Source organism: Drosophila novamexicana, unplaced genomic scaffold, assembly GCF_003285875.2.
Source record: "Drosophila novamexicana strain 15010-1031.04,08,12 unplaced genomic scaffold, DnovRS2.1 tig00001089-arrow-arrow-pilon, whole genome shotgun sequence".
NCBI lineage: Eukaryota > Metazoa > Arthropoda > Insecta > Diptera > Drosophilidae > Drosophila > Drosophila novamexicana.
Genome location: NW_020824841.1, coordinates 702,312 through 954,213, shown reverse-complemented (window position 1 = coordinate 954,213; position 251,902 = coordinate 702,312). Strand labels below are relative to the sequence as shown.

Here is a 251,902-nt window from a genome sequence, read left to right as displayed (position 1 = left end):
AATTTGAAAGACAAGAAGAAACACACCGCGTGCGGTGCTCACAAATACAAATACAAATTCAAACTGAAAAACACAGAGCGAAAGGCAACAAGATGCCGCACAGCTATTGCTGGCTATTGCCTTGGGGTTTTGGCTTTAGCCACAGCTTTGGCTTTGACTTTGGCTTTAACACAGTCGAGGCCCCAATGGGGGGCTCTTCTCGGTTGTCTATTACGCGCACTCTATCTGCGCGCCACCTGCAATTGGGACGCGCCAGCTTTTGGCCACTTGGCACCACATAATCAGCACAGTTTATGCTGTCGCCATGTTACGGTCGCAACTGGCTGCAGGAAACTTGGGTTCTCGCTCCTTAAGACTGCGGCTGCCTTTTGCACACGCTCCAACAATATAAATATAATTTACAGCGAGTAATAATCATAAGAAGCAGGTAAAAGTGAGATGCGCTAAGAAGTTTAAATAAAAAAAAAATAGGAAAAACAGCAAGAAAGTGAGAAAAATGCGAAAAACCCAAAGAAATTGTTGCCAAGAAAATGAATTTAAATATTTAAGTCACCGAAGCTAACATGCTCTTTAAAAAATGTGTGCTAACCAAGCTTAAACAGAAATATCGTTGAAGGGGTTAATAAATTTTTCAATTTTTAAATTGAAAACCGAAAAAATGACAAACATAAAAAACGTACATAGTTATTAATTAAGGAATATGGATAAAAAGTATCCAGACAATTTCTTTATATGTGGATTTTAAGCAGTTCCGTTTTTTTTCTTTTTTTTTTTAAATCGCAGTGGAATTCTGCGGCTTCTGTCAGCAATAAAATACTATATATATTGTGCAAGAATTTTGTAGTCGTTGTGCTTATACCCTGTGCTTAGCTTCGTAAGTTGGGATTTTATTCAATACGTTTTCTCGTTCCACCACTGCGAAATAAATACGCCAGAATAACTGCTAGAAAAATGTTAAAATTTATCTGTGAAGAACTGAGGAGATATTGAATTTTGAAAACAAATGTAATTTCTAGAGTCCGTAGCTTCAAGGCTGTTGATCATAAATATATATTTACCCCAACGCGTTGCAATTTTGCATCTCTCTATTCATTTAATGGTTATAGGGTATCAAAAGGGTCGAATGGCATTTTAATAATTCAAGGCGTATACGCAATATGCGTATGCTTTTTAGTTACTGTTACGCATACGCCGTGTGCGCCACGCCACGCCACGCCATGTCACTCGCCTTTATTTCGGCGTATAATTTGCATTTCGTGAGTGCGGCAAGTAAAGTTAAGCTCCTGTTTATTCATTGGGGAACAATCTCTGAATCATCGCTGCCCTCGTCACATCTATAGCCACAGACATGTCCACATGCCCAACTGTGTCCTCATCTTCGTACTCATCCTCGTCCTCATCCTCATCATCGTCATCGACATCGGCACCGTCATCGTCATCGTCTTAATTGTGTGGAAATAAGCGAGTGAGTGGCCCCGTCATGGCAAGTTAATTGCGGGCTTTTGAGTCATGTGCTCATATTAAATATGCATGTGAGGGCACGGCAATGAAAATGCAGAGGCAGAGGAGAGGAGAGTGAAAAGGAGCCTGCCAATGGAAACCCACAGCCTACTCGCCCGATCGAGCTGTGCTGCATAAAGGCACACTGCTCTGTGTGCCAATCCGATTAATTATGCATGAATTTACTTAGCCGCAGCTCGCGATATATACTCCCAATTATACAAGGACACGGCTCAGACACTAGTTATCCACGGTGACGGGGGGAGCCGGTGGGGGGGGGGGGGTCATATGCCACACAACCTATTCAATAGCTTTATGTTTCAAGTGCTTAGCTCAATAATTAAGCAGATCTGTCACTCAAGGGGCTACAGCAGAGCAGCCTTTGCTGGCAAATACTCGTAATGTTTACCAGAAGTCAGGGTTCTTTGTGAATTGCACTTTGTAGAGTCTAATTAGTTAATTTTTTATTTTTTTAAATTTGTATGAACCTTAAAAATGTGCTTTTTTATGTTAAACAAGAGCGCTCTAGGCGGGAGAGGCCGACTAGGGGATACCCTGAAAACTCTTCTTCTACCTCTTGTGATATCAATTTTTGTCAGTTGGCTGGAAACGGGGCAAGTTATCGATTAACGGTAACAAACTCGTACTGCCCGGGCACTGGGAGAACCTACGTTCCAAATTTCAAGCCTCTAGCTCATATAGGTTCTGAGACTTAATGGACCCGGAGATGCTTCCTTCTGCCTCTTACATGCATTTGCATAAATACATTATTCCCTCTTTAACCCATTATCAAGGTGTTCAGGGTATAGAAAGCAAAACTAATCTAAAAGCTTCGTGAAGTTCTTAATTAAAGAACTTATGTTTTCGTATCTAAGTATTAATGCATACAATTAAATCAATTATTTATTAACAAATTTCACCAACTATCTATTACACAGAAGTGCGTAAATATTAACTCTTATCTTTTTTGCCAAATTTTAGGAGCTTTTGAGTCTTTCGAATTTAAATTGAAATCTTGGTTGTATAAAATTTCTTTTCAATATGCAATTTACTGTAAATAAAAGCAAATATTTTATAAAAACCAAATTTGGTGATATTATGCAAAGCTTAGGCTGGTTGTCCAAATAAATAAATGTTCAAACATTTCAACTGAACCAAATAGTTGCTGGGGGCAACGCAAATGTGTTGCAAGAGCTCAAGTACTTTGCGCAAGGGTGGGCAGGCAATTTAAGTTTCATGGACAGCGTGGCTTAAAAAACTGTCGAGCAGGACGGACAACATTAAATTGTTTTTAAAACAAGCTTGAAACATGCCTCACGATTGGTTTTAAACCATTTAATGCGTTTAGTGGGTCAATTGATTTAGGTAAATTTTGCAGATGCACTCTGCTATATTTATGTATTATTATGTTAAGGAGGAGTTGCATATATAAATATATATATGCATATGTACATATGTGTGTGCATTAATATATGTGTGCCTACGTATGTTGTTGCGGTTGATTGTTTGTGTGCAGTGACTGTGGCTCGGACCGCAACAATTGCAGGCGACAGGTGGAGGCAAATAAATAAATTTGACTGTGTGTGTGTGTGTGTGTGTGTGTGTATGTGTTGCACTCGTTAGGATTGCTGCAAGGTGCCCCAGGCATGACCACATGGAATATTACTCATACGCGCTATTAGCCGTACGCTGTTCACACACACAAGACACACACACAACACACAGACACGCCCTCTTAGTGACCACGTGTGGCTCAGCTGCGTTGCAATGGTTGTAAAAGTATTTGTGGAATTGGATGTCGCAAAGGGTTTGCTTAGAGATGCCAGCCATAAGAGCTTGTGTGTTGCCAATGCTATTGTTGTTGTTGATCCGCTTGATGTTGTTATTGTTGTTGTTACCACCCAAGTGCCAAACGAAGCGTGGCAACCTCAAAACGTAAATTTTAACGTCCTTGACATTTTATGCCGTTTGGCGTTTGGATTCCATGTAGCGTGCGGCGCGCATATGTATCAAGACTGCGTCTATATATACACACATATAGACTTATATAAATCTATATGGTTTCCTACTTATGCCCCGACAATCTTAGCCTGCTTAGAACATTGGCAATCTCACTTAATAGCGCTTCATTTAACTGAGCTTTACCTTCAATATTACGCCATCTAATTGTTTACTTAAGACCCTAGGCCCATAACTAGTTAAGAATTAAGCCAGGTCAGGCGCCTAGCCTGGCTCAAATGGTTGAATATGCCGTAGCACTTACATACACACAAACACACGCACACCCGCTCCTGCCCCGAAGATTACTGTCAGTTAACCCGGCCGGCATTCGCTTGGAAAAAGGTCAATGCACAAGATTTTACCGTTGCTGGCATTTGTTGTGCTACCTTTTTTTTTGTTGCTGTTCTTGTTTTTTTTTTATACAAAAAATATTAAAAAAAAAAGTGACACAAATTCGATTTGCAAAACCGCCTGGAACCTGGGCCTGGACCCTAAAAACCTAAACCTGCACCTAAGCCCAATGACCGTGCCGTGCGTTAGATTTTGTGTCAGTCCATGACGCGATTGCGTTTCTGATTATGTGCAGAGGCAACGGGACAAAAAGGTTGCGCCACGGTGCTCAACCCTTTGACCCAAGGGCCCCGAGGGGCCAGCGCCACAGTGCTGCCCCAAGGCCCAACGCCAGCTGGGCTGCGGCATATAATATACTCGTAGCTTGTACTCATTTGTACATATGCCACATATCGTAATATCAGCGATTTACACTTAATTCGTACAATTCTTTTGTGCCCATACTATGTTAAAGCCAGGCCCAGTTCGTGTTCTTACAGATGTGCAATCGATTGGCTTAGCTACTGGAGTTTGTTTTAATACCCTTGAGGAGTTTTGTTTTGTTATCAAATGTTTGACGCATGGAAGGAGACATCTCCGACCCCATTAAGTATATATATTCTTAATCAGTATCAACAGCCGAGTCGATATAGCTATGCCCGTTTGTCCGTCTGTCTGTTTCTATGCGAACTTGTCTCTCATTTTTAAAGCTATCGTCATGAAACGTTGCAGAAGTGCCTCTTTCGGTTGCAAGCAGTACATATATCAGAACCGGCTAGATCGGACTACTATAACATATAGCTGCTATAGCAGCTATCGGTCGAAAAGTGTGTTCTTGTTTCAAAAACTTGTTTGTTATTTAAGATATCTTGACCAAACTCGGCACTTATATGTTTCACTATGTTTCGTACATATATGCGTTATCTTATTTAGATCGGACCACTATATCATATAACTGCTATATGATTAGATTTTTTGTTTATCAAGATATCTTAAACATACTCGGCATTAACTATTTTTTCAGTGCTTCTTAGATACGCAATGCCTTGAGCATTATGAAAAGGTTGTGTCTACAAGTGTATTAAATCTTCGGCGTGCCGATTTATATTAAGATAACTTGACCAAACTCGAAATTTATTAGTTCCATTTCGATCCTCATTAAATGAGAAATATAATTACAATAGACCACTGTATTATATTATTGCCATCGGACAGATCGATCGCACAGTAGGCTCCTATTCTGTTTTCCAAGATATTTTCATCAAACTCGGCATTCTCACATATATAGGGCAAATGTCTAGAAGGGTATTTAATCTTCGGAGGGACTTACTTACACTCCTGAATTTCTCGTTAAATTTCTAATTATTTATATTTATATATATATATATATATATATATATATATATATATATATATATATATATATATATATATATATATATTCCATGTACCATGTTTAAATTTGCGCTTTCTGTTGCCTGCAACTGTTTGTCATATCCCTTGAGTTTTTGTTCAATTATGCCTCAAACACACGAAAAACAATGCCTTAAAGCTTTCAGCGTTTGAAAAAAAAGCAGAAAGGAAAAAGTCCAAAAAAGAATTTCGGATGCATAATTCTTGTGGTTTGCTGCTTTGGAGTCCTTCTGATTACGCCTTTGTGTTGCTGCGCTGAGTCCTCGTCCCCTTTGATAAGTTAGTCCTGTGGCAGTTGTTGCATTTGTTTTCCACAGTTCCTGTTGCAGCTGTGGTCGCAGCTGTCGCTTGCAGCATTGCGTGGGTGAGCCACACAGTGCACAATGCAGAGTGGAGAGTGCAGAGTGCTGGGTCTCTGGGTCAAATATCCATCCATCAATCATTTCGTCAAGCAGTGCATGACAGACATGCAGGCCAGACCGCAAACAATGCATCAGCAGGCCACAAAGCGACGATTGCGTTGATGATCGATATTCACTTTTCGATAGTCGATAGGCGATAGTCGTTGCTCGTTCACACATGTTGTGGGTGGGGTGGGGTGGGGTGGGGAGGGGAGGTTTGCGATGCGAAATAGATTTTATGGAGTAAACGGAAGCAATAAACCTGATTTACTTTGTTGGCACACATTTCTTTTCTTCGGACCGCCCGAGTTGCCCCCGCACATGTGATTTCTGCTGTTTTCCGTGTGCATTTTCCATTTTGCAACATATATTTGTTGTTGTTATTTTCTATTTCGATTACCGCCTGCGCCCGCTGTGCACCAAATCGAAAGGCTAGCAAAAATGTTTCCTTAATCCAAGTGGGTCTCATGCCTTGAATGCCCTTCTACATGGGCGAGTGTTCATCTGAGTCTCTTTGTCCCTCTCTCTCTCTCTCTCTCTCTCTCTCTCTTTCTCTCTTAGGCTCTTTCTCTCTCTCATCTGCTGCCTTTGTATAATTTAGCTTTCTCTAACTATTGCTTTCTCGCTTTATTGCTCAGTGTGTTGGCGATGTTGTAAAAAGTTTTATTTGTCGCTGATTTGAGTATCGAGGGCAACGCCTATGTACTCGTACTCGTATGTGCCCCTAGCCCCCTGCTGTTTTGCCTCAACCCACCCCCCTTGTTTATTTGAGTCAAAGCACAAAACAAGAATGCAAAGTAATGCAATTTATCTGCAAAACTATGCTGCCACGCCCACAGCAGCCCATGGTCTCCTCATCTTCTCGTCCTGCTCAACAGAGTGGAGCGCAAAGCAACAACAAAAATAAGCAACATGATGCACAAATTACATTTGAGGATGTACTTGTAGCAAAAAAAGCCAAAAAAAAAAAACTAACAGAAGACAAAAAAATTGAATGTTGTGTGTCGCAACGATAACAATTAATTTGAGTGAACATTTTTAGATATTTTTGTGCCTGTTGTAGTAAGGAAATCCGCATCAAATCAATTACAATTCCATTTGCTATATATTCATAAAGTTAATACATTCGTTTGCAAAACCCATTGAAATCTGAACTTAATGTTTGCAGTTTTTATTTGTTTATTTTTATTTGTAGTTTCTAACTTTCAGCCTTAGCTGCGGTTAAAAAGTGAAAACTTTTTATGGCTTTGCATAGAGTTGAAATTCCTTTGAGACCTAAAATTTAACAGTAATTATGTATAGCACGTACGTATGTATATATGTATGTGTGTATGCATGTATGCATGTATGCATGTATGCATGTATGCATGTATGCATGTATGCATATATGTATGTATGAAACAAAAATCCTGCATTGAGTTGAAAACAAATCAAATAAAATATAAATATTTTGAAAGCTGAACGTTACTTATGTAGTTTGTATATGTATTAAATAACACCCTCTATTTAAATACATAAGTATGCGACATTTTGTTGCATACAATAACAAACATTAAGCCAAACGCGCAGAGCCATATTAAGCATATTGACCTGGACTCATACTATGCAGCGCGGATCGCTAGAACTCCAGCTGGCTCTAGTAATATCTATATCTAAGATTTGGAAGCGGACACAGTTCCGAATAAAGAACATTCTAAAATCCTCACTGTAGGAAAACAATCATTGTGTTTCTCAAAACACATCTAACTTAATTTTAATTGAAAGTAGCTTAAATTAAAAAGAACAAGCATCTTTTTCATAAGTAAACGTACTTTAGTCGCGATGCCCGACTTGAGGATACCCTGAACCTTCTTGTACCCACACCATAAGCAGATCGCTCTAGCTGGGAAGTGGGCTAGCCGTAAATGAAAGTTACTCGATTGATATATATATTATTCTAGTAGCTGCACGTCAAATTTGGTGACTCTAGATCTTAAAACCAAAGAAATTTGCTAAGAAAACAGGATTTCGATATGGAAATTTTTCACTAGAAGGACATACGTTTAAAATTCGAAGCCTCTAGCTCTTATATGTTCTGAGATCGACGCTTCTATACGTAAGGATGGACATGTGTAGATTGACTCGGGTAATGATGTATTGTATGCTTCTGCCTATTACATACATTTCTATAAAAATATTTTACACTTTTTACCCATTTCCCATGGGTTCAGGGTATAAAAAGAACTAACTTTTATTGTCAGTTTGTTATGTTATGTGTAAATACAATATGTCAATATATGTACACATCATAAATTTCATAAATTTCTGTAAAATAAATCATATAAGCTTGTTGAATATGTCTCTAAAAAATAAATTCAATTGAACTAATCGTGTTTTAGGGTATATCGATTAAAAATGGGTATAAGGGTATATTGTATTTGTGCAAAATCCAAATGTATGTAACAGGCAGAAGGAAGAATCTTCGATCCCATAAAGTATATATATTCTTGATCAGCACCAATAGCCGAGTCGATTTAGCCATGTCCGTCTGTCCGTATGTATGAACGCAAGGATCTCAGAACCTATAAGAGCTAGAGGAATTTTGAAATTTTAGATGTAGATGCTCCTAGTTCCCGCGCAGATCGAGTTGGTTTCCGATAATCGACAACTTACTCCGTTTCCAAGCAATCGATATCGATATCCTGTTTTTTGGGCAATTTTGGTAAATAATAAGAGCTACGGTCACCAGACTTGACATACAGCTTCTAAAATAGAATATATGCATTTGAGGTTGGAAAAACAGGGTCCTGGGTATCCCCTAGTCGGGAGCTCCCGACTAGAACCTTTTACTTGTTTTTGATGCTACTTTGTAGCAACATCTGAGACCATAGGCATTTCAAGTTGCACAAAATATATACTATATGTATGTGTAATTTTCCTGTCGAATATGCCAAATAATAAAATCCAAATATTTGGCAATATTTAAAGAACTAAAAATGGCAAGCTTTAATTTAATACAAATAAATCTGTTAAAATTGCGTTTAAGTTAATTGATTTCCCTGAATTTATAATATTTCTTTTGGGCTTTAGATATTGCTGACTTTTATGACGCACACAGGCTAAATTAAAGAAATCCGAGTCTACTTTCAAGCTTGTGCGAATATGCAAAATGTGTGCGGATAATAAACTGCTAAATATGTATGCGAGTTTGGCCAGAGTTGCCTTAGCTTGTTGCCACACAACAAATATTTAGCACATTCACACACACACAGACACACACATACACACATATATATATGTATTTTGTTTGGGTTTCGCCTACTCGACAATAGCAGCAGCAGCAGCAGCAGCAGCCCGAGAGTGTGTGTGTATGTGTGTGCGGGTGTGTGTTCAGGTTTAGCGGGGGGTACCTTTGTGTTTGTCGTCTCTGTGTGAAAATATTTCTATGTCCTTTAATAAAAATGATAAGTCACAGCCGGGAATAACAGAAATTGTGAGCACGGTGAGCTGCTTTCGGTATGTCGGGTGTGCAGGGAGTGGGCTCTATTGTAATGCTAAAACTCGGCAAGGCTAACATACACGAGTGATTTAATTAAACGACAGACTCTCACTCTCTCACACACACACGCACACACACATCTAACACATACACATGTTGTTTTTTTTTTTGTACAATGAAGTGAATTTGTGCTCGAAAAATACCAAAAGTCTGCACGATGCACATTGCATTGGTTATAGAATTCAATTATTTTGCATCAAGCTGAGCGTTGATATGCACAAAGATTTGATACACAAAAATGTTGTCAACAGCAATAAATGCATGGAACAACACATCAAAGTCCCCTCATGCCAACAGAAGCACATCATGCATCATGCGTCGTTATGGATCGCTTTAATTGCCCGAACCCACATGGTTTTTGTGCATTTGGTGTAAGTCTAGAAATTACGACTGCCAAAGAATTCTGAATGTAACTGTTTTAACTCAAATCAATTGTCCAAACAACTAACGAACCGAATGCCAGACCGAGACTTTAAAATATCAAATTCGTAAACAGTGATCAAAGCACGAGCCGAAGTTAAAGGCAGGAAGCTGGTTCAACTCTCGGAGTTAAAAAGGCGTGATGCCCCGAAGCAAGCCCCGAAAAGCATTTCCAGTGGAAGACAGCCGAGTGCATGGGAAAGTAAATTTTAATGGGAGCATCTTTTTTCTACAATCCAGAGTCTGCCAATCCGATTTCGTAGTCCTGCAAAAAAAAAACCAACCCAAATCGTTTCACATGTCACTTCAATTGATCGTTTGCACATATATTTTTGTGTTTTTCTGCTCGCTCTTTTTTGCCACACTGGCGAAATGGAAAAATGTGGCAACGAGTCGTTAACTTAGCCGTCGCTCATCGCCTGCTCGTTTATATGTGCCGGCCTGCGTAATCCTAATGAACGTCCTGTCCCTCGGCTGTTGCTGTATGCTGTATGCTGTATATCCTTACAGCATAATTGCTATATAGCACACTTTTTCTCCGGCTTAACGCTCAAGGCTGAAGGCCTTAGGCAAAGGGTGCTCAGTGCTGTGTCCCCGTTGGCATGCCAGTTCAGCGACTTTTACGCGTCATTGCCGAGGGTGTTGCCACAGCGCGTTGCCATCTATTGGATGCCGATTCCACACCCGTTGCCTCAGCTGATTGTGATGCCATGCAAAGGCTCGTTCATCTTCTCCTTAATTGAACGCACACAGTTCGCTCTCTTGCTGATCTGTCTGTCAACTCGACTGTCAACTCGCTTTACTAGTTTATGGACATGCTGAATACTAAACAACAAACGAGACAAACAAATCAAAGGCAATATAGTTTATATCTAAGTCCTACTCTGTTCATAATTTCATAAACATTCTCATATTTCTTCAAATTAATTTGCATATCGAAGCTTCTAAAATTTTTGCCTTAGACTCTTTCTTGTATATATTCTATTGTATGTCCCATAATTACATTATTTTATAGGTTATTCCCCATTTTAAATAGGAAGTATGAAAGTTAATACAAACTTCCTCAATCGATTTCTTCGTATCTTGTTTGTTTCAAACTACTCGACTTCACTGTACAGTCTGCACTATCAGCTATATTAATGCTTATGTGGCATATTGCGTATACGCCATGAGAGCTGCTTACAATAAACGGCCAAGCGCAGTCTGTCTGACTTATAGCATGTTGATAATTTATAGAGGGCTCGTTTAGTTTTAGCTTTAATCAGAAAATACATAAATTGTGTGTTGCCTTTCGCAATCGGAATGCCAGAATGCCAGAATGCCAACTAGTTATCTTTGTTAAATGCTCAATGTTAAATTAAACATAATTTTGAGGCGCATTTAAGCGAGCGACTAAAGATGATAAATGGTCCCCGGCTGACTCTGGCAACAATACGGTTCAGAAAAAAGCCAATAACGCCAGAGACCCACCGGCACAGCCAGACCCACCGAAGAGCAGCTACAAAACCCAGCGGCAACAACAAAAACATTGAGACAGCAATCAGCAGCCGCGCGGGTGGCTGTGGCGCCCCAGATAATGCGTATTGCCGAACGGCGTGTCACTCAGTCAGTCAGTCAGTCAGTCAAACAGTCAGTCGAACAAATTGAGCCACAGGATGGATTCATCCAGCGCAGACCCAGCTCGTCAGTCACTCAGGAAGAGTGCGTTTACTGAAGGAAGACGCTTGTAAAACTAACGATAAGCGTCATGTAATTTGTGATACGAGCGTTTACGGTCCTAGGTGTTTTTGTGTGTGCATGCGTGTGTGTGTGCATGCGCGTAAACAAGCTCACATTATGAGGCAGCAAATTGATTTATTGTAGTTTATTTTATATATATGCAAAAAGGTGCCCTCCACCCGAAAATAGGCTCAGGGCGGTGACCTATTTGGTCAATAGACTTGAAAAAAACAATTTTTTATTGCTCAATTCTTTTCGCTGCCAAAAGATACATCATCTATTAGCTATGCGAATGCATACAGACAACACTGTTATTCGATATGGCTCTAAATCGGCTAACTGACAAATTTATTGATTAGCATGCTAAAATTTAATTAACTCTCGTCATCGTGCTGTATGGCCATGAATTATTCACTTGCCAGCACTGGAAAAAACAAATTACAAGTTTATTAATCAATACACATTTTAGGTTACTAAATTACTTAATTAGCAACTATTTAGTTTGCATTGTTCCGCCGCTTGTGGCATTATATATGTATATTGAAAAAAAAATTTTAATGCAATAAATTTGTGTATTATTTTAGAAGACCAATTTAATGTCGAGCTGACAATAATTTGTGGTGTTTCAATTGTGCGGCAAGCACTTTTGGCCATCCGAGGGTGTCAATGTTGGGCACGATTTTTTATTCCCATTGTATTTTTGGCATGAATTGCTCAAGCGCAGTTTCTAACGCCTAACGAAAGGTTCGCTAAATAAACATTTCGGTTTTATACCCTGAACCCATTGAAAATCGGCTAAAAAGGTATAATGTATTTGTGAAAATGTATGTTACAGGCTGAAGGAAGCATCTCAGATCCCATTAAGTATATATGCTCTAAAAGTCAACATCTAAATCCTGTTATTTTTTAACAAATCTCTTGGGTTTTTGGAGCTAGTTCACCAAACTTGACATGTAGCTTCTGAAATAGCTATCGCCACCCTCCCGTCAACCTCAATTTTAACGCGTTTGTCGTTTTGATAATTTAGTTATATTCCATAGCACAATAAGATATAATGTTGCAAACTTCGTCCAGATTGGTTAAGAAACACAGCAGTTATTAAAGAATGCGTGTGCTTATATTGACACTTGTTTCTGGCAGCGCAAATTGTAAGAATTTTTGCATATCTGTACGGACACACCCACAGTGAAGCACGTCAATATTGAATTCTAACAACAGCATTGCAATTGCGATTGTATTGTATTTTGTGCTGTGTGCATGTGGTGCTCTCTTTATTCGTTCTATTCCGTTAAGAATGCATTGCTGGTGTGGCTGTTGAGTCGAGGCGGTGGCAATTGGTGTGGTCTCTTATGAGTCCGAGTTATATGAGGGGAGTTATGAGGGGAATATTTTTATACCCTGAACCCATTACAAAAAGGGGAAAAGGGTAATTGTATTTGTGCAAAATGCAAATGTATGTAACTGGCAGAAGGAAGCATCTCCGACCTCATAAAGTACATATATTCTTGATCAGCATCAATAGCCTAGTCGATCTAGCCATGTCCGTCCGTCCGTCCGTCCGTATGTATGAACGCAAGCATCTCAGAACCTATAAGAGCTAGAGAAATTTTAGATGTAGGTGCTCCTAGTGCCTGCGCAGATCGAGTTTGTTTCCGATAATCGATATCTTACTCCGTTTCCAAGCAATCGATAAAAATCGATATCGATATCCTGTTTTTTGGGCAAATTGGGTAAATAATAAGAGTCACCAAACGTGATATGTTGCTTCTAGAATATTATATAAATGTCAAGTATCGTTCATTTAATATCTATCGCCACCTTCCCGATACCAACCCAGAGCTATAAATTAAGTTAATAACCCAACTATTATTGCCAACCAATTTAAGCCACAATTAAAATGCAATTGACTTTTTGAGAATACACAAATATTCTATGGTACAATAAGATATACTGTAGAAATTTTCGTAAAGATCGGTTAAGAAAAAACCATAGTTATATGTAAATGCGCAATTGGATGGGGCAGCTAGCGAAGACATCAATGCAACAACTGCATTTGGTGTTGGAATAAGAGGGTTCAGGGTATTCGCTAGTCGGAAGCTACCGACTAAAACCTCTTACTTGTTTGTTTTTTTTTTTTTGCTGGTGTGGCTGTTGAGTAGAGTCGACAACAAGTAATGCGGTCAGTTGCGCGTTCGAACCCTGCCAAGGGAATTTTTTTTTTTAAATTTAGTTGGTGTTGGAATAAGATAGTTCAGGGTATTCCCTAGTCGGGAGCTCCCGACTAGAACCTCTTTCTTGTTTGTTTTTATTTAAAAAAAATTTATTTTTATTGCTGCTAAAACAAACGAGCTCGTAGCGCGAGCTGCAGTTGGTTACTATTAATTTAATATATAAGTCTAGTCAGCCAAGACAATAATAAAAGTAAGAGAACATAAGAGAAACTATTATATTAAATAGTGTGACAAAACGATATACATATGGTATCTCCGACTGCGTAAAATATTTTCGTCATCTTAGTATTTTGTTAAATAACGATCGAAAAATACTTCTATTTAATTATTGGCGTAAGTGTAAGCTGTATATTTTGATGCTGTTACTTTTTAGTTTATTACATAATGACATTTTAGTTTTTTATTTTACCATTCTTATGTCTTAATCAGTTGGATTGACACTCTTTTTGTCGATCATAGGTTATATATAAGTGAATGAATAAATTCGACGGGTCGCTCATCTCCATAAAATGCACTTTCTACAGAGAAACAACATTTGCAATAAATTAAATTGTATATGAATATAATTTTTTCATCTATAACCTAATCTTATATCGCAATGCTTTTTTAAAAAGATCAGCTTTCAGTTCATTAGCTCTGCTTAATCTGGATATTTCAATTGAAACTAGGCTCAGCTTCGGCTGCAGTAGTTGGAAAAATTGGTCGCCTGCCAAAATGGCTGTGCTGTTGTAGCAAATCTAACTGGATGTCTGAAACACTGTGATCCTTTCGGCTAGGCCCGCATCCAGGCCTCCCATACACACACACACACACACATACATATGTAATGACGGTGTATGTATGCGTGTATATTTATGTATTTGTGGGTCACAGCCTGCATCGTCCGAGTGGACAGTGACGGAGAACGACCCTGGGTCTGGGGCTCAGTTCCATTGGGACATATTTTATATTTAATGCAAGACATTTGTCATGCGGTTGGCGCATTTATTCAAAGTATTTGCTGCAATTTTAATGCCAAAATGAAAGCGCAATTTCAAATACCAAATATACACACATACATATGTGTATCTGTATATATACACATATGTATATATGTGCGAACATTGGACACCAAATGCAGCGAGTCACATTTTATGTGCCCTGCGCCTGGCTAACTATTTAAAAATGAATTTATGCGAACATCTGTATGTGTTTCATTTTGAAACGTTCTATTTGTAAATGTGTTGGAAGCAGTACGCACAATATGCTGAGAGCTGTCTGATATATATACATGCATATGTATATATATCTCAGGGAGATATATGTAGATCTAATATGTATTTGTAACATTATGCAGAAAAAAACACACACACCCATACGAAACATGAAATACAATTATAACTAAAATTTTGTTAAAATTTCTTTTGTTTTTTTTTTTTTTATCTTTATAGAGTTTGGAATTTGGCAGCTGTGTGAGACAAATTGAATCAATTTTTGCAAATATACAGGACATGGAATAAACAAATGAAACTCTTCAAAGACAACGCTACCGAAGGGCATCAATAAATAAATGTGCATATACTTGAAAATAATTTTTTCAGTATAAGAAAAACAAAAAGCGAATCAGAAAAAAACAAAAAAAAAAAAAAAAAACAAAAAGGAAACACACACATACAAGCAATCAAATTCTATTTTCAAATTGAATTTTAAATGCACTCAAACACGAGGCAGTAAAGGCGCTTGACTGCTTGGACGAGCGGAAGAGTGGGGCAAAAGAGTGCGGGCTGAAAGGACATAACGACAATATTTGCCATCAAAATCGAAATCGAAGTAGTGACAAGGCAGCTACTTGTTAGCCAAACAAAGTAATCAAAACTTGCCGAGCAGCAGCAAAGCAGCAGGATCCGGGCAATGCGAATGCCGTAAACAAGTTCTGGAAATATACGAAAAAAAAAATAATAAAATAAACGGAAACGCAGCTTTCGATAGCCAACATCAAACAAACATTGCCGGAAAAAGGGCCAAACAACAGAGGCACAGAAAACACACACACACACAGAGAGAGAGAGAGAGAGAGGGAAAGAGAGAGGGAAAGCGAGAGAGTGAGACAGTGAGGCATATATATAAAACAATTGTGGCCCGAGTAACAATCATAGCAACAATCAATCAGAGTCCGAATCGTATATAGATTTCGTACCTGCATCTAAAACCAAAGCCGAAACAATACTAACAGAAATTCCAGTGGCGTTGACAAGTTAAATAGTCAAGGTCAACGGCCTTCCGCCATTCGGAGATGCCACAAATGTGGGCAACCAGCCGTTGCTTACAAACACCGTGCCGTGCCGCAGACAGAGGCTGAAAGACGAGCCGCACTCACCAATACACGGCCAACGTCAAGTCTTGATTTCCGGCCAAGCAACAACCCTCCCTCCCTCTCCCCGCATACACACACACACAAGTGCACAACCCCTTGCCGCAAAGAACATTTTTTGATAAATGGCAGCTAGAGTAAAAAAATTTGTGGCAAGCCAAAAGTAAAAGTTTTCGCTTGCTTGCAAAATTGAAAGGCAAGCAAAAGGTGGCGCAGATAAGGGCCAGCAACAATAAAAACAGCAACAACAATAACAACCGTCCCATCAGGAACAGAAGTGGCATTAGCAAGCGTCAGCCTCGACTTTGATAACAACAGCAACAGCCACAAAAAAAAGAAAACCAAAAAAAAAAAAAAAACACTCATAAACAAGAGGCAAAAAAGTAAGAAAATAAAAAACAATTGCCGTTGAAAATTGTTTTCGTTGTCGTTTCGTTCGTCACCCTGTCTTCGACTCCGACTCCGACACCCTGAGCCCCGTCCGTGGTTTGGTTCTGGTGCTGGTTATTGATTCACTGTGGCACAGCACCCGCCGCCCGCCGCCCGCCTACCGCCACCACCGTTACCGCCTGATCGATGTGCCATATGTCTGCCTAACGGACGCTGCCACTTTGCCACTTGGCCGCATGCCACAGGTTGATGTTGAGGTTGGCGCTTGAGTTTGAGTGCAACGAGCTTTGCGTTTGAGAGTTTGAGTAATTGTGACGTCACAACGTGATAGACACTGATAGCGACTGACGAATGCCAATCGAACGGGCTGTTTGAATAAATGAATACCCTCAATTGGCTTTTAACTGCAAACAGAGCAGACAACGCAGCTGCCCAAGTTGGCAGCAGCAGCAGCAGCCGGAGAGCCTTTCCCAAATTGATACACTCAACTAACCAAATGCGTCTGATTGTGGCCATTACGAGAATGGGCGCCCAACGGACGCACACATCAGGCACAGCCTGTGCCGTCGCCATCACGTGGTGGCTGGCCTATGTCCTGGGATTTCTAATATTGCTGCCAGGTGAGTGAAAGAAATGAAATAAAATAATAATAATAATAATCGACTAAGACCAGATATGAACAGCTGCAAGGGATTACTGATTGGTTGATGCCCATATCTTTACAAAACTAATTACCAAACACGCAGCTATTAAACTAAGTAGCCGCTCCTAAAGTCTTCTTCAGGCTAATTGGCAACTGTTTGAGCTGTTATTTGAGCTAATTGTTGGTTTGTTATTCATTTAACGTTTATCAGATTACTATTATTCATTATTCTCTGTTATATTCGTAAAAAATATGTAACTCCTGTTAGATCTGGGCTTCATCATTTTCTATAAGAAAAGTTTCTGAGTTATTCTTTAAAAATTGGTCTGAATATGGATACAACTTGAGATTGATTTTGTTATAAATTCTCTACTCAGAATTTCTATAAAAACAATGGTTAGATATATTTTGTTTTCAGGGCTGGTTCAACTACAAAAATTTCTAATTTTACCAAAATAGTTTGCGTTGGGCTTGAGATAGATTAATTGATTGATCTGATTTCTTTAAAAGTTCATAGTTAGACATAAACCAGTTAAGACTCTTGAATGTATAGTTATTTTTTGCAGTTCATTAAACCCCATACACTGCAGTTCATTTGTAATATTTATTTCGATTCGATGGTAATTGACTGTTCAATTACTTAAGAATTTAATTGTATTGAATCGCCAAAAAATGGCGACTGCCATTCAACTCAACTGCTTAAATATAGAGGCAATAATTGAACTTTAATCAATGCTAATTACACTTTTCAATTACCAATTAATTTGAATTTTATTAGCTTTTAAGGCCGCATACATATATATACATATATATGTATGTGCCACATAGATATTCGGCTAATCGCTTGGGGTTTTCTTATTTGTTTTTAGCCAAGTAGATGCTGTTTCTGGCCATTTGGGCAGCAGCAAAAAAGCTAGTAAAATGCGGCGTGGCCCTGACGAATGTTTATTACGTATACGCAGCGTGGCAACAAATTAAACATGACTCGCTTTGCGTTAATGCTGGGGGCGATGCTCGATGCCACTCGTCGCACTGTGGGAGGCAACACGCATAGTTATAGTTGCTGCTTTTGTTGTTGCTGTTGTTTTTGTTGCTGCTGTCATTGCTCTGACTGTGACTGTGACGCGCTGCCGGATGCTGATGGCTGATGGCTGATGTGAACGTAAATGTGTATGTGAGTCTGCTGATTCTGACGACTGGCAATTTGTTTATTTGATTGCATTTTCTGCACTTGTTGGGCGCAGGGGCTGGCTAGCGCTGGGTTGAGGCAGCAGCAACTGTTTGCCCGACTGCGCGCACAAATCAAAGTCAACTGCGGTAAGTGGAACGACAAATAAAGTGCACCCGTTTTATGGAAGCAACGAGTTGCTGCCATCGCTTTTGCTGTTCCTGCTTCAGCTGCTGCTGCTGTTGCGGCTCCTGCTGCAAGTAGCCCGTGGCCCAATACAATTGGAAATCGCTCAATGCTGACTGGCAAGCAAATTTTTGGATCCTTTACATACGAAACGAAGGACAATTAGATTGATGAACGTCGATCCGAGACACGTTGATTGCGGTGTCAGCAAGAATGTGAAACTCTTGCTACCAAAAAGATTCGGCCATAATGATAAGATTGATGAGCTAGTACTTGAGAAGATAGCATATACTTTATCTAAAGGATGCTTCAAATTTATGATTCCGATGATAGATGACAGCAGCTGCTAGAGATAAATGTTAGATACTTTAGCCAAATGATATAGGAACTATGAGTAGTTGGCTGCTGCTTAAAACTGTTATTGTTATTGCCAATGTTTGGGGGACATTTGCATAAGCTTGACCCCGTGCTTCATCAAAATACCGCATTCTGCAGCAGCAGCAGCAGAAGCAGCAGCATCTGGACATTTCTTTCCTCGCTTTGCTCAGTGGCATCATTCCGAATTGCCGGCTTTTGTTCGTCGCATTTTAGTTATGCATAAAACAACTTCTGTGGCACGTTTCAAATCATTTTGCTTGAATGTTGTCACCGTCCCGCTTCACGCCAACCCCATCAGCTGCCAAAAAATCCCCTGAATTTTCGCTCAAAGCTACTTGAAAATAATTCTCGTTATTGTTGTTCTTGTTGTGGCCTTAAGTATTTCTGCATATTTTCTGTGTGTTTCTTTCAGTTTTATGAATTTTTGCGACGCTTACACACACACACACACACACACATACAAACATGCTTGTATATGTTATATGAATTCCAGTCGGTTTTTCTTGTTTCTTTTGTCAACCCGGTTTTATCTTTACCCATGCACAGGTGCATTTTTTGCGAGCTTACACACAGGTCCCCAACCAGCCAGACATTCACATCCACATCCACATTTAAAGCCGCATCCACATTCGGGGGCCAGGTGCAAAATGCTGACCGGCTTCAATATGCATGCTAATTTTGGGCTCCCACTGACGCGTACAAAAATCCCGATTCCAGTCGCAGTCCCTCCTGTGCACACATACCCATTCGAATCCCTTAGCCCATTGTCCATTTCCACTGGTTGCCTCAATTTGATTTTAGGCATAAATATTCATGAATTGCTGTCTATGCGATTGCGATATGTCCTGCCATGCCGTGCCGTACCTTGTCGTTCCACGCCGCGCCGCGCCGTGTCCTGGCGACTGTAACTGGAATGTATGCCGGTCTTTTTGCTGATAAAACAATGCAACAAATTTTAACAATAACCATTTTCATAGCTCACAAAACTGCAATTCATGCATTGTTTGCCATCGAAGTGCCAACTTGTTCTATTGGAGTTTATGCATATGAATTGATATGTAAAATGAGATCTAAAACCCATGGGAACATTGCAGTCGGATGCAAGTGACTGCCTAATACTCTGTCTGATATCAATTTGCCATGCATCCAGTGAACGTTGACCAAATAGTTTTGGTCAATCTTATGTTGTTCGCTTCTGTGGCAGACATAGACTTGTCCGATTTGTCAGACTTGTCTCGCCTTAAAAAGAGTGCATTTGCCAACCAATAAACTCTTTTCAGTCTGTGAGCGAGCATAGTAACTAATTAAATAATAATAATAATAATAGCTAATGCTTAGGCTTTGATAAGCTAACAAGCGTATATGTTAAATTATAGATAGACTTGTATTTGCCATACATACATATAATGTGTTTACATATATTTGTATTTGCTAGACATATATAGACATATGCGCAGATATCTAGTTAACGCTTTGTCGACTCCAAGGCGTCGCGCACGATCAACTGCAGCTCCTTGCGCACCTCCTCTGGGACCAAAGCGCGTGCCTTGGGCACTATCTCGGCGTGGATCTCTTCATAGGTAACATTTTTGGCACCTCGCTTGATTAGAATGTTGCGTATCATCTTTCGAATTGAATCATACCAGCCGCATTCCTGCAGACGCAGCTGCAGCAGTTCCCTTAAAGCGTTCGGATTGTTCGCGTTGACTTCAGACAACTGGCCATCATCCGTTGGGGTTTGAGCGCTTGTAAATGATTCCCGGCTGTTGGCCATAATTTCAAAGAGTTTTGCTTAATTTGCTCAGTTATTTACAACTCAAATGACAAATTGAAGGTGTGACAACAGTTTCGCAGCCATCTAGATGTGAGATTTGTGTCTGGCTCTCAATATTAAATATCGGCAATTAGGGCTCGGGTCCTTAACTCTTCTTCTGAGTCTAACCTAAAAGCAAGAATCATGGAACATGGGCCAACAACATTTGATGAGCCTTTGCATCTAGCTTAAACTGAGAAGCTGAAGATATCGCATTTAGGGATTGACATAAAGACATTATATTTTATGTGTAGTATTTATATATGTGTCGCATTGCAGTTAATTCTTTTCAGCTTGATCTGTCAGATCCGGGGCTTCCCGCATGCGCATTTGCAGTTCCTTGCGCAACTCCTCGGGCACCATGGCACGTGCTTTTGGTAATACTTCAGTGGCAATATCCTCGTAGCTTACATTGTTCACACCACGTTCATCGAGAATGTTGCGTATCAGTTTTCGAATATCGTCACGCCAACCGCATTCCTGTAGACGTAGCTGTACCAGATCCCTTAAGGCGTCCACTGTTTCGGCGTCGAGAAGACTGGCCTTCTCTTTCTCAGATTCAATTCTACTGACAGTTTCCTTGCTGCTGTCCATAATTCCATAACCTTATTGAATATAATAAGATGAAAATGCTTTGCTTAAATCAATAACAAGTAAAATACGTGGGATAACAAAATTCCCGAAGCCAACGTGATGTGACGCTTGTCTAGCCAAAAATAACGGAATTATATTGCATTTGTGCAAAGATATGTAACAGGCAGAAGACAGCATCTCCGACCCCATAAATCATTTCAATTCTTATCCAGCATCAGCAGTCGGGTTGATCTGGCCATGTCCGTCTGTCTGTCCGTCCATATTCTAGGCAATCGATAATCGAAATCCTGTTTTTTGAGGAAATCTCTTATGTTTTAGGATCTAGAGTCACCAAACTTGAAATGTAGCTTCTAGAATAGTATATTTATATATCAAATATCTTTCATTTTATAGCTATCTCCACATGTTGATGATTTATGTGTGCATTTCTTTTTCACTTGTAAAAGCAACCTTAAGCTCAAGCGATAAGCTGGCTTGATAAGCCCTACACTGATGGGTTTGCTATAATTAACCTTTCACATAATTGTCAGTCGTTGTTGGCACTGTTTTCAGTGCTATCGGTTCTATTGTGCAGTGGAAACGACGCATTGCCACACCAATTAAAATCGCGATATTTGCAGTAGGAATCCACTTCATAATAAATAACCGAATTTTGCTATTCATATGCTGCGTTTGCTAGTTATTAGCTAATTTTAAAACGTTTTTCATTTGCGTCCACTGTTTAAGTTGGTTTTCAAAAAGTTGTTCTCATTAGTTGGCTATTTTGTTTATTTATTTAGTATGCAATGTAGCCTGTTTTGTTGAACATTGTTGCGATAAATTGCAGAAATTAGCTCGCATTACGTATGCGCAGTGTTGGCTGCTGCAGCCAGTGCTAATTACGCATTGTTGCTGCTACTGCTGAGAGCGAGAGTACTGCAAGTGCTTTGGTTTCGAATCAGGGCATCAAAAGAGCAACAGCAGCAGCAACAGTAGTTGATGGCAATAACTGAAAGCAGTAAGCATGTTGCATGTTGCGTGTTGCATGTCGCCCCGCCCAGCCACTTAATGCCCGCCCAATTAATGCAGCTTAGCGCCTGCTGCCGCTGACTGAAGGACCAGCAACGGCGAAGCGAAAAGCAAAATCAGGAGGCAACAGCAACAACAGGAACAGCAGCAACAACAGCAATAAGAAGCGTCGCCAACGCAACTTCATGGCGTGTTGCAATTAAGTATGACAAATTACTTGACAAGTGCCTCTGGATGCCGCTACAATGTTCAAGTTGCTCTTCATCGGCAACGCCTGGCTGCTTCGCTATTCCTGTTGCTACCGTAGTTGATGCTGTTGCTGCTGTTGCTGATGCTGTTCCTGTTGCTGCCGTCAGTGTGCCTTGGGCGCGTTGATGCGTGCTTAGTTACTGACACTTGTCGTCCATGTGTCTGCCTTGCCTGTCTTTTATGTTCACATCTGTGGTAGTTTTCTAATGTTAACCAATAATGCGATTTAATTACTACACCTGCGCCTGCCACACATTGTGGCAAATGAGTCGCGCTTAATGCGCATTTGTTATACTTTTATATCTTTCGGCTAAATGAACAGCAATAGTGCTGGCTGTTATCGAAGTGACAGCTAAGTGAAATATTACAATTAGTGAAATTGACAATGGGCAAACAACAAGGAATATCTACGACCTTAGCTGTAGATGTTGTATAATTGGTGAAATACTTGCTTATCAGTTCGAGTTGTAAAATTAGTTAAGAAGCCAAAGGCACGAAATTTTAACTGTTATACATACAAGCTTGTTGGCTCATGTTCCACACATGGCAATGGATTTTACGCAAGGAGTGAAATACGTAGGAAATGAATGTTTGTGAAGATCACTGGTAGTGTATCCGAGCGGGATTGGTAGGACAACCCGTTTGCCATCAATTTCCCACTGTTTTTATAGGGTATATTGTATTTGTGCAAAATCCAAATGTATGTAACAGGCAGAAGGAAGCATCTCCGACCCCATAAAGTATATATATTCTTGATCAGCATCAATAGCCGAGTCGATCTATCCATGTCCGTCTGTCTGTCCGTCCGTCCGTCCGTCCGTATGTATGAACGCAAGGATCTCAGAACCTATACGAGCTAGAGACTTAAAATTGTAGGTGCTCCTAGTTCCTGCGCAGATCGAGTTTGTTTCCGATAATCGATAACTTACTCCGTTTTCGAGCAATCGATAAAAAACGAAATCGATATCCTGTGTTTTTGGGCAATTTTGGTAAATAATAAGAGCTGGAGTCACCAAACTTGACATATAGCTTATAAAATAAAATACTTACTTATACTTACTTGTTTTTTTAAAACCAGCTTAGAGACAGTTATGTTACATAAATTCGGCTTTCTTACACTTATGGTTTTGGGTTGTGCATTATCAGGCGGCTGACCGGTCAGTTAATGTATATATATTCATTTATTTATTTATGTCTGCCCTCTATTTGGTGTAATGTTTAAACTCTAGTCAAATTGGAAAACTTCTTTATTATCTTAATATCTTTTTCTAATTTTGCAATTGAATTAAAATTAATATATAATTCATGTCCTTTACCTAAGCTTTTAACTGATGTATAGATGCTTTGTAGATGCAGGTTGTGCGGCCAACTTGCATCTGTTTCATCGATAGCCGACTGTGCCGAAACGATAATAATACTTATCTAAAAGATTACTTTGTCAACTACACAATACTGCAGAGCTATCGATAACATGGTTGTGAAAGCACAATTGACATCGATAGCATCGATATGTATTGCAGCTTTGAATGTATTTGAAAAGTGTGCACCCAAATTATTGTTGCGGTTATTTTTAATTGGCGATTTCAAGACAAGCATCAATTAACTAACTGCTAGTGCAATGGTTAGTTTCGGCAATGCGTTCGTATCGATTGAAGTAATTTGCAATTAGCAAGGTCTAATTAGATAGCCAAATGTTCAATTATTCAGCTCAATGCTGCCAAATGCCAATGGGAATGGACATGGTATGTTGTTTTCTGGTCAGGTTCGCGGTGGAAAATATAAAAACCACTTTTGCCGCATTCCCGACCAGCGAAATTGAGTTCAATGCTCAGTCGAGCCGAGAGCAATGAACCGAGTGGCAGGCATAGCTGTTGGCATCAGCATTGGCAGCTGCAACCAGAGTTTGGCAAAAACACTGAGCACCCACACAAACACACAACATACACCACACACAGACGCATAGACACACAGAAACACAGAGCCTGCAGAGATGGGCTTGGCTGAAGCTAGTGTCGCCGTCCAATGGGTCCGCATCCATGTTTATAGTCAAGTCAACGAATCTGCCAGCCAAATGCCTGTGTCTGCACACACCCAGAAAGACACACACACACGGCAAACAGAGCTCGGCTAAGCAAAGCGCTGCCACAACTGTTACCCCTGCCCATCAACTGCTGCACACTTGCCACACACTGTCCGTTGGGCTGTGTGGCAGCCACGCCCAGTTTTTTCAGTTGCGGTGCGCCTGAATAGTTTTCAAACGGGCAGCCGCTGCAGTTCGGCGTGGTAAATTTCAATTTAGCAAACGTGCAGCGCATTTTCTTTCCTTCTGCTTTTTGGCTTAAGCTTGTGAGCACAAGCTGGCAGCGCTGCGTTATTCAATGCGTTAGCAGCTCGGCTGCTTCACGTGCAACTGCCACTGCCACTGCCTCCAGTTTGCGTTCCATCTTACCAAATTCAATCTCTCTTCTTTTTTTTTGTTTTTGTTTTTTGTTTGCTGGAATGCAGGCGGACTAAGCAGACTTAGCTACGGGCCGCACTACTCGTTCCCTGAGCCCAGGCTGATGTCCTAACAGCGGCATCATCAAATTCGCAGCCAAGCGAATCTTTGTCAAGAAGAACAGTCTGACTTTTTTTTTATTTCCTTTCTTTTATGAGAGATATTTGTCGGGCGGCACGCGCGTGACACTAAGCTGCCAGCTGCAGCCTGCCTCCAACTAGCCCCAAAGCTGGCGTTGATGTTGGTATCGGTATCCTTGTCGGTGGCTGTGCAGCTGACTGAATGCATTCTTTACCAGCAGCTCTCAATGTACGTACACAGAAACGACACTAGACTGTCCAGTAAAGAGAAATAAGCTTATGACCCAGCACTGGCGCCTCAATATAATAATGAAAATGCAAATTTCAGCTCTACGGTGCTCCTTTTCAAATAGCCCTATTTGTTATTAAAATCTTTTGATTTACAGAATGGGGGCTGGTATCGCAGCTATTTTAATAGAGGGACTCGGTATCACTTTACAATTGAGAATTTGAAAGCGTTTAGTTAATTATGCGAATTCATAATAAATAATTAACATACCTGGAATGAGTTTTAGAAACTGAACAAGATTAACTACGCTGGGCTTTCTTGAAAATACAAGAGAAGGTAATTCTCTTTTCCTTAAACATAAGCCTTGCAAGACACGTTCTCAAAGGTTATTTCGCATGATGCTCATATTATAAAGCAACTTAATTCTAACACACTCGAAATGTTAATTTATTTGATCACATCTGAAAAATCACAATCGCAGTCATAGTTTAATGGCTTTCATTCTTAATTATTATTTCGTCTGAGTCTCATTTGGTTTCTGTATCCTTGACAGTTCCGCCGGAACACCCACAGGGGGCCCACTTTGGGCAAGGTTGGGCTAAGCTCAATGTTGTCCCAAAGTAAACCCTTTTTATGCGCGTACCCAACCTTTGCTAATCACATGTATAAATATGTAAATTACTTCCGAAGCATCGTCGGGGGTCAGATAACAAAAATTTGGAAATTTATATAGTCGCGCTCGAATGTCTTGTCAGCTTATCTTTGCTCATCTGAAAATCATGTTATGAATGCATGAATTTGCGCAAAGGCAATAAATTATAGGCCTGTCTGTTGGGCTGCGACAAAAGCATCCTTTATTATCCTGTCACACGCATGTCGACAATGTATGCGCACCAACATGTTAGCAAAGCTGCCGCCACTGGGGGTGTGGACACAAACCGATCAACGCACAAACACACACGCACACCATATACTATCTAGTTGCATAGCCAGGCACTGGGAGGCACCTCTCCGAGTCACAGTGTGTGGCATCAAATTCACGCCAAATAGAAATAGCGACTATAAATGCCGGCAGCTAAGTGCAGCCGTCGAACACAGACGCTGCTGGCAGGCCAGGCCCCCACTTTACCAGCCATTTCCTGTATTCTAGTGGAGGCACAGTGGGGCCAGACTGCACAAATAACAAGCAGTGCGCGGAATGGGTGTTTCTTACATAAAATACAGCTCTTTAGTTAAATTTCAAATAAAATGAATCAGTCAACTTTTTAATTTTAGAGAGAGACATTGTTCGAAGTTTAGTTTATTCATGTTCTGATAACCGTCCTGTTAAGAACTCGTTTATATTAAACTCTGATCTTTTAATCAGTATTCTTTTTAACTTCAATGAGGCTGCTATCTAAAGTTTAGTTAATTTATGCTCTGCTAATCTTTCTGTTAAGAAATCGTTTTATTAACTTATATTTTTTCATTATCAACCAAATTAATAAATAATTTTATTGAAACTATATAATAATTGATGTGTTATCTGGCAGCTATTGTATTACAAAATCTTAGTCTGGTATTTGTTGAACGAGTAGACTTCGCATTGTCTGACATAAATAAGAACAGACCTCCTTTTGTGTATCAGGCTTTTTTTATTCTACTTAATTTGCTTCATCTAAATTTTACAGTTTGCAAGCCAGTTCAGCTTACAAGGCATATTATAATTAAACAGAGACTTTAACTACCTGTTTAATATCCAATTAAATTAAATATATATGTTGCTTATGTAGCCAAAATAGAATTTAATTATTATGGAATTCATTGTACGAGTGTGCTTTTTTTTTAAATTTAGTTTTTAATTTATGATTCTAGTTAAGTGTCTTGGCGCCACTGTGCGTCCCCAGATTGGCTGCGGTTTAGTTTCGCGTGTATTTGATTGCCCCTTTTGCCGCGGCAAAGATTGTGCTAATAAATCAAAGTGTTTTGTTATTGTAGCCACTTGGAGAGTGCGGCAAAAGGCGCATTCGATGTTGGGCTCGCACTTTGGTCGGTTCACCCATCTAAGCACGGGTGGGGGGAGCGGCCCGCATTTAAAGCCGCTACCGCGGCCGCTGCTGTGCCACATGCCGCAAAGTGGCACAATAAATGCAAGTGCAACTCAAAGGGCCAATATGAGAATGAGCAGCCACTCAGATAGAAGCTGTAAAGCTGTTAGATACACGTGAGATAGAATAGAAGCAGTTTGCAGCAGAAAGGTGCCAAGTGCAGTGAATGCGATTTGAAATCAAATCAAACTGAGTTGCATTTGCTGTTGCTGTCGCCGAGGCAGTTGCAGTTACAAGTGCAGTTACTGTTGATTTTGATGTTGCAGCTGTGCAACGTTGCCACACAGCTGCCTGTTTACACTGCATACTGAATTAGCCTTTGACAGTGATTTGATTTGATTGTGCCTCCGCCCCGTTGTGTGCTTTAAGACATAGATCCCCTCCTCGCCGGCATTTCGTTGTCAAAAACAAATTTGCTTCCGTGAAGATATTTAAATTAATCACAATTATTTTAAATAAGCAAATGCCAGACAATATTCTGTTGTTGTTGTGCTACGAACAGCGTAATTATTGTTGGCAAGCTTCCACTCGCAAACTTATCTAATTCAATATATCATTTCACGCTTGTCTCCCCGCGAACTGATCAGATTTTCAAAACCTCGGAGCGGCAACATTAGTCACATTGATTTTTGCATAGTTTTCGACATGCCTCACATGGCGCAGCTACTGTGCGCGGAGCCGATTCGCAAAGAAAATTTGTCAAAGTCAAAGTAACTTCCATGTCTATCGATTTTGAGCGGCAGCTAAATTGAAAAGGCAGCACAGGACGAGCACAAATATGGGCTGGAGGAGAATGGTGGTGAAGTGGAGAATGTGGCATGCTTTAAAACTAATTCAAAAACATTTCAAGCAAGTTTGAAGCGGTTGCTTCTAAAAGAATGTGACGCATCACCAGGGTGACAGGCACACAAACATCTCGGCCCGTTCCCAGCGCCCCAGGCCGACGGACTCTTGGCTTCACTTGTATTTATCATAGTGAGCAGCCAGGTTGAGCTATGGACTAGTGGGCGGCAGCTAACGGGAGTAAGCTGCTAAATAACCGCAAAGTTGAGCCACAGTTGAAACTGTTGGCGGTCGATTAAAATGTCTAGAGTTTGTGTGCTCGAAAACTATGCACCATGCAACTCAGGCTATTCTCCCGCCCGCCCGCAGCCCTTTTTGTGGGTAAAACTCGAAAAGCATTTCAGAAAGCCGTGCGGCATGTGGTGGCATCCCAAATGCATTGTACGCTAAATTATGGCTAAGAAGGCGCGCCCAGCCTAGCGGTGCTTCCGGCATAAGCGGTTGAGCGTTACCTGGCTCATAGAATTCCCTGTCTGTATAGGATTTCGATGTACTGATTTATATGGCAACCTAGTTGCATATCAATCTCTATGCGGCCGCTCGAAAAGTTTTGGCACAAAAAAAAAAAAAAGCTGCTGAGAGACTCATGAAAGTCTCATATGGGTGATTTATTACCAGAGCTGCGAACCCAAAAAGGAGCCCCTGGTTCGGTTTACGGCTCGAGGCGTGAACGCAGGCTATGGCATAAGCCTTGCTCTGCCAGAAACATATATGTACATATGCTCAACATATTAATAAAACAATTCAACTTTTAATTTATAACGGCCCGTTGTTCTGAAAATATTGCAAGCCGTAAATATTTTTATATACAAGCTGTGGGCTACATTTGAATTTCTACCCAAAATTGGCATCTACCAAAACTGTTTGGCAATGTGCAATGGTTGGGAGCCAAGTTATATATACGTTTGGGTTAAGTTTGTCTTAGATTTATTTTAAAAAACTGTTCAGCGTGTTTTTTTGAGCAACTTTTTTTGATCAAAGGTAGTCTTGTATAAAACTTAAGTTATAGCTAATACTCTTGAGAAATTTCTTACGTCGCATTTTAAAATAGTAAGAAATGTTAAGCACTTAACAGTGAGTTAACATTACCTTTACATATAAGTAGTTGGCGGTTAGACATAGTTTTTGTCAGCTGTAAACATAAAATGAGCATTCACTTTCTTCATAGATAAAATCACATTAAACTATATGTATACCTATATCAGTAATATGAGATATAGTATATGCACGCTTTACGTTAAAAGGCAAGCTCCGGCAATGTGTGTATAAATACTTACATTACAGCCCATCTAGACATTGTCAGTGGGTTATAATGTTATTAAGTGGGATATAATGTTAGTAAGCGTTAGGGTTAGCTTGACTGAATATCTTTGTGGTTGTCGTCTCAGCTCAAAGGGGAGCGTGGAGGGTGAGTGGGGGGGGGGGGGGGGGGGGGGGGGGGTGTGTGGTAAGAGCGCTGTCATTGTACTGCGGAGCATTTTTCACATTTGCACACGCAGGCAACGCCCAATGGCCCAGACCCAGGACTAGGCCGAGTCGCACTCCAGCCACATGACACCCCTATACGCCTCGCTCAGCGTCTCCAGAGCTTGCCTTTGTGTTTGCTGTTTGTTCATCGGGGGCTTTTGCCGTTGCAGCTGCAGGGGCTGAGCGGCAAATGAGGAAGTTACGTGCACTGCCGGAAGATTTCAATGAAAACTAAACTACAAATTTCAAGCGCAATGCAAAGCGGTTGCGGGCAGGTCGCAGCTGCCAACTACCCAGCCTACTCTCTTTGAGTATCTATGTGTTTGTGTGCCCGCATAGTAAGCTCATTAAAGTCTTACTCACACACACCGTGAATATTTCATTAAATTTGCATTGCTTGCTGGGGCGGCAGCGCGTGTTTTAGGGTGCGGGGATATGTGCCAAACATTAGCATAAGCATCTCCACGAAAAAACCCTCAAATTAAAAAAAAAGAAAACTAACAAGAGTAAGCAAAAAGGAACCGAAAAATCAAAAAAAAAAAAGAATAAAATAAAAAATAGATATATACATATATATATATATATATATAAAACTGAACAAACCGAAAGAGCAAAAGCGCAAAGGCACAGAGCACGCCGCGAGTAGATTTGCAACAAGGGGCGGGGCACAAGCGGAAACATGGCTAAGGACACGACTGATGACGGCCTGGGCTGGAGATGGGCTCTGATGGAGCTGACGCTGGGACTGGACCGAGGAGCTGCTCGTATTTAATAAATTATGCAAAGTAACCAAGTTTTTTTCTCTTTTTTTTGTGTTGCGCCTGAAATGAATGCAATGAAAATAAACCATACAAAACCAAAGTCGGCCGGCTGGTTGGCTGGTTCGCTGGCTGCCAGCCCGACTGCCTGCCTGGCTGCCTGCCTGCATGCGCATATTGGTGGCGTGTGGGCGTTATGTAGGCGTGGCCCACATTCATTGTAAACTGCATTGGCATACGCATACACATGCATAGCCATGAGACGGGCGGATGCGAGCGCTTTGTTCTTTGTGAATGGTGTATGCATATCTAATGGATTAAACGGCTGCCAAATGGGGGTTGGGTCTGCGTTGCGCCTGGCCGCCACTTAGCTACAGTCCCGCATTGCAAAGGACTCTGATTGACAAAACACACACACACACACGCGCACACTCTTATCGCCCACACTCTCTTATCGCCCACACCTAGCTCAAATAGTCCTGTTGGCGGTGTCAGCTTTGGTATCACTTCTCGCACCACGAGTGCCTATCAGTGTACCGACAATTGCTCGTAGTGAACTTAGAGATACCCTTTATTTTTAGTTTTATATGTGTAATATCAGCTAACAATTTGTAAATATTATATTTCAATTTAATTTCATTAAATTGAATGCAGTTTTTGCTTGGTTTCGTCTGAACAAAGAAAACAATATGCCCTGCCGTACGTTGCGTACACGGTATGCAAATTACGAAACTGTTGCAGGAAATGAAGATTGAATTTCCAGCTGAAAGGAAGGCTCATCATCCAGTGATGAAGTAAACGTTTATCAAATTACAAAAGTGGCCACTGGCTGAATGTGTCTCGCCCCAAATACTTTTATCTACCTGGGCTGGAAAAAAATATAAGAAAAATAAATCGAACAACGGAATTAAATACTCAATATTACGTATACCTTATCGAGCTACGAATGTAGCACAGGGAAACGGACTGGGTATTGTTACATATTCATTAAAATGCGTAAAAATTGAGAGCTTAAAAAAAGTGTATCAACTTGTGTTGCCAAATTATTATTGAGTCCAAATTAGAACTAAATAGTTGGTGGCCATTTCAAAAACTTTTACTATTTGAAACCTGGCAATGGATTTGGATTTTTGTCTGTGAATAAAATATGTCGCTTAATAAATAAAATAAAGAAGGCAATTAAGACTGGAGTACCAGCGACTGCCAAAAGTGTATTCCCCACAGAAAATGGTGCAGTTGTCGCAAAGTTATGAGATTTGAAATGTTGTAAAAAGAACACATAAAGTAAAATGAAAGAAAAAAATATATGCATTTGTATCTAGATATATGTGTGTATATGGAAAGCATCACATTTGGCCAGCACGAAGCGAAAAAGATTCGTTAGCAAGCGAACAAAAAGCAATTTTGTATAAATAAACGTAAACGGATATGTAAATAATAAATAAAACACCCACATCCACACACATAAACTCACACACACACACACACACACACACAAATACACACACAGACACGCACACATCCGCAAACATACATGCACACAGACGTGGCAAGGGTGCGAGCGAGTCAGGCAGAACGAAGTATAAATAAATGACACTTACATGTCGTGGGAATGGCATGGTGGCCGGGCCGGAGCGGCAAAATTTCAGCTTGCATAAAAAGTTCCATTGAATTAAAATTTATTTACGATATTTATTGAGCATGTGGGCAGCAGGACTCTTGCCCGAGCACGACCGGCAGATACCCTGTCCCACAAAATACACAACGCACAGCCATTTAAGCTGTAAAGCAAGCGCAATAGAACTGAGTCAACAGTGACTGTTATATGTATGCGTCCCACTTGGTTAGCCCGACCGCATTTTATGGCTGTCGCAGTCACAAGTCACATGTTTAAAGTGTGCGAGCTGTTCTGAATTGAGACTGAGCTGCGGACTGTGCTGGAAAATTTGCAGAATAAGAAATATTAATTGTTTAGTTTTTGGCCAAGCTTATTAATAAAAGTTTTCAAATGGAATATCAACAGTGATGGCTGATTCTGCTTAGCAAAAAGTAGAGAAAAGGCCTTGAACAAATATAAATAAACCGGCAAATTTAATTGGAAACAAAGCTAAGCGGCTTAAACTTTTTTAAAACGCAAAAAAATAGTCATTGATTATGAGTTTCAAAAATAAATTAAAATGCTGCAATAAAAAAGGATGCGCATTGATGGTATATTACCTCTCAGTATGAATATTCTAACAGTATGCAGCACACATTTAGATTAAATTGACAACTAAATAATTTACGAAAGATCTGTAGTCGCACATATACCTTGCACACACACACTCGCTTTTACAGACCACAAGGCATACCAGTAAAAACACGATTGAAGTGCTTGGACTTTTGGCTGCAGAAGGCGTCGTCTGCCAACTCGCATTAAGCATTTTAATGACTGCGGCGTCTTTGGCCAGCCAAAATGTATTCACAAATGTCTTAGAAAACACCAAGCCGCATAAGTAGCTATAATTTTGCTAATTTCAGTACACACACAGACGCACAGAACTGAGAGCTCTGTCAGAAAAATAAAATACACTTGAGTATTTTGATGTCCGCATAAGTCAACTAATGCCAACGACAAGCGTAGCATTATGTGTGCTGCTGCTGCTTCTTCTGCTCTTACAGGATGTGTGCAAGTGAAGTTTTTTTTGTGCCCATTTCTGTGTCCTCTTCTGCTGTCTCTGTCTCTTCTGTTGCGCACCTCCCTTACTCTCTCTCATTCTCTGCGCTTGCCCAACACATTCGAGTGTCTGACGTCCCAGTGGTCTTTATGATGTCCCACAGTGCGTATTAGTAATTAAAATCATAATTAGCTTATGTTACAAGCAGTTTAGTTTGCGACATTATCTTTCAGAGCTGTCGTACCATTTATATTTATTACAGTAGTTTCTTACCTTAACGCCCGCCACAGTCCTGTTTAATATTATATTTTTACTGCCCACCTTCTGGCTCTGGCCATGCAAATCATTTAGATAGCAGTTAATTTGATAAACGCCCACAGCCTGTAGCAACTGAAGACGGTAAAGTCTGTTTCGTTGATTGCTTTTCTAAGCTGTCAAAAATCGGGAATAAATAAAGTATTCCAGTTATATCTATATATATATATATATATATATATATATATATATATATATATATATATATATATATATATATATATGTAAAGATTTATTATTTAGTCGAGTTGCAGTTTAAAAGGCAATTGAATGTTAGTTCTAATAGAAAATATAAAATAATAGTTCTAGCTCAAAGGCCGAGTGCATTTGGCGGGCAATTTGAGGTCAGCACAGATCTTATTAGCTGTAACCCTGGCAATAGGCAATAAGGAACAGCCAGAGATCCAACCTGTGACAAGGCCTATTGTAAATATAAGAAAATTGCTGGAAATAAGCAGAAAGGAGATATAGCTATGTTCTAGAATAAACATTTAAAATGTCTTGTTCAATCATTGTGCAATAAAATTACGCCAGAAATAATCGTGTTTTGCCATTATATAAGCTCTCCCTCCGACACATTGTGTGTGTGCTGTGAGCATATCACAATGTGTATGGAGCAGCAGAGCTTGAAGCAGTTTCAACAATTGCTGGCAGCAGAAACTGCATCAGAAATAGAATAAGAAGCAACATCAGTGCCCGCGGCTTGTTAACCAGTTTGACTTTAGCTATTGGATGGGGCATACAGAGGCCAACAGCCGTGGCCAACTGAAGGGGCTTGTGCGCCAGCTGGAGAGGATTGCGGGCGATGGCAATTGAAACTGCTGCCTGGAAATGTGAAAACGGAATGAAAACAATTGTCCGCCAGCAGCTGGCGTTCTACACTCGTAAATGCGGGCAGACACCGTCAGCTCTATGCCCGTATACCCTGTAGCCATTAAATGGCTGAAAGTAAAGTGCATCATACCCAAGGCGGGCGGATGTATGCCAGTTGGATGCGCAGCTACAAATCTGTAAGGTATTAACATTTCAATACAATACACACGAGACTGCTTGTATGCAGGCTAGGGTAACTGCTAGTCGAGCAGGCTCGCTTGAAGTGCTCCCACTCGTTTGGTGCTGTACTTGTTGGCTCTCTGCACAGCAGATGCTAGAAAATATTTTTATATTTTATATACATAAATAATTGCATAATATTATGCACATATACATATGTATTTATGTATTTGTACATATGCATTTATCTATGTGTATATCTATGTGCCTATTACATACGTACACACAGAGATATGCAGCCCGCACATGGCAAGTGCAAAGCCTGCCACGATATTTATGTGCCCATCGTGCTTATTAGTCGCCGCATGTTGGTTTGGTCGGTTTGGTTGTCCTAATACATATGGAATAGTCTGTGAATTTAATCCGTAGATCTCTGCGTCTGCCTGTATGTGTGGCTGGCCTTATACATTTGCAACAGATAGTTCCTCAGCCAGGACAAAATGTACAATATTTATGCATGTCATGAATATAAAAATGAATATTCTGCATTTATATGCAATGAGCAAAAATTTGTATTTATCAATTTCACGGAGCTCCAAACCCAATTTGCTTTCGGCGGGTTTTGTTTCCTTTATTTTTGTGCCCAGCATTAATGAGGATTATGTTTGCTCGAGGTCCAGGCCATGTCCAGATATAACACATTAGTAATCATGTGACTACAAATCAGTTTTGGCAGCAAATTGTTTTTGCATTAGTTTATTATAAAGTCGCCAAGCTTTGATGGGTTATCCAAGTTTGTGTATTTAACGAAAGATGAACAAAAGAAAATTATTATTATTATTTTGGAAATGGGCAGATATAATAACAAATAATGCATTGAAAAATAATTAAAAATAAGCCAAATATAGATTTTACTAAAGTTTGTGTATAATATTAATATAATATATTGATATATAAGCAAAGATAGTAGCCAGAAAAGTTTTGAGAGGCTTGATTTAAATAAAATACTCCGACAGGCACTTTGATTATATTAAACCCATCCAGGTATACGATCTGCTCGTAAATGAATTTTTCTTAAGATTGAATTTCTGTGTGATGTTCAGAGATTTAGAGATTAGATATCATATATTAAAGCGATATATTAACGGAGGTCTGATACTTGATTTGTTTTTAAGTCGACTGATTAGATTTAGTTTTATATGCGCCGCGTATTCGCCTTTTTAGCTTCCTTTGATATGATGCTTGAAAAACCTTGGCAAATATAGCATTTTCTTAATCTTAAGCTGTTGTAATGATAGGGTGTGTCATTGTTATAGGTAGTGCAGTAAATGTACCCACATCAGTGCACTAACCCCTTCTTTTCCATAGTAGTCATCATCGCTCCACATTTTTGTTCTCTCTTAAAGATATAAATGAGTCTCATCATCAACATTTCTTTCGTATTTTCAATATTGGAAAGATTATAATAAGTCGTGCATTAATCGCTCCACTTACATTTTTCATTAGAGTTGTTCGTCGATTCAATGTGTTCTCTTCCATTTCAACATTATTAGAAATGTTTAATGTTCGAAACTCATTAGTGACCGGCTGTAAACTACTTGTATGCTCATCTTTTTCAATCAGTTGGGGAATGTGATCAAGCCAGCGTTTGGCAAAGCGCTTCAGAAAACTGTTTCGGTTTAAAGGACTGGGTTTCATTATTCAGGGCATGCGGTGGTCGGGAGTTCGCACTCGTTACTTTTGGCTTATTCGTTGCTCTCGTTCGTTGGCATTGCTTGTGTCGTTGACCCCTGCTCGGGTCTCGCGTCTCGGGCGACTGTCAGGCGGCAAGATGGCTGTCGAAATTATTGTAACGGTGACAACAGCAACATCAGGCAACCATTTATGCTGTGTATGTATGTGTGTGTGGGGGTGTATGCAGGTACGTGACTGTCTGTGTGTGTGCTGTGTGTTACCGCGTGTGTTGCTGCTGGTTATCTCAGAGTGCGCCCTCGTGCTTCTGCTGGGCATGGCACTTTTTAATTGCACAGCCGGCAGACGGCAGTGGAAATGGGTAACAGACAGGTGGGTGGCAGCCGGGTTTCACTGGCCGGCAAATGCAACTGTAGCTCCAACCCAGCACAGCCATTTGTATTCAGCAGTTAGCCCGTTGCCGCAACTTAAAAAGATGGCCCAACTTAATGCCACGCTCGACTTGAGCATGTTGCCTGCTGTTGTCATTGTTACTATCGCTGTCGCCGTCGCCGACGCCGTCGTCATTGCCGCTGACAGGTGACGGTGACAGTCGACTAATTGGCCTAGCATCAGGTTAACAGACCACGACCCACAATCTGGCGAGCCAGTCAGCGAAGCAGCAAAGTGGACGCTTCTCTCGGGCGTGTTAAGCAGGACATGGAGCTGATACTGAAACTGGAACTGAGGACTGGTTGCTGGGATGACACCTTGCCGTTGGCCTTACATTTTTCTCGTTTCCCTCGCCTTTTGCTGTTCAAGTGAATGTGGCAGCCATTTTTCAGCAGGTGGCAGCTTGTCGTTTGTTAGCTTGTCTTAAATTAACAATTCATTCGCCAATCAATTAATTAAACAATCAATTAAGCCATATGCAATGCAATGCAATGGAATGCAACTGAAATTGAATGCCGATGGCTCCTGGCGACTTATCCAGCAATATATTTGCCCGCTGGGCCCCTTGAGTCCGACTGTACCTTCAGCGATCCTTGCCACAAGCCTTCCACTCAGTCATTCCTTTGGGTGTGTGTATTCGTTCGGACTCCTTTATAGGTGCTAATTTCCTGTCAGTGTTTGTTCGACTCACAAACACATTCCACTAAAGTTGCTCGTGAATTACAAATGGATATTGACTGGGCTGACACTCTGCTGGAGCTGGCTCAACGTACAAATTCCATTTAAAAAAAAATAACAATGGGACGTGACAATAATTAAATACCCCAGCGCTAAGGCCTCAGATCGAATAAAACCTTATATGACTCCAATTTGTATATACTTATTATTAAGCCAATATTTATCAAACAGGACCATTATTTTAGATAACTTTTTAGTTGAGCTATTAAAGTAAAATAAAATACCTAACTCGGAGCAACATTCAGTTCCGTTTTCGCAAATTTTAAACGGAATCAGAGTTCAAAACAGGCCTGATATAAAATAGTTTATGTGCGATACATAAAATGTTCTGTTTAAACATGTTAGAGTCACGACGGGCAAATACCCTGTATGCAGTATGTGCTTCTTAATTTTCTAAAACATATAAAGTAGATATTCGTAAATCAATTACTTTCCGCATATTTAGGGACCAGGAGGGAAGAAAAAAGCGGAAGAAGAAAAAATTAATTACAATTCCAATTGTTAAGGTCTAGCATCTACCATCCCAGAAAGGTGCTGAGCAGAGTCTAGTCTGAAAATCGATATTTATAGATTACAATCTTGATGACTTTAACTCCTAAGTCTGTAAAATCGAGGCGTTCAAACAGACACAGATAGACAGACAGATACAGCTAGATGGACTCAATTTGTCGTGCTGTTAATGCTTCACTCTGCCTGTTACACACATTTTCACATATTCATCCAGTCATATCTTACCCATTTTCAACGAGTACGGGGTATAATTAGTTTTGACTCAGCCATACCATAAAAAGCCGCTCGATTTTAACGTAAAATGCTGCTGTTTTGCATATTATATGAGAATTTATGTGTACGCGTGTATAAAATTCCTTAAGCTAATTATCGTCAAATTAAGAGCATCGCTGTCGCTTTTCAATTGGGCTCAAATGGTTGCCCGCAACTGTCAAAAGTAATTTGGCGCTTGTAGTTTGTTGGCTAATTCAACTTTGGCACGAGGCTGCCAGCAGCGATGATGGTTTCTACAGCGCCAGGCAACTTGCAACTAGAAACTAGCGACTGGTAACTGGCAACTGGCAACAGTGGCAAATTAAATATTTACACGCGGCTTCAGCAGGCAGGCTTTCGCTTAAATGGGACTCGGCATTGGGGCAGCTGTCGTCATAATCATACGCTGGCAGCCTCTGCCCTCTATTCAGTTGGTTGCCTGCCCCCCGCCCCGCCCCTAAACTGAGGACAGGTGGCACTGCAGCGTGCAGCGTGCAGAGTGCAACGTGCAACGCCTGCCATGTGCAACATACAGTTGGCGGCGCTTAAAGCGTCGCCTAAATTATTCAAAGGAGGCAAAACACTTGATGTCCTAATGGTGTTTACATGCCCGCTTATAATACCGTGAATGGCAGCGATAATGCATTTAGGAGTCGGTCGACGCTCCACAACGGACACATCGCCAGGCAAGTGGAAACAAAGCATCCACAGCGGCATCGCCGCCATGCTGCACTTCGAATGCTATCTCTGCCCGGGCCAATTCCGTGTGCTGCTCTCTTTTCAGTGTGTGAGTGTGTGTGTGTGGGTGTGCTCCCGCTGAGCCTGTTTGTGCAGCCAGGGCTGGTAAATACTCATGCTTAGGGGGGGCAAAAAACTGCTGCGGCAGTTATGTATTTTATTTACCTATGTTTATAGAAGTAAGCACCCAACAACAACTAGCACGAGCTGGAGAGCGAGAAAAGTGTTAGCTAAGCGATGAGTAAAAAGCTGGATTAAACTAAAATAAGAAAAAAGAGAAAAGATTTAAATTGCTGACGTCAGCTGCCTGTGGGTCCTATCAGCTAAACAAATAACCAGACCTCTTAAGTTGGCATACACAATGCTGGGCTAAGCCTTAGAAATCGAATGGAATTATATTGACTGGTAAACTTACAATTTTAATCAAATTTTACCAACCGATGTTAAAGCAAATGCATCCTTCCGACTATTGTCTCAAATAAATTGGGGCTAAGCTGAACTTTTATAAGTTAGCTGTATACTTTAATGTAAGTAACAAAAATTGTATATATTTAAGTTGTTAATTTTTAAGTATTTCATTTTTTAAGCCTTTCTCGACGCAAATAACTCTAAACAAGCATTTAAGCCTTTGTAAAGGAATCGAGTGATTGAAACTTTTAGTTTATTTTTAGTTTTTCATTAAGATGATTCTTTGATGTGAGTAAATATACAGTACTTTAAAATGGAATCAAATGGAACAGCGCGACATGAAGATCTTGTTGCGATCATTTACAAACAATTGCACAACGATTCTTGGTACTTTACAACACTAATCATTATGATAGATAAAACATATTGAATCTAAATTAAGCTGTCATTTAACTAAGTAGAGTGTAAAGAGAGAGATAGAGAGAGAGAGAGAAGGGGTGAGAGAGGAAGAGAGAGAGATGAAGATAGAACGAGATAGAGAGAGGCGCGAGAGCGAAAACAAGAGAAAGCGAGAGGGAGATAACGAGAAAGGTATATAAATATATATATAAAGATTGTTATAAAGATAGAGTCATATACATATATATATATATATATATATATACATGGGTGGGTATACATATATATATATGTATATATATAAAGTTTGAGTGAGGGAGAGATCTATGCATTTGCAAATTGGTGAATGCCACTTGTGAATACTTTTAATGGCTTGAACTTTCGTCTCTGATTATTGGGCTTGGCTGCCTAAGAGCCTAACGAGTCATGGGTCTATTCAATTTAAGTTTGTCAAAGAGCATCAACTATGGTTGAAAGAAGTAATAAATTTCGCCTGGGAGCAGTCAAAGCGCAACGAAAAGTGGCAGTTGTTGTTGGTTGCCAGCATGCGCACACAAATTGTAATAAAAAGCCAACCGAAAGTAAAGTAAACAGCATTTGGCCTCAAACCGTACGCCAAGCTCCAACTGAACCGACTCAACCGACTCCAATCGTGGCTTGTGGCGTGTTGACAACTTTGACTCGGTGACTGGCAACGACAACTTTATAAACATCAATTTGAAGTCAGTTGCTGCAAGCGTCTGCATGTGTGCACCCACGCCGAGCACTTCAAACACGTTTGGCAAGTGGTCGATGGGGAGGGGGGCTCTACTGGAACAGCTGCAACATGGCAGTGGCAATGCAGCATGCAACATTTCACAAAAATTGATTCCATGCGATTGCCGCAAGTGCAGCTGCCACGCCCACAGATAAACGTGCTTCAAACACACACACACACACACCCGTTGAGCTAACCAGCGACCATCCTTAACATTCACACAATCCCATGAATCCTCCCCATTCACTCACAACATCCTCAGCTGGCATTGAACCATCGATCAAAAAATTGCAGACGCCACTCATAACAAAAAAATACAAAAAATACAAAAATAAAAAAAGGGAAAACTAAAACGAAATTGAGCGTAGATTTTTCAGATGATTTTCATTCTTTTTCCTTTGCTCTTCGCATTCGCATACTTCACCTCTCTCTCTCTGTGTGTGTGTGTGTGCGTGTCGGCGGGGGCGTGGCGTTGGCTAACGGGCTTAGCGTGGTTTCAATGGCGAAATTTGTTGCAATATTCGCAATTTGAATTGGAAATATGCTGCAGGCGTTGCATGTTTGCCTAAGTGCCACATTGCTGCTGTGTCACTGCCTCAGCACGTGGGTTGCTTCGCGTGTGTGTGTGTGTGTCAGAATATATCAAGATAAGCGACATTTAACGCATTTGCCACACGCTTTTCACGATGCATAAGTGCCCCGCCCGCACTCGTTTTACGTTCTTTGTGTGAGTGCGTGTGTGTGTATTCGTGTGTGCATGTCAAGTTTGGCGCTTGTTACCCAGTTGCGTAGCAGATGATGAAATTTTCGCTTTCCTTAGCACAGTTCTTGGCGCAGACAACTTTTACATTGATATAAAAACAATTCCAGTTAATTATTGTATGCACATGGCTTATAGAAGTATTTGTGTTGAAGTTGAAGCTTGAATTTCTTATTGGCCTTTAAATAGCTCGCAGTATTTTATTAACTGCTTAAATTTGAATCTCTCTGATTGAGATACTTGAACTATTTACTTCTATACGGAAAAATAATGATCAACAATAAGAAACAGCACAGAGATTCACATCCATTTGGGAACTTCATTCACTTGGCCTTAACATAACAAGTACACTAACACAACTTGTCTAAATATAGAAATACTTTAAGTTATATAAATATATATATATTTTTAGACATACTACCTCAGCAATCAGAATTACCTAAGCTGCACTCTCATTAAGTGCAGAGTAGCGTGCTAAGCGCGCGAATTGCGAGGACTCGATTCCTCGATTCCATGCCAAATGCAATTTCAGTAAGTTTTGTCAAGTGTTTGCCCCAAGTCGAATGAGTAGTGTTAAGTTCTCTCTCTCTCATTATTTCTATCATTTTTTCTCTCTCTCTCTCTCTCTCTATTACTCTGTATTGTACGCGCTTCACACACGCACATACATGCGGGCGTGCAGGCAGCTTGCCAGCCAGGCTGACAAGCAGGAAGGCAGACTGGTTATGTTGGGTGGTTGGGTGGTTGTACTCTCGGTTTGCGGTTGTTGCGCTGTTTGCATAACTCATATGCCATGTATGACAAGCACGCATTTTACGTTGCACTGTGCTGGCAATTGGCGGCAGCTGCTGTCAGCGACTTCTTCTGCTTGTCGCTTAAGTGCGTCCACATCCGCCACAAGAACATGTTGGCATTGCTTTTGACAGGTGGCGGTGCTGCTGGTGGTGCCTGCTTGCTCCACCACCAACCGTTTGTGTACCGCCGTTCGCACATTAATCAAGCGGATTTCATTATGTCTCGTAATTAAAACTGTGCAGCCAGACGCTGCTGCTGCTGCTGCTGTTGCTGTTGCTGCGTCTCCGGCCGCAGCCTGGTAAATGGCTTTTAATATTCACTCGCACCCGCCTTCATTATTGTTTTTATTGCTCCGGCGAGCATTTAAAATAATAATACACGAAGTTGCCGCTACCCACTGACCCACTCTTGCTCTCCTTCGAAATACAGCGCAACTCGTTTTCAGTGCAAGCAAAAAATAAAAAATGAAATGAAAACAGGGGAAAATTGCGCAGAAATAAAAATGGTGGTCAAATATTTGTTGGAGCCAAAAGTCGACCGCAGCATAAGAGCTGAAAGATGAGCGACTGAACAATAGCTAAAAGTTGGAGCATAAAGCAGGCGATGTAGACGAAAAATCCGAAAAAAAATAACATAACAATAGGTGTATGCGCTAAGGATAGAAAAAAAGCGAAAAATTTAACATTAATTCCGACAGTTTTTTTTTTTTTTTTTTTGGATATGATTTACCCCTAGAATTTGTGGCTGGATCGTGTGGCTTTTGTTGCTGATGCTGTTGCTGCTGTTTCAAAGTGCCCGGGGGTGTGGACTGTACTGTTCTGGTCTGGGTTGCTGTTAAGTGGTTTTACAGAGCTTTGTAGATATTTCTCGGTTAATAACATTATCAATGTCATCTGGCTAGCTTCCGACGAGTATTTTGTGGAGCTGCACAAAACTTTCTGTTACACGTGTGTGTTGTAAAGTGTGTGTGTGTGTGCGTGTGTAAGAGAGAGAGAGAGAGAGAGAGAGAGAGAGAGAGAGAGAGAGAGTGTAAAACTGTATAAAACTTTTCCAATTTGTCCTTTGTGCATGTCTTTCGAGTGTAACGAGCAACGCTGCGATACAAAAACAGCAACAACAACAACAACAACATTGGCAACGGCCAGCAAAGAAAATTAAAATGAAATTCGTCTGCATATTTATGGCGCTGAGTGTAACAAAATAAAATCCAAAAAAAACAAAAACAAAATTTTTTCACACACACAACAAGAAAAGAATGTAAAAAGTTGGCGCTTACGCGTGAGCAACTGCAAGCAGCGGCATAAATAAAAAAACACAAAAAAAGCAGAAAAAAACAACTTAAATTGTTGGTCAGTAGGGGAAATGGTGTGTATAGGGTCGCGAAGGGGGGGGGGGGGGGGGGGGGGGGGGGGGTACCGCAGAAAACACAGCGAAAATTGCGAGAAAATGATGCAGAATGGCAACGTGTGGCACAAATAAACCATCTGAGAGAATTTCGCACGCGACGACAACAAAAAGCAAGTGGCCCGAGTTTTGAGTGGAGCGTAGCCGGCAAACGGGAACAACAAAAACAGCAAAGGCAGCAGCAGCAGCAGCAAAAACGATAACATCAGAAACAGGAGCAACAGCAACAGCAGCAGGAGCTGCGGCAGAACTATCACAGCTTCCGCTTTATCAACACCCCGAACTTCCGCTGCAGACGGGACCAGTACGGGGCCAGCCGGTATGCTGGCAAGGGGATGCATTCACAGCCTGTTGGCCACCTCTGGCGTAGCCTGCCGGGTAACGGGCTACGGGCTACGGGCTGCGGGTTGCGGCTTGCAGGACAGCGCAGCGGAGATTGCATGGCCAAAAACCGAACCCAGCGGACATTGTCGCTGCCGTTGTGTTGTGCCACATGCGGCGTATGAGCAACTATTGTTTTGGCATTTTCATTTATTACGCGCAATCTTCTGCCGCAGTTTTTGCCACTGGCCATTGAACCCGCGTGGACCGCAAAGTGTCTGCGGGTCACACCAACAACCACCTGGCATTGTTTAATGCAGCACAGCACACTTAGCTCTGGTGCCAGCAACTTGACAACAGGCTTACAAATTGACAAACTGACAAGCTGATAAACGGTTTAACCACATCACGCATACGCAACGTATAACAGATGACGCCAAGGGGTCAAGTGCAGTCAGTCAACAAACAATGTTGGCTTATTACAGCCCATAAAAAACAAACGTATCGAAGTGCTCACCTGGTCGCAGCTCTTAAAATTCGGCTGCCAGCCAAGCAGGCAGGTGTAGCTAGTCGCTGTTTTACGGCGCATTTGTTACGTTGAATGGCTTTAATTTTGGCCAAAATATTAGGAATACTAAAACACCAGGCCGCCGCAGTAGTCGGCCATAAAGATAAACGCGTGCAGCCGTAGCCAGTGCTTTTTCGTGGGTGGCTGTTCGGTGTGGTTGTGTGTGGTGTGTGTGGCGACTCGCTGGCAGCCACAAACCGCACAAGCCGCCAACGGCTCACCTCAGTCGGTGTGTGGCTGCATGGACATTGTTGGCGTTGATGTTGCTAATAATTTTGCCTCATGGCCTTCAGGCTGTGCTGCTGCTGCCAGACAGCGAGCCCTGGCCTGGACTGGGCCAGGCATTTTATGTGAATCAGAATCAGTGGACGCATAAATCATAACAAGGAAGCGGCTAGCCGCAAGGATACTCCGGCTGCAGCTTCAGTAGCAGCTCCTCTTGTGATAGTCGTCCTGCGTCCTGCGTCCTGTCGTGCCGTTCGTTTATATCTTGCTGCGGCTGTGCTCTGCTCTGCTCTTCAGCAGCAACTTAAGGGGCATCACATTACATTAAGCGTTTTATTTAAAAATTTAATTCACAACTGAAACATAAATATATGCTGAGTGGAAGGTATTCGTTGCTCTATATCATGAGCGCTTTTAAAACTGTCAAATTGAATACATTTTTGGAATAATATGGAAATACTCATTGAACAATTATGAAGTATTGGTCGTTAAGTACAGATAATATTTGTGCATATCTGTTGTGAAATTTATAAGCAACTCCTTTAACTTTAACAACAATATGTAACTGCTTGTCAAGCAAAATGCAATAACATTAAACAAAATTCAGCTTATTCCGTAAAATAGAAATGCTAACTGTTATCGTAACATAATACGCCTCTGTTAAGTCAGGCTTACTGCAAACGTACAAACGTAAATGCGAATCATTAACATTTACAGCATAAATGGGATTTTAATTTTATATTAAGTTAAGTTTTTTTAGTTAAGTTGTGTGTTTATTTTAAGCTACTAACTGTTGAGTAGCTTAATGTACAGCAGAATAACAGACATGCCTTAACAGTCACATTTAACAGTCTGAATTTTGTTCTGTTATTAAAGAAATTATAATTGGTTTAGGCATTGACTACATGCTCATAAGTCGTATGCACCATATAGTAAATCACTTAAGCCCATAAATATTATTCCTTGTTCAATGGGCGTGTCTGGCTTTCCGGTACCCCGCTGCCGACCTGCCGCTCTGCAGCTGCTCAGCTGTCACAAATGCGCATTTTGGTGCATTTTTTATGGCGTCAAGTGTACTTAAAATCTAACCAAAGGCACGGCACGTACGCGCAGTATTCCCCAACTGTGCCTGTCAGCTGCTGTTGCTGCTGGTACCTCTTCTGCTGCTGCTGCTCCAACCCTAGCTTCTCCCTGCTGCTGCAAAATACAAGCACAAACGGCATTTGAGGCGATTTAACTAAAAGAGCGCACAGAGAGAACGCGGCATGCCCCTCACTTTCCACAAAGAAGCGTTCTGGCCAGAAATACTTACAGTTATTAACTGATGCTGTCCAGGCCAGGATAAAGATAAAGTCGTGAAGTGAAGCGAAAGCAAGAAGATTGGTTAGGTTGGGATTAAGTGCTTTGCGTAAATCCTCATTAATTGTATCCACATTCGAATAGATACGTGTAGCTGGAACAATGGGGCTGCATATGCATAGTAATAGGCGAAAAGGCAAACACACACACACCCATTCCACACACACACACCCAATACACACACAAACACACCCACACACAGAATAATTCGGCTAACAAATCAATTTGACGAGCACAGCATGTGAATTGCCTGGTTATAAATGCGGCAAATGTTTGTTGTGCTGTTTGTTTTTGTTCCCCGTGCCCCATGCCCCATGCCCCATGCCCCGGCGAAATATAGGAGCCGTGGAACAGCTGCCAGCTGGCCAAGTACCTATATTTTTCCTTGGCCTGCCACAGTTGATGGCTCGGTTGCCTTTTGGAAAGACTACAGCTGCAGGCAGCATGTGAAATCCTTTAACAAATGACTGGGCCATCTAGGCAACATCTCTAGTACTTGGTCCCGGTTCCAGTGCCAGCCCCAGTGCCAGTCTCCATCTCCATCTCCAGCTCAATCTCAGTCTGTACATATTACCGTCTGCTCTTTTGCCTGCATGATTTATGCACATTACATTGCGACCAGCTCGCAGCTGAGTGTGTTGTGTAATGCAAACTACCCGACGCAAAGCCAAAATAATGCGCAGCACTAATGCCAACAATCAGTTTAGGTGTTAGTTGAAGGCAACCTTCAGCTGCAGGTTCAACTGCAAATGGAACCTGAGCCGCTGCCGCCTTAGCCTTAGCTAAAGCTGCCGCCTGTATTTGAATCTGAAACGGAATCTGAGGCATGCAACTGAACCCTTGTCGTTGCATTTTTGATTGCCACACGTCCACAAAATTGCCTGGCATCAGACGTAAACGTACTATTTGTGCAACGCACTGTTGTTGCTGCTGCTGCTGCTGCTGTTGTAGCTGCATTCAAGAGCCAGCTGTGGCATTCACTTGCATATTTTTTGTCCATTGGATAGCATCCATTGCTGCTCTATGACTCCATGGGGCACATCCAAATTGTGAATGATGTGCAGCTTTATGTTTGTCAAAGACTCACTTTGCAAAATGCAATAACAGCAGCTGCCGCAGTTGCAGTAAATAAAGGCATAACTGGACTAAGGCTTAGTGGGTAAAGTGATTGTAATATGGTAAATACTGAAACTAGAACTCGCCCCTACACACACACACACACACACACACACACACACACAAATAAATGTGAATGGAAAATGACTGTAGCAAACAAGATGCTGACCTGACTGCAACTATTGCCCCAATATATCCACATTTGTGGGTAACAAATTGCTGAGCTGTTAACTGAGGCCCAGACCAGAACTTCTCTATACCCCTTAGTTGACTTTCATGTTTAGTTGACAAAGAGTTAAAGTTTTGCTTACGTTGCATTTCGTACTTCTATCTGCTGTCAATGTCAAATTCAAAACTTGTTTGTTTGTAATGTGGCAACGCCTCGTCTGCAAATAAGCTGGCAACGATGAACTAATAAAGGCGTCATTCTCAAATATTAAACAGGTAGTTGAGCTCTATATGAAACTTGACAGCCAGAGAAAATATGCTGAAGCAAATGCAAAAGAAGCTTTTTTTTTTTTTTTTTTTTTTTTTTTTTTTTTTTTTATGGTTTAAGTTACTTTTATTTTTGCTAATTTTCTGTTACTTTTCACTTTTAGCAACTTTTATCAGCGTGAGTTTTGGGTAATGAAAGCTTAAGTTAAATATTTACAATGTGTATATATATGTACATGTTAATTTTGCTTCATTATAGTCGGCGTTTGGCCAGGTCTATAGGATAACACTTTTTAAGCCTCCTTCTTCGTCTCCTTAGCAGGTTTCTTGCCAAGACGTTAGGGTGGTTGCGGAGCTTACATAAGTGACTTGCTGTTTGTTGATTAATAAGGTCTCCTATCATAGTAACCTTAAGGTCCTTTGCAATGTCTCGTGTTCGAATATACCATTCGGCTCCAGTTATTTTGCGCAGGGTTTTGGCCTGAATGATGCGAATTTTGTTCAGGTGTGTTTTTGCAGCTATACCGTAAACTTGAAGCCCGTAACGCCACACTGGGGCAAGGATTACCTTGTAGATTAGGACCTTGTTTCGGAGCGAGAGTTTGTTTTTGGAGTTGAGGAGCCAGCTCATTCGCCTTATCTTAGATTTGATGTTGCTCGTTACTGCAGAGACGTGCTTACTAAATGTAAGTCGTCTGTCGAGAGTGACACCTAGGTACTTGTGTTGACGATATTGCTCTAGAAGCTCACCATGAAGAAAAAGTCCGGGGCATGAGTCCTTGCGTAGAGTGTGGGTAACCGTGGCGCATTTTCCAGGGTTCACTGCGATGTTCCATCTACAAGCCCAGTTTTCAAATCGCTTGAGGTATTCCTGCAAGAGGTCAGTTGCCACGTACACACATTTGTTTTTTGCAAGGATTGCCGTGTCGTCAGCAAACGTGGCCACCAGAAGGTCCTGCCGATCATTCCGTCTGCTTGCATTTGCTGTGGGCATGTCATGTGTAAACAGGCTATATAGCGTGGGACCCAAGACGCTGCCTTGTGGTACGCCCGCTTTTATGCGTTTGGTTTGAGAGGCTACTCCATCCTGTACCACTCTAAATGTCCTCTCGTTCAAGAAGCTCGCAATGATGTTAAAGAGCTGCGGATTCAATTTGCCCTTAATCTTGGAGAGGAGTCCTGCGTGCCACACCCGGTCAAAAGCTTGTTGGATGTCGAGGTATGCTGCCACCACATACTCCTTCCTGTTAAAGCCGTCCAAAATAAAATTTGTGACCCGATGGAGTTGCTCAGGGGTACCGTGTTTCAGTCTAAACCCAAACTGGAACTTCGGGATTAAGCGTTTTATTTCCGGAGTATCCAGGATCCTTCTAAGGATGCACCTTTCCAGTATCTTGCCAAAGGTAGGCAGGAGGCTGATGGGGCGATAAGAGTCCAGTTGATTAGGGGATTTTCCGCTCTTGTGCAAGCAAAAGAAGCGAACATGTTAAAGTCCTTGTTAACTTTGACAGCAGCATGAACGAATAGAATTTTCTATTGTAGTTCATTATCAATTAGAATGATAAATTACATGTAACTTTTGGGCTTTACAGAAGCTGAGGCTAAGTACAACAAACCTATGACTGAGATCGGATACGGATACGGATACGGACGTCGCCAGACGGTCTGTCCATGTGTGTGTGTGTGTGTGTGTGTATGATAATTATCATTGATTGCAATTGATGTTGGGTTCTGCCGCTCAAAATAGTTATATATGTTGTTCGAGCATGAGCTGGAGGTCCGGTGCAGGCCGAACCCCAATTGCAGAACGCGTGCCCAGCGGGCATTCATAAAAATTGCCGGTAGAGTCGCAGACTCTCTTTTGCTTTTTCAGCTCGAAATAGATATTATTGCTGCTGTTGGTTGCTGTGTCCTTTTGGCAATTGGCTTCCGGCAATTTGAAGCTTTCTGCTTGCCGCTCGTCAGGCCGTCTGATGGCGCTTATTACTAGCAGCTTGCCCTGTGGCAACGACAAAGGAATTCATAATTTCACTTGCGCAAAATATGAAGCGAGCTGTCAAACTGAACCTTACGACGCCTTTGGCTGGCCAGAAGCAAATGGTAAAAAACACTTAACAAGTTTATGAAGCAGTTGCTGGATAGCGACAGTCACACGGCGAGACGCACACACGTTCGACCAGCCATGGGGCAGCAGCTGGGAGTCTGGAGTGTGGAGTGTGGAAAGCGGTGACTGCTGAACGGACACATAAATAACTCAATGCGCGTTGAGAGTCGCGTTTCGCGACTGACATAAATTTTAATGCCGCACTCGAAGGGGGAGGGAGAGTGGTTGGTTATCGGTAGGTGGATAAATGGGACAAACGGACGGAGTTGTTTAATTCAACGGCAAAATGCCAAAATGCTGCACACAACCTTAACTCGACCGTTAAGCGCATAAAACGACCGCCGCTTGCCTCGACCGCGTTTGTATTTGTGGTCCACAATTTGCTCCGCAATCTCACCGAATCCCTGTGCCCATCATCGGCTTGGCCCCTGCGGCCTGCACCATACCCTGCACTACACTACACTACCCAGCACAGCTCAGTTCAGCTCGTGCCATAACAAACCCATTCCCGTTCTCAATCCGCATTTATCGCTGCATGGGCATTAAACTGTGACTGTTGCGACAGCAATGCCGACAGTGGAGTCCGCACATAATGGAAATAAATATACGTATATATATATATACATATATATATAAAAACAGCCCAAAAATAAATAAAAACACAAAAATCAACAGTGTGGCAACGTTGTTCCAAATTGTGTGCGCTGCTCTATCCATTTGTTGCCACTGCCGAATGGCCAGCGCGCAAAGCGTTGTTCAATCAATTTGCATAAGGACCAAAGCAACAACAACAAAAGCAACAAAAACAACAAAACATCAGCGAAATTCAATGAATAAAATATAACGGAGCACTCACATAGTCCATAATAAACAAAACTATCTTCAATCAGTCTAAACTGAAATACCCTTTCAATTACGCGAGTTAACTGGGAGATGTGTAAAAGCATGAAATTAATCAACAGCATTAAAAAAATCGAAGGAGCAACCAGCTATGGAATGGAAAGAGATAAATATATAGTTAAGTCGATCGATGGAAATATCAAATAAAACTAGTTAAAAGCGCAAAGTTTGTATTTAGTTTGATATTCGGTTCGTAAATCTGCCTTTCCACAACCAAATTTTTCAAGTCTTTATGTATGAAGTCGGCTTATCATATTTTCAATTATTTTTTATTCAAACCGAAATTATATATATCTATATCTCAAATTTAATTAAAGAATGGCTTTATGCCAAAATGTTTATATCTATATCTTAAATTTAATTAAAATTTCGCTTTATTTAACCTAAATGTGATTAAGCTTAAGTAAGACTGTATTTTGGCCAGTTGTTTCGCTTCAATTTGTTTCAATCTAAAATCTAAAGAGTGAAGTCATAAAAGAAAAATAATATTTAACAAAAAACTATGATTTTTAATTACATTCAGAATTCTAAAGTTAAGAAAACGCCAAAACATGTCTATATAATTTGAAGACCCCTTATTTTTGTAGAATTGATATTTGACACACCTCATAATACACTAGATGTAGTAAAGCAGAAGTTAGTTTTTACTATTTTTCATAAAGCTAAAGTTTGTTTAAAAATAAATATAAAAAAAAAGGAACAGGGTACCCACCGGGCGAGCACTTGTGACTGTTGCAATATTATTTGCAATATTTGAGTGTTGTTTGTGGCTTCAAAGCAGCTGTGGCAACAAAAGAGAAACTTCGTCAAGCCATAAAAATATTAATACCGAGTGGAAATATGTGCAAATAAAGAACGTGCAGTAAAATACAACAAAAATGACCAACAGCAAGCGAAACAAATAACACACACACACACCCTCGCTGAGATTTGAATTTTCAAGCTGATTTCTGTTGACAGTCCGCCTCCAGATACCGAATACATTGTTTCCGTGTTCCCATGCTCCCACACACACACGCACACACACACACACACACAAATATATACAGACACCCAACCCCGTTGCGAGCTGGTCAAATATTGATTGGTTGCTTAACTGTTTGGTGTTGGCCCTAATTAGACTACAGTCTAGTCCAGTCCGGGCCTTAGTATGTATTAGTTGAAACTATATTTAAATTGGGTTTGCGACTGGCATAGGGCTGACTTTGGCACAGTGTTCAGCGGCTTTATTAAATTTACTCATGTATTTTCAACTGCCAATTTGGCAGCACAAAAGTTGAGCGAAACTCAATTTCGGGCTGGCAGAGATTTGGCATGCAGCAGCAACTGGAGCTTGGCCTGTGCTAATGTGTCGACTGCAGCGCATAAATCCATTAAGCTAATCACAAAAATTGCAAAATATGTTGGCAAACTACTTGCACCGCACGAAATAGTTGAGTCGCCGGCAAACTGGAGCAGCCTGCTAGCCGGCCAGCCTGGCAGCCATGGTCAATAGCACAGCCTAAGCCAGACAAAGCTATGATATGCAAAAGGAGTGACTGTCCAATCGCAGCAATCTTGCCTTTCCTTCTAGCCCCAAGCCCGGCTGCAGTTCCAGTCCCAGCTACCCGGCTGGGCTTCAGCCGTCTCACTGAGCCGCACTAAGCCGACACTTAAGACTTTTCCATCATTTTATTTCATTTTATGTGCACCCGATTTTACTTCAGTCTCCTCCTATCCGGCCTCGTTCCTTATTTTTTTTCACTTTTTTTTTCGAGAAACTGTTCAAGCACTTCGCTTTTAATCTTGCAGTATTCAGCATGACAGCGCGGCAATAGCAACAACTACGGTAACTGTGCACAGTGGAACCAATGCGTTGATTTCAAGTAACAGCTTTTGTTATGCTGCGACTTAGCGGTTTTCTCTTCTTATCTTATAAGAAAGAAATGTGAATATATGGACAGACCTTTTTACTGTGAAAACTTAAAGAATTATAAAAAATTTCCTTTTCTGACTGCACAAAAATATCTTATAATATATATATTGCTCAATATTTGCTTTAGTTTTTTATATCTACATAATATTTTGTTAATCATTTTACCATGAAGACTTGTTTTGCTGCCTTGCTTAGAATCTGGAAAAAATTTCTTAATTTAATTTGAGATACTTTAAATTAACATATAACAATAGAATTAGTTTTAGCTAAGAACTGCAGCGCTTAAGCCTATACTGGGATAATCCGGCTAGATTATGAAGAATCAGATAATAAGTTTGACATGCTGAAAAGTAAATAAAAAGGAGCTAACATAAGCAAAATTTCAATATATATTGATATAACAGAATATTCAAGTTTTTTTTTTTCAAATTTGCGCCCATGGAGTTGAGGTTGGTTCCACTGTGCGCTGACGCTGCCTTCTGCCTGACCATTGCTTTGGCTTCAACGAACTGAGGCAGCCAGAGGATTTTTGAACAATTCACTGGAAACCAGCCCTGGGTACTTTCGAGGGGGGCTGGTCCTCTAGGTTGCTCTGTGCTCAGGGGGGTGGGCTGGGGGTTGGGGGCATAGCGTAGGCATATAAAAATTACATAAACCAAGATTAAGTAAGAAATTTCTGCACATTGAAGCTCAAGCGGAAACGAAAATGAATATTGAAATTGGTTTGGCAGCTGTGCATGTGTTTTTGTTTTTTTCTTATTTTTTTTTTATTTTTGGTTTGTTTTCCCCTGCAGGGTACGTAGTGGGTGTGTGCCAGCCACATGAAAGACTTACATATAAGGCGCCATAACGTATGCAGCACACACGCACACACACACAAAGCAGGCGAGGGAGTGTTTTGTACACGCTTGAATTTAAAATTTGTGTGGTACGAGCAGAGGAGGCCATCTACTGGATGGCATCCAGGATGCTAAGGACACACACACACTACAATTGCGTACGCCTGGGCGTGCTGCACAAATATCGGAAATAGGCTGACCAAAAGTCACCAAGATGCCATCTCAGTATAAATTCAAGTTCCATATTGAACTGTTGCATATGCTAGCACACCTCCGCCTACCTCCTGAATGGGGCACAGATTTTTCATGTCGAAAACTTATGCACTGAGAGGTAAGCATATTTTGTTGTAGTTGTGCACATTTTAATTATGAGTCTAGCGATAATGTAAATCCAAATTGAAGTAGGCATGGCATGGGCGTGGGCATAGGCGTGGCTGTGTCTTTGCCCACACGGGCATAAAGTCTGTCAATCATGCAACAATGCTGCACAGGGACTAAAACAGAAACTAAAACTGGAACGGCTCCATAGCAGATGGTTGGGGAACGAGAGGGAAACTGGGTTCAATGGCAGCACTTTTGTTGGTACGTTGTGTACCTTTATGTGTGGGTGTTTGTGAATTTGCCAACAAAATGGCAGGTAAGCAACATTAAAATGAAATGGAGACTCAAAATAAGATCAGACGGCAGCAGCAGCAGCAGTAACGGCAACATAAGCCCGCTGCTGGTACTCATTTAGTCGATTAGAATCTCTTCGAGCTGTTGTTGACAACATCCCGTAGTCGTAATTTAATTAACGCAGTCACAGCAACAGCAACATCAACAATAACAACAACAATAGCAGCAACAAAACACAACATCAACCATCTGCTGGCTGTAACAAGCATTTATGGCCAGCATGAAAATGTAAATGAAAATGGAATTGCGAGAGAAGATAAGCACGTTGGCTGCCTCCGCTTTGGCCTTCCACTGAAATATTTATTTGGCCAAATGATATTTTTTTTTGCAACAGCAACAGCTAACCTACTCTATGCACATATGTCTTTTTCGCGGTTTTTGTAATAGTCAGCAAATTACATATCCTAAATTGCAGCAAAACATTTGGTTTATTTTACAACCAATATAATTTTCAAGTGTTATTTTCAAAGTAATTGCTCTAAACTCTTGTTTAGCTATAGCAATAAAGTTGAGAGCATACAATTACGCGCGTATAGTTTAGTTTAACGAGTCAGTTGCATTTGATAGACATTAGCAGGTGGGAAGCCAAATCCGTGAATAGTCCTACCACCAAAGGAAAAACATATTGGGTAAAAAACAGAATCTAGAATATCTATAACTACTTGGTGGTTAATCTGCGCTGCAATTTAGCTTAAGCCAACTGCTTGTAATTAAGTTCGGCTCGTAATGTTAGTTTTTCATATCGTTGAGCACAGATGCTGGTTCAAACCTAGCGTTATCATATAGTTTCAACATTGCTGAAAATATTGCCAGCTGTAAATAATAAATATAAATATATGGTTAGCTTTGGACCTTTATTGGGGTCTTGGGATAGAGACTGGATCTCGCTCAAAGGTTTTTTTATTTCGTGTTTCAATTCGTCTTCAACTTTCTGCTTTGGTAACTTGCTTAGTTAAAGATACGGTTAATGGTAAAATAATATATATATAATTGTAAAAAATATATACATGTCAACACAGAACGAACTAAAGAAGACTAGACAAATATAATGATAGGAAAAACTAATTTCGAAAAGAAAACCAAGCAACAAATTTATCTCACTTGAAATTGTGTTGTAATGCCCGAGCAAGAGCAAAGCCTTGTGATTTCATTCTAGATAATAATAAGTAAGAGCTCTGACAAGGCTTTCGGGTTTTCTTTTTCGTATTCTTTTTTTTTTTTAATGGCATTTTGTCGAATACCTTTGCATATTTGGGGCCATCCACAAGTCTTAAGGCTGATTCAGCTTGGAGTTCTCGCGCTCATAAAACGCAGCCTAACGGATACGTGTTCCCCTTTCACTTGTCTTTCTTAACTTCTTGTTGTTTTTGTTGTTATCGTAAAAAACTAACCAGCCATTTGCATGCAAATACAACCAAGACAAGGACACTCGATTGGGTTGCCAGTGCCTTTGTGCATGTGTATATGTGTGTATGTGTGTGTGTGTGTGTGTGTGTGTGTGTGTGTGTTTGTGTTTGTGGGTGTGGCTGAGGCTGAAGCTGACGTCTGTTTCCGGTGGAAGGTTGCCCGCTGGGCGTTGTTGTTTGTGTTGCTCTTGGTGGTTTACGGATTGTGATGCTGATGATGATGCTGAGATGCCGTTTGCCTGTTATTAATTGCGCTGTTGCACTTCACAATTTCGGCTTTGCATGCGGCTTGCATGGTAGATGAGTAGTGCGCCCGCCCCTATTCGCGCAACCCCCCAAACCAACTCCACCCCTCCACCACCCTCTTGCCATTCTCATCCGCAACGTGGCCCGAAAATTGCCAAGTCATTTGCCAACTGTGACTCTGTATGCAAATTACTTTTGCCGGCACCGGATGAACGTTGTGGCTGTGACACACTACACCACCATCGGCAGGGTCGGGACGGGGCGGTCAGAGGAGGAGCTGGTTGGAGTCCAAGTGGCACAGCAGGGGCAGGTGGCAAGCCAGTTTATAGGCTTATGCATTGCGCGGTGCATCAACAACTTAGGTTCGCTCAGCATGATACCTATCCTCGCTCTGTCCTCTCTAGCCTGCTGCACTCTATCAATTTCTCTCACCCTCTCTCTCTATCTCTTTGGCTCGCTCTGTCTCGCTCGCTCTGCCGCCTTGACGGCAATGAAGTGCACAGTATGTAAATTAATATTGGAATTTCGATAATCCGCCTATCAAATGGACGCCCTATACTATAAATGCCTCTCTGCGTGTATCTGTGTGTGTGTGCGTTTTGCGGTTTATACACACATGCATATAAATGGCTTTTAGGCCTCTTAATGAACAAACTATGCCCAAAATTGCGCACATTTGGACAATGCAATAACAACGACAACAAACTGTCTGCATATTTTGCAAATCTGCAAATCGAAAACGGCGAGCGATGAGTCGCTTAATAACGGTAACAGTAGAGCCGCAATCGAACCGAATCATTGATGCGATTTGAGTAAATTTGTGTGACCAGTCAGCTTAATAATTACAAGACTCGTTTACGCGGTGTGGCTCTTCTCTTTGCGGAACAGCCTTAACTGTTTGAGAATTATTAGCATTTAAGCTGCGATTGAGCTCAAGATCCGCATATTCCAAATAAATTGATAGGTTGTCTCCGTCGTCTCCATCGATATCATCCTTCTTAAAATAATATACCGATCAGATCAGAAACAGTATAAGCTGATAATTAAACGTTACAGTCATACATGTAGGAGTTGTAAATATAACTAGGAGTGGTCGAATTTCAAATCAGTTAAAATAAACAGGCGAGTATAATGTTGGCATTATACTCATTTGGTAATATTAAGTCACTTATCACATGCAACCCTGCTATGGATATTTAATCCACGGTATATCGATAAAAATAGAAGTAGGAGAAGTTCTGTTTTAAGCGAAGAGACTCAATGAAAAGATGTTTTCGCTGTTGCTCGTTGTCTTTGAAATACAAGTCGGAAAATGTATAATAGTTATAAGTTTACATTTATTCACTAATTTCTTTTAAATAAATAATAAGAACATAAAGAACTCAACTGCTTGTGAAATCCATCGAATGGCCGTCCCTACATACATTCGATAGTTCGGCACGACTATAGTATGCATCTGAGTCTAGAATCAAATACAGGGTATTTAGTCATGTAAGCAGCGATTGCGCAAGTTGTGCTATGGTTAACTGATTTAAGCCCTGTGCTGTTCTCGGCCAAAACCCTAACTACTTAACTAATGCTGCCCATAACATAGCGTTTTCTTATTTTTCACACAACAACAAACACAACAGCAACAACAAGAAACCACAACAAGAAACCACAATGGAAGAACTGCAGCTACGTTCTGCAATTGTGACTGTGATTCCGGCAAGGGCCAGGAGCAATTCAATTTCTATATAATAGAAACGCATTAAAACAAAAACTAAATTGCCAACTAGCTGACTGTGGATTAAGTTGGGTAGAGTGGCGGTTGGGTTCGTGGAAGAGGGTGGGGGAAGGGGATGGCGTGGAGGGAGGTGGGAGGGGGGAGGGGGAAAGAATTGCCTTTGCCTGCGCTTTAAAAATCGATGACAGAATATGCCGCTGGCCGTCTTTGCTGCTGCGGCTGCGTCTGCTGCTGCTGCTGCCATTACAAAGACTTAACATTTTTATGCTAATGCAATGACAAAACCGACATGAGTTTGTGCTTTGAGAGTGAGTGGGTAACACAGTGGCCAAAGGTGAAGGGGTAGTTCTGCTGCGCGGGTAACAGGCAATTTAAGCACACATGCACATACTTATGTATATATTGCATAACATTTATGTAGAAGAGCCCAATGCAACCAGCCAGCCAGCCAGTCGACGAGGCAGCTGTCATTCCAGTCGACATTGTAATATGTACAAATAAGTAGAGCATATGAGGCGTATGATTAATATTTAAATCATGAGAAGAAAAAAAAAGAAGAGAATATTAAAAAAATAAAAAAACTGACTGCGTCTGCGATGGAGATGAATGCGAATAAAAATGAGAATGGGAATGTGCAAGCAGAGCACAAAAAATGAAATTGAAATGAAACAAGAGACTTAAGTAATAACTGCTGTTATTAACAGGACTCTGGCAGGACTGCCGCGGTTCACATTTTATTGCCTACATTCGAGCGCGGCTACATGTTGATGATGATGTTCTGTATGTGGGTGTGTGGATGTGTGGGTGTTCATTGGGATTGTTGCCAACAAGAAAACCTACTTTGCAAACATGAGCCAACAATTCGACAGATACAAGGCACCAGCCTCGCAGTTGAAAAATACAAGAAAGAAACCACCCAACGAATTACTCGTGCGCAAAAGTTGGCGCTCTGTTGGTCAAGACCGCATTAGAAGATGTAAGCGGTGCGCGCTGCGGGATTGTGGAAATGAAAATCAGAAGGACATGCATGCAATACACACAAACACACTTACATTTGCACACACAGCTGCCACCCAGATACACTCGTTTATTTATGCCAGATTTTGTATCGCATTTCTTAAAGCGCATAAATACTTAAATTTCTTGGCTAACAAATCACTTGTTGTGCATTTTGTTGTTATTTTTTTTTCTTTCGAAATTCAGCAACTAGCTCTTTCTTACACTCTTAAGCCAAATACCAGCACAATTGCAAATCCATTGCCAGACCCAAGCGAATGCGATATGCAATTGCCAAGACTTTGGCAACAAGCAAATTTGTTTAAATTCAAAGGGTGGCTGGTGGGGGCAGGGGTAAAGGAGGGGGATTCAGAGCAGCTGACAGAGCATGACTAAGGCAGCCATGGCGCTGGCCAAAATGCATTTGCAATGGCCAGGGCCAGCAATGCGCCGCATTAATCATACGCACCGTTGTCCGGCTGCAGCTCGAGTCGCTCCCTGAAGTCGCCGGCAAGGCCCATAAAAACGCCCGAGCAGCAGCAGCGCCAACAAGCGAATGTCAGTCAGTCTGCCAGCTGTATGTGTGTGTGTGTGTGCCTGTGTGTGTGTGGGTGTGTACGGAGAAAAAAGAAACAGCATAAAAGCAAACTTTATAAGTTCAGCAAGTAAAGAATTATATGAAGTACGAGTTGTGCTTTCGGCGTTAGTGAAGTTAACGCCAGTCGAGCAACTGTTTTCGCCGTTGCACGACTCTGTATTGTTATTGTTGTTGTTGTTGTTGTTGTTGTTGTTGTTGCTGTTTTTGTTGTGGTTGTTGTTGCTGCTGTAGAGCATTGTTGCCACTGCTGTGCATGGCTGTGCGTCGCTGGCAACGTTCTCAGTTATTCAAGAGTCTTAGTGTTTGCGCCGCGTCGACTTGACGCGACGCGACGGCGAAATGCAACTCCTGAAAAAGAAGGAAACCGGAATATGGCAGCAAAACGCAAAAGAAAAATAAGTGAAACACAAAATTAATGTAAATGTAAATAAACTCATAGTTCAAGTTGTGCCGCAACAGCAGCCAACAACACCCAACAACAAATGGCGTGTGCAAATAAAATGGCATGCATTTAGCATTGCCGCTAAATTAAAACCAAATAAAGTGTCCGCAATATGTTGACCATAAAAAAGGCATCAGGAAACGTCTGTAGGAGCGAGCAGCAGCAGCAAAAGGGGAGCTCTAAAATGTTCTTAGAGTAGCGAAAGGAAGAACCAACCAACTTGATGGGTGGCTTACACTTAGTACTTATCCAAGTACAGTCTGCATGAAAGCCACATATATATATATATATATATATATACATATATATAAATATGTATTTGAACGATGAGCTTCAACAATGTGCATGCACGATTACTTCTGACTTTGGAAAGCTTTGACAAGCTGCAGGCTGAAAGGTTTTTCTATCAAATTGATAAATGCATGACCGGTATAATACTTTCAGCTTAAGTTGCGTTCAACAATCCTTAAACATATATATAGAAACATTTGTCCTGATTACATTTGGTACAGCACAAGCTGTAAGAGCGATAAAGCTAATGTTTGATATGGGCGCCAGCTAAAAATCAGCTTTTGTAAAATTCTAGCGGCAATTGTGACAAATTGTGTACAACTTTTACGTTTACCAGCCTATAAGGCTCAGCTTATTTCCATAGATACTTATGTAAATGAAAATGCATTGGAAAATCGTTTCACAAAATCCGGAGTGAAAAAAGGATTTCAAATGTTGTGGGAGCCAAAATTGTACGATTCGTCCGACAACACATACATTTAAAGCTCGACATCGCCTAAAACTGAATTTGCGAAAATTAAGAGGCTTTATTACGTTACTCGATTACTAGCTTGAAAGCTAAAGAGATTTTAGTTACATATCGTCATACTATCTGCCCGACGATAGAAATATGAAACATTACAAACTACTTATTTGCGCTGAATGAAAGCGTTTGCCTCTCATTTATAATATGTGTCCAGTTGAATATATTGAAATGACGTGCATTTGCTTATGTCAAAAAATATTCAAGCAGAGCAAAGTGAAGTTAAGTTTTTGGATGAATTGACCCATTTCCTGCTGCCAACAAGACCGAAAACAATGAGCAGAAAAAGCAGCTTAATTTTCAAGTTCATTGGCGCGCAGTACAGGATCAGCGAACGGGGATCAGGGGCAGAAAGGCAAACACCCACCCACCCATCCAGCCATGGCCATAGTTGCTTGTAAAGCTGAAGTATACACTGAAGAGAGAGAGGGAGGGGAGAATGGGGGGTGGGGTGGGCAGCGATGGGTATTTGGTATGCCACTTAATATTGCGCCTGAATGGCTGAATGGCAGCCACTAAACAACTTCCGCACTTGAATGGCAGCTACAAAACCGCAGACAAGGCGCATGCCACACAACGTGGCAGCAGCCTGGAGAGGTATGTGAAGCGCCGCTTCAAAGCCAACTTAAAACAATATTCTGCAACAACAGCAACAACAACAAAAAAAACAGATGAGAAAAATAAAACAACAACAAATCTGTTATACAATGCAGCAAGCAGCAAAAGCAATAACAATGGTAGTTGCATGCATAATAAACTTCTCCGCTGCTGGCGCTTTAAGCTTGGCGTATTTCTGAAGAGAAAGAGGGAGAGAGGGAGGGAGAGAGAGAGAGAGAGAGAGAGAGAGAGAAAGAGAGGGAGAGAGAAAAAAGGAGAGGGACAGACAGGGAGAGATGAGCGCCAAAACGAAGTTGTAGGGTAAAAAAAAAATAAAAACTTGGCTGAGACAGCGTATGAGACTGGGCACTTCAGCACAAAAAGAGTCAACGTCAACGCATTTTGAAGAGTGTGCCATTATGCACTACACACACACACACACACACACACGCGCAGATGTCATCTGTGAGTTTTAAGCTGGCTTTTCCTAAGCGTATTAAGATTGTTGTTGTTGCTGTTTCTGTTGTGTGCTGGTTGTGAGTATTGCTTTGCTCATTGCCTGCAATTGCATATATGTACATATATATAGTTGTATGCCAGCTTACCTTGCCCCAATGCACATACACCCACACACACACACGCGCGCGTACATATGCCAGCATACATATATTCATATACATAGCGGATGCATATATCCGCTTATCAGCGCACGCCTGTCTGTTCTGGGTCTCAAATTATTAGTAGCTCTGTCTGTTTGACTGGCTTGCTCTATATCTCCCTCTAGCCGCGCATGCAGTCACCTTCCCCGCACAGGACTTTACCACTCTGTCTCTTATCCGTTTGCCAGTGTCTGTGTATGTGTGTGAGTGTGTGTGTGCGTGTGCGTGGTTAACTGCCGTCTGCTTTTCACTTGACGCGCTGTTTATCACGGTTAATGCGACACTCAAACATTTACAGCAGCAATCACAGTCGCAGTCACAATTACCTGGGCAGTCGCAGTCGCAGTCACAGTGACTGGCGAGAAATTGGCGTTTGGCTCAGTCGCATGTGACTTTGCAGCTGGGCACATAAAGATGTCTTTACATAAACAAACTTACAGCGTCCTTAAGCCCACACTCCAATTCAAGCAGCACACATAGCGTACCATGCCCTGGCCGGAACTCGCGTGTCTCTCTGTGTGTTTATGTGTTTGCCTATATGTGTGTGTGTGTGTGTGTGTATGTGGCTTGACTTGTCTCGCTGGTTTTGCCACAATCGCCACTGGCAACACTCTGCTCGTTAGGGACACATACATGTCATACGCTAAGTGGCTAAAAGTTGTGCATAGCTCTAGATAGGTGTTTGTGTGCGGGTGTGTGCGAGTGTGTGTCTGTGTATGCACCCAACACGCTTAATAAGTTTCTTGAACCTTGATGTCTGTCAACACTTCTGCTTTATGACACAAACAACATCTTTAAATGTTTTTTTTGCGGCTTATTACAAGGCACGGGTGAATTTTTATTCATTTTACAAATTGAGTTATATATTCTAGACATATATAGCTAGACATTCTAGACATACAGACATAGGATTGGCAGCTCGGGCGATGCGTCAAAAGGGTGTCAAAAGTAAGACCATTTAATAAACAAAATAATTACAATTTCCAGCCAATTGAAATTAGATAAACGATTAAATTAATATTAAATTTATATTTTCCCGTTCTACTGTGGGCTAAATTTGATTTCTGGCCAAAATTGGCATCATCCTAATCTGATTAGATAAGTCCAATGGCTGGGCAACAAGTTATTTTTGCTTTTTTGGCGCTGAGTTTACATCTAAGGTTTTAAATTTTATTATCAATTACTTTTGCATTGGAGATGGTTTGATTTATGGCTTGGCTTAACATGCAAAATGAATTGAAAGTCTGTATAAGAATCGGTTCGATCTTGAACCCCTGCCTTCTAAATGGGGGATTGACCGAGTGGTAAGAAGCTAGATAATGTATACTGATACTATGCAGTTCCTTTTAAACTGTCCTTCTAATGACATCGACAAAGGGATGAGGCTTAAGCATTTCACCCAGAGGAAACTCGGAGGAAACTGAGAAATCAACTAACTCAACATATAAAGACAGGGAAAACTCTCGTTAGTGAACAACCACTGTGGGTCCGCTCAAGCGGAGATATAAAATGCTAGGCCTAAGGGGAAATAAGTGCAAAGAGAGAGTTTTCTGTGTTACTATCATAGTCAAGACCTGCTCAAGGAACTTTGCTAGCAAATACTTAATCAGAACAAATGATTAATAAGTCAATGTTAATGTTTCAGATATTGCAGCGAAAACATATGTCTATAGACAATATGTCTATCAGATTATTACTTCTCTGAACTACTAGTTAGTTAAACAGAGAATTGTATCGCGATAAATTCAATTAATTCCTGCTTTTCTTACAAGTATTTACTTGTATGTTAAAACATTGAGCAAATTTTCAATTAGCTAAAATAAATTTCTGCCGCACGGCAGGCAGCTTAAAGATCGAAATCGAAAAATAAAGTCTGTGGCGTGGCGAGTGGTTTCCTGACATGGGCAAAGAGGGTATACGTAATGGGCGACGGAGAACAATGAGCAACTGGAAAGATGCCATTTAATGTACGTGGACTGGCAGCATGAGGGCGACAAACTTTTACGGGCATCAACAAAACTCGACGGCAAAAGATAAAATTAAATATTTTGGCTCTAGGATGGCAATGTTAAGGGGCAACCGAGGTGGGTGTGACCTGAAGCGGGGGCGCAACCTGAGCCCGGGCACGTGACAAAGTGAAATTGTTAAATTGAAGGCTGTTAGCGATAAGCGAACACGCAAACAGACAGACAGACAGACAGACAGACAGACAGTCGGACCGACAGACGCAGAAGCGCAGACACAGGCAAACAGGTGAAACGCATGCAAACAGGTGCGAGAGAAAAGGTGCAGAAAAGTAAGCAAAACTTTTGCAGCTGATACGAGTGCCAACTGACAGCATTCTGTGTGTGAAGCATTTTTTTTTGGAAGGGCGCAAGATGCTGCCGCAGATACTACTAGTATGTGGCTGCCACACTTAACCCGTAACCCCCGTTGTTACTCTGTCAGCTGTTGCTGTTGCTGTTGCTGTAACTGTTGTGTGTGTGGCAAGAAACAATTTAACCATTTAACTTGGCTCGTTAACATTAATTTGGACGCCAGTTTCCGGTGGCATGCCCTTGTCGCCCACCTAGTTAGTATAGTGTATGCATGCTAAATTTCAGCATTTGGCCAAAGGCAACACTAACGAGTTGTCATCAGCAGCAGCAGTAGCAGCAACAGCAACGCCTGCCCAAGCGGAAGCTAGTGAAATGCTTGCGGATGTTATTCTGACGGATGTGACGGAAGTGACCGTTGCCCCCTGCCCCCTGCCACTGCCCACCGCAAGCGTCTTTAATGTTAAGCGTCAAGTTGAGAGACGCCATCAGTTTGCGTCAACATGCCCAAGCCGAGAGCCGAGTAACGACCAGCGACCACTGAACACCGAGCACCGAGCAGCAACGTGCGTCGAGCGACGAGCGCCTTAAGCCTCGGCCTATACTACTTAATCTGGTCACGCCCACATGCGAATGTCTTGGGAATTTCCAATGTGAAATGCAAATACTTTTAATATGCCCAACTCCCAGCCAAGCGACCGCACACCCACACCGCCAAGCCCGCCTGCCAACAGCGAACAATTATTATGCGTATCTAAAATTAAATCAGTTGCAGCCGAAGACAGAGACGGGCACAGAGACTGCAACAGAGCCCGAGCTGGGGACGGCAACCCATAACATGGGGCCAAGTCAAGCAGCAGCTAGTGAAACTATTTAGCGCTTGTTGCTGTTGTTGTGGTTGTTGTTGTTGTTGTTGTGGTTGTTGCTGCGTATTGTGGTGTAATTTATGTACGCCTGGTGGTTGCGACAACGCAAATAAACACTGGGGCAGAGTGGCAGATGCTATATAAGATAAATCTTGAGGCTTTAAGTTGGGCAAGTTAAGAAAATCGAATTTCGCAAAGGATCCAAGGTTTCGTGGGCAAGCGAGCAAGTGTGCTCCAGTCGAACGGATATTCCCCGGGGGAATGCGTGTTATCCAAAAAGTTCGATATTCTTCATTTGTGCATCTATACAAGCGCCAACCTATCTCCAATAATTCTCGAGCTTTTCTTAAAAAGCTAGACTCAAAGGCGATATTTATGGAAAGTAAGGAAAGGGCAGAACATATTGAAATACGATATATTAAGCTCGTTCGGTGCATGACAGACGAGCGTCGTCTATTTAAAATTTATTGGCTCTAGCTAAGCAAAACATTTACAACCATCGGAAAGCTAATGTTCAAACTTAAGAACTGCGAACATTATAAGATCATCGAGTAAATTTTGTCACTTCAGTACACATTCATCTCACAGTTAACATTGATATCTGCCAGCTTATTTGTTTGATAGATTGTGCTCACTAAATGAATATTTTGCTATGGCTCTGAACTGCTTTAAACGATTGTAAATTTTATATAAAGCCAACTTGACGGCCTGTGATCAGTTCAAACAGTCTAGTGTTGACTTTAAAAATGCATTTAAAAATTGTAAAAAAGTAGTCAGCTTAGCAACTGATTCATAAAAATACATTAAATACGCGTCGAACGAGATATTGCCAGGTAAAATCCATAGATAAGCGACTTAGTTATGGACTTTCATGATTCCATGGGGCTTTCTTTTTATTCGAACTGTTGGCAGTAGACCAAATAATCGTCGAAGACAAACACACAGTACAACACACATACACATACACGTACACACACACACACGCATACACACAGTCATTCACACACACAAACGCACACCGCATAGCTTTGTTGGGGTCATTTCGATTTAATTTCTGGCACAGCCGCGACTTATCGGTCATGGCTTGGTGGACGGTGTGTGGGCGTGGGCGGCGGTGGGCAGCGGGCGGTGGGCGGTTCGATGCTCATTTAAAGCGCCATTCAAAGGACATTACATTTTATTTTAGCAGCGCGCACGCTGTCGAATTAACTTGCGGCCTCATTTATTGCATTCCGAAAATGATTTCGTATAATTTTGCCGTTAACGCATAAAATTTTAATGCGCTGTCGCAACTTTGGCCAGTGGCAAATGGCAACTGGCAACTGGCAAGTGGCAAGTAGCAAGTGGCAGAGTGGCGAGTGGCAAGTGGCTTTCAGGCCAGAGGCCACTGCTGTCGTTCCATTTCTAGTTATAGTAACAGTTTTTGTATTAGCTGTATAATTAGCTTGACAAATCTACATTTTTAATGGCACTCGAGGCCACCAAAGTTGAGGCTCTTTGGCCACGTTTGCAAGAGATGTGAGCATCTGTGGCCTGCCATTGGTATCGAAAATGAATTATAATACATGCGCACAGACAAACAGACCAACAGACAGACAGATAGACAGGCAGAGAGACGCTCAAAATATGGTATAGGTAATCAAATTTATTGCCATTATTACATATGCTGCATGATAATGCAGTGAGCTTGCCACTTGCCACTTCCCACTTGCCACTTGCCACACTGCCATTGCCAGTGTCAAGAGGGGCCAAGTAGCCGCAAAGTGTGTGGCATGCATAATTTATGGCAAACAGCCGCCAGCCGGCAGCTGTGGGGCCACTGCCTTGGACATTTAACCGGCCTGGCAGCCGCCCACTCTTAGGCCAAACAAATGCACAGCAGATGCGTCAATTTTTGACATGCAGTCGTAAGTAGTTAAGTGCCTGGATAACTAAGTCCAGCTCTTGACTGTGGGCGTGGCAACTAATTGGGCAATTAATTGCAATTAGGCATTACATTGTTGTTGCTGCTATTTGCAGGCGACCGAAGCCCTGCAAATTCATACACTTTTCATGCATTCGAGCGAGTCGTGGCCACCGCCTGGCAGCAGCTTGCCAGGCAATTTCGCGTGCAGCCGTTAATGGCTGGCGCTTTAGTGGCAAACGCGGGCTTCGCTTATGGCCCAGTCCAAATGACAACAAGGCCGCACGTAATCCGTTAATGGCGTTCATTAATAAAGCCAGGACAATCGCTGATGTATTCCACGCGTAACAGCTAAACAACGGCAACGGGCTACGATTCCGCTTTGCGAACTTGTTCTTGAGGAAGGCCCAAGGCGTTTTAGTTTTGGGCCTCAAGGCGGCGGACAATCCAATCACATATGTACGAGCCAAATCTACGTTAAAACGTGACCTACGTGATGTGATTTGCACAGTTTATTGTCCCAGTTAACAAATTGTGTATGCTATGTACGTGTGTGTGTGTGTGTGTGTGTGAGTGCGTGCCATCAAGGTCAATTACATTCTTGAAAGCAAATAACTAACCTTGCATATTGTTGATTATTCATGCAATATCTTAAGCTGATTATATTATATCTTATTTAATTATCCGGCATTTCTGGGCCAGGGTTCATTTCGTTTAGGCTTAAAACAGTTTTCTTCTTCGTTGCAATATACAAATTTAGTTGTACTGCCTTGAACAAACAATTGGCAATAAATGAAAGGAAAAACGTAATTATAAATTTACTTTTAAACCATGAATATAATTCAATTAACATAAAAGCCATTCAAAAACATTCCCTCAATGGTCGAATTCTGGAATAATCTTATATTTTTTGCTTCGGAAGGGAGTTACTTATTAAGCATAGATATTATAAATATAATGCCTAATACTCGTATATTGATAAAGTCAACACAAAGCTTAAACAGCTTGGAAACTACTGAAGTTCGAAATTCTTTGCCCTGGGCGCATATAAGTTAACAACCATTAAAAGTCTGTCAATATTTACAGAGCAGACAAATTTATGTAAATTTTCAACCACACACACACACACACACATACACGCTTGCACTTGCAAACTATTGGCCTATGATTGTTGTTGCCTGAAAAACAAGGTGTGGGACAAACAGTTACGAGGTGTAGTTCCTGTTGGTATTGGTAAGTGCGCGCAGTTGTGAAGTAGTTCGATCCCGGACCGGGCTGGCTCTGCCCGGCCAGGCCTCGGGGAGCTGTTGTAGCCGGAGCTCAGGCTCCACGTGCTTACGAATGATGCAAAGTTTTTGGCACATCAATAAACTAAACTTGAATTGAGTCGATGGGGCGCCGACAGCTGGAAATGTGCCTTAAGCATGCCATGAATTATTTAGTTTCTGTTTACCTTCCACTCCATTCCATTTTATTCCATTTCTGTTCCGTTCCGATGCTGATGCAGTACCAACTTTGGCCAATCGCGAGCACGTGCCGCCACTGGCCACCTTCCTGATTGTCCTTTAATATGCACCGCAAGGCTCCGCCGCAGTTTGCTCCGTTTGCATTCCGGATCTTATGTAATTGTCCTAATTGACCTAATGCTGTACTTTTTGCACCAAATTGACAGTCAAGGCAATCGAATTCGAAATTCATGTAAAGCTTTCCGAAATGACTATAACAAGGCTTTAAAATAATTATTTTTATATTCAGATCACTAGAAGATATAAAAGTTTAAAGAAGGTCAAAATTCAAATATCCGGGAGAGATTATACAAAAATTGTGACATTTACTTGTAAGGCAATTTATACTCAGGATAATGAATAAAAGCCTCAAAATATATATTAAAATGATAGGTATACTGTATAAAATAAACAGCATATAAACTGGGTATCTCAAGCTCCTTGTTTTGCATGTAGAAAACCAATATCAAACCTTTTTAAACCTTTTAAGGAGCATTTTATTTATGCATTCTTTTTTTCTGTCGGTAGTTGTGAGTGAGATATATTTACACTTTGAGAAATTGCGAAATTTGAAAAATTAAATCATATTATTTATTTACAATCTTTCAAAAATGGATTAGTTTTCTGATTTTGTAAAAGATTTAAAAAGTTGGCATACTTAAAAAACTATTTATTGTGCAATCGATAGTATTTAGTTGCTTTATTGGAGCAATATTTGAATCCGGCAACTATGTTAAGGAAAATCTGTAAAAAATTTAAATATAAGCCTAAGTATTAAAGAGCCGACGCGTCTTGACAACCACACACACATCTGACGCCATATTCTCGCAGGACTAATTTTGTCGCAGACTTTAAACCATATTCACAAACGGAAATGGAATAAAAAAGTTAAGCTGCTTGGCTTGAGTTCAAGGTTCAATCTATGAATATTTTTCAATATCAGGTAGCCAACAATTACGGATGGGAAAAGCCGTTGCACAAAAAAATAATAATGAAAAAAAAAGCAGAAAAATAATAAAATAAGAAAAGGAACAAGGAAAAATCCCTTGCCATGGCATGGAATTGTAACTGTCCTTTATAAGCTGAAGAAGCAACAATGGCTGGGGTTGGGTGGAGTGGGGGGTGTGGCAGAAGCTGCGGCCGACGCAGAATCTGCAGCCAGGTGCTGCTTCTGTGGCTGTGGCTCTGGCTTAAGCTGCTGGGGCTAAAACTGTTGCCAACGTCAAACCAAACCAAAGCCACTTATTGGTTGAACAAATTTAATTGGCAGCAGCAACAGGATGACGCAAGACCATGGGGCGATTCTCGTAATTGGTGGGGGCCAGAACAGCGGCGGGGAATGTGGCAGCAACAGTGACAGCAACAATGACAACGATACGTTAATGCAGGTTAAACTGCCGCCACGGATGGCTGACTCTGAGCCGAGGCAAAGTCATTGCCGCACAGAGACACAGACACCACAATAACAGGCCCCAGTTTCATAAAATTGAATTGAGTTGTGGGCTCAAGCCGGATCTCCGATTTCTTATTGCTTTCACATTACATTTTTGAATGCTGACTTTCAACAGCATTTTACATAACTCAAGTTCTTAATAAATGTTTCTAATAGCATCTTTTTTTCTGTCTTCCTTTCCTCACAGCGTGCTCAGCTGGACCGCATGAGAAGCGTTTGCTGCACGCTCTGTTGGACAACTACAACAGCTTGGAGCGGCCCGTGGTCAATGAATCCGATCCATTGCAATTGAGTTTCGGTCTAACACTAATGCAAATCATCGATGTGGTGAGTTCATAAATGCTAAGCTTCTACATTGACTATTGAGAAATTTTTTTTAATCAAAAGCCCCGAATTATACTATTCGAGCAAGCCCGAGTATTTAAATCTCAGCCGAAAGACAAGAATAACATTCAGCTAGATTAACCAATATAAGACAAATATGCTTATCAAACCTGAACCAATCAAATAAATCGATCCAACTGACTAGTTCTACGCGTCTTTTATGTAGCTAATTTGTTGCTTAGAAAGCCCATATCATTGAGCTAACTTTGGGAAAATGTTATTAATCTGTCTGCTGATACCATTCTGCGAAACCTTTTGTATGGGTGTTATTTTCTTGTTATGCCCTGAATTAAAATTAGCTACGAGATGTAAGTTCTAAGTAGTACACAGTTATGCAACGGGAAAAACCTGCAACTTAAGCCCCATAAAAATTATCATGATGAATTTAGTTGATGGAATACCTTTACGGTCTTCTGTTTGTAGGAACGTGTGGATTTTGCAGATAAGCAAATTATATTCAAAGATTAATTGTGTTTAGTTTTTTTTTTTATACCATACCTGTATAGGGTATCTCCATTATATTGCAGCAAAACAATTTAGAAATGCAAGTGGCCCCAATAAGCAGAGTTTATTTTTTTTCTATTTCTAATAATGTCATAATATATTTTTAAAATGTTTGAACGTTGTTTTCTCTCTCTCTCTCTCTCTCTCTCGCTCAAAAATAAATCGCCCTTCTATGCAAATCTCAATACTATTTAATGATACTTTAATTATTGAATTTTGAAATCAACTGATAGTTTACGAATTCAAGAGTATTTTGTAGTCGAGCGCTCTAGAAATCAACACTTTTACTTCTTTTGCAATGGTATGAGTAACCGGAACTTGAACATGTTTTGCTGCGTATGGATTTTGGCTTGGGACCATTTAAAGCTAAAAGCTGAGCTCAGCTGACGTTCAGCAAACATTTGGCAAATGATGGCACGACACCAATTTCTGGACTGACTTAGTGCCCCAGTCCAATTTTCTGTGTATGTGTGTGTGTTTATGTGTGTGTGTAGGCATGTGTACTTGAGTGTTTGCGTGCGTATTTATGTGATTTTTGCAGCCACTGCTGATGGCTGCTGCCGATGAACGACATTATGCGCTAGAGATGCCAAGTTCCAAATTCCGAAACCAAAAGCTCCAGCGACGCGTGCAAGACAACAGAAAATTATGCCATGAGTGCACATTATGGCCATTAGCCAGAAGTGCCATGCTGCTGCCTCTGTCGAAGATTATGTGGTAGCATCAGCAGAAGCGTGCATGTGAGCGCTGGAGGCGTCGCAAGTGCCGACAATTGCCAACTCAAAATTCTACAATTTACTTACCATGCTTGAGTTAAGAGTTAAGCCATAAAGTATTGCCACTTGGCAGGCGATGATTTGTTTTAGAGCCTGTGAATGAGCTTCAAATCGTTACACATCATAGATTGCCAGGATAATAAAACGGATAAGGTGAATGGAATGCCTCGCAGGCAACTGCAAGATAATTGCGTATGGGTGATTTCTTTCGCAATTCTTTTGCAACTTTTTAAATTCTCATTTAACCTAGGTTAATTACGAGATTTCTTTTCGCTAGATTTTCAATGGACTCAACAGGGCAACTTTTAATTGAGAACCAGCAGACAATGCTAACATTTAAGTAACTTTCAGCATGCTGAAATCTCTAAAAAAAAAAGCCTTTCTAAGCATGTGAGAGAGTGAGGGAAATAATTATGGACAGGTTTTAGTTCAACTAGAATTCGCTTAGCCAACACTTAAATCAAATTAATTCATATATAACGGTAAAAATTCCAAGCCAACAAAACTCATCATCAACATCATCGTGTTGGCAAACTTTTCGAGGTCGTTGGCCTGTGCCCGAGTCTGTGGTCTGCTGGCTGGCATACACATATTCGGGCATGTATGCGTGTATGTGTGTGTGTTGTACCTGAATGCTTGTGGAATGTTGCAAGTTTGTATAACTGCACCAGCAGAATGCAAATAGTGACAGAATGGCCGTAATTGGATGAAACGGAAATGAGGTAAAAGGAAGCGGACAGGCAGACGTTGACGCTGCCCGCTGTTCTGTGCTCGGCACCTGATAAAGTGAGCTTCGAAGTGCGCTAATTAAAAGTGCCGTTACCCGCAAACAGCTGCTCACGCCCATTCAGAGCGCCCGCCCACCACAATTTGCAAACGGTTTTTGATTGCAAGGCTAGCGGTGAGTGGGGAGTGGAAAAGCGAAGATGCTGCTACTTGTGATTTGAGCAAATCGCGCGCAGCTTCAACTAGACAAAAGTACACAAAAGCAGAGAAACTGGATATGGGACAAAGCTCAGATAGCTGAACAAAGCCATATTGCTGGTAACTGAGTAACGAGTGACGAGTAACGAGTAACTAGCCAGAAGTGAAGGTCTAGTAAAAAGCAGCTAATGAACAGCAAACTACGAGAAACGAGTAACTATCACTTGGTAACAAGACGAATGAGAAGCGAGTAACAAATAGCAAACAGCGTCGAATATCAAGTAACGAGTTGAGAATAACGTGTAGCGAGAAAGGAGTAGCGAGTGACGAATATCGAGTAAATCCAGAAGGGAAAGTCAAGTAAAAACTAGCCAATGCGCAGTAACAATTAACTAGTAACTAGCAACAAGCAAGTATTACCGATTATCGAGTTACGAGTAGCGAGTATCGAGTATCGATTAGCGTGTAGCTAGTAAAAAGTAGGGAGTAGCGTACAACAAGTTACAAGTAACGAGTAGCAAGCAGCGAGTGGCGAGTTACAAGTAACGAGTAGCAAGCAGCGAGTAGCGAGTAATGAGCAGTGAGTTACGAGTATAAGGATTAAGTCAACTTGAACTTAAAGCCCGACAAAATCCGGCAAAACCAAAGCAGAACGGATAGATTTGTGGCATCAATCACAATTCTCATCTCAGTTACACTTAATTAATTGATAACATTGAGATGAATTTAGGCATTCAATGTATGCTTTAAATTAGTTATAAAATTAATAATAATAGAAATGAATTAGTCAAATGTTATATGTTTGTCGAATCAAGTCGAAATGCATTACATTTAGAAATTAATTTGACAGGGCTCCTTTGGATATAGATAAATGCCCCAGCTCGATGGGTTTCTCTGATAATTTTATGTGAGAGTATGTGCCTTCTTTCTTGAATTATTTTCAAGAACTTGAAATTACAAATAAAAATAAAGAAGTTGGGCTTTCTTGCGCTCTAATGACGGTCAACTTTTGGTAACCTGCTGGCTGCCGCCTGCCTGCCGTACAGTGCGGCGATTACAACTTAACTGAAGATATCATTGTGTTTGGTGTTGGCTGCTAATTAAGTTGCAAGCCTTAGCCGAATCCCAGAGCCAGTTAATAACATTTCGCGGGTTGGCTCTGGCTGTTGCAGTGAACGAACGTCGCGTCGCGTCGCTTCGCATCGCATAGTCGAGGCACTTGACAGTAATAGTAATGTGCGATGTCTAGGGACAGTGACCGGGGTTTGGGATTAGAATTGGGATTGGGAGGCACGCTGGTCACTGGCAGTTCACTTTGCTTTGACTTGGCTAATAAAAGCATCGCATTGTTTGACAATTTGCCATTGCAGACTTTTGGGACTTCTTTAGCCCATCCCCACGCCTAGCTCTCACTCATGCTCGCTCTTTCTCTCCTCCCTTTGACTGTGCCTCTCGTAGTGTTTCCCTGTGTGCAGTGCACTAGTAAATTACAAACATAAATCACTTGATAAGTGACGCCTGCGCTGCCCCCAGGCTGCCAGGCTGTCTGTGCCGGGTTGAAGCATGGGTTAGGGGCAGGTTCATGGGTAACGCGAGATGCGGGAGCTTATCAGCTAAACAGCAATCAGGTCAGCAAAAGCAACAGCCAAGTACTCATCCTAGTTGCTATATGTGGGCGTCTGCCTTGTGTTTGCGTATGTGTGTGTGTTTCTGCAGTTGCACATCTTTTTGTTAAGTTCACTCGAACATAAATTTCTTTAGAATTGTCAATGGCAGCAGCTGCAGCGCCTTAAGCCCCCAGACCAAAACCCCTCCAGGTCTCTAGTGTGTGTTGCTCCCTCTCTCTTGCCCACTCTTGCTCTCTCTTGCTCCCTCTCAGTCTCTCTCTATAGCGCCTTGCCTGTATGTGTGCGTACGTGTGTCTAAAGCTTTTGCTACATACTTGCCTTTTTAGTACACACCCACATGCACACATACATACCCACGCACACACTCATACTGTCATTTCTGCAGCACTTTTGTTGCACTTTGCACTTGGCATTTAATGGATATAGCATTGTACAGAAGAAAAAAAGTAACTGGCGCTTGCGGTGTGCAGGAGTGAAGGCGGGCAGGGAACACGCTGCGTATGAGTGATTTTTATAGCTTGAAAGTATGCATCAACAATATTTGTCACACTTGAGATGACTTTAGCGGCGTGGGCGTGGGCGTGGCAACCGCTGATTGTTTAATGACATCATTCGGCGCAAATTATTTACGCTGCCGCAGTTCCGGAGTTCAAGGTCAGCGTTACGCAAAACATTTGAAATATGCCTTCACCCTTTGTTTTGTCAATTTCAAATTGCTTTGTGTTTCCTTCAGCAATCACTCAAAGAGTGCGTCAAAGAAATATTTCGTTTTATTTATCAGCAAGTTGACGCTCTTTAAGGTTGTTACTCGTCACTCGTTACTTCACACCTTTCACTTCTCACATAGTCGCCTATGCGATTCTGTGCCTGCCTGTCTGTTTGGGTGCCCGGCTGACTGGGTTTATATCCTGCGTCATAACCACAGTCATGTCTGCAGCAGGAAATCGTATGCTCTCCTTTCAGTCTGTCTGTATTTTAAAGTAATTTTTATGATGTTTTGTGTGGACGTGCCTTTTACGCAATTTGTCTACATTTATGCGCAACCCCGACAAGCTCAACCCCCCGCTGTTGCTGTCCTTTACTGAAGCTCCAACACCTGCTCGCTTGCCGGCTTTTGTTGGTTTATGCCACAAATCCCGGCTAGATGAAGTCCGTAATACCAAAAAATACGAAATATTTGTATCCGTTTCCGGTTCTTTGCAGCATCAAAAACAAAAATTGTGCGTTGTTTTTATACGTGTGGGTGTCTTCGCTGTGTGTGTGGGTGTGTGGGTGTGCGGTTGTGAGGGTGTGTGTTTGTGTTTGAGTGTAAATCGAATGCTATGCGAGCGATAAGATGCAGAGCTTCCAACAGATTTGGTTGCTTTTATTGCGTTGAATATATGCGTTTAGTTGCCGTCTTTTGGCAATGCGGCCACAATTCGCTTTATTACCCAAGACTCTTTTTTTGCCAAATTAAGACCAGGAATTCGACTTCCTCTGCTTTTGCTCCTGCTCCTGCACCTGTACCTGCTCATGCTGCCGGCAAAACTAAATACACTAACCAAACAGCGGAGCAACTGGGCAGCTGAGCAGCTACTGCCCATGATCAAACGGATGCTGACGTATATTGAAGACTTGCCGAATTTCCGCAGATGTCTTGCCCTTGATCATCTTTGCCACCGTTCTGCAGGTGAGCTCCAGTAAGCCCTTGATATCCAGATAGTTGGCAGCCAGCATTAGCTGAAAGAGCATGGCCTGATCCACTTTGCTAATGAATTCCTTGTCCCAGCTGCTGATCATCCCATTCGATAAGCTCTCATCATCGTCGTCGTCAAGTGACGGCTCATCGTCCATGTGATGCTCCGCCCAATGGATAACATTGCGCAGAGTATTCGAGCTAACATTCGACAAGGGCACAACTGCATTATCATCCTCATCCAAGCCACAATCCTCTAGCATCGTTTTAATTGTTATCGAGCACTTGGCTGCCTGCACATCTGTCTCAAAGATCTCCCCATCTGAGGATTGCAATTTGATGCGCTCCATTGTTGCAACGGAGAATACTGTTACAAAACCTGTAGCCTATTTAATAGAAAATTTTAAAAAACATTTTTTGACTTACTTAGAAATGTGATCGCAAGTGAACTCACGCCTGTTTTTCTACGATTTCGAACTACCGCCTATCACTATCATCATACGACTTGGTTAGGGTATTCATAGGTCGACAGCTTGCCACTTACAATATATTCACTTTAACATTCTGTTGGCAACATTTCAATGCACATCACGTCGCACACCTCATGCCGGCAAATCTCTTTAATGCCATCATACGCACGCACACACACACATACACATGTTTTTTTTTTTTTGTATTTTTTCTGCTTTTTTTGTGGTCGGGCCAACGTTTTCCCATAATTTGGCTGCAAGCCTTTCTGAAGAACATGGCGCATACGCAATTTGCCGTCTTCGTAGCTGCGTGAGGCTTGTTCAGAAAGTATCCCATGTTAATTGAGAACGTTTTATGCTGTACACACACGTACACAGTCCACATAGTCTGAATGTGCCTTAGATGTCGAAAAGCTTTTAAATAATTTCCGGAAAGTACGAGTGTTGAGTGTTTACAATATAAAATACAAAGCATGATAATTTGTACATTATAAAGCTATAGAAACTTCAGAAAACGCATTTTCCACCCACACTCATGGTCCTGCGTTGAATCCACATATGAAATACTTTTGGCTAAAGCAGCCGCCATAAATATATAATTATCACGCATAACGAACGATCAGATCGGTTGTATTTTGTAACTTGGGAACAAAGCAGCTCGCTGTAGTATAGTTTTTTGCATCGTAAATGGATAAATAACGTTTAAATGCTTCTGAATTGATTTGTACAGGATATATTTAAGTTAATTGATGCTCATTTGATGCTCAGATCACTTGATTTCTTTTAGCGTCAATTGCGATGTCATATTGTCGCCTGTTCGCCATAACTTTTGCCACATGCGCTGGGGCGCTGGACTATTATCTCAGTTGGAGGAGACGCCTAATTAATTTGTTTGAGTAGTATTAATTACGCTGCTGTCCGCACTGGTTGAGGCCGTTCAATCAACGCGTGACAAGCAACTGGCTGCACGCACGTACACACACACAAACAGACAGACAGACAGACAGACAGACATACAGACAGAGAGACAGCTACAGTTAGAGCATGTAGCTGCATATAATATAATAATAACAACTAGTTAATGCTTCACGTATCTAATTTGCAATTAATGTGATGTGTCTGTCGTTTTATAACAAATGACTAGTCAAACAATAAGGCTAATTTAAGCATCGCCCAACGCCCAAGATGAGCGCAGCTGTTGTGCGGTTTGTTGACCGCCCAGACAGCTTGTATCTCGTAGAATGTGCACTATGCTAAGTAGGTGTGTGTGTGTGTCTCTCTCTCTCTCTCCCTCCCTCTCTCGCTTTCTCTCTCTTACTCTCTCTCTCTCTGTGTTTGTGCGGCCATTGTGCATGATTGTAATGTAAATGTGAATTGGCAACTGTACGTTCTTGCATGCTACGGCAGAGTGGAAGCCATTTCCAGCAAACGTCGTAAATTGTGCAAAGTTGAGACTGTCAACTGTTGACACTTTATGTGACAAAATAGGAGCATTTATGTTTAGTAAAACTAATGTTTGTTCTTACGCCGCAAGTGTATCCATGCCCCCGCTCTCTCCCGCAGTCTGTGTGTGTGTAACACTTCTGGCGCACATAATGCGTGTAATTGTCCCTGCACGCATAGTTATACAGCTGCCAACAGACACACACGCACACACACACACACACAAACACACAACCTGACTTTGAGTGACAGTTTAAAGTAATGGCTGCTCCAGAGGATGACTAGAAAATGGCTACTGCGGCTGGAATTGCAATTTGCTATCGTCATATTTGGTATAGAGATGGAATATTATAGATATAATGGCACTGCCGTCTAGGCTAGCAATTACTAAAAAAGAACAGCTACAGAATGGAGCCAGGCTGGCAGTGAGGCCTGTGCCTTGTTCTCCAAGCAGCTGACAGTCCGCCCAACACGAACGAAACTTAACATTTTAGTATGCCAAGTTAAGCATGATCAATCCATAAGCATAAGCTTAGTAAAATAAAATATAATTAGCATCAAAAAAGCACGCTTTAGGGTTCGTATATTTTTAACATTTTAATTAAATTTTAAATTTCAAATACAAATATTGCAAGACGTAAATATTTTCATATGAATACATATTTCAATTTGAGCTCTACCCAAAATCTATCCAATAAGGTTGAATAAATGCATTGATTGAAGCCAAGTTATTTATTTGCCTCTCATTAAAAAAATAGGCTTCGCTTCGGTTTCGGTCTCTGTTCATAATTAAAAACTAATGGAATTAGATTTTTCATATATATTTGTCGGCGCATAAGGAATGTCTGTGTGGTTGCATGTAGACTGTCACAATAATGATTGGGAATGTCCAAATATTTGGTAGTTCACAATGATTGGGAATAGCAAACGAAGTTGTATGTTGCGACTGTTCTAGAAGCATTATTGTCGCTTTGCTTAGAACTGTCAGGGATACAAAGGGAAAAGCGATACACATCGAAACTCGCTGGGCTCTGAACCTTTATAGAATGGATAATAATAATTCGCACTCCGACATATTCATTTTCCATTAATTTCTTCTGTGCAGTTAAATTCACAGAAATCCTTGCGCACTTGCAAGCTTTGATTTAGTGTCAGATATTGTAAATCCTAAATAATTTGCATTTTAATAACTCATAAATAAAAATATAATTTGCATAAAAATACAGAAATTATGGTGAAATGAAAGAAATTAAGAAACATATAGAAATTCAAAACATATCAAATGCCCAACATTAAATTATATATTTGATTTTCAAAAATGAATTTTTTAAGACAACAATCAGCTTTTCCATATGTATATATATATATTTAACAAGAAAAAATATTACAACCAAAGCAAAAGAATGATAGTAAAATGAATTTATGCGCATATTTATGCGTTAAAAAATTGTCGTATGCTTGATGCCCGATGCCTCTCAGTACGCGCCTGCCAAAAATATTGCTACATCGGCTTTTGCCAAATGAATCCATAATGTTTACTTTGTTTGTCTACTGTATATGTTTTTCTCGCCCTCTGTGCATTATTTTTGTTCGTTTCTTTTTGATTTGCTCGGCAAATGGGTAACACTTGGCGTTTGGCTGGGCTGAGCGCAGTCGGCATTAAAACAATTAAATATGGATGAAGGCACGTCGCTGAAATATGTTTCACTAAGTGTCGAAAAACTTTGACATATCAAATAACATGACGGCCTAACAAATAGGCAGCACACACACAAGCGCACATGACGGCAACATGGCCACGTAACATACCTCAAACCCCGCCCCCTCTGCACACACTTGTCGGTGGCTGACCAGCGCGAAACCTATTTGCCATATGCACATGTCATGAAACTGATGTTACTGCTGACCAGTCTCTTCTGTCCTCATATAGACTCCCACAGCCTATCTTTGTTTAACATATTATGAGAATAACAGGCATTATTAAAGCACGCACGCAGCCGGCGCAGATAAGTATGCTACACATTTTGCTCGGCTTCATGCGCGTGTGTGTGCTTGTGTTTGTGCGTTTGTATGTTCATGGATGCATGTCAGATTGTCAGCCGACTATGATACAGGCCACGCCTACCGCTAAAACAGCGAGCTGCAATAAATTATACAAATAAACAAAAGCACTTTATACTACAAGCCGCAACACCCTGCGCTCACACACAGCCTCCCCAACCCCTTCTCATTGGCATCTTTGGACACGAAATTGGAATTGGGCAGCTGTTTAAGAGTGCTATATTTATTTAATAATTTTTCCACGCTATTTGTACCCTGTTAATAACAAAGTCCTTACACAGGGTATGCGATTCTTAAAAGCTACGTCCTGGTTGCATCTCAATTAATAGTTTAATTCGATTTAATAGATTCAATTACTGACTGATCGTATACCATGGCTTGAATTCGTTAAACAGTTAGTATTTATTCTCATTAATTTTGTAATTTATGAACCTAGAAATAAACATGAACTAAGACATTTTACTGGCTAAAGATCGGAATATAGTACAACTTCTTGGTTAACTTGTTAAAATATTTAAATATATACAGCTTGTTAATACCTGAGCTCTACATAGAGTATCTGAAGGTCCATAGAGACTGGCAAATGCATAAGTCTGTATGCCCATCTACATATACATATATAACCGTACATGAAGCAGTCACAATTTGCGTATGTGTGTGTGTGTGTGTGCGGGTGTGTGTGCAGCGTTTATTAACGAGACTTTTGCTCGACTTGCGAACCAATTTCGTGGACAATTCACGCCATTTTCTGCCATGGCCGCAGTGAGTGTTATTTTTGTTGTTGGTTATATTATTGTTGCTGTTATCATTGGCAATGGTATCTTGTGCTATATGTTTGCTTGCTGGCGCTTGCTTGGTTGACCGCAGAAAAACAAACACAAAAAAAAAAAAATATAAATGAAATAAAGCAAAAAGTTAATATCATTAATTAATTGCACGCCAGTCGCATAAGCGCTTAAAAGGACATTCACTTATTTATGTCACTTCTGTTAAAGTGGTAAATATATATATATATATATATATATATATATATATATATATATACTATATATATATATATATATATATACTTTAACATATATATATATATATATATATATGTATATAAAAATCAACAATAAGTTCGCCAGGACGTGTTTAAATGGTCAGCTTTATAGTTATAGTGTACAAAACTCGTATGGCATGCAGAATATAAGAGCATGTCATTTAGCAGCATGGCCCTTGAATTTTATAAACTGAATCTATTGAAAATACGAATAAGTGTATAATGCTTTTGTGCAAATGTATGTAACAGGCAGATATACCCCCTTGGAGTATTTATATTCTTGATCAGCATTTATAGTCGATCTAGCCATGTCCGTCTGACCGTGCGCCCGTTCGGGGATATAAAAGCTATAGAAGCTAGAGACATGTAATTTTTATTGGGTCTTTCTAGTGCCCGCGCAGTACGAGTTTGTTACCGAGTATCGATAACTTGGCCCGTTTCCAAGCAATCGATGAAATTGATATCGAAACTCGTTCTTTTTTAGCACTTTTTTTAGGTTTTTCACCAAGTCGAACCTGTATTTTTCATAATAGTACATACAGATCAAGTATCATTCACTTAATAACTACCGCCACCAAGAATGTTAAGGGTATACCCCAGTCGGGCACTCCCGACTAAACTCTACTCTACTCTACTCTACTGCACTCTACTGTCTTTATACAATATATGAAAACGTGATTTTTTCGGCTGTCTGTCAATTTCAATTTCGAGTTGTCTCTTCTAGAAAAATTATACATATCTCTATATATAAAACTGTTTTTCCTGACTGACTGATTGGTGATCAACGCACAGCCCAAACCGTAAGAGCTAGGAGGCTGAAATTTTCACCGTAGTTACCTTATGTGATGAAGGTGTACGTTAAGGCGGGGTTTCGGGAAAGTCCAACCGCAAGTATGAAAAAATCGCGAAAAACGTTTCTATGCAACTTTTTTGTTGACCATCCGATCGGCCTTAAACTCAATTTCAAGGTTCTTTGCTCAAATTCATTTGATGTTTTACACTTTTCCAAAAATGTATTCCTCCTTGGTGGAAATAGCGGTCAAAGATTTGGTGGGTCACGTTTCGCGCTCAAATTCATTTACAAGGATCTACATAAAAAATCATTTGATACATGTTTCACATTTTTCGCAAAATCTAAAAGCCTTTGGTGGAAAGTGGATTTTAAAGATTTTGTTGGTGAATTTTAAGTCGTGTCCGATTTGCATCAAAGTTATTTCAAAGCTCTACAGAAGAATTTAATGAATACGTGTTTCAGCGATTTGGAAAATTCCACTCGCAACAGTGGTAAATTGGCGGAAAACGTTTGCATGAAAGTAGTTTGTTTACCGTCCGATCAGTTTCAAAATCCTTTCTAAAGCTTTTTGAGAACAATGATTTTATAACATATGTGCCACGGGCAAGGCCGGGCTATACTCGCTAGTATATATATATATATGTATTTATAGATATACATATATATGACAATTGGAGCAAACGAATTAATGACATCAAAAAAGTGTACGTCAAATCAAATAGTAAAACTTCAATTATTTAAATTGACAGCCGTTTAATTTTAATAACAAATGCAAGCCTGCCTCTGGCCCGCTACCAAATGACCACTGACCGCTGCGCGAGTGTGTTTATGTGTGCGTGTGTGTGTGTGTGTGTGTGTGCTGTGTGGCCTGTTTGCCGTTCTAATTAATTGTTGAGTTTTATTCAACCAACGTGTCGCCGCCCGCCGCTTGCTGCCTTTGTCTGTGGCAGCTGCTCATTTAAAATTGCATTTGACGCTAAACAAAATGCGGGCCAATTTACAAAATATTTATCGCCAATGCCAGCACGTCCAATGCAATCTGCCGACCCATTCTGACCAGCTGAGTGCCCCTCGCTGTTTGGCACTGTGGCTCGTCTCTTGAATTTAGCATATATTAATTTTACGCAGTGCCACAAAGCAAGCAACCGCCGTGCCACAGCCGCCTGCCCTGCCAGCCCCTGGTCAGCGTGCAGGCCCTCTTGCCCTATTTCACACGCAGTTGTCTTTTGGCATTTCGATGTTTTACTATTTGCTTGAAAATGCATTTTCAGTTCGCTCGAACAACAATCAAGCATTCCATTCGCTTTCTCACTTTTTCAACCCCCGCTCTCTCTGTCACTCACTCCCTCTCGCCCCACACACATTGCATTTTCGTTTCGTTTTGCCATTTCAAAGTTTGATTTTCCTCCTCTTTTTTTTTTGACAAATTTGCTGAAAAATTTGAACTGCTAACTATGGAAATTTACAGTACACACACATGCTTGTGTCTCTGTGTGCGTGTGTGTGTGTGTTCGAGTGTGGGTGCGTGTACGTGCAAAAGCTTTTAATTTAGTGCATAATTGCGTAATCAGCGTGGCAGGCAGTGGGCAGGGGGGCAAGCCATGCACATATTACGCTGGCAAATTCTTCTGCTCGTTTTTTATTCACAGGCGTTTTTCTGTGGTGAGAAATAAATTCAATTAAATCCAATTAAAATAAATAAATAAGCCAGTTTCCTGGCAGCGTTAAATTACATTTTGGTGCTGCATCAAATGGATACGGGCAGGGAACAGGCCGGAGCAATTTCATGGATCATTCGAACTGTGTCCCAAATAATGATTCCCTAAATTAAATTTCGTTTCATTCCACAATCTCTCTTCCGCTCCAACTATAACTCTGCCTTTATCTATCTTTAGTTATACTTATATAGATCTATCTGCATCTGGCTCTCTGTTCACCTGCCCCCTTTAGCATGTGCTTTGAAGTTTTCAATTAGTTTGTTTTTTTTTTGTTTTGGTTTGCATTCTTTTTTGTGCTGCGGCTTTCCACAATGAAAACCATTTACAATGTAATCAAATAGAACATTTTCCATACGCTATTTCCATTTAATTACATGGAATATTCTTGAATGGAATATTTCTCTGTCTAACTGCGCATTAGAGTACTATTTATATGCATTTGTTGTTGGTATCATCATTAGTTCATTTTAATATTTTTTTTAGTATAGCCCGGCCTTGCCCGTAGCACGTACAAAATAAATGTTCTCAAAAAGCTTTGAAAATGATTTTGAATCTGATCGGACGTCAAATAAACAACTTTCATACAAACGTTTTCCGCCAATTTACCACTGCTGCGGGTGGAATTTCCCAAATCGTTGAAACACGTATTCATTAAGTTTTTATGTATTGCTTTAAAAATAACTTTGAAGCAAATCGGAAAAAATTAAAACCTCACCAAAAAATCTTTGAATTGCACTTTTTATCGAGGATGCTTTGCAAACCTGCGAAAAATGTGAAACAGATCTCAGAATTTGAAACGTCATCCACCAAATCGTTGACCTCCATTTCCACTGAGGAGGAAAACATTTTAGGAAAAGTGTGAAACACCCCTCAAATGAGTTTGAACAAAGAACTTTGAAATTGAGTTTAAGGCCGATCGGATGGTAAACAAAAAGATTCATACAAAGGTTTTTCGCGATTTTTCCATACTTGCGGGTGGAGTTTCCCGAAACCCCGTCTTAACGTGCAGCTGCATCACATAAGGTAACTGAAAACTTCAGTTTCCTAGCTCTTACAGTTTGGGCTGTGCGTTGGTCACCAATCAGTCAGTCAGTCAGGACAAACAGTTTTATATATAGATATATGGCCGCACGGAATCGGAAACAATTCTGGAGTCAGATTCAGCTTCATTGTACTCTGATCTTTAGTTAGGGCAGTTTTTTCCAACGCAAAATTGATGCCCCTCTTAAGCTGTGCATTGTTTGGGAAAAGTTTTATTTTCAGCACCCATACATTGACTCATGAGGACACCCTCTCACCCACACACAGTTACACACTTTCACACAAAATATCAGTGCACAAGTCTATTATTTCACATAGAATATGGGCAGCCATCTGATAAAATGTTTAGGGTCTGCATTCTCCAGAACAATTGATGGTTATTGGATGGGTGTGTGTCTGTTTGTTAGCTCTTTGCGTTATTTGGCAATTGCAAATTGATATAGCATAACAAATAAAGAAAATAAAATGCTACAACTATTTGCCATGGCAACACACATACAGAGTAAAAGAACTTTTCGATTTCTGAAAAGTTGTATAAAAAAGCTGCAAAAGGGTTTGCTGGAAGCCTGATTAAAAAATATCTACATATAACATACTATTTACAATATTAAAATAAGCCGCAAAGCGTCGAGCATCATCGGAAGCTTTAAGTATCACATACATTTTTTCATTCTTATTTTCCTCTTTCAAATTACAACATACTGCAAATGTAAACATTTGTTTTGCTCAGTGTACATGACATACACACGTTCGAAAACATTGTAGCAATCAGAACCGTACACATATGTTTGTTTGCATGCAGTTGCAAGAGTGTGTGTATGTGTGTGTTTGTGTGTGTTTGAGTGTGTTTGTGCGTGCACCTTACACAACCGAAATAGGTCCGTAGCATACACAAAGGAGCTATTTTTAAATGAAGCGATGCCGACTCACTCATATTCACAGACACAGAGCAGAACCATACACAGACGCACACAAGCACACTCTCACGCACACACACTCACACACGCATAAGCACACTTAGTTTCATTTAATTAACGTTGCCCAGAGTACAGTCGCGGAATGAGAGCGAGTAGCTTGGCGCTTGGGCTTAAGCTTCGGCTTGGCTTTTTCTGAGAGCATGGTCCGCTCCTCCGCTCTGCTGCACTGCCCAGCCACATGCACTCTCGCTCTCACTCACTCGATCCATTTCTCTTCCGCTATTTACTGGCAACTGTGGCTTGCTTTGTTTGTGTGCAGCTCTGCTGTTGTTGTTGCTTTAGTTGTTGTTGTTGCTATGTTTGCATCTGTCGTGGTTTCTGCTGCTATTTAGCTTTGCATTCGCTGCGTGCTCGTGCTTTTTTCTGTACCGCTTTTCTGTTGCTGCTGCTGCTCCAGTTAGCGTGGTTTTACTTTTGTGCTCAGCTCCTCGTTCAGCTGCTGTTTGCACAGACAATTGTAAAACAAAGCTAGCGCCTCGTGAGCTTAAAGAGCTTCACGCTGGCAGCGCTGTCGCTGTAGCTGTCTATGTTTCAGTTCTGTAAGCGCTTTGATTGTTTATTTGCATCAGCTCGTACAATACTAATTTCTCTATTCTTCTTCTCTGTCGCGCATTGGACGTGAAAGTGGGCAAAGCTGGGGACTATGTGGCTAGCATTGCCGTTGCCTTTGCTTTGCATTGTGGCCACAGAGCCGCCAATATTTACATTCAGGCATAAGTACACGAACACGTTTGTATGCATGTGTGTGTGTAGTGTGTGTAGTGTGGCCGGTTGAACATTAAATCGCGCGACCATTTATCAGAGCCAAGCTGCCAATTGGCTTTAAAGCAACAGCGCTAAACTTTTCCAATAAGCAACTTTTATCGCCAGCTTGTGTTGCCATATCAAATGCATATATATATATGTATATATATATACAGTTTTATTTCCACATATATACTTTTCGTATGGGGCAGGGGCACACAGGTACGCACACTGTGAACTCGACCCAGTCAAGGTGAAGGCAAATGTCAGCAGCCCACACACAACGGAAGTGTGCTAGCAGCAGCAGCCACCCGTCCACCAAATGGGCGCTCGTCGTTTCGCTTTTAATTTCCTCTGAAGAAAACTTATCACCCAGCACGAAATGCCAAAGAAATGGCAATAAAAAGTGGAGAAAAAAAGAAGAAGGCGAAAAAAATAAAACGAAATGCCACCGGAACTTAAAACCTAGCCGTACTAGAGACGGAGAGCAACTTTTGCTTTAGAAACAGCGGCAGCACCGCCGGCAGCGGCAGCGATGGCAGCGACGGCAGCGACGGTGGCGACGATACCGGCAGCAATGTCAATAGCAACGGCGTCGCTGCCAACGTCGACGTAGCTTCTGCTGCTCTTGTGTGTGCGTGTGTGTGAGTGCGTATGTGTGTGTTGAGTTTGTGATTTAAAAACTGCATTTAATACCCGTGGCAATGGCAATGAATTCTGCCTTTACTAAAGCTCATTCCTTTTGCGTGTGAGCATGTGCGTGTGCGTGTGCGTGTGAGTGTGCGTGTGTATGTGTTTGCAGCTCAACACTCGCTTTCGCTCGCCTGCTTGTGTAGTGCCTGCTTGTGTGTGCTGTCATTTGCACGCCGATGGCACGCGCAGCTGGCTTTTGTGCGCCTTTTCAGTCGCAGTCCTCGGTCGCCAAGTACCGCTTGTCCGCTGACAAGGCCAAGAGTAACGTGACTTGGCCAACACAGCTGGCTAGCTGGCCAACTGGCCAACTATCGGCACATCAGCAGCAATCTTGGGCTTTGTTTTTCTCATTAGCAGGCGGCACTTTGCAGCAATGAATCAGCTCCTTTCACTGTACAAATTAAATATGAATGATACTAAAAATAAGCAATAATAGTGACAAAAACAATTATAAACTACTTCTACATTTTTTTTTAATCTATTTCTGTTTTTACTGCCTCAAACTTACCTTCTTAGTCTCATGTAAATTTAATGTTAGGTTATGACATTTTATGCCAGCATCCTTTAAGACATTACTTTATATGCAAGCCGCTTTTCTACGATCTTATCCTCAATTATTCGCCTAGTATGGGCATTGCCAGAGAACTGACGGGCTTGGGCACCTGTTCTCTTATAAGACCGTCCATAGCCAATCAAGTTTTGGTTCCTCAACTACCAAGGTACATTAGCTAGCGTTCGTTCTATTCTGACTCGATATTTAACAATGTGAAACGAACTGAATCAAAATAGAACATGATTATTCCCATCTAATCTATGCTAATAGACTAGCACAAAAATTATTTTATAAGGAAAATATAAGTAATCAGGCGCGTTCAGAATATTCAATTCAAATCAATTTAAATGTCGTCTTGCTTACAAATTAAATTAACAAAATGGCGGCAAATTTATTGAGCATAGCTCCGAAAAGTATGCTATATATATTTCTGTATAGTTTATTTGAAAATGTAATTCAGTACAGGCTTAAGGATTATCAATAAACAAAAAACATGTCTATTTATATGTACATGCATTTCATTATTCAGTTTAAAAGTCATCGGCTCACTGAGTGTTTTTAACAATACATTAAATATGTATAGCCACAAAGTGAAAAGCAAAAAAAAAAATAAATAAATAAACAAAAACAACAAATAAGTATGCATGCATCAATAAAGGCGTGTAATTCGTGGACATCCATCAACGCTAGGTGAGCTGAACAAACAAATGCCATCCATAAATTTATTCAAATAGTCTGATTTTCATTGCAATCAATAATTGATGGAGCTGTAATTCGAAATAAAAATAATACCAATTAATACATATTAAACTGTTTTTGGTGACTTTGGCTGATTGGCTGATTGATGATCAATGCGTGGCCCAGGCCCAAGTTAATTAATGTGTAAAATAGGTGAAAAACTTAGATATACATATATTACAGATAAGAGCTTTGTTGAATTCTACCAAACTAATGATTTATGCAGCCTTCTTCAATATTTTCAAGATGATTTGCAAAAATGTCTCTGAATTTTGATGCAAGTAAACCTGGCACTAACAAGCCATTCCCTGCCGCTGCTTTCTATTGATTACGAAATCTTGGCTTTGCATTTGACAATTTCTGTAATTATGACTGAATGCTCCATATACTGCCATTAATAGAAATATTTGTGGCGTATACGTGATATGTGTGTGTGGGTAAGCGGGAACTGGCAAAAGGCAAACAATTTTGCACTGATTGTAATGCGGCAGAGATTTATGTGTTGAATGAGGGGAGCTTGGCGCATATTTGATGACGGTTGCATGCAGTTCGCATGTACATGACAAATGACTTGCATTTAACTGAACGTACAATAAAAACGACAACGCTGACAAATTAACTAAAAAAAGAGAAAAGTACAAAAAATGTATTTATAATCATTGCACAATCAGAGCGATAGACTCATATGAGACAAACGACTACAATTAAACCTGAGGGATAACACACACACACACGCACACACACATACGAGTTGTGTGTTGTAAGTATTATGTTGTAATGACAATTGTCAACGATTATTTTCATGTTGAACCTGTTTCATTTGTTGTTGTTCTTCATATATACAATTGGGTCCATTTAACAACACACAAAATTAATAATAAAACGATTTCTGCAAATACCCTAAAGTGTTGTGGACATGGCAATTGTTTACACTAAATATATGTTTGTGAATTTTGCACACATTTACGCAACCAATATATAGAAAATTATAGTGTGCAACGTAATAATATATATATTTGGAAAATATTCTTTCTATTAGCCAGCATAACTCTTGTACTCGTTCCTCAAATCTGATGTCTGATCATAATTAGAAGTATAAGCTATGCAGACGTCAGTTAGCTAACAATACACACACACACACATACGAACACACACATACACACACACAGACTCGTTCACACTCTTGCAACGGAGCCTTGATTGTGAGGTTGCACATTTCAGCATTCACCTCATCCAATTGCCAATTTTCTTCGCTTTCATCTGGTTTGCTTTTGCGGTCGTTTTGGTCTCTATGTGTGAGTGTGTCTGTGTGTGTGTGTATGTGTGATTGTATCTATGTGTATGGCTGCTGTTGAGCTAGGGACTGGGAACCTTTTTACAATTTATAACAGATCTTGTACAATTTCCTACTCTTGCTCTCTGGGGCCACGCACACATCCGCCTTAAAACAGCTTCGTAGCGTTGATTTTCTTGTTGTTGCTGTTGTTGCTGTTCTTGTTGTTGTTGCTGGGCTTGATTTCCTGTTTTTGGGGCAGCGCTTTTAGTTTCCCATTTAACTAACCGCAAGCACACATTCGTCACCTAAACTGAGGATTTGGCACACGGGCTGGGGCGGGATTGCCATTTGCCTGTTTGTCGATTTCTGTTGTTGCCACTTACAAATTGGCTTTTGGCCACAAAATGCCAACGTTTGGTCACAAACAGCCGCAGCGTCAGCAGCAGCAGCAGCAGCAGTAGCATCTGAGCGAAAACCCTAATAAGCCAAAAGGTCAAACATTGTTACCAATATGCGAAAGTCCAAGAATTCTTTGGCCCTGTTTTCCCGCTCAACTGGGCAACTTTCGAATGCGGGCCACGTTGGCAAATGGCCGGCAGCAAAGTTTGACGAAAGCATCACTTCGACGAATTCATTTTTAATTTATATGTTAATCATTGCGCTACATAAATATGCTACCGACAGGCCAACCCGACAAAAAAAAAAAAAAAAAACAAGAACAACTGTCCTCATTTTGAATATGAAAATGGCATGCAAATAGTCACGGCCTTGGCTAAATGAATCGACAGAGCGAACGCCTCGAATGCAATTTAGCCATCTCATTGTCTATTTTGATTTCCGTTCTCTAATGAGCAGCAACAACAGCAATCTCTGGCTCTGACGTACGCTGGCCTCTGCTTTGTGTACTTATCAATGCCTCTAACGGTGCGTATTCATAACTGAATGATAATCATTGAATCCGAAATATATTCATTCATCCAACAATCTTATTTACTCGCAAGCATCAAAGTCAATCGGCTGCCTCTGTTTGCAAGCAAACTTCGGCATCAATTCAATAGATTTCCATGAAATACTAAAATTACGCAGATATTTTTTTTCTTTAGTCTCTGGTCACTCCCAACTAATTCCATTAGCAATGGTTCAGTCATTTTTTTTTCTCTCAGGCTTCTTTGTATTTGCATAAATACATAATAATATTCGAGATGGGCGTGCAGCACAAATTACTTAAGGGCCGTATAAATAAACTTGTGGTATGGGTAGAAGAAGAAATCCTTGAGTCCATCAAGCACATATACTCTTGCCTGTGTGTCGCTTTTCAGTTCAGTTTTCAGCTAGTTCATCTTGCCGCACAGTTTATAAAACGCCTTTCTATGCGATTTTATTAACTGAACTAAAAGTTGCAGACCTTTGCTGTTCTTTTATTGAAAGAAAATTGTTCTTTGTTGCTTCAGAAACAAGCTTTCTGCTCGCCCTCTCTCTCTCTCTCTCTCTCTCTCTCTCTCTCTCTCTCTCTCTCTCTCTCTTTCTCTCTCTCTCTCTATCTCTCTATCTCTCTCTATAATTATATCACTATTTCTTTCTGTATTTCTCTCACTCTCCCCCGCTCGCTCTCTCCCTCTTTCCCCCTCTCTCACTCTCCCTCTCTCTCTCTCTCTCTCTCCATCTCCCTCTCTCTTCCCCTCTATCTTCCCCTCCTCCGTCCTCTTCCACTTTCTCTCTCTCGGCTCTTTTCTCTTCTATAACTCTTTCACTTTCGTTCTCTCTCTCTCGCTCTCTCCTTCATTCTTTTTCTCTCTATATATTCTTTTACTGTCACTTCTTCTTCGAACTATCTGGCGTCGCCACAAATTTAAAATGCACACTTTAACATTTTTTCAAGCAACATGGATTTAATAATTGCTCAAAAGGTTGTGATAATTGAAGTTTTCGTTTCGTTGGAAAATGTTGGTAAGAAGTGTTATTACGGTTAAAAAATGTGCAATTTGAGCACAAACCAGTTCCAAGAAGAGGGTGAACTGTTATCGATTTGAAAGTGTATCAAAAATAAAACGAGTGTATGATAAAAATAAATTTGAATAAGACTGGCAGCAAATAGTAAGATTTGCTCTACAAAATGACTAAATAAAATGACCATAAATGTTTGTTAAGTATTCGAGATGTTTAAATTTAATTTGCATTCTATTGACTTCGAGAGCTTGGCGTGTGCGTCCCGAGTGTGTGTGCACACAGGACTGAACGGGACACTGTTTGGACAGAATGGCAATGAAAAATAATTTCTTTTGATTTGATTTGAATTTATTTCGATTGCCCGCTGCTCTTGGGCTTACCTTGAATACACGTCTAGTAGCAGCAGCTCGAGGATGCTCTCAATTGTCTGTCTGGGCTTTACAAATATTCAAATGGGACATCAAAAAAATTTAAGTTAGTGTAATTTTATTGTAAATGGCCACAAATGCAATTTCGTTTCCTATTGAGTATGTTTCCATAGCTTATTTTTCTACTTTCATTATTTCATTGCAGGATGAAAAGAATCAGTTGCTCATCACGAACATTTGGCTTAAATTGGTAAGTTCTAAAGTCGTTTAAACTTTAAGTATTAAACAATAAGTAAAGAAGCATTACTCAAATGCGAGCACAAATTATTCTCCTTTTCTATGGCACACATGAGTCTTGGCCAAAGATTTGTTGCCTTTCGGGCAATAAATTTCCCTCGGCCTTAGGCTCAATGCTCTCGCACGCGCAACCACAACGCACAGTGCAACAAATGAAATTGCCGCAATTTATCAAAACCCACAAAAAAAAAAAACAACAACAAAAAATACCGACAGACTGACAAAAAATGGCACTTGCCAAATTATATGAGGATGCTCACAGTTGAGTGGGAAAATCTAAAGAAATCACTTAATAGCTAAAAATCCGTAAATTGCGTAAATACCACAAATGCTGCCAGCCATCGCATTCATTTTCATTTAGCCCCATTTCCATTTTTTTATTTGCATTTCGATTCCGAGTCTGCTCTAGCTCAAGAGCCGCTCGCTGAGCTCCCAAAAAAAATCCTTTGAATCCTGGCTTTTCAGTCAGCCTGCTCCATTAAAATGCGTTAAATGCCGAGCTTGAGCCTGATCGACTTCTTAATTTTGAGCAGCATTTGTGGAAGAGCATTGCCTCGGCAAACTGTGTGGCATGGGACACAAACAGCTGCTGCTGGCGAGTGCAACTTGCCGCAGCAAATTGAGGCCATTGCGGCTTATTTGGCAAATCATGTGGCAACATAATTAGCAATGGAAATGCTTGCAAGTTGCCGGCAAGGAATGCCTGAATTCTGAGAATTTCATTTGTACATTTCACAATTGAACGGCAGCCATTATATGAGCATACTATATGCTCGATATACTCCGTTCATAAACGCTGAGCTCTGTTTAATTCACTTGCCGGCATTTTCAGCATATTTCCAATAATTTCAATATGCCAAATTTTCCATTAAATGCAAATTTAAATACAATTTTACATATTTCATTAAATTTCGTATTAAATTCACTTTACTGGGCCGGATACACATTAAATGGTTTATTATGGTATAAAACAGTTCATATGAAAGAAGAATTTAATAGCTAGAACTACATCGTATAATAGATAAACCAAATACACAAAATTCAATGTTTAAGAAAAACATTTAAATTGAAGACTTATAGTTAAATTTGTGTAGTACAAATATTTGCAAGCCATACACAAAATTCATTGATTCGATTACCTCCTCGAACAAATTCCTCGTGCTCTTGATTCATATTTTCTTTTATATTTTTAACTGAACATTCCCAATTATAATTGTTAAATATTTTGATTTATTTTCATATAAAGTATACTGAAGCAGTCGTAAGAAGAGAGTCTTGAATAATATGTATGTAATGTATGAAACAGGCAGAGGGAAGCATCTCCGACCCTATAAAGTATATATATTCTTGATCAGCATCAATAGCCGAGTCGATCTAGCCATGACCATGTCCATGTCTGCCTGTCCGTCTGTACGTATGTATGAACGCAAGGATATCAGATAAGAGTTAGAGACTTGAAATTTGATCTGTAGGTCCTCCTAGTCCATGCGCAAATCGAGTTTGTTTTCGATAATCGATAACTTACTCCGTTTCCAAGCAATCGATAAAAATCTTTTTTTTTTTTTTTGAGAAAATTGGATAAATATTAAAAGCTAGAGTCACCAAACGTGATATGTTGCGTCTAGAAAATTATATATATATCAAGTATCTTTCATTTTATACCTATCGCCACCTCCCCGCTACTACCTCATAGCTATAAATCAAGTTAATAACCCAACTTGTATTGCCCACCAATTTAAGCCACAATATAAATGCAATTAACTTTTGGATAATACACAAATATTCTATGGTACAATAGGATATACTGTAGAGAATTTCATTAAGATCGGTTAGGAACACACAGAAATTATGTGGTTTGATTGCCCACGTGTTTGCGGCAGCTAGAGCAAATACCAAGAATTCGTGTATACATGTACACACACACATTCATGCGCGTCTGCTCCGAATTCTATATACAGCATTGCAATTGCGATGGTTTAATAACACTCAATTATTGGTGTAGCTGTTGAGTAGAGGCTGTGGCACGTAGTGCGGTCTGTCGCGAGCTCAACCCCTACCGGGAATACTATGTATGTTGAGTAGAGACGGCCGCAAGTAATGCGGTCAGTTGCGAGTTCGAACCCTGCCAAGGGAACTTTTTTTTTATCGCGAGCTGAATTTTGTGTTGGAATAAGAGGGTTCACGGTATTCTCTAGTCGGAGCTCCCGACTATTCGGTTCAGTTAAAAATTCGGCTATTATTGATGCAACTTGTCCACTCAAAATAAATAAATTATAATAAGGGAAAAAGTAGAGTTCCAAACTCAAGATCTTATACTCATTTACAGCTAAGATAATTATCGATTAGTTTAGTTTTAGATTAATAATCACAATTATAATTAAAAACTATTGTTTGCAACGAGGCCTTAACTGATTTAAGACATTGCCACGGACATTCAGACCCAAGCTCAGAAAACTTTTTCGAAAATAATTCTGAAAGCAATTTAAAGACTTTGTCATAATTAATAAGAGTTTGTAATTAATTTAGAAACTTTCATGCTGCTTTATAGCACTTGCACCTGCAATTAGCAACAATTCTAGTTGATCCGTTATCAAATCAATTGATGTGCTCGGCTTCGGCCACGTGTCCGTACGAAAGCAATCAAGGTACATATACATATATGAATGATTAATACTCATAATTATGCGATTGTTAAATGGATGGCAATTGCTTCTTATTTGATTAATCGTTGCGATCAAATGCAAACTCGACTATTTCTACACATTAGGAGTTAGCAACAAATCGATGTGCTAATCGCCTTAAGTGTCACAAAAGCAACAAATTTAATTACGATAAGCACCGGACAGCCCCACCAAATTGTAATGCCTGTGGCATTCACACGCTCCCCCCACGACTCTTCTCGGACCACACAATCACACGCTTCCAGTGGGTGCCCATCTATCCATAAACGCACACTTAACGATGATTGATGATTAACGCACCTCCATATTATTTTCTATATTCGATAAATGGCCGCGTGGCATGGGGTAAGGGCCTCCTGTAGCTCCCGGGTCATGGCTAATTGATATGTCGCTTATTAAAAACGCACACAACAACAAACTCATGATGAAAATTGAGCTGTTAGATATGAGTGCCATACATTTGCTAATTGGATCGCATATAGAACATGCTTACTTTTAGAATATATAATTAATCAGATTCAAAATCAGATGCACATGCACTTAATACGTATTTGCATACTATTTGTACTGATAATTTAATTATGCTAATATAAAAAACCTCTATGTCTATATGCCCTTGTTTTGTTTCTATATTTATGAATGCATTTATTATGCATATTCTTATTTTAGCATGCAATGAGACATCTCCATAAAGTATATATATTTCAAATCAGCATCCAGCTATATAAGTCAAGCTTATATAGCCATATTTATCTGTCTGTTTCTATACGAACTATTCTCTGAACTCTGTCTGCCGAAGTTATCATTACTTTATCGTTTCAATCTATATTCATTTTAAAATTTTGTACAAACATTCTATTGATTTACGTTTGAATTATTGTTAAAATTTGTGTATGAAGGTGCATTCGAATATACCGAGTTTTTATGTGAACCGCATTTTGACTGCGATGAGAAACTCTTTCAAGCAAAAGAATCGAAATCCATTCGGTTATTAAAAAACAGTTCGCGCACTAAAAATTATTGCTGAATTCGCATTTGCTTAATTTATTCGACGAATGGACTCTAATTAATTAAGTCAGGCGTCAGCGACAGAAATCCTTTTGTTCGCTCGAACTGTGACCTAGCCGGGTTTTAGCGCAGTTGGGACAAAAGACGGCAGCACATCCATTTACTATTTTGAACATTAACATGTTTTATCTGTTGTTTATGTTTGTGTATTTCACAGGAATGGAACGATATGAACCTGCGTTGGAATTCCAGCGAATTTGGGGGTGTGCGCGACTTACGTATACCGCCCCATCGTTTGTGGAAACCGGACGTGCTTATGTACAATAGGTGAGTAAAAATGAGTGTCTATAAATACTATTCAATATTCACATTTCAATTGGAACGTATCTGTATTCAATTACTTATGTGTATTTCTTATTCATTTTTGGATCTTAGCTGATATCAAGCTGAAAGTGTTGCCAGATGGCTTAATAAAATTAACAAAGGACTTTAGTAAGGGTATCCCCTTCAATTTGAGTGCACTCGATAATAATAATCGAACCGGTTTATTTGGTTGGAAAAACTCGCTGTCAGTTTAATATCCACCGTGGCCATTCCAGAGCCTGAAAGGGCGGAAAAAATGATATAATGACATCAATGATGACAAGCAGTAAAAATGATTGCCAGTCGATAAACAAGAAAAAGTTGATATCCTCCGAAGCTGCTCCTTCTTTTTCCTCTACTTTTCTTCTTCTTCGTTTTGACACCTACTTTGTAGGTGAAACTGGGGCTTATATGGAGATACTTATGATGTTGCCACCTTGCTATCAAGGCAGACAATTCAATTGGGCTTTACTTTGTCTTTCTGTTTTTATGGCCAATTCCCATGGCCCATACAATGGTTTATAATTCTGCAATAAAAACCCTGCGGTTGCTGGCCGTTCTTTTCGTTGTTTTTGTTGTTATTATTGGCTTTGTGGCTGAGGCTTTATTGCTTTATTCATATAATTTTATTTGCATTTGCAACGTTTTGATAATAACGAAATTGTGTTTATTTTGAAAAAATCCTTTTCATGTTTATGAGTTGCTATTTGGTTGCCTACGTTTGCCATATTTTTTCCGTTTTTTCTTTCCTTTTGTTGTTATCAATTTTATTGTAATATCGCTTCCTTTTTGTCCACACACACACACACAGAGACAAATACGGACCCTTTCCCCAATTGTATTTATGCATGTGATATTTATGTAAATATGTACAAATTTGTAAAAATTACGTTGCCCTCCGCTAAACACAGTTTAAGTCGCTTTTTTTTTGGCTATTTTTTTTTTGCACGAAAATGTGGCAAATTTTACACGCTCTGTTGCTTAAATTAAATGACTGTAACTAAACGGAATAATTAGGTAATTTGTTATGCAAATAAAGTCGTGACGAAATCATTAACAAAAGTCAACAAACACTTGCTAACCAAATGTTGTATTTTAATAAAATGTAAATGTTAAATTGGTTTACTTATATTATTATTTTTCAATTTAAATTGCTTTTTCTATGGTTTTTGTGCTATTTTTTAAATAATTATATTCAAAATTTCACGATGGCTAACTTCAGGTCGAGTGCACTCGACTGAAGTATTTTTATACCCTGAACCCATTTAAAATGGGTATAAGGGTATATTGTATTTGTGCAAAATCCAAATGCATGTAACAGGCAGAAGGAAGCATTTCCGACCCCATAAAGTATATATATTCTTGATCAGCACCAATAGCCGTGTCGATCTAGCCATGTCCGTCTGTCTGTCCGTCCGTTCGTCCGTATGTACGAACGCAAGAACCTATAAGAGCTAGAGACTTGAAATTTTAGATGTAGGTGCTCCTAGGGCCTGCGCAGATCGAGTTTGTTTCCGATAATCGATAATTTACACCGTTTTCAAGTAATCGATAAAATCGATATCGATATCCTGTTTTTTGAGCAATTTTGGTAAATAATAAGAGCTAGAGTCACCAAACTTGACATATAGCTTCTAAAATAGAATATATATATGCATTTGATGTTGGAAGAAGAGGGTTCAGGGTATCCCCTAGTCGGGAGCTCCCGACTAGAACCTCTTACTTGTTTTACTTGTTTAATTGCGGCTTTGTGTTTAATAGCTGTAATAATTATGGCGCGCTGTTAACTTTCAGGTACTTGCCGGCACAACGTTGAACTTTACTTAAAAGAAAAAAGTAAATATTCAAAAATTGACTAGTTAGTCTGGGTTATTATGCATTTGATGTACAGCTTGAACACTTGTGTGCCGCAGTCTTAAAGCAGCCGCCAATTTGCTTAACTAAGGGAAAGGTGCATCAAGAAAGGCAAAGTGCAAGCTCGATTATATGGTGTAAATTCATGGCCCAGCGACATCAACCATGGCCAAGCAACTGTGCGAATACTCTTTAAAATTGCACAAGTGTAGCATTTTTTATAGGAAATAAAGTAACGCACCCGGCTGGCCAGCGTCGAGCAGCTGGCGGAGCAGTAAACGCACAAATTTTAATGCGTATTGGGGCAAGTTTTATGACAAAGTAAATGACTTGCTGGAACAAAAGGCGAGCGGCATGAGGCACAATTAAGAGGGGTGGGGTGCTCTTAAAGGGCGGCACAATGCGAACTGTAACAGCAACAGCAATAACAATGCCGGCAAAGTCTGTAAATGCCACCTACACCAACACCACCAATACCCTCACCAACACACACAAACATACGCAAGTATTTTATGATAGCTACTTGCATGTTGGCAGCGGCCAGGCTCAGCTTTCTGTTGTTGCCTCTGTCTCAAGATGGCTGAGATTTTGATGATGTGACTACAATAGACGCTGGCATAATGAATCATAATTTAACTGTTGACATGACCAAGCAACCGAGAGGAAAGATGTGGGCAGCTGGGGGGGAGGGACTTACTGAGTTGTTGGACCGAAGCCTAATGACAAAGACGAAAATATCAGCGAATAATGCTGTTCACAGCTGCGACAATTCATTTGTTAACACGCCAAAAGTGTTCCTCACGAAACATTTGACTAAAATATGTTGTTGTTTTACAAAATTTCAAAAGTCATAAACTAACAATGGACTTCAAACTTTTTATGCCAAGCTGCCAACTGAGCTTGGCGTGCCTATATACCCGTTATTATCGGCGACAAAGTGGGTATAATTAATAAATATTAAATAAGTTTGCCAGCGGTAAAAATTGAACCGTAAGAAATGAGCAAACGCCGCATTGCCTATAGATTAATCATTAATCAGTGCCATGCCGCCAAACACTTACACACACACACACACACACACACACACACACACACACACACACACACACACATACACACACACGAGAGACACCCACAGCAAGACGGCTCGCACGACGCGCGCAGCTGCCAGTGCAAAAATGATTTATGCGCAAAAGTATGCTACATAAATTTCCATATGCGGCGTTGCGGGAATCCGACTGTAAGAAAGGGTCTTATTAAATGCGTCAACGTGGCCAACACGAACCCGTTTTAGTTCTAACACCAACTGTACACACACACATCCACTCACACATAAACACATGTAAGAGATTTAAGTACCTTAGCCATGACTTATGCATTGCATATTTGCTTGCAGCGCGGACGAGGGCTTTGACGGCACCTATGCCACCAATGTGGTTGTGCGGAACAATGGCAGCTGCCTGTACGTGCCGCCCGGCATCTTCAAGTCGACGTGCAAAATCGACATTACCTGGTTCCCCTTCGACGATCAGCGCTGTGAGATGAAGTTCGGCTCCTGGACCTACGACGGTTTTCAGGTGAGTGCACCATAGCCCCGTCCTACTGATTACCACACACACCAATACATCATATGTAGATGCCTGCAACTGGCAGCACATAATAAATATGCTGTCAACTTTTGCATAAGACCTACTACTTGCTCTTTAGATTTATCATAATTTAATTACTCAGCTGTCGCAACGTTAGAAGTGCAATAATTAATAAAAATCGAATTCATAAGTCAAAACAAGCAAATTTCAACTTTGCAACAAATTGATTTGAAGATGTTCATCGTGATGTACAAATGTGGTTGCTATATCGAGTCTATAGGTCGTCGCAGCTCTGTAAATTGAAATTGGAGTATTTTGGCCAGAAAAATATACATGGTACCATCATAACCATCATAGCATTCATGACAATAGCGAATAGTTTCAATATTGTTCAGTCAATACAACTTATTCACATAAACTTAACACTTCTTTGTACAATTTTGAATGAGAGTCTGACTTTTTCAATTGACCCAATTGAACACTTTTTTTTCAATCGCAAATATTCGATAAACAATAAATAGTTACTTCTGCAATTTCTGTTCATTGGCTTGGATATTTAGTATTTGCGAGTGTTCTTACAGTTAAATATTTGCCATTTTCATTGATTAAGCGGCGAATTAATTTAAATAAGTCGCCATCGATGCTAGCGTCAAGATGTCGGCTCAGAAATTAATTACAGCCGCTTGATTTATTTTGCTATTTACTTTCGATAAGAGCGCTCATTAATTAATTGCTGCTTCCCATTGCTCATTATACGATTTACCAGATATATATACATATATATATATATATATATATATATATATATATATATATATGTATATATATATATATATGTATGTGTGTGTATGCTATAGCTAATAAACAGATATACATACACACATGTGCTGCGATATATGAATAAGATATCTCTAAATCTAGTTGAATTTATGACAAATTGCATTTCCTGCTTTGTGGCTTATTTTTAATAGCAACACTTGTCAGATATCAGATACGATGAGTCCGCAAATTTATAAAATAAGCTCTGTTGTTAGAGTATACATTAATAAACTGACCATGGATGGCAGTGTGAAATGTGTAACTCCTATTTGAGGCTATATGAACCAATATAAAGTGAGGGCGCATAATAAATGGGAATACGAAAGTGTGTGAAAGGGATTCTCATTATATATTTAACAAAACTATTTTGCAGAATTCTTTAACAAACAAAAGTATTCTTTTTTTACAACACTGCTTGTCAAACGCAGAGGTAAATTTTCATCAAAAAAAAAAAATAAAAATTGTGTACCATTAAATTTATAATTTTCGTGAAAAATTAATAAGAAAAAAACAACATTGAGCCAAACAACATTGGGCATGGATGTTAGTGCATCCACGCCCTCTCAACCGAGAGAGCTGCGACCAGAATTCGCTAAAATGATGAGAATTGCTGGCGCTACACCTGCGGAAATTCGTGAAATGATTTCCCTAAATACTGTAAGTGCTTCAAATACTGCAATTAAGTGCAGTAGTAGCAATTTTGCAGCAACGACATGCACATTGACGTCGACAAACTCCATCTACGCGTCTACCTACACTGTCACAACTTCAAGTGGAGGAGTGTGCACCATCCCAAATATTAACTACAAAAGTGTAGTTGCAGGCGCACCAGAAAATAATATCAATGAACTAGGAAAGTCATCAGTGAAATCACTCAGCTGGATGACGACCAAAATAAAACGTAAGCTGCCTTCAAGCTCTCCAAAAGCAAATGGTAAAAAAGGGAGGTTAATTGCATCTCAGATATCGATGGACAGACGTCTAAAGGAGATCCCAATAAACTCAAAAAACCAATTTGCAATACTGGATAATGAAGAGAACGATGATCCTACAGAGGAGGAAATAGCCCATGCCGAGGCACTGGCAGAAGAGATGGAAGTAGAGCTGAATGCGGAAAAAGAAGCCAGAGTACCCAGATCCAGGAAGCCACCCCCCATCTTCATTGAAAATGTAAACAATGTGACCCAGATGGAGGCAGAGCTTGATACAGTCATTGGGTCAGATAGTTATACCCTCCACGTTGGAACACAAGGAAAAGTAAGAGTTCACGTTGAAAACTCGAATTCATATCGAAGCCTAGTGCAGTTTCTCAAAGAAAATAATGCACATCACTTTACATACCAACTGAAGGAAGACAAGGCCTTCAGGATTATCGTCCGCAATTTGGCTAGCACCACCCCTGAAGATAGCATTAAAGAGGAGTTTATGCGATATGGACACAATGTCCTTCATATCCACAATCCTCGTCCTCGTAAGGCCCAACAACAGGAAAACGGTGAAGCTATTGAGGAACTAATACAAAATAATTTCTTTTTCATTGATTTGGCTCGCGAGCCTAATAATAAGGATGCGCTGAAAATCAAGCAAATAGGGCGACAAAGAGTCTTGGTTGAAATACCAAATAAAAATTTGAATGCCATCCTGTGCCACAGATGCCAAGGATTTGGACATACAAAAAACTACTGTATGAGGCCTTATACCTGTGGAAAGTGTGCTCAAAATCATTCAACAGCTCAATGCAAAGAAACCTTGGTTGAGAATCTTTGCTGTATCAACTGCGGTGGAAACCATGAGGCTTGGCATAAGGGGTGCAATGTGTTCAAAGCTAGAACGCAAGAAAGAAGACCAAAAGTAAGTCTAGGATTTAAAAGTAATGTCAGTGGCAAAAAAGACCGTCAGCAACACATTCCAGCAACCTTAGTGCGAGGAAATATTTCGTACGCCGATACTCTGCGTACTGGGCTGGAAAAGTTCAATAAAGAGACGTCAATTAGGAACCCTACCCCCAAGCACCAAGATACCCCACCCCACAATAGTTCAAGGCTGGAGGCTGCAATAGAAGCACTCACTGTGAAAGTCGACACTCTACAAGCTATGTTTAAGGAACTTCAGGAGACGAATCAGTTCCTAAAACAAATGTGTCTGAGTCTATTGAACGCCAAAAAATGATGCACAATTCACTAAGCCTCGGATTGTGGAATGCCCGTGGTATCTCTGGGCATGTGGAGGAGCTTAAGCACTTCCTAACTGAACATAATATTGACGTGATGCTAATTACAGAGACCTGGCTTCAGACCGGTGTATCCATCTTTCCATTCCAGGCTACAAAATTCACAAAGCGGATCATCCTAGCGATAGAGCAAGAGGAGGAGCGGCGGTGCTTATTAAGCAGGAGATCGAATATTTCCAAAATGAACCGGTAAGGATGGAGAAATTGCAAATGGCCAGCATCCAGATTGCAACTAGCAGGGGTGAATTAACCATTGCTTCGGCATATCTCCCGCCGCAACTGTCGTGGTCAGCAATGGAATTCCAGCAACTTTTTAGCGGACTAGGAAGAATGTTCCTTATAGGAGGCGATTTTAACGCCAAAAACAGATGCTGGGGTTGCTTTAGAGCTAACGCAAGAGGCACCTGCTTACTGGACGCGGTGCAAAACTCATCATCTGAAATACTAGCGACTGGGCAGGCCACTCATTTCCCGTTTGCCCAAAGTTACACGCCGAGTGCCATTGACTTCTTTATTTATAACGGACTTCACCCAGATGGCTTAAGGATAAGGCCTGAGTTTCAGCTATCCTCTGATCATATCCCACTAGTAGTTGGTTACGACTGTATTTCAAAGGGCAAAACAATTAAAGGTCGTCTGCTGCCTCCTGGAGCCAACATTGCTGCTTTTCGACGAGATCTAGAGGAAACTCTAGACCTAAACTTGGAAATACTTGCACCAGAAGACATCGAAGATGTATATGCGCTATTCCTGAACAAGGTTCACTCGGCAGCCCTCATTTCTGCGCCAGTAAGCCGATCAGAAAGCTCACGACCACAAGTGAGACTTCCGCCAGCAATCCATACACTACTGCTGATTAAGAGAAGGATTAGAAGGCAGTACTGTCGAACCGGAGATTCAATTGTGGACAGGATCTACCGTAGAGTGTCGAACCGTGTCAAAAAGCTGCTGCAGCTGAATAGACAAAGGGAAACCGACCGTTTTTTGGAAAATGTTTCTCCAGATGAATCCTCAAGTCACTCCCTATGGAGACTGACGAGAAAGCACAAACAGCAAGTGTCCCCCAAATTTCCGATCAGAAAGCCTGATGGATCTTGGGCCAGATCCCCAAAGGAACGGGCTGATGCATTTGCCGAAGACTTGGAGGATCGCTTCAAGCCTTTTAATACAAGTTCGGCAAGCATGAACAGAAGGGTTCAACTCACACTGGAGAGCCCAGGCCAGCTAAGCCTCCCAGTTGCTCCAATCACTGTCAACGAAGTATCAGACCACATAGCAGCACTTAAGACAAGAAAAGCTCCTGGCGAAGATGGCATCGACAACATAACACTAAAAGCATTGCCGGTCAGAGCAGTCCTATTTTTAGTGTTAATCTTTAATGCGGTATTGAGATTGGGGCATGTTCCAAGCCAATGGAAAAAGGCGAGAATATGCATGATCTATAAGGCTGGAATGAGCCCCTCGTCCCTAGACTCATACAGGCCTATTAGTTTGTTGCCCACGATCGGAAAACTATTCGAACGTTGTCTGCTTACGAGACTGCTGTCTTTGGACAGAATTAAAGAAAAAATTCCCCCCTTTCAGTTTGGGTTCCGAAAATCTCATGGCACACCGGAACAGCTAAATAGGGTGGTGAATTTTATCCTCGAGGGTTTCGAAGCCAAAGAGTACGTAGTGGCAGCGTACTTAGACATAAAACAAGCCTTCGACAGAGTCTGGCATGATGGGCTACTCTGCAAAATTAAGCCCTTACTGCCACCTCAACTATATTTAATTGTGCAGAGTTATTTGACAAACCGGTCATTTTCGGTAGTACTCGATGGAGTTGAGTCAAACATGAAGGCCATCGGGGCTGGCGTTCCTCAAGGGAGTGTGCTAGGGCCCACGCTCTACACCCTCTTTACCTACGATATGCCCACTGGCTCTACAATTGAAGTCGCGGACCCCCACGACCTTACAATCGCCACTTTTGCAGATGACACAGCCATCTTGTCAAGAAACGAATGTGTCTACGAAGCTACCGACGTCCTGCAGCAATATCTCCACCAATTTGAAATGTGGGCCAAGCGCTGGAATATTGGCATTAATTTAAATAAATGCGCCAATGTGACCTATGCGCTACGGAGGGACATGTGTCCGGGAGTTTTCTTGCGCGGCCAATTGGTGACGCACTTCAACAGCCACAAATACTTAGGTGTGCACCTAGACAGACGCTTGAACTTTAACAAGCACATCACAAGTGTTTCAGTAACCCTAAAGAACAGAATAGGAAAACTAAGATGGCTTCTGAACAGTAGAAATGCGCTATCTTTGAAAAATAAAGTCACCATTTATAAATCCTGCATAGCTCCCGCCTGGCGTTATGGTATCCAGGTATATGGCATTGCTGCAAAGTCCAGTCTTTCAAAAATCAGGGTGCTCCAAGCAAAAACGCTCCGATATCTGTCTGGTGCCCCCTGGTATATGAGAACCTCCGACTTGGAAAAAGACTTAGGAGTGCCCAAAGTCGGGGACATAATAAATATACAGGCCGCAAATTATATAGCGCGACTGAGAAGTCATCCTAATCGACTGGCTAGGCGTCTTCTGAATAGGCGCAGAATTGGAGGACTCCGAACGCGGAGGAGACTACGAAGGTCTCACCCAATAGATCTCCCAGATCGATTTATATAGTTGACACTGTAAATTTGTATATAACACTTACCAGTAGAATAAGTAGATTGTAAATATTCATACAAATTTAATTTAAGTTGTTCCAGATAATAACAGAAAAATTAAAATAAAGCTAACCTTAATAATAAAAAAAAAAAAAAAAAAAAAAAAAAAAACAAAAGTATGCTGGAAACAAGACGCAAGCCCTCCCCTATAAATTAATGAAATAAAATTAAACCAGGCAAATATATGCTTCAACTGATTAAATGGTCTAGTTGGTTTTTTGCTTCATTTAATTATAGTTGAACTAATGTAATTTGGATTGGTGTCAATTTTTTAACACTCGAATAAACTAATGGCAATCTTAATTTATGTAAATTACACAATTTTATACGAGAATTCGGTTCGATTGGCCTATGATGGGAATGTCAATTGGAAACTTTGTTGACAAATTAACAAACATTTATTTAAACAGTTCAATAAACAATTCGAATTACGCACTAAATGTGTAAATATTCTGTAGCATACTTAGAGATAGATTATGTATAAAGTGCTTCTCAAAATGTACCCACGTGGCTCTTAAACTGTAGCATAGGGCTTTAATATTTTCCGCTTCAGCTAGGAGTGGCTCTAACAAGCTCTTAAGCTGATTGAGTTATGGATTGCTAGTCACAATTGGGTCGAAGATTAAATTGAAATTTAATTTTTATTAAAATACTATCTATTGATTACATTATATTGAATAATACTTGAAAATGAAGTATATGTATTACCTACTGGCACGCCCAAACAAGCCCCTGCGCATGTTCGCCACATCGAAAATCAATACAAACGCCAGCTTTGGTAATAGATGGTAATACAAAAAAAAAAAGTAATTCTCTTCGATAATTGATGCTGCAATTGTGTAAATGTTGTTGGGCACTGATTAAACAATTACATTTTATCAGTTTGGGCGCGTTTGGGATTAAATTTGATCGAATTGGCAGCTGCATTAAGTGTAACGGCAGCATTGCTAGTTTCTGATGTGCCAATAATTACATTTAATGGCCTGCAATAATTAATCCTGACACTAACCAACAAATGCACAAACACCCGCACATATGTATGCGACAGACAACTACAGGAACAAAGATGTCCAGGCCAGACCAGGCCACATACTCGTAAATGTAATAATGTTCTACGTGTCCATGTTAGGTCTCCGGCCAGCTCCTTCTGTTACTCGCACACTTACACATACACACACATAAAAAACCAATATGAGTGAGTGTGTGTGTGTGTGTGTGTGTGTGTGTGTGTAGTCTACATCTGGATACACGCAGATCTCATTCAATGCGCTCATCGCGCCTAATTTGTAATACCGGATATCCGGTATTGCAATCCATGAATATTGAATACGACAAAGCAAACAGGGCATCCCGAAACCATTTGACCCTGCCGCTTCGTTTGAAAACTTGAAATATGCATTAATTTCCGCAACATCTAATGGTAATGAATACGATAATTTCTATGCGAAAATGTTTGGGCATGTGAGCTTGAGAACTGAAACTGCCAAAATGCAACCAAGCAGAGAGAACCTCAGTTGATACTCTGATCATATTCACTTCTTCATATTTGAATAAGTCAACTAGTTGATTGCCTTTAATATATTAGAAAAAAATGTTTGCCAAAATTGCCAATTGATTGATTAATGTTGCCAAACAGGGCTACCTGTAGCATTGCCATGAATAATAATTTATGGTTTTGTTTCTAGGATTTGTAAGCAAAACAATAAACATAGTCACAACAAAATAAACTGTGATTAATTCATTTATGTATATTGTGAGTTCCAGTCGTGAGTGCATAACTAGCGTATACCCTGTACGCAGCTGCCAGTCGGGCTTAATCATTCATTCATTCATTTGATAAATTGATTATTTAATTATTGTGCAATCGTTAAAACATGTATTTTAGGAAGAGAGATAACTATAATGACAGATTAAATAGATCTGGGTATGCTTAGTACAATATATGTTTATATGATAATCTTTTATAGAGAGAGAGCGGTAGAGAAAGAGAGGGGGAAAGAGAAAGAGAGACATCGTTCAATTATGAATGTTTGGTTCTTATATTATTTATAATATTCCGAAATATTTTAGATATTAACAACGTAATTAATGTTATATGCAATTATGTTTTTTGCAATAATCAATTAAATGTAAGGGCTAGTGAAAAGTCGAAAAATACAAATATTGCAGGTGAATGCACAGCTTATAACAAGCTCACACAGACACACACACACACACACACACACACACACTCACTCATGCAGCCACACCCAAATACGCAGTACAATCTTAATTGAAATAATTTGTTTATATAAGTTCACACATTTGTTTAGTTAGCACAGCGAGAATATCTGCAAATTTATAAGCAATTTACTTAAAAGCTACAACAAAAAGTCAAAGTTATATAATGGGGTCGGCTCAAGAAGCAAATACCCCGCAACCATTTTGCGCAAATCACGCAAGAGATATTTATAGAATAATTTATTATTTATTTAAATAATAAATATGCACTCCCATTAAATATTTGTGGGCAGGGTATAAAACATCAACGTGGAGTTTTTAAGTACTAAAGAAAAGTCTAGTTTAAGCCACACACACACTCGCAAAGTGGGCAAATAGCTCATATGCCAATACACATACACGCACACACACACGCACACACAGACAAGTGCATATGTGTGTGCATGTGTGCACTATATGCAAATATACATGTGTATGGGTGTGTACTCTAATCAGCAAAATTTCATTGGCAGAAAAACTGGCAACCAACTTGGCATGGCATGCCAAACTCAAGACACACACACGCACACACACACAGACTCGTCACACACCATCGCACAGTGCATTAATTTGCATGGTAAGACGCGGACATGGGAAGGCCAACGAGCCAAAAGTTTGCTGCCAACTCAAAATCAGCGACTGAAAGTAGAGAGAGTAGGCTAAAGAGAGAGAGAGAGAGAGAGAGAGAGAGAGAGTGAGAGAGAGAGAGAGAGAGGGATGGAGAAACAGGAAGGAAGAGTGCCGTATTGGGTAAAGGCAGCCGTAGGGGAGCATTTGCTCATAACCGTCTACGCAACATTGTTGCCACCATTCTCTTAGCCTGGCAAATTTTTTGGCACACAAAAGTTGACACGTAAAATATTAAGAAGAAAAAAAAAGGTTAGTTTGCAACGCTTTTCAAAAGTCCGCGCTCAGCCTCAACTATGCGGTTCATACACTCGCACACACACACACACACACATACAAAGAAAACTGCATGCCTTCTGCGCCTCGTGTTTTAAACATGCCAAACTGCTGGGCTTCTTGGGGGGCCAGGATGCGTTCCGCTTCTTTGGCGCAACGACGAAGAACAAGGCTAAGACGGCAACAACAGCAGATTTGGCACTAACATGAGCTCTAAGCAGTCGTTAATATCTGCCAAAAAGGACAACCCACACTCACATGTCCTGCTTCAAACGGAAAACTTTTTCTCTCCATTTTTTCTTCGCCAGTTTAATGTTAGCACTTTATAGAGCTTATGCTTTGCTCTACTTTGCTCAAGCTATCATTCAAGAGAAAAGAAACTGAAAACAATTGAAATTATCAATTATTTGTTATAGTCATCCGCTCCAGATATGCAACATACATATGACCCAAAAGCATTTCCGCTTTCGCGAAGCACATTATTGCAGCAATTAAATATTTCTATGATCTCTATCTAAAACTTCTTATATATACCATTCAACTAAAAACAAAATGAATCAATAAACCTGCCCATTGATACCGAGAACTGAAAATAAATCATATGATATACATATAAACCACTTCAGAGTATATAAATTTAAAGCTGAACGCAATTGTCAATATATTGACTTAAGATCTTAAGAAACGCTTATATCGATTTGTTTCAATAGGCAGCTTTGCAAATGGAACGAAGCTTACATCGATGTGAGCTCTCACAAGCTGAAAGTTTAAGTGTTTTACGCAATTTCCTTTCTATTAACGAAACAATAAACGCGCAGGCTAATCAAAAATAAATATGAACCGGTATACAAACTTGAACCGTAGCCTTTCAGAAACTCCAGTAAGGAGCCACTCATGCTGTCAGTGAGGGTCAGGGTCAGGGGCAAAGTGCGGCAGGCGAGCAGCTGGTCGCTGGCACAGCCGGCCAGCAGAGCTGGCACTGGCTGTCCTGACTGTCCTGGCTGTCCTGGCCTCGGCCTGTCAGGCATTTTAATATCAACGTAAATATTACATTTATCAACTGGCAAAAGGGCGTCACGTCACAAAATAGCTGAGCTGGGTGGCAGACATGGCAATGTCATGCCCAGATGCGGCTGGGGCGACACAACACCTGACGTATTCTCAATTGAAGTAGCGTCAGCTTAACTGGCGACATGCGACCGGGCCATGCTTAAATCAATATGCATAATAGCTAGGCCAAAAAAAAAAAAAAAGGTAGAAGTTCATAATCAGTTGGCAGGGCGCGCGGCCCGTCAATAGGCCGCCATTTCAATTTATCGCGCCTTAAATCAAGCAGTGACAGCGTCAAAGTTTATTCAATAAATCCTTTGACCAAAGCTTTTAATTGCTTTCGAAAATGCCAACCGTCCGCTAACTCGCTAACCCGCTAACCCACCAGTCCCCCAACGCGCCATAGCTCAACATCAATCTCAGCCAACAGCAGCAGCCGCCGCAGCCGCATCGACTTCATGCCCGCTGGCTGCATGTGTTGCCTGCCACGTTTTTAACTAATTGCAATAAAATTTCTGGCAGCGCCCCCAGCTCAGTGCGCGTTAATGTCAAAACTGTCAGACAGTTCGTCAGCAGCAGCGGCAGAGACAAAGGCAACTGGCGCCATTTCATATAAGCCCAGCTCAGCTCAGCCCATCCCCTGCCAAGCTGTGCCCCCTCTAGACTCACTCTCTGTCACACTCTGCCTTGCCCTTGTTCTAACTCAACTCGACTCAGCCCATCAGCGTTTGCCCGCATCTGCAGCAGCTGCTTTCTACACCCTTTAATTGAAGCCATGAAATGGGTTTGATTGAGCTCTGCGATGATAGGAAACTGGCCGTGGAATGATTATTCGATTCTATGAATAAAGCATATAGAGATACATGTTCATTTATAGGTAAGATACATGTGTCTTTATCTTAGAAAAGGGAAAAGTACCGAAAATATATTAAAAGTATGTATGTACTTTATCTCCATATTGATTTAAGCACACGATTAATTAATTAAATTTCTCCCTGTGGAATCATGTACCTGTCAGGCCTTTACACATATACATACATCTATAAAAATCTCTCTTTAACATATGTCTTATTTACACTCGTTTCACAATTGGATGAAAAAGGGCACAATTTGTATTTAATTTTCTTATTTTTGTTATTTTATTTCTTCTGCTACACATGTGCACAGGGTATTTTTGTGACGAGTCACTCACGACTCACAAATTTCTAATTTTGTTTTTTTTTTCTGCAATGTCAAAAGCGTATTTGTGCAAATGGCTCAATGACGTTGAGTGCCAAATCTGTAAAAGTGAAATGCAAAAATGGCTCCAGCATCATCAAACTCATCCTGACACTCATCTTCGTCCTCATCCACATTCACATTCACGTTCACATCGTCATCAGCACAATGACGTTGCCAGTTCAGAGCCTGCTGCCCACTTATGCTCATCGAAATGAAAGTTGCCTTTGACTGTGACTCTGATTCTGACTTTGACTGCGACGCTGACTGCGACTCTGATTTGGATTCCGATTCGAATGCTGACTGTGCCTAAGTATGACTCTGATTTTGAACGAGAATGTGACTGGAACTGAGCGCCATTAGCGTGGATTAGTTTATTTGTGTGAGATTGTTTTGATGATGTTAAGTGTTATGTCGCGTTATGGACGTCAAATCGCAATGGGCCAGACAGCTAGTTATGCATTATAAATGATTCTTTTATTTAACTTAACGTTCTGAGATACATTCTTTAACTGAAAATAAATGTTTTTCATTTTGCCAGGGTTTCACACCCGTATTAGTTTACGAAGCCGCCGAATAGCAAGACTTACTTGTGAATTACAATGGAATACAGAACATATTTTATTGGCTAACCCGCTCGGCACAGCCCACAACTATATTTACAAGCATGAACTGGACGTGAAGGCGGGGATTATTTGGACTCGAACTGCCAGCGCTAATACGGAGGGCCTTAAAAGGTTTATAAGTTATGCCGGGCTAGCGTGACCCAAAAGGGTCAACATCTCACTGACGCTGCCGCATGACGCCATGGGGAATAGTCCACAGACTGCGGTTCGTAAAGTACGCACAAATAGCTAAGGCATAAGGAGGACGCTGCTCTGCTCCGGACGTGCTTGACTCTCATAATAGATGGTCAACACGTTGTAGTCGTTGCTGTTCTTCAGCTCTCAGGAGCATTTTTGCCAGTAAACGGACCGCAGAGCCACCAGCCACTTACCAACTCCAATGGCTGGCAATGCCCCTCCCCGGGCATACTGCTTCGCCTTAATTTACGCCTCGCCATGTGGCACGCACAATTAAAGGTGCCGACTGCATTCGATGCCAAATATATGGGTCTGCTTGGTCAGCTACAAATTCTGGCTTTTAGCACGCCTGCAACTCAAGTATAACGCTCTCAACTAGCCGAATCTAGGTAGATATTGCAACCAACGAAATGGTTGCTGGTTCGATTCACCGTTCGAGACAGTAACTCGTCCTAAGGTTCGGTCCATGGACCTGTATTGCCGATGCTATAAGGCCAGGTTTTTGTTTGAGCCTTGATTCAATGAATTTTATTTAATTTACGGTCCAGTTTAATTTGGCCATTTTTTAGCCAATTAACCCGGTTTGGGATTCGGTTCATGGTAACTACAAAAAAGTTGCAAGCCCGTTTAGCTGCCTTCATTGACAACTGAGGCAAACAGGATCTCTGTAAATAAAATTGAAAATGAGCCAAAAACGAAATGAAGTCTGACAACGCCCTTAAAATTGACAGCTGAATATTGAATGCCGTAGCATGCCAGCTAACACCACATCAGATTGAGCTATTTATCGAAAGGTCAGCTGCATTTCGGATTTACTAATTCATTATTAAACAGGGATACGTTAAAGAAAAATCATTCTGTTCGGATTAGAGGCCAATCAACACTTAGCAAGCGAGAACATTGAGTGAAGTCATCATCTATTATTCAGCAGCTCACGCTAAAATAACATTTTCAAAAGGTAGCAAGCAGCTCAGCCACTCTATAGATGCGGCCCCTTAATTGGTTATACATATATAGCTAATGGCTTATAGACCCATCAGATTAGCTGGCGCTGAAAAAAGTAAAAGAATACAATCGATTCGCAAATTTGATGGGGCAAATAGGACGAATATTTCATTAGGCATTTGCAAACCTCAATTAACTATTTACTATTTATTAACATACAACATTTATGCCTCTTGGAAAACCTATCGATTTCTTTTGACACTTTCGATAAGTGATTTCCCTTAAATTTAGTTGACATATTGCCACAATTTTTTTTTTTATTTGGGATGGAGCTACTGCTAAATATACTCTTATATTACAAGACTAAGAAATAATAAACAAGTAAAAGGTTCTAGTCGGTTCTAGTCCCCCTAGCTCCCGACTAGGGGATACCCCGAACCCTCTTATTCCAGCACCAAATTCAGCAACTAACCGCACTACTAGCCGTCTCTACTCAACAGCCACACCAGCCACCAAAAACAAAAATAGTTTCCCCGGTAGGTCTCGAACTCGCGACAGACAACACCAATAATTGAGTCTTCGTGAGAAAAAAAACAATTAAAATAGTAGCACAGAAAACAATACTATCGCAATTATAATGCTGTTGATGAATACGAAGCAGACGGGCATGTGTGTGTGTGTGTACATGCATACAGATGTTCTTCGAATTTGCGCTGGTGCCGCAAACACGTGATTCTTAACCGATCTTCATGAAATTGTCTACAGTATATCTTATTTTACCATAGAATATTTATGTATTCTCAAAAAGTAAATTGCATTAAAATTGTAGCTTAAATTGGTGGGCAATAGAAGTTGGGTTATTAACTTGATTTATAGCTATGAGGTAGTAGCGGGGAGGTGGCGATAGGTATAAAATGAAAGATACATGATATATATATAATTTTCAAGAGTAAACATGTCACTTATGGTGGCTTTAATTATTTACCCAATTTGCTCAATTAACAGGATTTCGATATCGATTTTTATCGATTGCTTGTAAACGGAGTATGTTATTGATTATCGGAAACAAACTCGATCTGCGCATGGACTAGGAAGACCTACAGCTTTCAAGTCTCTAGCTCTTATACTTTCTAAGATCCTTGCGCTCATACATACGGACGGACGGACGAACGGACGGATGGACTGACGGACAGACAGACAGACGGACATGGCTAGATCGAATCGGCTGTTGATGCAGATCAAGAATATATATACTTCATGGGGTCGCCGATGCTGCATTCTGCCTGTTACATACATATACATTTTGCACACATACAATATATCATTTTTACCCATTTTCAATGGGTTCAGGGTAAAAAAAGAAGATTTCTATTGCCTACACACATATGTACACCAAAAACTATCGATAGTATCAACTATCGATATATCGATTGTAAAATTCCTTTTATTTCATGCGTCAGCCGAAATAGTTGTGGTCGGAGCTTACTTTCCTTAGCTATTTCGACTTAAACTATGAGTCTGCAAGTGAAACATAGCTAATAAAATATTTTGTTTAGCTCGAGCCGAGCTAAATCCAAGTGCAATTGCAAAATTGATGCAGTATATTGGACTTTTTGGCAGAGGTTTCGGCAAACAGAGAGAACACGTGGACAAAACTCAAGCTGATGCTTAGCCGAATAAATAAACCAACAAATGAAAGACCTGGCTCTGCTTTACGGCTAGTTAACTGGCCAAAACAATTTCGACTCTGGCAATTACAAGGCACAACTTTTGCAAGCCCGCATTTGCGAACTAATTCAAACAAACACAGACACACATGCACACTGATACACACACGTCCGTACAGTTGTATGCAATCATGCGCACACAAACACACACACGCACACACACACGCACACCCACACACACACACACCGATACACATACACAGGGCAAAGTCATTTCATTACACATACGCCGGGTGCGCCGTCGACGTTGCGAACAAAGCGCACGACCACGCCTCTATCCAGCGCCCATCGGAGCTCAGTTGGTGGCTAATTAGCAGGCGGCAGCCCGAAGATGGCTGCGCATAATTGCATGTTGCATTAAATTAAAAAGCTCTGGCGTAGGCGGCTCACACACAGGCACACAGACACACACACACACACACCGACGCACACAGAAAGTTGAAAACAACAGTAACAGAAACCAAATTGAAAATTATGAAAAGTGCAGAATAATATCAAAATGTAGGCGGAATGGGAAGTCGGTTCTGTGACAGCACACATTGTGCATTCAGTTATTTTCTTGTTTTTTTGCAACATTTAAAAATTGTGAATGCAAAAATGCTTAAATCAGCCTCGAGATTATCTGGGTTAGTAGAATTCGCGCGCATTTCCTGCTCATTTCAACCGCATTTTAATGTGACAGAGAAAATTATAATAACACAAGTAAGGGAAGAAAAAATGCCGTAAAGCAAAAAGTGAAAACTTTCAAGACCCACTGTGTGTGAGAGGGACATACCGAGAGCGGGAGCGAGTGTGAGAGAGAGAGACAGCGAGAGAGAGTGAGAGAGCGAGAGGGAGAGAAAGCCAGCACACAGGCTCAACAAATTGCAAGCAACGAGTATTTTTATAATTTACACTGACTTTTCCCAGTACCAGATTCAGCATCATCATCAGCACCAAAAACGGAACAGGGGGAGATGGAGGAGTTTTTGGGGTGGGGCGTGGCGCGGTGCTGCGCGGCGAACAGAGGGGCTGCTGCTATTGTCTTTTTTCCGCAGCGCTCCGCAAATTCCATCGGCAACGGCAGCTAAAACCAAGGCAACTGCTCTATGCAAATGGGTATGCACTATATGGAAAGGGGTGGCAAGTAATCAGGCGAAACCAGCAAACTTTTACTTATAGTTAAATGCTGCAGCTGCACTGAAATACTGACAAAAAGCGTCAGACGGACCGACGAGCCGACGGACAGACGGACAGACGGACAGACGGACGGACGGGCGAACGACGGGCGTTGGACAGCGGCCGCTGACAGGAAATGGAGGCTGCTGCCTGCTGCCTGCTGGCATCATCCTAGCCAAAACCCACAGCCCAACTATCATCTCTATCCCCATAGCCCGATTCTGTTTGGACTGTGCGGTGCTGTGTGGCGCCAACAAAACAGTCATTAAGCCGTTGGCGGCCAGTCAGCGGGCGCATAGTCAGAGGCAATCCAAGCGCAAGGCATTAACATATACATACACACTGAAAAGCGGGCGACGATAAACAACAAATCCGAGTAATGCGGAGCAAATCGATTTAAAACCAAGCGCACAGAGGCTTACATAATACTGAAATCCGTGTTCAAAGCATTCAAGCCAAAAAGATAAGGATCGAGAGTTTAAAATTATCGATAATTTCGACTATCGATTGTTGCCACCAGCAAGACTGGCGACAATTTTCGATTACACGCATGTTAAGGATACTAGGAAAGCTACTCTTTAATATGGTAAACCGATTTGCAGAAATATTAGAAAAATAGTGAAGCTTTATTGAAAAATATAAAAGTTTGCCATGCAAAAATGCATTTTTCGATCAATTTATGGCAAGGGCCTGCAAGGGCAACAAAATTACTCTGAAAAAATTTGAATAATCAAGTGAGACTTTAAAATAAAATACGAATTATATCTGTTTATTTTAATGGAAATATGTTGTGACAAAAGTTATATATTTTCTATATTTGTATTCATAACGTGACTGCACGCAGTGTGCTGATTGGTTAACTATTGTGAAACTAAGTTAACTAATTAAATGTGCCTGGTGAAACAAGTAAAGTCAACGTTTTGTTTGCACGCCAATAAATGACACATGCAAACAAAATGTGCAAATAAAATGCTACTCGATAAAGCGGAATTGCGAGTTGCTGTTGCATTCTACTCGTATCAATTCAAAAATGTTTTAAAACAATGCCAGCTGGCAGCGCGGGCGAGAGCTTTGCTCGTTTGGTGGGCGGAAAGACGAGTGACCAAATGGCAACCAAAATGTTGACATGCCAAATGTGTCATAAACAACTTTGTGTGCACATTTTCACACACACACACACACGCATACATACATGCATTGCCACACATTCTCAGCTAGTTGCTAAAGTTGATACAATTACATTTTTTTTTCTTTTTGCGTCTGCTCTGTATCGTATTTCTGGCCAAGACCATCTTCAACTCAGACAAACAGACGTTTAACTACGCAACGACAACGGCTACAGTTTGTAAGGGTAAGGGTAGCATTACAATCGAACATCAATTGAATATGTTGATGATGATTTAATATTCTAGCTGACAAATTTGCAAATGGAAGTGCTTCCAGCTGTACGATATATTCCCGTTCAAGAGCTTAAAGTTTTTACAGCAGCTGTATGATATAGAAAGTCAATCCATTTAGTTTCATTTTAAGAACAGGCCTTCGCTTTGCAACACCAATCGATCATTTCTAGAAGCCGTATTTGGTTTGACTTGCGGTTCGAACCAGCAACCTGCTCTTAAATTCGATTTCAAACTCAAACCATATTGCAAGAAAAGGTTTTCGTTTCGGGCTCCAACCTGTTCGTTTCAAAATTGTTTTGTAGCCTTATGTAGCCTTATCCCTCTATCAGTTTTTGACAACTTTAATAGCCATTGCTAAGGCAACACATATATAAAAAATAAATTAATAAAAAACTACCATGCCTCTCACTTAAAAGAGAAAAGTCCGAGACTGAGCCTGAGTTTTGGACACGGTCACTCTTGGTTTCGCACCCACTCTCTAAAGAGCTTTGAGTGCGAGTAGTTATAATTTTTAGCATTCTTTTGCCTACAACGTTTTGCTGTCACTTTTTCTTGTGCTTGTGCTTCTGCTTGTGCTTCTGCTTGTGCTGCTGTTCTCATTCAAGCGCACTTGAACAAATAAGCACTCTTGGCCATACTCACTTAGCCACTTATTTACAGCTGTTGCCATTGTTGTTAGCATTGTTGATGTCGCTGTTGTAGTCGCAACTGTCACGCCCACTGCTTTCAGCCATGCACGAGTATTATGTGCTCTATTAGTGTAACATAATGGCGACAATGGCTGTGGACGTCATTTTGGTTAAGTACCGTTGCCAGCTCAGCCAGATGGCTCCTCACCTACACATGACCGAATCAAATACATACACAAACGTATACATGCATCATCGATTCGAACAATTAATACTGAACACTAAATTTTTCATTGATTGCATCTTGATTCTAGGTTCTTGATTCTTGTTTATTTATTCTTTGTTCTGTAAGCCAACAGCTCAGGGATGTTATTTATATTGGTTCTAAGGAAGAAACAATGGGTACACTGATTGATCGATGGGTTGTGTTAAGTTACATTCGATTTTGTTAGCCTTTGTTAGTTTATTTCAGGTTCAGTTGGGCAATGTTGGGTTAAATTGGGTTTAGTCAGCTAAGATCTACTTTAATAAATATAAAACTTAAAGCAGAAAATTTTTACAGAATTTTTACTCAGATCAGATCAGTTCAGGTTCCATAAGTTAAAAAGAAGAACTCATTTTAAGCAGATTTCGGAATTGCTTGCTTGGTGTTTTTCGCTGCTTGACGCGTTACAATTCGCAACGAGTTTAAGCTTTGCACGACTGAAAAGGCATTGATCGAAACGGAAGATGATTGAAACTATGCACACAACCTGATTTTCTTTTTCTTTTTGATAGACCAACTTAGCAGAATTAAAATTATTTTTTGCTGTTAATAATAAAGTCTCTCTAAGGGCCAATTCGCAACATATCAAGTGCTGAAGAGCAAAGAAATGTGACGAGCAACTTTTTGACCAATTTAAGTTACCCAATTACGAGCAGAAAGAAGAAAAGTGTATGCAAATATCAAACAAACCATGAAATAACAACAAACAGCAGCAACAACATCTGCGTAAACAAACGTTGTTGAATAAACAGCGCATAGCTGAAGAAACACAATTTTGGACATAAAACTGCATTCAAGCTAACCATATTCAAGCACTTGGGCGGCCGGCGCAATGAAATGGAATAATAATAATAATAACAGACAATTACCGAATTTCGTATACCCTTTATTTATAGATACCGAACCCAATACCAAGTGCACTTGGGGAGAAAATTTTAAGAAATTCCTACATTGCCCAGTTGTTGGGCCCAGCTCGGCGAAGATGAACAAAATTTTTGGGGAACCGCTGCAGAAAGAACAGTTGAACAGTTGGGTATTGTAGGTTGGTGGCCAAGTGTACGAGTAAACAGTGTACTGTGAAACTGTTGTCAAGTACTTGCCAGCCAGTGTGTATTTTATTTCGGGCTTGCCTGTCAACCGAAGCATGCGACACAAGATAAATATGCGACAAGTTGGTGCCCCGGCAGAGCGACCTTGAATGGTCGTCCATCTACGGCATCCAGCTGAAGCCCACGGCTGTCCAGTGCAGCAATAAGTGTCGTCAAAAATATGTACTTACCCGTAGTTGGCCCACAACTTTGATAAGTACTGGCCGTACTCGTTGTTGCTCTGCTCTGTTTGGTTGGCTCTGGCCTGCTTTTAGAATTTCAAATGCATTTTGTGGCCCCGGGCCAAGGCGTATGCCACAAAAGTCTTTTGGCCAAATTTAATTGTTCCAAATGCTACGAATTTCCAGGGACAGCTGCGACCAATTTTTCTCCTTTTCGGCCCGCCCTGCTGCCATACTGCAATACCAATCTAAGACTTCTTTCAACTCTTATTTACATAAATTAATTATTTTTGCCGCTGACGGCAGTTTCCGCAAGGGACGGGGTGCTTTTGAAAGTGTCCTTGCAACAAGCAGCCCATTTACACTGGTTCCATGGCTCGTACCGGAACCGGAACCAATTGCAATTAACACTGTAAGTGTGCCTTCTGCCACTGTTATTGTACATTTTAATGTTAGCAATTGCGTTCATAAAGAAACCCCAACATCAATATCTAATTACGGTCATAACATTTAATTATTCTTGTTGCGCAACTTGGTTATAGTGATCAGAACGTCTGTTATACACTCTCTGTTAAGGCTAGCATATTGTTAATGCGACTGTTATTCCTACTCATACATAAACCACTCTGTTTATTGCTGCTAGCTTATCTATTCTGTACAGACTTACAAGAGTGTTAGTGCCAAGGTAGATCTTTAAGTATTATTGCTGTTAATGAGTTTAACACTGCTGGCTTTACTGTCACTGTTAACGTACTGTTAACCTTAATTGAATGTAAATGTTAGTTACAGCTACTGTTACTTGCTCCTACTAGCATTTACCTTGCTCTTGACTTGCTACTGAAACAAACTGTTTACGCAACAACAGCTACTGTTAATAGCATTTATATTGGAACTCTTTCAATATATTAACTGCTACTGCTGCGATTTGTACTGCAGCATAGGCAGTCGTATTCATATATTCATTCCTTCCACGGCTGTTACTGTTATTCATTCTACCTCGCTCAACTAGAAATAGTGTAAATGCTATGAAAAGCCACGCCCACTGGCTTACTGCCCTACTGCTGCTGCCATTCAAGTGCTATTCAAGCAGTGTAAACATCAAGTGCTGCCTTATTCGACTTTGCTTCTGGGCCCAAGCAATTGCAATTAATTCAATGTCAGTTCAACTGTGGCTGAGACAAAGGCTAAACTGGGGCGCAGAGCTACAGCTGTAGACGGATAGATATGCGTGTAAGCGAACGGCAGCGGATGGGGGCATACCCCAGCGGGCAGATGGCAAGTAGTTTGCCGAGGCAGCGTCATTCGAAATCGCTAAAACTTTTTGACAATGGCCCTGACTGCGACGCAGTCGTAAGTGCTTATCTGTGCAGCAGAAAGTCGGTGCTTCAATCCATTTGCCTTTGCCCCTAATGCTCAAGTCCCAACTCCGCGCCAAAGTCGATTTCGATGCCGTTGCCTTTCCAAGGATTAATTCTGCTTGCCAGCCAAAGCCTGGGGACGATGATGACGTCGAAGACGATAATGACAGCGATGATGATGACGATGTTGATGACGATGTTGATGATGCTCATTGCACTCCTTTAAGCACAACAGCGTAAAAATAAATCTATGCATTTCCATCAAAGCTGTGAACCCAAAAAGAAAATCGGCTCTAAGCAACTTTCCGCCTTCAGGCTCGTCTCCATAAATCCAGATTTTAGCTTAACCCTTTAATTAAACAAATAAATTTGGTTTTCATCACTGCCCGTTCTACTGAAACTATTGCAGACCTTAAATAGTTTCATATTCAAGTTGTGGGCTAAATTTGATCTCTATCCGAAAAATATTTAATTTAAGCAATTTGGTTGGATAGACGCCATGGCTGTGGCCCAAGTTATTTATGCATTGGAATCTGAGTTTACCTCAAAAATTTTTTAACTTAAACTATTTTTGACAAAAATATATACTGTTCTATCGGGTTTTGGTTAAAGGCTTTCTTTTTCTATATAAATGGGAATTTTGGGCTCCAAACAGTCGATGTAAAACTAGCCTGAAGCTTGACTTCCATGCTTCAAACTATATACATATTTTTACGGCTTTCTATATAGAACAACCATTTGACATACTTATATAAATTATGCTCTGTTGAAGTTGACAATGAAATTTACATAACAAGTTGATAAAATAAATATATAATTATATAATATATATATATATATATATAATAATACTAGCGGGTAATATATATATATAATGCTAGCGAGTGTAGCCCGGCCTTGCCCGTGGCATGTTTAAAATAAATGTTCTCAAAAAGATTTTGAAACTGAGCGGACGGTAAACAAACTGCTCTCATACAAACGTTTGCCGCCATGGAACCCATGGAAATAAATTTGAAACTTTCCCACTAAATCTTTGACCCCCATTTGCACCAAGGAGGAATACATTTTTGAAAAAGTATGAAACACGCCTCAAATGAATTTGAACACAGAATTTTGAAATTGAGCTTAAGGCCGATCGGATGGTAAACAAAAAAGTTTCATACAAACGTTTTTTCGCGAGTTTTCCATACTTTCGGGTCGAATTTCCCGAAACCCCGTCTTTACGTGCAGCTTCATCACATAAGGTAACTACGGTGAAAAGTTCAACTTCCTAGCTCTGACGGTATGGGTTGGGCGTTGATCACCAATTAATCAGCCAAAAAGTCAGTCAGTCAGGACCAACAGTTTTATATATAGCTATTTATTTAATTAAGTATAAACATTTCGTTTGGTTAAATAAATACAAAGTAGATCGCAATCATAAAAAAAATTAATAACATGCAGCGCACTTGAAACGCCGCTGGGGAGCGATTTATCTATAGATTTATCTGCCTTTTTTGCAATGTAATTTCAACTAGATTTAGTTTATTTCACACACGATTATTATGATTGAGTTGCGTAGATTAGTGAGTTTTCATTGTTTGCCGCAACTTGTGCGAATAGCTCCCTCGAGTCCAATAAGCCATAACAACAATATGCAGCTTTAATTAGTGTTTAAGGCTAATTATATAATATGAGAAGTTTTTTGGGGCCAAACGCTCGCAGTTGGCCATTTGGCTTTGCCATAAAATGACGTCGACGATGTCAAAGGAAAATTTAGCACCGCACAGAAATAGGAAAAAAAAAAAGACTTTAAAACTGTGCTCGGCTACGTTCCGGCAGCAGCTGGCTTCTAGTACCCTTTAACCATTTACCCCGTTGCCCAGGCCCCACCCCTTACACCACTTCTTACACCTTGTTCCGGGCAAAAATACCAAAAATAAGTAAACGCAGCTTAGCAAATTGTGCGCTGCCAACGACTTGAGTTTTATTTTTATGTTGATGCAAAAACTTTACGTGCTCAAGTTTATTGAGTGGCTGCTGTGTATGAAATTTAGTTTGTGTGCGTATGTCTGTATGTGTGTGTGTCTGTGTGTGTATGGTGTATGTGCCAGTTAAATGGATAAAGCGAGGGCTAAGCTAGGGTCGCCCAACAAAAGCTACTTGTCTTGGTTTAATCAGCAACTGTCTGCCTGGAGACATCGAGTTTTAATGTTCAACAATTCTATTTGAATACGCGATTTACCTATATGTATGTATACTGAAGCTAGAGTTGAGCAAACCAACTAAATTCTTCCTTTCCAGTTAAACATATATCAAGATAGTTTTAAAAGCAATAAGGATCTAAAAATTAAGAATATCTTCGGCACGCGGAAGACAATTCCCTTGGAGACATTTCCCTTTTGCAGATATGTGAGAATAGTGAAGCTCGCTAATGCTGAGTATGATGAAAATATCCTTGATAACAGAATATTTTGGCAACTATTCGACCGATCTTTCCTATAACACCTAGATAATATAGGGGTCCAATGTTGAAAAGAGTTTGTATACATATAAGAGGCATAGTATAACTTACAAATACCGAATTTGGGTAAGATATTCCTATGGCAGCTATACTAAACAGTTGTGCGATCCGGCAGTTCCGACATATGTACTGCCTGCAACAGATAGACGGGCCTATGCAAAGTTTCAAGATGATAGCTTTAACACTGAGACACTAGTTTGCAAAGAAACAGACAGACCGACACGCCTACATCAACTCGAATGTTGAAGCTGGTATAGGAATAATATACTGTATGGGCATGCAGATTTATCCTTCTATGCGTTGTATAATAAATGTACAAATTATAATATGACATGACTGATTTGTAAAATAATTTTATAATATATTACCTATTTGTAAAATGTTATACTGTTGCCCCACATTCCAAATGTTAGATATAAGCAAATAAATTAAGTTGATAATCATTAAAATCAATATATGAAATCCTTTAAGTTCTTTCGTCTGCGCTATTTTAAGAGCTGAGCCCGTGTCAATATATATTCATATTTAATTAGATACATTTGAATATTGATAAACTGGCAAATGCGAAAAATGCAATGTTCATAATCAGATCGGTTACATTGAGTCGGTCCGCTAGACCTGACGCTACCAGCAATATAACTTTGCATATTCATAATGGTGGAGAGTCGTAACAGCGCAATATCAGATGCCAGGCAAAGTAAAAGTCTTGACTGCGGGCGCCTCAATTTTTAATGAAGCCAACGCAGCGCAGCAGCAGCCACGCCCTTATGGCCATAAAATGAAATGGGGAAATTGGCGCCCAGGGGCCACGGCCAGGAGCTGCTAAAAGAAAGACCAAAATGTTGCATCACTTTTTAACGGACATTGCAAAAAGCCATTAAGCAAACTAACACCAAGAGGGCCAAAGCCGCCCTCATTCCCCTCGTTGCAGCAGCAATTCGCAACAACAGCCAACGGCTTCAAGACCTGCTCTCGAGAAACTATCTACGAATATATTCAGAAGCCACGCGTTCCCATTTCCCACGCACTATCAAAGGCTTTTGAGGCCAGCTACCAAATGACTTCTTGTTGTTCAAGTTTGCGATACCAAACTATTTCACACATTTAGGCATTCAGATAATATTTTGGGATATGCGACAAACTCGTGTCGTTTGTGTCTGAGCTTGACATTTAGACACTAAACTAAATTCGTTTTACGAAAATATTCCAAGCCTATATATGTATTAGTGTTTATTATTAAAATGCTTATGGGTTTTCCATATTGCAAAATAAATCAATTAATTCAATTGTTGTCTTGGTCCTAAGTATGACAACCTGGGTACAGTGCGAAAAGCATAAATTCACATCGTTATTAAGTATACGTATGTGCATAATTACAAATGTAATTGTGTTAGGACTATCAAAGCAGCTTTGACAAGTAATCAGAATTTTCAAGGCAATTGCAACTTTATAAACACGCACACACGTGTTTGGGTGAATGTCTTGATCTAGAACAAAACATAAGAGGCTTAAATACTTTTAATTAGAACTTGTCTATTTTTCTAATGTTCGCTATTTTTGGACTGCATTTTGGCAAATTAAACAAATGAATGAACTTAAACACGCACACACACGCACACACACACACACACAACACACGCTGTTACAATTAAGTTTCTATATTTCTGTTATCAGTGTACGTGCGCGCGTGTGTGTGTGTGTGTGTGTGTGTTAGAGTGTTTGCCCACAACTACATTAACACTTTTTGGCTTTGACTTGATTTGCACAAAGCTGATGAGATGCTTCTGTTTGTCTAGCGCCCTCTTTTGTTTGGAACATTTAAATGAGAAAACTTTTATCTAGCCCCCCCGCCTGTACACTTGCCTCTCTCCGCCCAGCTAGGCATCTATCCACACACACGCACACACAGTCGGTCTCTCTCTCTCCCGCTCTTTCTCTTACATAAATAACATCTAAGAGCGAACTTAACAGCCAAATGACGCACATTGGTCCAGGAATATCCAAAAATACTCGTATTTACCCAAAAGTCAAGTAAAGCGATGTTTTTTTTTTTTTTTGGTTTGTTTGCTTTTCTGAACTGTGCAAGTTACACACAAGTTATGCGTGAGTTTTATATGACTTTTTATTGACAAAATGACAGCATTATGTGGCCGGCAGTCACATAATGATACTATAGTGCGAGTAAAGTACACTGCGTATTTGTGCATACCCTGTATTTGGGCAGCACAATTGCGAGGTTATGTTTGAAGTAAAGAATAGCCGCAAATTAGTTTGTGGTAAATTATTTAGAACTAGAATGTTTGTTAAATTAAGATACTATAGAAATTAGAAATAAACCTGTATATTAGAAATGACTCTAAAATCGGGAAATAATTTTTAAAAGTTAATAATGTAGATATTTTAGATATTAGAAATAGCCCTGTAATAGTGGAAGATTTCTTTATTCTCTATAAAATATTAAGATATATCAGAAATCAGAATTAAGCTGAAAGTTGGGCTTCCCCTTGTTTGAATTGAGTTAACACACCTGTGGCGGAATCCTTTACATAAAACTCGACTAAAGATACTTTGGTGCTTTGGTATCGAAATATGTGCATAGAACAAAGCACACGAATGTAGATATTAACATTTTATTTTCAATTCTTATAAGTGAAATATTCTTTATCGATGTACAGCATAAAAAGTTTAGAGTTGAGATCTTGTAGGAAAGTTCTATATCATACAGCTTGTATAGCAATAATCGATAAGAAATATATATGGAGATATTGAAATGTTACTACGCTAAATTGCCAACAATTGCTGAAAGGGTATTTCTGGGACGGTACGCCAAATGTTCAAAATTTTTTCTTACTTTAGATCTCGTTACATACTTACATGTAAGCAAGACCAAGTTGCTGTCATCGCCAGCACATAAAAAACTTTAAGCAACAAAATCGCATAAACTGTTGTTTAGTGAAAGTGCGATAAATCAATTTGTAATTGGGGCAAGTTTTGCCTGTTGGCCGGCTGGCCTGCTGGTCTGTTGGCCCGCTGGCCTCTGCTTGTCTATTGGTATTCCCACCCGGACAACAGACTACTGTTCCTTTTTAAGCCAAATATATATATGGTCAGATACATATGTGATTTCACTTTTGGGGACAGCCACTGAGCGGTTTTGTTGAGGACTTTTGGCGAGCTTTAGCAGTATTTAGTGTATATGTCTCTATAGATACGACATAAGCATGTATGTAAGTGCGTATAAGTATGTATTCTGCCCAACTTGATGCTGTTGTTATGGTGATAAAACGATTACATTTTGCAGCCTTTTTGGTCGACAGCTTAAATCTGTCCATGCTGGACTTTGATACAAATCCCCTGGAAAATATAAGAAAAACAACATCAACTACTTAGACAGAACAGCATACACATACTTTTTGCAAGTACAAGCATTTAGGATTAAGTACCATATATATACGTACACAAATCTGAAAAGCTGCTAAATATTTATATTTTTGTTTGATTTTATTTACAGCTGGACCTACAATTACAGGATGAAGCTGGCGGCGACATCTCCAGTTTCATAACAAATGGCGAATGGGACTTGTTAGGTGAGTTGAGATAAATTGCATTTAAGAGCATTTTTCAGTAATTTACTAATTCTGAGCATACACACACATATACTCCACACAATGAGGCCGTAAAAACAAACTGATTAAATAACTTTTTGAAACTGTTAAACAATAAACTTAACTAGCTCTAACTAATGAATAAATATTGAATACTAATTAATGACTATGAATAATTCTCATTTTCTCTTCTGCATACGCCCATCTCATTTGCACCTAATAACCAATCAACAAAACAAATACCAACAACAACAACATCAACAACAACCATATCTAAATTATACCCAACCAGGTGTGCCCGGTAAACGTAATGAAATCTACTATAATTGCTGCCCAGAACCTTATATTGACATAACATTCGCCATTTTGATACGACGGAAAACTTTATACTATTTTTTCAATTTGATTGTGCCATGCGTATTGATCGCATCGATGGCACTGCTAGGGTTTACCCTGCCACCAGATTCTGGTGAGAAGCTCTCGCTTGGTAAGTGTCCATCTAATACACACTGAAATCCAGAAACCAGAAACCAAACTAAAACTGAAACAGAAACTGAAACCGAAACTGATATCCTTATCCATATGCTCCGAAGTGTTTCGATTTTTTAATTGTTGACTTTCTGTAGGAATCTTTGCATGCTCTATAAATCAAATTTCGTCTATATGTAAAAGCATAACAATATACCAAAAAAAAAAGCACACACACACGCACACAGATACGCATACAGAGTTATATTATATTTCACTTATATTTGAAAAACGGAAGCCCATTCGCTGCAAGAGGCTGCTGGCAGTAGTAGTAGTAGTAGTAGTAGTAGGACACAAGTTGACTGCCACCATATTCCACACATTACGTATACGCCATAGAGCCTTGACTAACTATGCAAATGCAATGCAATCCAATGGCCGACGGCAATGGCAACTCTGGCAGCAAACAAACAAAGAGCGAGCAAGTGTGAGCCTCGGCGCACAAAACAGTCGCCATCATTTGTAATCAAAGTCAACGCTGGCAAAGTGAAAAATATGGCACAGCTGCTGGCCCACCTTTTTAGGACGAGAATAGGAGGCAAATGCAGGGCGACAGACGACGGACAGCAAATGAGCACAGAGCCTTGAACCCTTGAACCCCAGTTGCAACTATACTAGTTAACCATGTCAAGCAACGCAACTAAAATACAAATATTTGCAAAACATATATATATATATACATATATTTATTTATAGAATTTCTACTGCCTAATGCATCCAGCTCAGTCAATCAGTACAAGGATACTAGCTCGATTTGATACACTTGCTGTCAAACTTTCAAGCTACGAGATTAATAGATTCTAATCGATAACTATCCAAGCAAAAACGCAAGCATTGACAACTTCAGAATTTAATTTAATTTAGATATTTTCTATTCAAATAAACATTTGCAGTAATGATGAATAAGATGCTTGAATATGTTATGAATTTCTAATGAAAATTGGGATAAGGAAACTTTCTATAATATTTTTTTAACTTTTCAATAAGCCATACTATACTCAGCTTGGAAAAACTACAAAGTTTACTTTTGAATTCTTTGGTTTCTTGATATTGATATGAATATTGTGATCTGTTGATCTAAAGATGTTCTGTTGCCGCCATTTTGCCAGCGTTCGTGTCAACTTTTGCCAAGACACACACACACATGCACACTCGCGCACACATTAAGCTGAGAAAGTTATGCGAAAATGTGGCAAAATGCTTTGCAGCTCATATCCCGAGCATGTGCGACTACACGACACACACATACACACACACGCACACACATAGAGACGGCAGACAGTGGCCATGACCATGGCTATGGCTATGGATGTGGCTCATCACGTACTTTTAACACGCAGCATATGGTGCATGTCAAAATTTATACAATACTGCTATACAAAAATACTTATATAAGTATATATACTAGATATAAATATATCGCGTTTATGAGCAAGAGCTGCAAAAGTTTTGCTTGCAGCTGCCAGAAAACAAAAAAATGGCCATATTTTAAAAATTGTTCATAGCGAACACGCCCCCCTTCTCAACATGCGTGTCCGCGTGTCTGTGTGTGTGCGAGTGTGCATGTGTGCATGTGTGTGTGTGTGTGTGTGTGTGTGTGTGTGTGTGTGTGTAGCCAAACGCATTAGGGCTGCCAGCCATGGCTCATGCATAATAGACAAGTTTGCGTAAAACCCTGTGGCTAATTTATGTTTGCCCGACACTCTTGGTGGCCCTGCGCTGCCCCCTACCCCCTCCCCCCCTCTCTCTTTCTCTCTCACTCTCGCTACTGCTCAACCAGCTGACTTTTCACATAATTTATATAACCTCAAAAGAGCAAGCATAAAATATGCACAGGACACCAAAAAAATAAAAAAGATAATAAAAAAAAAAAAAAATTTGAAAAAAGGGAGCTGAAACAAAATATACTTTGATAAGGCTAAGCACTCACTGACAAATGCCAGCTGCCAAAAAGAAACCCCCAGCAAAACCATAAATAATGATAAGTTCCAGGCTTTATGACAATAACGGATGTGTGTGCAAGTGTGTGTTATTTATTTATTTTTGATTTGATTGAGAACTAGTTTTCTGACTGCGAAATTGAAAACTTTCTGTTGACGGACTTCTTGAGGTTCAGCGCAGAGAATACGGTAGTAGTTTTTTATTAAAAAAACGCAAGCCACAATGTGGGACAAGTCGCATTTATATCATATACAATATGCCATCCTTGCAGCAGGGCAGCAGCACGCAACGCTGGAGCAGCAGGCAGGATCAGGCTGGATCAGCTCTCGTGTACTCATTTCTAGTTTGGCAACTTAAGTGCAAACAGAACTAGTTGTTATCTGTACCAAATAATAATAATAATAATATTAATTTCTTTCTCTATCAACCAATTCTCTCTCCCTCTCCCTCTCTCTCTCTCTCTTTCTCTATCTGTGTGTCTTTCTTTTCCCATGTTTTCTTGCTTTCTGTACCTATTTAAAACTACATTCACTACATTCACACACGCACACACTCACATGCACACACAATTACAAATGGGCGTGCAATAATTTTGTGCTGCATACTTGCAGGAGTTACTATTTTACTATCGCTCACAGTCTTCCTGAACATGGTAGCGGAAACGATGCCAGCGACATCCGATGCCGTGCCGCTGCTTGGTAAGTAGAGGCAACGCCATCTGGCGTTGGCCGCTGGCGCATTGCCATGGGAGTTCTCTGACTTCAAATTAACGCACATTCAACTCAGCTCAACAATAACAACAACAACTACAATAACAGCTACTACAACAACAGCAACAACAACAACAACTAATCAGCTAAGATTTTTGCCTTCAGCCTCGAAAACTGCCGCCACCGTTTTCACGTATTTATCAACTGTTTTTGTTTTTCGCTTTTTTTAACGTTCCTTTTTTTTTAAATTAGTTTTTATTAGTTTTCGATTACGTTCTCATTTTCAACTGTCTCTCGGCCTGGTCTTAAAGGTGCAAAGATGCTTTCGCCGCTTACAGTGACTGCTGCAAGTATACGCACACTTTGCTGCCAACATTTTAAAGTATGTGCTATACTGCATCTCCTAAAAGAGTGAGTGGCGATAACTATTATGGGATTTAGTCGGTATTTTGGTTTTGAAAACCACATTCATTTGCTGTATTTCTTGACAATAGAAAACTCAACTGTTGCAAAACAGATTATGCTACTAAAAGAACGCTAGAAAGAGTTTCAGTCTCTGTAGAAGTCTCTTGCTATTTTGAAATGAAACAAACAATATCAGTACAATATATTAAATTGAATCTATGTAACATAAATACATATTTTCTTTATTTATCAGTGCTGTAAAAGCGCAACTTAAAAAAATTACATTTATGTTTTCCTTCATGAATCATAGGCTGTTCGTTATCCAGCTAACCGGGCTAAAGGTTCAGTTCATGATAAATATAAACAATTTCAATGCCAAACATAAGCTGGTTCATCTTAAGCTTGCGTTCTTGATAAATATGTTTGCGATTCAAACACAGGTGTTAATAATAATAATTAATAATAATACCTAACCTCTTCTCATATAAATTTGTCAACGCAACATTGAAATCAAAACTCGCCTTTCGCACCGTTGAGATTTGCAGCGCTTTTAGTTTCGAAATTGAAGTTTTGCTGTATTTGTTGATGTCCTTTTCAGATTGTTGGCTATAAACACGTACAACAAATTGCCCCGTTTCAAGTTTCCTGCAGCAAGGCACGCACCTTCGCCGAGGCTCAGGCGCCTGGCACCTGGGCCGAGAACAGGACGGGAACTTTTCTCGAGCAGCGCCGTCTTGGTGTGCTCGGACATTCAGAAATCTTTTAGTGTCTAGTTTCTGATGTTTGTTTGCTCTTTGTTTTCTTAATATTTCATTTAATGGCCGGCAAATGGAGGCGATGGCAGTGTCTATGGCAGTAGGAGGTGGCGACCCCGTCGCGTCGTTACTTGGGTCGCTGTGATTTAAGCGATTTCATAAACTTTGAAAATTTATGCGCCGCACACATCTCAAGTTTATCCCAATCACGTGCATATAGTTCACAGCCCAAGTTGCACGCACACCCGAAACAGTTGCAAATGGTAAAACCCAGCAGCCAACTTTTTATCTTATACATACATATATAGATGTATCTATATATATACCACACATCCTTAACTACTTGGAGCTGCCACGTATTAAAAAGTATTCAGCAAAGTGAAATAAATATTTAGTTAGATATGTTTTCGTTGTGGTGGAAAAAAAGTCAATATTAAAACAAAGAAACTCCCGAGCGCAGTCAAAAGACGAGACACAACACAGTGCCTAACATAAGTAAAAGGAAAAGACCAGAAAAATCAGCGAAGACAACAATTTGAGCTATGAAAATCTCCCAAAATTATTAAAATACCCTTAACTTTGTAGTCTTTTTTTTTTAAGATTTTAATAATAGGATAAGAACACGGATTAGCCCCAGGTAATTTATTTATGGAGAAATCAAATTCTCTTCTAATTTGTTAAGACAGCTTAAATCAGTTAGTTAGTGTAACTTTATGGTCGTTATTCTGCTAAAATCATGAAACGCATTTACAAACAAGTGTAGCTGCATATATTTCGGTATGTATGTGTAAAGGTGTGCCTGTATGTATGTGTGTGCTTAGCTATGTGTAAAGGTACCAATATATTTATATATATGCATACATAGCTCATTAAAATAAATTCATGTTTCTAGTTGAGCCTTGTGCAATAATTAGTTAATAATCTAGATCTTCAAACCTCATCCTGCATTACAATACATGCATTTAACAAATGTGCTTCATTCGATTCGCGATACGAAATCAACTTACTGCCTTATTATTTGGATTTCCGTATCTGTAAGCCATATTTCTTGATCCAATCTTGTTTTTTATATATTTTCAATTGCCCGTTGTACTGAAAATATTTCAAGCCTTGTACCCAAAATTCGCATCTACCAAATACCCGAAATTCGTTTCGTCCTATTCAAATCGATTTGGTTGGAAAACAATTTGCCTTGATAATAATGTAGAGTAAAAACAACTAGGAAGATTATCCTTCTGCGTATGCCGAATCTTAAATATCCGTGCAGGCTTTATAATTTCATGGAAATCCAATCTGTCCGATCTCTGATTTCTAATAAAGTGCCAAACATCTTAACAAGTCTACACTGAAAATTATTTCTGATGATCTGGCAAAAATCCAGGCTTTCCAGAAGCATTCCCATAGTATATCAAGGATAGCTTTGTTAATGCAATAAATTTCAACACTCTATTATTTCGATAAGAATACATACAAATATATATAAAAATATATATATACACACATACATACATGTATATACATTTTAGAGATTCGTGTGAATGTGATTAAGTCAAAAGCGCTTCATCTTAGGATCATATGATATTAATACATGTATGTATGCACATGCATGCATGATGTGTGTATGTAAGTATATCCCGTATGTTCACACCTTAAGTGAATAGAGGATTGCGATACAAATTAGGTAGTGCCGTTAACATAACTAGAAACGTACAATCCACATAAATGCATCGATATAGTGCATATTGGTTGGGTTACTTGTAAATTACCATAACTAAGTAAATCCTACTTGAAGCATGATAATACCAAGAAAAAAAAAACAATAATAATCCATAATAAAGCGTTCAGTGTTCCAATTCTATCATTTGTAGCCTAATCGTAAGGTAAGTCATGTGTACGTCATATTATTGATAAATACGTTCATTCTTTAAATTTCGAAATTGAATTGAAATATCGATAAAGTTGGGTTAGGTTCAGTTCGACCTGAATCTAATCCCAAACAATGTCCAAACTTTAAAATGTTTGAGATAAGAAATACATATATATGCAAAAATACACCCAGTATTCCGTTAAATAAAACCCTATCATCCATTTATGCATGCCAGGCCATATACCAAGATTATTTGATTTTCATGGTTACATTCTAGTTATCATAACAAGTATACTCCATTGCACAGATGATATATAAGTATGTATGCATCACACAACACACACACACACACACACACATACTACAGTTACAAATGCAAACATACATTAATTACTAACACGCACACACACACACACACAGAGACACAGACGTATTCACTAAATTCACAAACTTATCAAACGTAGTAGTGTATTTTAAATTCCGTATCTTGTATCTTTTATCGTATCGAGGACTGGTATGGCAACAAACTCAAAGCATGCACTCTGAACCTTTCGATAGACAAACTCTTGTATTTGGTAAATCGAAATCATGAAAACCAACAAAAAGTAAAAAACAAAAATCGAACGAAATAAAAAGATGGCCAGATTCATGAGTCGGGAGTCGAGAGAGTCGAGTATTAGGCAACTTAGCCAAGTTTCCCCTTAAACATAAGAATTATTATTTTTATATTTAGTACGTATGTAATACACAAATAACTGTATATTTTATTAACAACTTGCGTAGAGCTTATTATTTTCGATTCTGTGATTTATATTTTGGATTTTATGCGTACAACGAGTGCTCGCATTATTAATGCCAGTGTCAGATATTGCCAAGGACCACTACCACATAATGTAAAAGAAAAAACGTTCTTGTTGGCATGCAAGAACACAAATGCCTATAAACTGTTGAAATGCCCCGCCCCCACATTCCGTCCTGTTCCGTTACACATACACACACACGCACACACACACACACACAGTCGCACACACATAGCACACACATGTATAGCTAAACCAATACGAAAAATAAACAATTGCTGAAAACTATCCCAAATAATGTTTGTATTGCACATTCATGCTAGATATGAATACAAATGTGAGTAAAAGTATGTGAATATGAATATGAATGTGTCATGCAGTAATTCATGCAATATATGTATATATATATATATATATATGTATATATATACAAATAGATATTTTTATATTTATATGCATATCCCACCCGAATAGCGTTTTGGGACTGTGAATCGGGGGCAATGGCAGTGTCAACGTCAACGTTAACTTCTACGACTACGTCAATGTCAACCGGGGCCGCTGTTAATTGGAAACTAGCACACGCACAGCTGCATACACACACACATACACACGCACACAGATACATTTATACATTTATACATATACTACAAAGGGAACAGTAATGTAAATATCAATTGAAACAATGTAATGTCCGTGATTAATATACATGTATAAAAAATTGAAACTAATTCAGTCTGTCTTCAACTTTTCTTCACTCTCTCTCTCTCCCTTTCTCTCTCTCTCTCTCTATATATATATATATAAATATATATATAAATAATTATATATAATTATATATATGTGTGTGTATATACACGAGTATCTTATGCTATGTCTGCCTTTATCTGTATCTTTAGCTCGCTCTTTAAATACGCACACGCAAGAAATAATTGTATAGCAAAATTTGTTGATCCTTTGCATGTGAGATCGCAATATTGCATCCGGCTTGGACCTAAAAACACAGGATAGCCAGGAAAACCCGCAACTGAAACTGACTGTACTCTGGTGTACATATGTATATTATAAATTCCTATAGATAGGACGGTTGTTTAAGTTCGGTTGATGGCAGGCGGCTTTTGGAACAGTGAATCAGTAATTTGTATGTGTACATATGTGTATGTTTTCTCGAAATTTTGTGCAGGCTCAAAACGAGTTTTGTTACCATAAGTATGTGTACATATTTGTCTTACAAGTTTTTGTATTTTCTTTTCTTTTTTTTTTTTTTGAGTTCATTAATTGATTTTAGTTTCTCGATTTTGGAATTGGTTTAGTTTTGTTCGAATTCTCTGTGAAGTAGTGTGGTAGAAACTCTCTTGTTGTTAATATACCCCAAGCCTTTTACAAAATTATTGCTAACTGCATATCACATATTTTAATATATGTTTAATGGTGTTTCGCTTCTTTAACCAACAAACACACGCTCAATCGCAGACACAACATACACACACACACACACACACACACACACACACACACACACAATACATACATAGAACACCATTGTATCATACACAATTAGCTGAAAACACATGTAAATAAATCACATAACGTATTTTTTATTCCAATGGATACCTTTAGCATACATACTTACATACATGCATATGCATATGCATACATATGTGTGCATATGTGCATCAAATACTACCTACCGTAGTTGAATCGTACGTATGTCTGATGTATGCCAACTTTTGCGCAATCGTTAAGGTAATTCCATGAATATCCATTATGCATATGCGACTAGTTGATGTATACAAACATTCATTCATATGCTTAAAGCGGCTTTTAACCTACAATTATGTAGTGGAGTGTATGGAACCCTAACAAAAAACAATATATATCTAAATATAAATTCAAGAGTATGTAAAGCTAATATGCGATTTTACTAATTAATATGCACAGTGAAATGGCGACAGTTTTTTCTTTTATTTCCTTTTTCCTTTAGCATTCCGCCAAAAATTGAAGTGAGATACATATGTAAATATAGAAAGAAGAAGCACACATATAATTTTGAAAACAAATTGCCTTATTAATCCCATGTTTACATAGAGTTTCGGTTGTTTGATTTTGGCTTTACGATTTCGCGCTCACTGTGCATAACCTAAAAAAAAATGCAATTAAATAGTATAAGATAAATATGTATATGTAAATCCAAGCAGTCAAATTGCAACGCACTGATCCAAACAATTAATTTACCAGATCCATACCTATTTAATTGCCATTTAACAAAATACTAACAAAACTATCAACAACAGCAACAACAATAACAAGCACAAGTACAAACAACAACCGTAGCCAAACAGAATACCAACCAACACCTTTTGCCCAAGACCCACGTCTTTCATCAATTTACAGCTGAACAATTATGAAGAACCAAATCAGATCTCGATTTTTAACTAAAAATGATGATTGCGGATAATTGGTTGTGCACAAAAACTAAAAATAAAAATAAAAATAAAAAGACATGATATGAAATGAAATGAAAACAAATCCCAAAAGCAGCAGGGCTTGAAACTAACCAAGAAAAACAAGAAAAACTAAAATGATGAGCAAAATATTAATGTCGCTGGTCAACCAGCGAAATGCAGCAAGAGCCAGTCAGTTTTGAAGGAGCATCATGTCGAACGCGCGGTCCAGTTCAAAGGACACACAGCTCCTTGTCCAAAGGAAGCGAACACCCTTTGAATTGGGCCACAAGTTTGCCGGGCTCTACGATTAGAAGGGCGGGCACCGGGGCAGAGTTTAATAACTAAGTAGCACTGAGCTTTTCCAATTTACTATTCTTAACTTATTATATATTTACTTATAACATTTATTTTTATTTAGTTCTTTTTTTGGCGAGGCGTACACCTGTAAAATAACTTAAACTCTCACTGAAAAAAATACAAAATAAATTCAAATTTAAAATATATACATATAAATGTTTATATATTTACTAATTTTTTTTCATATACTGCTTTGAACTTTTTCTCTAACTTTAACTCCTACTACTTGCCACAAGTAAACTTTTAGTAAGCATTAAGAAAGAACTGAATAACAACAACAACAACAACAACAACAACAACATGAACACCTTCTTACGAGTCTGTTGTTGTTGTCCTTTCAAATTTGTTGTAAGATACGATGCGAATTTGTACATAGAACAGCAAGCAATAAAATAATGTGTCTATTGTTTTTACGTAATAAACAAACAAACACCACAACAAACACACACACTCAATACTCAACAATTGCTTTTCGATAACGATAACGATGAAACAGGAAAAGGCATATATATATATATATACATATATATATAGGTGTTTAAGGGCAACGTCATTTAATGCCAAGAAACTGCATTGCACCGAGTATTGAAATACAAATATGCGAAAATGAACAAGCACAACAACAACAACAACAACAGCGACGAAAACAATTAAAAAATAAATAAAATATTTAGCATAGAATGAGCGCAAAGCGAATTCGATAAATCGATATATTACCACAATGTTTGTGTAATTTTTGTGTCCTTCTAGGAACTTATTTCAATTGCATTATGTTTATGGTGGCCTCTTCAGTTGTGTCAACCATACTTATCCTCAATTATCATCATAGAAATCCAGATACGCATGAAATGAGTGAATGGGTAATATTTATATTTAAACTAACTAAACTTAACTAACTTACTTGCTAACTACTTACTTACTTACTTATTTATAACAACAACAACAAATAAGCTAAAAAGAAAACTCGATTCTTTCTTTTGATTTTTCTTTCTGTTTTTGTTTTTACATATTAACAAGTTTTTGGTTTTTGTTTTTTTTTTCTGAGCTTTCTGAGAGATACTGATACGTTTTTCAATTGATATTCCTTTTGTCAAAACAAAACGATCATTTCGAAAAAAAATGAAATGCCAATAAGAACATGCAACACCCAAAATACTCCACAATCCACAGTCCACACTCCACACTCCAAACACGCACTCACTCAAACAACATACAAAACCAAAAAAAAACCGAACCCAAAGAACTGAATAAACCCTTTGTATATACTATTTTATACCCATTTACTTACCCATATATACATATATATACATGCTAATGTATAACTTAACATATTTAAACTTTTAGACATTGAAAACTAAAAACACACTTGCATACATATTTACTTACAACTCGTATGCATAAACTAGTTTCTTATACTTTTACACTAAGCTGCATGCAAAATGAAAAACATATTGCAAGTCATACGAAAACGTAAGGAAAAGCCAAAAATGGAGAGTTTGTAAAAAGAATATCTAAAAAAAAGCCAACAGTTTAAACAGTTATTTAATAATATAGAAAAAAAAAACAGGCATAAATTTATAGTTAATAATGTGCTTCGGGCTATTATTTTATAAGCAAATTTCTGTAGAGGAACATAAAATTTCCCAATGCTTGTGCTTCTGACTTAAATCCTAGTCACATTTTTATTAATTTTATTAAATTTTCATGCTTAAAATATATTTTTTAAGTGATACCCAAAAATAAAAATTGCACATAAGTATAATTATAAAAAAAATTAAAACGAAGATGGAAATATGTAAGTTTCTTGAGCTCTTAGCTTTTTGCATAGAATTTCCATGTTGCATAGAGTTTCCTTTCAAAACGAACCCAGTTTTGGCAACTATTTTGATTAAATTGTCTTGAATCCAGACGTGAGACAAATACAATTAAAAAAAGGATTCAAGTTCTTTTTGTATTAGAATGAGATTTTATGGCAAGCTGCAAATATTCATACAAAAAGTTAATGTCAAAGAAATGCTTTGAAATGCATATAACTATTTATGAAATAAATATATATTTACTTAAAACGTTTTACCGTAATGTTGCATAGACCTATCTAACTATGTTTTAAACAGATTAATTTAAATACAATAATATGCCATGACTTTTTTTAAATTTCATTTAAGAAAAGAGTCCATAGAATAGAGTACATTCAAGCAAATTAATTTGATTTATTTGAATGAGATGCTTCTACTTAATTGCCTTCTAAGTATTTTCATTTTTCTATACTTATTATACTTGCATACATATGAGAACCAAAGCACAATAATCACACCGAATTTTTATTTTTCTAACAATTATTCTGGCCAACAACTACAACAACAACTACGTTAACTGGCAACTCTCAACGCTAAAAAAAACAAAAAAAAAAAACAACTACTCAACTCAAATGCCTCTTCAACTGTTTCCTTTTCTCCCTGTAACTAACTAACTAACTAACTAACTCTAAAATAACTATCTTCGTACAACTACAACTACAACAATATCAACAAATCCAAATGTGGCCCGCACTTGTCTGTGGCCCCAAAACGCGTGTGCTTTTGCTATCCTCTTCCAACACACTCACAACCACATGTGTTATCAACAACAACAACAACAACAACAATAAAAACAACAACAACCTCAACCAACTTAACAACAATATCAATACAAAACTCCACTTAAAAAAATAAATTTAAATAAAATAAAACATAAATTATAAACATGCCCAAAACGTAAACAATTTTCCTAAAACTAAACCTTAAATGCAAATAAATTAAACTCTCATCTCTGTATGTCTTAAACCGTGTGATTGCCGTGTGTCGTTTTCTAATTTTTATCAATAATTACCACAAAAACAACAACAACAACGACAACAACAACAACAACAATAACAATAACATAAATCACTTCATTTATTGAACACTATGAATTTAAATGAAACACTTGTTAATCTAATCAAACTAAACGTAAACATAAACTGCTTCTAAAACCAAAAAAACAAAAAAAATATTTTAAAAAAATGCTATATATACGAAAAAAAAAAAAAAAATCCAAAAATATACTTATTGCTATTATTTTTAACCGCATTACCCAACACACTCCGTCTCTCTGTCGAACTCGCACACACAGATAAGAGTAATATTCCTTTATTGGTTACCTTGCATATTGCGCATGCAAAGACCCGGACAGGTTGGCTACGAATGCCCGCCGCCGCCCTCGTCGTCTGGCTCCTCGAATGCTGGTGACAAAAAGCAACAGATACAAAACGTTGAGCTTAAGGAAAGGTAACCAAACTATCTCACACTCCCCCCCTGTCTCTACCTCTGTCTCTCTCTCTCTCTCTCATTCTCTGATTAGCAGCTAATACTCAATAATCATATATATATAATATATATATTAAAATAATTCATTTGAATGATATGCTAGCACTCAATAATGTCTCACACTCATACAGATCCTCGAAATCGCTGCTCGCCAACGTTCTCGACATAGACGACGACTTTCGTTGCAATCATCGTTGCGCCAGTGCCACGTTGCCCCATCAGCCCACGTACTACAGGACAATGTTCAGGTAAAGTCCAATAAACTCAGCACATAACACGCTCTGAGGTATGTTTAGGTGTATAAGACTCTAAGACTAATCAGAGCTATTTCTGCAAATAACTTCTAGCCAAAAATGAGGCCTTAAAGAAAACCTCTTGAGCTGCAACATTTTGGCAGGTTCAGCTATAGAAATAAATCAAAATCAATCAAACATCTATTGTCAATCAATTCTGCTTGAACTTAGTATAAAACAGAGCGAAGTATTCAAACAAATTATATTTTATTCTTTATCTTTATATACTAAATGTTAAAGACAATCTCGAATCTCGAATTTGGTATTCTTCACATTTATTCATTTATATGCCGATCAATCAGCTTAATAATCCAATATTTCCAGAATGCGCACTTCCAGCTCATTGCGCAACTTCTCGGGCACCAATTTGCTTGCCTTGGGTATAAGCTCGGCGGCAATTTCCTCATTGCGCACATTGTTCACACCCCTCTTGTCCAGAATGCTGCGCACCATTTTCCGGATATCGTCACGCCAGCCGCAATCGTGCAGGCGTCGGTACATCAGATTCCTTAGGGCGTCCATGTCTTTGTCGCTGAGCAGGTACAGCTGTTCTTCTCCAGAATCTGCTGTGGCATCGGACTCCTTGCTGCTGGCCATAATTCCACAAAATGTATTTCAATTTGCTTTCTGATATGATATCTCAGAATATATTTTCCATGCCAGCCTGATGCCTTTCGTTTGACGTCCAGGTTTTTCTTCTTCTGCTGAAAAGTTGCAGTTCCATGGAACTAGAAAAGGTGCATTTATTAATATTCAAGTGAAGTTTTACTATTCGTAGGACGACTTTCTATTTAAAATTGGCTTAAATTAGAAAACCGGTTTAATGATAATCTACATTTTACTGCGGGTTTTTATTCCTTGGAAAGAGTTCCTATATATAAATATATACCTAATTTAAGGGTGAAATCGAGCTGAAATATACAAAAATTGTAGCGAAAATCTTTAGGAAGGAACGTGCTTAATTAAAAGAAAATATTTTATAAAAATTTTTATTGAATCTTTTTTCCATATATATAAAACACATTTTGTAAAAACTAACAAATCGATTTTGTAAAATTCGGAGTATCACTTCTTAAATTTTGGTAACATAAATCAAATATTTGGCGTGCAAACTATTAAGGAATATTTGTTTTCATATAACCAAAGAAGAAACGCCAAAGTATACTATAATATACAAGAGTATTTGCATGTTGTTTAGACTGAAATGAAAGCTCGAGCTACAAATGAAAAGACAGCGTGTAAGAGCACGATCTTTGGGTGCGCTTAGCGCACTTGTTCTACATAATTGCTTGTGAATTGGCATTTTAATCATCTTCCCTCGCCGGCTCCAAGATATCGCGCACACGCATCTCCACCTCCTTGAGCAGCTCCTCGGGCACCAATTCGCGAGCCTTGGGTATGACCTCGGCGGTGATATCCTCGTAGCTGACATTGTACACGCCCCGCTGCTTCAGAATGCTGCGCACCATTTTCTGGATGTCGTCGCGCCAGCCGCACTCCCGAAGCCGTTGATGCACGAGTTTCCTTAAAGCGTCCGTTTGCTGAATGCTGAGAAGATTCGAGTGCTCCCCACCGGGTTGGCTTGCATCTTCAGATTCCTTGCTGCTTGCCATTCCACAAAACTGATGAGTAACTGCTTATAGAATCTGAGGTTTGCAATAATCTAGATCTATAGCAAATTATAGCCTGATGATATTTTCCATGCCAACTTGATGAGTTTCTTCAAGTTTTTCCATTTATTCTGATCAATTAATAAGCCATAAATCTTGCATTGCTTGAGCCTATCAGGTACATTTATTTTCTTATAAGGAAACGCCTAAGTATAGTATAATAAATTTAGTTCAGACAAATAGAATTCAGTGAGTCGCAGAAGGACCTTAATGTGCTGTTCCAATTGTTTTTGTATATATTAAATTATATTAAGTCTTCATCAGTTACCTTGGCCTGCTCCAGGATCTCGCTAACGCGCACCTCCAGCTCCTTGCCCACCTCCTCGGGCACCAATTCGCGTACCTTGGGCATAACCTCGATGACGATTTCATCATAGCATATATTGTTGACGGCCAGACTATCCGTCATCTTGTTGTTGGTAGGCCAGACTCCGCAAATCGTCCGTATCCTTGACGATGAGTTCTATTTTGAGTAGGTTTTGTGTTTTCGGACTCCTGTTTGCTTGCCAATTTTTAGAGAAAAACGCCTATCAACTCTCTTATTGAACCTGAAATATACAATATAAAAGTCAGTCGGAAGCAACTGGAAAATATGTTTATATATATTCTATGCCAACTTGATGAATGAATTGCGGGGCATTCAAATTGTTTTCTCTTTTGGCTTGGTTCGTATTAAGAAAAACAAAAACTGTTTGTGGCTGTCTTCTATTCCCATGCTCTCTGAAATATAAGGCCATTCAGCATTAATATATTAGATTTGAAAAACTGTAAACGAGCTGGCGACAATGTCAGTAGTTAAAAAACCATATGGATTGGCTATTCTTGGCACGCTGAAGATTAAATACTCTAGTAGACATTTGACTTCAAAATCAGGACCATTACTCCTCACCGATTATTCCTATTAGAGCCATACGATATAGCTGTCCGATTTCATATAGCTTTGCAGATATGTTGAGTTTGAACAAAATATTGTACAAAAACAAAAAAGGTTATTCGAGCGATTCTTGGTATAAAAAGCTCTATGATAAAGTAGTCCCATGTTGCAAAGCTTTTGTCTATATCCAAAGCCTAGATTAGAACATGTAAGCACCTAAATCTTGGTAGCTATATGATATAGTAGTATTCCATTGCCGAGAAAAAGACGGACGAATAAAGGAGTTAGCATAGATCCAAACAGATGAAATAGGCTAACATATATTGACTTGGTTTTCGACACTGATCCAGAATATTTATACATTGTGGGGTCGCAGATGAGCTCTTTTATGCGAAAATATTAATACCCTGCATGAGGGTATACAAAAGACGCATTAGTTTGATAAAAGATGTAGAAAAATAACATAAAACAAAAACAAAAACAACAGCAACTCGAAGAAGAAACATCCTTATACGCATCCGCATTCTGTCCCCATTCCCCATTCAGCAAAGCCTCGAATGACAGTCAATGACAATGACAATGACAATGACAAGATGTGTGCCGCAACAACAAAGACAACAACAGCAGCAACAACAATATCAGCGACAAAAATACAAACATGCCCCAGCCATAGAAAATAGTGGCAAGTGGCAAGTGGCAAGGACACGCATTTAGTGACAAGCAGAACGCACAAATGTGACGACTGAAAAACAGAAATACAATCGTAATAGGAAACCCTTGAGGAGGAACTAAACAGAATGCCTGGGCACAGGCACGTGGCCCAGCTGTGCACCCACAATGGACCACTGAATTGGGTCAATAAACTACCAGTGACAATTACGCTGTCTTTAAAAAATATTGAGTTGGGTTATTTATGCGAAATTCTTAGAAAATATGTTCACAAAAGCAAAATGCCCCCATATGCTGTTCAAATCGCTTTCAATCCCACTGCCAAACGACATGTTCAACGAACTGACTTCAATTGTTATTTGGCCCATTCTTTCAAGCGTGACATATTAAATTTCAGCTCAGTTTTGTTTCCATTAAGGCTCCTTAACCTCATCTTCGAGTCACTCAATTATCTTTCAAGGTGCATTTGTAGCTAGATGTGATTGACAATTCGTTAAGCTAAACGTTTGGCTTACAAAATTATTTGTGCGAACCTACATTTCTCGATTGTACTCCCTCCATTTTAGTGGCATCATCAGATTCGTTGCTTTAAAATTTGTACAAAAATGATTTCAACTTGTTTATTAAATCTGTAGTTTATAATAATTAAGCATATAAATCCATAATTAAAGCAAATATTTTCAAGTTCTAATTCTTTTATATTAGTTTGAGTTTTACACTTAATTTTGCTATCATATCTCAGATATTTCCCGACCATAAGTTACCCTCATGTTCCATTTAAAGCTATCAGTATTATTTGCTATTTATAATCAAAGGAGGACGCTATAATATTCGAGAGTATATATAATATATTTAAGATAGAGTTCAATTTAAATTACAAAGTATATTTCGATATCGTTTTCAGTGTCAACTTGTTGTGTTTAGTTCTCCCACCTATTCAAAAGTATTTTCTTCTTTCGACTTTTAATTAGAGCTCCCTCTCTCGCTCTCTCCCTCTTTCTCTCTCTCGCTCTATCTCTATCTCCCTGGATCTTTCTGGCTCTCTCTCTCTCTCTCTCTCTCTCTCTCTCTAATCTGATCTTCGGTTAAATTAAAAACCATATTTACTCTAAAATGCATTTCCCAAAATATATGGGATGCGGGGAAGAGGCAGAAAAGTCGCTGTACATGTGTATGCGTGTGCGTGTGCGTGCGTATGTTTGTATATACAAAAGGAATTTGGAATGCTTGTTGCGTGACTCGGCGTCGGATGTAGGGTATCTCCAAGGCGGACACTCCCGACTGTAGCACACCCTTTCGCTAATGCCGAACGTGATGTGAGACAATATCGTTGCATAAGCATATATAATAATGCTCTTGCCCGTCCCGTGGTAGTAGCCAGCCAAAAGGCAACAAAGGCCAAAATGAAAAATCGTAGGATATTGCATCAAAGAGTCCAAAGTGTTTGTCATGTCAACAGCAATACTAGCCGAATAGGCAAATAAAGGGGATGGATGAAAGAGACGTTTACGATAAAAGCAATGAAATTGATGAAACTGATGCAATGAGTTGTTTATACAGGCAAGGCGACGATGGCAGCGTGGGTCCGGTGGGTCCGGTGGGTCCGGTGGGTCCCGTGGGACCTGTCGCCGCCGTGGCCGATTCACGTATGCACGAGGCCATTTCACACACTTGTCTCAGCTCCTCGGCCGAGTATGAGCTGGCGCTGATACTCAAGGAGCTGCGCTGGATAACCGATCAGGTGGGTAAATCAGAAACTGCACAACTCACAAATGCATGCCCAAAACGCTGTCAATGGATTATAATTACAGCTGAAAAAGGAGGACGAGACAGGCGACATAACGCGGGATTGGAAATTTGCGGCCATGGTCGTGGATCGCTTGTGCCTTATTATTTTCACGCTTTTCACAATTATAGCCACTCTGGCGGTATTGTTTTCGGCACCACACTTCATTGTAAGTTGCAGCAAGAAAAAAAAAAGAAAGGAGTTTTGAACTTTTGCACTCATGATATGTTCCTTCTAGTTCCCATAAATGAATGCTTCATACAACTCTGACGGTCTACGTAATTCTTCAGTTTGATACAAGTCGTACAAATATTGTTTCTACTTTTGTAAAATATTTAAGCAAATACAAAGAAGATAATAACTAAAAACATAAACTATCTATAAAAACAAAATACATAAACAAATGAATGCTTTTCAAATTAATATTCCTTTGAATTCGAATCCTTTATACATATTTTATCAATAAAAAATGTTAATGTTTATAAACTTCGAATAATAGCATATTGTACGACACACGGATTTTCAGATATTTTCTCGTCTACTGATACCATAATTTGCATTTATTTTCTGTTTTTAATTATTGTAAAATAATTGGTTTCGTTTCAAAGTCTTTCACAATTATTCTATGATTTTCATTTTTAGTATGTAAAATAGTGTATACAAATATGTTGCTGTGATAGAAAAAAAGTATGAACAAAACGTAAACCAGTCACAATAAATTTCAAATTTAAAATGAACAAAGACAAAAATACAAAAAAAAAAAAAGAGAAGAAAACAAACAAAGAATTAAACTAAATATAAAACTAAAACAATGGCACACACACACACACTCACACACAAGACCTTTAATTTTTGTTATATTTATTGAAATTTCTTTGATTTTATATTTATGTTTTTTGAAAATGACCAAAGAAATAATTTAAAAAGCAAAAAAAAAGGATGAATTCAGTAAGGTATAGCTAAAACCTGGCTTATTAGCATTAAAATTGGCAATTGTCGTCGGCTTGGCACACAGACCCAAAAGGCACATTACGCAATTTGTTTATGTATAAAACAAAGAATCTTAACGAAGCACACTCTAAACATACATACTAGTTAGCATAGCTTATGTCGTATCGTGTTCTTTAGACAAACGTGTTTGTAACGACTTTTTTTTTTGTTGACATTTTCAACAATTTCGGCACTCAATTTGCACCGCATTCGTCGAGCTACAAGAAAAATGTTGATTAAAAAAAATAACTTAGAAAAAAAGCAAATGCATATGAAGAAAACATTAAAGGACAACTGAATACTTGTACAATGCGAAAAGAACTTCAGTTGGGAATGGCTCACATAACGTTAATACTAGACAACAACATGGCCAAAACCGCGACAACAACAGCAACAACAACAACAACAATAAAACGAAATAAAAGAAAGCTTAGTTAAAGCAAATGAAAGATCACAAGCTAAAGAAGCAGCACAGCATAACCGTTGAGGATAGAAGTCGAAAGCAAAGTATAAAGTTAACTATTTTTAAATATTATATATACATATATACGAGTAAAATTTAAAGGTATGTAGCATAAAAATGCGTATGCAACTTAGCTAAAGAATGCTTCTACAAAAAGTAAAATTTAAAAAAAGAGCAAAACAAATATATATAGTAAAGTAATAACAACAGTACTTAGTTTAAGCGATAGTTAAAGCCTAGAGCAGGAGGTTAGTCAAATATACATATGACAAATACTTAAGTTATAAACTAATATAAATGTCAAGCAACAAAATTAATTATTATAGACATGAACAAATTTTTAAACGAACAATTTCAACAAAGAACAGCAAAAAGTTAACAGCAAATTCGTGCGTAGCGTAAAACAGCAAATGTATTCCATTTCCGATACAGATACAGATAACAAAATTTAAACAAATTGAAAAGAAAAAAAATATTTTAAATATACACACACATACACACACACACGAACCGTTTTTTTAGTATATACATAATTAGACAATTGATATGTATTTTATTTTGCATAACAAACAGAACAACTAAGTATCTAAATGTCAAAGTCAGAGACACCAACACAATTACGCTGTAAACGAATTCTAATTTCTTGTGTCACATTGACATGCTTCTTATTAGCAAGTACCATGCATATTGGTCTAAATGTACATTAGCATTAGGTCAGGGGCATTAACATACTTGAATTTCCAGTACTTGCCGCATGTAATGAAAAGAATTTTTTTTTTTTTTTTTTGGTGTTTAGCCATATAAGAAACACAATAATCGTATGCATGTATGGGTATTTTTATAGTATAAATGCAACACATACATACACGTATATATATATATATATATATATCTACTTGCATACATACATATATACAGATATACATATGCGATTGTGGTATGTATGTTTATCAATTAGGCAGCCAATTACATGTACTTAAGTAATATGCAATACATATATACACACACATACTAATTAACAGCTACAACACAACACCAAAAGCTGCTAAGGGCTATGCACAAAAGCAAAGGTCTTCCTTAATCTTAAAGCCAAAAACTAAAAACAAACAAATAAATAAATTACTTACTTACTAAACTGATGGAAAAAACATTAAACACAAAAGTTAAATCAAAAGCTTAAACTAATTATAGAAAAAAAAAAAAAAAAACAATTACTAAACAAACAATTTTTAAATGCATGAATATTTAACTAAGCGTTTGAAATCAACTGTTAATTAACATTTTATGAAAATGTTAGCCGTCTGTTAGCCTCACAGCGGAGCTTTTAGCGTCGGCTAGCGACTGCACATAAAGCTCTGCCATAAACCGGCAACACGCCATAAAACTCTTTTTGGTCTAAGCTTGCGCTGCCGATTGGCATAAAAGACGTCAACTTAAGACGGGAAACAAACACCAAACGGAACATTGGAAAAAAGCTTTTCACAAAACTTTTGCTCTACACTTGTAATAATAATTAGTACGGGAGCATAATGTTATCAATAATGCACTCAAAAAAGTTTAAGGCCTTTTGTTAGTTAGCATTAATATTATTTATTTTATTAAGAGTAGCATACTGTTATACTTATTGTTATAATAATAATTATAATTAATTGTCTCATTATTCTTATTATTATTAATTTCATTCTTATTTTTTTCAAAAAGAGTATTCTGTTATTAATAATGTACTAAAATATTACTGCACTTTTTATTTTATTTTGTATTAATAATAATATTATTATTAATATATTTTATTATAATTCTTGTTGTTATTGGGGGAGGTATTAGTAATGTCATTAGTAATGTACTTAAATATTGTTTATGTTTTAATCTCAATCCTATTTTTCTTTTCATTGTTATTTTGCTTCTCTTTATTATTATTATAATTAATTTGATTATTATATTTTTATCAGGACTGCAAACTCTTAAATTCGTCATTTTCTTCTTCAAATTTTTCAAGTAGCAATTCAATTTTCTTAAACCTGAAAATATCTCAAGCCAAATGTTTTGGGAGTCAAATTGTTCTCGAAGGTTTTCTATTTTGAAAAAAAAAAAACAAAAAACAAACCAGCTCGGAATTCATTCGGTTCGGACGTCGATTCATCTGATTTTTTGGGCAACTTTGAGCTTTGTCTTAGACTATGGCATTTTCCAAAGTCCCGAGCGTGGTGTTGATTTGTGTCAAAGAGAATGGATTTTTTCTAAGTAAGCTGCAAGTCCTTGAAACCTTGCTCGACGGCTAACAACTGAACTCTGAACTCTAAATAAAGATACTTGTTAAACAAACCGAAAATTAAACATTTTAAATGCTTAAAATACGCACTTAAACCAAACTTAAATCTAAATAAAGACAAGAGAATTAAAGTCACGTAAGAAAAGGAAAAAAACGAATACTTAAATAAATTTAAAACTAAATTTTGCTCAAATACTAAAGCCAAATTAATGCAAATCGCATCCGGCTGCCGCGAATTTACTACCAAAAACAATGCAAAAATAAAATAGAATTAAAGGAAATATAAACAAAAGAAGAGGAAAAACAATAAGAAACACCAAATCTGAAGCCTAACAGACGCAGTGAATCAATAAAAAAAAAAGCCAAGAAAAATAAATACAACTATTAAAGGGTAATTTTTTCCACGTAGTATTTCCACGCAATTTTGTTGTAAAATGTTTTTATTTGAAATTGACATAAGTTATTTAAATTTATATAAATGAACGAAAACTAAACCAAAACCAAAACAACAACCGTTTTTGATGAACTTTTTTTTTTAGTATGAAGTACATTTTGAATATGTATTAATAATGTAAATGGTTTCATACACACATCAAATGTATTCAGAGAAACACGAGTATTAGCTAACAAATGCGTTTTATAAATATGACAACGTTTCAAATTCAATTTCAATCCCATTTAAGGCAACACGCACTCAAATTCTCAATAAAAGAAACTTTGAAATTCGCGCAGCTATAGGAAATCCTACAGGGGAACTACAATTTTTATACCCTGAACTCATTCAAAATGGGTATAAGGGTATATTGGATTTGTGCAAAATCCAAATGTATGTAACAGGCAGAAAGAAGCATCTCCGACCCCATAAAGTACATATATTCTTGATCAGCATCAATAGCCGAGTCGATCTGGCCATGTCCGTCTGTCTGTCCGTCTGTCTGTCCGTCCGTCCGTCCGTATGTATGAACGCAAGGATCTCAGAACCTATAAGAGCTAGAAATTTTAGATGCAGATGCTCCTAGTTCCCGCGCAGATCGAGTTTGTTTCCGATAATCGATAAGTTGCTCCGTTTCCAAGCAATCGATAAAAATCGATATCGATATACTGTTTTTCGGGCAATTTTGGTAAATAATAAGAGCTAGAGTCACCAAACTTGACATATAGCTCTTAAAATAGAATATATATATGCATATGATGTTGGAAGAAGAGGGTTCAGGGTATCCCCTAGTCGGGAGCTCCCGACTAGAACCTCTTACTTGTTGTATATTCAATTAGTGCAAATCATTTGATTGTTTGCTTTTGTAGCTAAAATATTAAGAAATTGGCGTTGTATCTGAACGTTTCTTTCATATTCGGCTCGGATATATATATATATGAGCTGCTTAACGTATAAGTACTTTTATATACATATGTATATACGAGTATGTATAGACAATCGCCCAAATAAATACTATATCATTTTGACAATAGAAGAATCAGATTATGGAACTACTTACATAGCATAGGTGCTATGAAATGAATTGAAAATTGATATTTTGACATTATTTACATTATTGTCGATAGTTTGTGTCCCTTTCGAATGATTTGATTGATTTAAGTGCCACGAATTTTGACACACTCTAATGGCAACCACTTACAATATGAACAAATACGAGTATTTGTAAAAGGCTTACTCAACGAGCACCTCAACTTTATTCGGTTTCCAAAAAGAACTAACAACAAGATGCATATGAAGACGAACCTTGAATATGAATCAAGTCTTTTGCGTACGAACAAATTGTACTTGCTTTACTTTAGAATTGTTAAAGAGACTTACAAAAAAAAACAACAAACAACAACCTAAACAAAAAGACGCACTCTCACAGGCACAGGCTTAACTATACGAGTTGATACTTACCTAAGCTCTATATACACTGAGAAAATCGAAAAGCGAGTACGCAGATGAGAGCATTCGGAACACATTCGGTAGAAACAGAAACTACTTAGCCCGTATTATATAGGCATGCTTCGCTTCATTTGTACACATATCTAGGCAAATTTTCCTCAATACTTCCAATTGAATATGAACATTTGAATACAATTAGAGTGAGAGAGACCTCAAGCACAAATATGCCCTATTGTTTGTTGTCAACACACAGAATCTGAAATGCAAAACTCACTCAAGTTCATGCAACTCGTGCAATCGTTTAATTTAATTCAATGTCAAGCATCGCTTAGGTTCCTCAACAAGATCTTTCGTTCGATTTCTTTTTAAATAAAATCTCTAGCCTAAAGTCCTATTGATGATATCTTAGATATGCATATAGCCATACATATATATATAAGCATACAAACATACTCACGCATATAACGCGACAGTATTTTGAATTATGTTTGTTTATTTTTTTCGGCAGAAGTTAGGGTCTTAAGATACGAGGTCTTGGGATGATATACCCTATAACTACGTTTATTCGTTACAGCAATGCAAAATAGATAAATACTAGAACATTGCAAGCGATGTTGGTGTAAAGCAAATATCTAAACTTAATCTATAAGAAAATCAGACACACACACACACGCAAACACACACACTCTCACACACACACACACCGTGCAGAGTACACGAAAATGAGACAAATGTATATATAGTGTGTTCTTGCTCGTGATGAGCTATCAATTAAGTTAGTTTAGGCTGCCTACAGACAAGTATATTAGCTATAAGGCAACTTCATCTGAGTAAACGATAAACGGTAAACGGTAAACGGAAAAGTTAGTACATATTTATTAGCCGTGTTGCAATTAAGTGCTAAATGACAACAATAAATAAAAAAACTGAAATAAAAATAAACGCATAAAGCCAAAAGAATGTAATTTTAATATACTCACATACACATAATATATGTATATGTATGTAGCATAAGTGCATAAATAATATATAATAGGGATCTGGCAAATGCTAAATATATAGAGGTCATCAGGCCGTTAAACATTACGAACTACACAGAAAACACACGAGTCTCGCTAGTGAAAACAGAAAAAAACAACAAAAAAAAAAAAAACATAATCCTTTAGCTAAGCGTTTGGTTAGAATTGAAGAAATGGATCAAGATTCTATAGTTGAATCCACACACATACACAATAAAACGAGTAATTCATTGAAATAGCCGTTTAAAAGGAAATCAATGTTAAATGTTAAATTTAATGTTAAATTTAACATGCATTGTAAAAGAAATCGCATTAATGTCAAATTTAACATGCAAGATGAATTACATCAAGATGAATTACATCAATGTGAAATTTAAGATTCCTTGTAAAACATACAACATTAATGTTAAATTTAGCATGCATTGCAAGATGAATAACATTAATTTCAAGTCTAACAAGCATTTATGTCATTCAGCTCTTAATGCATGTTCAATTTAACAGTAATTTAATTCCTCTCACAATGCATGTTAAATTTAACATTAATGTTTAAGCTAATGTTTGACATTAATGTAAAAATTACAGGGCATTGTAATATCATAGCTATCATTTTGCATACAATCCTATCCAACAAGCGAGTCATAAATATTTGCATGCACTTCCATCAGGGAATTGGAAACAGAAGCCTAAAAACTCGCTCAATCAAATGTGTAATATTCGAAGGTGTTTTGATTTTTCTTCATTTGCTTGCTTTTGCTTTCAAGAGAAACACAAATTCACAACTCTGAAAATATACTATTGACACTTCACTGGTCTAGGACAATAAATCGACACAACAACAATGCCTCAAGTTGTAGTTATCAATATTTTATATGATTTATTCGATTAATGTGCATTGTGCTCTAAAACCAATTCGCATAACACTCTCCACAATAAACTTGGGCAATACAAGAATTATATAAAGAAAAACAAACAAAAAACCAAATTAATTTAAAAAAGCATATGGTTGTATGATAATAAAAGAATAATATATTATACCCAAGCCATTAAAGAGAAAAATAAAAAAATTAATTTTAAATTGCCAAAGTCAAAAAGCGACGCTAAGCAGAACTCAAAAAAAAAAAAACATGAATAAACAATAACAATACTAAAAACAAAAAGAAAACACGAACAGCAAAAGATAAGAAAATCGAGTACATATACTTACACACAGATACATGCATTAACAAATTAAAACTAATGAAAGCAAAGCAAAAATATGCTCAACAAAAACTTAAAAACAAAAATAAATTAAAATGCCAACAACTACTAAAGGGCAAACATGTTAAATTAGTAAATAAAAACGCAAGAAACGATACAATATGCAATTAAATAAAATGTTTTAAACAATAAAAACCAAAAATGGAAACACAAAAAAATATTAAAGAATGCAGTTCCAAATGGAATTCAAATGCTCGTTTTTCTGGTCTTGACTTATTATAATTGTATATTCTTTTCAACATTTCAGAACAACAATCGCTGCTTTGTACAACAAAACTAGTTTATTTAATGAAAACCTTTTAAGAAATTAAAGATAATGGAGCATCTGTAATTGGCCAACGTATTGCTGTTACGGGTAGTAGGTTTTCTTGAATCGCTCGTCGCGATTCTTGCGACCACCTGGCCGCAGCGCACGCGGCACATACTCCTTGTCGTGTTGATCGAGGGTGCGCTTCCACGGATTAATGTCCCGCTCGAAGAAGCGACGACGCGCCTCCATTGCGCGCGTCCTGTTGTCAATCTTGTACAGCTTCTCCCACATGTAAATCTCAGGCAATTCTAAGTGTCGCGGCCGCTTAGAGGCCAAATGCTTAAATGTACGTTCCAGAAATTCGCGCTGCTCCGGATTTTCGTAATCGGCGGCGCGTCGCAGCGTTGGGCCTCTCACATACGGCATCAGCTCAACTGGAGTGCGCTGAATGCTCGGCGCATTGATATAGAGGCTCAGCAGCTGGCGCAGCGTGCCATCGTTGAAATCCACGCAGTTACCTGCCGGAGAAATTTCAGCGTACAGCGGTTGCGGCGCCGTGCCGCGGCAGAAGTTCACTCGGGCATTGCTATCCACATGTGGACCATGAACCAGCAGCGTGTTCAACTGGTACTCATAGAAGCTCCATTCTCGCCCGTTTGTGATCACAGTCTGGGTGTTTAGCGGGTAAGTGAGCTCGTTGTAGGTATTAAAGCCATTGTAGTTGGCCTGTGCCAGCAACCAGGCGTAGGACGATTGTATGGCCAGCGCATGCAGAGCGTCCAGTTGGTCGCGTTCGCCGCATGCCTGGGGCCGCAACTGTAGATGGGCGCGCGACTGAAACGATAGCATCCCAAAGTTAGGCGCATTGACGCTGGGCCAGTAGCCGGGCACGTTGATGGCATGCTGATATTTGGTGCTGTAGCCCAAGGTGCGTGCATCATACTTATAGCGCGGCAGCTGATTGGCCAACGCCAAGTTCTCACTCTCCTCGGGCGTTTTCCACGTGGGTAGCTGATGGCGGTGCCGTAGCGCTAGATACGGTTCGCCCGTGTACTGGACCAGACGGTCAACGCTGTCGTATGCGTCCGCCTTCTGCCAGTCCCGACCCTTCTTCGATTTGACGACATTCTTGGGCGGATCAACGCCACCGACGGCCCAAAAGGCCTCGTGACGCGGATTGTAGTCAATTTCGACTTCATTCAAGTGCGGGTATTCAGCGCTAAGCACTTGCAGCGCGGATCGATTAATCTGCTCCACAATAATCTGCGTCAGCTGTTGTTCACGTGTGACGGCATCAGGCGGCGTATCCAGCAACGACAGCTGATGCCTGCAATACTCAAGAGGATTAGCTCTGCTTTTAGCAATCCATTGAACTTACTTGTAGCAGTCGTGTGCGAACTCCAAAGCCTCAATAACATCATCGCGCGCCACCTTCACGGTCGCATCCAAATCAACCTTCTCTTCGCTGGGCTCGGCTTGCTTGGGCGGCAGCTCCTCCAGCATAGTGCGCGTGTAATGTTGCGTCAGCGGCAGGGCATTAAATGGCACCTTGGTGTCGTTGAGATCTACCACTTTGTAGCCATAGTAGCGAGGCATATTTATTTTAATCATTTTTTCCTCAACTGTGGGCACTTGGCGTATCTCCTCGTGCCAGTCAGCTGCCGACTGCAGCTTGCGGCCTTTGAACGTGAGATCCCTAATGGCTGGATACTCCGGCTCTGCAGAGTACTCAGATTCAGCCACTGTCACTGCTTTGGGCTCCGCTTTAATGGCCAGATAGCGGCGGCAGGCTGCATTTAGACGCGCACGCAGCTGCTCTCCACGTCGCAGCGTCAACATTTTCGCCGGCCTACAAATTTAATACAAAACTATTTAAGTAAATGAAATTCGGAGAGCAGAGCCAACGAGGTTATGACATCGGACCTGGTAAGAACGATAACGATATGTCAAACATAAATGTATCGACTGTTATCGTTGCACTTTGCCAAACTATCGGTGCGTCAATACGAAACATCGCATGAAATGTGGTCGGTCATGACGCACAAATTGAAACTAGCAGGCGAATTAGTTTTTGCCGCCAGATAATAGTATATATATAAATATTAACTTTTTATTATTTATGCATTTGGAATTTAATTCAATGTTGTATATTGTTTTTAATGTTAATTTGCTTCTTATTACTTAGTACACGATAGTCAGCATATCGATATAAAAAGATATTAATTTTTCTTGCTATCAGTGAACAGCATACTCGCCCTGCATGACGATCAGTTTTGATTTGTGCGAGCACAATATGTGAATTGGTGAAACTAGTTTGGTTGTATATTAATTATTTAGTGTACTTCCCAAATGTATGTAATTCCCGACTATCCTGTCGGTAACAATCCACCACACAAATTTCGCTGACAAACGCTAAGCGAGCCCATATCTTATCTACGAGGAGCCCCTGTCAAAACTAATCAAAGAACTGCAGGCATACATACACAAGTGAATACAAATATATAGATAGAGATATTTTTAACATATTAAAATATTGATAAACAAACTTTATTAGCGACGTCACGCGCTAATGAAAACTAGTAGCTGAAAGTGACACGCACAAAATATGACCAATATGCCCAAATTGTCGGCGGCGCAGGAGCGCACTCGAGAATGGCTGGCCGCGCAGGAGGAGGACGAGTTGGAGTCAATAGCCGAATCGTCGGTGGTGGACAGCTTGGATGATTACAAATACAGCGAACACACCTTCACCGAGCAAGAGGATGAGGATGAGGAGGATGACGATAACGATACTGGCGAAGAAGTCAGCACCGTTGCGTTGGGCACACGAATGGGTGAGTCAAGCACAATCAGCTATATAAATATATATATGTATATATAAATGTATACTTCGACAGGCGCTAGCAAAGGCTCCATCATAATGGACACACTGCGCGATCTTCTCAACTCGATCAACAGCATTCAAACCGTGGGAAATGTAAACATTAGCAATTCCACGAATGTGCACATTGGCAACGTGACCAATATCAATGGCAATATACAGATCATTGCCGATGCCGCAGCAAATGCGCGCAGTAAACGCAAGGCGCGTCGAAAAACATCTCTGGTCGACGTGCCAGAACCAAACGAACAAAAAAACAAGCAACAGAACGCAGAACTGGACGCAGAGCTGGACGAGTCTGAGGAGTGCGTCAATGCCGGTGTCTTTATCAGTAGCCAAAGTAAGTGCACCTGAGCATGCTCTTTGCCCTGGCAGTAACAAATTTGATATGCACAGAATTCAAAATACCCAAGGAGCTGTGTTCCATAGTGCCGCGCCACTCCTGGCTAGCCCAAATGCCCATGGAAGCGCCAGTTAAGCTGCAGCGCCCCGTTAAATATGTGGTTATATGTGAGTACCTAGCCTTAGCCCGTAGGGACTTATGAGCTACCATGTATACTAAGGCTTCCAGTGAAAGCAAGCACCTTGGCAGGGCCACATTCCCAAATCATGTAGGAGCTCAGCATCGCGCTCCCCAGATCTGAGATCTCCTCTAGTGTCTATTCAGTTCACTTTGTCGAGTTGATTTCTTCGGAAACAATGGGGGTACCTATGAGGATGTCATATTATTTAAGATTGAGAGATCTGAAATGGGGGGAAAAGAAACCTTTCGGCTTGTTTATGCCTTACAATGTCGATCTAGATCCTGTTATAGCTCATCTTGTCCGATATCCAGAGTATTCTGTGTCCTTTTAAGCGACGCTAACGCCCGCTCAGTGGAATATTTGATCCTCGCTTTGCTAGGACATCGCCCATTCCGTTTTCTGCATGCCCACACATGGATTTCAATGAATATATACTTAGTGGGAAAATACTCGCTGCACAAGTGAAAGGACAAGCCTAGTTAACTGGTATTATCTGACTACAAGCCAATAAATAGATGGCGATTTATATGCCCCACAGCACACACTGCCACCGAGAGCTCCGAGAAGCGGGCCATCAACGTGCGTTTAATACGCGACATACAGGTGAGCCACGGACTTGATTGCGAATTGCTTCATGACGCTGTGCTAATGTGCAGACCTTCTTCGTTTCGGTCAGTGTTTTCACATCGAGAGTCGCGGCTGGAATGATATTGCCTACAACTTTCTTGTTGGCTGTGACGGCAACGTTTACGAGGGACGCGGCTGGGAGACAGTCGGCGCCCACACCTTGGGCTACAATAAAGTGGCGCTGGGCATTAGTTTCATTGGCTGCTTTATGCGCGAACTGCCCACGCAGGATGCGTTGAATATGTGCCGCAATCTGCTGGCACGCGGCGTGGAGGATGGACACATCGCCCCAGAGTATCGCCTCATTTGTCACTGCCAATGCAACTCGACGGAGAGTCCAGGTCGTCGTCTGTTCGAGGAGATACAGACCTGGCCGCACTTCTACAATATTGCCCAGGATGAGCAAAAGTAGCGTATTACATGACTTCTCGGAACAGGATTTCGATAAATATTTATGTGGTGATTGTCGTGGACAAATTATTATTGTATGCCTTCAAAAGGCTCGTGTCTTGTTTTCGTTACATTTGTCCATAAATCTGTTCTTGCTTAAACAATATACGATTCCAAAGATCTATTTTTCAACATTTCTCCCTAAAAAGCAATGCGTTTTTAATATCAAGTGCACATAAATTAGATTATTCGAGAGCGTTTTTTGTTTTTTTCATTATTTAATTTCTTGTAATTCGTATAATTTAATTATGCAAACAAGTCAACATTTTGCCCTTGCATCTTGATGGCCGCCAGTTGATTAGGTAGCGTCTAGGCAGTTTCCGATTTGCGAGCTGTTCGGGAATACATAAATAATATAGTTAGCACAGCATGACAACATGATGTATCGTACATTAGTTAATAACAAAACGCACAGCTGGCTGAGGATTAAACAATTAAACTGAACGGAACTGGGCAGCACATATGCGAAAGAGACGCTGTTATTTTTGCGTAGTTCTATCGCACAGTCAAAACGCTTTTGAATTGGTTAAAAGCTTGAGCACATTTAAGGGAAACCAGGCAACACTTGATGCAAGTATTAGGCCGGCTAATTAGTGTTCAGGAGCAACAGTTGAAATTTAACATGCCATCGATTGGGGCAGCTCAAAAACTTACACCTTGCTACATAACTGAGTTTCGCAGTTGATGCAATTATGCTTTTTCATCTGTAATACATCGAGAAATGGAATAATGTTTGACTTAATTGTAGACCAGAAAGACTAACGAGGCCATTTTGGCCCACACATGTATATATGTATCGCATTTACATAATGCATATTTGACCAAATCCGTCGATCTTTGCTGGAACTTGTGTATATAAACTGGCCCTCCACCTACGATTGCACAACGATTACTTACGTGCTGGCTTGCCGTTGGCCCAAGGCGTGAACTTCACGTGGCTCTCGTCGCGCTTGGCGGCAGCGGCGCGGAGATCTGTGCGCAGGGATTCGCGCAGCACACGGGCAGCAATGTTGGAATATTGGATGTAGCTGGAAAGGTACAGATATAACAGGGATGCATTCGGTTATGGAGTAGTTGGTGTATGTGTTAGTATAATTGCAGCAAACAACAATTACGTAACGTACGCAGAACGCGTACTAAATAACGCTGATGTGCAATTTTGAAACTTGGTTTGTGCTGTTTGCATGTTTTACTTACGTAAGTCCAGCTGCTCTCCAGGCGTTGGTCATTTTGATAAATCTTTTTCGCAAATTATTCGCACCGAGAACAAAATTTCAGACCTTTGCTAGAGCAGGCGCTTTCGGAGTTGAAGATGAAACTTACGGATATTAATATCCTATCGATATTTTGCATGCAAATTATCGATATTACACACAAGCAGCTCTGCCGATACTTATCGTGTATCGATGCTATTTTGCAATATATTTTCAATCTTAGACGGGTTCGGAATATACCTTTATTCATTTATGCCTGGCAAAAGCATACAATTTGATTGCCGATTGCTGTGTTAATTTGCATAATACATTTAATGCAATGACTTTCAATACTTTATAAAAGGTATCGACCTATCGATGCTTAGCAGCACGAATTGTACTCAGTGCCTGCGCTTTGTTTGTGTTGTGTCTCACTTGCACATGTGTAACAGTTGTTGTTTAACACTAATGTTTAATTGTCAATAAATTGACTGATCAATTTAATTCCTGATTATCATTCTAAATGGACTTTTGGCAGCAAGTTTTCTTGCAACTAGCTTAAGCGTAATGCGTTAACATTTGCACAATGTGTAATCACTTCCATATGTGTATATATCGTGTGGAATATGTGGAAAGCATGTGCCGCTAACTTATCCAAAGGTTAAGGTTTAACTAAGCATATTTAATTATTGCACAACTCTTACATAGCCCAGATGCAGTCCAACACAATGTCTGCCAAGCCACCGATATTAATTATTGAGCCATTCTTCGGCGGCAGCCACAAGCAGCTCATAGATACGTTAATTGAGTGTAAGTAAAAGTATTCAAAGAACTATAACTTTTAAAACTCAATTCGCTGCCAACAGGCTTGAACCTGGCCGACTATGAGATCTTTAGTCTACCTGCCAAGAAGTGGCATTGGCGTGCACGCACCTCTGCTCTGTATTTCTCGCAGCTAATACCGCCGGAGCACGATTACAAAGTGCTGCTAACGAGCTCCGTGCTAAATTTGGCGGAGCTTATTGGGGTCCGGCCCGACCTTGTCAGCTGCCGCAAGATTGTTTACTTTCATGAGAATCAACTGGTGTATCCGGTGCGTGAGGTCAAGGAACGGGACTGCCAGTATGGTTTAAATGAGATTCTTACTTGGTGAGGCTTGAGTTCTTTGTTGTCTTTGTTGATTCCAATTTGTATGTTTTGCCAGTCTCGCCGCGGATATTGTCCTTTTCAATTCCAACTTTAATCGCATGTCCTTTTTGGACAATGTGCAACCCTTTCTGAACATCCAGCCCGACTTTAAACTGAAGCACATACGAGAGCGCATCGAGAAGAAATGTGAAGTGCTGTATTTTCCCATCAAGTTTCATGCCTTTCCCAATAAGCGGCACATCATGGACGCGGAGATCAACACGGAGCTGGACAGCTTGCATTTGATTTGGCCACATCGCTGGGAGCACGACAAAAATCCGAAGCTGCTCGTGGAAGTGCTTATGGAGCTGAACAAGCGTCAGGTTGACTTCAAGGTGACAATTTGCGGTGAGAGCTACCAGGCGGTGCCTGAGGCCTTCGATGGCATACAGGAGAAGCTGGGAGCCAAGCTCATTAACTTTGGCCACCTCACGCGCGAGGAGTATATAAAAACGCTGCTAACTGGCGATATTGTCATCTCGACGGCTGGCCACGAGTTCTATGGTGTGGCCATGTTGGAAGCCACCTATTGCGGCTGTTATCCGATTGCGCCCAACAAGCTTGTATATCCAGAGATTTACCCAAAGGAGAACCTTTACAATACGTCCAATTCGCTGATTAAAATGCTTTACAACTGGTGCCGCAATCCGGAAATCTTCCGCAGGCATCGGGACAAATTCTTTGACTACTTCACCTTTGAACGCTACTCGGCACAGCATTTGGTGCCCAAGTATATGGAAAAGATGCGCATTTCGGTTTAGTGGTGCCTTAAAGACACATCAGTGCGTAATATGATAATTCCAATTGCTGTTTTGTGCAATAAGCATCGAATTTAGTCTGTAAGCCAAGCGAAAGATAACTAGATAACTGACCAATTTACCAGTAACACACACATAATAATAAATAGGTATATATATCTACCTATACACAAATAATTATATAGTTGAAAGCCATAAGTTGATACGACCTGTTCACAATTGCTTAGATGCAGCAGTACTCTCTTTTTAAATCCTATCCTACATGTTTATTTTTTATACAATTGTTAAAATATGAATTGCCAGTTTTTGGCAGCAGGTTAGCTGCGAGTTGTTGTCGTCAAATATGCATTTCGTTATAGATTTAAATTGCGTTTGTTATATGCCTAAGATTGATGCGACTATAAATATGTGTTTGCCTTAAATCCATGTATGATATTATCCTTTTATCGTGTATGTGCATATGTATGACAATTAGTTAAATTGGTTAATTAATATCGGAAACTGTCTTGTATTCCGAAATGGTTTTAGTTGGTTTTATTCGCCAAGCCTATCCCTATCTCTGTCTTAACCATGATTTCTCTGTCTCCCAAGGCGAGAGGTCGTGATTTGAATGAAGACGGGTAGATCAGGGTTTTGTGGCTACTCTCTTCAATATTGACAGTTTCGATACATTTACATTATGTACACAATCTTAAAATTAGCTATTTTCATCCAGGATTACTTTAAAAACGAAATACAAAAACGCTTAAGCATACAAAATGAAAATAAAACGAGCTCAAACTCAACAAGCATGCCTAACCGAGCAGCATTAAAAGTGATTCTCTTTGAATTTGGGCGGCGTCCTGTACTTCTCCTTGATGTGCGCGCGATACTCCTCATCGTCGTGGCACTCGCGATAGCATTGGGCACAGAAGAGCTCCCCATCACAGCCAAGGCAACGGTAAACAGCATCCTCGTTGCATATATTACACCAAGGCAGCTCCTCGTTTTCGCTGCTGTTCGGATTGTTTGTGGTGCCCAGCTCAGCCTCTAGGGGATCGGCTGCTGCCGGCAACTGGGATTCCGCTATGTACTGCAATAAATCGAGTGAGTTTAAAGTATAAACAAATAATTCCGAATTCCAAGGCACCTTCTTCATAATGTCTTGCAGGACAGTTTCATCGTTCTCGTCCTCGTTATCACTGGGCGTATTTGTGGCCGCCGAGCTGGATGCAGCTTCCGCTCCAGCACCGTCGATGGGTGCATCGCGCAGGGCACGCAAACGTCTCTCAATGTCGGAGATGGCATCGTTGCGGTCATCGTCGACACGTTGATCCAGCTGCGTTTCGCCCAGAAACTGGTGCAGCAGATCTTTGATCTTGTCTTGATCAGTTCTTTGGTCGGTGGACAACAGGAGATCCTTTTTGTCATAATTTTTCTGATGCGGCATGCCGCTCAAATTGGAAAGACGCGCACGTATATCGTCGTCAGTCGTTTCGACAGCCTTCAGATTCTGCAAACGTTTGCTAATTGCGCTGTCCAGGTTCTCGTCAATATCCTCGCTGCCTGTGGCCTGAGCTGGAGCCACTGCTGCATTGCCAACCACAGCACTGCTTATGGGCGCCAGCACAGCGGCCAGCTCCTCGGAGGGCAGCACATTGCTGTAGTCGGAGATAAAGGTGTATAAATATACATATGTTAACAGACGCGATGGCTTTAATTGCGTACTCGAAGAGTGCATCAGCTGCCTCGGCATCGGCTGGCGTTGTGTTCTTTGGCGGCAGACGCAGCTTGGTCACCAGCTCTCCGGGCAGCGCTTCGCAGTCAATAACTTTCTCGGCATCGGCGTTGGCCTGCATCTTGGACAGCTTGTCGTAGCAGATGAGGCACACGTTGAGCACCTTGCCGCCATGACGGGGCACAGCAATTGGCCTCTTCAGGCACTTTGCGCAGTACGAATAACCGCAGTTCGGGCAACCGTGCTGCAATAATCTAATTTAAATCTACGCCAAAGTCATGCCGTGCACAGCTAGGCCGCCCTTACCTCCTTGCAGAAGAGTCCATACTTACGGCTGCAGCCGTAGCAGCTCATTTTGTGGGCAGGGCAAAGAACGTTTTCTTGTTAAGAATTTAGAAAAAGTAAACAAAGATTATCTTATTGGACGAAATCAGCGCTCACAAAGCTTTGACTCACAGTATTCTGCTCATGAGTATCGAAATACGCCGATGTGTTATCGATATTTTTCTTGTTTCCCTTTGTTCACCGTCGTCTCTAGACAGGCGCATCAAACGCTTTTGAACCAGTGTACCGATTAAAAATGGACGAATAGGCCGTAAGCTATGCATATATTTAACTAGCAAATGTGTCATAGTTCCCCAGACAACAGTCTCTTCTAAGCACATATATTTAATCTATGCGCCCTTTTAACTCTATATATCTTCTGAAATTCATCGTCTCCTAAGCGGTTCTTATGTCCATGAATATGTTGATACTATTTGTTGTATATTGTTTTATATATGTACAAATTGAACTGTTACCATATGTTCTGTGGAACCTACATACATATATGGTTTACTCGTTTTTCGTTTCCCCAAAATCCCATCGACTCAGTACATGAGAATCGCGTAGAGAGGCGAGTACGTTAGAGATTTAGTCGATTGTTTCTTTTTATTTGTACATACTCATAAAAAAGGAGACCTACGATATATTGCAGAACTGAAGTAACTTTTAGCTGCCGCATACTTGAATTTCTCACATTTTGATCGCCTAATGCGAAGTGAGTTCAGTTTCATAAGCTATATGGATCAAAAATAATATAACATTTCCATGAAGATTTTATATTTTAAAACCTATTTATATTTAAGAGTTTCAGGGAATGTAAATCTTTTTTTCATATTGGCCACGAAACTAATATGTATATTAAGTTTTATATATATGTTATCATAATTATATTTAGTATAAATGCAAAATACAAAATTTCATGCGTGTTTGTATATCATGTTGCGCATATATTGAGCCATATGCAGTATTTTAGACTTTAAACCTAGGAGTATGGGATAAAATATAACTTTCAAGCTGTGTATTATAGGTTAAGGAAACTTGCGTTATTTTTGTTTTTTTGTTTTCTTTTTGGTTTTTTCTTTTTCTTTTGTAAACCACAAAACAAATAGAATTCCCGATTAATACACGAGTAAATACTTTCATTGCTGCAGATAAAGCGGTTAGGTCGGATTTGGGTTTTCTGTTGGGTTGTTTGTGTTATATATATATATATATTTGTTTTTTTGTTATTTCTTTTTTTTTTTTTGCATTTTGAGTGAACTATTCGGATGGAGTGAGATCGCGTTCCAGTTCGTTTTCATTGAGTATTTGCGATAGCAAATCGTGCAATGGCTCGAGAATTTTTTTGGCGCCGGTATTGGTGAGACTCTTATAGTCGAACATATCGTGATGGCTAATGCTGCCGTCTGCCTGCACCAGGCCCTTGTCGATGGCCACAGTTTGCACGCGATCCAAGCCCTTTGTCTGCTCCTTAACCAACTCATTGATCTCGGCATTTTTATCGCGCAGCGCATTCGGTTGCTGGCCGCGTGGTAGTAATGACTGCAAAATATGTACAATAAATATCGATTATATGGATTGAGCTTGAACTGGAGGAGAGGGTTGCTCTCTGGTTTATTTACCGGCAGCAGAATGTACGCGCCGGGCAGTTTTTCGCGTATCTTTGTGACATTGGCGAGCAGACCTTCGGCGACTTCTGCGGCGCTGTTGCTCACATTGTTGGTGCCGACGTGGAGAACAACTATTTTGGGATTGACATTGTCGAGGGCGCCATTCTCGATGCGCCACAGCACATGCTCGGTGCGATCATCCCGTATGCTAAAGTTGAGGCAGTGCAGCGGTGCGAAGTACTGGTTCCAGGTGTCTGTGTCCTGCAGCGTTTCGAATATGCAATCGCCGAGGAATATCACGTCCGGGTCCTTTTCGCGGCAATCGGATATAAATCGGCGATGTATGCTCTGCCAGCGCTTGTCGCCGTCAACATCGGGCACGGCTGTGGGCACAGCGCAGGGATTCATGTTGTTTTTGTTGTTCGTGTGTTTTTATATTCAGCATGCGGTGTACGCTGTTGCAACCTTTTAAACAAAAATACAAATTGCTTAATGGACTAGTTGAACTCGCGGCCGTCGCAGACGTTTTGTAGAGGCACCTTTTCTATGAGTTGCCCAAAGCAGTTTGTATAGCGAACGCAGGTGAAAATAATTATAACCAAGACAATAATTGACAACACAAAATAGCGGCGGCGTTAGTGATGTACAACTGCGCCGACCATCGATTTTAATCATCGCTTTGAACAATCGAGAAAAATTATACGCGATATATCGTTAAATTGGTAATTGCTAGCTATTTTCATTGAATTAAGATTAATGTGTTTGTTTGTTACAACAAATTTAGATATTCACATAAATTTTGTTTTACAATCGTTTACTTCTTATAACAAAATGATTACCTCCTCCAGGGCTCATTTCTCTGTTCTTTCAAGCACAAACATTGCTTAAAACATATAGCAAACTATAGACAATTGTCAAAGTTAGGCATGATTATCGCATTTTTATTAATGCTTACTTCAGTTCAATAGTATTTTTCGTGCTTCTCCCCCATCATCAACAAAGCGAATTTACTTAAATTAACATCGATACCTATTGTGCAAAATCCACCAAAATTTATATCGATATTACAATCGGCCATAGTTTTGCAGCCCTGGCCGCCGCTTGTCACTTTTCCCTGACATCAGACGACACTAGACAGCAATATCGCTACTGGGGAAATTACTGCAGTATTTCAACGAATTTATCGCATGGAAAGCAGCATTTTATAAATAAACAATTATAAAAGCGCAACGCGCGATCCAAGCACCATGGATGTGGACCTCAGTCTGGACGAGATAATTGAGCGCAAGCGCATACACAACCCTCCACGAACCAACGATAAAAAACTGTAAGTGCTCGGGTCAAAAGAAAATGGCGCTGCTCTGCTAACGTTTGCATATTCCGTTCATGCCATAGCCATGCCGTTCAAATGAAGCCTCGAAAGCCGGTTAACAAGCCGGGTTCACACACACGCACCTACGATGCACGCAACAAGATCATTCAGAAGACGCGCGCCAAAATTGTCGATGCACGCGATATACTCAACCAGAACATTCGCGATTCTGGCATCGATGCCCGCAATGTGCTGCTCGAGCGCAAGAAGGAGCGCATGCCGATGCCTCTGCCGCTGCCGCCGCAGGCGGGGCGCGCGCCATCGCGAGCTGGCGGCGGCATCGGTGGTGGCCTGCATAAGGGCCGATTTGGTCAGCGGATAATTACAATGAGCAATCGGCCGGGCGGCGTAATACAAACGCTCTGGGATCCCAAGGAAGAGCGGCCCTCACATGGCGGCTACAAGTCCGGTGGCAGCTCAGGAGCACCGTATCAATCCAGTCGTCTAAATGCAGCCGCCAAGCCATTTATACCACGCGGTTACGTGGACTACGACAATATGCAGGAGTTGGAGGATGGTGAGTTCATCCATTCATGCTCATCCAACTTAATCGGTGAAATGTCTGTTTTGTTCTTGTAGAGGAAATTGCACGCACGCTGCATTTGGGCAACTACAATAGCCAGCCGACAGGCGGGCAGCGACCACGCATGGGTCTCGGCTATGATAGCTATAGCTTGGATATGGACGGCGTGGAGATAACGCCGCAAGGCAGCAATAATTTGGCCGGTGATCCGTTTGCCATTTATGAGGCGGCGCGCAATCGAGTGGAGCGGCCGTCTATGCCGCCACCGCCGCTTGGTGGCGATAAGATATTCGAGCGCCGACAGCGCAATTTGGTGGCAACCTCTAATTTGCCGGATTCGCTGCGTGCCCGTCTCTTTGGCAGCGAGCCAGATCGTCGGGTCTCGCATGGCATCTATGCGAATGAGAATGGCAGCGAGCCGCCGAAGGGGCATATGGCTGCACCAGTTATGCCTTCGATGCCCATGCACCAGCGTCGCAGTCCACCAACCATATCGATGCCGTTGCCATTGAGCGTGGTGAACAACAAGCCCGGCTATCGGTTGCTGGTGAGCAATTTGCACGCGAACGTGACCACGGCGGACATACGGGAGCTGTTCAATGACATTGGACCCATGTATGATGCGCATGTGGTGCGTCCGGGCACTGCGGAGGTTATCTACAAGTCCTTGGAGCATGCCGAGATGGCCGTCGACGCCTATCACCAGCGTGAGTTCGATGGCCAGCCCATGCACTGTGTGCTGGTCAATCCGCACTCATCCAATCGTTCCGCACACTCGATCAGGTTGGTATTCCGTGAACACTACTCCTCTGCTGCTTCCATAATTGACTGCATGCTTCTTCAATTGTTGTAGCTCTCGCACCGTTACCACAAACTCATCTGGCGTGGAGGTGGACATTGATGCGCTGCACTCGGTGCTCTTCCGGGATCGCTAGAAAAATATGCCGTACAGAAGCCACACGAACTTAGGCAATTACTACGTGAACGTTTAACCTAGACACATGCATCAATTATCAATAACGTTATCTATACGTTAATCCAGCATTGGTCATCACCTCGTAACCCTTTTTTTAGATTTAAGCCTATATTGCTGTACATTTTTGTATGCGTTGGCCACACACAAATTGCTCGGCGCCCGCTCAGTAAACCGTTAGTCAAGTTTAAACCAAGTATTTTCAATATCTTCTCATATACCTTTTTTTTTTTTTTTGTTTTAACTAGAATTCTACTTGCAACAGGGGCTGCCTTTAGCTCTCCAGGGCTAATTACCCCAAAGTCATCTTATCCCACGTTTTATATCTTCTTTTGTTAATACTCAAAGCATCTAGGAACCAATAAAGTATATAATTGTAGTAACTGCAACAATGTAATATTTCGATCGTCCAAATTTTCTTCATTCCCAGTTGCATGTCTGGGCCGATCTTTAATTCAAATTTATCAGAGGGCTAAGCATATAATATTTATATGTTCTGAATTAAATTTTCAAATGTCGGACTTTAACTCGTTTTTAAATACCTTTTTCAGCCCTTCTCGGAAAATGGGGTTTTTTTTTGTTTGTTTCTTGTTTAATATTTATTACATATTACATAAAAATGTACAGTAAATATTTTAAGATCGCATAAAATTAATTCATAATAATTAAGTAAAAAAAAGCAGGATTAAGTCAGCAATTGAAGAGGTGCACAAAAAAAATTAAGAAGTAGATTATTGATTCACCGTGAAGAGCGGCTCTTCAATTATCCCGGATGCCAGTGCCGTAGTTGGCGCCGCCGGCACGGTTCAATGCCTCGCGGAACAGCTCAATATCCAGTTCGGCCTGGACGCCCGCCTGCAGCTCCACGGCAAAGTTCTGTCGAAGAAGATGTAGTAGAGAATGAGGTTTCTTCGAGGAGAGCGAAAGGAAGAGAGGGAGACTTGTTGGTAGACTTACGTTGAGCACATCCTTGATGAGCGCCTTGTCCGTTGACATTTTGGCGCGTTGTATGACGCCCACCTCCTGGCCAATCCACGTTAGAAAGATGAACTTCTTGCGCTTGGACATCTCATCGCCCATTTGTATGCGTATGTAGCCGAAGGCGCGCTCCGAGTCCCCGAACTGCTCGCGGAACTGCTCGAAGCACTGGCCACGCCCATGCACAATTATCTGCGCGCCATCGAACTTAAAGACAGCCCACTCGGTATCTGTCAGATCGGAGCGGACATCCTCATAGGCCTCCCGTATGGCGTCCTTGTCCAGCGAAGTCGCCAGCGGCATCTGTGTTCAAATGAAATGTTATGCATAAGTATTTGCATAAGCCTGGGCTCGGGTTTCAATCTAATCGGTGCATTTAGCTGCAGTACGGAAATAGACCCCCCCCCCCCCCCCCCCCCCGTCCCACCACACTGCCCGCCCTCTGCCCAGTTTTGGTAATAATTTTCAAGTTCATTTAATTTGCTCGCTGTTGGGCTTTCTGCGTTCGTGTCGGATTAACGCCTTGTGTTGTAATTTATGTGGCGCATCTGCGCATTCAGGCAACACGTATCCGTCAGATACTTTCGCTTTCGTTTCCGTGCCAAGAGCCAAACCAATAACAATAACAATAACAGCAACAGCAACAATAACGATTATAATAACAATAACAATAGCAATCAAATTATAAATCAATCACGCCAATGCATTTCGCACAAAACTCTTCAATTTGTTCAGCTCGAAATGTTGCATAATTTATATTTAGTGCAATTGCAGTTGCATGAAGATTAAATAACTAAGCGCGAGTACCATAAACCAAATAAGCCATATACGAACATATATTGGTACAATTGGAATTTATCAAAATACGCAGGCTTTTATTTCGAAAGATATTGTGCAAGTAGAGCCTCATCAAACAATATTTATTATTGTTTATAATTAGTTGAGAATTTTAGTTTTTTTTTTTTTTTTAAATGTAGGCAGAAATCGTTTCAATAGATAATATTGTGTTCAATAGTTGATTTAACTTTATAAAAAAGATTATTTGTTTTTCATTGAAAAGAGAAAGATTGGGCAAGCCTTCGTTTTCTTCTTCTCTCCATGTTCTCTATGTAATTCTCTATCTCCCAACTGTATCCGAAATGTTTGTGGCAAAGTTCTCTTTAAGATTTCAACATTTATTATTATGTATAATACATTAGCTTTTTGTTAATACATTAGCTTTATATTTAACAGATCTTCAGGGCTGCAAAGCCTTAAAAAGTGTCAGTGGTTCGGTTCAGGGTTCGAACCAGCTCGCTACCTTGTGTTGCGCTTGCCGAACCTCTTCTCTTCAACTCGAGTATTATATTTTCAAAATATTAATGACTAATTTTACCATTAATATTTACTGAAAATATTGCGATTGATAAATATTTTCACATACAAAATGTGGGCTAAATTTGATATCTGCCCAAAATTGGAAGCTCGTAACTGAGACTAGATATGTCCAATGGCTGGGCCCAAAGTTAGTGTTACTTTGGTACTAGATCTATCTGAGAATTTGCTGTATTTTTAGCGAAATATTTTTGAAAGCAAAAAAAAAATTATTTAGTTCAGTTCAAGGTTCGATGCATACTAAGCAAATGAACCAGAGTTCCGCAGTGGAACTTATTTGGTTCAAAAGCAATTTACAGTTATGATATTTTCGCTGAATTGTGAATCTCAACTTTTGTTCTGAGACAACCAAATGGTTGGGCTTTTAGTGCATTTAAAGCTTTAATATGGCGCATTAAAAAGTAATACATATTTAAAGCAAAAGAACAACAAATAAGCGCTTAACGGTTGCACAAATATAATTGTATTTAATCTAAATTTAATTTAACGCGAGCAATAAACAAATACTCGTATAAACTGCCCGCATATCAACAGAGCCCGTTTTACCACTTATTTTCACATTGTTTAACTAGGCTCATGCTTTAATATGATTATTTGTGGGCAGACTTTCGATCTGTCATGTGGCCTTCGTTGCAAGAGGGAGACCCCACATGCTCTTACTTTCGAGAGAGTTACAGCTACTTTGGAAAGTATCTGAGGGCGGCTGCAGCTGAGCAGCTGATCAAGCGACAATCAAGATTTATGCATTGTTTTGTTGTGCGCGCTCCGTTTGAAACAATTTAAGCGTCACAATTTTCAATCAAAAACAACGATAAATATATTAAAAAAAAAAACGGTTCAAAGACGGCGAGATGCGAGTTGGAAGATTGAAGACGATGTATATGTGTATATATGTATGTATTTCTTTTATTTGGGTTGCCTGGAGAGAGTCAAGACAAAGAGTATAATAATAACATCAAAACTGTCTCCAAATAGAGCAGCGCAGAAAGCAGATGAGAGTCAGAGAGAGAGAGAGAGAGAGAGAGAGAGAGAGAGAGAGAGAGAGAGAGAGAGAGAGAGAGAGAGAGAGAGAGAGAGAGAGAGAGAGAGAGAGCGAGGCGCAGCGGGAAGTAGCTGGATCATAATGCGTTCGTTGACCGAAATCGGTTTTTGTGTCTGCATTAGTGTGTGTGCGTGTGTGTGTGTGGTGTGTGAGAAAAATCAATTAGAAAAGTGCGCTCTGAAGAGCTACAAAAAATATATGGTATCACAAAGAAGCAACAATTAGATAGATTAGAAAGAACAAAATTGTTATTTAAGCGTTGACTTTCACGACGAAAAACCGTCGCGGACAAAACGCTTGATTTGCTTGAATTAATTATGCAAAAACACAAAAAAATTGAAGCCAAATGCTGCAAAGTGTGCCAAAAAAAAAGAAGAAGCACCAAAGTAAAGTAGTAGAATAAATAAATATAACCGTTGCCATAATTTGTGCGCTAAGTCAATTTGCAATAGGAAACAGCTAAGCGCAAGAAGAAGCGACAGAGGCAGTGGCAGCGGCAGAGGCAGCGGCAGAGGCAACGGCAGAGGAAGAAGACAAAATCGGAGAACACACGTTTAGGAGTAAATACAGAGTTATGACCATAACGTCAGCTGCCATAATTTCGAGCGCAAATTAACGGCGCTTTTGCTTCTTCTTGCGTCGGCTGATAAGACATTTCTCTCAAGTAGCTCAGGCAGAGCACAACAACAACAACAACAACAACAACTAGTACAACAAATTGGCGCTTGGGGATGCGACTGTTGACTTGTTCATTGGGCGTGTCTGATAACTAATCAAATATAGCCGCAATTACAATGTTATATGTTGCCTCTTTGTGGGTGCGCCCGAGGGTGCAGGCGGGATGTGGATATGTATGCGGGTGCAGCATTGACGTAAGCGTAATCTCTATATTCTCGGTATTCTCTCTATTCTCAAGATAAGCCGACGCGACAAACACATCGAAATTGATTTATGCCCCACCCCCCCTCCACCCTACACCCTTTCCCCAGCCAACACACAAACACTTGCTTGTATAGTTGCGTACTTGTTCTTCTTCTTCTACTTCTTCTATTTCTAGTTCATGTTTATTGTTCATGGCAATTAGTGTTGGGTAAATTAAGCAATCTGACAAATCAAATAGTTCCAGTTCACTTACCCACCCCACCCCACCCCCCCTCCACGATGCAAGCAGTTGTTATTTTTTCCAATTAGTGAACAAGTGTTCCAGCGAAAGAAAGTAAAAGTTATCGACAATGTTGGGTTACATGATTCGTAACCATATCACTTAAACCGTTATTGATTTCATTGTTATCGCCACACAGATTTGTTGCCAAGTGCATGCCTACTATATACATACATATATAGATACAGATATATACATACATATATTTGTATATACTTGTTTAATCTGACTTCGTGCTAGTCGTTGCGTTATCTTTATCTAATCTAAAGTCCACATCTACTGCATAATGTGGGTCGATCGAGTGTCCGTCAGAGTTTCCATTCTAGAAATTTCACGAGCTTCTTCTTGCAATGCATGTATCTTTAGATGCAAATGTATCTTTAAAGATTGGCGGTGAGTAAAATGTATAGATTTTTCCTTTAAATGAATATACTTGTCTGAAATTGTTGGCATGATTTCGATTGTCTATATCTATATTTATTTTATAGCTATATAATGATATTTCTAAATTTTTCAATTAAATTTACTTCATTATTTTTCTACAATTTGAAAACTTGTCAAAACAAATACAATTTTTACTGCAAGCATTTCAAGTGTTCTATTTGCAATCCAGACACAAATTCCTACTTTGATAATAAATTAAAATGGAATGCGATAATAAATATATATTATACACATATAATATATATGTGTATCAATATCTACAGATACCGATATCAGTAACAGTGTCTGTATCAGCGAATCGCTGTGGCCTTTATTTTAAACGTGGCAGCAAAAAAACACACAAAAAACAAAAATAAAAAATACAAAAAATTGTCAATGATAGCAAAAATCAAAAGGCGGCATGAAATGTGCTGTTACAAGTGCACAATATATACATATATAGATTATGCGCATATATTTCCTTTTCAACACTGGAATCGTTTCATGTTGAATAACGCTTTTAGATAGGCGTCGCTCGCATAAAATTCCGCAAAGAAAAGTGCGTTTGCGGCATGTGTGTGCGTGTGTGTGTGTAAGGAATTAAAAAAATCAAAGAACCTAAAAAAACTTTAGCCGGCTAAGAAAATCATGCGTCAAGTGCGGCACACATATTTCAGGCAATTGCCTGAGTCACAGTCACAGTCACAGCTAAGGCAAAGGCTAGACAGTTGGCTTAGCAGGCAGACTCTTATACCCTGTACACAGGAGCTGCTCAAAGAGGGGTATGCTGAAACAGTTATGCGTTATATACATACATATATATTCATGATACATTTTGGTATCGAAGATGACTTCTAAAATGTATTACATACAAAGATTTCAATTATTTTATACCCTGTACACAGGCGCTGCTCAAAGCGGGGTATGCTAAATATACCAATATTATTATTCGATCTGAAAGATTGAACTAACATGCGCATGAACTCGATGCGCGGATGTCCCCCCATTCGCCCGCTAAGCAACTTCAGATTAAATTTAACTTCCAGTTAGCAGCCTGATTTAACGCAAGCTTTTCAAAAGAAACCAGCCAGGGTATTATGTGGGCATTTGTAAGTGTGACTTTCACCAAAAATAAGCTTCATACCAACTATTTCTTACGGACAATTCAAGCTCGTTTATGTAATTATAAGAAATACTTATTTGAAATGCTTTGGGGTTATTTAAACTTGTTCATAACCGAAAATTGTAGCAAGTTTTTAAAATATTTGCTTTGTCATCGAGTTCAAAGCCAGTTTGGTTTCAGGAAACATGTGAATGCTGGAAAATGTTAGGAATGTCTGTAGCACAAACACTCTTGAACATTGATTAGCCAGTGAAAACGATTCGATCGGATTACAAAACATGCGTTTTCATATCGTTCTGTTTCATTTCGATGGGAACAAGTGGTTATTGTTCGCGTTCGCACTGGTTCTGGCAGTTGTGGCTTTTGCTGCTGGTTCGAGGAGTGTCAACATCTGTTTTAGTTCGTGCCGTCGAAAGCGTTTTCCAAATGTTTTAAATACTCAACAGTGCAACTGACGCATGAATCAGCGGCTGGTTCGTTTGCTCCAAGGCAGGCGGAAGGAAGTGTGGGCCAAGTGTGGGGCGCGGCGAGGGGCTATAGGATGCAATGCTGTTCTTTCTTCTTTCTTTTTTTATAGTCGCGCATTCGTTGTTTCAGATGTTGTTGTGGCTTTTCTCGCAGTATGTATTAATAATTCTTTGTTGTTTTTTTGTTTTAGCTTATTTTCGCAGTGGAACAAAGAAACTTGAGCTGCTTGTTGATTTGTGTGTGTGTGTGTGTGTGTGTGACTCATTTGCGAACGACAAATGAATGAAACAAAAAAAACATATACATATACATAAATCGCAAACCAAAATTGGCGCGTCAGGAAGCGCAGCCAACTTAACAAGCCCAAAAGCTTGTGCATTGCAATGGCTTAAGAAGAGGAGAGGGATAATGTGTGCGTGTGCGTGTGTGTGTGTGTGAGTGCGTGTGCTTGCTTGTGCATGTGTGTGCGTGGCAAACCAATGCATAACAATACACTGCAATCATGATTTGTTGTACATATATATTTTTATTCACCCCCCCCCCCCCCCCCCTCCTCCTCTCAACCGCCTACATATATTCTAACGGTTGGTTTTGGTTTTGGGGGACGTTGCGCATACGACGCGTAGTGCGTAGAGCACTCCGATATTCAATATTATTTATTGCCAGTGGCATTGATGGCATTGCTTCGAGGTGTTGTGGCATCCGCTTGAACGCATTTCGTTTCAGTTTTCATGGCTTTTGTGCGCGTGTTGTTTGACTTATTGATTGAGTTATAACCGTAAATGGTTCGGCTCCGTTCCGACAGATTAGGCGGGGGCATATACATATTTACTTTTCATATACACACACATTATATCTGAAGTTGTCAGGTAAATGCAGTCGTTCGCATTGAACGCTCTCATCGACACACGACTACACGGGGTAAAATGTCCAATTATCGTAGGTCAAATCTATTGTGAATCAAGTCGCAAATCTGTCAAGTGAAAAACCGTTTTGTTACAAGTGATCAGGCTAACTGAAATCAAGCTTATTTCAATTAAAGCAAGAAATAACATTTTTATATAGGGATGCAGATACATTTTAGATTTGTCTATATACGTATACATATATACTTTCTTGAGATCCGAGCTGACTTCTATGCATATATTTAAGGAATACAAGGGCGTAAAGTGCAGCACTTAAGAGAAACTTGAAATGAACCCTTGTCCTAAGCATGAACTTCTTGATTTTCATTGCAGTGTACCAACTGAACAAACGAACAGCACGCTCTCTCTCTCTCTCTCTCTCCCTCTCTCTTCCTCTGATTAAATTTTGAGTCATGTCGCTTCGATAGCTGCTTAATATAGTAGGTAATTGAACTGCAGCTGGCTGGCGTGTGCGAGTGTGTGTGTGTGTATGTGTGAGTCACAGTGAATCAATCGAAGTGAATCAAACCAAATGAGTCACTCACACACTGCCAATGGCCCATATCACAGTAGTCAGTATCAGTGGGACAATCGCAATACTGTTACAGTAGCTACAATTTGTCTTTGCCATTGGCGGAGATATGAAATACAATGTGTAAGTAGTTGCCTCAACGAAACCGCAACAATTACTCGATACATGCAACAATGCTCGATAAGATACAGATACAGCGACTAGAGTATCTTTTGCTATGCATGTATGTGTGCGTATGCTTGTGTGTGCGTGAACATATTTTTAACTGCTGTGCGCACAAGTGCGGCGGCGTCGCCGTTGCGCACTTGAACTTGATATGCACAGTTGTTGTTGTTGTTGTTGCTGTCGCTGTTGTCTATGACCATGCCCACACGTACGCCTGCTTATCTACCCCTTGGCTGCTGCGCTGCGCGCTGCATCCGCCCCCGCACTTAAAAGCCTAAGCAAAACATTGTTGTTGTTTTTTATTTTATATTCTCTTGTGCTTCTCTCTCTCTTCGTTGTCTGGCACCGGCGTCGGCACCGGCACCGGCTTTGCCTTTGCTGCTACGGCTGGGGGTACTGGCCCAGGCCCTGGCCGGTTCTTGTGGAGTCACAGTTATTTAAAGTTCAACACTTCGCGCACACAGACACACACACACACACACACACACACACACACACACGCACACACTAACACATACGCACAGTTGACTTTGGGCTTGGACTCCAACTATAGCGAGGCTGCTTCGCCACGCTTTGCCTCTTCCTTTTTTGTCTGCTCTCCCGCTCTCTCGCTCTTTCTCTCTCGCGCGCTATCTGTTTCTGCAGATTTTATTTTGCGCTTTGCGCCTCTGCTGCTGCTGCTGCTGCTGCTGGTGCTGCTTTTGCTGTTGCTGTTGCTGTTTGACTGCCCCGTTGTCGCATCTCCTAAGAGTCTAATTCTTTTTGTTTCGTCTTTTGCCGCACTTAATATTTTCTTAATACATATACAAGATGCACTCTTGCCTGTATGTGTGCATGTGTTAAAGTATCTCTCACCCTTCTCGGTTTGCTCTCCACAATTTGTTCAACTTCAATGCCGTCTGACATGTTGCTGGCTGAATGGGATGCTGCGGCTACTTCTGGGTCGCTTCTGCTTCGCTTTGCTTTGCTCTGCTTTGCTGTGGCGGCTGTTGCTGCAACTCAACTGACAGTGAATTTCTGCCGGCTTGGCTTTTTTATTGCAACTTTGCAACACAAATTCAATAATTTGGACACAACGCGCGATGCTCGTAAATGTTCAGCGACAAGTGTCACGATAAACAACAACAAAAATTAATAAAAAAAATGGATATAAAAAACGAAAACAAAGACAAAGGCAAAAAGGCACAGGCTTTAATCGGGAGTGACCAAAAAAAATTGCCGACCGACTCCGTCCGACTCGCACGAATAGTTGCTCACGAATGCGGGCCGGCAGCGCGTGCAACTCCAACGAAGTGGCTGACGCAGAAGCAGCGCCAACCAGCACAAAGCATAACGACGAAAACGAAGCGGGCAGCGCAGCTCGCGAGCGAGCAAGTGGGAGCACCCAGGAGCACCAATGCTGCAGCGAGAAAGAGATAGAGTTAGCAACGGCGACGGCGCCGCCACCGCATTTGGTTTTATTTTCAGTTTCAGTTTCAGAGTTGAAAGTGCGCGGGCAGCGACGTTGACTGCGCCGTTGACAAAATGTTTGACACCGACGAGCGCGCGCGTGCTAATGTGTGTGTGTGTGTGCCTATGTGTATATATATTTCTGTGTGTGCGTATGTATATATGGAGGCATGATTTAGGATGCAGCAGCACTGTGCAACAACATTTTTAAAACATATACATATATATAACAAATTGCTAAAGTTCTCAAAATGTGGATGCAGAGAAAAGTTAAAGTTGCTTATCCTTGAAAAAGAATCAGGCAAACACATAGTTGAGATACAAAAATACTTTAAAAGATTTATGTACATATGTATGTGTTTATGTATGTGTGCTTTTATGGGGAAACCAAATGAACAATAGACGAATGTGCATCATATGTCCATTTCTGGCAAAGAGGAAACATTTTAATTATGAACAAATATCGAATACAATTTTAGCAGAAAAACAAACGAATTTCAAGACTATCGAATTTTGTAACTTACTTTTGTTTGTTTCCTTTGAACTATAAATGTATGAAAAGCATTAATTTTTTGAAAGTATAATACATATTCTTAACTATCTTCGGTTAACAGAAGCTGTGATTAAGTTATTTAAGAGTTAGAGTTCAATGTTATCTTAATATCTAATATGTATCTATGGAGATACTTCCATAATTTTTTTTCTATAATAAGGACAAGTTAACTGGCATGAAGTTAATCTTCGAAAGTAAATATATAAATATAATTTATAATAACAGGATATAGCATAAATCTTAAAACAAACTACAAAATTCCTAAATAAAATTAAAATAATTTTTAGGTAGTTTTCTATAAACATACATAAGGACTTAGTAGCTATAGAAAGGGGGGAAGTATGATTGAAAATTATAAAAAACCATCTGGTTTTATTATTGCTGTTGCATTCTGTTTTTCCCAATTAAAATAATAATAATATTAATTTTAGGTGAATTTCAACTAAGATAAAATGTTTGTTGTAAAACAATTCAAATATGTTTTTAGCGATTTCGCAGAGAGTTACTTTATTGGCATTATGTATATAAAAAGCTTGTTTGGTATAAACCGACATTTCTGGAATTATATGCATAGCATTTAAATAAGTAAATAACTGCTTATCTTTCAATTGTAGTACTCTGACAATTTGACAATAACCAGATTCATGTTCCTTTGCGCGCTTATTCCTTGCGAATTGAGTTAGGCTTTTGTGTTGCACACTGTCGCTGGCCGGCGGCAGCCTGTTCCCAATCAACCGGTCGGCCAATGGCAAGTTCAGGTGTAGGTTTAACGGAATCTTCGGCAAGCAATCAGTGCCGCATCAGCCTTGCTACAGCCTTGACGGGACCAGCCTAGACCGAGACCGAGACTGAGACTGAGACTAAGACTGTGGCAAGAACTGAGCCCGGGCACGTTGTAATCAAGTGCGCACGTACTAGTCGGCAATGCCAGATATGTGTGTGTGTGTATCTGTATCTGTCAGTGTGTGTGTGTGTGTGCATTGCAATTCGGGTCGGAACGGGACGGCATTGAGGCTTATCCGGTGCAGGCAGGGCTTATCGTCTTCAGTGTCATCCACGTCGCTTTATCAGGCGGCAAACAGCAGAATGTGAATCAAGCAATCAGTTTGCTGAATTACCCATTTCGGGAGAGAAGGAACATATATGAAATACAAATGAAGATTTAACAAAAATCGAATACAAATTCGAGCGGAAAAACAAACCAAACGCAGCTTTGTATCTGACCTTCCTTCAAGGAAAAACTATTCACCTTCTATATATTGTGGAATGTATCGAAAAGACATTTTACATTCCAAAATTCAGATAGAAATTCACACACTTCAATGGCCATCTTTGCTCAAGGTTTTAAAAAGCATAAAGATAATAGATAATAGAGAATAGATAATAGATATTAGATAATAAATAATAGATAATAGATAATAGATAATAGATAATAGATAATATATAATAGATAATAGATAATAGATAATAGTTAATAGATAATAGATAACAGATAACAGATAATAGATAATAGATAATAGATAACATATAACAGATAAAAGATAATAGATAACAGATAACAGATAACAGATAATAGATAACAGATAATAGATAATAGATAATAGATAATAGATAATAGCTAATAGATAATAGATAATAGATAATAGATAATAGATAATAGATAATAGATAATAGATAATAGATAATAGATAATAGATAATAGATAATAGATAATAGATAATAGATAATAGATAATAGATAATAGATAATAGATAATAGATAATAGATAATAGATAATAGATAATAGATAATAGATAATAGATAATAGATAATAGATAATAGATACGACATTAATTGTTTTTTTTTAGACTATTAAAACTCCAAATCGAATAGCAAAGCAGTTTTCACTGTTATCAGACCAGAATCATGGAGATAATGCACAGCGAATTCGTAGTTAAGCAGTGTAAATAATAAGTTGGCATAGCAATTGCGAAAATAAACAGAAGTGCTCCAGTCGGCAGTGCCCGACTGCGCGATACCCTAGGCCTTGCTTTTATGCATTTAAGCACGCATACACACACACACACACACATACTGTGGCGGTGCTTCTTCTTGCCTTAGCTCTACACAGTGAAAAACTTATCTCTAAACAGAATCGGTGCTTATTATCCGATCTATTCAGGGCATATATAAAAACATATTAACACGTAACAAAGCCAAACTTACAAAAATGAAATTTAATTATATTATTTTTATTATTATGATTATTTTGTTATAATTATGAATATTATTATTATAACCATTGCGATCATATGTAATATATGCGTTCTGATAGGAAACTTTGAAAATAAAACTCATATATAAAAAAGTATAAATATATATATAAGTACACTAGCGGGTATAGCCCGGCCTTGCCCATGGCACGTAAAAAATAAATTTTCTCAAAAAGCTTTTTAAATGTTTTTGTCGGTAAACAAACGTTTTCCGCCAATTTACCACTCTCGCAAGTGGAATTTCCCAAATCGCTGAAGCAGGTATTCCTGAAGTTCCTATGTAGAGAAATATGTTTGAGGCAAATCGGATAAAACTTAAGACTTCACCAAAAAATCACCAAAAAATCTTTCCTTGGAAATGAATTTTGGGGCGAAACGTCACCCACCAAATTTTTGACCCCCATTTCCAACAAGGAGGAATGGATTTTTCGAAAAGTGTGAAATACCCCTCAAATGAATTTGAACGAAAATCTTTTCATACAAACATTTTTCGCTAATTACCCAATGTTGTGGGTGGAATTTCCCGAAACCCCGTCTTAACGTGCACTTTAATCAAATGAGGTAACTACAGTGAAAATTTCAGCTTCCTAGCTCTTACGGTATCGGCTGTGCGTTCATCACCAATCAGTCAGTCAGTCAGTCAGTCAGTCAGTCAGGACAAACAGTTTTATATCTAGAGATTATATTATATAATTTTTATAATTTCCCATTAAATCTCATCCACAACTTGTGCTTGCAAAGGGGAAACAAAAACAGGAACACCAGCTGCTGAGCTATTACATAAATAATAATTTAAGCAGAAGCAGTTCAATTGCAAACGTCTGAAAAAGTAAGCAAAAGAAAATCGAAAAAATGTCCATCATCGTGTCCACCAAGGCGCTGAGAAAAATGAAATCAATATGGCAAATAAGAATATGCAATAAGACGTTCTATACGTACGACTTTTCTTAAGTGCACTTCGTTCAATGAAGAGTTAAAAAATGAAATGAAATATTAAGCTTAAAAAACTATGTTTGTTCTTGCGGAACAGGTCTTCAATCAATGTTTACATAAGTCTTTGAAAACGATTTTAAAGCTGTTCGGATGAAAATCGAAAAAAAAATGAATGCATTTAACAGTTTTTCCAGCTGTATTTTTTCCTTGCGGATGGATTTTCCAGAATTGCTGAGAATTTTATGATTTGGGCTGCGGATTTATTACCAATCAGCCAGTCGGTCATTAAGTCAGGCATACAGTGAAACAGTCATTCAGTCAGTCAATCAGTCAGTCAGTTAGTCAGTCTATCAACCAGTCATACAGTTATATACTCATATAGTCAGTCAATCCGTTAATCGGTAACTCAGTCAGCCAGTCAATGAGTTAGTCAGACAGTCAATCAAACATTCATTCAAGTCAGTCAGTCAAAATGTACGTCAGTCGGTAAGTCAATCAGTCAGGTAGTCAATCATTCATACAGTTATACAGTCAGTCAGTCCGTAAAGACAGTTAGTAGCGCATTCTTACAGATATACAGGCATTCGGTCAGTCTATCAATAAGTCAATTTTTCATACAGTTTTACAGTCTGTAAGTCAGTCAGTCAGTGAGTCAATCAGTCATGCATTTATACATTTATTTACTTAGTCTATCCGTCAGTTAGCCAGTCAGTAATTTATTCTTATGGTTATACCATCAGTCCAACCATTTCAGTCAATTAATCAATTATTTATACAGTGAGTAAGTTAGTCAGTCCGTCAATCAGTTTATCCGTCAGTCAATCAGCTATACAGTCAGTAAGTCCGTCAATCAGTCCATCAGTCAGTTAGTCTGTGATTTAATCATTAAGTTAGGCAGTCCGTCAGTTGTTCAATCAGTCAGACTGTTCGTCACTCAGTAAGTCATCCTTTAAGGCAGTCAGTCATTAAGTCGGTCAATCAGTCCGTCAGTCAGCCAGCCAGTAAGTCATTCATTCAGTAATTTGGTCTTGTCGCCTGTTCGTCAGTCTGTTAGTTGGCTATTTAGTCTGTCATACAGTTATACATTGAGTCAGTCAGTCCTTCAGTCAGTCAGTCATAAAAGTTTACAGTTAGTCAAACTGTCATTCAGTCCGTCAGTCAAAAGTTACTTGAAATCTGTATTAAAGGCTCTTTCTTAGACCGAGTATACTCATATGTTCGTTGAAATATAGTATTAACGAAGACCCACGCAATTTGTATGCCTACAGTTGGGCGCAACATGTTGCAAAGCGGCATGTTGCGCTGCCGCTTGTTGCTGCCGCATGTGGTGAGTTTGGCGCAAACGAAACGCAGGCGCCGGCACACTGGCCCCTTTGGGTCGGCCAGTTGCCAACGACTCGTTCAACGTAACGGTAAGCAGGCAGAGCGAAGCGCGCCAGCAAACGACGACGTTGGCGCCTGACGTCGGCGTCGTGGGCGTCGTTGTCGTCGTATACATCCCCGAGACGCTAGCCGTGACCATAAACGTTGCCACAGAACGTTATCGCAAGGACACCCTGACAGCAGAGTGCGCGCGCGCGACTCTACGCAAAATTTTTGTAGTTTTTTGTTCAGTGTTGTTAAACGGAGGCAGAAGTGAAGCCACAGACGGAACTAGAACCTGTTCAATATCGTTAATATTGAATATTTATCAGTGCTGTCTAACAGAGGTTCAACTTCTGAACAACAAACGGAACCAGAACTATTCCAATATAGTTCTAATTGTTCAGTGTTGTCTAAAAGACGTATAACTGAAATAATACGAACCAGTTCAATATCGATTTTATTGTTGGCACTGCAGACTGATCGTCTGATCCGGAACTACCAAATGTACAGTTCCAGTGCTCAAGATGCCGCCAGTGCGGCGGCCACCTACAAGGCGCTGCTCGACTATTACGCCAACGCACGCAGCGCTGCCAGTCACATTGTCTCGCTCACGCTGGCACCGCTCAACGAGTCGCTGTCCATGGGCTTGGCCGAGGCCGGTAATGGGAATGCCAGCGGCAATGCGAATAGCAGCGCCAGCTATGAGGATGATGCACTTTCCGCCGGAAATATATTTTTGATCACCGAGAGCGTGGCCACCGAATCGAGCCGCGGCGCTGCAGCTGCAAATGGAGCTGCCGTTGGCAGCGGCCGCAGTAGCAGCAGCAGTGCTCCCACTGAGATGCCAGCTTGGCTCATACCCAGCTATAGCCTGATCCTGCTGTGCGCTGTGGTTGGCAATCTTTTGGTCATTTCAACGCTGATGCAGAACCGTCGCATGCGCACAATTACCAATCTCTTTCTGCTCAACTTGGCCATTTCGGACATGTTGCTGGGCGTGCTCTGCATGCCCGTTACCCTTGTTGGGACTCTATTGCGCAATTTCATCTTTGGCGAGTTTCTCTGCAAGCTCATACAGTTCGCACAGGGTAAGTCTTGAGCGCCGTCCTAATTATTCCAATTCCCTGATTATATCTTCAACAATGACTACCTTATGCGCTGTCAGGCGTGTGGGTGGGGGGCGGCCGGAATGGGGGCATGGCCGTGTGGGACTGTGCGTGAGCAAAAGTGTATCGCATCAGCTCTAAGGAAGGCTAACCAAGTTGAAGTCCGCTGAGAATATCTCATATGCGTGCCAGATTTTTAAAATGCGTGCCTCAACCAGTGTTAAGTAGTGACTATAGTGTTGTATTGACTTGAGTGTTGTCAAATTAAGATCAGGCAAATTGGCGCTTCTTAGCTTTCAAAATACTGTACATAGTAGGATAGTGATGTCACATTATCAATGGCTTGCGTTGACAGAAGTACACACGGTCCCTCTGGCAGCAGGTTCTATGTTAGTTAAAGTTTATGTTAAGAGTCAGTCTGTGACTAGCGTTGAACAAATAATAAACTGTGAAACTACAGAAAGCATAGACAGATATACATATCATTTTCAGTAATAAACTTTGTCATTCTCTCAAAATATTTGAACATATGTATGTATATGTTTTACAGAAATAATCAACCCGAGTGCTTAAAAGCCAACAAGGTTAATATAGGCACCCACTATTTTCCTTTTTAATTTACTTGTCATTCAATTTATTTTATATTATATTATGGGCATTTAAAAGGGCATTTTACAGTCGTACATTCTTCAATATCTCACTCACTTATTTTGCTGGCAGCTGCCTTTTGCGAAAGATGGTAAGCTATGCACAAAAAAGAAGAAATTCGTTCAATTTTATAAATTTGTGGCAGTGTTGTAAAATGCTATCCAGCTGTCAGTGCCAACATTTGAAGGGCAGCTGCCAAATTTATCGCACAAAGTACTTTTGCATATAATATTTTGATAGTTGCACACAAAGATACGTCCAAACCAAATTGAATATATTCCCTACGCGCCCTAAGCAAATGTCCTGCCGTCACTCCAAGTAACGCTTGTGGCATGCGGCGATGGGTGTGGAGCAATAAAACGCATTTTTTTTTTTCAAGCTGAAGTCCTCATCATTTATTAATGGCCAGCAGCTCAGTATGTATATATGTACATATGCATATGTTGAGGAAGGAGCTTTCATTATAAGAAATTTGGCCCTGAAAACATATATTCAATAAGCAGTTATCAAAGTAAGCTGCAGTCGGGTGCAGTCGACTGCGCAATACTCTGTTTACAGCGTGCATTTGACTTGAGACTTTGGGACTTGAGCGGGGCTGTTATGTTTCATTGACCAGGATAATACTTACAAAGCCTGAAGACATACATATATTCTTGTGTGTGTAGAAAACCTCTTGGACGGACAGCGAAGGTTGGGAAAACTTTTGTCCGTTCAGAGAAATATACGCACAAGAGAGGGACAATACACAGAAAATGTCAGTCTAATAGAAGTGTAAGTGGGAGGAGTTCTCACTGACAAACCAATATACCCTCTTTTAGGCAGAGTATAAAAATCGCATAAATTAAACTGTCAACAGTTTTGGATCCGCATACAAAATGAGCAAAGTTTTATATACAGTACGCAAAAAAAGTACGTTAACCAACAGAAAGTTTTAAGAGATACGTTCATATCAAATATATAATTAACATACAATCGTTACACTAAAAGTTGCAACACTTCCGTCAATTACATCCATTTAGCGCTGAAATAGTTGAACAAAATAAAACTTTTCAGACTGTGGCTGTGAAGAGAGAAATAAAAAGGTTAATTCAAAAAGGGAAATTAAAAATTAAATTATTAAATTGTTCAATCATGCCAGCGCACAATTACACACATGAGTGCTAAAAAGCAAGCTTAACAAAAGGGCTCAACTCTCTGGAGAGTAAATAAACACGTTAATCAATAGGGGGGAAGAAATATGCACAAAATTTTGACAAAGGTTTTTAAAGGACCAAGTTGCCAGGGATACGGCAGGTAAACATGCAATAATAAAAAATAAATAATAGCAAAAAATTACACACGTATGCGTACCTTATGATCCGACAAGTGCTCGAGTTTTGACAGGCTCTCGTGGAATCACAAGATTAAAATGTGTTTACAGAAGAAATTTATTCAATCATTTGTATTGATTATTTATTTTTGGATTATGCCAAGTGCGGCGAGTCAAAAAAAAAATAAAAAAATAAAATAAAATAAAATAAATTAAAAAGAAAAAGAGAAAGTAGAAGAAAGCTAGGTAACGACTGTTTATGTTAAACAGGACTTAGCAATGTTTTCGTTTTAAATTGCGTTTTAATTTATTTAATATCTTGCTTTGACATCAAATTCACAAAGCTGTTGTAACTTGAGGCTCAGTTAGAGCTGGCACCCGGTGTGTGTGTGCGTGTGTGTGTGTGTGTTTCCCTAGATAAACTAAGTAGTATAAGCAAACATCCCATAAGCTGACACTAGACTAAATGGATCATTTTACTTGACTGGCGGGGCACGTCATTTTATAATTATAGCCCTCCGTTGTCCATGTTGCCCGGGCGGAGTTGGTGTCCTGATCTGGAGGCGAGTTGCCGCTGGCAGCTATTTGTCACATTTGCGAGTCCTATTCAAATTACACAAAATTAAATAACAATTTCTATACACAGACAGAAATAACAAGGCTACACAGTTTGTTAGCGCATCTGTTCGCATTTATTTGGCATTTCTGCGCTTTTCATTTTCTAATGCTCGGCATTTAAATTGCACGCAAAAATGTGCTAAGAATTTTGCGGATTCCCTTTCGGTTTCCATACTCTAGAAATGTCGCGAGTGTGTGGAATAGACGGAACTTAAATGTCGTTCGCAATACCCAAACACCTTATCTAAAATATATGTTTCCTCCTCATGTATTCCCACACATTTATAATCCCATCCAAACCAATCTCATCTAATATAATTATATGAGCTTCTTTCTCTCTGGTTCTAAACACAGGGCATATCTCGCCTGGACTATGCCTAATGGAGCATATTTTTTTCACTTCCGTTTTCATTTGGTTTTTTTTTGTTTTTTTGACTCTCTCGCGTTGGCAGCTGGCCGCCCCAGCCCACCCACTCGATTCGCGATTTTACTTCTTATTTCCGATGCTCTTTTGTCATGCAAATGACATGCAAAGTGGAGGCGAGGGCGGCACCCGAATAACATGTAGCACAATCATATTGGAAGAAACGAAAGCGAAAACAAAAACAAAGACTCAAACAATGATAAATTGAAAACACGAAGGAAAGACTGGTAGCGTTAAGCCGACGATAAAATACACTTTCAAATGCAATTGACTCAAGAACTTTAATTTCCAACGATTGCTCCTGAATAATATGCCCATCCGATGTTGATAACCTGCACTCAGCTCGCTTGCTGAGTTGGGTTAAAATATGTGAAAGAGAACAAAGCTTTTTCAACTCATGATACCTCTTGAGCTATATGATATGCTAGTTTAAACTCGTTAAGATTTTGCTCTGATAAAAGAAGTTTGGCTAAATTGAGAAATGCCAAGTTCGATACATAGTTCCAGATAGTTATACCCAGTTTTGGTGGTTCGTTCCGGCTGACTCCGATAAATGAACCATTGGCAACGTTTCGTGACGATAGTTACGAGTTTAAAATAGTCGACTAGTTGGCATTCTGACTCGGCTGTTAATGCTGCTCGAGAATGTATGCCTTAATGGAACGGATGACGTCTTCATATATATATGCGTTACACATTTCGTGACAGAATTTGAATACCCTAAAGAACATTAAAAAATAAGACGCTTTGCGTTGGCAGATATGGCCAGTGCCCCGTGCCCCTTGCCTTGTTGCACGTCTTCTCAATACGAAGATCCTGTACACTTGCCCTGCTTCCTGTACAAATGCGTGCTGTATTCTGTATTCCGCTTGCAGGACGCCATAATTTGGCCCAAGATTAAATGTGGACGCGTATTTTTTGCATTATTACTTGACGTGCGGCCTTCTCAGAATTGTAATCATTTTCGCTGCCACTTGCCACTCATTAACGTGTTGGGCATATAATGCCAATTATTTCTTATATATAAGAGACCTCGAGTCAGCTAAATGAAGTTTGAAAAAATGCAAAGATCGCCAAGACCAGCATTATATATTATATATATATTTAGCACCTTCTCATATGTCTGTCTTTTTGCTAAGCAAGATATATGAGATATCCAATTGATAGATATTCTTCATGCTAAATGAAGACTTAAACGTATTTATTTAACATTATTTTATCTCTTTAACTTAAGTTTCTTTTCAAATAGTTCTTCATTTCCATAGCATACTTTTTTGGTATATATTTAGTTAGCTGGCTCGAGGTCCGAGGTCTAGAACATAGTCTTATTTAATAAATGTTCGTTAGTTTGACTTTTAGATTTAAAAGTGTCTTCTCTTTTTCATCGAGGGTAACTGTCAGTCGTGTATGCCCGACTGGCCGCAGGCCCATTGTTCTGCGTGTTGTTTTTGTTTTTATTTTTCTTTTTTGCTATGGGCTTACATAAGTTTCTAAATAAAATTTGCCGTCGGCCTTGGGTGGCCCCAGCAGCCGCGAATTGTGTGTCTGTGTGTGTGTGTGTGTGTGTGTGTGTGTAAGTGTATGCCTGCTAATGCGCCTACAACATAATCATAAACATAAGCAACAATAAGCAGCGAGCGGCGACCTAATTCCGCCTAATTGTCTGGCCAGCGCGCGGGCCCCAGCCAGCCCCCAGAGCCCCATTCCCCGACCGGCGGCCAATCCGAATTTCATTTCCATTTCCAGTGGCGCATCTGCTAGTCCCGCCGTTTGGTTGACAAAAGTGTGACGCCAAATTACTTTGCTCCCACGCAACATTAGAAGCTGAGGTGAGAAGCGGAGAGGAGGGCAGCAAATGGAAAGTCCTGCGGCAAATATCTTTTTAATAGAATCCGACCGATGGCAGCTGTTGTTTAGGCTCTGACAAGTGTTTGATTTGAAATTATTTGATGGCTATTTCGTGCTGTGGACACATGCCCATAAGTCGGCATGCTTATCCTCCAAATATATCACACCGACCCACGCCTGGCTTAAGTTGCAACCACAAGCTAGGAAGTAGGATAAGAATGTCACGAAACACTTAAATCCAATAAAACACGAATAGGGTATGCTCAAGCAGAGAGTGCTCGCTGAAAAGTACCCTGTAATTATTTGAATATAACATCTGGTTTAGTTAAAGATTAAACATATCGAAAATCAAGCTTTTTAACAAAAACCCGCATACGAAATTTTCCCGAATTTTTTCACAGAGAGTAAGTAGGTTGCTTAAGCTGAACATATATATAGCTAAGATGTTCGTGTAATAGGGCATATTGCCGCCTGCAAGTGTGGAAAATCGGTGGAAAACTTTTAAATGCAACTTTAGTTTTTATACCCTGAACCCATTAAAAATGGGTATAAGGGTATATTGTATTTGTGCAAAATCTAAATGTATGTAACAGGCAGAAGGAAGCATCTCCGACCCCATAAAGTGTATATAATCTTGATCAGCACCAATAGCCGAGTCGATCTAGCCATGTCCGTCTGTCTGTCCGTCCGTCCGTCCGTATGTATGAACGCAATGAAATTTTAGATGTAGATGCTCCTAGTTCCCGCGCAGATCGAGTTTGTTTCCGATAATCGATAACTTACTCCGTTTCCAAGCAATCGATAAAAATCGATATCGATATCCTGTTTTTTGGGCAATTTTGGTAAACAATAAGAGCTAGAGTCACCAAACTTGACATATAGCTTCTAAAATAGAATATATACATATATGCATTTGATGTTGGAAGAAGAGGGTTCAGGGTATCCCCTAGTCGGGAGCTCCCGACTAGAACCTCTTACTTGTTTTAATTTTCCTTTCTATCGCCCTCAAACTTTAAGTCACAGCTCGGCAGGAAAAATAAATGACTTCCTTGCCAACACTAGCAAAATGAGAGGTAAACAAATTTTGCATTTAATGAGGAAAGACTTTGCGCTCTAAAAACCGAACAAGCATGTTAGTTAATATACTTTATAATGTCATAGATGGCTTCGTTGGTCTGCGCAAGGGCAGGCACAACTTTTTACTAAAAAAAAAAGGAGGAAGTATTCACATAAAAAGTTATGTCAAAATGGTAAAAGGAACGAGTTGTCTATAAGTTTTCCGCATGTGTGGTAAGTATATACTTATGTGTATATATGCAAACATATATGTATATATATATGCTTATGGACACATTTGAGTCCTTGTATGGCAGTTGTTGCTTTCAGTTGTCTGGCATCAAACTGTAGTTCGTGCCGGCAAAAGTCAATAAAACGATTCACATGCAAAGATAATCATAAAAAATGATTTTAATGTGCCCCACAATTCTATATTAACATACAAATTCAGAAACATTCAGATACTTTATCGCACACATCCACACACACGCACCCGCACCAGATCTAATATATATTCACATATAGTGTCTGAATATTTGTAATTTCGGCTAATTGAAGGCATCGTTCGGAGTTAAGCCCAAACATAGCTAGAAAATTATCGTAACTGTATTTAAGTGGGCCATTTTCATAATTGGCTAACACTATTTGTCTGCCTAGGGCTGGTCGTTCAATACCAAAACACTGCCAATACACTTAACTCGAATCCTTTAAAACTTACGAGCTGTATGAAACCAGGGCTGCAAAGTTACTATTTGCCTGTGGTTTGGTTCAAGGTGCGAGCCAACGGACTGACTTTGTGTGCGGTTCGTGCAATTGGTTCGAACACAAACTTCGGATTTGGTTTAAAACTTGGTTTGGCATTGCAAATTTCCTTTTACAAAATGTATGCCAAATTTGGTTCGTCTAATGGCTATTAATTTTTTGGTACGGATACGGTTCGGATAATGGTTCAATTGGAGTTTTGATTCCGTTTGTTTTACAACTGATTCGTTTTGAAGGTTCGGTTCAACCTTTCAGATACACTTCGACTGCCTGATTCAAACCGGTTCGTTTGAAAACCTGCTTGCGGAGTTAAGCACATTTATTTTTCTTAACAAATTTATAAAAGTCTGTAAAACAAAAAGAAATATATATAAAATAGGATATATGTGCACATAGCATAATCGTTGATTGGCCGCAAATGTGATATTTCGTGCTTTCAAATAAGCTAGTTTTGCAGCTTGTTTCATGGCACGGCCCCGGTTGAGCTCGGGCCAGCTTTTATATGATTTCCATAGCTGGGCCAGCAAATGGCCCACATTTAATTATTGTTATTGTGTGTGCTGGGGCACTTAAGTGCATGTTACCTGTAAGTAAGCCACATTCACGGACTGTAATCATAATCACGGCTTTAGCTTTGTCAGGCATTTGCACAGGTTTTGTCGGCCGCACCGCAAGGTGGCTTAGTCCAAAGTAAAGAAGTGATTTCGGGATATACTGTTGGGTAAAAGGGCGAGCGGGGTTCCAGAAACAATCCTGGCCCCCAGCTAAAAACTCATTAGGCAAATTGTGCAAACTGCCAAGAAGTTGGGTAGCTTCTCGCCCACTTTTGCTGGAACAAAGCGAATGACAATAAAAACAACAACATTTGTCGAGTGACTAAACAAGGCCTAAACAGAGTGCAGTTATGATTCAGGCCAGTCTTGGTTACGTACCAAAGTTTCGTTCAGGCTGAGGTCCTTGTATAGCTAAATCCATGCTGTTAGCCTGGTCGCACATTTTATGCATATGTCCACTTTTCCGAGCACATATTCCCATGTGTGGGTGTGCGTGTGTCCGCCATGTTAAAAGTTTTGTTTAACACATGCTTCGCCCATGCAGCAAATTACACTTGAAAAACACTAACATAACCATCCTAGCTGTGCCAACTACAGCAAAATCTACAACAAAATATTCCATATTTAAGTTGCTTTGGTGGCGCCCCAACCTACTTTCACAGCGTGTTTGAATATGAATTGTTCCACTGTGCGCCAAAGCAGAAATAAAACGAAATATATTAAACCATAATTTACCAAGACTGCAAGCCAAGCAAAAAGCTTTGCAGGTTCGATTTACGGTTCGAACCAGTTTATTGCCCTAGATTCGTGAATGTAATTTAATTAAGTCCAGGTTTCACGTTAATGCCTTTCCCATTACAAAAAGGCAAGGACAAACTTTATTTAACTTTATAGAGTCTCTCAACACTAAGGCGCAGATAGTTTATTGGCAAATTAATATTTAGTTTAGAAAAACATACTAAAAGAAACATTATTTTATTGTGGAGAGTTTTTCAACACTAAACCATTAGTAGTTTATCGGCAGATTTAAATGTAGCTTAGAAAAAAGTTTACTTTTATTTAATTTTAAAGGCTTAGTTTAGGTTAAAAGCTTAAGAACTAAATTCTAAAACTATTTAATTGTAAAGGGTTTTGCAACACTAAGCCGCTAATAGTTTATGGGGAAGCTTATATTTAGTTTAGGAAAAAAATATCAAATAAAATTGTATTTAATTTAAGAGACTTTTCCAACACTAAGCTATAAATTGTTTATTCATCAATTCTTATTTAGTTTAGCAAAAAATACTTTAAAAACGTTGTTTAATGTTAGAGAGCTTTCCAACACTAAGCCGTTCAAAGTTTATTGGCCGATTTATATTTAGTTTAATCGAAGAACAATTGAATTTATTTTTTATCTTAATTATTATATTATTGGATTAGCATTAAGTCTGGAAAGAAACCCCATAAATGGAAACTCTGCAGCCTTACTATGTATAAGTTTGTCGTCTTTCTTTTATTTGCTTTTCTTAGTTCCGTTTAGTCAGGGCCCAAGCATTAGCATTGCATTAGCCTTAATGTCTTGGCTAATGACTCTTTGGTGCTCTGTTTTCCAGACTTTTATAACAAATCTCAATCAGCCTGACGAAAGCTGTTGCTATTGGGATACGTTTGAAAGGAAGTTTTTAATGAATGCACATTTGGTGCATTCAGTATGTGTGTGCGTGTGTGTTTTGTGCTTGTATATGCGTGTGTTGAAATTCGTGTTCCCTTGAAGTATGCAGCAAAACGCCAAGTTTAATTAAATTACGCTTGAATAACTGCAGGCCTCTCGATAGACATGAGTTTGGTCTAGAAAACAGCTCAGCTAAACCAAAGTTTTGATACACCCGAATCCGCTCCCCCTCCCCCCATCCCACACACACACACACACACACACACACACACACAGGCTTTCGTAGCCACTTTAAAATACTTACTTAATTTGATAAAAAGGCGGGCGTCAAGCACTTTGCCAAGTTTGTTTCACTTTTCAGTTAAATAGAATTTTGGGCGTGCCGACAAGACTTGGATTTCGGCTTGCTGGAAAGTTTTTCTCTGCCGGCGTAGCCCTCGGCCATTTTGCGGCCCTGTAGCCCGCCGTAGCCGCTGTGATTGTACCGCTTAAATGCTGGCATTTACTTATGTGTTAAATCCATTGAATTTAAACGAATTTGCCAGCACAACAACAAGTTGTGCAAAGTTTCAATAATAGCATTAAAATTTACCCAGGCTGAGCCCCTAGTATTGAGCAAAATACAAAAAAATAAATAAACGCAAATAAAATTAAAAAATAAACAGCAGAAAAGTTTGTTTTCTCTGGCAATACACATTCTGAACTTTTGGCAATATAATTGAATGAACCTGGCCAGCCTTAAAGCGTTCAACACATTATATTTTCCTGCGACCAAATGCTTTGCCTTCAAACGCGAATTGAAACAAGTGTCTATTCCAAGCAAGATGCAAATATCAAATTTATCTATTTGGAATACTTTTTACGAAATAATCATCACTCATAATACTCTAAATAAGTCTGGGTAAATTAATCAACTCTTGCAAGATTTGTCTTGTGTGTTGTTTGTTTTGATATTTGCTGAAAAACTTGGCAAATACATGTGTTTGTTTTTGACAGCGGTAATGAAAATGGAAATAAAAACGCAGCTAAGACCCGATGATAGCAAATTTAAAACAAACTAGAATTAAGGCATAAAGTTTGCTGGGTGTCCGCCGTCATATTTATTCATTTATCAGCTGAGCAACCCGCCGAATGGCTCTCGGTTTACCTAGCCTTAGGGATTCCCATTGCTCAGATTGGATATCTTCTATGCCCATCATATTATCTGTGGCTGGCCTTGGTGCTGGCAACGCATTTGCCACAGCCAGTTGTGACGTGTCGTTAATCATGGACTTGGTCAGCTTTTCAAAAGGAATCCTGCTGGCGTCGGGAACGTGCCGGGGACTTGAATTAGGGGGATTGGACAGAGACACAACTTTGCTGCTATAATATTTCTAGCAGCAGCTGCAGCCAGTTGACAATCCTTGGGCCGGAGCTGCCGACAAGCCAGCTGAATGGTAATGAATGAAAATAATTAAAGAAAAAAAAACAAAAGCCGAAAACAAAAAAAAAAATAAAAAAAAGAAACAAAAAACTTTGCTGCCTCTCAAGTGTCAACGGGCGAAAAGTTTTTTAAGCTTTTGCGCAAATTTATAATTTGCCGTCTCGCAAGTTATATAGCACATCAATCTGAAAAATGCAAATAAGAAAAAAAAAAAAACAGCACATATATGTATATAAAACAAGTTAGAGTTCTCTGGTCGGGAGTGCTCGACTAGGGGATACCCTAAACTTTCTACCGTCGCCAACACTAGCCGGACTATAGTAATATATAATCTACATATCAAGTATGGTGCGTCAAGCTCTTAAAATAAGCTTCAATTTAGAATTTTACTCTAATAACAGGACTTAGATATCGATAGCGATATCGATTGCTTAGAAACGGGACAAGTTATCGATTATCGAAGCAAGCACTGCGCGGGCACATTTCAAGTCTCTAGCTCTTATAGGTTCTGAGATCATGATCATCAGCATGAGATGCATACGGACAGTCAGACGGACATGGCTAAATCGAGCTGGCTATTGATGCTGATCAAGAATATATATACTTTATGGATTCGGATATGTTTCCTTCTGCAAGTTACGTACATTTGCACAAAAACATTCTACCCTAATTCGAATTTTCAATGGGTTCAGAGTATAATAATGAAAACGATTTAAGTTTTCACAAGTCTTGACAGAGACACTCGGTCAAGCAATACAGATCAACAGCTTTATATAATAGGTTTAATCGACACAAAAGTAACATCTTTGTAGCTTTTTAAATATTTAAACAAAAATTGTATGGGTATATATGTTAATTTGATTTGATAAGATCTCAAGTTAACTGCGATATATAAAGAAAAACTGAAGAAAAGTGTTAAAGCTGATCCAAGGTGCATATATTCTGTATATAATATGCAGGCATACGAGGGCTACAAAACCAACAATTAGCCGCTGAAAGGGATTCACGCTTCACTTGCATACCAGGGCTGCAGGCTAAAAGGGGTTCACGGCTCAAACCCAATTGATTCATTTAGTTAGTTTTTCAGATATTTGAGCCTAGGATTTTCTTAACTTATTTTCAAAATTTTAATGAAATAGTTAAATAATAAACAATATTGCAGCTCATAAATATTGCTATACAAAATACGGGCTAAAGTTTTAAGTCTTAAGTTGTATTTGCAGCATTTCATGTGCTCGAACATGAAGCTGGCTTCATCCATATTTCAATGATTTCTGCGCCCCGCGAGTTAACATTTTCCGTGGCGCCTTGACGGATGCAACACTATTGACACAAGTGGGTGTTCCGCTAAAAGCGTTGCATACTTTTAGAGTGCACTGGGGAATTCCAGAAATTGCACATCGGCTGTTGAAGAAGTTTTTATGCTGATAAATGCAAAACGCGGCTTATAAACTATAAATAACAGACACCAAGTACGCGTGTGTGTGTTTTTTTAGGAATGTTTGCTGTTTAGCTTAAGTGCGGCAGCTCAACAGTTTGATTGATTGGCCTAAAGCGCCATGACAACTAAATCATTTTAAAATACAGATACAATTTGTAAGCGCCTTAGTGCGTTTCCGTAAGTGTGTATGTATGTATGTGTGTGTGTGAGTGCGAGTGTGTGTGGGCGTGTGCGTCAGTGCGTGCGGATGTAATTCAATTGGCAAATGCAAAACTGTCGCCAGCACGCAGCAGCAACAGCAACAGCAACAGCCAAAGTCGAATAAACATTGAACACAAATTCAATTTCATGTTTTCTTTATTTACTTATGTTTATTTATACATGCACACAAAAATATGTATACGTATTTTGTTGTTGATTGAATTTGATTTGATTTTAGGGCATCTTAGCACTCTCAGGCATAAATCCCAACTCTCGAGATGGGACTCCGGTTTGGGTTAAGCTGCAGCCACAGCTTTAGCCTTGGCTTCGACTTCGGTTTCAGCGTTCAGCTTTCAAATCAGATTTCGTATTTCTAGGCGCCTGATTTGGTCGACGTGTTGAGCATATTACGTATACGACATGCAGCCGTGAGCCGAGCAACATAAATATGCGTAACAGGGCGCTGTGACAGGCACAAATTTATAAGCGTCAGTTGGGCGATAAAATTTGATTGCCGCAAATAAAAGAAGAGGCATGGGCATGTCCATGACAGCTCCAAGCAGGCATAACAAGCGCCAAGGAGCCAGCACACATAAATACCGCAAAATTTGTATAGCCAGCCGAAATACAAACGAACCCGATTCTAAGCGCACACGCCAATGGCATTGGCCATGGCCATGGCAATGGCAATCGCAATCGCAATGGTAAACAAAACCAAAAACAAAAACAACAAGAACAACAGCTTAAGTCCAAACTCGACGACATATGGCCAAAATGTGTGCGTGCTGTTTAAGTTACGTTTACGTTTCTGTGATTACAAATTTAAGCAGCCAATCCTTCATTTCCCCCTCTTGGCATATCTCTCCCCGCATCAACCTAGATGCTGCGTGCGTTTCAGTTTATGTCTTTGGCCATATGCCAGCAATTTGGTAACAGTACATTGCAAGCCAGCTAGCTTTAATGTCGACCATTTTACAGCAATTCCTATCAGTTCTACTATGAGATAAACCTACTACGTCATACACTACATTACTATATATCACTATATAGATAGTACTTCATAATATACTTTACTATAAATATATCCATACTATGCTATACTATACTTTACTATATTATCTATGACATTTAATATGCTATACAATGCTCTACTATCCCATAATAATATACTATACAAAACTATACCAAATCCTACCATACTATGCTAAGCCAAAATATGTACAATATGTATACATACTATACTATTATATACTAAGCTAAACTGTAATATATTTTATTGTGCCATAATTTACTGTTTTATATAATATACATACTGTGCTTTACTACACTGTATTTTATACTCTTCCGAATAATTTTCGTTTTCGGCGAAACAAAACCCAATTTGTAAGAAAATTTTGGTAAATAGGAAAGAGTATAGAGAGATAATAATTCTAATGATAGTAAAATAATTATAATTATAAAAGTAGAAACATTTGAAATGCTGATAAACCTAAACAGCTAATTGTTTATGTGTTGTATGAAAATTGAAGCATTCGAATTTCTGTTTATCCCCATTTACAGCGTCTTCTGTGGCCGTCTCCTCGTGGACCTTGGTGGCCATCAGTTGTGAACGTTATTACGCCATATGTCATCCGCTGCGCTCGAGGTCCTGGCAGACAATAAGCCATGCCTATAAGATAATCGGGTTCATATGGCTCGGGGGCATTTTGTGCATGACGCCAATAGCGGTATTCAGTCGATTGATACCCACAAGCCGGCCAGGTGAGTGACGGGGCGGGGCCCTGCTTTGGGGTATTTAGCTAGTTATGAAAATTGTCGCAGGGTTCTGCAAATGCCGCGAGCACTGGCCAGACCAGGGCTACGAGCGCTTCTACAACATTATGTTGGATCTCATCCTGCTCGTCCTGCCGCTGCTGGTGCTGTGTGCTGCCTATATACTCATTACGCGAACTCTCTATATCGGCATGGATGTGGGCAAGGATGCCAGAATGCCGGCTAGCAGTGGCAGCGCCCAAACGGTGGCCACGGCGGCCATAGCCGCCACGCCCGGCAGCAGCAGCTGCGTTCTGGTCCTGAATGCCGCCAGCGAGTACAATGGTAAGTATAAGTATAAGACACGCCCATGATCCACGCCCAATGGGATACAACAAATGCGCATTTTATGCTTTATGTCCGCAGAGAGCAGCAACAACAACAATGGCGCCGCGACAAGCACAACAGCAGCAGCAACAGCAACAGCAACAGCTACAACAACAGCAACAGCAACAACGACACTTACAACGATAACAACAACGACATTGACAACTGTGACACCGGCCAAGTCCTCGAATGCCTCGCCAAGTTTGCGTATACACGATGCGGCATTGCGCAGGTAAGCTTTGACCTTTGACCCGAGGCAGCGAATGCCGACAGCGCAATAGCTGGCCAGCCTTTGGTTATGTTGGTATGCATGTTAAATCATATACATATTGGACCCATGGACCCTAAATCAGATTGACACCGAACACAATGCCATTATTCAGTCAAAGATCCCCGGGCGGCCTCAATTGCAAAGCACTTTGCATAATTAGCTTTTCCCGATTTACCAAACAAGTGCAGCTTTCTGCTCAGCACATCAACAATTACGCACATGATTTAAGCTAAGTCATTAAATCCAGTTTAAAGCAATTAACGATTTTAACCTTACATTTTAAATACGGCAGCGCTGCCACCCTGTAATAATTAAACCTCAGCTAGTATTAACTTTTTGTAAAACAAACTTTTTTAATTGCCTTTCATTAGCAAGGACGAAATACCTTGAAATAATATTGGGAAAGTTTGCTAGAAAAGCTTGCAAGTAAACAGCTCCCGTGAATACTCTATTACTATTATTCTATATACTAAATGACCTGGCGTTGCCAAACTTGCAGATGGTTAGGCTCGGGTAGGTTAGGTTAGGTTAGGTTCACATGATTGTTCAAGGCAGGGGAAATGTCTTAGTCTTCCCCGAAGCTGAGCGAATCCCAAAATGGTAGATCAGACGGAGTAAAGATTTGGCAAGGACTGGAATATTGCAGATGAAATGGGTCATTTGGCAGGAATGTACAAAGATGACTGAAATTCAAATTTAAATCAATTGCAATCATAACAAGAATAAGCAGGATAATGGGGATTCTTATAATTCTAAAAGACCTGATACGTGCCAGGGTTAGCAAAGAGAATGATATTAGGAATGTAAAAGATATGTTTTTATTAAGTGCAATAGATGCGTCTAAGCATGGTTGATCAGGCTTCATCATTCAATATTCGCAGATCCAACGAGACTAGGACGCTGGAGAGCAAGAAACGCGTGGTAAAGATGCTGTTTGTGCTGGTTTTAGAGTTCTTCATCTGCTGGACGCCTTTGTACGTGATCAATACGCTGAGCATGTTTATTGGACAGGCGCTGTACGAATACATTGACTACACCACGATCAGTTTCCTCCAGCTGCTCGCCTATTCCTCGAGCTGCTGCAATCCGATTACCTATTGCTTCATGAACGCCAGCTTTCGGCGCGCTTTTGTGGACACGTTCAAGGGCTTGCCTTGGAAACGCAACGGCACAGCGGCCGGCGCTCTCTCAGCCAGCCAGGGGGGCGTGCCCAATTTATCGAATCCCAATCCCGGCTTGGCCATGGGCATGGACACCTGGCGTTCGCGCTCCCGCAACGATCAGCTGCTAAACTCTGTGGTGTACACGAACAGCGCCGCCGCCGCTGCGGATAGTCCACAACTATAAGGAGGAGGGTTGGTTAGGATCTTGGTGTACTTGTCTCTAGGTGTGCTGCGTGTAAATATGTAAATGTCGCGTGTTTTTTTTTATATGTGTACTATTTTTTTTTTAACATAACAAATTTATCGTTAAGTACTTTTGATGTTTCAATTAACAATTCCTAAGGGTTCAAACAATAATAAATAAAATCAACTAATAACGCAAATCGTATGTTAAATATGTGATCAGGGAGCCAATCTGGAACTTGGCCCATCCCCAGACGGTCGATAGCCAGTTTCCCGCTTGGCAATTATCGGGTGCACCAACATTCCAGAAATCCTCTTCATTCGCATAGTGGTATTCATCGCCATCATAGAATTCATCATTGTTGTCCTCGTCGGAACACCAATGTCCATGGTCCCCAAAGGCGTCCGTGTTGAATCTCTCATTATATTCCTTCTCATACTCGTCGGCATATACGAATCGTTCGGTGCAGTATGGATCGTATTTGTCTGGATCGGCATTTGAGTCCTCTTCGGAGACGGGCTTGCGCTTGCCATATATCTTATCAATGTCCGTCTGATTGAGTAAATCGCAAGTGAGACACACCAAATGCTCCATAAATATGATGCGCCGTCTATGGAAGCTTAATGCTCTGAGCGTATCCCTTGGATGTTTGTAGCGCACATAGAAAATCCTTTCATTAAATGCTCGCATGGTTTCCAGAGTTCCCATTCGGGTAAAGAAGTAATAGATTATGTGGAACATATGATCCGGTATATTTCCAACACGTACCCAGAGACCGACCACGTCTGCCGCTCTTAGGATAATTGGATTGCGCGGATTCCGGAACGGGCCCGCGCCCGGGTGCTTTTTATGTGGCGGCACCCCCCGCGGAGTGCTATGTACAAGCCGATGCCTGGCCATGAACATCTCCGGTATTGTGGGCCGTAGATCGTTAGATGATTCGCCACGCAGGAATATTTCATCGACTGGTCCGCCAAGGTAGGGCGGTAAGTAATTATCGTGCGGGTGATCGCGTCGCCAGCGTTCATCAAAGTTGTTCAGATTCATTATACCACAAATTTATTAATTAGACTATTCACCCTCGATACGTTTTATATATTTTTTTATCTATCTCTTTTTTTTAGAAAAACTTGTGTAGCATATTCAACATTTGATCTATGAAAACTAACTGAGAGCATACGAGACGCTCTCAACTGAATGTGACAGCTGATGTGGTAGTTTACTTTGACTTACAGTGAATACTCACTTGGGCGGACAGCAACAATCGGATAAAACAGGGGGAATGGGCGAGGGCTTTTTATACCCTGAACCCATTAAAAATGGGTATAAGGGTATATTGTATTTGTGCAAAATCCAAATGTATGTAACAGGCAGAAGGAAGCATCTCCGACCCCATAAAGTATATATATTCTTGATCAGCACCAATAGCCGAGTCGATCTAGCCATGTCCGTCTGTCTGTCCGTCCGTCCGTCCGTCCGTATGTATGAACGCAAGGATATCAGAACCTGTAAGAGCTAGAGACCTGAAATTTTAGATGTAGGTGCTCCTATTTCCCGCGCAGATCGAGTTTATTTCCGATAATCGATAACTTACTCCGTTTCCAAGCAATCGATATCGATATCCTGTTTTTTGGGCAATTTTGGTAAATAATAAGAGCTAGAGTCACCAAACTTCAAATATAGCTTCTAAAATAGAATATATATATTCATTTGATGTTGGAAGAAGAGTGTTCAGGGTATCCCTTAGTCGGGAGCTCCCGACTAGAACCTCTTACTTGTTTAATTTGAAAGAAGCTGTTTGTCCTAGAGGCGTCTCCTCCTTAGAGCAGTACCCGTTAGCAGAGTTTCCACTGTACGAAGCGAGGTCAAGTTGTTGAAAGAGAATCCATCCTATCTCTCTATCAACTTTCTATTTCTCGTAACAGTTGTGACACATAATTACGAGGGCGAAAGTGGGCGTAGTAAAATTAGTTCTAAAATAATTGTGCAGCAACATTTTTAACAATTTGATTAGATAGCTTCATATCTAAAGATATAGAGAATTATTTTGATTTGCATTTGAGAAGGAAGCGAAGTTAAGAATTAATATATTTTTTAAATATTACTATTACTTATTATTATTTATATTATGTTCATTATCATTGTTATTATATTAATAATAAATGTATGTTAAATATGTTTGACACTTTCTGTCGCCTAAGAGACAAGCATAAATACCCCAATGGGTGGCTTTTTAGAGAGAATGCATTCAAGCAACTTTACCCCTTTGCTTCTGTTAACTATTTCGAATGAAATGTACAATTTTTGTAAACACAATTTAAATTGTATCCCACTGGGACTCGTGCATATTTCTAAAATGCTGAGGGCGTTGTGTGTGGGCTCTTAAAAAGGAAATCTGACAGCTTGTTGGGTCGCACCGTCTGTGGAGATAATTAAGAAGGACTCATGCTGGCATTGGATAGTGCTGACTAGCGGCACATTCCAACCAAGGTCCGTTACTAAAAATATAATCATTTTTGATACAGCAAAGCGCTTTGTAGTCGAGCCTTTTAATTGTCGGGACAGTGGCTGTTCGACAAGGCGACGGCCACCAGCCCACTCAACTGCACCTATCCAATGGCTCTCAAACGGATCCGGCTGGACCCGACGACCCTTGTTCGAAGCGTAAGCGGCTTGTTCTTGACGGTTGCCTTTGTTGCCATCCTTGAGCTTGCAATTAAAATGTTCATTTGGGCTGCATCAATTATAAATGCCAGTTGGGGGGAAATAGAACGAACCTAGCGAACCACTCACTGTGGACACTCGGCTGAGATTTTCAACAGCAATTTAAGCTGCTTTGCACATTGTTCCAATAAGATTAAGTAGTTATACATATATTTCTGTAGCGCATTGAACAAAATGTCCTTTGCTGAAGTCTCTTAGCCAATCAGGCTCTGCGAACGATATGCGAACCTAAATATGTGTACTATCAATTGCTACAAGCTCTATAAAATGTGCCAGGGGATCAATTAGAAATGCGATTTCGCTATCCACAAAGAAAATGTACAGGCACATTTTTAGTGTGATTTCCCAGAGGTGAAGTTAAGTAGACCTTAACACATAAAAGGCCAATAACTAATGCCTATATTTAAACAATAAAACCTTAACTGCCTTGTAGCGCCCATTTTTGCAGTTAGATTATGTTAACTTTTATTATGTGACAGTCTTGTCTGTGAGGTTTTTCGAATATACAATTATATTAAATTGTATTATGTGATAATCTAATGAAAAGATATTGGTTTTGTAATGTAAGCCTTGTTATTTATTTATGAATATTATGCAATTCTATGTCAGCTTTGATAAGTTTAGGTTGACATATATTAAGTTATGTTAAGTTACGTTAGGTTGTGTTATATAAGGTTATGTACTTGTATTTTAAGTTGGTTAATTGTATGTTATTAAATGGTATTTTATGTTACGTTATGTTATTATATACTTTGTTACAATATATTATGCTACTATACATTATGTTATGTTATATTATGTTATATAAGCTTATGTTATCTAATGCTATATTAGTTTGTTTTGTTACATAATGTTGTTATGTTTATGTCATCTTTTGTCGTATTAGGTTAAGTTTTGTTATATTATGTTATGTTATGTTAAATGATGTAAATCAATATTATGTTAAGTTATATTATGTTTTGTGATGTTATGCCTTATTGCTGGTTCCACTGTACACTGGTTTAATTTGCATGCAACTGGCGTGCGCTTTGATTCCATTTTGATGCCTCCTTAAGTTGCGCTCTCGACAATGTTGCCACTCAGCCAACTGCGCTTTGGAAACTGAGCAATAAACTTAATTTTTACTACTGCGTATGCTTAAGTGCGTTGGTTGCGCACTCAAACAAATTTTGCTGCTAGTTTTTAACTGTTCCTTAAGTGTCTCGTTAATGAACCTGTTTACAACTCAAATTAAGAAAATAACAGGGTATATTTAAGAACAACAGCAATGCCAATCAGGCTGCAGGCTTGCACGTAGGGGTCAACTGTCATCAGCATCGAATGCATCATTAGCTCCATCATCAGCAGCCCCCACACGATTTGCATGCCACCCAACATATCGGGCTGGGTGAAATTTAAGCAGCAAAGCTCGACGCGAATGGATAATGATGTCGCATAACGGAGCAGGGCAGAGTAACTGACATTTGTATGATGCCCAATTTTTTTTTTTTTCGGCTGCCAACGTATGCACATAAAAACAGCGACTGTGGAAGGCGGAGGCGGCTCAGCACGAGGGTTGATCTAGAAGTACCAAAAGGTCAACAACTTTTCTTATTATTGCTTTAAGAAATTGCGACAAGTTAAACTATTTAACATGCGCTTTTGTCTGGCCGAGATTCGAGATTCATTTGTGAAACGAACCAAAATCTTATAAAGAGGCGTTAAATGGAAAAGTTGGACGCTCTCTCAGATCGATAAACCATTGGACTAGGCTGAATTTTCTTGATCTTCTATTGAAAGTTCAATCTAATAAATGCCTTTGCATTCCAATTTCAATCGCTTGCCATAAACAATAGGATTATTTGTATGTAATCATAAAAATAAGCTATTCATCAGTTTTATATTATATATGGAGTGGGCTACTCATTGTTCCACCCTCGCAATGAAGCGGCCATTTTTGTGCTCCCTCTCTATGTATATGGAAGAAGCATGGCTGCAAACGAGCTGTTGTTAGTTTTTCACACAGCATTTTCTTTGTGCCTTAAGTAATTTAATTTATGTGCTCCCCACACACAGAACTACAAACATTTGCCGGCTGACGGGAAAAAAGAAAGAAAGAAAGAGAGAGAGACAAATTAGAGATACGAGTACACATAATAAAAGAAGAAATAAGCACATCCACATGCTGGCCAAAATGTTGGCTTTACCATATGTAGTGATTGCCATCTTTGTTGTTGCTGTTGTTGCTTTATTCTCTATTTATTTACATTGCCACTGTGACAAAAACCAAATTGTGACTGCCTACGGAATTTGGGTCCCTATAACTTACCCTTACGCCTTGCTGCATCTGCTGTTCCTTTTCCATCCAGACCCAAGCCAACCCAAGTTTCTGCCACAACGACATATCTCGAACTGAACGAGTGGGGGATTCCTTCAACTTCTGCGTTGGGGCTTCATATTGCTTTATTCATGGCATTTTGTGCGGCGTTGGCAAAAACAAAATAAAACAGCAACAAAAAAAAAAAAAAAAACAAGAAAACAAGAATTATCTTTATCTCTGGCTAGCTGGAGAATTAATACCCTATCAGATATATGGCGACATACGATATCATATTCAGGCCAAAGCTGTGCTTTTAACATACCCTTAAAAAATTTTGATACATTTTCCACAGATCTCGTCTATGCAAGATGGAAAAATAAAAAATCTATGGAGAGGGAGAAAAAATATAGCTTCTATGATAATAGGGTTGATATTTTACTAATATGATAATAAGCCTTATATTTTCCTTCTTCCATAGATGAGATCTGACGAAATACTTCTTTTCTGTTTTCAAAGTATAGCAACAATGCCAAATGCCATCAAGATAGCGTCAAGATTGAAGAGTGACAGACTGACAATGCGTTACGCATTTTATGACAAAATTATGATACCCTTGGGCAGGGTATACAGAAAGAAACAAAAATTGCAAGGCTCATAGCGTAGCAGTAAATTCTGAGGTTTGGATTTGCGTTTGTCTTTGTTTGCGGCTTTGGGTTTGGGTTGCGCTTGAATGAGTTCTGGGTGGCTTGTGTGTTCATATCAGGCGGATTGGACTCAATCCAAGTGCGAAAAAATCTGCAATAACAGAGTTATGAGCCCTGCTACAATTAAATATTTGAATTATTGTATACCCTAACCGCAGTATTGCCCCGGCAAAGCAAAGCACAGCAAAGCCCCAACGTCTAGAGGTTCAAGCAGTCGGAATACTGTCTGGAACGTGAAAAACGACAGCTCATTGGCAGCCTAATGAGGCTATTTGTTGGCATCAGGTGACATTATTCATGGGATTTTTAGGCCGACGCTGCGCTGAATACCTCGTCCCTGGTCGCCGACGAGGCAATGTTCAGCAACGGCAAAATTTAACCACAATTGATCTATTGCGAAGCTACGTCCAGTCTTTACCATGTTTCCAAATGATTTATTGAATGGGCTTTCCCAATTTGTCGGCCAGCGTAATGTTATAAATCTTTTGCCTTAAAGAGCCTCGTACATTCTTAAACATCCAACTAGACATGCAGCCTTGAGCAGGTTCCCAGCGTATCTCAATATCAGAGAATGTGCCGCGAAGTCCTCAAGATTTTTATCAGTACCGAGTTAGTGGCTCAATCAAATGAACACCAAATGAAACTGAGACTTTAATCAAATGCAAATAAATATGCGAGACACGCATCCAGAACTAGGGAATTACAGGCCCAGGCCCCAACTACAGCCTGGGCAGGTCAATTGGTGTCGCCCAGCCCAATGGGGGACCAAGCACTTGGCTGGCCTACATCCGGCCGGGGCATCAGCTCCCCGCGGTCAATCATTAAATAAACAAACGTCAAAGATGAGGCCACTTGACCGCAGCACTGAAGGAAGGAAGTGGCTGGCCAAACTTCGACGCCGTTGATGTCGATGATAATGATGATGAAGATGCACGATAGTTCCTATCAAATGGTCGAAGGAACGCAGCCGCAACCAACCCAAATGTGTGTCAGGGGTGTGGGTGGCTTGAGGAGCGGGAGGTGTTTGAATTAAGAAATGAGACTTACTTAAAGTGTTGCTCCCGTCCAAAGCTTGGCCAGAGCAGAGACTTCATAGTTAGTAACTGCCTTAAGCTCCGAACTCTTAATTTTGTGTGTCCTGGTCATGTCCGGCTGTGTCTAAGCTGTTTGCTATTTGCCGTTCTCTGGTAAACATGACTGCCCCCAGTCAAACGAGTGAGTGTGTCAGTGAGTGTGAGTGCTTCTAAATGGGTGTTAGTTTGAATGTTAGACCAATTGTGCATGAGCAACCTGCAATGCTTGAGGCTAAGCGAGGTCCACTCCCTATTCGCCCGCTGGCAATTACGAATCGTAAATAAAACAGGTAAAAGTAGGCTTCGATTTAGATTATTCACAAACAGTTTGCACCGACAAGGAGGCCTTCTGGCGATATCCTCCTAGCAGACATCGTGACAAATGCTTTAGACGCCAGGACACGTACATCCTCAGAGTTGGGTATGTTGATGGGGGACGCGACAAATATTGCCGAGTAGCACAATAATCGATGAATTTATCTTCGATGTGATGATGGCGACATTAAACCCCCCTCTTTATCCACTCTCACTCCTTTCACCCACCTTACCCCATCGTTGATGCATGTGGCTGGAAAAATGATTGGCCGTAAAATCTTATTAACATTTTTCATATTCCACGATGCAGTCTAAGAATCTGCTCCCTGTGACCCGCACCATTTGTGTCTCTGTCTCGTACTCAAGGTCTCTTTACATTCTTCGTATATTGCTAATTTATTTTTATCTCACACCCTACGCTCCATTAGGGGGTGTCAGTCGACCCACTCCAGGCGTCGTCACAACGACCTTGCTGCAGCAGCCAGCCAGCCAACCTTGAGACTCGCTCGGCGATTCCTCGACTGTAATTTGATTGTTCCTGGTTTTGTTATCGTAAGCTTCTGCTGTTTATGACACTGCGACGTGTTCTTCATCTCCGCCTTGGCTCAGCTATCCTCTTATAACCACAGCTGGCACCAATTGACGGCCTACCCCGACCCTCCAGACCCCAACAAAGTCAGAGTATGAACAAATACCTTAATAATGAATCCAAATCCTCCCGCTGAGAATTCTATTCCATACCTGATGCTTGTGGCAAACTGTTCTTGTTTAATGCATTCAAATATAACTGAATAGTTTCATTGCTATTGCCAGCGGGTTAGGTGGAAATTTCCATCGCAAGGGGCGACAAGTGCAGCAATGCAGTCTAAACAATTCGGAATGCCTGTAACGTCAACGACAACTGGACAAGAGATGGACCAAGGGGCGCATGTGCCAAGAATGTGCCTGTGACTTTCCCAGCTGTGAGGAGCTGTGCTGCTGGTTTTTGGATTAGGAATAAGTACTTAAAGGGTGGTGTTTGGGGACCAGCACTTTTAACCCAAAGTCCCACTGTGCTTCACTGAATTCATTTGGCATTCATTCAGAGTGCTTTGACCCTTTGCCAGCTGTTAATTGTTATTGCTGAAACTGTTTAATAGACCAGGGAGTTATTAAGTCTTGAAAATCATTGGACGGCATCATTTGGCCAGTTCAAAATGTGCACCAAAATTCGAGCAAGGGGCTTCCGTAGCTGGTTGGGTTGGGCTGGGTTCGGGGCCATCGACATCCATGTAATTTGATTCACATTTGTTGATTATGCTCTAGACTTTGCAATTGATACAACATTCCAGTTGGTCGCGTCGCTTGGCCAAATCCATTGCCGAGGACGCTGACCAGACCAGAGAGATGCCGAATCAGCGCGATGGAACAGAGACATAGACAGTGCGGCAAGCTGTCGGGGCACAATGAGCTTTGGATTCGGAAATATTTCGTAAGTGGCTTGCAGTAAGCAGCATTTGCTTGTCCTCGACATATTTGGGCCAGCCTTACAAAAATGTTCAAACTGGTGTTGGACAAACACGGCTTGCTGCCAATTTGTTACATCGAGCTGCCAACTTGCTGTAATAATCGGCTGTTGAAATTTAACTTGCATTTACAGTTTACCCAATTTGCGGATAGCTGTGCCAAATACACACCAGACCACCTCAGGCCAGACAAGAGCAGGTCAGCTCAGCCACTGTGCCCCAAGAAGCACGACTCCCTTGCATCCGCCTGGAAAAGCATGTCATAATAGTTGAAGCGGTCGCATGCTTAAGCTCAACACAGAATATGAAATTCCTGGTGGGCAAATATTTTCTAGACATAACTGCAGCGACACGAACCTCTTCTCCTTCAACGCACTGCATCAGCAACAATTTCGTTTTTGCATTGTGTTTGGCCGGCAAAAAACACAGCCCGGAGCCGATGCGGGTCCACGGCCACTTAGCCTCGGCTCGCAGCACCAGGGACAGTGGACAGTGGATAGCTCCACGTTGCGAGACGTTCCACTGCTTTCCGCAGGGGTCTGATTGCAACGTGACTGTGCATTGATTGCAATTTCAGCTAGCACAATATCTAGTCTATAGTTCGGGCCATGGCCAAAGCCCAGCGCAGCTTAGCCCAGTCAGGCAATTGCCTCCCCGCTGCACTCTTCTTACCCTATGCCCATTAAAAGGATATCTATTTTAAAGCAGGATTATGTAGCTATTGCACTAACCGTCTGTATGTATGCTAAGCGATATGCGAAATTTCAAAAGTGAACATCAAAAAATGGAATAATTTTGCATTAAAGTGAATTTTACAGTTTTGCGTTATACCTGATTACGTGGTATGAGCTAGTCGAGCACTTTGCAAGTCGCACTTGCTTTTATTGCTCGGCATGAAAGTGAAATGGCCAAAAAGCTTTAACGGCACGTAAATTGCTATTTGTATTTAAATGACTGCCATCTGTGCCATTCCCACTTACCATCCCTAAACACAAGTAGGTAGGTATACTAAAGTATATATCTGTGAGTACTGCGTAAGTGTATGTGTGTGTGTATCTGTGAGCTTGCTGGCGAGTGGCCAATAGGCATCCAATGGAAGCCGGCATATTGAAATTCCTGCTGCGAAGCGAACTGATTACAAATGCCCGGTGGAAACCAATTTAAGCTATGCGCGACTATCAAATACTTGAAACACTTTAGACCCCAACACAAATAAGAGTACTTTAATCAAAAGTACCCGACGAGCAGATACCCTGAGCACACACACCAGCTGCTGCGTCTTTTTCTACGCGATGCACTCTTGATTTACTTCGGTGCTTATAGTCCGATCAGTATGCAATTTTCAGGTATTCAATATAGAAACCAACTGTGTGTTTAAAAACATTTGTAAAGCTTGTTCTGTGATAAATATTTCATATTTATTCATATTTGAAAATTAGACATAGACTTACAGACTGATGGATCGACTATATATATAACATACGTTATGGAGTCGATGTTTTTGTTGCCTCTGGTAAACACTTGCACAGAAATATCATGCCCTCTCTAGTCATTTTCAATGGATATAACAAATTGGTTATTCAACAAATTTGAAAACGGAATTTGGATATTTAAAAGCCATTAATTTTAATCTAATCCTTGACTTCCATAAATAGTTCCGCCTTATTTTATTCAAAAGACTCAACTCGTAAACGAGTTTCATGAATAAAGAGTAAATACATATTTAAGGCATGAAATATTTTTAAAGATTGAATTGCATTTAAATGCACACCTGTTCAGAACTGAGCCAGAATTTGCTTTGGAGTTAGATTTAATTCGATGTCATGCTCACTGTGCGAGCATCATTAAATATGCGTTATATGTAGAAGATAATGTCAATCATTTCGACAACACTTTTTACCCATTTTTTTTGTGCTGGCGTATAAATAGAAAATTCAATAAAAATGTAAATACAATCTATGCTGTTAGTGTGCACTCCACCCAAATTTAGAAATAACCTTGAGCTGTGCTCATGACCGAAAGCATTAAATCAAAAGGTGTGTAGAGTTAGTTAAATGGGCATTCATTATAACTTAATTGAATGAGTCCCATAAACTTTGATACATATAATCTAACCCATTCAAGGATTATAAGAGGCAATTATGGGGCAACTTTAAGAGCAATAAACTTCAATTGATTTGAAGGTCTGTTGTTGTCACAGTGGAAACCACATGGGAACCAGCTCGTTTGCCATCTCGTGGATCCAAAGTCAAGGACATGCACACGCAGCCCACATACATATGTGGGCACACACACACACACACACATGCGCACGTCTATAAATACACAGAGTGTGTGATTATCTCAAGAGTTCTTTCGCCAGTTTGTGTTGTTACAATCGTACTCAACGTTTGCTTTGGCTGTAGCCCAGTAACAACATTTTACGGACTACTTTCCCCAGTGGAAAGATAGAGGCTGCGCCGAGCGACACAAACGCCTACAAAAAGAATAAAGTTAGAGAACAGGCGGTATTTGTTTTATTTTTGTTTTGTTTGCATGTATTTCTTATACTTATACTTATTTTTATTTATTTATTTATTTTTTTTTTTGCCACGTTACAACATTTTTAAAAGTTTAGTTTCGTAGGCTCGGGCACATTCGTTGGCCGCCGCTTACCACTTGCCACTTTCCTGTTGGAGCTCACTTTGTTTTACAACATTTTTATGCGTTTCGGTCCGCAAATATTTCACACAGCCTGGCTCAGTGACGCGGAAACGGAAACGGAAGCGCCCTGAGAATCGAGAACCAAAAGCGAGGCGCCCCAAACAGCCCAACCGCCAGGCGCACCAATTGCCAAATATGTGGAAATGGCAGTTGAAATGCCGATTTTGCAAAGCCCCCAGCCCCCCTCCCGAAAGACCGGGCGTAAAGCTAAATTGTCAACGTTGCCGCAACGGACGTTTCTTACAGCCGAGTGATTTCTTTGTGGCAATGCATCAACATTAACAACAACAACAATAACAACGAAAACAGCAACAACAACAACAACAACACAAACACCAACTTAAAGCATTACGAACGATCGCCCCAGCCCCAAAATGAAATTAAAGTCGTGTTGCTACGGTCATTGGTTTGGGGCGTTGGCCCCCAGCTCCAACGAGGACTTGGGCTCCGTTTCGTTAACGTTTCGCTTTCGTCAAGGATGTCATTTAAAGCGCTTTAAATTAATAGTTACTCGTCCTCCTCGAGACTCGCCAGATTGGTGTGTGTTTGCATAGCATTCATATGGCCGCTGGCAAATGTTCGTAAATATTTCATATAAATGTATTTATTGAACTTTCAATGAGCCCAGCCCAACCCCAGCACCAAAAGGATACAACATTTGCCACTGTCTGCAACCATCCCCATGTAACGCACGTCTGCTATACGTTATTTAAGTTTTACGCAATTTGTACACCCAACATGAATACCAACTGGACACTGTGGTCGAGTCCGTTCGCCATGCCAGGTGAACGCAATCAGTTCTGTCCGTTTCAATTTGGATACCCAATATGTGTTTAATAGGATATCACAGAGATGATTTAAATGGAATATTCGGAATAATAGTCAAGACACGCGCAGGAACAACAACAAACTTGACACAGATTGATTGACTGAAAGCTGAGCAATATAATTTGATTTTAATGCATAAATTATCAGGTAAATTCATCAAATTATTTGGTAATATAAAATACACTTTGAACTGATCATTTTATTAGCAAGAAAAATCAAGAGTGCACTAGTCGGGAGTGCACAACTAGGAAATACCCTGAACCGCCTACCGGGCTGGTACTACCTACAAACTTTTCTTGGGGAAAATGGAAGCAGGTATCACCTTATCAGCGCATACCTAGCTGTTGAATTATGCTAAACAGCCTGTTCTGAAAAAATTGGTATTTATCGATATTTTGAATATGGGACAAAAATGACATACATAATTCTGCGTATGCTATAGGAGAATATAAATATCGAAACTTAAGTCAATTTGGTTTTGTAGTTTCGAAGTGTTCACATAGATGGTTAGACAGACTGAAAGACAAAGGGACAGATATCATCAGATCGTTGCGGTTCGTTCTGATTAAGAACATATACACTTTGATGTAAGGATTGGCAAAGTTTCCTTCGATCACATACATTTGCATAATAAAATCTATACCATATATACCCTATTTTCTGCACATTTTCAATGGATATAGGGCCTTTAAAAATTATGTATAATATGCATATAATACATACTTAGTTCGAAAAGAAGCTTAGTTGAAGTTCCACCAGCGGCGGTGACAACCTACAATTTAAAACAATCATAGCTGCAAAACGAATAAAATAGTCGAAAAATTCGGTTCACTATTGACTCAGTTAAAGGTTCGGTTCGTAAAGCTTGTTTACCAGATGCACAAGCCTAGGCTCTCGATCAAACTTTGGTTCTTCACATTTTTAACAATTTCCAACTGAAAAATTTCATCAAATTTAAATAAACCTAATTCTGTTTTTACACGGTATTTTTTTAAACGGTTTTGATTTAACTAGGTTTGAAACCTAAAAAAAAAAATTTTAATTTTAATTTTGTACACGATTTTAAACCATTTAGCACGAGCTTAAATCTTTTGGGCTTCATTTTTTTTTTGTCAAATTAAATTTTTCCAAAATATGTTCTTATTAAAAATTTAGGTGAATTCCCTTTTTTCGCATACAAGCAAATTTACTTGTCAGAGCAATTGAAATGTGTTAATATTTTGTGAACTAACATATCAAGCTTAAAGCTTAATAACTATGCTTGTGTAAAGAAATAAACATGGATACTTGTTCTTAAAAAATCTTTGTTTTTCACTAATTTTAATAGGTTTTAGAGACAAGGAACTAATTACCTATTTTTGCATACGATCAAAGTGTGTTTTACGCGCTTGTTTCTGAAACCAAACTACCGCGTAAAAGCAGAATAAGGTGTATTTTTACTAATGGGAATTAGTTCACTTTTTATATTTAGCGTGCTGAACGTTAAAATATTTGTATGTATAAAAAAGTTAAAAGCCAAACTATTATTTGAAAATATAACTCGGATTATGGCTCTATTCATGGTATATTAAAGATTGGAATTGCAGAGTTCGGCTTAAAACCGAATTGTTGCATGGCCAACAAAAAGTTGCGCATAAGATTTAATTTAATTTAAAATGTGTCCTATGTTTTTTTTAGCGACAGCATCCATCAATAACATCATTTTTATGGATGTGGCTGACGGGCACATAGATAAAAAAACATTTTTTTAGTCACAGCAACTTGTGCGCTGCTTGTCCTTTAATTGCCATTTAAGGACCTCTTTGTTTTGATGCCTGTGGTGTTTGCGTCCAGTTCAGATGCTTTGTGGGTTTCTCTATCAACTCAAATTGCATTTTTTTTTCTTGCTTTGTTGCGTATACGCAGAGTGCGCCGCACACGCAGCACAGCCCAAAATAATGACAACTACATGTGTACATGTACTTGTCCAACAAATGTACAATATGTGTATGTGTTGTGTGTGTGTGTATATGTCATTTGGGGCGCTATCTGAGCGCCTTTTGATTGCGATAAGTGCCACAATTTGGTGCTCATTTCATTGTGGGCGTGCAAAAGCTGATGCTGCTCAATTTAGGAAAATATTGTGAAAGTGGAGCAGGACGAATAAATGGAGATAAATTAAAGCTATCCAATTGCTGCTGACTCGGCTAGTTGAGAGCTGGATAATTGGACTGCTCGAAAATCGATTGGGTTAAAGCAACCGTCCAGACTTAAAGGTGAGCCAACATGCAGCTTTTCGCACCGTGGGACTTCCCATGGTGCTCGAATTGATGCGAAAATACGCATCAGAAAATTATTTTTATTTTTACTAAAGTCAGTTGCAGTCGCTCAGACGCTGCCTTTGCTCTTGCACCCTAAAAACATTTAATTAATCCGAACAAATCGACCAGAACATATCAATTCAAACTGTGGCTCCCGAGCCAGTACAGAAAATATGTCAATAAACTCCTAAAATATTTTCAGCTCCGTTGCATTTGAGACCCCGGGGGGAAACTCCCTTTGATTTTGTGAACAAAGCTTAGAACTTTGCTATTCATTATGTTTACAATTTAATAAATATTTTGTAGCAACATATACACTCGGACAGAAGCGAACTCCTGCATTCCGAAACGCCAAATCGGCCAAGCACAAAAAAGAAGGCAAACAAACAACAAACAATAAAAAAAAACGATGCGAAAAATTAAAAGGAATGAAAAAGGACAAAGACAAGAAAATCTGGCTGATGGAATGTTTATTGCTTTGTTTGTTTAACCATCAGCAAATCAGCTGAGCTCTCATTTCATTGGCTTTTTAATTGAATTGAATTGAATGGAATTGAATTGGAGCTCCGGGGGGTGTTGAGGGGCAGATTTTGGCTCATTAAATAGTTAATTCCTTTATGAATTGGATTAGCAAGCATAATTAAAGACATTAAGGCAATAAATGAAATCAACCAGTCATGTATGCAAATCAAAAGAAGCTCAAACCGATTGCCATGAAATATTTTAGCATAAATCGAATCATAGCAATTCGAGAAAAATCTCTATTGACATACTCAGCTCAACTTTGCGCATATCTCTCCTAGGTCTTGATTAAATACCAATTTCAATGCTAAATTAAACTTTAATTGTGGCTTTCGATGCACAGCAACCAATAAATAATAACAACAACGTTAAAATTCAAGTAAGCAAAAATAAAATGTTTAAATATAAAAAAAAAGAGTTCCAATTGAATTTATGCGAAATAAATATTTGATTGAAACAGTATTTACAGAATTATTGACATTTTAAATTGTAAGACTTTAAATAATTAAATTAACTAATTAATTACCATTTTTTTGTAATTGAACGAATTTATTGCTTGGCGAACGAATTTATTGTTGTAGCGGGTATTATCCGTATTATTGTCCCTGACAAATTTTGAGCTTCAAATTTAAGTTTTAACTTTACACCCATTTCCTACCATAGCCCGTTGAAACCTACCCTTACCATCTTCAACTTCAGCTTCCTAACTCTTACGCTTTGTATTTGTGTTGATCAACAGTCAGTCAATTAGTGGGCAAACAGTTTTGTATATAGAGATATATATATATTTGTAATTACGTTCTCACCAATAAATTGCCACGCATGATTATTTCATTTTCATGTATCTGTAGGCGGAAGACGAACTTTTATATAAACATTTCACTGAAAGAACAGAAAAGCAGAGTTCATGTCAAATAGCTTAAAAATGCTGCCTGTTTGCTAAGCCTCACTTGAATTATGGAAAATCGCAGAGTAGAGCATTTATTTATAAATTCGTTTCTTGCCATTTTCAGCTCAGCTCAACATAAAAAAAGTATTTTAATGCATAAATGCATGCATTTAAACTAATAAATACCGGCATGCAGACATACGATTGCAATAGTTGTTACTTTCCTTTTCTATGATTATTAGACATACTTAGTTATGCATAATACATACCAGTTTTTCAATGGCGACCGCCAAAGCCATAGCAATTGCCTCCTCCATAGTTAAATCTTCGTTTCTTCAAGCTGCCGCATCCTTAATTTTTCAAGCCGCCGCATCCTTCTATTCTTAGGTTGCCGTTTCCTCAAATTGAAACCCGCTTCCTCCACAGTTGAAGCCGTCTCCTGCTATAATATGAGACTTCTCATGAGAGGCTTACTTGCATATATGTGAATCGCGTAGTAGGGCAATACATTTATTCACATATATGAACGCATACATAATATGTACATATATACTTGATTACATGCACAGATACAAACATACATACGTACGTACATATGCACATACATGAATGAATAAATCACCTGGCAAAATTATTAATTATACTTAACATTTTATGTTATGTTTATACAGATTCTGCCTGTGATAATTTTAGAGCTGAAAAATAAACTGGATAGATTCAAAATAAGAAATTGTTAATAAAGAAACACACAAAAAGCTTAGACCCCAATCATTGGATATATCTAACCATATTTTGTAATTGCCAATTCTGTTTAGAGATTAGATTTGGCCGGCAAATTCTGTATTGAAATATATATATGGCTTGCTATATTTTCAGTGGAACGCATTTATACATAAAAATAACGAGTTGCGTTAAACATTTTAAATTAACTCTACAAAAAATCAGGTTTACGACCTGAAATATTTGCATAGATAAATAATTATGAACGAAATATCAATTTCATTGAATTGAAGGGGTCACTGCGCTTTAATGTATGTGTGCGAAGCATTTTAAGCATCTGAATACATTTTGTAAGTCAAGCATATTAATGAAATATTTATCTAGATCCTGTTTTAATACCTGATCCTATTGCAAGTCTGTCTGGGCTAGAGCCTTGCATCGTGGTGCGGCTGGCACTTGACGCAGAGGCCTAAATGAATGCCAGTTATAAATTTCAAGCGAACTTAATTAGATAAGCGGCAAGAGGCAGTTGCTGGCATCGGAGGACTGTGGCTGTCATTTTCTTTTGGCGTGTGGAGCATCTGGCATATGGCAGCACGTGTATGGGGCTATCAGCGTAAGCGATTCTCGAGTTTTGGCAAAGTTTGGGAGCAGAGTCAGAGGATAAAAATATGCCAGTTTGATTTTAATAAAAACGAGCAACAACTGCGGCATCATCAGCAGTAGCAGCATCAGCAGCAGTAGCAGCGGCAGCGACATGCCAAAGCGGAATCAAATGTACATCGGTGGTAGTCAGCTTTCACCCCGAGTTAACCTACAGAATCCATATTCTTGCCCTTTGAGGGGGGCAATTATGCCGAAATTACAAACTTGTTATCTCATTTATGGCGCCAGCTGTGTGTATTTTTGATTTCCTGCTATGATTTTTCAAGAGTTCCTAACAAAATGCCAGCCCGTCGGCCATCTGCTTCTCACTTCCCAAATATCCCAGCAGGTGTGTGTAGGCACGCGTGCTTTCACAAATTTTTAATTAAAAATCTGCCAACGAGTTCAGCAAAAACTACTTAAATACATAGTGCTATATATTTAGTTACTGAACAATATCAATAACAAAGCGTACCACGTGCCCCAAATGACTACTCATTTCACTGCCAACGCGCACCGCGCACCCACGCATATTTGTATATTAAGCATACGCAGCGTAGCCATGGCCCGTGGCCGCAAGCGTGTATCAATACTGAGTTGATGCGCAGGTATTACCTTATATTTATTTATTCAAATATAGGCAGACGGCCAATGGCAAACACCACAAATAACGCAGTGTCGACACGTGTCGTCACAAGCATTTTGATCCATGTTTTTGAAAGCAGGTATCAATATAAATTAAATATCAAAATTATTTCCAGATAACTTCATCAATTAAGAACATTGCATTCAGATGTAACTGTCTTCGACATGCTCTGCTCGCAGCCAAAAACAGGTCGTATTGATTCCAAAATCACAAACCAAACAAGTGTAAGAGGTTCTAGTCGGGTGCTCCCGACTAGGGGATACCCTGAACCCTCTTCTTCCAACATCAAATTCATATATATATTCTATTTTAGAAGCTATATGTCCAGTTTGGTGACTCTAGCTCTTATTATTTATCAAAATTGCCCAAAAAACAGTATATCGATATCGATTTTTATCGATAGCTAGGATACGGAGTAAGTTATCGATTATCGAAAACAAACTCGATCTGCGCGGGCACTAGTAGCACCTACATCTAAAATTTCTCTAGCTCTTATATGTTCTGAGATCCTTGCGTTCATACATACGGACGGACGGACGGACATGGCTAGATCGACTCGGCTATTGGCGCTGATCATGAATATATATACTATATGAGGTCGGAGATGCTTCCTTCTGCCTGTTACATACATTTGGATTTTGCACAAGTACAATATACCCTTATACCCATTTTTAATGGGTTCAGGGTATAAAAAAAAATCTACCATGTAATAAACACTTTTGTTTAATGCAGAACCAGTGCATGTTCGAGCGCAAAAAAATATTCCAAACTTACTCATTTAAGTTGCGCATTGTTCAATTCGTTTGTGGGTAAGTAAATCACTTAAATATTTAGTTTGTTTGTTCACTTAAATTGCTCTTGTTATTTTAAGAGCACAATTGTGGTATTGGCATTTTTCAATTAAGTGTATTTTAATGCAATTCCGCATATGTTACGGATTTCATGAACAACATTCTTTTTATTTTATTACCATTAAGATTATAATTAACAATAGAGGATTTAAGACAATATCACATCAAGTAGTCAGGTGCTTCATTTGGCTTTGTCAAATGCTCTATATATGTTTTTTGTATGTTAAGATATTTCCTTATATTTGTTTTCATTGCATCTCTCAACAGTAAAATTCATTTCGGCTGCATATTTGCACACGCGAGTATTTATTTTCGCTGTACCATGTTATTTTTAATACCATTGGATACGGGCAAAAATACGGGTATAATGGTTTTGTGCATATGTATGTAACAGGCAAAAGGAAGCATTTGCGGCCTCACAAAGTTCATATATTCCTGGTTAGCATCTATTGCCGAGTCAATCTAGCTCCTCATCCGGTAAAATCACACAAATAAAAATTTCATTTGGGACTTAAGCTACAATGTACAATGTACAATTGCACGAATGTACGAATATGCTTAATCTCAATAGGATCAACTGCAGACAATTTCTTCATAAATACAGAAAATAAATGAAATTAAATTAATTGATAAAACAAAAAAAAAAAAAAACATGGCACCTAGCACCAAAGGAACTAATTTTTTTCTGCTTACTTTTTCGAATTCAATTCATGGAATTGTAATTATGATTGTTTTGAGAACCCAAAGTATGTTCAAGGTGTGTCCTAGTCGAGCACACCCGACTGGAGCACTCTTACTTGTTTATCAATCAGCTGGGCAGCTGGGCGTCTGGCTAGTGTCGTCGCTTACCAGATATTCTAGCTAGCGGTTGCTCTTTATTTTATTTACACTTGGACAATTGTGAAAGCCAGCAGTCGAATGCAGTTGCATCGCGACTGCTTTATCCGGGCCGTGTTCTGCCACAGGCTTTATACAATATTGCTAAGCTTTGAATATAAATTCAATTTCCGTAAAACAAATATACACACCCTCCTATTTGTTTGTTGACTCAAATTGATTCCTGTGTGCCAGCTCTTAACAGTTTTTTACGCTCTGTCCGCAATTGTGCGCCAGTTCGCTGTCTCCTCGGCCGGGTGCTGTCTGCTGTCTGCTGCCTGCTGTCTGCTTTACTTTCGAATGTGATATGATATCAGGAGATGGGTTCACGCACCCAAAGCCATCCGCCAGTGCATGTTAATACACTTGCCCAGGCATATTATTGCAGCGTGTCAATTGAACTGAGAGTGCGGTCAACATAAATTGTGCTGCCCAGCCGCAAGCAGAAGTCAATGGAATCTCGACGCCGTGGCCCCAGGCGGCGTTCAATGACACCGAAAAACGCCTTGGATTATTGAGCAGTTTCTGCGGTCCCTGCGATAACAATTAACAGCTGGCCGAGGGTCAAAGCGCTTAGAGGGCTTGGTGATTACAAGTGGCGTCCCCAAACACCACTCAACAAGTGTTCGCGTAAAGTGCTTGCAGTGGCTTCTGCTCTTGTCCTTCGCTCCTTAGCCAAAAAAGCAGCAGCTCATGGAAAACAGAAACAAATTTCGCTGCTCCTCACAGTTCACTCCGCCAAGCACATTCCTCGCTTTGTCCTCTCCTCTTTTGTCCATCTATCGACTAGATGCCGACGACGTTGCTGGCATTCCAAATTGTTAAAACTGCATTGCTTGGCCGTATCATGGACCTCCCCTTTGCCGCTGAAGAGTTTCAAAATCTAAGCTGTGGCCAAATTCAAAGTTTTCTTTCCCGAAATTTGTAAGCTTTCTCGAGCCATTAATTTTTCGACCCGACTGCCTTGGTGAATCGACAACTATGTTGACCCTTTGCCCATTCGAATTTGGCGAAGAGGAGTGGAGCTGAAGTCACTAAGTTGGTCAAACACAGAAATAATCGGCGACGAACGGTTTCGCTCGAACCCCGCCACAAACTCGAGCCCCAATGCAATCTTTATTTGCATTCAATAAGCGAAATGCGTTTCAATTCAATTGACCGCTAGCTGTTAAATAGGCAGAGCCCGGAAAGTATTCAGTTGTATTTGATTGAATTTACCAAGAGCCGCTTGCCACAAACGTCAGGTATGGAATAGGGCTCCAAGCGGGGAATTTGAACACATTACTTCAGCACTTATTAATAATCTCATTCTATTGGGTTCCAGACGGCTGGCGAGGTTGGGCAGGCCGTCAAGTGGTGCCAGCTGCGGTTATAACAGGATAGCTGAGCCAACACGGAGATGAAGAACACGTCGCAGGAACAACCAGGAACAATCAAATTACAGTCGAGGAATCGCCGAGCGAGTCTCAAGGTTGGCTGGCTGGCTGCTGCAGCAAGGTCGTTGTGAAGACGCCTGGAGTGGGTCGAGTGACACCCCCTAATGGAGCGTAGGGTGTGAGATAAAAATAAATTAGCAATATACGAAGAATGTAAAGAGACCTTGAGTACGAGACAGAGACACAAATGGTGGGTGCGGGCCACAGGGAGCAGATTCTTAGACTGCATCGTGGAATATGAAAAATGTTCATAAGATTTTACGGCCAATCATTTTTCCAGCCACATGCATCAGCGATGGGGTAAGGTGGGTGAAAGGATTGAGAGTGGATAAAGAGGGGGGGTTTAATGTCGCCATCATCAATCGAAGATAAATTCATCGATTATTGTGCTACTCGGCAATATTTACCAATACCCAAGTCTGAGGATGTACGTGTCTGGCGTCTAAGGCATTTGTCATGATGTCTGCTAGGGGGATATCGCCAGGAGGCCTCTTTGTCGGAGCAAACAGTTTATGAATAATCTAAATGGTAGCCTACTTTTAACTGTTTTATTTACGATTCGTAATTGCCAGCGGGCGAATAGGGAGACCTCGCTCAGACTCGAGAATTGTAGGTTGCTCACGCACAATTGGTCCAACATTCAAACTAACACCCATTCAGAAGCACTCACACTCACTGACACACTCACTCGTCTGATTGGGGGCAGTCATGCTACCAGAAAACAGCAAATCGCAAACAGCTAACACACGGTCAGGACCTGACCAGTACACACACACACACACAAATTAAGTGTTTGGTGCTTAAGGCAGTTACTTTAACGTCAATTCTCTCTACAGGTACTAGAGTGGAGCAACCGTTTGAGTTAACCTTGAGTAACACTTGCCAATCGATAATTTAATTCTAATCCTCAAACTACTAGTACACTTGAAAAGAACAGCGCTTAGAAAATCCTTGCTTTCTTATAGATAGAATAGATAATTAATGTCTAAACAAATAGTTTTTTTTTAGACATTTTGTAGTACACTTAAAAAGAACAGCGCTTAGAAAATCCTTGTTTTCTTATAGATAGAATAGATAATTAATGTCTAAGCAAATAGTTTTTTTCTAAATGACTTAAAACAGACTCTTTTGACTGTAATTTTCTACAAACTCCAATTTTAGGAACTTTAGGGATTAATTTTAAGAGTAATTTTTAGTTTTTTAAAAAAAGTTTTTATTTTTCCTTGAATCAGATATGATATTTAAAAAGTTAAAAAGTTAGATGTCAAAAGAAAAACTTCCGCTAAATTATTCTAAAACAAGTAACAGGTTCTAGTCGGGAGCTCCCGACTATGGGATACCCTGAACCTTCTTTTTCCAACATCAAATGCATATATATATTCTATTTTAGAAGCTATATGTCAAGTTTGGTGACTCTAGCTCTTATTATTTACCAAAATTGCCCAAAAAACAGGATATCGATATCGATTTTATCGATTGCTTGGAAACGGAGTAAGTTATCGATTATCGGAAACAAACTCGATCTGCGAGGGCACTAGGAGCACCTACATCTAAAATTTCAAGTCTCTAGCTCTTATAGGTTCTGAGATCCTTGCGTTCATACATACGGACAGACGGACATACATACAGACGGACATGGCTAGATCGCCTCGGCTATTTCTAATGGGTTCAGGGTATAATTAAGACAAAGATTTCTAATATTTCGAAATGTTTTCTAATCAGGGCAGCTTATAAACAAATATTTTTCTGAGTGTACATAAACGCTGTTAGTGCGAGCATCGATTATCCTTACCCATCAGACACATAATTTCTATTTCCCATCAAAGTTTGGCCAGCCAAGTGACTTCATCTTTAACGTTCGTTTATTTCATGATTGACCGCGGAGAGCATCGGCAGACATGCGCGGCCGGATGTACGCTAGTCAAGTTCACGGTCCTCATGTATGTTATGTGTGGATATCCTATCCTACACAAGTAGAAGAAGAAGAAGGAGAGTTCACTGGCAACTGGCAACTGCTATGCCAGTTATGGGCACAGTTTGCGGAGCGCGTGTCTTGAATATTCACGTGTCTTCGATTAGAGTCTTAGTTTTGGCATCAGGCTTTAGTTAATATTCAGATATTGGCCTAGGCTCAGGGCTGTGAATGCGCTCACATATTTGACTGTTCAGGCAAGTGCTTAGCAGACGCCGTAGTTAATACCGGAGCCGCAAAATAGCATTAAATATGGGCAGCCTTCAGCCTTGGCAGTTATTTAAAAGTCGTTTTAACCAGTTCACAGTCGGCTTAAAGGTTACAAGGGAATAGCTCTTGAATAGGTCAATAATGCGCTGCAGGAGCATATATATGGGGCGGATGATCAATGTAATGCCTTGTGACTGGAATGCTCGACGCTTTGGCGTGCCACAAATTGTGGTTGTTATTGTCAGCTCGTGTTCGTATCGATGGGACCTCTCATTTGCATTACGAACAGATGTCGCCGGCGGGAGGCAGCTGCTGTCGCCCACAGCGAGCTCGAGGTCCATCAAAACTCAATTACACGGGGCCTGGTGGGGCCGGGTCCAGACCGGACAGTGTCCGGCCGAGCCGGACAGTGTCCGGCCGAGCCGGACCGGGATTTTACTTGAACGCAAAGCTTATTAAATTTTTGTGGGTTTGTACCCGAAGCAAGGAGCATGCCGACTGCGCCACCTGGCTGCCAAATTGTCAACAAAAGTTGCAGCTGACAAGGCGACAAAAAGCGCAAAGTGGAGAGCATTTGCAAATATACCAAAACAAAAAAAGGGGAACAAAAAATTCGACCAAAGTCGTTTGTCATAAACAAAAAACCATTTCAAATTGCTTTGCATCACTTCGCCACGGTCGTGGTCAAAAGCTGTGTCCTATTGCTGATGATGTTTTTCTTCACTTTTTTTCTTTCTAGCTGCGCTCGCGTTAGCCAACGCAACAGGCTACCATACCCAGTATTTCCATAGCATTTTGCGGGATCAAAATCATATAACTTGCTTAAGTAAGTAATATTTGGTATATTTATAATAACAAGCATCTGGGCTTGAATTCCTCAGTAGTTTATTGCCCTTTGAAGGCCATGATATGCAATGATATTTTAAAAATTATAATTCATAATAATAATAATTATAAACAACAATAGTAAATATAATGATATCTCTTTATATTAAAGTTCTTGTCCTGCGTGCTGACTTATTGACTGACTGATTGGTGATCAATGCATAACCCATGCCGTTGAAGCTAGGAAAAATCGTGAAAAACCCTTGTATAAAACTCATTTTTAAAGATCTTTGTTCGAAAAATGCATTCCTCCTTGGTGGAAATGGGGGTCAATGGGTGATGTTTCGTTTTCAACTTGATTTTTAAGCATATATATGAAAAATCATTTGAGACTTGTTTCATACTTTTCGCAAAATCAAAGGTTTTTCGGTGAAAAGTGCGATTCTACGATTTTTTTTTTAATTTTCGAGCTTTGTCCAATTTGCATTTAATTATTATTTTCAAAGCTCTACAAAAGAAAACGGTTGTATGAAAGTTTGTTGTTTTTCGTCCGATCGGTTTCAAAGTCATTTTTTAAAGTACTATGAGCGAACTTATTTTATACGTGCCACGGGCACGCTATTAAATAATAAGAGAACAAAACAGTACAATATATGTAAATAATATGAATGATCAAAAAATGTATGAAAGAATTCCATATAAATTTCCATTCATGTCAAAAATACCTGAATTCCGAGAAAGATGCCAGGTATTTAATTTTGTGTAATACGAATTTTCATTAATATCAAACAATAGCCCGATTCTCAGAAGGGTGAACAACATGCTTTTGTTTAGTTTTTGGATAAAACAGTGCGGTAGTGTGGAGGGCTCCAGCTCCAGCTCCTGGTCTAGCTAATGGTCCTGTTGTTGTTTAATTTGCCAGAGTCTGCAATTTTATGGCTTGATATTTGCTCATTTTGTCATACATATTTACCTCCTTATCATGTTTTTTAGAAAACATTAAGGTGCAGTTATGGGAGATGGGTGCACAATACTGCGGCTTTTTGTGGTTATTTTGGGTGCCATGCAGCCAGCTTAATGTAGAAATATACATTTCATAATTGACTTTCTTGTTTGGACATTGTGAAATATGAGTGCAAATACTGAAATGAAATCATATAATAAATTCTGAACGATGTGATTAACTACTAACACGGCAATGTGCTTGTATTTCCTGGAAAGCACTCGAGAAACGTGCAAGCGTTGCATTTTCAAGGTGCTTGCGACCAAGATGCGTGCTTAAAAAGTGCAGCAACAATAAAAGCAATTAAGAAGTTTGATAAGCCGGCTAATCTCGACCTGTGCTCAGTGTGCTTCTAAATTTGCTGACTTAGATGGGACTAGGCCACATAGGTACACTTTGGCACTGATGTTGATGGTGATGCATACTCTTCTGTCCTTCCAATAAGAGAAGTAGTTGACGGCAAGAAATTGCTATTCATTGAACGAGTATTTGTGGTTAATTTCCAATTTAAGTTCTGGCAAAATTAAAAGCCAAAAATCATTAAATCAATTGCAGCTTCGGTTGTTGTCACTGTTGTTGCAGCAACTGTTGATTTTGCTGCTGTTGTAATTGTTCTCTTTGTTGTCTGCAGCTGTTGAAACTATCCTTTGTGCCTGTCCAGCTGTCTGCTGTCTGCTGTCTACGGTCTGCTGCCGTTTGTGCGAGCACAGCCAGTGGCAGTTGCTTTGTTTAGTGGCCGTCACCAGTTGAAATTTGATTTACCCGCCAAATGGCTAAACAGTCAGTTAGTCAGGCAGTCAAACGATTTAAGCATAGCCGGAACACTGCAGACAAATATATATAAAAGCAGCCCTAGTGGATTCGGGCGACATTTTAAGCAGCTTAAGTCCAACGCACTCATCCGGCGACAAGTACATAAAATAAAACGGTTGCATCTACGGCATTGTAAGCAGAGCTACAGCAACAGCTGCAAGGACGAAGGATGCGGATGGGGTTGCCAGCCAAACGACAGTGGCGGATGTCAACTGAAACTCTTGCCATGCTATGTTAAATCGTTGGATTTGCCTTTGCCTTGGCCCAGCCTTTTTCACTTGCAATCCATTTCAAATGGTTAAGCAACTTGCCATGGAAGAGACTTGGGCGATATTTCATGGCCAACAATTTATCTATTCATGTTGATAAAAGCCGCAGCTGTTTTAATATAGAAAATTAGCGCAACCTTTCTTTCTTTCTTTCCAAATTCGGAGTACTCCATGTTGAACCAATATCGTGCCAAATTACGATTCTAAGTAGAATGACAAGGGCTTCCGAGCAACGAGCTGGTCGTGCCTACAGGTTGTTATAGTTAAGCAAACATGCCATAACTAACATCGGATGGGCATCTAATATGCCAGTCAAGGACTCAATTTCTTTTTTTTTCTTTAAAAACATCCACATACCATCATGTACAAAAATATCTTCTCGGCAAAGAGCTTGCTTAATAGCCTAAGCCGAATGGATTTCTCTCAACAACTCCCGTTAATCTACCATCTGCCGGCTCATGACGTGATTTCGCAGAGAAATGGATAAGTAATCTGGGAATACCAATTCATCGGCTTGACGCACTTGACTGCAAGCGATCATTGTTGGTTCTGCGAAAGTATCTGTGAGTGTTGTGTGCGCGTTATGAAATTAAAATGTAATATGCATTTGTTTCGGCACCGGCAAAGTTTTTCAATTATAATTAAGCAGATGTTCTAAAGCTGCATACATCCCGTTGTCAAGTGTATTAAATACAATTAGCAAAACTCCAATCGCAGCCTCAATGTGGCGTATGTGCAACATAGTTGACGGACTAACACAAATCGCAGTCAAATGAAAAAGTTATGCAATTGTTTTAATTGGCCTTTAATTTCCTGTAACAATTTGATGCACTGCAATTTCAGCTTTAATTATACCCAGAACCCATTAAAAATGGGTATAAGGGTGCATTTGTGCAAAATCCAAATGTATTTAACAGGCAGAAGGAAGCATCCCCGACCCCATAAAGTATATATATTCTTGAGCCGAGTCGATCTAGCCATGTCCGTCGGTCTGTCCGTCCGTCCGTATGTATGAACGCAAGGATCTCAGAACCTATAGGAGCTAGAGACTTGAAATTTTAGATGTAGATGCTCTTAGTTCCCGCGCAGATCGAGATCGAGATAAAAATCGATATCGATATCCTGTTGTTTGGGCAATTTTGGTAAATAATAAGAGCTAGAGTCACCAAACTTGACATATAGCTTCTAAAATAGAATATATATATGCATTTGATGTTGGAAGAAGAGGGTTCAGGGTATCCCCTAGTCGGGAGCTCCCGACTAGAACCTCTTACTTGTTTTTCACTTGTTTTTATGCTCTTATGCAGAGGGTGATATAGTTTTGTTTCGAATTGTGTAACACACAGGAGACATTTACGACACAAAAAGTACAAATTAAGTTGTTGTATGGAAAACTTTTTGTTTTTCAAGACCATACTCGGCAGAAACTATTTCCCTGTGCTGTTAGATACGAGCAAAGCATTATGTGCATTATGAATAGGTTCGGTCTGCAAGGGTATAAAATCTTCGGAGTGCTGAAGATAGCCCTTCTTTATCGTTTTTTTTTTTAACTTTGCATTTATTGGCTTAATGTTGACAGTACGAAAAATAAACAAAATACGATTTATGTTTGACATTTTAAATATAACGAAATAAATCACCTGATGACAGAAGCAATTGCAAAATAATGTGCACTAATTATTATTAACCACGAAAACTGAATTACATTTAATGTTATTGTGAAAAGCTGGCTTGATCGTATGTACATACAACTATTTTACATCAATATGTATGCTTAACAATTTTTTGCCAGCTGAATAAACAACACATAGCTGCACAGTCGTTATCAAATTAACGAGTGCTCAATGTTTCAAAAGAAAACCGCAACTATGCCCCCTTGACAATATTTGTTTAACCACAAAATGCGTGAGCCTTGAATGCGCATTACTATTAACTCAGTTAATAAAGCCATTTTAATATACATTTATTGCACAATTAAGTTGCGAGAGTTGGAAGCAGCGCGCGGTGGAGGACATCTCCGATTCGATCTGTTTCAGCTATAAATTTAATTAACCACAATAGTAAATTCTATACAGAAGTGCGCAAATGCCAATTCGATTCGTGGAAATTATATTAATAAAAACATAAACTTCATTCATTCATGGGAAAAATGGGTAATAATCTGTGAATTGACATATTTTTGCATATGCGCAAAGCTGGTTCAAAGCATGGTTAGTCATCAAACTTAATGAACTATTTAAGTTTTAATTGAGAATCGCCCGTTCTACTGAAAATATTGCAATCCATAAATATTTTCATTCAGAATTCGCTTCTAAAATCGACCAAAAATTGATATCTGACAAAAAATGGTTAGATATGCGCAATAATTTACGCTTCGGGACTGACTCGTTAGTTTTAGCACTAATTAACCCATTAAAAATGGGTATAAGGGTATATTGTATTTGTGCAAAATCCAAATGTGTGTAACAGGCAGAAGGAAGCATTTCTGACCCCATAAAGTACATATATTCTTGATCTGCATCAATAGTCGAGTCGACCTAGTCACTCCGTTTCCAAGTAATCGATAAAAATCGATATCGTTATCCTGTTTTTTTGGGCAATTTTGGTAAATAATAAGAGCTAGAGTCACCAAACTTGACATATAGCTTTTAAAATAGAATATATATATGCATTTGTTGTTGGAAGTGGGTTCAGGGTATCCCCTAGTCGGCAGCTCCCGACTATAACCTCTTACTTGTTAGAAATAAATTTTCATCTAAGGAAATGTTAGCAATAGAATTAACTCACATGCATTCCTACAATTCCTGCTATTGATTATTTTCACATATAGGATTTAAAGTGATATCAATCGTTTTGGGAGCATTTGAGGTCAAGTTCTTCCGCGTCTGTCTCCGTCCTCGCACAGTAAATCTCACACTAAGCTGCAGCATTGGACGTGGCGGAAAAATCATTGGCCAACAAACCATAAAAAACATTAATTACTTTTGTATTCGGAAACTGTCAACGGCAATGGCAATCAACTGGCAAATTATTGGCAGGCGGCCACTTTAGCAGCTGGAGCTCTGCCCCACGGTCGGCAGTTGCCGGCAGAAGGTTGTAGCCCGGGCGATTAGATGAGCTAATATACCATAAATACTTTGGCTGATTTATGCTCTAGACCCTGCTCGACTGAGCAGCAGCCCAACTGGGATGCCCACTGGGGCCCGTGCATCATAAGGGCATTTTACGAGCACATAAAATACCAAATTTCTGAGACTTAACATTGACTCTTCCTGTTGCTGTCCCCCTTCACTTCGTGCCATTCCTCTTTCTCTTTCTCTTTCCAGTGCCCATTCAATTAGTGTCCCTGTTTGTAACTGTTCTGATGTTCGTAATTTGGTTGAAAAAAGCTTTTCGATTTGTATTTGGGTACATTGAAATATTTATTTGTGCTCCATTGCGTTTCCATTCCTCGTACCACAAATATTTTGCATAAGTGTATACGATTGAGGATATTGTGTAATATGGACAACTTTGACTTAATGATTATCAATTAGAACAGTTTGCTGCAAATTGAGCTTTAATTAATTACTCGACTATAAAATTCGATTAGGTTTGATTCTTTCTTGACAGTTATTAAAATTCGCTTATGGCTAAGCATCTTTGAAGCCGACAAGGGCACAAGTGCTTGCAAAGTATACCAAGGTTTTTCTATAATTATTTTTACAGAAATCCTGCTCACTCTTCGAGCCGGAATAAGAAAATCTACAATACAATACAATCTACAATCTACAATACACCGTCACATACTGAACAATTAATTGCGATTAGATGTTTTCACCGAAACAAAATTTTAATAAAAAGTTAAAAATTTAAAAAAAAATACAAATTAAAATTGATTAATCCCAGTTTGGCACATTAAAGTAGTCTGATTATATACCCATTCGCTACGGGTGCATCAGAAAAATGATCCACTTTACAGCAATGGCAGCCGCGTGTGTTGCACGAATGTTGGCAGGAATTTGGGTGGGCAGTTGGTTATCTCCAGGTCCGACTTTGAAAAAGACAGCGTCCAGACGTCCTAAACAGAAAAACAAATGGGCCTAAACGGCATTCGGCTTGGCCCAAGTCCTAGAATATCTGAAATATTAATTTTCGAAATATTTTAACTTGCGATTACAGCTAATTACTTGCGTTCATTAGTCAGACAAATGCAAATGTCTCGCCTCCACCGCTTCGGTATTCCCCTGCCCTGTTCACCATAACTGGAATGTGATGCGGCTCGTGTATAATTAACTATTTTGCTTGCTTTACTTTGTTGGCTTTATTAAAATTAAATGTACGATACATTCCTTGAGTAATTTTAATTGAATGCCAATGAAAATTAAAGGTTTATTATAAAGCTGCCAACTATAAAGGAAATAAAATAGACTTTAAAAGAAACATCAAACACAGAATATTCTTTGCCCTTAGCGTACATGCAATAACTGTAAAAATTTTTCATTTGTCTTAATTAAGAAACTGAGGTTGGGTTTTATAAGATTCCTACTAAATGTATTGCAGTTGTTCCTAGTACATTGTATTTATTTTCAGGATTAAATGGCATACGCCTCGTTTAGCCTAAAGAAACTTGGGTTGGCTGCTTTCTGGGCTGCTGTTGGGTGTCGAATATACTCAAGGACCCTAAACTCTTTGCAAACGATGTGCGCTACAACTTGCACTTCCAATTTCAATTCAAGTCCGCCAGAGGCTACGGACAGCAAGAACTTGCCAACAGTTAACGGCTTGCTCTTTGCACATGCTTTTTTTTTGCAACTGATGTTTACGAGTTTCTCTGAATAACTCACCTACCTACATTACCCACCCACATAAGTACCTAGTTACACAGAGTTTTCCACAGAGTTCTTTGGCTCACTTTTGCTTCCGTAGCTGCAGCTACTGCAGCTCATTCCTACGTAGCATGAAAATATTCTTTGTCGTTCTCGGGACAGACTATGAGCGAACTATGCGACTAGCAGGCTTTTTTGCTGCCAGAGCAAATAATGCGAGTGCTCTGAACCGTGTAAGTAATGGACAACGGATGAGCAAGGGGCGTGCTACTGTGTCTTGTCCACTAGCATTTCCCTCACTCGACTTATGGTCCACTCTCTGGCTAGGTTTTTAATTTGTAGCCTTGATTTAGTATTGGTGAAAAGCATTTACAACATGTAATTACTGTAAGGATGGGGTATAAACATTTCAACATTTTTCAGCTTAAGATACATACCATATTAATGTAGACTGGGTTTCGTCATCCTTCAGGAGAGTAAAATTTTAAAAAAGAATACCTGTACGTAAAATTTGTAAGTTCTAAGCCAAAGTATTTTTGCATAATTTGATGCATTGTTTATATATGTTGTATGTTATACAAATTCATTCGCCTTCTACTGGATGTTGCTGTTGTCTGTGTAGCTGACGTCTGGCTTCTTCGATTTCCAGGATACGTTGCAGCTCAGTATCCTCCTCCTTGGACTTAGCGATTGGCTTCGGTTTCCTTGGCCTCTCCTGCGACAGGGCGAGAAGCGTTGCCTTCGGAGAGAGGACCTCGTAGGCCACCTCTGCCATCATATTGAAGAGCGTTTGTGCACGCAGTGTTACCATAACGGATCGAATGCATTTGGTGAGCATGGTTGGCATTTGTGTCAGCTCAAAGGCATTGTCTATGTAGCGTATGTTCGGCTTGATGCCAGGAAACAGTTCCGCAAATATGTTCAACTGTTTAGATAGCAGACCCACGGATAGAACGAACTCGCTGCGATCATCGAACATGTAGCATTCGCATCGACAGCGGGGATCGATTGTTGGGGATCTGCCGGTCCAGTAGCTTTCGGTCCTGACATACATCTTGATTTCCAGCAGCTCGGCAATCCTGAAGAAGGTCAACAGTTGCCGGTTCTGCGGTATGGCCCGCGCGTTTATATTTTCAACGAGTCTGGCCAGGTTGTCAAATGCCTGCTTGGCGGTCATGCGGCTTAACTTCTTCTGCAACTGATCGTAGGCACGCTTCGAGAAATTGGGGGGCACCCTCACCGGATCCATCAGCCGTTCAAAGTATGATGATCTGGCTCTTATGATCGATTGCGAGCAATCAAATTTAAGCTTTGACAGCTCGGATGGGATATAGATGTCACCCTCGGACTCGCACAGCGGGTGCGGCTTCCACAAGACTTTAACCCCATCGGATTTCACCTTGGGTGGCTCCTCACGTACGATTTTCTTTGTCAGTTGGGCAGCGTCTTTGTTGGACTCTATCTTAAAATTGACGCGACGCTTCGAGTTCAGGCCTACACAACAATTCCACAACCGCTCGCGCTGATAAAGCATCTCCTTATCCAGCTGGGGAATAAATATTTTTCGTTTGGTTGAAGCCTTAGGCTCACGGTTGTTGCTGTAGGGCTGCGGCTGTGCCTGTGATGCCGTTAGCTCCGGAGATTTCATGTCCTTACCGTTAGCAATTGCTTGTCCTCGTTTGAAGCGCTGTTGCACATGGCCAAGATCGTTCGTATTGATGTTCCTTTCCGTGACATCCTGCAGATTGAACCCGTGTGGCAAGTCCCAGTCCTTAATAGACATCACGCTGCTAAACACATCCTGCTCCGGCGGCAAGACGGCATTCAGACCTGCTGTTGGGTATGGATTGGAGTAAAAGCATGAAATATAGCTGGTCTCGACCGAGCCGGAGCTTTCTTTTTCTGAAATCTCTTGAGCCATTCCATCACCCCTTAGATCGCAGTTCGAGAAAACCGAGTCCCCAGCGTGTGTAAAGGCATTTGGGAACATAGGTTTAATATCGTTGCTGTCGATGGATACTTGCGATTCCGTTGGTACCTTTGAGATGGAATTCCTACCATTGGCCGTGTCTGCCGAATTGGAATTAGGTTCACCAATTAAATTTGCCGAATGGGTGCGAGCTGGCAATGGAGCCCGAATCATAGATACGAAACTGTTGCTCGTGACCGGCGATGGCGAGCGTGTTCCCCGCGGAGTCTGGTACTCTAATTCGCTACTGACGATGGAAGCGTTCGAGTTCATCCGTGTTGCCACTGGAGTCCTATTCAAGGAACATTGGCTCTCGTTCGAGACAGGCGAATTGGAACAAATTTTCGCTGCATCATTGCTGTCGTTGCGATTTCCTAACGGGGACCTCAATATGGAATTGCTGCTGTCGGTTGTAAGTGGCACATTGGAGCGAGGCTTCATTAAAGTTTTGATATTCAGCTCGCTGCTTTCGTTGGAAAGGAACGAATTGGTACGCTTGCCCAAGGCATTTTTATCCTTGACATTGTCGCTTTCGTTGGACCGATTTCTCGCCAGCGCCGAATAGGTTCGATGGGTAACTAGAGGCTTGTGCTCGGAGCTGCAGCTGTCGTTAACCGGCGAACGGAAGCGAGATTCAATCGAAACTTTCCCCGTGACATCGCGATTTCCCATGGACATGTATAAGTCCGTGTGCTTGCAGCAGGGCTTGCTTACCGGTGAATTGGAACGACTTCTCAAACCCGAATGCGTACGATTTATAATAAGATATCTTGACTCCGTATTGCCGCCCTCGGCTGTGATCGCTAGATTGGAGCGGGTGTTGCAATCACCGTCGCCATGGCGCGAGCTCTTACGCTTTTTCGCAAGACGTCCATTCTCGCTGCTACAGACGTTTGCTACCGGCGAATCGGATCGACTTATTATTACCGAATGGGTTCGATTCCTAATCTGTGAACTTTGTACCAAACTAGTGCTCCCGTTTGCTACCGGTGAATCTGAACGACTTCTCATTATCGAGTGGGTGCGGTTCCTAATTAGCTCTCCTTGTACTGAACTCGTGCTGTCGTTGGCTACTGCTGAATTGGAACGACTTCGAACTCTTGGATGGGTACGATTTTTTATCAGCGACCTATGTTCGGAATTTTTTTTTTCCAGTGTGGCTGGGGAATTTGTGTGGGTCCTCGTCGACATCTTTGGCTTAGGACTAATGGAAACCTGCGGTTTGCCGTGAGCTTTCGGGTTGGGATTGTTCTTGTCGATGGTTTCCTGCGAATGGTCACGAGTTCTCAGCCGAGATTTAGCCCTGTGATTGTGATTTTGGGAGGCCATTTGGGGCGTATTCAACGAAGCTCGCGATATTTCATTGCTACTGTCAGGGCTAAAGGAAGCACGTGAGCGATTTTCCAATGGGCTCCTTCGCGTGGATGATGTATTGTCTTTGGTAGCCTGCAATTGGGAACGAGCCCTTATTGAAGTGCTTGATAAGCGATTGCAATTTCCGACTGGCAAACGTGAGGATGTTCCTACTAGAGTCTTCTGCTTCATCGAATTGTTCTTGTGGCCGGTATTCGGCTGCGGACGTGAAAGGCAATCATGTCGGACAGGCTTAAGATGCTGTTTAGGATTAGCCTCATTCACTGCCGACAATTCGTTACGCGTCTTTTTCTTGATGTCCTTTGTGATCTTTTCTTTTTTTTGGGGCTTACAGTGCCGGTATCTAAGGGTTACATTATTTCCCGCGTAAGTTAAACAGACAGATCTGGTGGGCTTTTGTTGAAATACTTCAAAGATTCGGTTCTTAATTTCTGTTTTTTTAAATGCATGCTCCAGCTCAAGATAGTCCGAACTGTATATTATGGAATAGTTGTCAGCCCTCTGGGTATTCACAATTAGATCCTTTTCGTCGGTAGTCAGGCTGGTTACGCCCAGATGCCTTTCGCCATCGATTGCATAACCATGAACGATGTGCTTCTCCGTTGTCGTTGAAGTGGGCGTTATCACAAGCAGCAAATTCTGTAACTGTTGAATGCCAAACAGTTTGCTTACAACACTATCTGCATTGGGCTCTGAATTATGATCACAAGCTAGCTGGGGCCTTACAAAACGTTTTGTCACCTCGAAGGGACGAACCCTGAGTACTCTGGTAACATAGCGACCGGGAAATGTTACTGTGTCAATTCGATCGAGTATCCCGGTATCAGACGACATTAATCTGGAACTGCAGCCAGGGGTTGCAGCTTCCCTGTAGATCATTCCCATTATATCTTCGACGTCTTGACGCGCTCTCTTTTGTTTTCCTTTTCGGCTAGCGCCCTGTAAACGTTTTACACGGTCGCTCTCGTCACTCATATTAAAAAACTAAGTTTTTATTGCAGCCGAAATAGAAAATGTACCAGAAATAAAAGTTTATGTGTTTTACTTTTAACTTTTTGGATCCAAAAATTTAGGAAAATTAAAATTCGTCCTACTAGAGTCAGTAACAAGTTAAAACTAAAATAAAAATTCCATTTGCTTTCCTATACACATCTTAAGCGACGTTTAAGTCATGGACGAGTTGACTTCATCGAGTTTGTCTATTTGAATTTGAATCAGGTAACGGTATTTAATAGGCGGAAACTTTGTATAATGTAAGAAAAGAAAACTCATCTGAAAAGTTGTCACTAGAAAGCACTTTTGAATATATTCTTTTCGGACTAGACTTTATTGTCTTTTTTAAATCTCATACACTTTTTCAAAAAATTTTTATCGGATTGGTTTCGCTCAAGTTCACAATTATAAAAATTGTTTCCGCTGGAATTTGTATATGTCAATGGGTAACTGTTAATATATTCTAAGCATGGTCGGGTCAACTAAATATATATAAACAAAACAAGTAAGAGGTTCTAGTCGGGAGCTCCCGACTGGGGGATACCCTGAACCCTTTTCTTCCAACATCAAATGCATATATATATGTATGTATATTTTATTTGAGAAGCTATATGTCAAGTTTGGTGACTCTAGCTCTTATCATTTACCAAAATAGCCCAAAAAATAGGATATCGATTTTTATCGATTGCTTGGAAACGGAGTAAGTTATCGATTATCGGAAACAAACTCGATCCCTAGGAGCATCTACATCTAAAATTTCAAGTCTCTAGCTCTTATAGGTTCTGAGATCCTTGCGTTCATACATACGGACGGACAGACAGACGGACATGGCTAGATCGACTCGGCTATTTATGCTGATCAAGATTATATATACTTTATGGGGTTGGAGATGCTTCCTTCTGCCTGTTACATACATTTGGAATTCGCACAAATACAATATACCCTTATACCCATTTTTAATGGGTTCAGGGTATACAAATTGTGAAATACAAGAGAAATAGCCATATGCTAGGTCCTGTTTAATATTGTTTTCGTTTTTCCCTACAAGGCTTTTTATATTAACAGTTCTCTTAGTTGTCTTAGCATTTGCTGTTGTAGTAGACATTTTTACATATTCCGGACTAAGGACTAAGTTATTTATATTCCAATAGACTTTGGTTTCCAAAGGCTGTGGCTAAATGGAAGCACGTCGTCTCGAGCGACAGCGCCGGGACTCGGCCAAGAGCAGTGCCGCAGAAACGCTGCCGTCGACGCAAGACGAAGAGTTCCATTTACGACTCATCGAATTATATTGCCAGCATCCATGCCTGTGGAAAACGTCGCTGAGCGAATACGAAGATGCAGAGCTGAAGCGTCAGGCCTGGCAAGATATTAGCAACCAACTGGGCGCCCATTTGACACCCTCCTTTGTGCGCAGTCGCATCAGCAGCATGCGCTATCGGCTGAACGTGTACAAGCTGCAAATGCTTGAGTTCAAGATGAGCCCCGCCAGCGGCAAGCAGCCCGAGAAGCTCTACTACATCGATAAGTTTGCTTTTCTGGACGAGGCGAGCAGCTCGCAGCAGCAACAGGAGCTGCAGCAGCTATCAGAGGCTGAGCAGGCACACGATAGAACTGACTTGGGTGCCAGGAATTCCGATCTGAGCATTTCCAGCATATTTAAGCAGCGCATGCAACGGCAGCAGCAGCAAGCGGAGCAGTTGCCACAAGTATTGCAACGCCTGAGCCAGAGCGGTCGCTCTGAAGGAGCTGAGGACATGTCACCGGGCAACCTGGACGACTTTGCGGATTTCAGCATTGCCAGTGTTGTAAAGAAGCGTATGCAGCAATCGCTGCAGCCGCAGATTAGGAGCATCCCAAAAGTTCCCGACTCGCTCTTGAATGCACGGCGGCTGATAAAGAAGGCGCAAAACAAGCAACCAGTTGGCGATCACGTGCACGGTGCAACCGGAAAGCCCAATCAGAATGCTAAGGCTCAAAATATGGATATTGATAGTATGCTTAAGCAGCGTATGCATCGGCTGGGCCTTGCCGAGCAGGGCAGGGATTCGGTGGGCAGCTTGGACAGTTTTGCTGACCTTCGCGGATCCCTCGTCAACATTCCCAGTGTAGTCAAGAAGCGTATGCGACAACAGTTGCCGATAGGCGTACCGCGCAATATGGAACTGGAGAAGTTCACCCCAAAGAGCTTCCTCCAAAAGCCGGAGTCAATGTTGACCATACCACCGAACTCGGCCACGTTGCGCGCACAGCCAGGCGATTCGGTGTCCACAACAAAAGTGTCCAAGCAGCCGGGTCAGCCAAAGCCGTCAGACTCCGAAGACCAAATGTCAGATGAGGAAGAATTTTATCGTTTACACTGGAGCGTACGTCAGCAGCAGCGTTCTCGTCGTCCACCTGGGATGGTCTCCAACCGTGACCTCATACCGCAACCCGTGCCGCCTCTGTTGCTTGGCATGCGCTCCACTACCAACATGGAGAGCGCTAACGATACAAAGACATAAGCACATACATATAGCCCACACCATCTACACCAACCACCTAATCCGCGCTATGCTCACCCTGCGCACGCTTCACACCCTTCACACCATGCACACCATCTTCACCATGCATAGTAACTATTTTTCACTATTTGACTCTGATTACCAGTACCACTAGTTCCAGTAGTATTTACTGGCATTTACACATTCGCGTGTGCTTCGTTTTCCAGCAACTGTTCGATATATATATATTTTTTTTTTTTTTCAAAATTGGGTCCGTTCGGGCATATAAGTTTGTTACTTGATAAAATAAAAGAGAAACTATGAAACGCATCGGTACATTTATGTACTTCTATATCTCTTTTATTACTCCAAGTTTGCCAGGCAAATTATTCTCCAATTAAGTTCCCATATTTATCCTAGTTAATAGATAATATAGAGCTGACGAATATAGATTATCATATTTATATAAGTATATATAGCTTTTATTGTAGAATTCCTGGTTCGATCCGGCTAGTTTGCGGACTTGGTTATAAAGAATTGTCTAAAATCGATAATTATTGATATTCAATCTGTATTTTTTACCATCATTTGGAATGGTAAAGCTAATTGAACTTGAAACTTAATACGGCGGCCTAACAAGGTACTACTTATATTTCAAACCTAGCCACACCTATTTCCATTGAGAAACGGCCAAATCAAATATTCTCACTTGACTGACGTGGCAAGGGGATACTTTGTAAATTCTATAAACTCTTGTAGGTTTTCTTTTAATTAAATAAAATGCCAAAGCAGACTTAAAAATAGCAATCATAATGATACAGCACGAATAAGAAAATGTATTATTTTCCAACCTGGCTAGAAGTCAGCCTTGCTCAATCTCTTTTGTTTGTACACAAAATGGTAAAATCCAATCAAAGAATTGTGTATATAGATTTTAAAGCAGTTAATGGTTGAAACTCTACTCTTTAAAGATAAGCGAACGAAATTCATTTGTTTTACTGTACAGTCGTAATTTGGTCTTCCGCCCCTTCAGTTGCTGGCCTTCTGCTGCTACCTTTCTTTCCATCTATCTCTCTCCCCCTTATGCTCTGTCACGCTCTGGCTGCCATTTGCTTTCTCTGTTACTCGTATAAATTGGCAAAATTTTAATTTTCCACTAGATTTGCGTGGATTTTTGGCCCGTGTTTTGTTTGCTATGTGCCCTTTTTAGTTTGCTTTGATTTTTATACCCAAGCATTGTGTATATGGTTGGGTGTGTGGGTGTAGCTGTGTGTGCTAAGGTGTGTGTATATTTATGTGTGCATATTGTGTTGACTATGTTTAAAGAATGCTAAGCTAATACGCAGCATTTACCGGAGATTCTTTTATATATAGTATATTTTGTTCCTTCCTATCAAATCATCTCGAAATATGTAACCCAGAAGCAGATGTTTCCGACAACATAAAGCGTGAGTCTGTTAGTCCATTCGTCCATTCGTCTGTTCCTTAGTTCTCAGGCTATCGTCATAAAACTTTACACGTATGTATACAGAAATCGTAACTAGATGCTATGGACGTACGATTTCTGAACTTTCGTTACAAAATTTAGTAATTGGATGGTGCAGTTTTTCAAATATTTTGACATGTGCACAAGTTTATCAAATCAATCTATAATATTATATGGCACAGACATATTTAAGTGTCTACGAGGGTATTTAGTCTTCGGCGTGCCAAAGATGGCCATGCCCATTTGTTTGTTCATGATTTAAGCTCTTTTTGTATTCCCATCGTTATCGACTTCCTTGTTGACAGTGACCAAGTCTCAATGGCATTATCTTTTGTTATGTCGGCATTTGCCTGGTTGTCTTTAGGCGGCCAACGCGGCGTATGATGAATGTTCGTGAGCTCAGAGAGAGAGGATAGGAAGAGAGAGCGTCGCTTGCGTTAGGGGAAGCCGGCAAGGGAAGCCATTCTCCTTATGGGAACGAACCAATGGCCAAACGAGCTGCCATTGTTCTTAAACGCAGCCACGAGGAGCAGAGCAAATGCCATTATATCGTTTGTCTATTTGCATTTGATGCACACCCCTTCAGCTGGCATCTGATTCAGTTTCCTTTGCCATTCGACTACTCCACTATTCCACTTATTGCACTCATCAAACAGGGGAATGTCGAAAATTTGAGTCTTACTCTTAATTTGAGCTGGCGACGTGCTCATTCTCGATTTGATTAATTCCAGTGCTCCGCCAAATGAAATGAAAGACTGGCGCGTTCTGCCTCGTTGCGGGCTGCGGGCTGCTGGTGGCGGACCGCGGGCTGGAGGCGCCGCTCGCAACTTGGTCATGATTTATGAATGAGATAAAAAGTCTCAATGGCAAAAGTTTTGCCTGCTCCCCAGCGACTCAGACGCCGCCGCCGACGGCAACAAAAATTATTTTTAGTCAAGCCGTCGGCGCTGTGTGTGTTGTGTGAGGGGGTGGGGCCTATGTAGGAGCCGGGCGCAATAAATAACAGTTGGTGCTGGAAAATGATATTCGTGGAAAGCGATTGGCAGAGTTAAGGCGCCGAGTCAGTGGCCGCTCAGCCAAATGTTAAATGGGCTCATTAGAAGCGGCAAAATCAAATCAAATTGCCACCAAGTGGAACCGGCTGCAAATGTGGCACATGTTGCCGCAGACTGAGGAGTAGGAGTCGGAATGCAAAGATGGTTGCTTGATGCTTGCAAAACTTTATGTGTAACGGGAATAATGCTTTGACAACCGAGAAGTTTAAAGATAATTACTTAATATGCAACTCAACAATTTGAATGCCAATTTGGGTGCCAGTGAATCGGTGCGTTCTTGATTTTGTTTTTCTTTTTTTGTTTCTGGGTTTTTTTTTGCTAGCTATTGCTATTTTTAAGTGTGCGTTGTTGTTGTTGTTGTTGTTGCTGTTGTTCTTGTTAGAGTTATTGGTTAAGTAGTTCGCTCAGTTGCGGTCAAGGACGCGCAACTGCTCCTCGACACACTCGCGACAAGCCTCGTCCAATTCGGTGGCCTGTATATACTTTTGTACGCCATTGAACTCCTTTTTGAGTGCAGCAAAGGAGCTGGAGTAGAGCATTTTGTCCTTGATTTTCGCCTGCATCGGGCACCACAGCATCAAGAATAGCTTCTCCTTCAAGCAAGTGGAGGAGGCGCCCTGGCACTGATGATGGTATGCATAATCGTAGACCGCATAGCGGCACTCCTCGGGGCCGCCCTTACGCAAATCGTCAAGAAAGTCATCATAGCTGGCATTGCGGCGACCAACCACCTCCACATTGATTTCGCGTTCCTGCTTAATGGCGAAGATTACATAGCGATGCTGCTTTAGCTTGCGTATCTCCTCAAAGATGCCCTTGCACTCCGTTGAAACTTCAATGCCTGAAGCCATTCTGTTGCTGCACGGGATACTGCCTCTGCAAGGCAGTTGCATGGGTTAAGCAGGCTGGCCGATTAACCAGAAGAAAACTCACCGTTTGTAAATTACTGAAGAAATGTGTTTGTGCTTTATTTTAAATTTGTGTGTTTACTCAAAATTCCTTGAAATTTCGACTAACTGTACGCTTCGATTCCATTGCTCCCGGAAATGACATTGACGATCAACTGAGAGCCAGCTGTGTGGACTCAAATTTAGAAGCCTACTTTGGTCAAAATAATTGCCCATTCTTTCGTTCAAGAAATTGTTCATAAATGTTATCAAATCATTTTGATCCTGTGCATGAGCCGATTGCTTAAGATATTATCAAAACATTTATTCAATAATTTAATAATAAAATGTTTTATTATTTTCTGGCTTGTAGCACTTTCGTTAAAGGCTGAAGTTTTAAATTTTTGTCAAGTATTGAACAGATTAAAAGAATATATAAAATGAAATTGTGTTTGACATGATAATAATGTGGCTGTTAACTTGAAGATAAGGATTATCGGACCCTTTCACGAGCATATAGTCACGAGCCTGCTTTTGTCAGTCCTTTACTCTGACAGCATTCAAATTAATCTGCAGATTAATTTGAACAGTTTCAATTGAATAATAATAAAATTGATACACCGTGTGGCCGAAGAATACAGAATATACATCGACACAAATAGGTGTATAGAGTACAGTGAAAACCTTCTTTGGTGGACAGCGACAGACGGAGAAGTGTCAACTTTATGGAGCAGGAATTGGTGTTGACTGATTCATAATGTTTAAAGTATAGCTGTTTGTCCAAGATGTGTCTGCCTAATAGAAGACTCCGTTGGAAGAGCTTTCACTGTATAATGTCAATCATGTTAATCGGTGTACGTAAAGGGATAAAAACATCAAATTTTCTATGCGCCAGCGGGTTTTATAAGATTATCCATTCAGAGCAGTCTGTAGAAGGCATAGTCGAGCACTCTCGACTTAAGCAATCCCATGTGGAAGAGATTGTATATGTACGAGTTAATTTTCATGCGTATGCACATTCGTGCATAAGTTGCTGGCACAATATGCCCACTGTCCTGATAGGGATGTCAAATGCAATGAATGCCTCAGGATGCCCAAAACAGTTGTCGACAATGGAATGCCCCATTTAACAAAGCTGCTGGCGGTCGCGGGCGCTGTCGCGGTAGAAAGTAATGCAGCAGCGGCCGCTGCAACTGCAAATGATGTTTATGTTCTCAATTGTTTTGTCGCACACATACACAATAACACAAGAGTGCTCTAGTCGGGAGAGCCCGATCAGGAGATACCCTAATCAAATTGTGTATATTTCGTTCGTTTTAAATTTGGACGAATCGTGGGAGGTATTCAAAAAGAGAAATGTTCCTCATCTGTGTATACTATACGAGGGCCTACCTATCAAGGCTGGTGTATCTAGCTCTAAATGATTTTTATCGATATTTTGAAAATGAGGAGATATCGAAAAAATTATAAACTTGCGTTGGTAACGGGGAATATATAGTTTGTGTATGGCCAAGATTAAAATCTCTAGCCTTTAGAGTTTTTCAACGTTCACACGGAGATATAGACATAGGGACTCGCTCGTCATCCTGATCAAAAATATATGCACTTAATGGGGTTGTGTCTCTTTCTGCCTGCTACATTTGTACAAACCCTAAATACCCTTTTTTTTTTACACATTTTTTAACTATTCCAAGGTCTTAAAAGGTATGTTTAAATTTGTTTTGCTTTAAAAAACTGTCAGTAAGGGAGCTCATGCTGTGTGTGAGTTAAAGCTTAGGAAATGGCGGAGAGGGGCGGATCAGAGCTTTTTGTCACTTAAATTCAATATATTTTTGCCTCATGCATATTTAAGCGTACTTCTTTGTAATCAGCGTGCGTGGCTCATACACGTATTGTATGCCATTAACAGCCACACCAATTTGCCAGAGCCAATGCGAAATTTGAGAATCTGGGAGGGCTGCTGTAGAAGAAAGGCACAGTCATGTGGGCCGTAAATTAAATACAAAATAAAGTAAAATACACTTGAGGCAGCAAGCCGGGGCGAGCGCACAGCAAGTGCCACAAAAAATAACAAATACGAAAAACCAAATGAGAATGCCATAGTCGGGAGTGCTCGACACGTGGATACTCTTTAAATAAAATGTTTGTAATTTAAAAATAGCTTTTATCTTCGGTATTTGGAAGGTTCCAGAACATTTTCATTCCATGCTGAAGTATATTCAAGGAAGTTGGAGAGGCAAAGGGGTATTTTGTTTTAAATATCTTATTTTCCTAAGATCCTCTCAGATTCCTTTAATTATAACCTTCACGCTTACAACACATACCAGAATATCTCTTCTGCACTAAATAAATTTTTGATCGCTTTTAGTCGAAATATGCCTTAGCTTAGATAAATAAATTATATTTTCTCCAGACCAATGAGGCACGCGCGTATATGGACGAGAGGTCGTCTGGTATAAGAACCGTCTTTATCATGGCTGTCACATACATACATTAGCTTATTTTGATGACAGCCTTTTTAAAGCATTTTATGGCTACAGGGTAAACAAGATGAATAACGAGAAACAAGAAAAAACAATACTGAGTTGAAAGGCCGTGTGCTCTTGGGGTATGCCACACCCACAATATACCCTTTACAATCATCGAGTCGGGTCTTAAATGTACTCAAATCAAATTGAATAAAATTCAATTGTTATTTGATGCGAGAATTTTAAATAAAATATAATTCTTCTCGCTCGATTGCTAGAAAACTTTGTTGAGCGTTGCATTTCTTTTAGTTGCTGAGCGACAAAAGTAATGCCAGTCCATTAAGTTGGGGCTTAGCTGCATTACAGGGTATTGCGTGGAATGGCAATGGGGACGACAACAATAAGTTATGGGTATTAAAGACCGCGAGCTGCTAAGCCGCTCTGCGGCCAATGTTCAGCGGAGATTTCGTTTTTATTACGCGTAAATGAAAGACATTCGTTGTCGAATGTCGTGTAGGCTGACAGAACGTGCGCCCGGATTGCTGATTGCGTGAGGGTGAGGTTATTCAAAGTAGGTAATGAGGCTGCCGCCCGCTGTGCCCAGTGTCTCGCATTAAAACTGCGCGATTAAAATCGGTTTACGTCCGTCTACCGCCCAGCAAAAATGACCAGCGGCCAAGAGAGCAGGGCAGGGTGAGCGGGGGGATTGGTTACAAAATGTTTTACTCGAAACTTAAATGCGAATGATTAACAAGTAATCGAAGCATCCATTGGGACGAATACAGGCCCATTGGGAGGAAAAAGGCATTGCGTTGGCTGGCGTGTTGTTTGCTGTTGCTGAGTTCTCAATTAATTATACTGGCATTATTCATGAGTCTTTTGCTAATGAACCCAAGTATCAGCCGAAACAGCCGCAGCCCCAGGCGGAGGCAGATTCACAGGCAAAGGCCGAGGCCGAGGCACAGGACCATCCACCTTCAAGCCAAAAGTTCACTTGAGTTTAATTGATTTTGGGCCATTTGTTTTAAGCAACAGCAAATACAAAGTGAAGTACAACAATGCAAATGATACATATCTCCACATGCTGGCGGTGGGCGTCGCATATGGGCGTGGCATGGCTGCGGGGCTCCACCGCACTGTTCCACTGTTCAGCATGTGGATGTGTGTGCGCGGACTCGAACCACTTCAATTGGCAAAAACGGCTTGAAATAAGTTTTTGTAATTAGATTATAAATAATTTAAAGTCGGATATTTGTCTAGCTGGTTGCCGAAAACAAAGGTGAATATGTAAAACAAAATTCCAGCTTATCAAATAATCCTCGATGACACACTTGACGGCACGTCCTTAACCGCGTCGAGTGTAAAAAAAGTATAAAGTATATAAATTCAGACTGGCAATTGCTTTATGTCCACTTCGATACATAATAAATGTAGCTTGAATTGATGGATGGCTAGCTGCAACATCGGCAAGTGCCGCACGTGCCAGCCGCGGACAATGGACATGCCCACAGGCTGCCTCACAAACATTCACACATATTATTGCTGCTGATGATGTGGCACAAAAAAAAAAAAAAATAATAGAAATCGAGTCTATGGAAAGTTTTTCTTTTGCTACCTTGAAAAGTCTCAACGACGGCTTAGCCGATGAAAAGTTTGTGCGACAGCAAAATAAAAGAGCAAAGTTTACCGTAAAAGTTGAGCGCATGGCAAATGACACCTGGACCACTTCTTGGGAAATGGCTGCAAAAAAAAGAAGAAGAAGAAAAATGGCGGAATCGGCATGAAAATGGCAATGGGCTGGAATGCATGCTGCATGCACATGTGCGCGACCGAGCATGTACGCAATAGTGCAATCGTGTGGCAAATTTACTTACTTGTTGCCACTTTACAACACTTTTCTTTGGTTATTTGTTGCTGTACTCCTTAGCTCTGACTCTGCTTCAGCCACGGTCACCGTCTCTGTGGCACAATTAATACCGAAATTGTGCGGCTTGCCGAGTGCAAATAACTTACAACAACATCAACATTTGCTTGAGTGCATTGCAAATGGCTTAAAAGGGTGTAAAAAGCTGTGTAAATAAATATAACGAAGGCATAACACCTATATGAACTCTTGACTTCAAATTTCGAATGTAGACTCTCGCAAAGCATATGCAGAGCAAATACCTCCTTTCTTATTCTATGATCGATAATTATAAATGAGTTTATTAAGAACATTTTTGAGAATATACAAACTGCAAGCAATATTTTTTAATTTTGAAATATACTTTCATGTGAACCTACTAAAGGGACGTATGTCTCTTTTAGGAACAAATGTTACAAAAATTAAATTTTTGTATTAAACACGTCTGCAATGGTATTTCATCTTCGGCAGTGCGAAGAAAATGATTCATTCTTAATAAATTTAATAAAATTTGATTTAATTATGCATTATCTTTTGACATTAAAATGTGAGTTTTTAATACGGTTTAATTGCATTTACCAGAGTAAATTCGATGCTACAGATCAAAGTGAATAAATTATGAGAGCTGCTCATGATTTATCCAATGTAATTGGCCTTGCATGCCACAGGAAATGCGATAAGGAGCGGGACGCGTCAGCGCCCAAGGCGAAGACACGGCAAATGGGTGATAAATTTTGATTTTCAGTTCGTGACACAAACGCAATGTTGTCAGCCACGTGCCACCTTCCAGCTGCCGCCTGCCGCCTGCCTCCTGCCTCCTGCCACCTGCCACCTGCCAGCTGCCACCTGCCATGCGGCATGAAGCCATGTTCCATCAAAGACGGGCCCCTTTGTCAATTTTTGTTTTGTGCTGAGCCATGTCAAAGCGGCTTCCGTTTCCGTGGCACATAAACGTAAGTGTAATCGAAACAATGCCAACAACAACAATGCCATCGATGATCAGTGCACATTCCGGGGCATCAATTCTGCTCGATGAGCTTATGAATGGAATAGGCCTGGGTGTCGGCAATTGGCTTCAGCCTTTGCTTTGGCCTTGGCACCTGAATGCCATCACACAAGTGTCAAAGCTGCAACGGTGCGTATGAGTAATTTTCAAATAAGTATACATACAGTTGAGCATTGAGGGCGTGCATAGTGCAATAACAATGGCAATGGCAATGGCTCAAGTGAACGAACAAGCTGTGGAAAACTTCGATATTTGTTGTTGGCCAATTCATCAAAAGAACTATCCAACAACTGCTAGTTCCGACAAGCTCTTGCATTTATCTCGGCCTTACTTAATTGCAATTCCATTCAGGGGGAGTTGCCTACCCCAATTCAATGCTATTATTTGGCCACTTGGCCACGTCAACTTTGGTAATTGCTTTTCGATGCATGTTGTCATCAGCTGGATTCCTGCTGTTAATTGCCAAGCTCCAAAGTCTCTCCGTTGCCAACTATAAATTGCATTTCAACTCATCGTGCGCTGCGTCGGCATATTAATTCCTTTGCTGGCAACACAGCCTTTCAGATTGCGTTGCACAAAACTTTTGCAGTTATTACATTTCTGCTAATTTATTTGCCTTCCGTTCCAATAAACTAAGCATAAGCCAAGCCATGCAGCTGTAGTTCTGTGTTTTGGAAAAATATCGTCCGCGTGCATGTGGGCGTTGTTATTTTGGCTGTTGAATAACGCATTACATAATGACGTAGTAGCTGCTTTACGTTACGTTATTAAATTCAACGTTATTTTTTCCTTTAACATTGCTAGTGAATTTTTGTGAATTCACCAAAAGCCCAGCTTAATTATTTATTACAAGTAATAAGAGATTTTATATGATATTTGGGAAAATCGAAAATCATATAAATACTACATTTCCATGGAAACCCGTTTCGATCTCCATGTCAAAGAGCCCAGATGTGACCGAAGCTAATTATTTGCTGTAGTAACCTGTAGCGAAGTTTGCAAATAGTCCAAGCTAAACAACACTGTATGGAACTGGGTGAATAAGTTTCCGGACAATACCTGTTAACGGCTGCTTGTATATTTTTTATGCTTGTTCATAATTGGTGTGCCATATGATTGCCATTAGGCATTAGACCTCAGGATCTTTCCTCCGTTCATAGTAACTGAATGCAATAACAACAGAGTGGCAAATGTGTTTGTTAACACAAGTTAATGCTTCATCAAATACTTAAAAACACTCAGCGCTTACATTTGCATTATCCAAGGTTTATATTTAAGTATATTGCCAAACAACTTCCCTTTCATTAGCATACATACAAAACAAAACAAGTAAGAGGTTCTAGTCGGAAGCTCCCAACTAGGGGATACCCTGAACCCTCTTCTTCCAACATCAAATGCATATATATATTCTATTTTAGAAGCTATATGTCAAGTTTGGTGACTCTAGCTCTTATTTTTTACCAAAATTGCCCAAAATACAGGATATCGATATCGATTTTTATCGATTGCTTGGAAACGGAGTAAGTTATCGATTATCGGAAACAAACTCGATCTGCGCAGGTCCTAGGAGCACCTACATCTAAAATTTCAAGTCTCTAGCTCTTATAGGTTCTGAGATCCTTGCGTTCATACATACGGACGGACGGACGGACAGACAGACGGACATGGCTAGATCGACTCGGCTATTGATGCTGATGCTTATATATACTTTATGGGGTCGGAGATGCTTCCTTCTGCCTGTTACATACATTTGGCTTTTGCACAAATACAATATACCCTTACACCCATTTTTAATGGGTTCAGGGTATAAAAAAATTTTATAAATGACTAGAAGATACCCTATTCCCCGCGCCTAGTTGCCTTCACAAACATTCTAGCTTACCTCTATACAAAATGAGAAAAACACACACATGTACATGAGCTTCTTCTTCCCCTAGTCCTGAAACTATGGAATTGATTAACCTCGGTGCTTATTGTCCGACCTTAATGAATTTTTCAGTGCATAAACAGGGCAGTCAAATATGTTTATATACCGAATTGAGAGGCTTTACCTTAAAAAATGTTAGGTTAAGTGAAATATTCCTATTACATTATATTTATTATATTTATTAGTACACTCGTTAGCTTAATTACGCCCTTTCGGCATAATCTTTTAAAGCTTGCTATTTAGAGCTCCACAAGCTTTGAATTCCTCTTTTTAGGCAATTTAATGAATACAGGGTATTAGGAGAGTTCGGTGCTGTTCGTTCGCCTGCGTCCTTTGCAGCAGCTAATCAAAATTTTACGGCTCTTGTGCAATTAAAGTCGCAACACTGAGTGAGGACAGGGCCTGCCATTTGTATTCATAGCGCTTATACAACACCTACACACCATATTATTTGGCACATTATTATGAGTATACCCTTCAAATGTTTACATTTTGGCGACACCTTGCAGGATATTTACAAAGCACGTTTAGGAAAGTAAATATTTCAAATTACATTTAAGTAAGTTCTGGCAGTCGTCAATGTCTTAGTTATAAGTTCTGATAAGACCTAATTTAAGTGCTTCTTAAGTTTGCCGCCACATTTCAAGTGTGTTTGCCATGGTTCTCAACTGTCTGATCAGTTTTGAACAGGAAATGATATGCAGGGTATGTAAACTTCAGCACGTCGATAATTCTTACTTTTTGTTATTATTATTCAGCCTTTCAACATTTCTCGCATGCAAATGAAGCAACTCAGAAGGTGACACAGGAGTTTTTGTTTACTTATGACAAGGCAAAAACCAAATATAACAAAAAATGTTTTATTTTTTTTCTGAATATGCTTGATGGGAAGATAAATTAGGCACATCTCAAATATAGATTCAGATTATTTCGTCAATATATATTATGAAAAGATAATATAGAGGGAATACTTTAATTTAAGTTTTATATATTAATGGCTTAAGCTGACAGGTGGTTACCTAAAATTAAGTTAAATGAAATTATTCTATATTAATTTTGAATGAAAAAATTCTCTAAGCTTACTTTAAACATAAGAAGGTATATGGTAACATGATAATGATAAGATAATAATTTAAGATTATTTTGCTTTATTTTTATTATACCCTGAACCCATTACAAATGGGTATAAGGGTATGTTGTATTTGTGCAAAATGCAAATGTATGTAACAGGCAGAAGGAAGCTTCTCCGACTCCATAAAGTATATATATTCTTGATCAGCATCAATAGCCGAGTCGATCTAGCCATGTCCGTCTGTCTGTCCGTCCGTCCGTCCGTATGTATGAACGCAAGGATCTCAGAACCTATAAGAGCTAGAGACTTGAAATTTTAGATGTAGGTGCTCCTAGGGCCTGCGCAGATCGAGTTTGTTTCCGATAATCGATAATTTACACCGTTTCCAAGCAATCGATAAAAATCGATATCGATATCCTGTTTTTTGGCAATTTTGGTAAATAATAAGAGCTAGAGTCACCAAACTTGACATATAGCTTCTAAAATAGAATATATATATGCATTTGATGTTGGAAGAAGAGGGTTCAGGGTATCCCCTAGTCGGGAGCTCCCGACTAGAACCCCTTACTTGTTAAATATTTAACAGTCCATTCAAAGCCCTGCTTTAAATACAAACGCCAAGGAGACAAAGAGACACTGAAATCAGAGGGAATCTAATGTGGATGTATTATTTTTTAATTAAGTAAGCCGTAAAGCCAATAACTGTCTTCTGTCTTTTGTTTGCTGTCTGGTCTGGTCATGGATTCTAATGCGATCCGGAGCATGGCATGCGGCGTGCGGCGCGCGGTGAGTGGCGAGTGGCAAGTGGAGCATGCACGTACATCATACTGTCAAACGAATGCTAATGCCCTTCGCGGCTGCTTTTGGGACAAAGAGCAGCCGACAGCCGACAGCCGGCACCCTATCTCCTGCAACGTGCTCTCAACTTTCGACAACACGCACGCAGTTTGCATATTTGCGCATCATTTTGGATCTTACAAAAGGGACTGGCCAGGATGCCGAAGGATGCCCAAGGATGCCTAGGATACCTTGGCTCTGAGGAAATTGCAGTGCGTGTTTAATTTATGGCACCAAATCGGCGCTCAAACTGAAACTGTAATTAGTTGTGATGAGCAGCAGCCACATTTACATCTTCGTCGATTACTCTTCATTCCGCATGCCGCTTGCCTCATGCCACATGTCACACACCACACGCCACATGCCACAGGCCACAACCCCTGTCGCTCATCGCATTGGGCATACGGAAATTTGAGGTGTTCTTGTCAGCGAGCCATTGTCGCGCAATTAACCAAGCAATTAATCAAGATGCAGGCAACTCGCAGCTTTAAGCAAAATACATTTAATTTTATCGTTACTGAAAATATTTTCCGTGCGCTTTGCCAAGCGGAAAAACGCAAGTCAAGTGTCTTATGCTGAATTGGGGGCGGCCTGGGGAGTCTGTGTGTGTGCCTAAAGTGGAGCTGTTTGTAAAGCTTTCATATGTGAATATTAATTAAAAATAATTTTCTTGCCTTTGCCTTTGACGGTTATTTAAAATTTTTGCCTTTGAAAGTTTTTCCTGAAGTGTTTCATAAATCATGCTCTCCCCCCCTAATCCACCCATTGCGGTTCCGTCTCATTTGGCTGTGCCCGAGAATTAATGAAATCACGGATAATTGAAATTGCAAGAAACCACTAGGAATGCTCTTGTCGGTTATGTCCGACTATGAGATATTCTGTATAAATATTGATATTCAAATATGTGAATATTAATAACGCAAGGCAATATCTGTTGAAGAGGTATATTTTTTTAATGTTCAACTACTAGGAGTATATGGATATAAACATCTCGAGATGCTTATGTCCACCAAAAATATACTTATATACTCCAAGTATTTGAAGTGCTGCCTGCTGTCTATTGCTCGAATTCTCACAGCCCATTTTTTGTACCCACTTTCATTGGAGGCAGAATAAAAGGAGCAAATTATTCATAAAAAGTTGATACAGATAGTGACAAATGAAAGAAAATGGGCATAATGAAGTTTATTGCATTGAGTGCAACATGAAAAAGATTTCGTTCTTGCTGTGTCCCCATATCCGCTTATGCTAGAACAATGTCACCTCATTAAGTCTTCAATTCTTATATCCGGCTGTTGCACGCCGCAGGGTCACGTAGCTCTTTGCCAGTAAAATCCATCATATGCCATGCTGTCAGGCCTGTACAAAAGGAAGCTCCTGACAGTTAAAAATCAGAAAAATTGCTGTTGATTCCACTTGAGAGACTTGAAAGTTGGTCAATGGCACAGATGAGCTCAATAACAATACGGATGCAGCCAGAATTTCCGTCAAGAAAAGACTAAAAGATAAAAGAATTCTCGGAAAAGATGTTGCCAATGAATTTGGCATCCTTTATCGACAGTAAGGAATCACAACCAATACCCCATATACACACATATGGTATGCACAGTCAAGTCTAAAAATCAAAGCATAGCAAATCGAGAAGGACGAACCAAATACAAGCCAGAAATCCACGCAAATCTAGTGGAAAATTAAAATTTTGCCAATTTATGCGTGCAACAGAGACAGCAAATGGCAGCCAGACCGTGACAAAGACAGAGAAGAAGATAATGGCTGCATAAAGGACCCACAACTGGGACTGGGAGCACACAGCCAGCAAATTTACGACTTTTGAATGCCTCGCTCTGCCACAAAAGGATTTGTACACAGTTCTTTGATTTGGCGTTAAGAGCCAACTCTGAATTTCGATGCTTTTAGCCAAATGCGGCGACAACAGCAGATGGGACCTTGATGCCGCGTGCTACTGTATCCGCAGTCGCAGTCAACAACCCTTTGTGCTTTTTCCACAGAAGATACCCCAAAAACCATGTAACATTAAATATAAGGCTCTTAATATTTATCTCATTTTACTTATGAGACTTCAGCCCAGCTCATCGATGTTTATGATGGGGCGACAACAAAAGACGGCGGCCAGATGTAATGTGATATATTGTACTCGGGACTGGTTCGGGAAGTGTTTGCGAGCTGCTTTAATGCGAGCTTACAAGAGAAGTAAATTAATACAAATTAAAATGGTACTCAGTATGTGTCTCCCTCTTCAAAAATCGAGAATAATTCAGCTTACTTTTTAATAAGTAAAGTAAATATTATTCCTTTAATATGAATACCAGTTGTCTAGCTATGGACGCAGTTTATATTATTTTGTCAACTTTCGCTGCTATTCCCATTTGGGGCTCCGCCCAATTCCGACATAATTATGGTCTTATAACGTGTTCACCAACCGAAAAACTGGAATAGCCAGCTGGTTGCATGATGCACGTTCCGCTGAGCAGCGCGCATGGGGCACGTGCTCATTCCCAGGCTCAGGCTTTTCGACATCTTTGACAGCCATTAATGCTATTTAATTATGCTTGTTGTGGAACGCTAATGAAATTTTATTCGTTTTGCTGAAAGTTTTCCCGCCACGCAACATTCATAATCGCCAGCGACTTGTCCTTGAAGCAGCCAACTACTCCACCAGAGAGGCCAAGGGGTTCTCAGTTCTTGCTGGCTGCTTTTACTCCAAGCCGGAGCAACAAATATAAATTATAAGCTCGTACATGAGCATGACAAGTTGACTGGTTGTTCTAAACTGTTGCCCATGACAACGGGCACTCAGCCTAAGTTAAGTTGTTTTTAAAGAGAAGCTATGTACAAGACGCTAGTCGTCTAACAGAGCCCTAGTCTGATACACATATATTTATAATACAAACATAAAATGTACCTTTATCTACATTTGCTGTGCGTCGGATTTGTCATTACTAATCGACTTAAACAATATAAAACTATTTTAGTGATTGTGAAACTGTATTAAAAAGTAGATTGGCTAAAAATATAATATTTAAATAACAATATAAATATATGCATAAAATATTACCCACTAGCAAGCATTCCCAGGCACTATATAGGTTTTCTATGGTGTTACGTCGTGCTTGCCCGTGTCACGACACGCACCCAACACTCATATGCACACAAATGCAGATACAGACACAATGTACGGCTACGGGGTTTCGGAGAACAACAACTGCGCTACGCTTTTCCTTATTCACAAACAGAAACTTATTGTTATTTGAATAGCTTCAGTGTTATGAAATTTGCAGGATATTAAACTTGCAGAGTATTATTGTTTACATGTATATGTACCGAGTACTCTTTATATTTTTGAGAATAGTTGGAATTAGGTTGACGCTGGTATTTGGAACCTCAACAAATACATAGAATGAAAATCACTTTACCTACTTGACGACAATTTAGAACTGGATGCAGGGTATTTCTAGTCGGATAGTCTGGATTAGAAAACTCTTATCCCTATCTCCTACAATCTTAAAGTCGACAACTTAATTAAATGGTAGATGAAAAGCCGTTAAACTCTATATACTGGAATCCTCAAAACTGCATATGGACAACTATTGAACCTCTCTAAAAATCGAACACAATATATATCGGCGTTGCCTACCTGTTCCTCCAGAAAGTATAAGAATCGGGAACTCCTTGTGCTTGAAATGTTAAGTGTTTGCGCGCAGATACAAATTTA

The 251,902-nt window shown here is 39.9% G+C and overlaps 15 protein-coding genes and 1 pseudogene across 20 annotated transcripts; 6 read left to right on the top strand and 10 right to left on the bottom strand.

The window, feature by feature from the left end:
* Positions 1-16,312: 16,312 nt before the first annotated feature.
* On the top strand, positions 16,313-144,324 carry LOC115766344 (neuronal acetylcholine receptor subunit alpha-7). The gene is made up of 14 exons (XM_030710238.1): positions 16,313-16,913; positions 69,314-69,453; positions 91,093-91,137; positions 95,091-95,200; positions 98,487-98,667; positions 125,445-125,520; positions 125,831-126,025; positions 128,619-128,705; positions 136,096-136,205; positions 138,496-138,650; positions 138,821-138,937; positions 143,756-143,936; positions 144,007-144,150; positions 144,220-144,324. The coding sequence occupies exons 1-14, from the start codon at positions 16,673-16,675 to the stop codon at positions 144,226-144,228; spliced, it is 1,791 nt and encodes a 596-aa protein (XP_030566098.1). The 5' UTR covers positions 16,313-16,672; the 3' UTR covers positions 144,229-144,324.
* On the bottom strand, positions 20,068-20,505 carry LOC115766347 (enhancer of yellow 2b transcription factor-like). Its single transcript, XM_030710243.1, has one exon. It carries the CDS (start codon positions 20,440-20,442, stop codon positions 20,134-20,136), a length of 309 nt encoding a protein of 102 aa, XP_030566103.1. The 5' UTR covers positions 20,443-20,505; the 3' UTR covers positions 20,068-20,133.
* Positions 74,692-75,435, bottom strand: LOC115766345 (annotated as a pseudogene).
* LOC115766346 (enhancer of yellow 2b transcription factor-like) lies at positions 139,996-141,238 on the bottom strand. 3 transcript variants are annotated; one of them, XM_030710241.1, is made up of 2 exons: positions 140,921-141,238; positions 139,996-140,798 (listed from the first exon to the last, which is right to left on the bottom strand). In XM_030710241.1, the coding sequence occupies exons 1-2, from the start codon at positions 141,059-141,061 to the stop codon at positions 140,652-140,654; spliced, it is 288 nt and encodes a 95-aa protein (XP_030566101.1). In that variant the 5' UTR covers positions 141,062-141,238; the 3' UTR covers positions 139,996-140,651. The 3 variants fall into 3 exon arrangements, with proteins under 3 accessions (XP_030566101.1, XP_030566100.1, XP_030566099.1); XM_030710240.1 differs by having other exon boundaries at positions 140,859-141,235; XM_030710239.1 differs by having other exon boundaries at positions 140,921-141,235.
* Positions 144,325-152,120: 7,796 nt separating the features above from the next.
* LOC115766269 (28S ribosomal protein S30, mitochondrial) lies at positions 152,121-154,032 on the bottom strand. Its single transcript, XM_030710132.1, has 2 exons — positions 153,490-154,032; positions 152,121-153,438 (listed from the first exon to the last, which is right to left on the bottom strand). Exons 1-2 carry the CDS (start codon positions 153,948-153,950, stop codon positions 152,211-152,213), a joined length of 1,689 nt encoding a protein of 562 aa, XP_030565992.1. The 5' UTR covers positions 153,951-154,032; the 3' UTR covers positions 152,121-152,210.
* A 274-nt stretch (positions 154,033-154,306) lies between these two features.
* On the top strand, positions 154,307-156,744 carry LOC115766270 (peptidoglycan-recognition protein LE). Its single transcript, XM_030710134.1, has 6 exons — positions 154,307-154,598; positions 154,666-154,945; positions 155,009-155,332; positions 155,389-155,502; positions 156,055-156,119; positions 156,193-156,744. Exons 2-6 carry the CDS (start codon positions 154,717-154,719, stop codon positions 156,553-156,555), a joined length of 1,095 nt encoding a protein of 364 aa, XP_030565994.1. The 5' UTR covers positions 154,307-154,598; positions 154,666-154,716; the 3' UTR covers positions 156,556-156,744.
* A 47-nt stretch (positions 156,745-156,791) lies between these two features.
* Positions 156,792-157,904, bottom strand: LOC115766271 (protein stunted). 2 transcript variants are annotated; one of them, XM_030710136.1, is made up of 4 exons: positions 157,791-157,904; positions 157,491-157,621; positions 157,248-157,297; positions 156,792-156,925 (listed from the first exon to the last, which is right to left on the bottom strand). In XM_030710136.1, exons 1-3 carry the CDS (start codon positions 157,820-157,822, stop codon positions 157,284-157,286), a joined length of 177 nt encoding a protein of 58 aa, XP_030565996.1. In that variant the 5' UTR covers positions 157,823-157,904; the 3' UTR covers positions 156,792-156,925; positions 157,248-157,283. The 2 variants fall into 2 exon arrangements, with proteins under 2 accessions (XP_030565996.1, XP_030565995.1); XM_030710135.1 differs by lacking the exon at positions 157,248-157,297 and having other exon boundaries at positions 157,791-157,903.
* A 327-nt stretch (positions 157,905-158,231) lies between these two features.
* LOC115766330 (glycosyltransferase-like domain-containing protein 1-like) lies at positions 158,232-160,156 on the top strand. Its single transcript, XM_030710220.1, has 3 exons — positions 158,232-158,596; positions 158,653-158,935; positions 158,991-160,156. The coding sequence occupies exons 1-3, from the start codon at positions 158,500-158,502 to the stop codon at positions 159,733-159,735; spliced, it is 1,125 nt and encodes a 374-aa protein (XP_030566080.1). The 5' UTR covers positions 158,232-158,499; the 3' UTR covers positions 159,736-160,156.
* An 82-nt stretch (positions 160,157-160,238) lies between these two features.
* On the bottom strand, positions 160,239-161,886 carry LOC115766331 (abscission/NoCut checkpoint regulator). The gene is made up of 4 exons (XM_030710221.1): positions 161,756-161,886; positions 161,440-161,693; positions 160,862-161,372; positions 160,239-160,804 (listed from the first exon to the last, which is right to left on the bottom strand). The coding sequence occupies exons 1-4, from the start codon at positions 161,801-161,803 to the stop codon at positions 160,541-160,543; spliced, it is 1,077 nt and encodes a 358-aa protein (XP_030566081.1). The 5' UTR covers positions 161,804-161,886; the 3' UTR covers positions 160,239-160,540.
* A 694-nt stretch (positions 161,887-162,580) lies between these two features.
* LOC115766291 (platelet-activating factor acetylhydrolase IB subunit beta homolog) lies at positions 162,581-164,186 on the bottom strand. 2 transcript variants are annotated; one of them, XM_030710159.1, is made up of 3 exons: positions 163,923-164,186; positions 163,396-163,871; positions 162,581-163,315 (listed from the first exon to the last, which is right to left on the bottom strand). In XM_030710159.1, the coding sequence occupies exons 2-3, from the start codon at positions 163,789-163,791 to the stop codon at positions 163,034-163,036; spliced, it is 678 nt and encodes a 225-aa protein (XP_030566019.1). In that variant the 5' UTR covers positions 163,792-163,871; positions 163,923-164,186; the 3' UTR covers positions 162,581-163,033. The 2 variants fall into 2 exon arrangements, with proteins under 2 accessions (XP_030566019.1, XP_030566018.1); XM_030710158.1 differs by having other exon boundaries at positions 162,582-163,315; positions 163,396-163,848.
* A 172-nt stretch (positions 164,187-164,358) lies between these two features.
* Positions 164,359-166,657, top strand: LOC115766336. Its single transcript, XM_030710229.1, has 4 exons — positions 164,359-164,710; positions 164,779-165,272; positions 165,335-166,061; positions 166,132-166,657. The coding sequence occupies exons 1-4, from the start codon at positions 164,631-164,633 to the stop codon at positions 166,211-166,213; spliced, it is 1,383 nt and encodes a 460-aa protein (XP_030566089.1). The 5' UTR covers positions 164,359-164,630; the 3' UTR covers positions 166,214-166,657.
* Positions 166,658-166,878: 221 nt separating this feature from the next.
* On the bottom strand, positions 166,879-175,678 carry LOC115766329 (coactosin-like protein). Its single transcript, XM_030710219.1, has 3 exons — positions 175,279-175,678; positions 167,209-167,532; positions 166,879-167,127 (listed from the first exon to the last, which is right to left on the bottom strand). Exons 1-3 carry the CDS (start codon positions 175,327-175,329, stop codon positions 167,011-167,013), a joined length of 492 nt encoding a protein of 163 aa, XP_030566079.1. The 5' UTR covers positions 175,330-175,678; the 3' UTR covers positions 166,879-167,010.
* A 5,644-nt stretch (positions 175,679-181,322) lies between these two features.
* Positions 181,323-197,794, top strand: LOC115766327 (cholecystokinin receptor). The gene is made up of 5 exons (XM_030710218.1): positions 181,323-182,063; positions 195,577-195,777; positions 195,838-196,113; positions 196,195-196,387; positions 197,308-197,794. The coding sequence occupies exons 1-5, from the start codon at positions 181,478-181,480 to the stop codon at positions 197,771-197,773; spliced, it is 1,722 nt and encodes a 573-aa protein (XP_030566078.1). The 5' UTR covers positions 181,323-181,477; the 3' UTR covers positions 197,774-197,794.
* A 29,922-nt stretch (positions 197,795-227,716) lies between these two features.
* On the bottom strand, positions 227,717-233,153 carry LOC115766268. 2 transcript variants are annotated; one of them, XM_030710131.1, is made up of 3 exons: positions 229,147-233,153; positions 228,071-228,290; positions 227,717-228,020 (listed from the first exon to the last, which is right to left on the bottom strand). In XM_030710131.1, the coding sequence occupies exon 1, from the start codon at positions 233,025-233,027 to the stop codon at positions 229,293-229,295; it is 3,735 nt and encodes a 1,244-aa protein (XP_030565991.1). In that variant the 5' UTR covers positions 233,028-233,153; the 3' UTR covers positions 227,717-228,020; positions 228,071-228,290; positions 229,147-229,292. The 2 variants fall into 2 exon arrangements, with proteins under 2 accessions (XP_030565991.1, XP_030565990.1); XM_030710130.1 differs by having other exon boundaries at positions 227,717-228,011.
* A 241-nt stretch (positions 233,154-233,394) lies between these two features.
* On the top strand, positions 233,395-235,850 carry LOC115766339. Its single transcript, XM_030710231.1, has 2 exons — positions 233,395-233,491; positions 234,197-235,850. The coding sequence occupies exon 2, from the start codon at positions 234,224-234,226 to the stop codon at positions 235,547-235,549; it is 1,326 nt and encodes a 441-aa protein (XP_030566091.1). The 5' UTR covers positions 233,395-233,491; positions 234,197-234,223; the 3' UTR covers positions 235,550-235,850.
* A 2,376-nt stretch (positions 235,851-238,226) lies between these two features.
* LOC115766309 (cofilin/actin-depolymerizing factor homolog) lies at positions 238,227-239,119 on the bottom strand. The gene is made up of 2 exons (XM_030710192.1): positions 239,003-239,119; positions 238,227-238,945 (listed from the first exon to the last, which is right to left on the bottom strand). The coding sequence occupies exon 2, from the start codon at positions 238,918-238,920 to the stop codon at positions 238,474-238,476; it is 447 nt and encodes a 148-aa protein (XP_030566052.1). The 5' UTR covers positions 238,921-238,945; positions 239,003-239,119; the 3' UTR covers positions 238,227-238,473.
* Between the last annotated feature and the right edge of the window lie 12,783 nt (positions 239,120-251,902).

Coding starts and splice junctions, on each gene's coding strand:
- LOC115766344 (XM_030710238.1), top strand. CDS start 16,673: ATGAATACCCTCAATTGGCTTTTAACTGCAAACAGAGCAGACAACGCA. Junction 128,706..136,095: donor CGATGCCGTGCCGCTGCTTG/GTAAGTAGAGGC, acceptor GTGTCCTTCTAG/GAACTTATTTCAATTGCATT. Junction 138,651..138,820: donor AACGTTGAGCTTAAGGAAAG/GTAACCAAACTA, acceptor ACACTCATACAG/ATCCTCGAAATCGCTGCTCG.
- LOC115766347 (XM_030710243.1), bottom strand. CDS start 20,442: ATGGCCAACAGCCGGGAATCATTTACAAGCGCTCAAACCCCAACGGAT.
- LOC115766346 (XM_030710240.1), bottom strand. CDS start 140,595: ATGGCAAGCAGCAAGGAATCTGAAGATGCAAGCCAACCCGGTGGGGAG.
- LOC115766269 (XM_030710132.1), bottom strand. CDS start 153,950: ATGTTGACGCTGCGACGTGGAGAGCAGCTGCGTGCGCGTCTAAATGCA. Junction 153,439..153,489: donor TTCGCACACGACTGCTACAA/GTAAGTTCAATG, acceptor TGAGTATTGCAG/GCATCAGCTGTCGTTGCTGG.
- LOC115766270 (XM_030710134.1), top strand. CDS start 154,717: ATGACCAATATGCCCAAATTGTCGGCGGCGCAGGAGCGCACTCGAGAA. Junction 154,946..155,008: donor TGCGTTGGGCACACGAATGG/GTGAGTCAAGCA, acceptor ATACTTCGACAG/GCGCTAGCAAAGGCTCCATC. Junction 155,333..155,388: donor TGTCTTTATCAGTAGCCAAA/GTAAGTGCACCT, acceptor TGATATGCACAG/AATTCAAAATACCCAAGGAG.
- LOC115766271 (XM_030710135.1), bottom strand. CDS start 157,822: ATGACCAACGCCTGGAGAGCAGCTGGACTTAC. Junction 157,622..157,790: donor TGGAGAGCAGCTGGACTTAC/GTAAGTAAAACA, acceptor GTACCTTTCCAG/CTACATCCAATATTCCAACA. Junction 156,926..157,490: donor GGCCAACGGCAAGCCAGCAC/GTAAGTAATCGT, acceptor ATTCCCGAACAG/CTCGCAAATCGGAAACTGCC.
- LOC115766330 (XM_030710220.1), top strand. CDS start 158,500: ATGCAGTCCAACACAATGTCTGCCAAGCCACCGATATTAATTATTGAG. Junction 158,597..158,652: donor CATAGATACGTTAATTGAGT/GTAAGTAAAAGT, acceptor CGCTGCCAACAG/GCTTGAACCTGGCCGACTAT. Junction 158,936..158,990: donor TTAAATGAGATTCTTACTTG/GTGAGGCTTGAG, acceptor ATGTTTTGCCAG/TCTCGCCGCGGATATTGTCC.
- LOC115766331 (XM_030710221.1), bottom strand. CDS start 161,803: ATGAGCTGCTACGGCTGCAGCCGTAAGTATGGACTCTTCTGCAAGGAG. Junction 161,694..161,755: donor ATGGACTCTTCTGCAAGGAG/GTAAGGGCGGCC, acceptor AGATTATTGCAG/CACGGTTGCCCGAACTGCGG. Junction 160,805..160,861: donor TGCAAGACATTATGAAGAAG/GTGCCTTGGAAT, acceptor GATTTATTGCAG/TACATAGCGGAATCCCAGTT.
- LOC115766291 (XM_030710159.1), bottom strand. CDS start 163,791: ATGAATCCCTGCGCTGTGCCCACAGCCGTGCCCGATGTTGACGGCGAC. Junction 163,316..163,395: donor GCGCGTACATTCTGCTGCCG/GTAAATAAACCA, acceptor CATATTTTGCAG/TCATTACTACCACGCGGCCA.
- LOC115766336 (XM_030710229.1), top strand. CDS start 164,631: ATGGATGTGGACCTCAGTCTGGACGAGATAATTGAGCGCAAGCGCATA. Junction 164,711..164,778: donor CGAACCAACGATAAAAAACT/GTAAGTGCTCGG, acceptor TTCATGCCATAG/CCATGCCGTTCAAATGAAGC. Junction 165,273..165,334: donor TATGCAGGAGTTGGAGGATG/GTGAGTTCATCC, acceptor TTGTTCTTGTAG/AGGAAATTGCACGCACGCTG.
- LOC115766329 (XM_030710219.1), bottom strand. CDS start 175,329: ATGTCAGACGGCATTGAAGTTGAACAAATTGTGGAGAGCAAACCGAGA. Junction 167,533..175,278: donor TGGAGAGCAAACCGAGAAGG/GTGAGAGATACT, acceptor ATTTGAACACAG/ATGCCGCTGGCGACTTCGCT. Junction 167,128..167,208: donor TCATCAAGGATGTGCTCAAC/GTAAGTCTACCA, acceptor CTTCTTCGACAG/AACTTTGCCGTGGAGCTGCA.
- LOC115766327 (XM_030710218.1), top strand. CDS start 181,478: ATGTACAGTTCCAGTGCTCAAGATGCCGCCAGTGCGGCGGCCACCTAC. Junction 196,114..196,194: donor TGCCGCCAGCGAGTACAATG/GTAAGTATAAGT, acceptor TTATGTCCGCAG/AGAGCAGCAACAACAACAAT. Junction 196,388..197,307: donor CACGATGCGGCATTGCGCAG/GTAAGCTTTGAC, acceptor CAATATTCGCAG/ATCCAACGAGACTAGGACGC.
- LOC115766268 (XM_030710131.1), bottom strand. CDS start 233,027: ATGAGTGACGAGAGCGACCGTGTAAAACGTTTACAGGGCGCTAGCCGA.
- LOC115766339 (XM_030710231.1), top strand. CDS start 234,224: ATGGAAGCACGTCGTCTCGAGCGACAGCGCCGGGACTCGGCCAAGAGC.
- LOC115766309 (XM_030710192.1), bottom strand. CDS start 238,920: ATGGCTTCAGGCATTGAAGTTTCAACGGAGTGCAAGGGCATCTTTGAG.